The sequence below is a fragment of the Stegostoma tigrinum genome, chromosome 44 (genome assembly GCF_030684315.1).
Source record: "Stegostoma tigrinum isolate sSteTig4 chromosome 44, sSteTig4.hap1, whole genome shotgun sequence".
NCBI lineage: Eukaryota > Metazoa > Chordata > Chondrichthyes > Orectolobiformes > Stegostomatidae > Stegostoma > Stegostoma tigrinum.
The window spans coordinates 4,640,950-4,902,074 of NC_081397.1; the positions used below are offsets into that span (position 1 = coordinate 4,640,950).

The window sequence follows — 261,125 nt, forward strand, 5'->3', positions numbered from 1 at the left end:
CAAAGTTTTATGGAGCTGCAACAAGATCTCACAACTCTTAAACTCAGTCCCCCTGTTAATGAAAGCCAAAACACCATATGATTTCTTAACAACCCTGTCCACTTGGGTGGCCATTTTAAGGGATCTATGTATCTGCACACCAAGATCCCTCTGTTCCTCCACACTGCCAAGAATCCTATCCTTAATCCTGTACTCAGCTTTCAAATTCGACCTTCCAAAATGCATCACCTCGCATTTATCCAGGTTGAACTCCATCTGCCACCTCTCAGCCCATCTCTGCATCCTGTCAATGTCCCGCTGCAGCCTACAACAGCCCTCTATACTGTCAACGACACCTCCAACCTTTGTGTCATCTGCAAACTTGCTGACCCATCATTCAATCCCCTCATCCAAGTCATTAATAAAAATTACAAACAGTAGAGGCCCAAGGACAGAGCCCTGTGGAACCCCACTCACCACTGACTTCCAGGCAGAATATTTTCCTTCTACTACCATTCGCTGTCTTCTGTTGGCCAGCCAATTCTGTATCCAAGCAGCTAAGTTCCCCTGTATCCCATTCCTCCTGACCTTCTGAATGAGCCTGCCATGGGGAACCTTATCAAATGCCTTACTGAAGTCCATTGATTCCAGTTTTGCCAGAGCTTCTTGATGCCACTCTCAGTGGAACGCAGCCTGATGTCAAGAGCTGTCGCTCTCACTTCAGGTCACATTCAGAATAAGACTGTATGCTGAATCACAGCTTCTTGCGAATAACTCCTTATTTTTTGCTTCAGGGCAATCATTTGTTCTTGTTGCATAAGACTACCAGTTATCAAGCAAGTCGAGGTAATTTTGCTTACATATCTTGTGCTCATTATTTGCAAGGTATGATAATTATTCTTAATTGCCAGTGCAATTTCCTGTCTTTGTTCCTTTATTGGTTATTCCAGACAAGTAGTTCAATCCATAAACTCTTAGTACGTCTCTGAATTTTGTAGTATTACAGGCGCTACTATTTACTCACGGTTTAAATAGGATAAATAAATTTGAGTACAACTGGACATTTCATGGTATCTTGGTTTATTTCTGAGTTGATTTACTACATTATGTACATTTTGAAAGTGCACCTTTTCATTATCTGTTACTGATATACATGAACTGTAATGAATCAATTAATTAGAGAAAAGTGATCGATAAATAAAACACAAATGCAGTAATAAAGTAATAAACATGGTCGGAACGTAAACAGATGAATAATCATGTCAATAAAGATAATAAACTATTACTGTGAAATAAGACAAATTCCTAGTTATAAAATTAAAACTTCTTAACAGAACTAATTCCCATTTCAAGTGCTGCACATGTTGCTGACGTCAACGTTGAAACGTGACAGAAATATGCATTAAATCCACAAAACAAATGAGAGAAAACACAAAACCTTCTGAGCGAGCATATGTTACCTCCCCAATTCCAGATGCAATTGCACCAAGAACATTACTGCATTTTTTGACAGATCTTTTGATTCAGTGAGGATCAGACTGAAATTTAACATGTAATCTGTATGCCTGTGCGAAAATTACTTTTATTTATTTCAATTATTCCTTTCAGGTGGAGTTTCTAGACCTCAGTTTTGCGAATTGTGAGAAAACAGAATCATTTCTCTCCAGAAGTCAGTGTCGACAAAAATCTTTTTTTTTTCCCCCCTGTGGTTCACCAATTCCATTATTCCTTGGCACATGGGCATTTGAGAGTCAAAGCAAAATGTCGGTTCAGTGATGGGACAAGACATGTTATGAAAACAATTATTCATTAAATCATTTGACATACATTATATTCCTTCACCTGTATATTCAACTCCAAATTTTTTTTTTCTCTCTCCAGTGATATGAGAACCTTCGAGGGTACAGTCAAAAGTCTAATTACCGCTGGAATTGAAACTACATCTGGTTTGTCCGTTGTGCACATTGGTTTGGGGCAAATAATAATTTTATCAATCTGTTGGGATTCTCTAATGGGTGTCCCTACAAAGTGTCCCCTTGTTCTACTGCATAAGGAAACCTCCCTAACTCTCATACAGGTTGTACTTTGGATCACCCAAAAAATTCCAACTATTGTAACATTTAATGGTTTGTCACCTGTACACATCAAATGTATCCCGAACCCATTCAATTCCTGCCAAAACACGGATTTTCAGTCTTCGCTTTTGTTAATCGCCTGAAATCACATCCATTTTATTTAATGTTCTGACCTGACCATAAACTTCAGGATGATCATTTAGTCTGTCTAATATCCCTTTAAAGTGTGAAGTTAATTTTAGTTAATTGATCACTTGTTGCATCATTGTCTATCCTATTCATGCAGGAACGGTGAACCGCATGTGTCTGCAGCATCTCTGATCAATCTTCTCCATTCTCTGTTACTTTCCTTCTCTCTGATTGTGTAAACCTCTTCATTGAACAACATCTTGATCAATTCATTATAAATGTTAGGGAAACGTTCTGGACACCACGTTGGTAACTGAATACCTGAGAGATTCAAAACCACCGGCACCGATTCGTGCTGAACTTTCCGAACAATAAAAAACAATAAAACATATAAAAATAAAAACAATAAAACCCGCACTTCAAATAGCCATCCCTCCTTCGGGTCCTTCTTTTTCTGACAGGGCACTCTGCAGGGTTTTCAGGCTCTTCTCATGTAATTATGGATGTGATTTAAAACTGTGCAATTGTCAGCGAATTTGGACTTGATTTCCATGTTGTAAGTAAAATTAAACCATGAGATTGTGGTGGCAGGGAATGGGGCAGGGAGGCTTCTCCCAACTCCACAGATCTGAACGCATCAATTTTTGATGAGTTCTGGAATTAGACACCTCATTATATACACAAGTACACAGGCTACAACTGGCTCTGCTGAAGGACTGGCTGAATACTTTGGCTCCTGTGTCCCTCACAAGACTGAGAGCGTCACGTCCGTATTAATATTGTGAACCCCCACCAAGCCACGGAGGCACATTTGCTGATGTGTGACACATTACGTCAAGTGCGGATCTTTGTGTTTATTTTCGAGTTCCCAGTATGAATTGCTGACCTGCTGTCAATGCCCCGCTGCAACCTACGAGAGCTCCCCACATCATAAATGTGTTCACCCGAACTAAAGGCCCACTCCCTGCCATGGACAGGACCAGTGTCATCTACAAGATCCCCTGCAGAGACTGCGTGAAACACTACATCAGACAAACAAGAAGGAAACGAACAACAAGAGTCCATGAACATCAACTGGCTACAAAAGGCACGACCAGTACTCACTCATCTCAATCCACATGGACAAGGAGAACCACAACTTCGACTGGGACAACACCAAGATCCTGGGACAGGCCAGGCAGAGGCAAGCGCCAGAATTCCTGGAAGCATGGCACTCCACAAAGCAGGCTGTGAATAAACACACTGAACTCGATCCCACATGCATTCCGCTGCAGAAGAAACCTGGATGTGAGGCGCTACATCACAACAGACCCCAGAGTTTAAAAGCCAGGCAGGAAAACCGACACTTCATCAGAGGCTGCATTGAGGATGCTTCTTTCATTTACTTTACACAAAAATAAACTTCCTCCGCATGTCATAATGCGAACGAAGATGGACGGGTTGTGTCAGGTCAAGGAGGTAGGCATGACAGGGAGGGTTGGACAGGGGTGGGGAGATTTACAACTAGTGAATTCTACGTTGAGGCCATTGGGCTGTAGAGTCCCGACGTGGAATTTGAGGTGTTGTTCCTCCAGTTTGTGTGCGGTGTCACTGTAGTACTGGAGGAGGCCTGAGATGGACATGACACCAGGGGAGTGGGAGGGGGAGTCAAAATGGTTGGCAACCGGAAGGTGTTGTTGATCATAGCGTTCAGAGCGCAGATGCTCCATGAATTGGTCACAGAGTCTGCGCTTGGTCTCACTGGTCACATCGGGGGTATGGATACAGTAGACCAGTTTGGAGGATGTACTGGTAAACCCCTGTCAGAGAATGGAAAGTTTATCTGGGGCCTTGGATAGAGGTGAGAGGGGAGGTGTAGGGGCAGGTGTAGGTGTAGCACCTTCCGCGGTTGGAGGGAAAGGTGTTGGGTGTGTTGGGGTTGGTGGGGAGTGTGAAGTGGACGAGGGGGCCGTGCAGTGATTGGTCCCTATGAAAGGCAGATGGGGAAATATCTCTTTGGTGGTGGGGTCGGATTGCAGATTCTGGCAGGGACAGAGGGTGGTGCACTGGTTGTGAATGTGGGTTGGACAGTATGAGAGGGCCAGGGGGATTCTGTCCTTATTTTTGTTGCGGGGAGTGGCTTTGAGGGCAGAATTGTGGAAATGCAAGTGAGACATTTAAGGGCATTGTGAATCTTTGGGAGAGATGGCACAGCAAGTTCCCAACAATTCCAGTCTCAACAGGACACCGACAATCACTCAGCAACATATCAGTAACAATTTGAATTTTGAACACAGTCCCTTCAAAAACGTCACAAACCCCACAAAGTTGCTCAGTAGAACACTCGCTTCCTGCAGCAATGGCATTGCAGCAATTGTGGCAAAGCAAGATCCCACTCCAACAAGATAACAGCTGCCAGCCCAATAGTCTGATTCCTTTATGCTTTGCGATGCTGCTCACATGTTAACTGCTTGCTGTAGCTCCAGAAACAAACTCATCTTGAACGCCTCTCTGTCTCTCCCTCTCACTCTCTTGCCCTCTTACACACACACACTCGATACAGAGGGAAAACAGGATGTATAAATGAATCTGATGCATTCGTCTCCAGATTTATTCTCAGTGAGGGCTTTATTGTCTCCTCCCCCACCGAGAGCTCTCCATCCCTTTGAGATGTTAATGTCAGGACAGGATCCTTGTTGAATCTCCCTCAACATTGACATGTTAATTCTAGTGCAGAAAGCTTGATCATTCCTTGTTTTCTTTGACTTTTTTAAGCTTTGTTATTGTTATCAGTGTAGTTTGAAATGTTGAACATTGATCCCACCGTTGCCTCTAAAATTCTCACCCGAAAACCCCCAACATACACAGAAGTGACCAGACTATGGGGATATTTGCTGAGGTCCTCGCTCTGAGGATTTTTATGCCGTCAGTGTGATTCCTAGATATGGCTCTCTCTCTCTTTCAGCTTCTGTCTTTGTCATTGTCCATCTCTCTTCCTGTCCTGCACTCATTGCAGCCATTTCAAGCCTGAATTTCCAACTTCCCCAGGCAAAAGACCAGGTAATCTGTCTCACTTCAGCATCAGCAATTCCTACTGTCACTGACATGACTGATATTTGATCATCTCAAATGCACCTCTCTCTCTCATTTTCTCTCCCTCTCTTTCTACTGCCCCTCTCCCTTTTTCAAGTCTCTCTCTCTCTCTCTCTCTCTCTCTCACACACTCCCAATGTCAATTTTAAATTTCTGACATTATTACCCTGAAATTATGGCAAGTCTTTAAGAGACAGTTTGACATTTTGGGTTTTAATTCCCTCTTTGGGGAGTCCTGTCTGTCAGACACTCACTGTGGATGGTTGGGGTGAACGAGTTTGTGCCAGATTCCAAGACCTTGGTTTTTTTAACCCCAGGGTGCAATCCTGTTTTAAAATGACGCCACAATCTGACAGGATCTAGTGATCCAGAGGCCCTTATAAAAAAAAAAACCAGGGTCCAACAGACAAAAATCAAACTTTGGGGGAATAAAGAGACTAAACTCATTTGGGCCCCAGGGAGTACAGCCTGTCGAATAGGCCTCAGGACTGTGTGCCCTTCTGAGAGGATGCACTTGCTCAAAGATTACTTCGTCCCAAACTCTCTGACTCTCTTCAGATCTTCTGAGTGAGGAACAATTCCCTGGGAGAATACAGACAGGACTAGAAAATCTGGAGAGAGATGGCACAACAAGGACCCAGGGATTTCCTCTCTCAGCAACACTGAAATATTAAACATGTCAGCGGGAAGTTGGGTTTTCAGACCAGACCCATTTGAAAAATTTACAAAACAAATGAGTTCTCTGATTGGAAGACTCACTGCTTGCTAAGATGGCACGGTAGCAAATGACACAGAGCAAGATCGCACATGGAACAACCAGATCATCTGATTCCTTTCTGCCCTGCAATGCTGCTTCAGTGTTAATCATTTTCCCTAATGACAGAACCCATCACTACTGCTGATTCTCAATCTCAAATATCTCTCCGTCTCTCCTCCTGTGGAAAGGGTATTCACACTCCCTCCATGGAAGAAATATTGAGCAAACTCATGGAGCTGCAGTTTTTCAGTGTTTCAATCCTAGAACAAGGAGAAGAAGAGAACAAAGACCAAATAGTAATGTAGCACAGGAACTGGTCCTTTGGCTTTTATACTTCCCCACCCACTTCCCCTTCACATTCAACCTGTGGCCCCCAGTAATTGACATCTCCACCCTGGGAAAAAACCTCAGTTTACCACAGTAGTCATGCTATTCAAAGTCTTATAAAAATCTGTTTATTTAGCCCTCAACCTCCTGCATTCCAGTGAAATCAAACCCAGTCTATCCAACCTTTCTTCATAGCTAATATACTCTACATGAGGCAACATCCTGGTAAACCCTTTCTGTACCCTCTCAAAAGCATTCAAACCCTTCTGGTAGTGTGGTGACCAGAAGTGTGTGCAATATTCCAAGTGTGGCCTAGTTAAATTTCTCTAAAGCTGCAGCATAACTTGCCCTTCGTTATACTCAATGCCCCGTCCAATGAAGGTAAGCATGCCGTATACCTTTTTTACGACCTTACCTGCCTATACTGACACCTTCAGTGATCTGTGGGCCTGCACACCCAGATCTCTGTGCATATCAATATTTTTTTTTCTTGATTCATTCACAGGACGAGGGCGTCATTAGCCCATTTATGGCCCATACTTAATTACCCAGAGGGCAGTTAAGAGTCAACCACATTGCTGTGGGTTTGGAGTCACAAGTAGGCAAGACCAGGTGAGGATGGAAATTTCCTTCCCTAAGGGACATGAGTGAACCAGATGGGTTTTTCTGACAATCGGCAATGGATTCACTGCCATCATTAGATTGTTAACTCCAGATATTTATTGAATATAAATCCCAACATCTGCCGTGGTGATCTGAGTCCCTCAGTGCTGAACCCCACTGACTGCAGCACTCCCTCAGTGAAGCATTCCCTCAGCCAGGAGTGCTGCAGTAGGGGTGCTGCGCGGAGGGAGTGCAGCACTGAGGGAATGCTGCAGTAGCGGTGCTGCGCGGAGGGAGTGCTGCAGTTAGTGAGGTTCAGCACTGACGGACTCAGCACTGATGGCGGGGTCTCAGCACTCAGGGAATGATGCACTGAGGGGTATCAGCACTGAAGGGAGTGCTGCACACAGTGTGGGGTCAGCACTGACAATGGATCAGCACAGAGGGATGTCAGCACAGATGGAGTGCTGCACTGAGCGAGCGCTGCTCTGAGGAGCGGGTCAACACTGAGGGGATTCTCCAGAAAGGGTGCTGCACTGAGGTGATGCTGCTCTCGAGGGGCTGGTGGAGCCAGCATTGTGGGGGTGGTCAACACCAAGCGAGGGCAGAACTGAGGGACGGTAAGCACTGAGATGGGAGGGCTGAGCACGAAGGGAATGCTGCACTCAATGGGGTCAGAACTGGGGGCATGTTGCACAGATTGGAGTAGCACTCAGTGGTGGGTCAGCACTGAGGGAGTGCTGTACTGTCGTGGGTCAGCTTTGGGGAGGTCAGCACAGCGGGAGTGCTGCACTGAGCGAGTGTGGCAATGAAGGAAAGCCAATTTTCAGGGAGTGCCGCACTGTCAGAGCATCAATAATAAGGGTGTGCTATGCTGTAGAAGGGTCACTAATAAAGGAATTCTGCACTGTCAGGGGGTTAATATTCAGGCAGTGCTACAGTTTCAGAAAGTTAATGTTGATGGGGGTGGGGGGGGGCAGCATAGCGTGAAGTGGCGATGGATAAGTGGTAAGTCAAGCGGCACTACTGAAGGGTCAGGACTGAGAGAAAGCTACCCTCTCAGAGGGTCAGTATTAACAAACAGCTTCACTATCAGGAGGTCAATCTACACAGTGCTCCAGCATTGAGGCTCAATATTAAGTGGCTGCTATAGTGTCAGAGGGTCAATGATGAGCATGTGTAGAAGTGTTGCAGAGGAAGTGCTGAGGGAGTGCTGCATTGTCAGTGTCATCACTGAGTGAGATCCACACTGTCAGGAGGCCAATTTTTAAGGAGTGCTGCACTGTCAGAGGGTCATTACTGAGGGAGGACTGCACTGTCAGAACTGTCAGTCATCACAGAGGACTGCACTGTCAGAGGGTGAATGTTAATGGTACGCTAGACAGAATGGGGACAGCACTGAGGGAGTGCCACACTGAGGGGAGTCATTACTGAGGGAAACTGCCATCTCAGAGGGTCAACAGTTAGAGTGTGCCAGAGGGTCAGTGCTGAGGAATTACAGCACTGAGAGACGGTCAGCACTCCCTCAGTCCTGACTCTGACGGTTTAGCTACTGCCTCAGAACTAACCATCGGGCAACAAGGTACCAACTCAGAACTGACCCTCTTTGTTTTGACACTTTACACGAGGGTCTTCCTTTCATCATGAGGACGTTCAGCACTTCCTCAGTACTACTGCTCCCTCAATTCTTATCCCATGACAATGAGGCACTGCATTAGTACAGCCCTCTGACAAAGTAGTACAGCCTCAGAACTGACCCATTGATAATGAAGCTTTCCTCAGTACTGACCCTCAGAGTCTTGCTCTAACACAGCAATGACACTCCAATCCTGTAGCACTGTCTCAATTCTGACCCCTTTACAAGGAGGCAACAGCTCTGTACTGACCCTCTGACAATTATGTACGCCCACAGAGCTGACACTCTGACAGTGCTGCAAGACCTCAGTCCTGTCCCTCTCATGGTGAGGCATTTATTCAGATCTGACCCTGTTACATTGATCTTCCTCATTGTTGACCCTGTCGTGGTGCAGAATTCACTGACACTTACCCACTCCCAGTGTGGCATACCTTTAATAATGAATGTCTGACAGTGCAGCATTCTCTCAGTATTGACCCTCTGACAGTATTTAGGAGAGTGCTGCACTGTCAGAGAGTCAGGACTGAGGATGACCTGCACTGTCAGAGGGCAAATATTAATGGAGTGCTCGGGTCAATTTTAATGGAGTTGTGCAGTGTCACAAATTCAACATTAAGAGAGTGCTGTGCTGTGAGAGGGCCAATATGAAGTAAATGCTCCACTCTCAGAGGGTCAATTTGATGGGGGCATATCTCTCTGACACTGTCTTATTGGAGGGTCAGTACTCACGTAGTGCTGCTCCGTCCGAGTGTTCGTATAAAGGGAGTGACGCACTATCAGATATTCAGGGAGTGCTGAAATGAGGGGGCATCAGCACTAAGTGGGTGAGCACTGATTGTGTGCTGCAGAGAGTGGGCTCAGCACTGAGGGAGTCCTGCACTGATGGGCGGGGGGAGTCTGCACTGAGGGAAGACAGCAATGAGAAAGTGCTGCATGGAGTAGGGTCGCACTGAGCAGGTGCTGCAGTGAGTGGGTGCTGCAGTGAGGGGGGTCAGCACTGATAGAAAGCTGTACTTTTAGGTGTTCAATATTAGTGTGTCCTGCACTGTGAAAGGGTCAATATGAAGGCAGACTGCATTATCAGAGAGGCAATGATGAGCGTATGCTGCACTGCTGAAGGGGTGTTCCATGGTCAGTGTCAATGGTAAGGGACATTCTCAGTGTCATTGCTGAGAGAATACCAGGATGTTGGAGGGTTAATACTGTGGCAGAGATACACTGTCAGAGAATCAATCATCAGAGAGTACGCACTGATGGAGGGTCAGTACTGAGGGAGTGCCTCATAATCAGAGGGTCAGTTGTCTGGCAGTGCTGGAAAAGCTCAGCAGGTCTGGCAGCATCTGTGGAAGCAAAAACAGCATTAACGTTTCCTTCCTCAGAACTGTTCTGAGGAAGTTCCCCAGGCCAAAATGTGAACTCTGTTTTTCTCTGCACAGATGCTGCTGGGCCCGCTGAGCTTTACCAGCAACTTTGTTTTTGTTACTGATTTACAGCATCCACAGTTCTTTTGGTTTTTTTTTGTCTGACAGTGCTTGTTTGTTTGTGCACCAATCTCTCAATGTGGATTGAATGAACCGTCTCACGGGACATAACCTCAGTTCATCAACCCCCACAAAATGGACCTCTCAAAGTCTGCCATATCCTTTGTAGTGATCGTCGCAGCAGCTGCACTCCCTCAGTGTGGTCCCTCTGATAGTGCAGTGCTCCTTTAATATTGACCTTCTGAAAGCACAGCACGCTCTTAATATTGGCCCTGTGACAGTGCGGCACTCCCTCAGTACTGATCCTCCAACAATGGAGCATTCCCTCAATACTGACCCCCAGTGTAGCACTCCATCAATAGTGACACTGCAGTACACCCTGAATATTACCCCCTATCAGTGTGGAACTCCCTCAGTGATGACACTCTGACAGTACATCACTCCCTCCGACAGTGTTGCACACCCTGAGCATCAACCTATTGACAGTTTCAGCGTTCCCTTAATATTGACCAACTCACAGTGCAGCACTCCCCGAATGTGAAACCCCTGAAAGTGAAGCACTCCATCAATCTTGGCTATTGACAGTACAGCCAACCTCAGTGCTGACCCTCCGACAGTGCAGCCCTCCCTCATTACTCACCCCTGATACTGTAACACGCCTTTAATAATGACGCTCTGACAGTGTCACACTCCCTTAATATCGACCCTTCAACAGTGCAGCACTCCCTCAATGACGACACTGTGACAATGCAGGATTCCCTCAGTACTGGCTCTGCACGCCCCTAAGATTGACCCTGTGACAGTGCAGCATTCCCTGAATAGTGGTCATCCAAGAGAGTGGCAATTCCTCGATGGAGACAGTCTGACAATACAGTTTTCCCTCACTACTGATCTTCTGGCAGTGCAGCATTCTGTCATCACTGACTCCTTGATAGTGCAGGAACATGCTTCTAATTGATCCCACCGCCACCCATCACCACCTGAAGGTACAGGGCAGCACTCCCTCTGTACTGACTCAACATTAATATTGATCTCCTGACGGGCGGTTCCCTTTCATATTCACCCCCTCAAAGAGAAGCTCTCTCTCATCTTTAACCTTCTGACAATGCAGCACTCCTTTATTAACCCACTACCAGTGTGGCACTGCCTTACAACTCATCTTCTGACAGTGCACAGCTCCAACAAAAAAATGCTCCTGGTGTTGCACACACTCAATATTGGCCCTCCAACAGTGCAGCACTCCCTCAATATTGGATTTCCAACAGTGCAGAGTCTAACTGGGACAAGTTATCAAGGGCTGTTCATCAGGATAACATCAGCTTTTCTGATTGCATAGTAACATAATTCTGTGAGTAATGCTGTGGAATAGACAGATGTGGCATTCCTTTCTTCGAGTCTAAAGGAAAAAGGGCAATGAACAAATCAACTGTATTCAGCTGAATGACCACAATGTTCCTTCTACAGGGAAGGGTATTGGCTAATTCACTTCATTATTCTCATGAATATTACATAACCCTGCTCTGTGGCGTGACGGTGCACGGCAGCAGCAATACTCTTATGATGTGCTGTTGTGGGGATGAAGAAAGCAAAAGGACTTGTATTTTCTGTCTTACAGTGGAGAAGATTTAAAGTTATTGAACATGGTCAAACTCTGCCAAAAATAATTGACAATTACAAGATTTAGTTAAGTGGATCATTCTTCATTACTTTAAATGGTGATGACATCATTAATGTGAAGAAACAGCACTCTGTTTTCCTGCTTTTTTTTGTAATTTCATTTGGAGGGGCAAGTGACACAAAACTGTTTAACCTAGTTGCCAAATTCACTTCCATGCTTCCCCACCGACACCACCCCGCCCCCGACCCAAAAAGAAATTTTGCAAGCCAGATGGGAAATATGGTTTCTATTCCTGAAGGTGAACATGTTGAGAATCACGTTATGATGAAGTTGGGGTTGGCAAATCGTATACTGCCATGGCACACTTATTGAAATGGAATGCTGGCTGAATGGGATCAGAATTGTCAGGTGCTTGTTTTTGTCTACGATCAACCTGATGGGCTCAAAGGTCTTTTTTCTGTCCTGTAGACACCTCCTCTGCTTATATAAAAAAAGCCGTAAACATTTTGTATGTATCCACTTGTTACCTGTAGTGTATATTGGTATACATTGTTGTTAGTCTTTGTATGTTATGTATTGATACAATGAGCATATTTGGGACTCAATCTGAATCAGTCAGCAGCTTTGTGTGTGTGTCTGCATGTGCTCAGTAGTGATTTGCTACTTGCCAGTAACACGACTTGTCACACGTGGTTGTTGAAACTAGGCAACATGATATCTTTCTTTGAGGGGGTAACAAGGTGTAGAGCTCGACGAAAAAGCAGGTCAGGCAGAGGAACAGGAAAGCTGACATTTTGGGACTGTTAGAAATGGGTGAAGAGAAAGGGACTCTGCAATAAATAGAGAGAAGTGAGGAGATGATAATGAAAGGTGGATAAGGACCAGATAGGTGGAGAGAAGATGGACAGTTCAAGGAGGCAGGGCTGGAGCCAGTAAAGGTAAGTGTAGAGAGGGAGTTTGGATGTGGATTGGTCAGTTGAGGGAAGATGGAGTGGTCAGGGAGGTAGGGATGATACTAGTTGGCCAGAAGTGTGGGTGTGGGTTGGTCAGTGAAGTGGGAGGAGCAGATTGGTCAGAGAAAAGATGGACAGGTCAAAGAGGCAGGGACCTGCTGGATGGGTTTGGGGTGGAGATATTTTGAAGCCCACATTGGGTTGCAGAGCTCTCAAGCGAAATCTGAGGTGCTGTTTGTGCAGTCTTCCGGTGGCAATGTTGTGGCACTGGAGGCAGCGTGGGATGGATATGTTGTCCAAGGAGTGGAAGGGGGTACTGAAGTGGTTCACAACTGGGAGTTGCAGTCATTTGTCAAGATACGAGCGTAGGTGTTCGACAGAGCAGTCTCCAAGCCTCTGTTTGGTTTCCCCAAAGTGGAGGGGGCCTCATCGGGAACAGCGGATACAATGCACCGCATTAGCGGACATGTAGATGAACATCTGTTTGATGTGGAAGGTTTTCTTGGGATGGGGATAAGGGGAGAGATGTTGCGGCAGGTGTTGCACTTCCTGCTGTTGCAGTGAGAAGTGGGGGTGGGGCTAGTGGGGAGTGTGGAGTGGACGAGGGAGTCAGAGACAACAATCCCTCTGGAAGGCAGATAAAGGGTGGTGAGGGGAAAAAATAAGTGTCCTTCGGAGTGGGGTGAGATTGAAGGTGGCAGAAGTGGAGGAGGTTTATGCCTTGAATGCAGAGTTTGATGGAGTGATATGTGATGACAAAAGGATATTATCTGAGTCTTTGAGAGACAATGGGAACTGCAGATGTTGGAGAATCCAAGAGAATAAAGTGTGGAGCTGGATGAACACAGCAGGCCAAGCAGCATCTCAGGAGCACAACAGCTGATGTTTCGGGCCTAGACCCTTCAGAGAGGGGGATGGGGAGAGGGTTCTGGAATAAATAGGGAGAGAGGTGGAGGCAGACTGAAGATGGAGAGAAAAGAAGATAGGTGGAGAGGAGAGTATAGGTGGGGAGGTAGGGAGGGGATAAGTCAATCCAGGCAAGATGGACAGGTCAAGGAGGTGGGATGAGGTGGTGGGTGGGAAATGGAGGTGCGGCTTGAGGTGGGACGAAGTGATGGGTGAGAGGAAGAACAGGTTCGGGAGACAGAGACAGGCTGGGCTGGTTTTGGGATGCAGTCGGGGGGAGGGGATGAGCTGGGCTGGTTTTGGGATGCAGTGTGGGGGGGGGGGGGGAGAGAGGGGATGAGCTGGGCTGGTTTGGGATGCAGTGGGGGGGCGGGGAGACTTGGAAGCTGGTACAGTCCACATTGATACCATTGGGCTGCACAGTTCCCAAATGGAATAAGAGTTGCTGTTCCTGCAACCTTCGGGTGGCATCATTGTGCCACTGCAGGAGGCCAGGACGAACATGTCGTCTAAAGAATGGGAGCGGGAGTTAAAATGGTTCACGAGTGGGAGGTGCAGTTGTTCATTGCAAACCGAGCAGAGGCGTTCTGCAAAGCGGTCCCCAAGCCACCGCTTGGTTTCCCCAATGTAGAGGGAGCCAGACCAGGTACAATGGATACAGTATACCACATTGGCAGATGTGCAGGTGACCATCTGCTCAACATGGAAAGCTATTGTGGGGCCTGGGATGGGGGTGAGGGAGGTGGTGTGGGGGCAAGTGTAGCACTTCCAGCAGTTGCAGGGGAAGGTGCCAGGTGTGGTGGGGTTGGAGGGAAGTGTGGCGTGAACAAGGGAGTCACAGAGCGAGTGATCTCTCAAGAAGGCAGAAGGGTGGGGATGGAAAAATGTCTTGGGTGGTGCGGTCGGATTGTAGATGGCAGAAGTGTCGGAGGATGATGTGTTGTATCCGGAGGTTGGTGGGGTGGTGTGAGAGAACGAGGGGGATCCTCTGGGGATGGTTGTGGTGGGGTCAGGGTGTGAGGGATGTGTTGCAGGAAACGTGGGAGACGTGGTCAAGGGCGTTCTCGACCACTGCTTTTGGGGGGGGGGGGGGGGGGGTGTGGAGAGTCCTTAAAGAACTTGGACATCTGGGATGTGCGGGAGTGGGAGCAGATGCAGCAGAGGTGGAGGAATTGGGAATAGGGGGACGGCATTCTTGCAGGAGGGTAGGTGAGGGGAGGTGTATTCTAGGTAGCTGTGGGAGTTGGTTGGCTTGAATTAGATACCAGTTTCCAGGTGGTTGCCAGAAATGGAAACAGAGGTCCAGGAAGGAGAGAGATGTATCAGGTGAACTTAAAGTTGGGGTGGAAGGTGTTAGTAAAGTCAATGAACTGTTTGAGCTCCTTGTGGGAGCACAAGGCAGCATTGATACAGTCAGTCATTGATATAATGGAGGAAGCGGGGTGGGGTGGGGCCAGTGTAGCTGTAAAAGATGGGCTGGTCCACGTATCCTACAAAGAGACAGGAATAGCTTGGGTCCATGCGGGTGCCCGTGGCCACCCCCTTTGACTGTAGGGAGTGGGAGAAGTTGAAGGAGATGTGGGTGGTGTCACAGACAGGTGGGAGTTCCTGCATCTGGGTGGGTGGGCGGGGGGAATGATGGTGTAGGCAAGGGAGTTGAGATAATTGGAGATAAGTTTGTTGGGGCGGGGTCATGCAGAGGCAATGGGTCAACAGGGGCAGTCGGGTTTGTGGATTTTGCAATGAAGCAAAAACAGTTAACATGGTGTTGGGGAAAGATGAGGTTGGAGGCTGTTGGCAGGAGGTTACCTGAGCGGTTGAGGTTGTGGATGGTCTGGGGGATGATGTTTTGGTGATCAGGGCAGGGTCATGATCAAGGGGGTGGTAGGAGGAGTCTCTCTCTGTCCAGTTTGAGGCAAAGTACATTTCCTAAATGTAAATTGGATTCAGTTCCTGTTTGAGTACTTTCAACAAAGAGTCACCCGTTAACATTTCAAAGATGTGAATGTTGATGGACTATGAACGATGTTAATTGGAACGAGCGGGATGTCAATTGGCAATGGAAACATTACAAAGAGAAACTTGCCTTTTCTCAGTTGGGACTGGGTGGTTGTTTCCTCGGTCAAGTCTCCGGAAATTGAGCTCAAAGTAAGTCTGATTCAATCCGCTCTGAAAGATATTCTCCATTCTGATCACAGGAACGTGCCTGCTGTTAGTTGGAAGCAACTGCGCACACTCGGCTTTGTACCAAGGAAATATTGCATCAACTGGTTTCTTCAAGTAGTTTGCCTGGAGGAAGACAGAAGAGATATCTCTCGTAAATCAACATCAGCCAAATTTGACAATATCAAACAGATTAACATATTCAGGTACCTGTTATTAGGATGTTTCTTTTCTTGAACTTCACCTCCCAAAGCAGCAGAACTCCAAAAGCTTATGATTTTTAAATAAGCCTGTTGGACCACAACATTGTGTCATGAGAGTTGTGTCTTTTCTTTAAAAGGCATCAATTTAAACACAAGTCTGACTCAATTCTTACATCGAGCTGCTCCTTGTCTGAGTTTTTTTTTAAATATGAAATTCGATGCCAACTGAGCGAGATTCAGAAACTGAAAAGTAATTGCACAGCTCCATCTAAGGTGCTACCTGAAGAGGGTGCACTGGTGACACAGCTCATGTAACCAGATCCCAACACACTGACTGTTGAAGAGAACAACAGCCACTATTTCAAATGTTGTTTTTACCCCGAGACGTATGATCTGTTAACTCCAATCTGCGTCCTTGAAGGGTATTCGCCGCCCCACCCCCCCACCTGGCTCCCGGCAACTCGCAACTAACAGCATGAAACAGCTGCCAAACAGTGAATTGTCAGTGTTTACAAGTCTAAAAGCTACAAGGCTGACCCCCAGCAGCTTCTTGCCGCTGTGTCTCCCTCAGCACGCCCACACACAGACCGAGAAAGGCCTCTCTCTCCCCGCCCCGAGGCCGCTCTCTCTCCAAGTTCCGGGACCAGTTCCTGCCCCGCTCGGCCTCTTACCAACAGCCCCCGGTTCTCCCTGAACTGAGCCCGAATCAATGCCGGTCTCGGAGCCCCCCTCTGTGTCCCATACTCACATCTCGATGCGCTGCCGGAAGGAGCCTGCTGCTCCCTCGCTTCCCTGGGCGCTGGTCTCTCCATTGCGGCCTGTTTCAAACAAACCTCTTCCACTCACTGAGTAAATGCCCCTCAATGGCAGCGCAGGGGGAGGGCCTCACGCATGCGCTCCTCTGGTCATCAAAAAGCAACATTGGGGACGGGGCCAGTCCCACGCAGGCGCTGTTAACCCCATTTTTTTTCAACCGAGTTTGCAGGCAGCGCGGACAGGACACGGGCTCATTGCCTGATCTGTATAGACCAGTCAGGAGGGAAGCGCGGGGTTTAATACAGCCCAGGCAAACCGATCAACCGGCCGGGTAACCGTGGTTAATCAATCTTATCAAACCCGCCGATTTAAACAACTTCAAAGCGATTAATTACAGAATCCCATTTTTTTCGGGGCATGTTTAGTTTGTAATTGCAATTGCTGCCTGAAATGTATTTCGCAGGCAAATGGAAGGAATAACCGTTAAAACATCGCCAGAGATCGTAGCATCAAAATTAGATAAAATATCATTCCTGGAAGGGTTATACTGCAATATGCAACATTAGTGTCTGGGCAGAATCACAAGCCGTGGGAGGAAATAACCAGATGCAGTTCCAGTGACCCTCCCCACATGATACCATCCTCATTTTCAGTCTCCGCTCTCGGAAATGTGATATTTGAGTTAATAGAATCAATTCAAGTTTATGCTCTGTCTGCACTCGGAACCGGGATAGGGATAATTTGACTTATAGACGGAGCTGCGGATGCTGGACAATTTGACATAACAAGGTGTAGAGTCGGATGGACAGAGCGAGCCGAGCAGCATCAGGGGAGCAGGAAGAAGGATCTAGGTCCGAAACGTCAGCTTTCCTGCTCCTCTGATGCTGCTTGGCCTGTTATGTCCAGCCAGCTCTCCACCTTGTTCTCTCAGGGATCATTTGATCCGGGCTCAGCTCTTTCCTGGAGAGATGTGGGTGGCTCTGAGAAGAGCCTTTGGGTTCAGGTGGTGACACGTTACACCGACTGCTTCATTTCTTTGCTGCTTTCTTGGTCACTTTCGCTTTGGCCTTCGCCTTCGTTCTCACCGATTTCGGGGCCGGTTTTGAGGCCTTGGGGCTCTTGGTCTTTTTCACCTTCTTCACGGGAGTCTTTTTCTGAGGCGCTGCTTTCTTCGCCGCTTTCTTTGGCGTTGCTGCCTTCTTGCCGGCCGCTTTCTTTCCTGTTGCTTTCTTGGCTGGGGATTTCTTCGCTGCCACCTTCTTGGCCGTTGTTTTCTTCACGGCTGCTTTCTTGGCGGCTGCTGCGGGTCTCGCCTTCTTTCCCACTTTTGCCTTGACCTGATTCTTTGGGAGTTTGAAGGAGCCGGAGATGCCCTGGCCCTTCAGCAGAACCAGGAAGCCTTTCGCCAGGCACCTCTTGGTAGCCATCCTGATCTGTGCATTCTGCTTCTCCACATTGACCCCGCTTCTCTGCAGCGCCTTCTTTATAGCGGCCAGAGACGTCCCCTTCCGATCGCTGTTCTCCCCGACAATCTTCACAATCCGCTCGCCCAAACCGGGACCGGCTGGTTTTTTCCTGGGGGCCGCCGCCTTCTTCTTCTTGGGAGTCTTGGGTTTAGTGCTGGCGGAGGCTGGAGGAGCCGTTTCGGCGGCTGCAGTGTCGCTCATTTCCGGAACTCTGCGCTGAATCTCTCTCTATCAGACTGAGCTGGGTCAGCAATGAAGCTGCTGGTGGCGGCACTGAGCAACTTAAAGGCAGCGAGCGGACGGCGCGGAGACAACCTGCCCTCAGCTCCCTGCTCCTGCTGCCTCTCTGTGTTTCTCTCTCGACAGAAACTCTCCAAGTCCTCTGCAAATCCGCATCTCCAGAGAGCCAGGCTCGATCGTTCCTGACCATGACACGGGAAGGTTCGCGGCCAAAAAGTTTTCACTCGAATTGACGGCTCCGTTGTCGAGTTACACGCATTTTGCTGTTGCACTGATCGCGCTCTCTGAGCTGAGCGCTGGCATTATCCTCACTTTTGGGCTGAAATCTTGAAATCAACAAATACACAGCCTTGAATTCTAGCTTTCGGGTTTAGTGGGGGAGCAGGTGGATAATTGGAATTGAAAATATTTTCGATCTGCACAAGAGAGATTCGGAAATATCATGATATGAGCGGACAGACAAACACAGTGACGTTAGACTAACCCGCCCGCCCGTCTCCCAAAGTCTCTCTGATTCATTATTCACATTCACACAGTCACAGGCCAGAAATATCGCCAGATGTAAATGTGGAAGGATATAATTTGTTTTCCTTTCAGCTTTTGCTCGGATATCAGGGAGTTGTTGGAGATTTTCCCCTCAGTAACTCTTAAACTTTCTGAGGCCGGTTTGCCGGAGATTCGCTCTTCTCCACATTCAGCTGCAAAAGCCAATCATCTGGTTTGAAGTTATATTGATCACCCAGATCAGTTTTTATTTAATTTTCATTCCGGTGACAATACTCAACATCGGTTCTGGGAGTAATCAGACATAGAAACACATATAATGGCAACTTGGCCTGACCAATCGGCCCTTCAAACCACTCCTCCAACTCATGAAAATGGCAGGTCATCTAACTCAATAGCCTGTGTCCGTTCTTCTCTCATATGGAGTCGTTCAGCAAGGATGCATAACCTTCAGTCCAACCATAACATGCCGAATATCATGCCAAACTGAACTAGTTCCACCTGCCTGTCCCTTACCTGTTTCCTTTCAAACCTGTCATATTTACCTACTTATCCAAACGCCGTTTCAAGGCTGTATTTGTAGACACATGGGCCGTTTCCTCAGGAAGTTCATTCCACTTGCAGCCGGCATTGTGACAATAAAACCCTCGTGTCTTTTGTTTTAATATCTCTCCTGTCACTGTAAAAATGTTCATGCCGCTCCTCAATTACCCCCATCCCAGGCAAAAGACAACTGCCATTAACTCTGTCTCACCCCCTCATTATTTTATGAACTTCTATAAGCTGACTTTCAACATGCTACACTCGAGTGAAAAATAAACTCCCAGCCTTTCCATCCTCCCTTTATAACTCGAAAACTACATACTCGGCAATTACTGGTGAGCCTCTTTTGAACCGTCTCCACCTTAACACTGTCCTTCCTCTAACTGGCCAACTGGCCTCACCCAATGCCCTGTGTAACGTCAATGTGATTGTCACCTCCTATACTCAAAGGACTCAGCAGTGAAGGAAAGCGTGCCAAACACCTTCTTCGCCTTCCTGTTGAGGTGTGATGCAGACTGAAAAGAATTCTCGGCCCTTCTGTTCTACAACACTACCCATTAATTGTACAAGGCCTACACTTGTATGTTGCACCAAAATGCAAAACCTCACAGTTATCCAGTTGAGCGCCATTTTGCAGCCCAACCGATTGGATCAGGATCCCTTTGCAATCTCAGAAAACCTTCTCCACTCACTGTGCTACTAACTTTGCCAGCATTCACAAACGTGCTTACCATGCCTTCTATATTCTGAATCCAATCATTTTTATAAATGGCAAACAAAAACAGAGCCAGTACCAATCCCTGTGGAAACCACTGGTGACAGGCCCCCAGGGTTAAAAACAAACAGACCTCCACCTCACTCTCTCTCTATTGCCATTAAGCCAATTATACCTAGATTCCCTTTATTCACAATTGCTACACCCTATAACATTTTGAAATCATATATAGTGTGTTGGATGTAGCTGATTTCTGCAGTAGAGAATTCCAGAGGCATACCGTTCTCTGTATGAAGAAATCTCTCACTTTCTCAGCCCTAAATGCCCTATCCCATCTCTGAAAAATGTCATTCACACCTTCAGGAATATTTTTCCAGCATTTACATTGTTTATGTCTGCCAGTTTCTTACAGATTTCGAAGAAAATCCCTCATTATTCAGAATCTAAGTACGTAAGTTCACAAACAATTCAATCTCTCCTTCCATCCCAGCAATCTGCCCACTAATGCTACCTTTATAGTAACACCATCCTTCCACAGGTAAGGAGGCCACACCTGCTGTCAGTATTCTCGATGTTGTCTCACAGATGCTCTGTTAAATTGTTACAATTTCTACTTTTCTCCTGTACTCTAATTCTCTCTCCATGAAGGAAAACATACGTGTTGCCTTTCTCACTGCCTTCTACACCGACATGCTTAATTTCAGTGATTGATTTGTGAGGGCACCCTGGTCTCATTGCAAATTCCACTGTGTTCATTTATCGACGTCCAGAAAATAAAGTGCCTTCCTTTTATTTTGCAACCAATGTGTATAACCTTACATTTATGCACATTACACAGTGCCTTCCTGGGTGAAATTGAGGACACAGTAATGAGAAGGGGAGTTGAACTGGTCGCGACTGGGAGGTGCAGTTGTTTACTGCGAGCGTCGATGTTCTGCAAAGCAGTTCCCAAGCCTTCGCTTGGTTTCCCCAATGTACAGAAAGCCACACCGTGTACAGTGGATGCAGTACACCACATTGGCGGACATGCAGGTGAACATCTGCTTGATGTGGAAAGTCAACTTGGGGCCTGGGATGGGAGTGAAGGAGGAGGTGTGGGGGCAAGTGTAGCTTGTGTAGCAAGTGTAGCAAGTGCAACCACTTCCTGTGGTTGCAGGGCGTGGTAGGATTGGACAAGCAAGTCATGGAGAGAGTGGTCTCTCCAGAAGGCATGCAAGGTTAGGGTGGGAAAAATGTCTTTGGTGACTGAGTCGGATTGTAGATGGCAGAAGTGTCGCATTGTATTGGAGGTTGGTGGGGTGGTAATGAACATACAACAATACAGCGTAGAACAGGCCCTTCGGCCCTCAATATTGCTCCGAACTGCAAACTAATCTAAACCCCTCCCCCTACACTATCCCATCATTATTCATATGCTTATCCAAGGACTGTTTAAATGCCCCTAATGTGGCTGAGTTAACTACATTGGCAGGCATGGTGTTCTATGGCCTTACCACTCTCTGAGTAAAGAGCCTGCCTCTGACATCTGTCTTAAATCTATCACTCTTCAATTTGTAGCTATGCCCCCTTGTACAAACTGAAGTCATCATCCTCGGAAAAAGACTCTCACTATCTAACCCACTGATCATCTTGTATGTCTCTATTAAATCACCTCTTAGCCTCCTTCTCTCCAATGAGAACTGACCCAAGTCCCTCAGCCTTTCTTCATAGGGCCTGCGCTCCAGACCAGGCATCATCCTGGTAAATCTCCTTTTCACCTTTTCCAATGCTTCCACATCCTTCCTGTAATCGGGGGGACCAGAACTGCATGCAATATTCCAAATGAGGCCGCACGAGCGTTTTGTAAAATTGCATCATGTCATCACAGCTCCGGAACTCAATCCCTCTACCAATAAAACCTATCACACCATAAGCTTTCTTAACAGCACTATCAACCTGGGTGGCAACTTGCATGGATCTATGTACATGGACAACATGATCCAAAGCACATTCGCACTACCAAGAATCTTTCCATTGATCCAGTATTCCACCTTCCTATTATTCCTCCCAAAGTGAATCACCTCACATTTATCCATATTAAACTCCATTTGCCAACTTTGGGCCCAATTCTGCAGTTTATCCAAGTCTCCCTGCAACCTGCAACATTCTTCCACACTCTCCACCACTCCACCGACTTCAGAGTCATCTGCAAACTTACCACCCATCCACCAATGACTGCATCCAAGTCATTAATAAAAATGACAAACAGCAGTGGTCCCAAAACAGATCCTTGAGGCGCAACACTAATGACCGGATTCCAGGCTGAATGTTTTCCATCAACCACAACTTGTTGCCTTCTTACAGAAAGCCAGAGGACTTTGGGATTCGCTTGGGGCAATTATTGCGACGGCGTGGTGTGAGGGATGAGGTACGGAAAATGAGGGAGACACGGTCGACGGTGTTCTCGATCGCTGCGGGGGTGATGTTGCGGCCCTTGAAGAACGAGGACATCTGGGATGTGCAGGAGTGGATTGCCTCATCCTGGGAACAGATGCGGCAGAGGCAAAGGAATTGGGAATAGGGGATGGAATTTTTGCAGGAAGGTGGGTGGAAGGAGGTGTATACCTGGTAGCTGTGTGAGTCGGTGGGCTTGAAATGGACATCGGTTATAGGTGGTCGCCTGAGATGGAGACAGAAAGGTCCAGGAAGGTAAGGGATGTGTTGGAGATGGTCCAGGTGAACTTGAGGTTGGGATGGAAGATGTTGGTGAAATGGATGGACTGTTTGAGCTCCTCTTGGGAGCATGAGGCAGCGCCGATACATTCATCAATGTGACGGAAGAAGAGGTGGGGTTTGGGGCCAGTGTCGGTGCGGAAGAGGGACTGTTCCACAGAAGCCACAAAGAGGCAGGCATAGCTTGGGCATATTCCTCAGGCGACATGACCATCCTGGGCATCTTACAGTGCCATAATGATGCCACCGGTAGGTTGCATGAACATCAATTCATATTCCGCTGCGGAACCCTGCAGCCCAATAGCATCAATGTGGATTTTACCAGCTTCAAAATCTCCGCTCGCCCCACTGCATCTAAAAACAAGCCCAGCTCGTACCAGCCTGCCTAACCTGTTCTTCCTCTCACCTGTCCCCTCCTCCCACCTCAAGCTGCACCTCCGTTTCGGACCTGCTAACCTCGTCCCGCCCACTTGACCTGTCCGTCCTCCCCGGACTGACCTATCCCTTCCCTACCTCCCAGCCCATACTCTCCTCTGCACCTATCTTCTCCTCTGTCCACCTTCGGTCCGCCTCCCCCTCTCTCCGTATTTATTTCAAAATCCTCTCCCCCTCCCCTTTTCTGTTGAAACGCCTCGGCCCGAAACGCCAGCTTTTTGTGTTCCTAAGATGCTGCTTGGCCTGCTGTGCCCATTCAGCCCCACACTTTGTTATCATAAGATTAGGCGTGATGTTTTGAATTAGGGAGCACATCTAACGGGCCGAATGGCCGTTGGCTACTCCACTTGCCCACCAGATTGTGAGAGCCGGAGGGAGGGAGTTATTAACATGGTCCGGGAAACGATCGAAACTCATCGTTCAGCTTCTGTTTCAAGGTCTTTTTTTTTGCGAATTTGTATTGAATCGTGGGAAAGAAAAGTCATTACATACAAACGGTCTCTGCTCTTTCCCCCACAGCCCCCAGTTGCTTTGCTGAAACTGGGTGGAAAGTGAATTGGGGAAATGATCAATTGATCACTGTTTCTGGGAATTACTTGGAAAAGTAGCGCATGCGCGATATTCCCCCCGAAAAAGAGGTGCATTTGGCTGTTGAGAGGAGCGCATGCGTGAGACCCTCCCCCTGCGCTGCCATTGAGGGGCATTTACTCAGTGAGTGGAAGAGGTTTGTTTGAAACAGACCGCAATGGAGAGACCAGCGCCCAGGGAAGCGAGGGAGCAGCAGGTTCCTTCCGGCAGCGTATCGAGATGTGAGTCTGGGACACAGATGGGGGCTCCGAGACCGGCATTGATTCGGGCTCAGTTCAGGGAGAACCGGGGGCTGTTGGTCAGAGGCCGAGCGGAGCAGGAACTGGTCCCGGAACTTGGAGAGAGAGCGGCCTGGGGGCGGGGAGAGAGAGGCCTTTCTCGGTCTGTGTGTGGGCCTGCTGAGGGAGACACAGCGGCAAGAAGCTGCTGGGGGTCAGTCTTGTGGTTTTCAAATCCCCAACCACTGATGGAAATTCCTTGTTTGGCTTCTGTTTCATGCTGTTTCTTGACATTGTGCTGTCAAAGTCGAAACACAGACAAGACTGTGGAAATATTAAGAACCCTGTAAAGGACATGGATTAGAGTCAATATATTCTACAGTTAGTGCATTGGGATTTGGTAACATGAACTGCGCAGACATTGCAGTGGCTCTGGGTAGCACCTTACGTGGAGCTGTACAATTATCATTCCATTTCTAGATTTTACACAATTGCTATCGAAGCAGATATATTTTTTTAAAAATCCTCAGAAAAGGCGCAGCTGAAAGTTAAAATGGAATCAGACCTGCATTTGAATTGATGACTTTAAAGAAAAGGTAGATGTCTCATGACACTGTCATCATCTCTCAGGTTCTTTTGAAATGACAGGCTTTTGGAGCACCGTTCTTCAGAAGAAGTTAAAGAAAAGAAACATCCTAATAATTATTACCTGAGTATTACAGTAAACTTTTTGACATTTTAAAACTTAATTGATGTTGATTTACAGGAGTAAACTCTGCTGTCTTCCCCCAGGAAAACGCTTGCAGGAACAAGACGATGTAATGTGTGCTTGGTACGAAGCCAAGGGTGACCAGCTGCTTTGAACAACCAACAGGTATGTTACCATGTCCAAGCAGAGAACATCCTTTCCACAGGCACAGAGCAAATTGAGTCAGAGATACATTAAACTCAATTTCTGGTGACATGCGTGCAAGCCAACAGTCAAGCACAAACAACAAAATAAAAATAGTTTTTTTTCCCCCTCTGTTTTCTCAATACACCACCCTGCTTCAAAAAAAGATCATTTGTAGCCTATTGGCATTTATGGCATTTTTGAAAGTGAATAGACTGAATTTTCATCTGAAATAGACACAAAAGAATGGCAGTAAACCTACATTTAGTAAGCACGTTTTCAAATTTACTGTCAAGGTGAAGAAATCTTTCATGCTGTTACATAGTTACACCAACCAAACATATAGCAGATAATGAGGACAGATATGGAAGAAAACATTGACGTTATCATCAGTAACTGAGCAGGACAGCATTCATCTTTTGTCAAATAGATGTCCCAGGCACAGCCAGAACAGTTAATTAATGTGCCTTCCAAATGCACATCCTGTCCCAAAGCCTGACGTAGAATGCCAGCAGAGTGTATGCACACACTTTCTGGCACACACGCACTCCACTGAGTTGTAAATATATACACTATCCCCATCACACGTGTCACACCATCTAACAGCCATGAAGATCATGTATATTGCAAACCTCACAGTGTAACAATGAAGATGATTTCCACTCACGGATTTCAGGTCAGAGAGCTAGCCTTTCATGATAAGTGACAAATAGAAAAGAATGTGAGCTAAATACTTCAATCCTCGTGTGGACATGCACTCCCGTGTTCATAATGTCAATATCACTCATTCACTGTATTTGGGGAAAAAAGGTCAAATTTTGTGGAGTTCAGTTCAGGCAAATGCGAGGTGATGCATTTTGAAAGATCCACTTCAAGAGCGAATTATGTGGTAAATGGCAAAGCCCCAGCAAAAGTTGATGCCCAGAGAGATCTGGGTGTTCAGATCCATTGCACCCTGAAGGTGGCAACACATGTCGATCGAGTGGTCAAGAAGACACAGTGCATTCTTTCCTTCATCAGATGTGTCATTTAGTGCAAGAGTTGGCAGGTCATGTTACAGTTGTATAGGGCTTTGATTTGAACACATTTGGAATATTGTTTTCGGTTCAGGTCACCACATTACCAAAAGAATGTTGATGCTTTGGAGAAGGTGCAGAGGAGGTTCACCAGGATGTTGCCTGGTATGGAGGGTGCTAGCTATGAAGAGAGTTTGAGTAGATTAGGATTATTTATTTTGGAAAGATGGAGGTTGAGGGGGAACTTGATTGAGGCCTACACAGTCATGAGATGAATTGATGGGGTGGATAGCAAGAAGCTTTTTCCAAGAGTGTGGAACTCTATGACTACGCGTCATGATTTCAAGGTGAGGGGCAAAAGTTTAAGGATGATATGCATGGAAAATTCTTTACACAGAAGGCTTTGGGTGCCTGGAATGCGTTGCCAGCGGAGGTGGTAGAGGCGTGCGTTATAGTGTCCCTTAGTATGTATGTAGACAGATAGGTGACTGGACAGGGAGCAAAGGGAGACAGATCCTTGGAAAATAGGCGACAGGTTGAGATAGGGGATATGGATCAGCACAGGCTCGGAGGGCCAAAGAGCCTGTTCCTCTGCTGAAATGTTTTTTTTTGTTCTTTGACACACTGAATTCCCAAGAAGTAGTCCAAGAAATATATCGAACAAGAGATTAATTTCACCTCTCTGTGTCACCATCTCATCGACTTAGAGATAATTAAAGTATCATTTCCTTTTGTACAAAGTGGAGAAATTGCATATCAGGATAACTTTCAGATTGAAATTGAAATTGATATTGTCATTGCATTTGTTTGCATAAAACTACAAACTGAATCGTGAAAACCATCTGATACACTTCCAATGAATATAAACTTTGCTATTAAATGGACCAGAAGGAAATCAAGTAGTGACCTGAAATGATACAGAGAATAACATACACTCAAGCAGACAACCTAGATTGTTGACTGTACAATTAAGTATGTCTCATACAGTGAGCTTGCAACAACAAATGAACATTAAACTCTATATGTATCCAGACCAGAGACAGAGCAAGCCAAAATAAAAGACAGAAACCCTACCCTAGAAATTATACAGGGAGAGAATGATAAATGCATTCACAAACCAGATAATGCCAGGCATAGCCTAAAAACTCATCTCTCAGATTTACAGGACAGGATCTGACAGGGCCAAATGGTTAAATACACTTGCACAGCCAGCGAGAAGAAACTGACAGGCACGTATTGATAACGGCGTACTCATATTCACATATCAGAAAATGACAGGGACAGAAAGATAATTACACACACATTCAGACTACAAAAACTGACAGGTACAGGCTGATAAATACATGCATACATGACAGGACAGCAAAAGCATAAGCATATGTAGATTGATAACTACATTTGCGTATTCACAGACAAATTTGACAGGGACATATTTGTAACACTTTGACATTCACGCAAGAGGAATTGATGGATATAGGTTGATAACGAAACTCACATATTTCACAGCAGAAACTGAGAGGGACAGTTTGATGATTACGCTCATATCTTCACGTGACAGCTACCGACAAGTACGAAGCGATGATGACCACTCTCACGCACACAAATTCATAGACGTCTGCAGCACAGGAAACAGACCTTTCTCTCACTGAATCTGCACTGTTCAGAAACAACCAGCCGACAATTCTACATCAATTCAGCCAGTATTCAAATTCCATAAATGTGTCATGTTGGCAGAGGAAGTATCATCCTCACCTTTATCAGTTGTCAATTTCTTCACCAAGCATGATCAGATTTTTTTTATTCTATATTAAGCAAGAGGACTTTATATTCAGAGACCTTTTGTTTTCAAATTAGCTTAAAATTTGTTCAAATAGCTCTGTTCCTCTTGACAATCCACCTGAATTTTTACATAAAACACAAGAAAGCTTCATGCCGTTTTTTTCAAACAAGCAAGATCACAATAGAACCGCCCTCACTTATATTTTGCAAAGATTGTTCAACAGTGTTTATTCTTCAGTAAATTCAGTTTGACGGTTCCAGTTGTGCCCACTGAATGACAGAAAACAAAAGTTCAACACCGAGCATGTTAATGTCCGCGCCATAAAACGAAATCCAAGTAAGAAGGCTAATTTTCTTTCCTGCACAAGCAACATTGTGGTCAGTCAGCCGCAATGCAGTTGATTTGTTCATTGCACTTCCTCTTTGGCAATAACATACTAAATTAACATCTTTACTTTAGCAGCATTCCAAGACTTGTGTCACTATGCAATGTTGAATAATATTAATCTCATCCTGAAAATATCCTTTGATATCACCACAGCGGTTAGACTCTGCAATGTATCCTTGGCAAAGGTCCATTGCTTCTCTGTCCTCAACTCTAAAGAAAGGCACAGACTCATTTCAGTTGCAATGCCTTGCATTTTCACTTGCTTATAAATGCTGGAGGCACAAACAACTGAAGAATATAGGCTGTTTCACATTTGCAAAAGAAGAAATGAACCGAAAACTCTGTCCTCTGCCATGGTGGTAATTGGCTCTCCACTTTGCAAGAAATACTTAATCTGCTCAGTAACGCAATACAGGAAGATAGAAATAGGATCAATTGAGTGTATCTGTCTGTCTTGTTTCATAACAGCAGCTCTTGTGCCAATACACCGTAGGTACAGAATAACTTAGAAAGCGTGGAGATGCTGCCAGGTTAGTAGATACCCAGGCAAAAACAAAAGAAAATGCCATTTCTCTTTAATATCACATGGGTGGGAAAGCTCCCCTTTCATTACACATGAATAGGACACGGTAAGAGCGAAGTACTTCAATCCCAGTATGTGAATACTTTCCTTGAGGATTAAGTATGAGGTATAAGCTTGGCATAAAGTAAATTCGTCATGTTCACTACATCAGAAAATACTGAATCGATTGCATGATCAATGATGAATTCTACTGAAACAGCTCAAGAAGTAAATTGAAATCCAGACTAAATATGCTTCCAAATATCACACCATGCCTTTGATTTGGACACGTAACTAGTGCATCAATTTCCTTTGTTGAAACGGAAGGAAATATATAGTAGGCCAAGTTTAAAATGAAATAAATATTACAATTTAATTTGCTTCCAAAGAGGTACAAATTAAAAAGCAGCTCTCATCTCGTGCAGAAGTACTGCATAAAGATGTTGTTAAATGGACCAAAGAAGAAAGCAAATGGGGTCGTGAACAGATACAGATAACTGGAGTTTATTGGAAATAGATTGAAGAAACGCTGATCTCATGATCTTGTTACAGGAGGAATGAATACACATTCAGTTTTTGAGTGACTGACCAATCCCGAACGAAACTTACTATCATAAACCGGACAGTGACCAAACTGTATCCACAGAGTCGGAGACTGACAAAGGTATTAAAACAGTTTAATTTACATGATCTGATTATTTGGCATTGGGTAAAATCTCATTCATGTTGAGCAGCAGAGATTTGAACAATAGAAGAATGTCAGCAGTTCCTACAAGTAACTTGTTCAATGCAACATTACCCACTCGTTACCCATGTGAAATATGAAGACAACGCATGAGGAATACATTGACACACAATGCCAGAGACTGAATCGATCCCATGCTGACTGTCAGCCCGATGCTGATGAAAACCAGCAGTAACCACGCTTATAATCTGAGTGGGAGACTGACTATTTCAGAAGAATGCCCACACTCTCTTTGTGATTAATGTATTATAAATTAGTGTTATAATGATATAATAATTTATAATACACCTCATAAAGGGAATCCAATCATACATGCAGAGCTGGAAACACAAGCAGACATTTGGAAAAGGACAGTGTCACTTAGCCCAATACCCATCTTTAATTCAGATTGGCACCTCATTAGAAATCTCCCTCTCATACAAAAAACAGATGCTGAAAGGAAAGGAATGAAATTGATCCCTCTGGTCGGCATGGACAGTTGGACCAAAGGTCTGTTTCCCAGATGTACTTTGACAATATTTCTGCACTCTCATATTCACAAAGCAGAAACTGATCAGAAGAAACTCACAGTAACACTCCCAAGCCGCATGAGGCATAAAATGGCATAACAAGGCAGTTATATTCACAGAGTAGAATCTGATAGGGGGAAATAACAATTATATTTCCATATTCAAATCACAGAAACTGATTGGAAAAGGTTTACAACTGCACTTCAACATTCACACTGCAGGTAATGACAGGGACAGATTGATAACAATGTCCGTATATGCACATGGCCAAGAATGATAGGTAGAAATAGATAACTGTATTCTCGTATTCATGGAGAGGAAAGCATTACAAATTCATAACTACATTTATATATTCACATCACAAAAACTGATAGTTGCAGATGAATAACTACATTCTCAGGTTCCCAGAGCAGACGTGGGCAGATACAGATGGAAATTTGCACTCAAATATTCACGTTGCATGTTCACACATCATTATCAACAGATTAATTACAAAACTCACATCTGTATAACACAAATAGACACTGATTGCTGTGTGAAGGTGCAATTGTATTTTTCAATCAGTCCCTGTCAGTTTTCACAACGTGGATGTGTGATTTTAGTTATCAATCAATACCTGTCAGTGAATGCCACGTGAATGTGTGAGGATAGTGTAATGCACGTTAACTACAGGGATTTTAGTAAGACATTTGATAAAGTACCATGCAGCAGATGAATCAGAAATGGAAAGGCTTTTGGGATACACAGCAATGTGCTAAATTGGAAGCAAAGTTTGCTTTGCAACAGGAATCAAATGGTCAATGGCTGCCCTTGTAAACCGAAAGCTGTTTGAAGTGGTGTTTCTCATAGCTCGGTGTTGGGACATCTGCTGTTTGTTTTATATGATAACAACTTGGACATGAACATGGGGATACAATTGGGAAATTTTCAGCCAGCACAAAAATTTAATAGTGTACTGGTAGTGCAGAGGATAGCTGTCAGCTCCAAAATGATACAGAAGTTTTAGTGGAAGGGGCAGATGAGTGGCATATGGAGTTCAACTCTGAAAAATGTGAGGTAATGCATTTCAGGAGGTGCAAGGACACAAAATAGGAATACATGAGGTGGTGTGGAAATAGTACATAAAGTGAGTGGTTTTGGTGTGCAAGTGTAATGGAGTATGAAAATAGCAGTACAGGTGGATAAGATTGTGAAACTAGGTATATAGAATGCTAAGATAATAAAATGTGAGGCTGGATGAACACAGCAGGCCAAGCAGCATCTCAGGAGCACAAAAGCTGACGTTTCGGGCCTAGACCCTTCATCAGAGAGGGGGATGGGGGGAGGGAACTGGAATAAATAGGGAGAGAGGGGGAGGCGGACCGAAGATGGAGAGTAAAGAAGATAGGTGGAGAGGGTGTAGGTGGGGAGGTAGGGAGGGGATAGGTCAGTCCAGGGCTCCTGAGATGCTGCTTGGCCTGCTGTGTTCATCCAGCCTCACATTTTATTATCTTGGAATCTCCAGCATCTGCAGTTCCCATTATCTCTCTCTCTATATAGAATGCTGTCCTTTTTTGGCAGAGGTATACAACACAAAAGTAGGGCTATAACGATGAAAGTGTTTAAGACACTGGTGAGGCTGGAACTGATGTATTGTGCGCCACGATGGTCACCACATTACAGGAAAACGTTATTGCTCTGGATATATTGCAGAGAAGATTTACTGGAATGTTGCCAGGGCTGGAGAGTTATAGCTATGAGGAGTGATTGCAGAGGTTGGAGCTGTATTATTTTGAACAGTGAAAGCTGGGAGTGCCATGATTCAGGCAATTGGGATGGGCAGAGATAGAGTCGACAGGGGGAATCTGTTTCCCTTGGCATAGAGTTTAAAAACCATTGGGTGTGGATTAAGTGAAGTGGCAGGACGATGAGAGATGATGGGAGGAAAACCATTTTTATGAGAGGGTGCTTATCTCAAATACGCTGCCTGAGTTGCTGATAGCAGAGATTCTCAACTCTTGTAAGAACATACCTGGATCTCCACATTAAGTCTGCAAGCTGTAGGGCTATGGGATGTATGCAAGAAGATCATATTTTATGATGGCCATTTTGGGGTGTTTGGGTCAGCATGGATATAATGAGCCAAATGGCCACCTTCTGTGCTGCATAATTTAAATGGATCAATAGTTCCTGATCATTCTGTCCCTGTCAGCCTCTGTTGTGTAATACATGAATAATTACCAAAGACCTCGAGGGACACATTGATAACTACACTCACACATTCACCAAGTAGCAACTGACATGAATAGATCAACAACTAAACTCGCATCCACTGACAAGCTTCCACTGGGTGGTTCCAGTCATGGAGCTGGACAGGTATAATTTACTTTCAGGAGCTCATTCAAATGGTGTTGAAGTTTTTAGAAATGATCAGACAAGGAGCAGCTCGGGCAAGATTGGATCAAAACCCATAGTTATGTAAGAATTCCTAGTAATATTAGTATATCCAAATGATTATTAATGAAATGTTGTGTTGATCAGTTAAACATTGTCAAACCCAATTGATGTTGCTTTACACGAACTATCTCTTCTGTCTTCCCGCAGAAAAAAAGAAAACACTTGAATGACCAAGACAAAGTAAGATTTCTTCAGTGCAGAGGCAAGTGTGACCAGATCCTTCTGATAAACAGCAGGTATGTTCCCACTGTCAGAGCAGAGAACATCCTTTCCGCAGTCACAGAGCAGATTGAGTCGGACACACAGTGAGCTTAATTTCCAACAGATATGTTCAAATTTTTCCAACAGGTGAACAACGTTGGAGAAATTAAACGTTATTTTTCTTATCTCTCCATTCCAAATACACAGTTCCAACAAATTTCAGCATTCATCACCCATTGACTTTTACACCATTTTTGAAGATGGATAAACTGAAATTATACACTCAGTATCTGAATGAAATCTACGTAAAATTACTCTACTAGCAATTATCACATAATGAATCACACCTCCACTAAGAATATTACTGGCTGCTGACAATTAAGCCACTTTTATAAGTAGAAAATGACCAGTATAGATTGATGCCTAACCTCACTCATTTGTGTTGCAAATGCATACAAAGGAAAAGGATGACGAGACTCACATATTGACATTGCAGAAACCGACAGCTAAAGATTAATAAAGATATTCACACATTCACATCATAGAAACTGGGATACACAGGTTAGTAAACAACACTCACATTCACATAGCAAACTGACAGCAACTGAACGATAACTACTTTCACATATCCACACAGCAGAAACTGGCAGCTACATATTGATGACAACTCCCAATTTCACAGACCATAAAGTGACAGGTACAGTTTTATAACTGCATATCCACAGATTTAAAAAATACCGACGGGTACAGTTTGATAACTATACTCAAATATTCACAAAGTAGATTCCCACAGGTACATATTGATAACTTTACTTGCAAATTATGAGGTACTGATAGGTACAGGGTGCTCTACATGCATATATCCATACAGAAGAAATTGATAGGAACTGATTGACGGTCACTTTAGAGATAGCAAGAGCTGCAGATTCTGGAGTCAGCCTTCCCAGTTTCACAAAGCATGAGCTGGCAGGTACAGTTTGGTAACTACTCTCATATTCACAGAGTAGAAGCTGACAGGCCGTTATTGATAACTGCACTCACATGGTCACCAAGCAGAAACTCAGAGATTGATAACAGTGACATTCAAATTGCAGAAACTGGCGGCTACACAATGATAACTGCTGTCATACTTGCATTGCATGAACCGTTGGGGTCAGATTAATAACTATGCTGTTGTTGAATTGCTCAACAAGCTTGTTGCTTGTTTAGAGACATTTTGTCACCATCTACATAATACCTTCAGTGCACCTCTGGTGATGCGTTGCTGCTGTGTCCTGCTGGCTGTTTATGTGCTGCAGTTTGCTGGGGTGGCTGACATCACTTCTGGATTTGTTTCTCAGTGGTTGGTGTATGGGATCCTGCTCTACGCATTTGTTAATGGCATTCCAGTTTGCATGTCAGGCCTCCAGGAATTCTCGTGCATGTCTTTGGTTAGCTTTTCCTCAGATGACGAAGTTGTCCCAGTCAAATTGGTGTCCCTCTTTGTCCATGCGTATTGAGATGAGTGATAGTTGGCCATGTCTCTTGGTAGCTAGTTTGTGTTTACGAATCATGATGGCTAGTTTCCTACCAGTTTGGCCTTTGTACTGTTTTTGGCATCTGTGCACGATATCGTGCAAATAACGTTGGTTCTGTCAGTTGTGGTTGTTGGTTTGGGGCAATATGCTGCTCATTTCTGATATGTTTTTCATGTTTGGTCAGGTGACTAGTGTCTCTGGACGTGCTGTGTTATCCATTTGTCGTCTGTTATGCAGCTGTCGAAGGACAATGCTTTTCAGGTAACCTTCCTTTCTATAGTCACTGTATCGTGTTCTTCCTCAGCTTTACACAGCTCTGGATGCTGCAGTGTGTTGTGGCTCACTTGAACAGTGTTTTGGTGCAGCTCCATTCATAGATATTGGGATGATTGTTATTGTAGTTGAGTATCTGATCAGAATGTATTAAAACATGTAATAACTACACTCTCAGGCTCTCCGAACTGAAATTGACGGAGAGCGATTGATAACTAAACATTCACACAGCAAAACAGTGTCATGGACAGACTGATAATTTCAGACACATATTCAATGAGTAGAAATTGACTGACAGAGAATGACATCTATACTCAGGTACCCGGATAGCAGAAACTGACAGGAACAGGTTGATGATAACACGGACATGTACATGATACCTACACTCCCTCATTCCACTTGCATTAACTGAGTGGTACAGATTGATCCCTGCACTCTCACATTCACACAACAGAAAGTGGCAGAGACAGATATATAACTGCATTCATTCACACGGCACAAACTGTGAGGACGAGGTTGTCAACTACACTCTCACATTTACAGAGCAGAAACTGACAGGTACAAAGTAAATCTGCACTCATACTTCCACAAATCAGAAACTGAAAGGCCCACATAGATACCCACACTCTCTGTTTCACACAGCATAAACGGACAAAATAAAAACCGAAAGAACTGCGGATGTTCCCCCCGCAGCGGTCGGCAATGCCCTCAACCGTGTCTTCCACATTTCCCGCGCCTCATCCCTCACACCCTACCCCCGCAATAACCGTCAAAACAGAACCCCCTTCGTCCTCACATACCACCCTACCAACCTCTGGATACAATGCATCATCCTCCGACACTTGTGCCATCTACGATTCAACCCGAACACCAAAGACATTTTTACTATCCCAGCCTTGTCTGCTTTCAGGTGAGACCACTCTCTCCACAACTCACTTGTCCGCTCCACGCTCCCCTCCAACCCCAGCACACCCGGCACCTTCCCCTGCAACCTCAGGAAGTGCTACACTTGCCCTTACACCTCCTCCCTAACCCCAATCCCAGGCCCCAAGATGACTTTCCACATCAAGCAGATGTTCCCCTGCACATCCGCCAATGTGGTATACTGCATCCGCTGTACCCGGTGTGGTTTTCTCTACACTGGCGAAACGAAGCGGAGCCTTGGGGACTGCTTTGCAGAACAGCTGTGCTCGGTTCGCCATAAACAACTACACCTCCCAGTCGCGAACCATTTCAACTACCCCTCCCATTCCTTAGACAACATGGGCATCCTGCAGGGTCATATTGATCCCACGTGTAGGTTGCAGGAACAGAAACTCATATTCCGCTTGGGAACCCTACAGCCTCATGGTATTGATGTGGATTTCACCAGCTTCAAAATCTCCCTTCCCCCCAATGCATCCCAAACCAGCCCAGCTCGTTCCTGCCTGCCTAACCTGTTCTTCCCCTCACCTATCCCATCTTCCCACCTCAAGCTGCACCTCTGTTTCCTACCTCCGAACCTCAGCCTGCTCCCTTGACCTGTCCATCCTCCCCAGACTGACCTATCCCCTCCCTACCTCCCCACCCATACTCTCCTCTCCACCTATCTTCTCCTCTGTCCATCTTCAGTCCACCTCCCCCTCACTCCCTATTTATTTCAAAATCCTCTCCCCCTCCCCCTTTTTCTGATGAAGGGTCTTGGCCCAAAACGTTAGCTATTATGCTCCTAAGATGCTGTTTCTCCTGCTGTGTTGATCCAGCCCCACACCTTGTTATCTGCAGAAGCTGTAAATCAGGAACAAAAACAAAGTTGCTGGAAAGCTCAGCAGGTCCGGCAGCATCTGTGAGGGAGAAAACAGAGTTAACATTTCAGGTCCGGTGTACAGATCGATAACTAAACTCACGTATTCACATTGAGGAATCTTTGAGCTAGAGACTGATAATCACAGTCATGCATTCACAGGACAGGAACACACAGGCATAGACTAATAACCAACTTCATGTATTAACATAGCAGAAACTGACTCGCATTGATTGGTAACTGCATTCACGTTATCTTGTCAGCTGCAACAAACAGGTACGGATAGATAACTACACTCATACATTCACACCGTAAATACTGACAATGACAAACAGCTTCAATCCCACCTATTGCATAGCAGAAACTGTCAAGAACAGATTGAAAACAAAGTCTGGAGCTGGACAATCACAGCAGGCCAAGCAGCATCTCACGAGCACAAAAGCTGATGTTTCGGGCGTTGACCCTTCATCAGAGAGGGGGATGGGGAGAGGGAACTGGAATAAATAGGGAGAGAGGGGGAGGCGGACCGAAGATGGAGAGAAAACAAGATCGGTAGAGAGGAGCATACAGGTGGGGAGGTAGGGAGGGGATAGGTCAGTCCAGGGAAGATGGACAGGTCAAGGAGGCGTGATGAGGTGGTAGGTAGGAAATGGAGGTGCGGCTTGAGGTGGGAGGAAGGGATGGGTGAGAGGAAGAACAGGTTCGGGAAGCAGAGACAGGCTGGGCTGGTTTTGGGATGCAGTGGGGGGAGGGGAAGAACTGGGCTCGTTTTGGGTTACAGTTGGGGGACCCCAGAGGATCCCCCTCGTCCTCACATACCACCCCACCTACCTCTGGATGCAACATATCATCCTCCGCCTCTTCCGCCATCTACAATCCGACCCCACCACCCAAGCCATTTTTCCATCCCCACCCTTGTCTCTTTCCAGAGCGACCACTCTCTCCACGACTCCCTTGTCCGCTCCACACTCCCCGCCAACCACAACATACCCGACACCTTCCCCTGCACCCGCAGGAAGTGCTAAACTTGCCCCACACACCTCCCTCACCCCCATCCCAGGCCCCAGGATGACCTTCCATATCAAACAGATGTTCACCTGCACATCTGCCAATGTGGTATATTGTATCCATTGCACCCAGTGTGGCTTGCTCTACATTGGAGAAACCAAGCGGAGGCTTGGGGACCGCTTTGCAGAACACCTCTGCTCGGTTCGCAACAAACAACTGCACCTCCCAATCGCGAAACATTTCATCTCCCCCTCCCATTCCTCAGACGACATGTCCATCATGGGCCTCCTGCATTGCCACAATGATGCCACCCGAAGGTTGCACGAACAGCAACTCATATTCTGCTTGGGAACCCTGCAGCCCAATGGTATCAACATGGACTTCACAAGCTTCAAAATCTCCCCTTCCCCTGCTGCATCCCAAAACCTGCCCAACCTGTCTCTGCTTCCCTAACCTGTTCTTCCTCTCACCAATCCCTTCCTCCCACCTCAAGCCGCACCTCCATTTCCAACTGACCTCCTTGACCTATCCATCTTCCCTGGACTGACCTATCCCCTCCCTACCTCCCCACCTATACTCTCTTCTCTACCTGTCTTCTTTTCTCTCCATCTTCGGTCCGCCTCCCCCTCTCTCCCTATTTATTCCCGTTCCCTCTCCCCATCTCCCTCCCTGATGAAGGGTCTAGGCCCGAAACATCAGATTTTGTGCTCCTGAGATACACTGATAACTGCTGCCAAACATTCGCAAAGCACGTATGAAAATAAACAGATTGATAACTAAACACCCATTTTCACAAGACAGAAGACCGATGGCGAAAAATTAGTACATCCTCTCATAATTTCACACAGCAAAGACTGATATGGACGGAATGATAACTACAATTACACATTCATGCAACAGGATCTTTCAGGAATGCACTGATAATTGTACAAACAAACTCACTTAGGAGAAACTGACAGTCTCAGATTTAAAACCACACTCTCTTTGTCACAAACTAAAAACTGGGAGGTACAGTGTGACAACTGAACTCAATAGTCACAGAACAAAGTCTCCCAGGTACAGTGTGATAACTACATTCTCACATCTGCCTAACAGAAACCAAACTCGCATATTGACGGAGCAGAAATTGGCATGTGCAGACTAATGCCTGCACTCTTACATTGATACCACCGAATGGACATGTAGGTACGAGTAACAACACTCATGCATTTTCTTGGAGAAACTGTCAGGCATGGATTGAGAACTACACCCACACATTCACAGAGCACAGATTGAAAGGTACAGACTAATAATGCCACACTTTTGGACAACAGAAATGACAGAGGTAGATGACCTGAAATATCAAGCGACGTTGAAGATCTGGTCAGGAAAGGGAAGAAGGCATACATTGGGTTTAAACTATCAGGCTCAAGTGAATCCCTAGATAACTATAAAAAGTGGAGAAGCACACAAGAGGGAAATCAGAAGAGCAAAAAGATGTCATGAAATGTATCTGGCAGAAAAGGTTACAGATAATCCCCAGAGGCTCCATAGTTATAATAAGAGTAAAAGTTTGGCTGGGGAGAGGAGGACCGCTTTAAGATCAGGATGGTGGTCCATGTGTGGAGCCACAACAGGAGGGGAGGATTTTTAATGAATATTTCTCCTGAGTGTTTGCTGTGGAGAGAATCATGGATGCTAAGGAAATGAGATTAATTCCCTACCGTGTGGAAACAGGCCCCTCGGCTCAACAAATCCACACCACCCCTTCAAGCTTCCCACCCAGACCCATCCCCCTATAACCCACACACCCCTGAACATTACGGGCAATTTAGCATGTCCGGTCCACCTAACCTGCACACCTTTGGGCTGTGGGAGGAAACCAGAGCCCCTGGAGGAAACCCACGCAGACACGGTGAATGTGTAAACTCCACGCAGACAGTCGCCCGAGGCTGGATTCGAATCTGGGTCCCTGGTGCTGTGAGGCCGCAGAGCTAACCACTGTGCCACCGTGCCACCCGATAATCCCTATAAGAAATAAAGGAAGGAAGTAGAGATATTTTGGACTGCATATGTGTGAACAGAAAGGGTTTCTTTGCAGCCTTAGATCATATTAAGGTGGATGAATTTCCGAGTTCTGATCGTGTCCATCTCGGATTTTGTGGGAAGGCAGTAAAGAAATTGCAGAGGCCCTTCCTTTGCAGAGATTTCAGCTTCATTTTTAGCCACTGGCAAGGTTCCAGAAGACTGGAGGGTGGCATAAGTTGTTACATTGTTTATGAAAGGGAGGAAAGACAAGCCAGGGAACTTCCAGCCAGTGAGCCTAACACCAGCAGTACGCAAGTTATTGGAAAGGATGCTGAGTGACATGATCAATGAACATTTGGATAGTCAAGGGATTTAAGAAGGACCTTGCCGAGTGGTGCACATGTGGAATCAGCTGCCAGAGAAAGTTGTTGAGGCAGGTGCAATAGCAGCATTAAAAAAAGGGTAGGTTTTAGAGGGATATGGACCAAATGTGGGCAATTGGAATTAGCTGAGAGGGCACCATGATCAGCATGAACCAGTTTGGGCTGAAGGGCCTTTGTCCATTCTGCATGACTGCCTGACCTCAGACGACAACAGGACCTTGATCGAGAGGACCAATGGGCTATGGAGTGGCAGCTGGGGTTTCATCTTGACAAATGTGAGGTGCTACATTTTGGAACAGAAAATCGGGGCAAGACTTGCACACTTCATGGTCAATTCTCGGGAAGTGTTGCCAAACTAAGTGGCCATGGAATGCAGGCTCATAGCGTCTTGAAAGTGGAATTCCAGGGAGACAGGGCAGTGAAGAAGGTGTTTGATACAATTCCCTTTATTGGTCAGGGCATTCAGTGTATATTGAGGATTGGGAGGTGATGTTGTGACTGTACAGAAGATTGGTTAGACTACTTTTGAAATAGTGCATTCAGTTCTGGTGCCCCCTTGCAATAGGGAAGGTGTTGTTAAACTTGAGTGAATCAGGAACATGTTTAGAAGGATGTTGCCACAGTTGGAAAGTTTGAGTTTCAGGGAGAGACTGAACAGACAGGGCTTATTGTGGCTTGTTTTGCAGCTTGTTTTCCATGGAGTGTCAGAGGCTGGATGGTGACTGTATAGAAGATATAAAATTAAGAGGGGCATGGATAGCATGAATAATCACGTTCTTATGCAAAAGAGATAGGAGTCCAACACTCGAGGGCATGGGTTTTGGATGAGAAAATCACGATGTGAAAGGAACTTAAGGTGGGCAATGTTTGCTCACAGAGTGTGGTGTGGAATTGCAGTGAACTGCCAGAGGAAGTGGTGGAGTTGAGTACAGCTACATCATTTCAATGACATCTGGGCGGGTGTATGAATAGGAAGGGCTTAGAGTGATGTGGGCCAAATGCTGGCAAATAGGACTAGATTAATTGAGGATATCTGGTTGCCATGGATGAGGTGGACCCACGAGTGTTGTCTATCTTTATGACAGTATGACAGGAACAGACTGTGAGAGAGTAATTACCATCCACACTGCATGAAAAGCGTCAGATGGATAACTGCACTCCCATTTTCATATCGCAGAGACTGACAGATATTCGACAAACTATCCCTCATTAAACATCAAGCTCTGAACACAATACTGCTCATAGTGTAATGCAGAAACTACAGAGAGTGATGAAACAAAATAACATGTTATACATGAAAGGTTGCTTTGAGCAGATAAATACATTGTCGCAATTAAAAACTCTCAGGTACTGTGTTCACAATATCAATAAATGACAATAATCCGTTAAATGTAGAGTGATCCGGGTACAGAATTTCGGCTTGTGTTTCACTTTTCGTTGCATATCCTGACAGATCCCCGTTGTGTCCCACACTAACCAATCACAGAAAAGCTAATCCCATCCTCTGAGATTCTTGTAAACTGTCCAATCATGAACAAGACCTCCCCAATCCCTCATTAGCATTGCTGACGCCAGCAGCCTATAAAAAGCGAGCCCCGCGCCCACTTTCCTTTATTCTGTGTCTGACAGTGACCGTCGTTATGGCAGATGAGAAGAAATCGCAAGCAACTTCCAAGAAAGGCGCGAAGAAAATCATCAAAAAGGCGCCAGGGAAAGGCGGCAAGAAAAGGAACCGACGCAGGAAAGAAAGTTACTCCATCTACATCTACAAAGTGATGAAGCAGGTTCACCCCGACACCGGCATCTCCTCCAGGGCCATGAGCATCATGAACTCGTTCGTCAGCGATATTTTCGAGCGTATCGCAGGGGAGGCTTCCCGCCTGGCCCATTACAACAAGCGCAGCACCATCAGCTCCCGGGAGATCCAGACCGCCGTGCGGCTGCTGCTGCCCGGGGAGCTGGCCAAGCACGCCGTGTCGGAGGGTACAAAGGCGGTGACCAAGTACACCAGCTCCAAGTGAGACACCTCACTGTGCTGAAAGCCCACACCAATCCAAAACCCAACGGCTCTTTTAAGAGCCACCCACAATTGCACTGAGGCAGCTGAACCGTTTTAACTTGGATAGCCGATGCTGGAGAATCTCCGGATTGGTGAGGGAAGCAGATATCTGATTGGGAATGGAAACGACATTAGGAGATACCGAACAATGTGACCAATCAGCAATGGCCGCACCCCCATTCCTCCCGAAGGTATAAGAGGGCGGGATGGGGCCACATTGCAGCATTCTCTGTGAAAGTGTTTGCGGGGTTGTGGTAATGTCTGGGAGAGGAAAGGGCAGTGGAGGGAAAGCTCGCTCGAAGGCCAAGTCCCGGTCGTCCCGGGCTGGCCTGCAGTTCCTGGTGGGCCGTGTTCACAGGCTCCTGAGAAAGGGTAACTATGCTGAGCGTGTGGGTGCCGGAGCGCCGGTCTATCTGGCTGCGGTGCTCGAGTACCTGACGGCTGAAATCCTCGAGCTGGCCGGTAACGCGGCCCGGGACAACAAGAAGACCCGCATCATCCCCAGGCACCTCCAGCTGGCCGTGCGCAACGACGAGGAGCTCAACAAGCTGCTGGGAGGGGTGAACATCGCTCAGGGCGGGGTGCTGCCTAATATCCAGGCCGTGCTGCTGCCCAAGAAAACCGCCGCAGGGGGCTCCGCTAAAAAGTGAAGAGGCCGTTCTTGAATTTGCAAACACAAAGGCTCTTTTAAGAGCCACCCACAACATCAGTGAAAAGCAGCTAGGCCGTCACTGCTGGCTAATTAACTTGCATTTTATGTGCAAACACGGACGTCGAAATGAGCAAAAATAATCCCTTTTGTTTTCTCCTTAAGAGAGATAACACTAGAACAGCTGCCGGACGGGACGAATAAAGTTGAAGGTTTTGCTACAGGGACAGCGACTTCAAACAGTGACTCAAAGGGGCATTCCCACCCATACGCTGACAGGGAAATAGAGACATGGAATAGCTCTGCGCCACAAAGAGCCCGTTCGAGACTGACCCGACCCTCCTCAGTTGGTCGAACGAATCCACTAGTGGGAGATTGGGCAAAGTTTCGAGTGCACGAACCAAAATATAAAAATCGTTTGTATGTTGTGGTGGGTTTTGAAATTGACGATTGTTCCCCACCATCCTCCTCCGCCAAGTTCAGTTACAGCTGGGGAAACGCCAAGGGAAGCAATTCGCACACAGAGGCGTTTCAATTGGAAATGTATAAATTATAAAACGTGGAGTGCAGTACTTGAATTTGTTGTGATTAGTGAAAGTGTATAAATCTGATTGCCCCGAGTTGCGTCTTGTCTTTGAGATGAATTAGTGCATCTCAGACACATTCAGATTCTGTAAGAGCTGTTGCAGTGAGACATCAATAGCATTAACTAAAGTCCATCGTGCCTGATGATTGCTGCTCGCTCTGGATAGTGCAGTGGCTCTGAAAAGAGCCGATGTTTCTCGGGGTGAATGTGGAGGGTCGGGCACGCTCCTTTTAGGCGCGGTCCCCGCGGATCCGGCGGGCCAGCTGGATGTCTTTGGGCATAATGGTGACCCGCTTGGCGTGGATGGCACACAGGTTGGTGTCCTCAAACAGCCCCACCAGGTAAGCCTCGCTGGCCTCCTGCAGGGCCATCACGGCCGAGCTCTGGAAGCGCAGGTCGGTCTTGAAGTCCTGAGCGATCTCCCGTACCAGGCGCTGGAACGGCAGTTTGCGGATCAGCAGCTCGGTGGATTTCTGGTAGCGGCGGATCTCCCGCAGAGCCACCGTGCCGGGCCTGTAGCGATGAGGCTTCTTCACTCCGCCCGTGGCCGGAGCGCTCTTACGGGCCGCTTTGGTCGCCAGCTGCTTGCGGGGAGCTTTCCCTCCGGTGGATTTGCGCGCTGTCTGCTTGGTTCTGGCCATTCTCTCTGTAACACACACAGGCCGCAGCTATCAATGCTGCGGCGCTGCCTATTTAAGGGAATGGAGAACCCGCTCTAGAGCTGGGATTGAATACAGCCGCGTCCCTCAACCCCCTGAGAAACAGCTGCTGAAGGACAGAAAAGGCAGCAAAATAATTGTTGGAGGCTGATTGGTTAAGTTGAAATGGCAGTTGGTCAATTTCAAATCGCCCGCCGATTTCAGCCTGAGCTGAAGTAATTTTAAAACGAGAACTCCCATGCGCCTGCAACCAAGGTTATATCTTATGCTTTACAAAATTTTCTTGTGAACCTAACTTGCAGTCAGCGCGGAGAGGGCTCTGAATCATTTCCTGATGTGTCTCTGACAGGCAGTTAGAATGAACTCGCCACTAAAACATCAGCACGGCTACCAGAATCAAAATGAACAAAGTATCATTCCTAGAAGCGTGAATGAAGTACAAACACTGCAATATGCAATTAGCGCCTGGGCCCAAAATTACGGACAGAGCAAATTATTATTCACGGTATGGACAACTGGTAGTATTACTGATAGACTGGTATTCACAAGAAAGGGCATAACCAGCTGCAGAACAGTATCGTCTCGAATGGCCGTGAAACCTCTATCTGTAGTGTAGGGATACTTTGGTTATAAAACACATAACTGCAGACAGTATAATTTCACAATCCGCGCTCTCTCGCCTGCAACGCGGGACGCGAAGTTAATATATTTCCTTAAAGGATAGGTTCAAAATTAAAAGTCGCTGCACCAGCCTTATGTGTTGCCTTTCCCCGTCCTCAGATCTCCGCTCTCAATCGGAGGGTTTGGGTGGCTCTGAAAAGAGCCTTTGGGTTCGCTGCAAAAGGAACGAGTTGCTCAGCCGCCGAATCCATAGAGAGTGCGGCCCTGGCGTTTCAGAGCGTACACCACGTCCATGGTAGTGACCGTCTTGCGCTTGGCGTGCTCAGTGTAGGTCACCGCATCCCTGATCACATTCTCCAGGAAAACCTTCAGCACCCCGCGGGTCTCCTCGTAGATCAAGCCCGAGATGCGCTTGACCCCGCCACGGCGAGCCAGGCGCCGGATGGCTGGTTTCGTGATGCCCTGGATGTTATCACGGAGCACTTTGCGGTGCCGCTTCGCCCCGCCTTTTCCCAGGCCTTTGCCTCCTTTGCCTCTCCCAGACATCACGCTTCTTCACTGCAATCGCTGCCGAGTGAGAGCCGAGCTGCCTCACCTTCCTTCTTTGTACAGCCCGCCCCGACCTGACTGAGAAAGAGCTGACAGAGAGTGAGAGGCGGCCCGGGCAGGAAACTGAGTGACAGACAGAGAAATGTCCAGCTCCGCCTCCAGCTAACACCCGCCCCTCAACTGGTAGGCCCGGCAGAAAGCCTGCAGGCTCAAGCTTCATGTTCGAAGATAATAAAACGTGGAACTTTTAAAAGCAGTTGTGATACAATTAAACGCCCATGTGCCGGCCTTTCTTTCAGAAGACAGCATGCCAGCTTCCATTTCAAAGACAATGTCAATTTGCATTGCTCCAGCAGAATCAGACAAAATCATTTCTTGAGGGCTGTGTTGTGAAGCGGGGTTTCTGCGCCAGTGTTACTCTCTCCCTGAATGTGTAAAATAGAAACGGACAGAAACTGAAACTGACTTTTCCACAGTCATAATAACAAAGTGTGGGGCTGGATGAACACAGGTGGCCAAGCAGCAGCTTAGGAGCACAAAAGCTGATATTTCGGGCCGAGACCCTTCATCCAGCCAATATCACTTTCCACAGCCATATCACATTCCACAGTGACTGCCTCTGGCTCAGACTCACACCAAGTGGATTCCAACTCAAGTTTCATCACTCATGTTTTGAATCCTCCCAGGATCAGAGATACCACCATGATGTTCAACGTTCCACGGACGGCAGCTCTGGCCACATTCTGAGATCCACCCTCAATGCTATGCAGCTGCACATGCATACTCTCAACCTCTCTCTCCAACAGCATCGTAACACACTGGCTCAGGGCTGTACCACTCCTCAGTTCCACTTCATCCTCTAGCTCAATCGTCATGCGAACAAGGAACTTTTTTTTCTTTTCTGATCAGCCAATCAGGCCCACAAGATGCATCAACTCAAAAATACCCATGCCTCTCTGGAACCTACCGCTCCTTCCCTTCCCTCTGACTCTATCCCCTCCCACAAACACCCCACGTCATATCGGGTATTGGCCATCCCTCCTAACCTTCTGCTCTCTGATGCTGAATGCTCTGTACTCAGCAAAGGCCTCAGCTTTATCTCTCTGCATCCAGTTCTGAGGAAGGGTCATCGGACCCGAAATGTTCACTTTTTTCTTCCCTCCATAGATGCTGCCAAATCTGCTGAGCATTTCCAGTAACTTTGTTTTTGTTCCTGAACTGCAACTGCACCCGAACTGATGGTCAGTAAAAATGAGAGGGGGGTCCTCACACTGATTCATTGCAGAATGTGCAAGAGGAGCTGGGTGTGAATGGAGCCAAGAAAGCGTGCTTTGAGTGATTCAAATTAATTAATGTCTACGTCTCCACTCGGAACCAGGACAGGGACCCTTTGATCCGGGCTCAGCTCTTTCCTGAGAGATATCGGTGTCTCTGACAGGAACCTTTGGGTTCAGATGGTTACACGTTGCACCTATGGGTTCCTTTCTTTGCTGCTTTCTTGGTCAATTTCACTTTCGGCTTGGCCTTCGCTTTAGTGAACCTTTCCAATGCTTTCAATTGTATTTGCTCCTCCTGCTCTGACAGTGAACATTACAAAATCAATCCCAGCGGAGATCAGCTGTTCTCCACTAAACATAGACACACAGACCGTGCAGTTTCTCAGCATGGGAGGGATGTAGCTAACCTCTAGTCAAGGTGAGTGTGTGCCTGGGCAGACTTTCCGAGAGGAGAAGGAACATTGACTGCCCTGCTGTAATACAGGAGTATTGCTCTCAGGGTCAGTGCAACATGTCCAATTCTGTTCACTATCACGCACGTTAACCGATACAATACCAGAGAGATTTGGGATTGTAGTGGGGGCTGTTGTGATGGAACTTGCTGTTAGAGTGGATGGGGGCTATATCAAGTCTGATCAGTGTGTGAGCGTAAAACTGCATGACAGAGACGTGCAGTAAGGCATCCCTTGACTTGGGCCTCAGCATCATTGTATCCTCCACTATCAACATCCTGTAAGCTACCATGAACCACAAGCTGAACTGGACTCGCCCAATAAATGCAGTGGCTACAAGAGCAGGTCTAAGGCTATGGATACTGCAGCAAGTAACTTACCTCCTGATTTCTCAAACCTGTCCAAAATCTCCAACATTTAAGTCATGAGTGTAAAGGTTTCCCCTCCACAGCCCCCATTCCTTGTGTTAGTGCCGCTCCAACTGCACACGGCAAGCGAGATACTATCCATGAAAAAGCTGCTCCTGTTTAATTGGCACCACATTCACAAACATCCACTCTCTCAAACATTAAATTAGACAGCACCTTCCAAACCCACAACTACTTCCATCTTGAAAGACAACGGCAGCAGGTTCATGGGAACAGCACAATCTGCAAGATCTTCTGCAAGCCACTCACCATCCTGACTTAGAAATATATTGGCCATTCAGCCTGTGTCAATCCGTGAAAATCCTGCAATTCCCTTACTAATGGCAATGTGGGTCGACCTACAGCTCAGAGATTGCAATGGTTCAGGAAGGCAGTTCACTACCACCTTCTCACGGGCATTTCAGGAGGGCCAATCAATGCTCAGACCAGTCAGTGATGCCCACACCCGGCATTTTTTTTTGAAAAGTCTGCATTGTTCTTGCCCAGTAACAAAGACTGTCCAAATTCTCTTAAAACACCCAGTTGTGAAACAAAGCACAGACAGGGTAATCATTTTGAAGAGCATCTATGTACTGCTTGCAAAAAAGACCTTGAAATTCCTGTTGCCTAACACTTTCATGCACCACCCCGGTCCCAGTCCAACATCTCTGTCTCTGTCTTGCTGCAGAGTTCCATTGAAGCTCAACACAAGCTAGAAGAACAACACCTCGTCTTCCACTTGGGGACCCAGCAGCCCTCTGGACTCAATATTGAGATCAATAATTTTTGTGCCTAAACTCTACCCCTCACAAGGCCTTGTTACCACATACCCTGCCATTATCCACCACCTACTGTCAGTCACTAATAGTCCCCATTAACTACTATTCAACCTCCCCACCTGATCGTCATCAACTCTGCCCAACTGTTCTTCTTTCTGTTCGGTTCTATCTTATCATTTATTCCAAACCCAATCACATTCTCCTTTTGTTTCTGCATATAAACTGACGTTTCCCCAGCCACCATCAATTCTGCGGAAAGGTCACTGGATCCAGAATATTAATTGTGTTTCTTTTTCCTTCGAAGATGCTGCCACACACAAAACCCCTCCAGGCCATTTGGTCCAACAAGTCCCCATCGCCCCTCTGAAGAGCACCCTACCCAGACCTATTCCCCTATCCTTTATTTCTCGTGCATAACCCACCTAATCCAAACAGCCCTGGGCACCACGAGCAATTTCGCAGAGCCAACCCGCCTAGCTTGCACACTTTGGACTGCGGGAGGAAACAGGAGCATTCAAAATTATGCTCGAACTTTTATTCGAGATGAAAACAGTAAGGGAGGTGGCATGAGCAGAACAAAACATTGGCATATAGTTCACAATTATGCGCCTAATCTGCAGCACACATCATAGAATCATCATACAATCCCTCGAGTGTGGAAACAGACAATTCAGACCAACGAAAAGCCCACACCGACCCTCTGAATAGCTTCCTCTCCCAGGCCCATTGCACCGGCCTTTCCCTGCAACCCTGCATTTCCCTTTGTCACACATAACCGAGAGGAGCGCATGCATGAGGCCCTCCCCCAGCGCTGCCATTGAGGGGCATTTACTCAGTGAGTGGAAGAGGTTTGTTTGAAACAGACCGCAATGGAGAGACCAGCGCCCAGGGAAGCGAGGGAGCAGCAGGCTCCTTCCGGCAGCGCATCGAGATGTGAGTCTGGGACACAGAGTGGGGCTCCGAGACCGGCATTGATTCGGGCTCAGTTCAGGGAGAACCGGGGGCTGTTGGTAAGAGGCCGAGCGGAGCAGGAACTGGTCCCGGAACTTGGGGAGAGAGAGCGGCCTGGGGGCGGGGAGAGAGAGAGGCCTTTCTCGGGCTGTGTGTGGGCCTGCTGAGGGAGACACAGCGGCAAGAAGCTGCTGGGGGTCAGTCTTGTGGTTTTTTTAATCTCTCAGCACTGATGGAAATTCATCGATTAACTTCTGTTTCACGCTGTTTTTAGATATTGTGTCGCGAACAGTGGAAATATGCCAGACTTTCTGTATTACAAGGTGTAGAACTGGATGAACACAGCAGGCCAAGCCGCTTGTCCTGCTATCTTCGTCCAGCTCTAAGCCTTGTTATCTCGGATTCTCCAGCATCCGCTGTTCCTATTATCTCACATTTTCAGGATTTTACAGGAAGCGCGTATTCTCTCTTCCTCCAGGCAAATACTTGAAGGACCTGGATGTTATCATATTTCCTCGGTAGAAAGCCATGTGTGACTAGCTGCTTCGAACAATCAGCAAGTATGTAGCCCATTGACATTGACACCGGTTTTGAAGATGGATAGACTGAACGGTCATCTGGAATAGACACTCGGGAACAGCATTAAATCTGCACTGACGAAAGGCATTTTCAAACTTCCAATCAAGACAAACAAATAGATCATGCTGTAACATAGTGGCAACAGCCATACCTCAGTTCAGTGCAGAAATGGGAAGAAACTGCTCACTGAGAGGACAAGAGTTACTAAAATGGATGAAACACGTTTATATGAAGTTTATCAGTAACTGAGAAGGACAGAATTAATTCTTTGTGGAATAATTCTAACCCTCTCACTCACACACACACACACTCTCACTGTCCAAAGGTGCATGTTGCAATGTGGAACAACCAAATGTTCTGTATACGCTGCAAATCATAGAAATTGGTACATTCAAAGTGATCTCCCCAAACAACTTCAAGTTATAGAAGTCTGCAGCACAGAAAAAGGCCCTTCGGCCTTTTGGGTCTGCGCCAATGAAAAACAGCTAACAACACTAAACCCAATCAGTCAGCATTCTATTTCTACGAATGTGTCGAGGCTGCAGAGGAACTGCTGTCCTCACCCTTATCACAACATTATTCTCCATTCCTTCACCTTACAGGATTTAACATTGCTTTTAATTTTCCCTTCAGTCCAACCAGAAACATTGTACATCTCCTTTCATTTTGTTTTCAAATATGTACGAAGGGTTTGAAGTTACTCTTGACCTTCCCTGCTACACTCATGTTAGTTGCCAAGTTCTTCTCTGTTGGATGCCAGTCACATGAGCAAAATTTGGGATACACGTTCAGACCAGAGACTGATCAATTTAGAATAAATGCACAATCAGAGACTGACAAAGGGAGAAATGCCTTCACTTTTAGGCCCTGACACTGAGGGTATTAGATGAAGACTCATTCATTTTGAGCAGTAGAGATTAGAAAAATCAAACGCACTCCTGCAACATCTGAAAGTAATGTGTTCATTTTAAAAAGATACTCGTGCACTGTGAAATACAATGACAAATAATGAGAAGCAGATTGACAGATAATACCAGAGACTGAATAAAATACTGATGAAAACTCACTTCATCCATGCTCGCACTCTGGTCAAGAGACTGAGAAAGAGTGGACATGTTTCTGCAAGAGTCAATGTATGAAAAAGCTGTTTTACAGTACATGAATCACACCTTATGAGGAGTATCAGATCATGACATGCAGAGCTAGAAACACAAGGAGACATACAGAAACAGTCAGTGTGACATGAATCAGTACCAGTTTTTAAAGATATATCGACGAGGAGCATGCAAGAAAACTCGCTCACAGCCAGTCATTGAATGCTGAAAGGAAGATAATGAAATTTATCCTTACACAGATTTCCAGATATGGACAAATGTAAACTGATGCACAAACTCACCAATCACAACAGAGAGGAGATTTGGTGTTCGATGTTTGTTCGTTACATTGTCTAGTCATGATTGACAAAGTCCACTGTGCACTCAAATTAAAAGAAAAAAACTGAGATTGAATGCAACGAAATTAAGCCTCATGGTAAGGACAAATGTCAATGCAAAATTAATCCCTCAATCATACAGGGTCAGTGAATATCTGCAGAGTTTATGCTGCATTCAGATACAAAACCACAAATGAACATGGAAGGAGAATGAAATCCATATACTGTAGCTGAGACTGTTGCAGACATCGCAAAGCTGGCATTCCAGCTCTTCAAAGGCTGATAACTACAGAATTAATGTCAAGTTGGCACTACCAGATAGACACGAGGAGTGAGTGGAAGAAGCTCACATTCTCGCCAACTACTGGAAACTAGTATGCAGAATAGAATGTCCTAGTGCAAGCACAATGGGCAGAAAGGCCTACTTCTGCACTGCACCTCATCCTGATTCTGATCCTGGTGATGAAGGAAATGACATTCTATTGGAGAAAGTATTAGTATAAAAATATAATGTAGAAATAGAAAGACAGGTGCAGAACATAACTCTCTTTAATGAAAGAGTACTGAAAATGTCCAACAGAAAATGAATCTAAATATCTAACTGATACTACAGAAACCAGAAAAAAGATCCTGTACTGACACACAGAACCAGCATTCAGTACGTGCAGTATAGAAAACCCACACTCAGCACACAAACTAGAAAACGTGTTACTGATTCAGAATTGTTCTCAGAGGAAAGCAGCCCCACTTCTATGAACCCTCCTAGAACCTGACACCTGACAGTAAATGCAGAAGTCACAAAATGCAGAAGCATTTTGTCCTGTCTGGACACCCTAATAGCTATATCAGAATGTATCTCTCAGTCAAAGAGAATGTTACTGGTTGCCAGAGAATCAAGGCACATTGACACACAACAGTAAAAACTGACAGGTACAGATTGATATCTACGATGACTGTGTTGACATTCCCGAAACAGACAAAAGAAAGCTGATGTTAAAACTCACATCCACATGCCGGGAACTGATGGGTACAGATTTATCATGACATTCGTATTCAAACAGCAGAAACTGACAGGCATGGACTGATCATTTTCCTTTCCCATTTGCAGAGCATAAACTGTCTGGGAGAGAATGATAAATTCATTTCCACATTCAAAACCCAGAAACTGACAGGCACAGGTTGATAATTGATAACTCATAACTTTCAGATACACAGAGCTGCAACTGACAGCGACAGGTGGAGAAATGTTCTCACACATTTGTGTTGCAGATACTGACATGTAGAATATTATTATTACATACAAATTCACAGAGTAATAACTGACAGGTACACATTGATAAACGCATTTACACATTTGAAGCTAGAAACTGACAGTTTGAAGTTGGTGGGTAAAATCACACATTCACAGGCCAGATTGATTGATAATAACAGTCTCAGTTTAAAATAGCATGAACTGACAGGGACAGATTGGCAACTTCCCTCACCTGTTCACAGAGCAGAAACTGACAGGTATAGATCGATAACTACACTCATCTACTGCCATAGGTACAGATCGATAGTGACATGCACATATTCACGTAGAAGAAACTGACAGGTATTCACCGAGGGACATATTCACCAAGCAGAAGTTGACTGGTGCAGACTGATAACTACCCAAATGTATTCACACAGCAGTCTGCCAGGGACAGATTGATTGCTAAACTCACATATTGACAGAGCAGAAACTGACAGGCTGCGATTGACAATGAAAATCTCATTGTCATAGCTGAAACTGACAGGTATAGATTAATAACTACATCCTGACATTCACACAGAAAAACAGACTGCACAGAATGATAAATTCATTCACACATTCACAAACCAGAAACTGACAACTGCAAAATAATAACTATATTACATATTCACACAGCAGAAACTGATGTGGATAACAGAGAGGGTAATTGTAAGATGCAAAATGATACAGATGGTTTGGTGGAGTGGGCAGGAAAGTGACAGAGGGAGTTCAGCTCTGATCGAGGTAATGCAGTTTGGGAAGGTCACACAGTAAATGAGAATATGTAATAAATGGGAATATATTGAGAATGGTACATGAAATGAGAGATCTTGACGTGTAAGTGTACAGGTAACTAAAGGTATTGGTACACGTATTTAGGGTTGTTAACAAGGCATGTGGAATGCTCCCCTTCATTAGTTGTGGTATGGAATACAAAAGTAGGCATGTAATGATGAAACAATATGAGACAGTGGTGAGGCCGCAACTGGAGTATTGTGTGCAATTCTGGTCACCACATTATAGGAAGGATGTAATTGCTGTGGAGGGGGTGGAGAGGAGATTTACCAGAATGTTGCCAGGGCTGAAGAATTGCAGCTGCAAGGAGAGATTAGAGGGTTTGGAGTCATATTCCTTCGAACAGAGGAGGCTGAGAGGTGCCATGATTAAGGAAAACTAACTTGTGAGAGGGAGAGGTAGAGTAGACAGGAGGAACCTGTTTCCCTTGGCAGAGAGCCTAAAAACCAGATTGAAGCAAAGCTGATGGATCAAACGATATGTGAGGAAAAATGCTTCTTATGAAGAGGGTGTTGGGTATCTGGAATGTATTGCCTGAATTAGGAGTGGAATCAGAGGCTGTAAACTTGTTTAAAGATAAATTACCTGGATCTGCACCTGAAGTGCTGTAAGCTGCAGTGTTACAAGCAGTATGCAGGAAGTGGAGGGACATCTGGGGGCATCATTGGGTCAGCAGGACAAGATGGTGTGAATCGTCCCTTCTGTGCTGTAACATTTTTATGGTTCTATCGTTATCAACTCATCCCTGTCAGTCTCTGCTGTGTGACTGTGTGAATGAAATGACCAGACACTGACAGGAACAGGTTGACTGGGCTGTGTACATCACCTGTAGTTTTCTTACAGCCCTGGACAGTACAGTTGCCATATCAGGTCATTATGCAGGCATGCAATGATGATTTCAATGGTGCATTTATTGAAGTTGGTGACGGTCCTTCTGGACATGACAAATTTCCTGAGCCGCCTGAGGAAGAAGAGGCCTTGTGCCTTTTAACTGTTACATCTACGTGCGATGTCCAGGGCGGGTTGTTGGTTATTGTCACTCCAAGGAACTTGGTGCTCTCCGCCCTGTCAACCTCAGTTCAAGTGATGTATATGGGCAGGAGTTTTCCTCCTTTCTTTCTGAAGTCAATGATCAGTTCTTTAGTTTTTCTGACAGTGAAAGAGCAGTTGCCTTCATTGCATCATGTCGCCAAGCCCCCTATCTCCCTTCTGGGTTTTGATTCCTCGTAGTTAGGTATCCATCCTACACTGATGTCATCAGCAAATTTGTTGACGGTGTTCATTTGGAATTTGGCCCCACAGTTTTGAGTGTACATGGAGTACAGTAGGGTGCTGAAGACAAATTGTTGAGGCTGTGGGGGTGGAGGGAGCACTCTAGTGTTGTGTTATTCTACAAGAGATGCAGTTGTCTATCTTTACTGATTATAGTATACGGGTCAGAAAGCTGAGAATCAGGTTGCAGTGGGCCTAGCTGAGATCAAGGTCATGGAGTTTTGAGATCAGTCTGTACAGAACAGTGGTGTTGACAGCGGAGATGTAGTCAATGAGCATGAGTTTCACGTAGGTGTCTTTGTCATTCAGATGTTCCACGGATCAAAGATCTCCTCCAACCCCTTCCATCAGGCAGAAGATACAGAAGCCTAAACACACGCATGAGCAGGTTCAAGAACAGCTTCTTCCTTGCCCTGAGTAGAATGATGAATGGACGTTTTAGCCTCAAATAATGACAATTTAGCTAATGTTGATCTCTCCTAGTGCACACCCTGTCAATGTAACCTGCATGCCTCTGTCTTAAGTCATTTTTATCTGTACCTTACTGAACATGATCTGCCAGAAATGCTCATAAACAGAGGTTTTCACTGTATTTCACTGTATGTGATAATAAATCTGTCAAGTTAAAAAGATTAACATAGCATATACTGACAGGTACATATTGATAATTACACTCACACATTCAACAATTGGGAATTGACAGATACAGATTGACAACAAAACGGACATATCCACTTACCCACTTGCATCCATGGAGTTGTACAGGTGCTGTTTCCTTTCTAGATCTCACTCAACAGGTATAGAGTTTTAAGGAAAAACAGACAAGTGGCAGCTGAGGGCACGAGTGGAATCAGACTCCTGGATGCGTTCAAATTGCTGGCTTTAAAGAAACAATCCAAATGATTATTGACCGAATGTGACATTGATCAGTTTGATATTGCCAGTATTGGCTGATGTTGATATACAGGGGCCATCCCTTCTGTCTACCTCCAGGCAAATATTTGAAGGACCTGGACAATGTAATATTTCCTCAGCACAAAGCCAAGTGTGACCAGTAACTTTGAACAACCACCAGGTGTGCTACACTGACAGAGCATAGAAAGCACAGTGACAGCGGATTGAATCAAACACACATTGAACACAATTTTCAGAGAGAAGCATTCAAACCGAGAGTCAAACACCACCAAGGAAACATTTGTTTCTTTTATCTGTATTCTCAACACATATCACCCAGTTCCAAACAATTTCGCCATTCACATTGTCAAAAACCTAAGAGGAGAGAGAGTGAATCCTCATCTAAAATATACACTCTAGAACTGCATTACTCCTGCATTTAGTAAGGATATTTTGAGTTACAGTCAGTGTGAACAAATTGATGAAACTGTAAGTTTGAACACCCACATGGGAACTGGATATTGAGCACAGATATTGAAGCACAAACATTCAATTAGCAGTGACAGAGAAGGACAGAAGTAACAATTTGATAAATCTTTGTCACATACAACAATTAAACAATGTGAATTCCAAAAGCACGTTCTGCACCATAGCCTGACAGAATCATTATTGTTCATGCACACACGTGCTCTCTTTCTGTCAAATACACACACAATCCCAACACACCTTCCAACATATAACAACCATGCAGTTCCATAGACATTGCAAGTAATAAAAAATGTTACATTTGGAATGATTTTGACTCACAGATCCATTGCCAGAGAAGTCGACAGCACAGAATAAGGCCCTTCAAACGTTTAAGTCTGCACGGATCAAAAACAAATTCAATTCTCATCCTGTTCAGCCAGCCCTTCATGTGCCAGAGCTGCAGAGGAGTTGCCATCCCCACATTTATCGCAATATTTTTCTCCATCTCTTCACCTTTCAGGAATAGTTTTATTTATAATTGTGTACTTCTTTCAAAATTGTCTCAATTTTCTACGAAGAGCCTGGCATTGCTCCTGGCCCTCCCTAGGATGTACTACAGAAAAATAGCAAGATACCTGAATACAATTTGCACAATGAATCAACGTAATCAAGTAGTCACCCTTCAAAACAGTGGAGAAATATAAAAATGGACAAAACTGGTAGCTTTGTGAAACTGCTCATTTTGTTCCAATGCAGAATTGAAGTGTTGATTGTTCAGTAATTGAGTTTGACAGTTTAAATATTCTGCACTGCATGACAGAAAATAAAATTCCTTTTTCCTTTCCACGTTCCTTGCATAGAACAACACAAGAGTACCACTGATTGTTTGCACCCTCACAGCACAGAGCAGGGTAATGTCCTGTCTACATCAGGAAATAAATTAGCCAATTGTCTTTCTGTACAAGCAACACTGTGGTCAGTCAGCGGCGATGCAGTTGAGTTGTTTATTGCCCTTTCACTGAGTTGTAAATGGATTCAGTTCACATTGATTGCTACTTCAGCAGTATTCAGAAAAGCATATCAATACACACTGAAAAAGAAACTAATGGTATTCTGAAAATGAACACTTAATATCACTCCTCCATGTTAGACTGCACTATACAAGTTACAAAGGCCCATTGTGTTTCCTGTTTCCATGCTGTGGAACAGCAAAGAATCCTTTCTGTAGCAGTGTGTTGCCTTTCACTTGCATGTAATTCCCACAGGCACCAACAATTGAAGAACTTCGCTGGTTCCCTTTCACTACAGGAGACGTGAACTGAGATACAGACTGGCAGCACAAGGGAAAACTCACTCACACACAGCCAGTGGATGCTGAAAGGAAAAGCATGAAATTTGGCCTCACAGTAATTTCCAGATATGAATTGACTCTCAAAATCACTGATTACACCTGAGGATGTTGGATTATTACTGTGCCCAGTAGTGACAGATAAATTCTACTACACAGTCAACCTCACGCATAATGTCAAACCAAACTGAGACTGAAACGCAATGCAATTAAGTGTCGATTGAAGAGAGTTTAGTTACAGAGTTTACTATTCAGACACAAACCACAACTGAACGTTGAAGAATGAAATCCCATATACTGTATCTGAGGGTGTGGGAAACATATCAAAAATACCATTATTGTTACTGAAAGCCAAGTGCCTCCAGAACTAATGTCAAATTGTCCTTTCCATCTCGACACTAACAATGAGTGGAAGAAGGTCATGTTCCCCATAATTACTGCAGAACTGATACATAATAGAACGGCCCAGTACAGAGACGATGGGCTGAATGGCCTGTTTCTGTGAACATAGAATAGCACAGCACAGTACAGGCCCTTTGCCCCACGATTTTGTGCAGAACCTTAACCCAAAACCGAAGGTCTATCGAACCTCCTCCACTACCTTATACAATCATCCATATGTCTATCTAACAGCCTCTTAAATGACCTCAATGAGGCTGACTCCACGACCCTCTCCGGCAATGCATTCCACACCGCTACCACTCTCTGAGTAAAGAATCTACCTCTGACGTCTCTCCAGTATCGGCCTCATTTCACTTTAAATCTATGTCCCCTCGTAAAAGCTAACTCCACTCCTTTATCTCTGCCTCTGTTCACTTTGTACACCTCTGTGCTGTACCATATCTGTGATTCTGATTTCAGTGAGAGACGAGCAGTTATATTAGTGATGCCACAGGCCTCACATTCTCTAACCATATCAGAAATGTGTGACCATTCGTCAGAATGGTTCTCAGAATAAAGCAGTTCCCCTCCTGTTATCACCCCATGTCCTCAACTTCTCCATCCCCTCAACTACCACATGGACTGACACTCAACTCATAAATCATGCAATGCAGAAGAGATTAAGACGCAGCCTCAACATCCTAACAATAACTATCACAGAGTGAATCATGCACTCACAGAGAATAATACTGGCTTTCAGAGAACTAAGATATTTTAATAAACGAGGAGAAACTGACATGTACAGATCAATAACTAAACCCATTTGTTCATATTGAAGAAGCACACAAACCAATGATGATGACACATTTACTACAATGTAAATATGTGACTATAGTTATCAGTCTCTTTTGGTTTCTGCTAATTTCAGTCAGGCATTCACACTGCAGTAACTATCAGGGAGAGATTAAAAACTACATTCTTACTGGCAAAGCTGAAACTGGCAGTCATAATGATAACTACATTCCCAGTTTCACAGAGCATAAAGTGATAAGTACAGTCTGATAACTAGACTCTCCTATGCACAGAGCAGAATCTCACAGACATATATTGGTAACAGCACTCACATTCACCAAGCAGGAACTGTGAGGTATATTTTGATACGAACATTTACAAATTGCAAGGCAGAAACAGAGAGGCATACATTGGTAACTGTACTCATGCTTACGCAGCAGAAACTGACAGATACAGGGTAATATTGTCACTGTTAATTCACAGTGCAGAAACTAACAAGAACAGACTGGTAAATATACTCACCCATTGACATTGGTGAAACTGACAGGTATATATTGATAACTGTATTGATTATATGTAAATGATTTGGAGTTGGGTGTTGAGGATAAAATCTCTAAATGTGCAGATGATACTAAGCCAGGGAGAAGAGTGAATTGTGAGGATGATACTGAGTGACTTCACAGGTACATTGACAAGTTGGCCAAATGGGCAGAGACCTGGCAGATAAATTTCAATGCAGAAAAATATGAGCTTGTGCATTTTTCTGATAAAAACACAGAGAGACAATTTTAAGCTTAAGGGTACAGCTTTGAGGGGAGTATTGAGCAGAGAGACCTTGGGGTTCATGTGCATTATTCTCTGAAGGTGGCCAGGCAAGTTGAAACAGTTGTGAAGCAGGTTCAATGGATCTTTGAGTTTAAAAACAGAGGCATTGAGTCTTAAAGCAAGGAAGTAATGCTACATCTCTACAAGTCATTGCTGAGACCACATTGCTCAGACTGTTTGTTCTCAGTTCTCAGTTCTGGGCATTTAACTTAAGGAAGAAGCCTCTGGGGAGGGTCCAAATGAGATTACTAGAATGACAGCAGGAATGAAGGATTTTACTTACAAGGAAAGATGAATGAAATCAGGCTTATTCTCCTTGGAGCAGAGAAGATTAAAAGGAAACTTTATGGACGTGTTCACAATTATGAAGAATTTTGAGAGAGTGAAGTTCAATACTCTATTTCCACTATGCCAGTAACCAAGGGTCACAATTTCAAGATTGTCACCCTGACAGCTAGGAGTGAGATGAGGAGAAACATCTTTACTCGGAGCATTGTTCAGATTTGGAATGTGCTGCCTCGGAGAGTGTTGGAGGTGGATTCCATATGAGGTATGAAAAGAGAGCTGGATATATGTCTGAAAATGATGAACTTAGAGGCTAATTTAGATAGAGCTGGAGAACAATCCTGTCTAGAATTATTTTCAGCTCACCACAATTAAAAAAAATATGCAGAGTAGATTCAATTCATTGGCTAATCTGTTCTGACCCACTGACCAGGAGATCAAATGGATTCTCAAGCTGGGAATGGACAGCACAAAATCTCAAATCCCTGCCATCAAGGGTCAGATCATGCTACAGCAGGAGAAATTGGCTCTCTCAGAGTTCTGTGTGAGTCAGTTATTCAGATGTTTTCTCAAGGCAAGTTCATCTTTGGAATTGATGTCTGGCTGAGAGAATGGAAACAAAGCTTAGCCATTTGTCAGCTGCAGAAACTTGACGCAGGTCTGGTTGATCAGCCTGAAAATAGGACAATGCAGAAACGTAGTAAATGAGGAGCAGGAACAAAATTGTTGGCCTCGTGGACAGTGAAGGTGATTATCTCAGAGTACAACAGGAGCTTGATCAACTGGGCCAATGGGCTGAGGACTAGCGGGTGGAGTTTAATTTAGACAAATATGGAGGTGTTGCATCTTTGGTGAGGCAAACCAGTGCAGGGGCTAGGGCCCTGGGGAGTGTTGTCAAACAGGGGGATCGAAGGGTCCAGACACAAAGTTCCATTAAGTAGAGTCACAGGTGGATAGCAAGTTTGGAACACTTGTCTTTTTTCAGTTCTAACACTGAGTGTAGCAGTTGGGATGTTATTATGTGGCTGTACAAGACATTTCGCCCCTAACAACTGCATGCAAGTACTTGAACAACATTCACTGCTTTGGCCCTGACCACTTTGTGTGGCAGAGAATCCTTCTTTGTGAAGACATTTGTCCCCATCTCCGTCCTTCCCTGTCTCCTGTAGCCTGTGACTGCCTGATTCTGGACTCACACACCCTCGCTCCCTATTCTGGCCATCAGCAACATCTGCGTTAACCATTGTTTCGTCCTGTTAAAATTTTATAGATTTCTATGCGATCACCCCACATTCTTCTAAACTCCAGTGAATATAATCCTAATTGATCCAGTCTCTCCTTATCCATCAGTCCTGCCATCCCAGGAATCAGTCTGGGAAACCTCGGCTGCACTCCCTCCATAGCCACGGCATCCTTCCTCAGAGATGGAGACCCCAAACTGCACACACAATACTGCAGGACGTGGTCTATCCCTGTACAATTGCAGCAAGACAGCCCTGCTCCTGGACTTGAACCCTCTCGCTATGAAGGCCACCGTCCAGTTGCCTGCTTCACCGTCTGCTGTTGCTGCACTGCTCACTGTCAGTGACTGGTGTACGAGGTACTCCCAGGTCTAATTGCGCCCCCGCATCCCTATCTGTCACCTTTCGGATAACAACTTGTTTTCCTGGTTTTGCTCTCAAAGCAGATAACCTCACGCTGATCCACATTAAACTGGATGAACCATTTCTGTGTCAAGTCTACAAGCTGGAAATTCAGAGGAGGTGGGTGGTGAGCACACGGGCACAGAGGGGGCAGACAGTGAGCGTGGGGGACAGAGGGGCTGGGTGGTGAGAATAACACTTTATCTGGAAGACAGTGAGAGTGTACAGGATGAGCTGTGAACATCTGGGGTTATTACACAGACCAATTCCTCTGAGAAACGCACACCATTGGAACAAGCCTAAAACTGATGATGATGAATGTTATTTCTCTGTACTCGGATCAGGGCGTGGCCAGCTCTGCCAAGGTGGCAATGGATGCCAATCTCAGAATGTCCTTCGACAGATTGCCTTCATGCCGAGGAAGTCAATGAGGTGTCTGCAAAGTGGTAGGAGTAACGTGCAGAGCGGACCAGGTAAGAACGGCAGATTTTGCTCCCAAAAGTACCATCAGAGACAGGAATGGAAAGAGGCCATTCAGTCCCTTGAACCTGCATTCTGTTGGACCGTGGCTGATCCACAATTCCTCGTGTCCACTTCCCTGCCCTTTCCTTTGATTCCCTGGCTGATCAAGAATCTATCAATCCCAGCCTTACATCTGCCTTCCCCCTGCTGCAACAAATACACATGTTCTCTGTGGCAAGAAGTTCCAAAGATTCCTAGCTCCCTTAGAGAAGAAATGCCTTCTCATGTTAGTCTTCAGAAGTGAACCAGATGGTTCTTTGTTCCTGACAATGGTCATCATTAGAGTCTTAACTCCAGAGCTGCTTTGTTTGAAGTTGAATTCAAAATACATCACCTGCCACAGCAACATTCAAATTCAAGTCCTCAGAGTATCCCTTGGACATCTGACAGAATCAGATCTTAGCTCCCAATTAGTTTAGAAATTGAAAATGAATCTCATCAAAGTGCAGTGCTCAGATCAGAATAAATTGCCCCACACCATTGAGCTAAACACTGACGGTAGTGGATTCCCCACAGTGTAGAAGTAGGCCATTGGCCCATCAGGTCTCCACCTAAACTCCAAGGAACATCCCACCCAGACCTGCGCTGCTACCCTGTCCCTGTAACCATGCATTTCCCATGATTAATCTCCCTAATCAACACACCCCTGGACACCACCGAACCTGCACACGTTTAGACCAATGGGAGAAGCCTGGAGCACCTGGCGGAAACACACAGACAATATGAGGCAGCAGTGCTAAGCACTGAGCCACCAATGTTTTTGCCATGTAGGGCTTGATTGTCTGGTCGTGCTGAAAGCGCGGGGTTCAGTTCCTGCACTGGTTGAGATTGCTGTGAATGATCGTTCCCCTTTGCCTTAGATGTGGTGACCCACAGGTTAAACAGTAAAACAGTTGTTGTTGCTGTCTCTCTCTCTCTCTCTCTCTCTCTCTCTCTCTCTCTCTCTGTCTCTCTCTCTCTCTCTCTCTCTCTCTCTCTCTCTCTTTCTCTGCAATGAGACAACAGTGACTCGACATTAACCACCTGCTAAAACATAACTTTGCTGATTAAAAATTATCTGCCAGCTTTTTCACTGCAAAATAACTTGAGTGTTTCCCGCCTGATGCAATATCACAGTGACCTGTAAATAAAGGACACTTTAATGACAGAATGTATCTAAAAGCACGGGGAGAGGGTGTAGAGGCAGACTTACCAGGATGTTGCCTTAGACGCTGGAGAGTGTCAGTGATGGAGAGAGATTGTAGAGACCAGGGTTGTTATCCTTCGAGCAGAGGTGATTGAGAGGCTGGACGTGATTGGGATGTATCAAATGATGAGGGACCATAGATTGGGTACGCAGGAAGAAACTTTTCCTCCTTGATGGAGGGAACAATGAGGGAAAACGCTCTCATCCAGAGGCTGGTGGGGAACCTGCAACTCGCTACCAGTGAAGATGGGAGGGGCAGAAACCCTCATCACTTTGAAGAAGGATTTTGATGTGCACTTGGGATGCCAAGGCAATGGGCTGTGTGCTGGGGAAGTGGTATTAGAGAATGGTGAAGTGGTTGTTTTTGACTGGTACAGACTCAGTGGGCTTTTTTTTGTGCTGTAAACCTCTTAACACTGTGATTAGCTCACTTTGCGATATGTGTTCTACATTCAAGATGCTGTCTAGATGTAAGGTGATTTTGTCCATTTTGTTTTTGAGGTAAGGGGTTTGTCTTATGAAGAGAGATTGAGCAGTTTTGGCTGATAATCTCTGGAGTTTAGAAGAATGAGAGGGGATCTAATTGAGGGAAAGCAGAAGGAAAGAGAATGTTCCCTCATGTGGGACAATCTGGAAGAACAGGTCAACATTTCAGGAGAAGGTGGTGGGACAGTTTGAAAACAGAGATAAGGAGGAATGGAAGTGGGGGCAGAAAACTGGATCTGAGGCCAAGATGGGGTCAGCCAGGCCATATTAAATGGGGCCACAGGCACCCAAGAGGCTGAATGGTCTCCTCCTGCTCGCCTTTAAGTTGTATTGGTCATTCAGTTACCTGAGCGCAATTTAGCGTGGGTGCGACATAGGACGTGGACAGAACACTCTTATTCTGAGATTCTAAAGTGTGTGATCCACTACAGGTCACTCAGTAAGAGTGAATCTAAGAACCATATGATAACACAGCAGCATTAAGCCATTTGGCCCATTGAGTCTGCTTCGTCATCTAACTGTTGCTGATATGTATCTAAACTGTATTCTCTTACCTTCTTCCCCTGGTACTTGATCCCTTTACGAATCCCTTTACCACAACCATCTGTGGCAATGAGTTCCACAGATTCATCACCCTCTGGCTGAAGAAATTACTGCTCATCTCAGTTCGAAAGAGTCATCCCTTCACTCTGAGGCTGTGCCCCTCATGTCCTCGTCTCTATCTTGGCCTCTCAATATTCCCTAAGTTTCAATCAGATTATCCTCATCCTCTGAATCTCCATTGAGTACAGACACACAGTTCTCAACCACTCCTCATCAGACATGTCCTGGGATCTTGTAAATCTCCTCTGGATCCCCCTCCAAGGCCAGCACTTCCTTCCTGATATACAGGGCCCAAGGCTGCTCACAGTATTCCAAGTACAGTCTGACCAGAGCCTTTTACAAGCTCAGCACTACGTCTCTGTTGTATTCCAGCTGTCTTGAAATGAACGCAAATGTTACATTAACTGGCAAATGAACTTGCATGTTAACTTTAAGAGAACCCTGAACTAGGACTCCCAGTCTCTTCATGCTTTAGATTTCCAAAACCTTCCCCATTTGGAAAACAGTCAATGCCTCCATTCCTACCCAAGCGCATAACCCCACACTTTCCCCCATTGTATTCCATTGCAATTTCTTTGCCCACTCTCTGAGCCTGCCCAGACCCTTCTTCAGCCTCTCTGCTTCCTCACCATTACCTGTCCCTCCACTGAACTTCCTGTCATCAAAGAAACAGGAAATGACAAAGCTCCCCATGAGATTGATTTTGGACCCAGAGCGAATGGCCCCAGTGACTAAGGCCCGAAGGGCCCACTCTCAGATATTACGCTGTTGTGTTGGGGTAGTAAACAGCGCCCAAACTTTAGGTGTCCCCTCAGAGCAAGATGAACAATATCACAGTTAGCCATCAGTGTCTGTTTCCCTCTTCCAATTCCCGTTACCCTGTTGTCAATTTCGTTGACATTCTGAAATTTGATAATGATTTTGGTGAATTGCAAACACTATCGTGATTAGTAAATTCAAATCACGTAAAAAGATTCGAGTAGCTTGGGCATGTCTTTGGTCCAGGCTTTAAGCAAGAGGAAAGCAGTGATATTACAATTGGCTGGGTTTTCTGAGGGTCGAGATGAACCAGAGAAAATCGCCACTTTCACTGAGCCAGAAATGTGACAAAAATATATATAATGTATCCTTTACCAGTGTTTCTTGGCTTTGGGATAATGATGGCCGAGTACACCAAACCGCCATCCAGCTTGGTATCATCTATAATCAGAAACAATAAGCAAAGGGAATTGAAGGGTTAGAAAACAGAATGTTAATATGACAGCAAAGGCCGCCTCCAGATTGAAGAGAGAGATAATTACCGTCAGAGAGCCAACCGGCAGGAATATAAACCGAAGCTGTTGGCAATGTACAGACATTTCTCACCGCAGGTCACAGAGCAGGTGACTCAACAACGCTGAGTCTGGGAAATTGACAACAGAAATAACGAGATGCCCAACGAATCCCAGGGATATTTTGCATCAACATTTGGTACAAAGTGTGCACCTACCATCCCAGAACAAGCGAACAATAGGGAAATGGAAGGTGCAGGCCTGGGAAGTTAAAGTATTTTATTCAATCGTCTGGCATGGGCATTTCCTGCATTTATCACCCACCCCGTCCACAATTGCCCCCTTGAGAAGGTGGTGGTGAGTTGCCTTCTTGAACTGCTGCAGCCCACCTGCTGTTGGTAGCCTTTCAATGCCCTTCAGGAGGGAATTCCAGATTTTTGACCGAGTAACACTGAAGCAGTGGCTGATCTATTACCAAATCGAGATGGTGAGAGGCTCAGAGGGGAACTTGCAGGGTGCGATGTTCCCCGTATATCTGCTGCCCTTCTGGATGGATATGGTTATGAGTCTGGAAAGTGCTGTCCGCAGCGTCTTTGGTGAATTTCTGCAGTGCATCTTGTTGGAGGTACACACTGCTGCTACTGAGCGCCAGTGGTGGAGGGAGTGGTGGCTTGTGGATGTGGTGCCGGTAAGCAGGGGCTGGCTGCTTTGTCCTTGGATGGTGTCAAGCTTCTCAAATATTGTTGGAGTTGCACCCATCCAGGCAATTAGGGATTATTCCTTCACTCCCCTCACTTGTGACTGAGATACTTGGAATGGCTCAATCAGGGCAGCTTCTAACCATATCACCTTCAAAGGAATGACATCATGAAATATCAAGGTGTAGAGCTGGATGAACACAGCAGGCCAAGCAGCATCAGAGGAGCAGGAAAGCTGAGATTTCAAGCCGAGACACCTCTGCAGATCCTTTTTTTCTGAAGAAGAGTTGAGGCCCGAAACATCAGCTTTTCTGCTCCTCTGATGTGGATTGGCCTGCTGTGTTCATCCAGCTCCTACACCATTTTATCTCAGATTCTCCAGCATCTGTGGTACCTTCTATTTCATGAAATATCAATACTGCTTAGCCTTCTTTTGGTGGACATCAGCGTCTCCCATACAATTTACAAGTTGAGCCATATCCATCTCAAGCAACCTCCCTCAGACAAATGGAAAGCCTTTATTTTTCCACTGTTTAATAATATTTCTCTGGCTTTGCTCCATTGCTCTCGAATATTGAGGTTTGTGAACAAAATGAATGTTTCCCATCACGTGTCCCTGTGTTCTTCACTGAACAGTACTCTGCTCCAGCACAGCTCGTCACTAAAGGGTCAAAAGAAGAGACAGAGAGTTGTCATCAACAGCAAACAGTCAGCCCCCAAGTGGCAAATAATATCTGCCCTTGATGAGTTTCCCCAAAAAATTCTGTGATTCTTTTTAAATCTGATATTCATTGACTGAAGAAAGCTAATGGAATGCTGGCCTTTATATCCAGAGGATTGGAGTACAAGGACACAGAGTTATGCTGCACTTGTACAACACACTGGTTAGACCCCACTTGAAGCAGGTCTGGGCACCACACTTCAGGAAGGATAGATTGGCCTTGGAGGGAGAACATTGTAGGTTTACAAGAATGATACCTGGACTTCAGGGGTTATGTCATATTTAGAAGGTTAAGGGGTGACCTGATCAAAGATCTTATAGGAAAAGACTGGGTGCTTAAATAGAAACTATTTCCACTGGCTGGGGTTTCTGGACCTATGGACGGTGTAGCCTGAGAATTAGGGCCAGACTGTTCAGGAAAGATGTCAGGAAGCACTTTCACACACAAAGGGTGGGAGAGGTTTGGAACTCGCTCCCACAAACAACAGCAGATGCTGGATCGGTTGTTAATTTTCAATCTGAGAGAGAGAGAGAGAGAATTCTTTTGTTCAGCTAATCTATTTAGGGAATAAACGCAAAAGGCGGGTATATGGCAGACCAGCCTCAAGGAAATGAATTACCTACTCCTGACTTCTTTTGTACGAATATTCAACATTCATAAATCAGGAAGAATCTGTAGTTACGAAGTGTCATTTTCATGCACTGGCGCAACTACAGATTGAAATACTTCCAGATGTTTTATTTTCATGCACTCCAGATCCTCAGTGCCCTATGGGACAAACAGTCCTCAAATCCCCTTCTACGCCTCTTACTTTTCACCTTAAAATGTTGCCCCTTCTTCCTTTGTCAGTCACCCTTCATCTTAGGGGAACAGCTGCTTCCTATCCCCTCCCAGCCCCCGCCCATGCCCTTCGTAAGAGAGTCACTGAAACCAACCTTCAATCCAACTTGTCCTTGCTGACCATGTTCCCAAACTAAACTAGTCACACCTGCCTGTGTTTGGCCCATATCCCTCCAAACCTTTCCAATTCATGCACTTTTCCAAATGTCTTTTAGTTGTTGTCCTGTACCCACATCCACCACTTCCTTTGGAAGTCCATTATCTGCATGAACTGCTGTCTGTGCAAAACAAAAATTGCCCCTTATGTATTTGTTAATCTTTGTACTCTCACTTTAAGAAGAACTCGAGTTTTACACTGCCCCAACCTGGAGAAAATGCACCTGCCATTCTCCTTATCCATACCCTTGATATTTTATGAACCTGGATCAGGCCACCCTTTAACCTCCTGTGCTGCGGTGAAAATAGTCCCAGCCTATGCCACCTCTCTCTTCAACTCACCCCTTCCATTCCCACCAACATCCTGATACATCTTTTTTTTGAACCCTCTCCAGATTAACAATATCCTTAGTGGAACAGGACAACCAGAACTGGACACAGTACTCCTGAAGAGGTCTGAACAACATTGTGTACAACCACAACATGATGTCAGAACTCCTGTACACAATGTCTGAGCAATGATGGCAAGTGTGCTCAATGCATTCCTCACCACCCTGTCGACCTGTGACTCTGTCTGCAATGAATTATGTGCCTGAACCCATCTGTCTCTGTTCTACAAAACTACCCATTTTACACATCTCTGTCATTTCCGCCTTCCTCAACAACCTTCTCTGCTCTAAAGAAAACAACCCAAACTCTCTCCATCACATACAGAAAAAAAGATTTGTTTCTGTCAGTCTTCCCAATTGGATAAATAGCAGTTCGAACAATGACTAATACATGATATTGTAGAATTGGTAGCTCATAGATTCACACTCACCATTTAGTCGACTTGGCCCAATCTCAGCATAATCGAAATTTCTTGTGCGTCTGCCTTCACTCACATCCTCAGCTCGATTTTCCATCACCTCGCTTGAAAGGAAGTATTTTCAGATTGTTACAAAGTAAGTTTCAATTCCCCTTGCAACAACGATTCACAATCTTCTCGCGCCTTGAGAGAAGCTGTTTGTTTTCACTTCTGGTTTTGATCTGCCCCACCACTTTCTCCTGAAGCAATGACTCTCTTGTTCTAGATTGCCCCACATGAAGAGACATCTTCTCTCCATCTATTTTGTCCATTCTCCCCTTTAGCATCGTCTATCCCTCAATTTAATCTCTTCTCATTCTTCTAAACTCCAGAGAAACTGCGCAATCTCTCTTCTAAGGCAAACCAGTCACTTTTGGAAATAATCGAGTGAATCTCCTTTGAACTGCCTCCAATACAACTACAACCACTCTCATTTAAAGAGACCAAAATTGTACCAGTCTCTCCTCACAAAGCTCACATTTCATTTTGGTCATTAATTCAGTGAAACTGCTGTGAACTCTCTCCAATGCAATTGCTTTCCTCCTCATGTCAGTGGACCAAAGGACTATACAGTACTCCGGATGCAGAAATCCCAATGCCTTGTTCATTTGAGAAGTCACACAACACCAGGTTAGAGTTCAATTAGTGTATTTAAAATCACAAGATTTTACCACAATGCCCCTTTGTCAGGTGAAACGATGGAGAGGCACAGACACAGAACTTGTAGGAGTCTCAAATAATCAGTCTCTTCAGGGGACGAATAGTTTCAGCGTATTCATAGGACGTCAGCAGCCGAATAACAAGCAAAGGGATGAGCTAAAATCCGATAAAATGAGGCAGTGAGATAATTACAAGAACTTAGAAATATGGTGGTGTTGCAAACGAATGAACGGAATAACATGACAGGGACAAGATTCACATACCAAGGGTTTAACCAAAGTAATAAGTAAACTAAAACTGTATAAACTAATGGAGGTAGAGAGATCATACTAATTTATCAAGCTGGTGGTGTCAGAACAGGACAGTGAAGAGCGTTTTACAAATACAGACCAGCGGGTAGGGTCACACGTAGCCTGCCATGAGCCCAAGATCACGGTTGAGGCCGTCTTCATGGGTATGGATCTTGGCTGGCAGTTTCTGCTTGGCGATTCTGCATTGTTGTGTATCTCGAAGGCCACCTTGGAAGATGCTTACCTGAAGATCGGGGCGGGGGGGCGGTGTGTGTTGCTGAATTAATATTAGAAGTAATACTGTCAACACTTTTGATCACAGGCAGAGACTTATTATTCGACACTCCACTCAAAACCTTTATATGATATTTTGATCTCTCTGCCATTTATATCTCTGCTACAAATCCTGTGTCTGTGTGCTTCTCCTAAAGCTTGTGTTTCCAAATAAATCTGTTGGACGCTAACCGGGTGTCATGTGACCTTTGACATTGTCCACTCCAGTCGAACACCAGCACCTCCACTTCATTGTGCGGTTGAAGCAACACTTCCCTACCTTTATACTCCATGCCTTTAGCAATAAATTACTTCCTTATTACTTGCCGGAGCAGCATGCGAGATTTCTGAGAATCATGCACAAGGACATTCAGATCCGTCTGCACGAATAAATTATTAATTTTCTCTCCCGTTCAGATGGTAAGTTGCCTTTTTCAATTCTTCCAACTACAATGGATAACCCCATCATTGATGTGACTGAGCCACACACATTTCAGTGTCAGATGGAAGGTGTCCTCAATTTGATCTGTTTTGCTTTCAATTTGCAAATGAGTACATGCAACACTACATTTACCACCATGTAAAATTGTTGGGTATGCACCCCACAGCAATTTTCACCCCATTTGGACTGTTTTTGAAAGCTGTTACAAGTCACTAAACACCTCACTAACTTACCTCTGCTGCCGGGAACTGCTGGAAGAATCAGCTGGGGAAAATGAGAGAGAGAGAGAAAACATGGGAATGTTTTGCTGTAAATATTTGGCTTCAACTGTTTGCAAATAAATTTGGGTTCCACGACTGGTGTGCAAGTAACAATAATTCCAATTTTAACCTTTAGTTTACATCTGTGCTGACCATTCTTTCAAACACAACACATTACTTTGTCTGTCTTCCCTTGTAATTCCATCTGCTGCTCATTCAGCCTGCTCACACCCTCATAAAGTACATTCACTCGTGCCACATGGACATCACTGGCTGGGCCCAGCATTTATTTCCCCTGTCCCTACTTGACCCCTTGAGATCGTCAAGGGAGCTGACTTCTTGAACCGCTGCGGTCTGTGTGCTGTGTGTAGACACACAATGCCCTTAGGGAGGGAGTTCCAGGATTTACTGACCCAGAGACACTGAAGAAATGACTGATATATTTTAAAGCCAGGATGGTGAGTGGGTCAGAGCAGGATTTGTATCAGGTAGTGTTCCAGTGCATCTGCTGCACTTGGCCTTGTAGATGAAAACAGCCATGAGTTTGCAAGGTGCTGTCTCCACATCTCTGTTGAAGCTCTCCAGTGCATCTTATTGATGGTTAACACTGCTGCTGCTGAATGTCAGTGATGGCAAAATTGGATGCTAGTGGATGTAGTGCCTGTGAGTATGTGTGGGTGAGTGTGTGAGAGAGAAAGAGATCTTGTCTGTGAGCAAGTGTGTGTCAATAAGAGTGTGCCTCTCTCACACACATACACACAGACTTTCAATTATACTCCCGGTTGCACACGTTCACTGTCACACACACCCTCAAATACAAATGAGCAACGTTACTTTGAAAGCCACATTGACTTGTGACTGAAGAACGATCACCGATTATCTGCCGGAGTGTCTCACCCATCTTGTTTCCTGTTCTGGAGTTTGATGGGAAGCAATGCGAGGAGAGAAAGGATCAGAAACAGTGGGGCAATGAGTGCTGCCATCTCAGCGCTGTGTGCCTGTGCTGGATTCAGAGAAGGATTTCCTGTCAATAACATCAATCATTCACCAAATGCCAACACCAGTGTTCCCTGTTGCCCTGAACCCGCCCCCCCCCCCCAGCACACATCCATTTGGAGTGAAACTCTCGTGTCTGTAAAATTCCCCTCCAAACCCTCACCATCGCAGTGACATCATTGTTTCTGTGCATCCTGTCTCATTCACAAAATCCCTCCAATCCAACTCAGACTATTTGGTGCAAAATTCAAAAGATCATTCTGCACTAGTCTCCCTAAATTGTCGATTAGACATTGTTGTCCCTCATTTTTCCGACCACTATATATCAAGCTCTCAGTGGCAACTGGATCATTCAGAGAGAAACATCAAAAATAGCTTCAGGAGTCGGCCAGTCAGCCTTCCAGCCTGCTGTGCCCATTCCACAGGATCTTAGCTGATCATCCAACTCAGCCTCCCATCCCCCTGCCTTCTCTCCCTTTAGCCCCGAAAAACTCTATCCCACTCCTTCCTGCACAACATTTCATGTTCTGGCCCCAACCACTTTCTGAGGCAGCCTGTTCACAGGCTTCCCACTCTCTGGATAAAGACATTTCTCCTCATCTCAGTCCTGCCCCATCTCAATTAGACTGTGACTCCCTGTTTGCAGACTCCCAGTTATTGGGAACAGCATTCCTGTCAGTTCGGTTCGGATTTCATAGGTTGCTAAGAGATCTCCCCGCTTCAGTGATCCAGCCTCCCTTCATCCATTAGTCCTACCATCCCACAAATCAGGCTGGGAAACCCTCACTGCACAATTTCCGTAATGGGAACATTCTTCCTCAGAGAAGGAGACCACAAACTGCACATACAATACTGCAGGGTATGCTGTGTAATGGCAGCAAGATGACCCTGACATCCCTGTTCCTGAACTTTAAACCTCTCCCTTATCTGATGAAGGACGTTTCTCACTCTCTCCACAGATGCTGTGAGACCCAGTGAATTCTTTTCCAGCATTTTCTGGATTTATAACCAGTAACATTAACTCTGTTACTGTCTCTCTGCCTCCACAGATGCTGCCAGAGCAGATGAGTTTCTCCAGCCATTTTTCCAAGGGTTCAAGTCAAGTCTTCAGCCAGATCCCACTGAAGAATGAGCACAGATCAATGATGAAGAACGGGTTACCTGGCACCATGAGGTTGATGAAATTACTGGTCACATTAAATATCATTCCACTGGGATCCCTGTTGATCACGACACAGTGGTATCGACCTTGGAGATGGGCCTGGAAGGATTCAATTGCCAGCTCTCTCCTCTCCGAGCTAAATTTGTAATTCTCACTGGCATTGTTTAAGGCTTTCTGTTGGAAGTACCACTGAAAGTAGGGTCCTGTGCCTTGGCTTAACACACACTGCAGAACAAGACGACTCCCAATTGGAGCCTCCGTTTTATTGGCTCGGGGGATGAGGAAAATCCCGGCAACGGGAACTTGAACAAAACAAAGCCAAATAAGGAATAAATGATCAGGTGCTGAATTTGTCTATTTTGTTTTACAGATGTCATCTTCAGTGACAGTATAATAATGGATGGAAAGGAGAAATAAATTGAACAAGATTTTACATTTTTGCCAAGGTGAACAGTCTCAGGCTGTTGTAAAAACTACACTTTCAAAGATTTGTCTGAACTATGGATAGCCAAATGGTATATCATCCAACTGCACCCCCTGAACAGTCAGCGATGTTCCTGTCATTATTTCCCTCCCTAATCCCCACACTATCAACATCCAGGGGGTTACCGTCGTGAGAGAATCTCACCAGCGCCCCCTTAATTTTCAATGGCATTAACATCACTGAATTCCCCCAGTATCAACATACTGGGGATTACCTTTGAGAGAGAACCTAACCATTGCCCCTTGACATTTGATGGTATAACCATCACTGAGTCCCCTATTATTAATATCCTGGAGGTTACAATTTACCAGAAACTGCACTGGACTCACCATATCAAAGTAGCTACAAGACAGGTCAGAGACTGGGAATTCTGGTGCAAATAACTCACCTCTGGACTCCCCAAAACTTGTTCGTCATCAACCAGGCGCAGATCAAGAGTACGATCGAATACTCCCCACTTGTCTGGATGAATGCAGCTCCAACAGCACTTGAGAAGCTCAGCACCATCCAGGGGCAAAGCAGCCCACTTTGTTGGCACCACATCCACTAACATCCACTTCCTTCACCACCAACAATGATCAGCTGCAGCGACCCTGTCTACAAGATGCACTGCATAATGTCACCTTCCTAACACATGTCCACTTCAATCTGGGTGGACAAGGGCTGCAGGTATGTGGGAACACCAAGCCCCTGCAAGTCCCCCCCGAGCCGCTCACCAAGCTCACTTGGAAATATATCAGCCATTTCTTCAGCGTCACTGGTCAAAATCTCTCTTACTGCAAACATTGCAGGTACATTACATTCTCATGGGCTGCATGTGGAAGAGAGGGCACCATCAAGGGGAATTCATGATGAGCAATCTGTGATAGGCCTAGCCAATGATATTCAGGTCCTATCGACAAATTAGCTCCATGAGAAAAGGACAGCTTTGAGGCTCGGTGCAGTTCCTTGGTTGAGCCGATAGCTTGAATCAATTGAATGGGAAAGATGTCAAGCTCAGTGCTTTATCTAGCTGTTCCAGATCATTACCCTTTCTCTCCCTGAAAGGGTGCAGAGGGTCTAGGGAAGCTGATCCTGTTGGAATTTCTGCCGGGACAGAACAAAATACCACATGTTTTCAAGAAGGATTTTGATATCGTTCTCAGGGCTAAAGGGATCAAAGGGAGAAAGTGAGGGGAAGAGGCAACTGAGGTGGATGATCTGCCCTGATCCCATTGAATGGATGGAGCAAGTGGGATAGCGTAAATTGACTCCTCCTATTGGCCATGCTTCTAACTTCCTCTGATGGAGTGCTTAACATGGAATTATAGCGTCAGAGAGGTCTGCAGCACAAAGAAAGGCCCTTCGGCACATTGAATCTGCACCAGTGAAAAGCAGCCACCTCTCTGTTCTTTCGTCCATTTTCCCACTATGTAGACACATAGAGGCATATAGCATCGAAACAGGCCCTTTGGCCCTTCTCATCTTTGCTGAGCAGGTTTCACAAACTCACCTGGTCCCATTTGCATGCATTTGGCTCATATTCCTCAAACTCGTTTGTGTCTTTTAAATGTTGTATTTGTACTCACCTCCACCACTTGCTCTGGCAGCTCATTTCATTTAGGTACCACCCTCTGTGTGAACACGTTTCTGGTTGCAGCAGCAGCGCGAGTGGGAGCTTGGAGCAGGAGCCTGTCAGGAAGCCGGTGAGTCACTGTTTTTGCATCTATAAAAACCTTACCTCGTGAATAGGCGGAGGTCCGCTGAGCAGGAGCCAACACGGGACTGGTGAGTGAGTGTGGTATTATATTTGTGTGGTTGCATACCCGAAACACTACCCGCGTAGTGTCTCCCACCCATCCTCCTCCTCAAACCAAAACAAGGTTCTGTGTTCCTGATTGTTAAGGTAACAAGTTTATTTTTTATTCTTTATTTTTCAACAGTCTTGGGAATTTAGAATAATGGGAACGGAGGTCAGGGAAGTTGAAAGTTCCTCCTGCAGAATGTGGGAGGTAAGGGTCACCACTAGTGTCCCTGCTGACTACATTTGCGGGATGTGCACCCAACTCCAGCTCCTTGAAAACCACATTGGGGAACTGGAGCTGGAGCTGGATGAACTTCGGATCATTCGGGAGGCAGAGGGGGTTACTGAGAGGAGTTACAGGGAGGTAGTCACTCCTCAAGTACAGGAAAAGGGCAGATGGGCTACGGTCAGGGGAAAGAAAGGGAACCGGCAGGCAGTGCAGGGACCCCCTGTGGCCATTACCCTCAACAATAAGTATACCGTTTTTGATACTCTTTGGGGGTCGAATTGCCAGGGGAAAGCAGTGGGGCACAGGACTCTGGCACAGAGTCTGTCGCTGCTGCTCAGAAGGGAAGAGGGAAGAGGAGCAGAGCATTAGTCATTGGGGACTCCATAGTTAGGGGGACAGATAGGAGGTTCTGTGGGGATGAGAGAGACTCACGGTTGGTGTGTTGCCTTCCAGGTGCCAGGGTGTGTGTTGTCTCTGATCGTGTTTTGTGATCCTTAAGGGGGAGGGGGAGAAACCCCAAGTCGTGATCCACATTGGCACCAACGATATAGGTCGGAAGAGAGATGGGGATTTACGGCAGAAATTCAGGGAGCTTGGATGCAAGCTGAGAGCTAGGATGAACAGAGTTGTTGTCTCTGGCTTGTTGCCCGTGCCAGGTGCTAGTGAGGCGAGGAATCGGGAGAGAGAGGAATTGAACACATGGCTACAGGGATGGTGCAGGAGGGAGGGTTTTGGATTCTTGGATAATTGGGGCTCTTTCTTGGGTAGGTGGGAACTCTACAAGCAAGATGGTCTTCACCTGAACCAGAGGGGTACCGATATCCTGCCGGTGGGGGTTGGGGGGGTGTGGGGGTGGGTGGAATTTGCTACGGCTATTCGGGTGGGTTTTAGCTAATTCAGCAGGGGGATGGGCACCAAAATTGCAGTTCAAATACAGAAAAGTTTGAGAGTAGGGTGGTCCGAAATAAAGTTTCAGGGACGAATGGCACCGGCAAGCAAGAAGTTGGTTTGAAGTGTGTCTACTTCAATGCCAGGAGCGTCCAGAATAAGGTGGGTGAAATTGCAGCATGGGTTAGTCCTGGGGCTTCGATGTTGTGGCCATTTCGGAGACATGGATCGAGCAGGGACAGGAATGGTTGTTGCTGGTTCCGGGATTTAGATGTTTCAGTAAGAACAGAGAAGTTGGTAAAAGGGGCGGAGGTGTGGCATTGTTGGTCAAGGACAGTATTACAGTTGCAGAAAGGATGTTTGGGGGCTCGTTAACTGAGGTATTATGGGCTGAGGTTAGAAACAGTAAAGGAGAGGTCACTCTGTTGGGAGTTTTCTACAGGCCTCCGAATAGTTCCCGAGATGTAGAGGTAAGGATAGCAACGATGATTCTCGATAGGAGTAAGAGAGACAGGGTAGTTGTCATGGGGGACTTCAACTTTCCAAATATTGACTGGGAACACTAGAGTACGAGTACTATAGATGGGTCAGTTTTTGTCAAGTATTTGCAGGAGGGCTTCCTGACACAGTATGTGGATAGGCCAACAAGGGGCGAAGCCACATTAGATTTGGTACTGGGTAATGAGCCTGGCCAGGTGTTAGATTTGAAAGTAGGTGAGCACTTTGGTGATAGCGATCACAATTCTGTTATGTTTACTTTAGTGATGGAAAGGGATAGGTGTATACCACTGGGCAAGAATTATAGCTGGGGGAAAGGCAATTACGATGAGATTAGGCAAGATTTAGGGAGCATAGGATGGGGAAGGAAACTGTCGGGGATGGGCACATTGGAAATGTGGAGCTTATTCAAGGAAAAGCTCCTGTCTGTCCTAGATAAATATATACCTGTCAGGCAGGGAGGAATCTGTAGAGTGCGGGTGCAGTGGTTTATGAAGGAGCTGGAATCTCTGGCCAAGAGGAAGAAGAAGGCTTCTGTTAGGATGAGATGTGAACACTCAGTTAGGGCACTTGAGGGCTATGAGGTAGCCAGGAATGACCTAAAGAGAGAGCTCAGAAGAGCCAGGCAGAGACATGAGAAGTTGTTGGCGGATAGGATCAGGGTAAACCCCAAGGCTTTCTATAGGTATTTATGTAATAAAAGAATGACGAAAGTAAGATTATGCCCAATCAAGGATAGTAGTGGTAAGTTGTGTGTGGAGTCAGATGCGATAGGGGAAGCGTAAATGAATATTTTTCAACAGTATTCACTCTAGAAAACGACAATGTTGTTGAGGAGAATACTGAGATACAGGCTACTAGACTAGGTGGGATTGAAGTTCACAAGGCAGAGGTATTAGAAATCCTTCAGAGGGTGAAGATAGATAAGTCCCCTGGGCCGGATGGAATTTATCCTCAGATCCTCTGGGAGGCCAGGGAGGAGATTGCTGAGCCTTTGGCATTGATCTTTAACTCGTCATTGTCTACAGGACTAGTGCCAGATGACTGGAGGATAGCAAATGTGGTTACCCTGTTCAAGAAGGGGAGTAGAGACAACCCTGGTAATTATAGTCCAGTGAGCATTACGTCAGTTGTTGGTAAAGTGTTGGAAAAGGATTTAAGGGATAGGATTTTTAATCATCTAGAAAAGAATAAATCGATTAGCGATAGTCAGCACGTTTTTATGAAGGGAAAGCTGTGCCTCACAAACCTTATTGAGTTCTTTGAGAAGGTGACCAAACAGGTAGATGAGAGTAAACCGGTTGATGTGGTGTATATGGATTTTAGCAAGGCATTCAATAAAGTTCCCCACAATAGGCTATTGTACAAAATGCGGAGGAATGGAATTGTAGGAGATATAGCAGTTTGGATCGGAAATTGGCTTGCTGAACGAAGGCAGAGGGTGGTAGTTGATGGGAAATGTTCATCCTGGAGACCAGGTACTAGTGGTGTACCGCAACGGTCGGTGTTGGGTCCACTGCTGTTTGCCATTTTTATAAATGACCTGGATGAGGGCGTAGAAGGATGGGTTAGTAAATTTTCAGATGGCACGAACGTCGTTGGAGTTGTGGATAGTGAAGAAGGATGCTGTAGGTTGCAGAGAGACAGAGATAAGCTGCAGAGCTGGGCTGAGAGGTGGCAAATGGAGTTTAATGCAGACAAGTGTGAGGTGATGCACTTTGGTAGGAGTAACCAGAAGGCAAAATACACGGCTCATGGTAAGATTCTTAGTAGTGTAGATGAGCAGAGAGATCTCGGTGTCCATGTACGCAGATCCTTGAAAGTTGCCACCCAGGTTGACAGGGCTGTTAAGAAGGCATACAGTGTTTTAGCTTTTATTAATAGAGGGATCGAGTTCTGGAACCAAGCAGCTATGGTGAAGCTGTACAAAACTCTGGTGCGGCCCCACTTGGAGTATTGCGCACAGTTCTGGTCACTGTATTATAAGAAGGATGTGGAGCCTTTGGAAAGGGTGCAGAGGAGATTTACTAGGATGCTGCCTGGTATGGAGGGAAGGTCTTACGGGGAAAGGCTGAGGGACTTGAGGCTGTTTTCATTCGAGAGAAGAAGGTTGAGTGGTGACTTGATTGTAACAAATAAAATAATCAGAGGGTGAGTTAGGGTGGATAGGGAAAGCCTTTTTCCGAGGATGGTGATGGCGAGCACCAGGGGGCATAGCTTTCAATTGAGGGGTGAAAGATATACGACAGATGTCAGAGGTAGTTTCTTTCCTCAGAGAGTAGTAAGAGAATGGAACACTTTGCCTGCAATGGTAGTAGATTCGCCAACTTTAGGTACATTTAAGTCATCATTGGACAAGCATATGGACGTACATGGAATAGTGTGGGTTAGATAGGCTTGAGATCGGTATGACAGGTCGGCACAACATCGAGGGCCGAAGGGCCTGTACTGTGCTGTTATGTTCTATGTTCTATCTTCCATCCTGCCCTGACTTTCCACAATTTCGACACGACTCCTTCATCCACTCCACAGTCCCCACTAGACCCACTCCCCCGGCACCTTTCCCTGACATGACTCAGAACTCGACTTCTGCTCAGTGTCAAGTTTTCATAGTTTAGCAATGTTTAAACATGTATCAAAATACATTCAGCATTGTCACCTCCGGATCTGTTTAAAACAAGTAATTATAGGCATTCACCACAATGTGAGAAGAGATTTCATAGCACCCTGCGTTTTAAATGATTGCCCCTTTACACTGTCCTTATGCTCCTTATTAATATTTAATTAGAGGAAACGCATTTTCAACCTCTGCCTGTTTTGGACAGGGGAATCCTTTCGCCATCAAGCAATCTGGTCCTGGCAAAATGCCTGCCATCTGTCTCAATGTCTTTCAAACAATGTGCCCGTTATGACAGGATCTGTTACAAGATCTGTCCTCCCTTGCCTATCCATGAATAGGAAGCCTTTAGAGGGGTGTGGGCCAAATGCTGTCCAATGGGACTAGATTAAATTGGCAGAGCTGGTCGGCCCGGGCACATTGGACCAAAGGGTCTGTTTCTGCGCTGTACAATCCATGAATCTATGAATGGATGAATCACATTGCTGTGGGTCAGGAGTCACAATTACGCCAGATCAGTTGAAGATAGCAGCTTCCTTCCCTAAAGGACATCAGGGAATAAATCGGTCTGGAACTGGATGAACACGGAAGGCCAGACAGCATCAGAAGCATAGGAAAGCTGATTCTTCGGGATTGGACCTTTGTTCAGAAATGGGGGAGGGGAAAGGGGCTCTGAAATAAATAGAAGGGCGGGGGGAGCCGATGATTGAAGGTGGATACTAGAGCAGATAGGTGGAGAGAAGACGAACAGGTCAAGGAGGTGGGGATGGAGCCAGTAAAGGTGTGTGCAGGTAGGGGGTTGGGTTGGGAATTGGTCAGTGAGGTGGAAGGAGCGGGTAGGTGGGAGGGAAGACGGACAGGTCAAGGAGGTGGGGTTGAGAGGTGGTGCTCGTCTTGGGATGAGTTGGGCGGGGGTGTTGGTTGGGGAGATTTTGAACCTTGTAAAGTCCATATTGAGACCATTGAGTTGTCAGGTTCCCAAATGGAACACAAGTTGTTGTGCCTCCAGTTTTCAGGTGGCATCATCATGACTCTGGAGGAGGCACAGGATGGACATGCCGTCCAAGGAGTGGGAGGGAAGTTTGAAGTGGTTCGCGACTGGGAGCTATTGTCATTTGTCACAAACCGAGCTAGATGCTACACAAATCAGTTTCCAACCCTCGCTTGATTTCCCTGATGTGGAGGAAGTCACATTGGGAGCAATGGACACAATCGGCCACAGCTGCCGATGTGAAGGTGAACATCTGTTTAATGCGGAAGGTGTTCTTTGGGCCTGCAATGGGGGTGAGGGGACAGTTGTAGGGGCAGGTGCCACACCTCCTATGTTTTCAGGGAAGGGTGCCAGGGGATTGGGGCTAGTGAGGACTTTGGAGCGGATGAAGGAGTTGTGTAGAGAGCACTCAGTCTGGAAGGCAGATAAGGGTGGAGAGGAAATATATCCTTGGTAGTAGGGTCAGATTGCAGGTGGCAGAAGTGGCAGGGAATGATGCATTGAATCCAGAGGTTGATGGGGTGATACGTAAGGACACAGGGAATTCTGACTTTGTTGGTATTGCAGGGAGTAGGTGTGAGGGATGAGGTGCAGGAAACGCTAGAGTTGTGGTTGAGGGTATTTTTGACCACTGTGGGGATGGGGAGGAGCGGACCTTGGGAAATGAGGACATCTGGGATTTCTGGGATGGAATGCCTCATCTTGGGAGCAGAGTCAGTGGAGGCAAAGGATTTGGGAAAACGGTGATAACATTCTGGCATGAGGGTAGGTGAGAGGAGGTGAAGGAATTGGGAAAAGGGGATAACATTCTCACAGGAAGGTGGGTGAGAGGAGGTGAACAATTGGGAATAGTGGGTAGCATTCTTGCAGGAAGGTGGGTGAGAGGAGGTGAAGAATTGGGAATGGGGAGTAGCATTCTTGCAGGAAGGTGGGTGAGAAGAGGTGAAGAATTGGGAATGGGGAGTAGCATTCTTACAGGAAGGTGGGTGAGAGGAGGTGAAGAATTGGGAACAGTGGGTAGCATTCTTGCAGGAAGGTGGGTGAGAGGAGGTGAAGAATTGGGAATGGGGGGTAGCATTCTTGCAGGAAGGTGGGTGACAGGAGGTTCAGCATCGACAGTTGTAATACCTCAGGGATAAAAAAAAAGACCTCCTTGGAAAAGGAATCAAAATGTATTCCTGAATGTAATTACCTTAAGGTGAAAATAAAGACCATGGCAGGTTATTGCCAAACAACATTTTGATCTTTATATCACAGATAATATTTCAGAGATGGCTGTGCACATAGAACACAGCCCTCTCACCTTTCTGGAAAGATTTCAGAGCTAGAATACAAGACTATTTTGCTCGAGTCTTAAGTTACAGGCTTTTAATTTACATCACATGATGGGTCATTAAAATGTCGTTGTAGCTGCATTATCGCTGGTTTAAAAGAAAATGTGCAGACCAGACAGAGCCATTATGGTCCAATGTAACATATAATTGAGAATTAGGATGAAAGATGCAACTTTAGATTACTGACCTATGTGTCTCGTGACATTGGTGTGAAGATTTTTTTTGACTTGAAGGTATCATTTGATAATGGTGTGTTTTTACTCCCTTCAGGGAGGAGGTCTTATGAAGTTGTGTAGAGTAATTGTGAATTAGAAGGCAGGATGTTGGAATTTGTTTGTTTAAAAATCATAAGGGATAAGAGTCTGTGGCTCCATTAAGATGTAAAATGTTTTTCTAAGCTTCGACATTTATGCAGAAAAAGTACCTAAGCAGCTGAAGACGTACAGATGGTTCTAAAATTGAAAGATGTGTCAATTGTCCGTGTGATTGGAAGCTTTAGACTTGTTTTGATGTTTTGGGAACTCGCCAGAATCAGCCAATTAATTTACACTAAGCACTTATTGATTGAAAATCAACTGAATTTACATCTGATGGTTTTGACAACCTCGGAACAATGTTGTAAGATAATTGCTATCGGAGTGGGGCGGGATGGTGATGGTGTGGGGGGCGGCATGGAGGCTCAGTGGCTAGCAGCCTCACAGCGCCAGGGACCTGGGTTCGATTCCAGCCTCGGGGGATTGTCTGTGCGGAGTTTGCATGTTCTCCCTGTGTCTGCATGGGTTTCCTCCGGGTGCCCCGGTTTCCTCCCACAGTCCAAAGATGTACAGGCGAGGTGGATCGGCCATGCTAAATTGCCCGTAGTGTTCAGGGGTGTGTAGGTCTGGGTGGCTTCACGGGGCTGTGTGGACTTGTTGGGCCGAAGGGCCTGATTCCACACTGGAGGGAATCTAATCTAATCTTCTAAGGTATATAAGGAGACGAGTTTTGAAAATCGGTGTGAGACTGAATCACCATCTGAGAAATAAGAATCAAGCTATCACAAGAAATCACTGATCTCTCTCAAAAAGCACGATCTATCCATAAAAAGTACCACAGCACTTGCAGGCAAGAGACCTCACAATAGACATCACAGAGAAAGCATCCATGAGTTTGTGAAGCGTTCCACAGATAAGCCTGTGGATCAGGGTAAAAGTTCGGCACAACATCGGGGGCCGAAGGGCCTTACTGTTGCTGCACTGTTCTATGCTCTATGTTCCATGACAGCCAGGTGAGCGGAAGGTAGGCATTTATGTATTGGGGACAGCAGAAGAAAGGCACGCAGGCTTTGAGGGACCAAATTTTAATTTACTTTCCTAATTGGGTTTCTGTAAGTGGGAGCAAAAACAAAGTTGCTGGAAAAGTTCAGCAGATCTGGCAGCATTGGTGACGGAAAAACAGCGTGAACATTTCTGGTGTGGTGACCCTTCCTCAGAAGTTATGGTGGCTGGGAAAATATCAGTTTGTATGCAGAAAATAGGGAGAAGGCCATTGAAACTCGATGGAAGAGCGAAATGCCATTATTAGTGACCAATAACATGCAGTGCAATAGCAGGTTATGTGATAATGGGTGACGGCTTCACAGAACATCTATGTTCTGCTTGTAAGTAAGTCCCTGAACTACCTGTTGCCTGCCACTTTAACACACCACCCTGTTCCCAGACCAACATCTTTGTCTCTGGCTTGCTGCGGTGTTCCAGCAAAGTTCAATGCAGGCTGGAAGAACAATTCCTCATTTTCCGTTTTTGGGGACCCTGTAGCCCTCCGGGCTCAATATTGAGTTCAATACTTTTAGGGTCTAAACCCTCCCATGTTCCAGTCCCCAGGCCCACACACCAGGCCTTGCTATCCATAGCCTGCTGTTACATGACCTGTTGTTAGTCACTAACAGTCCCCATTAACAGCTACTCACCCTCCCAGCCTGATCGTCATCGACTCCTTAGTCTGTACAACCATCTTTCTCTCTCTTTAGGCTCTATCCTATCATTTCCTCCCGACACCAAACCCATCCTATTTTCCGCATATAAAACTGATGTTTTCCCAACCACTATCACCAGCCACAGATGCTGCCAGACCTGTTGAGATTTTCCAGCAACTTCTGGCTTTGTTTCTGTTTTGCACCATCCACAGTTCTTTTTTTTTAAATTTAAGCAGAGCTTGTGTTTATTGGAATAGCATGCCAGCAGAATTCAGTTCGATCACGGAATAGTTAATAGTTATGGGGGAATTGTTCAGCTTGTGAGTAACTCTGTTAAATTGTTCACTGTTCAGGTTAAATCAACAAATTGTTACTTGTTACTTATAACTTGAATATCAGGGATATTCATTCATTCAACCTCCCCTTCTCTGCAAATGCTTTACCATTAAGATGAGGTGAGGTGAGTTTCAGTGGGTGTTTTGGGTTTAATTACTGGAAACGGACTTCTACTCACATAGACGAGAGCCTTGTGTTTCAATTTTTATATACAGAGGGGTTCAATCTACCCTTCCTAAAATGGGGATTGTTAACTCAAGAAAACAATTAGGAGAGCAATTGGCATCTGTGAATACACTGGTAGGTACGATGAAAGAAACGTCCCAAAATGTTCTACGAATATATCAAGGGAATGGAATGGCCAGGGAACGCGGAAAGCCCATAAGGGACCACAGGTTACTTAGCGGGTGAAATGCAGTGACTTTGGCAGACTGTTAAATGAGCACTTCATATGTCTTCTCTCGGCGAGGGAAAGCTGAAGTGCAAAATGGGTTTGTGGAATTTTTTGACCTGTTCATATAAGAAGCATATAGGAGATTTTGTTGGATTTAAAATTGAGCTAATGCCAGGGCCATATGAAGTGTATCGCAGGTCGCTGTGGGAGGTAAGGATAAAACTTAAGGCTGTTGATGAAATCTTCAACTCATCTCTGGCAACAGGGGAGTGTTGTATGACAGCTAATGTTGTCAGAATTTGCAAGGAAGATGTTATAGATAGACCAGAAAACTATAGGCGAGTGAGCTGAACACTGGTAGAAATGGAAAAAATTGTAAAGGAGAAAATTAATCTGTATTTAAAATCTTAGCATTGTAGAATTGTGCAGTGTGTAAGATGGCCAATCAGCCCATCAGGTCTGCATTGACTCCAAACAGCATCCCGCTCAGACTGAAACCAGAAACCTGTGCCTGTAACACTGCATTTGTCATGATTAATCCACCTAACCTTTCCAGTTTAGTCCGGCCAATCCACCTGACCTGTACATCTTTGGACTTGGAGAAGCAATTTTGATCAGGTTTGTTCCACATGGCTGTGCCAGATGGAGGCCATACCTAATAAATCTGAAGGAATTTTTTTGAGGAGATGACCAGGAGTTCAGGTAATGAGAGGGCATTCTCTATCATTCAGTTGGATTTCAGCAAGGCTTTCCATGAGGATCCCTGGGGAGACTGAAGACGAAGATGAAAGCTCAGGATATCAGGATAAGGTCACAGATTTGGATTCAAATTTGGCTTCTTTACAGGAGAAATTGCCTGATGGTGAAAAGCTGCCTGGAGAAGGTTTGCAATGACTTACCATTGGGATTAGTGCTGATTCCTTTGCTATTATGTTCAAAACATAACTTAGTTGACAATGCGGAAATAAAGGCAGGCATTTTTTCCAGAAGACACAATAATTGGCCAGGTGTTAGACAGTGAAGAGGAGTGCATTAGGTTACAAGAGGATATAAACAGTATGATCCAGTGTGCAGGTCAGTAGCTGAAGCAACGTAACACTGACACATCTGAGGTGACACCCTTTGGGAGAAAGAAGTGGGCAGGTCATTGTCATAGATTCATAGACTGTCAAAGATGAAGACAAAGGCTATTTGGCTCACCGCATCTGTACTGGCCCACAAATGATCATCCTACACAGAACAACTCACCGTCTAAACCCTGTACCCCTAACCATGCATTTACTATGGTCAATTCCCCCCTAATCATCACATCCCTGGGCACTATGGGACAATTTAGCATGGCCAATCCAATCTAACCTCCACATCCTGGGCACTACTGGACAATTTAGCATGGACAATCCACCCTAACCCGCACATCGCTGGGTACTACGGGACAATATATCATGGCTAATCCCACCCTAACCCGCACATCCCTGGGCACTACAGGACAATGTAGCACGGCCAGTCTACCCTAACCCACACAATCCTGGGCATTACGGGACAATGTAGCACGGCCAATCCCACCCTAACCCGCACATCCCTGGGCATTACGGGACAATGTAGCACGGCCAATCCCACCCTAACCCGCATATTCCTGGGCACTATGGGACAATGTAGCATGGCCAATCCCACCCTAACCCGCAAATCCTTGGATTCCAAGAAGAAACTGGAGTGTCCATGTGGACACAGAATGAACATGCAATTTCCACACTAACAGTCACCTGACGCTGGAATTAAACCATATAATTTCTGCAATAACTGTCAAAAATAGCATCAATGCGATGGGGAGGCATGTTCACCAGCTGTACAAGTATTCTCCATTGTCAAGGCTGTGATGAGGTCTGGGCAGAACGGGTCAGAAACCAAAACTGGGTCCCAGTGAGCAGGTTGTGACTGAGCAAGTGCTCCTTCATTGCTCTGTTGATGACAGATTTCCTCAGTTTACTGATAACCAAGGGAACAGTGATTTGACAGTAATCTTTAATTTTTTTCCCTCAATTTCACCAATTGTCTCATGGTCACCATTAGAGTAGGATTTAATCCTGCTGCGCCATTAACTGTTCCACTTTTTGTCTATCTTACTCATTTAGATAGGGACAGAACCCTATTTGATTTCATACAGATTTCAGATGAAACACACATTTGCTGTTGTCTCGATTCCCACAAACCTCAGCAAAATATTTGGAATAAAGATCAATTTTTCATTCATTCCATCCTTATCTCACAATTAATTTAATAATTGCAGTAAAGGGGAATTTTACGACATTCACCAAATTCTTTCTGAATTTTGTCTGAGTAATAGCATAAATACCAGTGTTTGTACAGCAACTCAGGAGCTGAAGCATCAATCCCAACTCAAGCACAAAAGCATGCAATGATATTGAATGATACCCCAAACAAAACATCCGATACCAAATAGAAAACACCATTAACGTTGACCATAAGATAATGAAATTAGCTGAGAGAATGAAGAGTAAAATGATGGATTTCCTCCGATTCTCCATCTCTGGATCTCTGCCACTACGAGAAGCATGCAGTCTTCTACGGGCTCTGCTTGTCAACAAAATATTTCTCACAGTTATTGTATTGAACAACAAAATCAAGATGAAAGGGCAGCACGGTGTTAATATATGATGCAAAAATTCAATCGTCACCCAGAACATAGACTCTAAAACATTTTCCCTTGTGTGACAAAACAAGGGTATGTTGACCTGATAATAATCACCCGACAGCATGAAATACCAGAAAATGTTCTTCATGCAGCTCAAAGCAGTCACCGTTCCCAGAGCCATAGCGGCTGTTCGTTCAGTGCAGTATTTGCTTTTCAGCTTCTGACAGCAAATGGCAATAAGGCGATCGAAGGTGAAACTGACGGTGAACCAAACAGAACAGTCAGTGGCGGCATAAAGCACAACAGCGTGGATATTGCACACGGGGATAGAAAACAAGAAATGGAACTCATCACGGTAAACAATTGGAATGTGTCTGAAGATGAGATCGAAGATAATAACCAGTAGGTCCGCAACTGCCATAGCCACCAGGTAGAGAGTGACACATTTGGATAAATCACACTTCCCACGGGACAGAATCAGAATTGTCACAAAGTTCACTATAAGAAAGAATAACAAACTGTGCATATTCTATTTCGGAAATGAGAAAACCTTAAAGAACAAAGAACAATACAGCACAGGAGCAGAACATCCAGGCCTGCCCATTCACAACTTGCCCTTCCCAGCAAAGGGTGTCTTCACTTAGAGAATTTGTATTCCCCCATTTTCTTCCCATTCATGTATTTGTCCAGGTGCTTCTCAAATGCTGCTATTGTGTCTGCTTCCTCCACCTCCTCTGGCAGTGCATTCCAGGTACACAACGCCCTTTGTGTGAAAAACTTGCCTCACACATCGCTTTTAGACTTGGCCTCGCGCCTTGAATGTGTGCCCCCCAGTAATGGAGTTCCCCTCCCCACCTTGAGAAAAGCCTAACATTTTCCACTCTATCCATGAGATTCACAATCTTATGAATCTCAACTCCTGCTTCAGTGAAAACAAACCAAGTCTATTCCAATTAGTCTATTAATCAGAGGTAAAATCCCCCCACACCGAGCAATGTCCTGCGAAACCTTTATCTAGATCCTCCCCAAAGCATCATTCACATCCTGCTGGTTGTTTGGTGAACAGAACTGTAGGCAGCAAGGTAGATGCTCTAAAAGTTAGACAGAATACCCTCAATCTTATCTGAGTGTCATTGGCTGCCTGGGTGCAGAAGGGTGCCAGGAGTGATGGATGTGAAGAATGTAGAGAGTGTGAAAAATCATACAAAGGAAGTTTTTTTTCCCCTGAGGATATATTATGCAATTACAGAGGAGAATGAGCAAAATAGGATGGTTCAGTTTTGAGTTGAGAAGATTAAGAGGAGAATTAATTTAATTGACGATTTCTTTGATGCAGAAATGTTTCTCTAGGTGGGTTATCAATAATGATGTGATTGGGCTATAACACAACTGATAAAAGAAGCCAAAGTGTCTGGGAAAAAATTCTACATTACCCATCAAGTGATATCCATTACAATGCATAATTGTAACATGTTGAAAAAAGTATTCCGAAGAAGGTTTCTGGATTTTTTAAAAAATTATATTGCAGGGAAAACATTTCCATTCTTGAAAGATCCAGTAATTGGATGAAAAACACATATTTGCCAATAACAAGCTAAACATATAATAACAGAAATTAGGATGGTGCAGACTGTTAAAGTGGGCCCGAAAACATTGACACAGACATGCAGATATAAAACAGTATTCTTTACTTATTCGATAGAACCTGACAGCAAACTGTGGCTAATCTGGAGCGTATGAAGGGAGGGATGCCTGACTTTAGACTATCAGGTTGTGTGTACCATTGGAAATGAGAGCAGCCAGATATGGTGGCTCGTACAAATCCTCTATTTCTAAAGCCTCTGCAGCATTGCTAGAACTAATTTACCATTCTGAGCTGCATTGACTCATTCTGTGAGCTCATCTCCATCAGACCTTTCCTACCTACAAATTCATCACCTTTTGCAGAGTCTGTAGTATACAACCTCAACAATTCTTTCTAAGATTCCGAGATAGTGGGAAATGCTGATGCCGGAGGATCTGAGATAACAAAGTGTCGAGATGGATGAACACAGCAGGCCAAGCAGCATCAGAGGAGCAAGAAAGCTGGCGTTTCGGGTCTTGACCCTTCTTCTCAAGAAGTGTCCCGACTCAAAACGTCAGCTTTCCTGTTCCTCTGATGCTGCTTGGCCTGCTGTGTTCTTCCAGCTCTACACCTTGTTATCTCTTTCTATCGTTCAGCTATTTTTTTGTCACATGCTCTGTCTGAGCCCCTATGTGCTGTGGAACATGATATCTAATAACCATATGCTGTGGCAATTGTTCTCGTTCTTTTGAAAACCATCCGAGACAACAATGAATTCCGGACTTTCACAATTCAAAACATATTAAATAACCACAAAGTTCCGAGCCTGAAATATGTACTGTTTTAATCCAGACGTTGTAGGTCATGGTTTTGGAAGATGCTGTGGAAGTTGATTTGTCACGACTCTACAGATCTACCCTCGGTAAACGTCGCATGCTTTGGGGAAAAGGATTCATAATCTCGATTTGTTTCGAAGTATGCAACTCCAACAGTACTCAAAGCAGTAGACAGCATGCAATCTCAATGCAGGATTTAGTTAGCAGTCTCTCCTTAATCTTCAACGTTCATAACCTCAACCATCACAGCACTGCATCCAATCTACGAGATGTGCCAGAGCGCCCTCCAGAAACCCACGCAGATACAGTGCAAACTCCACACAGACAGCCGCCTGAGGCTGGAACTGAACCCCTGTCCCCAGCGCTAAATGCCGAGCCACTGTGCCGTCCTGCAGAAGATGCCAAAATTTGCACAGCACAATTAAACTTCATCCATCATCCTCTTGTCATTGTTTCAGCGCTATTTCGTTTAGCTGCGCTTAAGTGGATTAAGTGCATTACGTTTAGTTCCGGGAGCTATTGCCTGTCACGATGGTAGTTCGGCAGTGACAATGTCACTGTCAGAATTCTTACCCCGACTGGGAGAACCGTGGGATGTCGTGCACTGTTTAGGCACGCTTTCAAATTGCCCAGAATTAAGCAGGATGCACAAAGTATAAAATACTTCCAGGGTCAGAGGTTGTTTTCTTGTAGAATCCAGACAGTGTGGAAACAGATCCTACAGCCCAACAAGTCCAAAGGAACCCTCAAAGCATCCCACCCAGACCATTTCCATCTCCCTACTCTACATATCCCTGCACACTGCGGGCAATTTAGCATGGCCAATCCACCAAGCCTCTCCACCTTTGGGCTGTGGGATGAAAGCAGAGCACCTAGAGGGTACACACACAGACACGAAGAGAATGTGCAAACTCCACACAGAGTGGAATCGGATCTGGGTCGCTGGCGCTGTGAGGCAGCAGTGTAGCCACTGAGCCACGGAATTTCAAATGTGCCCAACAGAGCTGTTTTGTTTGGAGTGAGCACTCAGGAAGTGTGACAAAAAATGGGGACTGCGCTGGGCTGAACCATACGAAACAGCACCAGGCAAATCGTGGTTGTGGAGAAGGAAGCGTCACCGGACCTGAAATGTGGACGCTTTTTAATATCTTCGCAAATGCTGCCAGACCTGCTCAGATTATCCAGCAACGTCTGGTTTTGCTCCTGATTTAAAGCATTCACAGTTCTTTTGGTTTTTAGGCAGAAGGATTTTGTTTATTGTGACTGTAATTCGTTTATGTTTATGGATGAAAACACTGATGGAGAAACGTCTTCAGCCAGAGCGTGGTGAGTCGATGGAATTCGCTGCCATAGAACGCTATGGAGACCAGGACACTGAATATATTTAAGACGGAGATGGATCGGTTCTTGATTGTCAATAGGATCAAAGGATATGGCTAGAAAGTGGGAGAATGGAGCTCGGAAGCATATCAGGCATGATTGAATGGTGGAGCAGACTCGATGGGCTGAATGGCTGAATTCCTACTCCTATGTTTTATGGTCTTATGAAGACAAGGATGGTCTGGACAACAGAACACTCTCAGTGAGTGGAGGCTGATTTTACAGTACGCTCTCAGCATACATACCTACAAATCTGAAATATCCATGCTTCTGCTCGGGGCACTTAAGCATTCCCGATATTTTTCCATCTGCAGCTATGCTTTCAGCAAGCAAAAGGCAGTACGATGGTTTGACAACTGAAAGCTCATATGGGTATGACACATTTGCCTCGATGAGAGTTGTTGATCACTAACAAGGAGGAGAAATACTTTTGGATATTGTACTGGTTGATGCTGGGTAATACAGGTTTATGTGTCCTCCCACAGATACGTTCAGTTTTCTTCAACAAGATCATTTGCAGTAGAATGGTATATATATATATATATTTCTCCTTAATGTGGAATGATGGAGTGTCAGTGTGATAATTATTGTAACTGAAGGAAAGTGGCAGAATGAGGGAAGAGTAGGGTTGTTTATACCAGTCCACACCACACAGCATGGTGGCTCAGTGGTGAGCACTGCAGCTTCACAGAACTGAAAATCTGGGTTTGATTCCAACCTCTGGCCACTGTCTCTGTGGAGTTTGTACATTCGCCATGCATCTGGGTTCTCTGGTTTCCTCCCACAGCCTAAAGGTGTGCAGGTTAGGGTGGATTGGCCGTGCTCAATCGCCTGGTCATGTTCAGGGATGTGGAGATAAGATGGGCTATATCGGTCTTGGTGGGATGCACTGAGGGCCAGTGTGGACCTTTGGAGGGATTCCATGATGATACTTTCTCTTTATCAGAGAAACTAGTTTTGTGAGAAGTGATACAGCAATAGCTTTTCACTTACCAGTTTCCTCTTGTGTGCGCAATATTTGTAAAACTCAACAGTAATAACAAAGAGCAAAAATATAACAGTATTGGAAAAAAATGAGAATGGAGCCATGGAATGGATAAGGGCACATATGAGTCCACGCAAAAGAATGAAAACGTGAAAACTGCCTTCCTACCAAACCAGGAACTAATGTAGGTCAGTTTGTACAGGGTGCCAGATGAATAGTTTTTGAAGTCAAATGGAAATGCGCGGTCGGGTTTTGGAAGAATTTTGTTATCTTTTTCCCCAACGTTACTTTTATTGAAAACGAGACCAGCTGAGAATTGTGAAGTCTGATTTTTGAAACAAAGGCATATGTGAGCCTGCTGGCGTGCGTCTGTGTGAATCTGATGGCAGCTAGTAATATTGATACAGGTGGTCGGAAGATGTACCTAAGGTCAAGATTACAGGTTGTGGATAGTCTCGTTCAAGCTCAGAAATTGCCCAGAGCAGGGAGAAGGGTGAATGAATAGGTGAACTGAGGCTTTGTTGAATACTGGAGAGAATGGTTTGATGTTTCCAGCACGAAAGTAAGAAGATCAACGATGGAGAATAGTGAGTTTTACAAACATACAAATTGAATGCTGACACCTACCATCCGAAGCCGAAAAGAGGACGTTAGTTTACAGAAACAAGAATAAAACAGTGGATTCTAAAGTTACAACTATCTATGGAATCATCTCAGAAACATCAATCTCATCAATAATGCTGCACTGAACTACATGAATAATAATCCAGTTAAACTTAGTTCATAGAAAATAAAATAAACAGCTGTTGTTACTTACGAGGAACACCAACAATTGCAAGGGTAGGATAGTAGAAGTATTGAACAATATAAAGTATATATTGGATCCGCCAGGCAACTGACATCCGATTGTAAAACAGAGAAAGAAAGTGAACAGTCCAGAATAAATCTCTATTGGTTGGTGTCGCATTCCATTTTTTTGTACCGAGATCCTGAACACTTGATGAAACGTTCCAAGCTCCTGTGCTCAGAACCTGGTGTGTTGCTGTACCAGCCCATTGGGTTACACTCAGATTCTGATCCATTGTTGTTAAGTTTCAATCACTGCTTTTGGAGTCTCACAGATTTCCATAAGATTTCAAAGCATTGATTCTTAGCTTCTCTTTTGTCTGAGTCTGGATTCACTTATCCTCGTTGGTGTCCAAGATACTATTGTGTAAGCCATTACAAGGATTGCCCTATAAATAGAACAACTGCGCTCTCTCTGTTCCAGTGACTCAAGTAGAATCCTTGGGGACTGGCATTGCTTAGTCCCTGAGCAAACAGCTGTATTACTCTGCTCAATGTAGTACCAGAACATTTACACAGTCTGAAAGGGATTCATAAGAAGTGTCAAGGGTTCAATTGCGAAAATAGTTCAGGGTTGGACTACAATATTTAAATCTACCTTGTACAGTACAACATACCAAAATATCATTACAGCTGATAGACCTAATGGAGCGCTTGGATAAAATGATGCAGTGTCTACATGTAGATATTGATCTTGAAGTCATGTGCAGCGAGTCACCAAAGTGATCTTACAAAGTATCCATCGAATGATTTTTTTACAGCAGCTGAAATCTACTGAATAAAGAGCCTACTCTGATTTTTCTATTGGCTAAGAGACCATTAATGTGACCGTGCAGAAAATATTGAGGAAGGGTGCTGATCGACGGAAGATCGTGAGCTTGGAGATGATTGTGGAAACTGCAAAGTGCTGTAGAAAGAGGCAGAGATAGGGAGGTTTCTGAGGCCAGTGCGAGTCACAGTAAGATGAAGGAATTAGAGCTGAAGAAGAGCACAGATTCAGCAAGTGGAAGTTTCAGGGGATCTTATACACAAATTCTGAAATTAGTTTGTTCATTTGAGACGAACCAACAAGGTAACAGAAAACAGCCTATTGCAATAACTGAAGAAACTTAATTCAGTATTATTGTTATTGAAGTCATGTAGCAACCTCGCAGACATACTCAGCTTTTGCTTTCTGCTTCAGCTCAGCATGCAGACCAACACTCAAATTGTCAGTCTCTTTCCAAAGCCTCCAGGTTAGGCCACTCCTGTTTGCAAGCTGCACAACTTCAAACTTTCACATGGGCATTCTAATAACTGAAAACTGCTCAATAATTCTTCAAAGCCACACACCTATAGTCTAATCAATTGAAGCATTAAATGATGATTGGCCTTGCCCTGGTGAGGTTAATTTCGAATTGGTTTAATGGACTCGATGATCAATCTGTATCAGGCTCCAAATGCAGGCATACACAGACAGAACCCATAGGTTGATGTCCTTGCTAACACTTCTCAATCCACAGTCAATTGGTGATGCTGCACCAAAAAGGCTATTAGCTCATGTTCTTCTGCCGTTCCCCTTATACTTGCAACAGAAAACTAACGCATAGAATAATGATCTGTGCAAATAAAAACCGAAAGAACTACGGATACTATAAATCAGGGACAAAAGCAGAATTTGCTGGAAAGTCTCTGTGAAGAAAAAAAAGATCAGAGTTCATGTTTCGGATCCGGTGACCCTTCACCAGATGTTAGCCCAAAATGTTAACTCTGATTTCTCTATTTCTTCACAGATGGTCCAGACCTGCTGGGTTTTCCCGCAACTTCTGTTTTTGTCGCCCTTTTACAGTTTTGTTCTCACAGAATTGATTTGTCTGGTCTCTCAGCTAGCACTTCCCCTCTTAATGTTTGGGCTTTACCAAGTATATAATGTACAAATTATATTTATTACATTAAATCATTAATTAATCTAGATACTTCACCACATGTTTGAATTGCTCCCATGTTCAGTCACTGTATAGATTTTTTTTGCAGCAACTTAAATTTCCACAGCATCCAATATAGCTTTTTGGAAGGTATCATGAGCAACACTTTGAAGTACAATTAGGATATACGCACCAGAAAGAAGTGTAAATTTATCACTTTAACTGGTGAGTGTGATTATCGATCTGACTCAGAACCTACAGTGTATTATCAACTCGATAGGTAGATAAAATGTGTGCGATTGTTAATGTTTCGGGGACAGAATGAAATATAAAGGCAGCAATGGGTTTAAAATCCAATCTACCCTGAGTCTAGAATGTAGTTTGGCTGATTTCTGGCATCGAATTGTACATTGTTGATGATCCTTCTGTGTTCGAATCAGAACTACGAGGAAATCTTTTTACAACGAGGAAATCCCATTGTTGATAGAACTCGCCTTTTTGATTTCTCATGCATTTTTTTTGAATTCTGGAGACAGCAAAAATTTTGCGGATGTGATGTCTATTCAGCTGCACAGCTAATTTATTTTTCTTTTAACAGGGAGGACAGAAGTTCACAATCCACCATATTGATTTGCAGTAAAAGGCAACTTCAAATAAATATGAAATTGTGAGCAGCCCACAGCAGCAATGTCAACATGACAACGTAGGATTTTTTGAAAAAAATCTCAACTAAATCAGTCAAAGGTTAATTGTCCAACCAGAGTGCCCTGAGACATGGCATTCTGATGTACACTTTGCAGTCAGAGTGAGTGTGAAGGGTCTGGTGGGAGTACTTGATGGTAAGGATTAGCCGCCCCAAAGATCACATCACTGCAGTGCTTTCATTTCCCTATCCTCCCCCTATCCTTTCCTCCTCTACTTAAAGAGGGAGACGGAAAAGGTGAAGAGAGAGGAATATTGTGAGAGGAAGGTTAGCAGTTAGAGTTCCAGTGGGTGAAGGAGCCTGAGGCTTAACAAGTTCTGGAATCTGTTGTTGGCGAGTAACTGGTAATTTGGAGAAACACCAACAGCTTCAATCGAGTATTACAAGTATTTGACACTGTCTGGATCATTTAAATAAAAAAGGTAAGACCTGGCAGGTGAGCTCCAAATCGGAGGCTGCTCCTCTGTCTCGATGTGGGAAGCACATTCCCAGTGCCTGAGACCTGCATGTGTGCAAGAGTTATCTCCACTTGCAGCTCCTGGGAGCTCGGGTTTCAGAATTGGAGCAGCATCTGGGGACATTGCGGAGAGTGCGGTGGGAGGTGGTCACACCACACGCTCTACAGGCAGGAAAGGGAATGGGTGGCCACCAGGCAGAACAGGAGGGCTCAGCAGGCAGAGCAAAAATCTCCTGCAAAACTGATGCTCTTGTCCTGGATATGCTTGAGGGGAATGCCCTCTCATGGGACTACATCAGCAGCCAAATTCATGGTACCAGATCTGCTGCAGAAGGAGGATGGAACAACCATCAATATGCTCGAGTTTGAGGAGATTCAATGCTAAAGGGAAAAGACAGACATTTCTGGGGCCACAAACAAGAGTCCAGGATGATGTGTCACCTCTCTGGTGCTCGGGTCCTGGATGTTTCCGTGCGGTTGCAGGACATTCTGGAGGGAAAGATGGGAGAACCACTGGTCATGGTGCATGTTGGTTCTAACAATATAGGTCAAAATAAATAGAAGGAATGAGGTCCTAAGAGCAGAATATGGAGAATTAGGAAGAAAGTTGAAATGTGGGACCTCAGGAATAGTGCCATGAGCTAGTCAGATCAGAAACTGCAGGATATATGTGATGAACGCATCGCTGAAAAATGTGGTTAGTGGGGAGGGTTTCAGATTTGAATTGAGGCTAGATCTGGGCATGTGCCATCTGGATGGGTTGCACCTGGAACTGGTATCTTGGGGACAGCAAGGGTGGGGATTATCTCCTCTTCAAATCAGCTGGCATTTGAAATACTCCCACATGTCCGACGTGGATTTACCCACAAACAGTCGCCTCCTATCATGATTCTCCAGTTCCTGCCTGATATTCTTGGAGTTCACCTTGCCTCAATTTAACATGCTCACTCAGGGGCTGTTGTTATTCCTATCCAGGAGTATCTTAAAACTCATGGTATTATGCTCACTATTCCCAAAATGCTCCCCGACTGAAACTTCAGTCCCCCAGAAGGGCTCATTTCCCAACATCAGGTACAATATAACGCCTTCCCTGGTTGAACTGTTTATAAAGTGTGTCAAGAAATCCTCCTGAATAGTCTTTATAAATTCTGCCCCATCCAAGCCCCCAGCACAAAGTTAGTCCCAGTCAACACAGGGGAAGTGAAACTCACCCATCACACAGAGAGGTTTGGTGGAGTGGGGTTAAACTAGTGTGGCAGGGGCATGGGAACCAGAGGAGAAGAACAATAGATGCAAAAGTTGAGGGAGAGTTAGAAACCAAGGCAAACATGACGAAGACCAAGAACAGACAGGGAAACGCTACTGAGAAGAGCAGGGGAGTTGGGTGAGAAATGTTTCAGTGCAAGAAGAGGAATATTCAAGGAAATGACCTTCGATTTCTGTTAGTACCTGGAATGATGACATTATTGCAATGATAGAGATTTTTTTGAAAGAGGGACAGGCAGCTGAGTGTTATAGGATTTAGATGTATATGGTCAACAGAAGGAGATATAAAGGGGAGTGTAGAGGAATGGCCAAAGGGGGCTACAAGTTCAGGATGACATTCAACAGCTGCATGGGAAAATAGATTGCACAGAATCAGAACATAGGCTGGGAGAGTTTTGAATAATACTCAACCAGTTGCGAACCTCTGAGTCCTGCGAACATTCCTTTCTGAGCCGAAGACGACACCCGCACTTGTTTTCCCATCCTGTGTTGTCTGTACCAGGCAGCAATTTTGCCTTACTGCCTGCTTTCTCTATGCTGCATGTTTGGCACGCTGTGTGAGAGACAGAATTTCTCTCCAGGCTGCTACAGCTGCTGCTGGACTTCAAATTCAGACCGAGATCGTGAACGGTGCTATAAATGAACCTAGTCCTCCAGACTAACCATCGATCGAGGGCACCTTGAAGGGCAGAACAAGTAACCTACCTTCCCAAAACCATCCCCCTCTCTCTATTTTTGAGGTCCCTTCCCTCTTTCCATTTCTGAAGAAGAGACCTGACCCAAAATGTCAACTTACCTGCTCCTCTGATGCTTCCTGGCCTGCAGTGTTCCTCCAGCTCCACACTGTGTTCTCTCTGGCTCCAGTTCTTACTATCTCTGAGAACATGAGACTTGTAGATATTTTCTTGAAAGCCATGAGGTTTCTTGCTTTATTTTTTTCACCCCTCTTTTCTTTTTCATTCATTATTGCCTGTGTAATAATTTACTATTGCTATTATAATCATATATTATTATGCAATAAGCATTCACATTTCAGCAAATTGCTGCTGTGGATTATTCTCTTAATTATATTTACTGGAATCTGAAAAGAACAGCTTGAAAGAACGCTATGATCCAAGATAGACAGATGCATTAGTGTCAAAGGAGTATCTCGTACCTGTACTGAGGGAGGATACATCATGGGACATGTGCAGTGAGCCAATGTGTGGAACTCAGGAATTGGGAAGGTGAAATCACAATGCTGGTTGGGGGAAAAATAGGCTGAAGGAAGTCATGGACAGCCTAAGGCTGCGTGTTGAAGCAGACAATTGTCAATAGTCTGAAGCAGATCAGGAATCGGGTGAAACAATTCAAGGTCAGTTTTCAACAAGTCGAGAACACACTGAAGCATGTCATGTCCAATCTGAAGAAGGGTCATTGGACTCAAAACCTAACCTATGCCTTCTCTCCACCCACCCTGCCAGACCGGCTGAGTTGCTTCAGCAATTCTACATCCCTTGTGTAATCCCCACCAATCTGTGTGAAACAAGAATCCATATTCCTCAACTTTAGAAACATTTGAAGATTCTACATCTAATGTCTTTTGAGGAAGAGGAGGTTCAGTAGGGCTGGGCAAAACAAATGTTTTCCCAGTGATAGTAGAAACTGCCAATGTTGGAGTCAGAGATAACACAGTTTGGATCTGGAGGAACACAGTAGGCCAGGCAGCATAGGAGGGGCAGGAAAGTTGACATTTCGGGTCAGGACCCTTCTTCAGAAATGGGGGATGGAGAAGTGTGCTCAGAAATAATAGAGAGAGGAGAGGTGGTGCTGGGGATGGTCTTTGGGAAGGTGATCACTGAGTGCAGGTCGGGGCTGGTGAGGATTGGTCAGTGAGTTGGGAAGGTAGGATAGCTGGGACAGCAGATGGACAGGATGTGTCAGGACAAGGAGGTGGGGATGAGAGGTATGTACCTTCATTTTTAATCCTAGTTTTAGATTGTCCTTTCAACATCCAGCTGGTCAGGCTCCCTCAGGATCTCATATATTTCAATGATGTTCATTCTGAACTCCAGACGACACTGGCCCTTCATTAAGAATGAATGACTAAACTGTTTTTCTTTTTAATTGTACCGGATGAGATTGAGGTAATGTGACTGAGATGTTCTAAATTAAGAGGGACATAGAGCAGATAGGAAGAAATATTTCCCCTTCATGAAGTGAGCAATGGCCAGGGGCATAGGTTTAATTTTGTGGACGAGATCAAAACTCCCCTCAAAGTATACCAAGGAGATCGTACAATCCTTAACTTTTATCTTAATTAAGGTGGTGCATTCCAGATACGATTGAATTACTCGGCTTTAAGCAAAACACACTTTATTTGTACATCACAGTGACAATATTTTTTGGAAAAAAAAATGGAATTGGCATGTCTTTAACTGGGTTGAAATACTGAACAAAATAATTGTATTTAACTACTACTTATCAAGTGTTTCATTATAGCAGCATCGCATTAAAAAAAATCCTTGGCAAAGGCAAATTCAGTAAAGCAGATTTTCTCCAATGGAGGAGAAATAATCAGCAAATGAAACAGTCTAGCGGCAGAGAAAGAACTCAAAAGTAGTCACAGCTGTATTTAGCAACTGCAAACCAAAACACCCAATGGCAACATTCCCCTGTTCTCCACTTTGGCATGGGGCAGCATGGTGGCACAGTGGCATAGTGATTAGCTCTGCTGCCCCACAGCACCGGGACCTGGGTTTGATTCCACCCTGAGGCGACTGTCGGTGTAGAGCATGCACATTCTCTCTGATTCTGTGCAGGTTTCCTCCAGGTTCTCCGGTTTCCTCCCACAGTCAAAAGATGCTCATGCTGGGTCGATTGGCAATGCTAAATTGCCCCAGTAGTGTTCATGGATGTGTAGATTATATGGTTTTATAGGGCGATGGGTCTGTGTTTTATGGTCTTAGTGTCAGTGTTGGCTTTTTGGGCTGAAGGGCCTGTTTCCACACTGTAGGGATTCTATTCTGTGATATATAAACTGAAAGCCAAACTGAAACCCTGGGTCTGTGCTTCTCATGCTTCTTTTGTGGAATAAAAAACAATCTCAGGGAAGTCAAAGCTGTTTGCCCACAGCTTTGGATGAAGATATTATATCACCACTGGCAACACGTCTCTGCAAGAGGATCAAGGTGGAGGAAAATGCTCAAAAAAGCATAGTGCCAGCGTACCTCAACCCTTAAAAAAAAGGACACTGTCGACAAACAAGGACGGCTCCGTTTTCAAAGACTTTCACCTCAGGCTATTAGTACTCGAAAATATATATATATATATATTTACCACACCAAATCTGTGAATGCAAACAGATAATACTGCAGTCCCTCTCAGACTGTTTTATCCACTACACATCCATCATCCTTCAGCGAAGTCCTGACAATGTGTCAGCATTTATGACATTCTGTGATACACGCAGAACCATCTTCTGTGCATGCTTTTTCATTCAACCAATGTATCTTTCCATCTTTCTGTTGTAATTAACCTACCTTCTCTCAGCAAAAAAAAATCCAACTTTTCTCGGTGAGGGCTCACTTGTCCTGTTTGCGGGGCTCTTATTTTCCACGGCGAGGACGAAGTATTCTTCATCCGAGACATCTAGCAGTGGGACTCAATTCTCCCTGGTTCGGACTCTCGTTGTCATCGCTGTCCTGCTGTGAGGCTCAAATCTTCCTGGTGAGGACCAGGACTTTCGATTGTCAACTGAACACAGCGCAACTGCATTGTCCCTCTTAGTTCTTCTGTCCTGCAACTGACAGCTAGGATTAGCTGCAGGGTTTGCCCTCTCCCTAAAGGGTGGTAAAATTAAATATACTCAACTAATTAGACCCCACGTAGTCGGTAGCAGAAAGGTGCAGTACGCTGCTCCAGTGCCAGTAGTTGAGGAGAGGTGCCAAAGAGCAGCCTGGAGTTCTGTGTTCAGTTTTATTCGAACTCTTTACCGCACAATTGGAATAGGACAGGCACCGCTCCCCCTGAAACTGGCCTTTGTGTTGGAGCCACTCGCTCTCATAACATACAGCTCAGAGAGGCCAATGATGCTCAGATTTCCCCAGTGGAAAGCAGTGCTCTTAGACAGCTTGTGTTACAATAATTATAGCAACATTGTCATTGTTCCTTCACCCTTCATCTACATCCAATCCTGTGAAACACCTGATCAATGATGGACATCCCGAGTTTCCCCATGACCTCATGGCATTCACCAGGCATTGCAATCATCAGATCTTGGGATCTAACAATGCATCCCATTAATTCACTTTCCAAAGCCAACAGTTGTACTCTTTTCCACACTTGTTTATCTCTAAGGGCTGCTCGGATTCTGTTATCCATTTTATTCATTGCAATCCCTATCAAATTCTGGCGCTCGTTTTACATTGCCCACTGCCCTAATCACTGGAGATACAAAAGGAAGTTAGGTCTTACGAATTGCTATAAGATTCATTGTGTTACTTCTACTGTAAATAGTGAGCAACTCATCCACTGGCAATGTTTAACTTATTAATTAACATAAACATTGTATCTTCAACATCAACTATACCAATGGCAAAAATATTCAAAGGCAGAGCTGTCCAGCAATTTTGGAAATGCACACAATTAATGGGCGGGTAAATAAGACAATGAATGAGAGGTGACGCCATCCATTTGCTGTAAATTCTCCCTGATTTACCCGCCCATTAATTGTGCACATTCCCAAAATTGCGAGACAACTCTGTCTTTAAAGTCACTCACCATCCAGGCTGACACAAATGGATCAATCAGTCAATCAATGGGCCGTGCCTTTTATCTTCAGGCTATCAATTTGCTTTCACTGATGAGTAGCTGCTCAATGGTGCGGTTCTGCTTGCTCAAGTGGATACAGCAGATGCTACCTGCGAGAACACATGATGTTAAGGATGTCTGAATGTACATCGCCTACTGAGGAACGGCCATTATAAATCAGTCGCCTCACAGAAACTTTGCTATTTCTAATTTAATAATCTAAAACATCAGTTTTATGCCAAAATGATAAGATTTTTTCTGCTCATTTCTTGGCAGTAGATATTCTTGGTAAAATCATTGTAACTTTCAATTCAAATTGCCCCGAGATGTTTATCTTGGTGTGTCTGATTGAATTGTAGCTGTAACTTTCCGATACCCAATGGGCAATGGTAAGCTACTTCACAGGCACTGAGCACAATCTTTGCTCACACTCTCACTGAGCCTGAGGTGGATACTGGGAAACACTCTGTGAGATTTCATCCTGGAGTGCAGCATTTAAAGGGAGGGACAGTGACTATAGGAATCTCCCTATAATGAGAGGACTGGTGGTTATGAATTGAAATGTTTAGACTATCACGTTCATGTCTAGGTCTGTACCCTGCAGTGATTTCAGTTGTCCAGGTGACCTGCCGAAAATCATTGAAGATGTAAAAAGACAGATTGAGCAGCATTTTGGGAATAGGGGCAGTGAACTTATTCCTTCAATAACAATTAAAAAAAAACTTTAATCAATAACTCTGCCAAAAACATTAAAATGCTGCTGGTTACATCAGCCTTTTAGACAGAAAATCATCAGATTTGCTTCAGATTCCTGCAGTTCTTTCTGGGTTGGTAGAGAGTGGGGACAGATTGATGTGTGAAAGAGTTTGATCGTAGATTGAGAAAAATGAGGGACTGGTTTACACTGATGGCAGAGGTGAGATCCTCACCTCAAGAAGCTGTGAGACCAGTAGCCCATTGACTGGGGTCAGAGAGAGAGAAATAAGAAGAGTCTGGGTTAATTCCACATCACTGATACTGAGACTGACATATACCATTCAATATGCACCTTTATAGACATAAACTCAGATTGTAGTACTGACTGTATTTTCTGTATTTTACAATCTGGTTTCCTGAGACCCAGAGACAGGAGCTTTACTCCTGAACCTCCCAGTTTATTGTCCCTAAGTCGAAACAGAAACATTCAGAGGATGAGAATCAAATTGAATCAAACCAGGCTCTTGTCTTTTCTCCTTCTTGGATGTTCCTAGAAATGCTGAAAAATAAACAGTAAATTAATATTTAAAGTTTCTTTCATTGATAATGGTTTTTGACAGGTCCCACTCTACGTACACTTGGATCACTGAGCAAATGTGTTTGTGAAATAAATCACCATCTTTAAAGCCTTAAATGTCCCTCCACCCGGTCTCATTCTGGCAATCAGAGTTAATCTCTGTGCAGACACTGACAAGCCTCGTCATGTTTGCTGAACATATTCCTTCTGCAGGCTGTTCAGTTCAAAGGCTAATTTCCCACCGCTTGTGTTTTACTGTCGTAGCTGTAAACTCCATTTCTCAGGAACATTTGTATCAATATTCTGTCCTGGTAGAAATTCTTAAATCCTGCAGCATTAGATCAGAGAGAAGTAACGTTTGTGAATCATTTGTTTCCTTCTGTGCTAGTTCTACAATTTGTTTACCAGTTAGAGAAAGTAAAGAATTACCTCAACACCAGAGATTTGTGAACTGCAGGTATCAGTTGCTGAAAACTTTCACACTCAAAGCTGCAGGATTCTACATCATGTTCCCTTATTTTATCACCTCGCAAATGAGGTGAGACAGGCCCTGCACACTCATCTGGTTTCAGGTCCAACCCACAAAACGTAAGGATTTCTGCAGAACCAAGTACAATCTGAGCCATTTTTTATTTTCTGATCATCAAACAAAAGGTGCTACATAATCAGAAGGTTCCTTTTATCAGTTTTGACTTGCTGTGTTTCCAATCTGACTTTCAAATCTTCTCCTTCACGCAGTGAACCTCTCAACAGGTTGTAGCAACCAGAAAAATCTCCAGGCTGCCCGTGAGGAGAAGAGACAAGCAATAAATTGCAGAAATATCATAAATCAACCGTATTCCTCACTGAGACTCTGGGTATTCACAGGATGTGGTGACAGGAATACATCAAGAGAAGCTACAAACTCTTGGATGGTGAGATGTGGGAAGGTGTAAACCACACTGTGGAAAGAACCATCCCTCTTGAAAAGGTTCATCTTAAATCCAGGCAGGAACTGGGAAAGTTGCAGATCGTGCTCGATCTCCATCACTAGACACAATCTTCTTCTCAAAGACTGCTGTGAAGGCCATCTCACCAAGTTTCAGTGACATTTTGTGGGGGTCTTCAATCTCTTGGCCATGGTGTCTCAGAATGTTGTAAATATAGTGGGAATAGAGTTGGGTGATGGCCTTGGGACCTCCCTGTCACATTGTGTGAAGAAGGGATGCGGTGACAGACCAAGGGCCCAGCAGGACGAAGGAATATCGCTCGTGGTGTGGAGGGTCTCGTTCTCTTCCATGTGTTTGTGAACAGCTGCTGCCACCATCTGATCTTCCAAAAACATGTTGGAACATTCCTTCCATGTGTCACCTGAAAAACCCAGGATGTCAGCCTTTTCCAATAAACGTAATGCAGTGGAGTGGGTAGTCACTGGCACTGAACATCCTGGGAACAGCTTGTGCTGGATTAAACCGTAAACAATATCACACACTTCACCCCAGCATTCGGGATCTGTGCACACAAACTCAGGTTCTGTATTTCTCCGACTCAGCAAAGTCTGCAGAGTCCTTAAACTCATCATACTGTCAAATATAAACAGCAACCTCTCTGGATTCTTCCAGCGCCCTCCCAGAATATTCCCAAAATGAGGATCGTGACCCACGATCAGACTCCTCAGGTTTATTTTATAGTTCATAGCGCTCAAATCCCAGAATTTAAAACTGAAAACAGACTGTGGGTATATTTTTCCAGTTTCCCAGTCATAAACAATCTTCGGACCATTGTTGTTTTTCCATTCCCTGGGACACCAATCACTGCTACTGTACTGCCAGGTATGGAATTTCTCCACCAAAAACAATTGAGCAGATTGTATATTTTCCAGTACTCCCTGGAGATGTTTCTCTCCCCACTCTTCATGATCTCAGCCTCTTACCAGCAGTTCATGTTGTATAACCTACTGGCCTCGTACATTCGAGATGAGCAGTAACTCTGTGCATCGATCACCCAGCTGGAAAATCTTTACCTTTATTAGGATAGTTTTCACTTTCAGTTTTTCTGCTCGTATCCAGAGTGTGTCTTTTCAGCTGTACTCTCATAACAATTGCTCAGTAACTGTTCATGATTTCGTATTTACTGTTGAGTAAATTTTTGAAGATTTTGTTCAGAGCTTCAGTTAATTTATCTCCTGCAATTCAATCTGTGATCAGAAAACACTTGAAAGTGGATAATGATCAAGAAATGTTTCAATAATCAGCTGATTTTAATCTGTACTCAACAAGAAGATTTCAGAATGGGCAACATTCTCAGAAAGTTACAACATTCTTCAACGGAGAGACACAATTGATGTAGAAAGTGTGTTTTGCCTGGCTGTTGGGCTTCATGTTCGGGAGCACAGCCTCAGAATTAAAGACAAACAATTCAGATCAGGAAGAACAGGAGCCTCTTCACTCCAACGGTGACCCCAGTGAATTCCCTACCCCAGGCAGTGATGGAAACTTGATCATTGATTAACTCCAAGATGGAGACTGATAAGATTTCCTTTCAGTAATCAAATCAGTGATACAGGGACAGCTTGGGAATATGGCGTTGAGGGAGATGATTAACCATGAGCTCGAATAAGCAAGAGCAGGCTCGAGAGGCTGAATGGCCTCTTCCTGTTCCTATGGTCCGATGTTGAATATTCACTTTCTACATTACCAATAGACAGTTGCAGCCGTGTTTACCAATTGAATTTGGACTGGTTGGCCGATGCAAGGACAAAGGAGCAAACCTATGAGTGTAGCCAGAAAGGTTCAGTGAAACCCTAAACATGTACTTTGTGTTGGTATTCAAAAAAGAGACAAAATTGTTGAAGGATGATCTCGAGGAGTAGAGGGTCAAATTTCTAAGCCAAGTTACTGATACAAAGGAAGATGTTTTGTGTGTATTAAACAGTATGAGTCCTTGGGTCCTGATGGAATCTGTGCCAGAATATTGAAGCATATTAGAGAACAAATTACTAGAGCATTGACAGGCATCTTTGTATCATCTTTGGCCTCACATGAGGGCCCAAAGGTTTGGAGATTAGCCAATGTTCTCCCATTGTAGTCGAGTAGCAGGGATAATCCGGGAAATTGCAGGCCCGTGAGCGTTACATCAGTGATAGGGAAATGAGTGAAAAAAGATTCTCAGGGACAAGGCCTGTACATTTTTCACAGCAAATGTATGATTTGGTGATAAACAGCATGGCTTTGTGCAAAGGAGGTCCCACCTCACTAACTTGACTGAATTTTTTGAGGAGGTGACAAAGGTGCTTGATTAGGGAAAAACGGTTGATGTTGTCCACGTGGACTTCAGTAAAGCTGATGATATGATCCCTCATGGCAGACTGGGACAAAAAGTGAATTCACACAGTGACCTGGCAATATGGACAGAGTAGCGGCTCAGTCACAGGAGACAGGAGGTAGCAGTGGAAGGATGCTTTTCAAAATAGAGGGTTGTGAATAGTGGTGCCCCACAGGGATCAGCGCTGGGATATAAATGCTTTGGAGCAAAATGTGGGTGGTCTAATTTGTAAATTTCAGGAAAATACAACAATTGGTGGATATAGATCAGTTGGAGGCATGAAATGATAGAAAAACTCCAGATGGAAGTTAATCTGGACAAATGTGAGGTGGTGCATTTTGGAAGATCACTTGCAGGTGGAAATTCTACAGTGAATTGCAGAACACTTAGGGTTGCTGATATGCAGACAGATCTGGTTGTGCCGGTCCACAGGTCACTGACGGTGGCAGCGCAGGTAAATAAGGTGGAAAAAGGGCTGATAGCATGTTTACCTTCGTGGAAAGGGGCATTGAGTGTCAGCACAGGAAGGTATGCAGCAGCTTTATAGAACTTCCATTGGGTCACACTTGGAATAGTGAGGACAGTTCTGGTCACCACACTACCAGAAGGATGTGGATGCTTTGGAAAGTGTGCAGAATACGTTCACCAGGATGTTCCCTGGCATGGGGATTTTTAGCTGTGAAGAAAGAATAGATCGACTGGGTTTCTCTTCACTGGAACGCATGAGGTTGAGGGGCAACTTCATAGAATTTTACAAGATTTTGAATGGCATTGCTAACATTGGAAAGTAAGAGGCGTTTTCCAAGGTGGAGGTGTCAATTCGTGGGGGATACAGTTTCAATTTGTCGGGTGAGGGGAAGTTTGAAAGAGATGTGCACAGCAAGTTTTTTCACACAAAGGGTGTTGAGTGCCTGAAGCTCACTGCCAGAGGAGATGGTGGAAGCTGACACAATCACAGGATTCCAGAAGTACCTGCACAAATACATGAACAGGGAAAGGATTGAGGGATATGGATCCTGTATGTGAAGACAGTGTTTGGATGGGATGGAAAAATGAGGTGGCACAGGCCTGGAGGGCTGAAGGGCCTGTTCCTGTGCTGTATTGTTCTTTGTTCTCATGTTCTCTTTGTTCTTGGATACAAAGCCTGAGAAACTGCCGCTCCATTAGTTTGCTGAATACTCCTTCCACAGAGTGAATACCCTGTTCACAGGAGGAGAGGGAGGGAGAGGTATTTGAGATTGAAAAACAGCAGCAATGTTAGTTTCTGAAATTCGACCTAATAATTAACACTTGTCCAGAATTGCACGAGAGAAAGGAATCAGATTATTGTGCTGTTCCATGCGGGATCGGGCTGCGCATCAATTGCCAACATGCCATCTTTGCAAGCAGTGAGACTTCTAATCAACAAACTCATCTGTTTTGTGAAGTTTTCAAAAGGATCTGGCCTGAAATATCAACTTCCTGCTGACACGTTTAATATTTCAATGTTACTGAGAGAGGAAGCCTCTCGGATCTTGTGCCATTTCTCGAAAGATTTTCCAATTCTGTTTCTTTTCTCCCAGGAATTTGTTACTCACTCAGAAGATCCAAAGAGAGTGAGGGAGTTTCGGGCAAAGGTCATCTTTGAACAAGAGCATCCTCCAAGAATGGCCAGAGTCCTGTGGCCCATTTGACAGGCTGTTCTCCCTGGGGCCCACGAGTTCTGCCTCATTATTCCCCCAAAGTTTGATTTCCTCTGTTGGACTCTGGCTTTTTAAAAGGGGCCTCTGGATCACGAGGTTCTGTCAGATTGTGGGCCTGTCATTTTAAAACAGGTTTGAAGCCTTGGGTTAAAGTAACTGAGGCCTTGGGAGTTGACACAAACTTGTGAAGTCCCGCCATCCCCAGTGAGTACCTGAAAGACAGGACTTCCCAAAGAGGGAATTAAAACCCTGAATGCCAAACTGTCTCATATAGATTTTCTGTACTGTCCAAATAAGAATGTGTAAAATTAAAATTGACATTGGGAGTGAGACAGAGAGGGGGTTGAAAAAGTGAGACGGGCAGTAGAAAGAGAAAGGGGCATTTGAGGTGATGAAGTATCAGTCATGTCAGTGCCTGTGGGTGCAACAAGCATTTAACATTTAAGCAGCACCCATCAGCAAAACTGAGCCCACCTTCCTGCTGGTACTTTGCTGCCTGTCAGGTTTTGCTGTTCTCCGATGGCCTGCAGCAATGCGATCGTGGCAACAACTGTTTCGTTTAGCTCGTAGTTTTACAGCTGCCCGATGTTTGCAGGATTCAATCCCCAAACTTTATTCCCCAATTTGATCATTGTTGGGTTTGCTGGCAGATATTTTGTGTGACAGAATGACATCTTGCTGTGTAATTTGTTTAAAAATGTCCCCCCCATTTCAATTCCAATACTTATCTCGGTCTCACTCTATCCACCCATCTTGCACAGGAATTTTTATTTCAAAACTGCGACAGGACGAGAAATCCTTCCCTTGGACAGAAATTTCCCCCAGAGGGGAGGGGCGGACACTGGCCTGAGGCCTGTTCAACAGTCCGCACCCCACAGGGTCCACGTGATTTGTGAGTGTTTATTACCCTGAGGTTTGATTTCCTCTGGGGGACCCTGGTTTTTTAGGGGCCTCTGGTTCATTGAATCCCGTCGGATTGTGGCTCCGCCATTTTCAAAAAATTTTCAATCCTAGGGTTGAAGTTACCGTGGCCTTGGGGTTTCATACAAACATATTTTAGCTTGCACGAGGGGTCATAGTTTTAAGCTGGTTGGAGGAAAGTATAGAGGGGAGGTCAGAGGCGGGTTCTTTACGCAGAGAGTTGTGAGAGCATGGAATGTGCGGCCAGCAGCGGTTGTGGGAGCAAGGTCATTGGGGTCATTTAAGAGACTGCTGGACATGCATATGGTCACAGAAATTTGAGGGTGCGTACATGAGGATCAATGGTCGGCACAACATCGTGGGCTGAAGGGCCTGTTCTGTGCTGTACTGTTCTATGTTCTATGTTCTATATTAGCCCCCTCTCCCACAGTAAGCGTCTCACAGACAGGACTCCCCAAAGAGGACATGAAAACCCTGAATGTGAAATTCTCCTTAAACACTTGGCATAATGAAGAGTAATATGTGATTTGTTTGGGGCAGGATCATACAATCACAACAGCGAAAGAAAGAGATACACTGGCAAAAGAGAGGCAGGAGGAGAGACAGGGAGAGGTATTTTGGACAGTGAAACAGCAGGAATGTTAGTTTCTGGAGCTTGAGCAGATTATGAACACTTGCGCAGCAGCACAGAGGACACAGCAATCAGATTACCTGTGATTTTACCCAGGGAAGTTTGAAAGTCCAGCTGGAAGTAGCTGTAATGTGTGCAGGACAGAAAGAGAGATGGACAAAGACAGAAACAGGAACGGAGGGAGAGAGGGAGAGAAAGATTCATATCTAGGAATCACATTGACAGCTTAAAAATCCCCAGGGAGAGAACCTCAGCAAATATCCCCATGGTCTGGCCACTGCTGTGTATGTTGGGAGTTTTCGTGTCAGAAAATCTGAGAGGCTCGTGTGGGATCAATGTTGAATAATTTCAAGTTGCACTGATATAATTAACAAAGCTTTCTTTTAAAAATTAAATTGAAACAGGGAACAGTCAATCTCTGCTGCCCTCGAGTTAACATGTCAATGTTCAGGATGATTCAACGCGGTTCCTGTCCTGACATTACCATCTCAATGTGTCAGAGAGCTCTCAGCGGTGGGATGGGGGGACGAAGAGGTTCCAGCGGTGGAGACAATAAACTACTCACTGAGAGTAAATCTGGAGAAGAATGCATCAGATTCTTTCTTAAATACTTTTTTTCCCTCTGTCTATCGAGAGAGTCACCAGCTCTCGCTGTCTGGTCAAGATTTTGTGTGTGTGTGTGTGTGTGTGTGTGTGTGTGTGTGTGTGTGTGTGTGTGTGTGTGTGTGTGTGTGTGTGCGCGCGCGCGCATGCTAGTGTTTCTTGGAACAGAGAGAGGGGGAGAGATTGGGACAGAGAGAAAGTGAGAGAGACAGAGAGAGACAGAGAGAAAGACAGAGAGTGGGAGGGAGAGGCAGAGAGAGGCTTTTGAGATGATGTATTTTCTGGAGTGACAGCAAACAGTGAACATTTAAGCAGTGTCACAGAGGATAAAGGAATCAGATGATCAGGCTGCCTGTTGCTGTATTGTTTGACAGAGATCTTGCTGTACTGCAATGTCTGCAATACCATTGTGGCAGGCAGTGAGTGTTCAAAGCAGCAAATTAGTCACTTTTGAAGTTTTTGAAAGGAGCCCAGCAGATAAACTCAATCTGTAACTGATATGCTGCTGAGAGATTGTCAATGTTCTGCTGAGACTGGAATCAGTGGGATCTTGCTGTGCCATCTCTCCCTGTGATCCACAATGCCCTCGACAGCAACTCTTGCATTTCCACACTTCTGCCCTCAAACGCCGTCCCCACAACAAACATGAGGACAGAATCCCCCTGGTCCTCACATACCATCCCACCAACCTCCACAACCAGCGCATCATCCTCCGTCACTTTGACCATCTGCAATCTGACCCCACCACCAAAGAGATATTTCCCTCCCCACCCACACGTTCCTTTCACAGGGACCACTCACTCCGCGATTCCCTCATTCACTCCACACTCTCCACCAGCCCCACCACACCCAGTACCTTGCCCTGTAACCGTGGGAGGTGGTTCACCTACCCCTACACCTCCCATTCCACCTCTGTCCAAGCCCCCAGGCAAACTTTCTTTTATTTGACAGGGGTTCACCCGTAGATCCTTCAAACTGATCTGCTGTATCTGTTGCTCCCATTGTGGCCTCCTCGGCACCAGCGAGACCAAGCGCAGACTCTGTTACTAATTCATAGAGCATCTGCGCTCTGTACGCTATCGTCAACAACACCTTCCGGTTGCCAACCATTTTAACTCCCCGTCCCACTCTCCTGGTGACATGTCCATCTCAGACCTCCTCCAGTACCACAGTGACACCGCACACAAACTGGAGGAACAACACCTCAAATTCCGCCTCGGGGGCCGACAGCCCAATGGCCTCAACGTAGAATTCACTAGTTTTACAATCTCCCCACCACCGGCCTCGTTCTCTGTCCAACACTCCCTCTCACCCCCAACCCCGAGTCCTGACACAACCCGTCGATTTTCATTCTCACCTCTCTGGCCCTCCCATTGCACTGACACAATCCCCACTGCCCCCTGCCTGCATTCACCTATCACCATCCCATCTCCCTTCCCCAGCCCAACCCCTTCTCCCTCTATTTATTTCCCAGCTCCTTTCACCCTCCCCAGTCCTGGTGGGGGGCTGTCGACCTGAAATGTCAACTTTCCTGCTTCTCTGATGCTGCTGGACCCGCTGTGTTCCTCTGGCCCCACCCTGTATTGATTCTGTCTCCAGCATCTGCTGTTTATAATGTCTCCTTTAACTATTCCTGTCTTGTTCCTCCAAGGGAATTTTTGTTCACTCAGATGATCCAAAGAGAGAGAGAGAGAGAGAGACTTTGGGACAGGGTGATCTTTGTACAAGAGCATCCTCCAAGATGGGGGGCCGGCGGTGGGGGGGCATAGCTCTGAGGCCTGAGGCCTGTACAACAGGCAACACTCGGCAGTGTCCTTGTGAGCTGTATCTGGTTATTACCCCGAGGTTTGATTTATTTTGTGAGCCCCTTTTTTTAATGGGCCACTAGTTAACAGGCTCCTGTTGGATTGCGGCCATGTAGCTTTAAAACAGGTTTGAAGCCTGGGGTTAAAGAAACTGGGGCCTTGGGATTTGACACAAACAGGTAGACCCCCAGCAAGCCCCTGACAGACAGGGCTCCCCCAAAGGTGGAAATTAAACCCTTAATATGAAACTCTCCTGAAAGACTTGTTATTATGTCAGAGTAATGTGCGACGTGTGGGGGCAGGATGATACAATTTGAGAATCACGTCATTCGCCACTTTAATTCAATTCACTGTGAATCTGGGAGGTCTTTCTCTCCGCCTCTCCTGTCTGCAATCCTCTGCAGCTTCCTTTTGTTTCTTCAACAAATAAAACATCCCACAGCTTGAAGTGCTGAATGGTCTCCTCCTGCTCCAATATTCTATGTTTCTATGTCCAATGCATCACTCATTTTCATGTCATACTCTCACATCCAAACAAGGAAAGGGAGTGGACCCAGCACTGATCCCTGTGGGACACCACTGGTCACAGGTCTCTAATCTGAAATGAAACCTTCCACCACCTCTCTCTGCCTTCTGTCTTCAAGCCAGTTCTGTATTGAAATGGCTAGTTCCCTCAGTATTCCACGTCATCTAACCTCCCTAACCAGTCTACCATGCAGGACCTTGTTGAATGCCTTACTGAACTCCATACGGATCACACAAACCGCTCTGCCTTCATCAATCCACTTTGTTACTTCTTCAAAATACTCAATCAAGTTAGTGAGGGTTGATTTCCCACGCACAAAGCCGTATTGACGAACCCTAATCAATCCTGGCCTTTCGAAATACATCCAAATCCTGTCCCTCAGGATTTCCTCCAACATCGTGCCCACCGCTGATGTCAGGCTCACTCTGTGGCTTTCCCTGGCTTTCCTTTACCATGTTTCTTAAACAGTGAGACCACTTTAGCCAAACTCTGTGTCATCGATGATACAAATACCTCAGTAAGAGGCGCAACAATCACTTCCCGAGCTTCCCACAGAGTTCCAGGGGACACCTGATCAGGTCCCGGGGATTTATCCACCCTGATGTAATTTAAGGAATCCAACACCCCCTCCCCTGTAATGTGGACATTTTTAAAAAGACATCACTATTTACTTCCCCATATTACCATATTACTTCCATATCCTTCTCCACAATAAAAACTGATGCAAACTATTCATTTAGTGTCTCCCTGCATCTCCAACAATTCCACACATAAGTTGATCTTTAACGAGCCGTATTGTCTCCCCAGTTACTTTTTTATCCTTATGTATTTGTGGAATTCCTTTGGATTCTCCTTACTCTCATTTGCCAAAGCTATCCTGTTTCCCCTTTACACCTTCCTGCTTTCCTCCTTACAGACACTTACATACACTGACTCTCTACTCTCCTCGGGATTCACTTGATCCCTGCTGTCTATTCTTGACCTCTGCAACCCTCTTTGTTTCAGAAAAAGCCTCAATTTCTGCAGTCATCCAACATTCCTAACCTACCCTTCTCACGAACAGGAAAACACTGTTTCTGGATTCTCACCATCTCACTTTTGAAGCCTTCCCATTTTGCATCTGTCCCTTTCCCTGTGAATATTTAACCAACTTTTGAAAGTTCTTGCCTAACACTGTCAAAATTTGCATTCCTCCATCTTGCAAAACAATCTCTTGACCGACGATCTTCACCACAGAACATCCATCTGTTTCTTATGTCAGCAGGGATAGAGTGCAAAGTGCAAAACAAAGACATTGATTGAATTTGCATGTTCCTTTGCTTTGGGATAATTTGAAGACAATACACTGGTGGCTGGTTCCAGACTCTCCTCAAGGTGAGACATTACCTCAGCATCCAACAATTCAACAGCTGTTCAAAATACCTGGCTGTTTTTTAAACAACGTAAATGATTTCACATACGATGCTACTGTGAGAAGCAAGTTATCTAAAGGAACACTCTTATGTTGATCAATCCACTCGCTGCAACATCCTTCCCTCATAAGATCACCAGCAACGTGCACTTGACTCAGAGCCACCTGAAATCTGGCAAGTGAACAATCCGACAGTGAAGTGTTGCCTCACCACTGCTCCTGGTAGTGGGACAGTCTGTGTGCTCTGTATCTGCACAGTTCGCATTTAAATTGAAGACTTTAGTTGTTTCATCATTTGTGATAAATTTAGGTCCTAAGCATGTGCAGCAGACCCACAAGATCTAACCATGGAATACAGGGGAAAGCTTTTAAAAAGACACGTTTATGTCTCTCGCTAGTTTAATTTAATGCCGTTTCCTCCTTCAATGCATTATTCTGTTAGTCTCGCTTTATTGAACTCAAAAAAGTTCCGAATCACCAGGCCTGGAATTTAGCGTCAGCTTTGTACATATTGTTTTAATGTAACCTATTTTTCAAATCACCTGTTCATTACCACTGCACCACAAAGTGTCCCCCCCCCCCCCCACCCCGACCCCCAAATTCAACTTCACACATCTTTTGCTTTCATTGACGACAATCCTTATCTTGCCCTGTATTCCATGATTTGAACTTTTTTGGCTTCTGCCCATGACCAAAATTAAATTTGTTAACAATGATGAAATAGTTAAAATTTTCTTTTTAAATGCAAGATATACAAACCACAGAGCACACAGACTGTCACATTCCCAGGAGCAGTGGTGAGGCAATGCTTCACTGACAGGTTGTCCACTTGCCAGATTTCAAATGGCTTGTGCGTTTCAGTAAAGTGCATGGTATTGCTGATCTCATGAGGAAAGGATACGCTTCCAGTGGAGAGATCAATTAAGCAGTATTTTGTCAGATGGCAGTAGCATTGCACATGAAACTATTTGTCTCATTAAAAAAAACTTGAGTTTATGTCATTAAACACACTTTTTGAAATGTTGGATACTGATCAAATGCCTCACCTTGAGGACAATCTAGAACCAGCCACCAGAGCTCAGTCATCAAATGGGCACGAAGCAAAGGAACATGCAAATACAATTGAATTATTGCATTCTCTGCCTGTTGGCCTCAGAGACGGATGGACATGCTGTATTTCATGTGGCCAAGAAGATTGTTCTGAGAAGTGTAAATGTCTGGCCAAATCAAAAGTAGGAGTGGCCCAGCATGGATAGTGACATAAATTGAGGACTCAAGCAGAGCCAAAATTATCTCAGAGAAAAGATGTTTCAGGTGAATCTTTTTTGTGCCTCTGTCTGGCTGTTTTTCTCCATTTGGTTTGACCTCTGCCTCTGTCCCTTCCTCTGCCTATCACACTCTCTCCCACTCTCCCTCCGTCTCTCTTGCACTCTGTCTCTCTCTGTCTTTCTGTCCCAGTGCCTCCCTCTCTCTCTGACCCTTTCAATTTCTCACTCCCTCACTCACAAATTTTCTGTCTATTTCACTCTCTGTCCTACTTCTCACTCTTCCCCTCTCTCTCTCTCTCGCTCACAGTCCTTCTCGCTCGTTCTGTGTCTCTCATTGTGTGTGTCAAACTCCCTTTCTCTCTGTCACCGTTCCTCTTGCTCTTACCCCCTCCCTGTCATGTATGTCTATCTATCTCTCTCTCCTTGTGTTGCCCTCTTTGGGAGTCCCTCTGTGTCTATGTCTGACTTGCTGTCTCACTTTGTGTCTCTCACACTATTGCTCTCCTCTCACTGTCACTCCCACTTTTGATCTCTCACTGTCTCTCTGTGTCTCATTCTTTCTCTCACTGTCTGTCTCACTGTCTCTCTCTCTTTCTTTCTGTAACACTATGTCTCAAACTCTGTCTCTTTCTCTCACTGTCTCTTTTCCTCACAGTGTCTCTCTCCCACCACCTGTTTCTCACTCACTGACTCCCTCTCCGTCAGATATATATTCTCAATCTCTCTCACACATACATATCATTCTCTTTGTCTCAGTCTCTGTCTCCCTCTCTTTCCCTCACTCTGTGCCTCTCTCTGTATCTCTCACCACTCTCTGTTCCTCTTTGACTATCACTCTCCCTATCTGTCTCTCATGCTCTATTTCTACCTGTCTGTCTCTGTCTGTCTCACTCTCTCTCTCCCTCTCTCTCTCAAACACACACACACTCACACACTCACAAACACACACACATACACACACACACACACACACGCATTATTTGATAACAAGGTGTGGAGCTGGAAATGGGTCTCGGCCCAAAACATCAGCTTTCCTGCTCCTAAGGTGGTGCTTGGCCTGCTGTGTTCATCCACCTCTACACCTTGTTATCTCGGATTCCCCAGCATTCGCAGTTCCTACTGTCTCTCACACTGTTTCTTTCATCTTTTCACTCCCCAATCCCTCTCTCACTTGTCTCTCTGTGTGTCTTTCTCGCTCTGTATGTCTTTCTATTTATCTTTGCTCCATCTGTCTATCTCTCTCACTCACTCTGTCAGTCTCTGTCTCTCTCTCTCTCACTGTCTCCCTCTCTTTCTGAAGCAGGCTGCTGAATTCATGACATTATATTTCTGAATACCTGGTTTGACAACATAACATAAACGAATATGTGGAAAAAGCACAATTTAAATTCTAATTCTTAAACTGCAATATCATTTGGGTAGATGTTAAATGATAGTTTCCAGCTGTACTGTGGGGATGTTGGTGCACGCTTGTGTGATCTGTGCCAACCACAGACAGAGCAAATGCCTGTGGGTCAAGAAACAGCAGCTCAGTGACAATGTAATAAAGCCTGAACTCCGTGCAGGCCAGTGTCTCATTCAGGGGGTGATTATTTGTCAATTGTGTTCCAGGAGGCAGAAGCATAAGCTTGGTTCTACACTTTGGATTCTGTCTGCGCTCAGAGATGGTACTGTGTCTGGACGGGAGTGAGGCGGTGCCCCCAAGGTAGCAGTGGAGAAAGTTCAGGGTTTGCAATTTTGTGTTTTTGTTGGATAAATCAACTGTCATTATCCATCACGAATTGTCTTTGAAATTAATACAGTAAACCCTCAAAACTGAGCAGGTCTGACAGCATCTGTAGGGAGAAAGCAGAGTTATTGCTTCGAATCTGGTGACTCTTTGTCAGAACTGATGGCATCGGGGAAGAAGTGGTATTTATCCTGAAAACTGGGATTGGGTTGGGGGTGGTGATGTGGTGGGGAAAGGGAGCGGTGAGCAGGTGGCAGAGACAGAGACTAAAGAAAGAGAAAGAGACAAATGTGTGACAATGTGTTCCTTTAAGAGGGATTTATTCTGTTTACTTTCTCTTCACGAGGTGGGTGTGAAGCAGGTGCTGAGGTACCTGCTCCATTGAAAGCAGAATAAGTAAATTTTATTTAAAGTAAACAAAAGAAGCAGGAATGGGCAGAGTCAGGCTCACACACATCCAAGGTTTTAGTTTTGCTTTTAATTGTTGAAATTGGGCAGTTGGAATTGAAACTGCCAGATACAACTCTCGCTCTGTGTGTGTGTGTGTGAGCTGCTAGTTTCATCCTGTTATTGATCCTTCTCCTGGACTGGAATCTGTTGAATTGCTGGATTAGTCTTTGCCAGGTTGCTTTCATGGGATGTTGCTTTATTGGATCAGTTGTTGAGCACTAGTTCATACATTATTTAAGTATTTCAGCGGAGTTAAAGTTATGTCAATTTTTTGTTCGCATTTTAATTACTGAGTCATGATAAAGTGTGTTTTTCTTAAAGCTCAGTAGTTTGACCATTCAAATCAAATCTGGAGTGCCACACCATTTACTTGCCTGAAAATAAAAGTTAGTGACCAGGCTATCTCCTTGCTGTTTTTTGAGAGGTTTGGTCCGTTCCATAACGTATGAAAGGGGTGAGTAACAAAGGAGATAATGGATAGCAGGCCAGGACAGACGGGAAGCTGAATATCTGATAATAAAAACTAAGAACTAAGTTAAACATTTAAACATAATAAAAACTTTTCTGATGAAGGGTCCAGGCCCGAAACATCAGCGTTTGTGTTCCTAAGACACTGCTTGGCCTGCTGTGTTCATCCAGCTACACACTTTGTTATCTTGGATTCTCCAGCATCTGTAGTTCCCATTATCTCAGAAAAGAGTTACCTGTTTTGTGTGGGCTCCGTGGCAGACGAACTACTTCCCCTGTCATGATCCAAATCTTAGCAATTAGAGCTTTTCTCGAGGAGTAATGGGTAGTGATACACTAGAAGAAGCTGAGCAGGATAGTTTATTTGTTAGAAACCTAGGATTCAAATCAGTTGGGGTTCTGGAAATCGCGTGACATCAGAAAAATGGCCAGCTTCGAAGTACTGACATTTGGACTTGAGATGGAAAACGTAAGGAATTGTACACCTGGAAGATCCACGTGAGAGAGATTGTGTTCACTCTGTAGGTGCGAATAGAGAAGAACAGTTAATATCATGCTGTCTGTAGGCATCCCGCTCGGACAGAGAGTTGTATCTCATTATTCATGCAGATGCCCGAGTGAGGGAAAATGTAGGGACCACACACTCATATTATTGTTCTCAATTATCCAAGAACAGCTATTCCATAATTTATCTTCCATCATATTTCCTCTTTTATTGACATTTTCTTCTGGTAATTCTGTGATCCTGGTCCCAGAATATCACACAGTGACATGAGCACTCTACTGCAGGTTGTCAGCTTCATCAGAAAGTTCCTTGAGATTTATTCAAACTTCACTCTGTTTATTTATTTTAATTCCGCAGTAACACCTCCCATGGTGCATTTGTGACTTTAATCAAACAATGTCACTGTTCTGGCGGGGTGATAAACCGAAATGTTATGGTTTGCAATAAACAGAGGGTATAATCTGAAGGAATAAAATCCTTGTGAGTAATATACTGAATGGGCCCAATTCTGTCAAATTTCCTTCATTGCTGCGAATTGTTCACCAAAAATCTTTGATTCTTTTACAAAGGACAAAATAATGACCTTTCTTAATGAGACAAATATATAAATTTTGGAGTTCACAGTCATTCGTATATGATGCACAGATTCCAACAGAATGGTTACAGGAGAGAAAGAGGCCATTCTGCACACCGTGTCTCTGCTGCCTCCCTGAATGATTCATTCCCCAAGTATCGATTTTCCGCAATCTCTGCACAGACATGAAGCTAACTCCATCCCATGGAGCTGGATTGACACTGCATCCACTGGGCTCCTAAGCTTAACATTCCTGATCCCTTCAGCAGCAGCGGGAAATAGTTTCTTCTGCATTTTGGAATGTCTTTATTCTCGCATCACCTCAAATCATTGTTCTCTGGTATTCAATAGTTCTGCCAATCAGAGTGTTTTCTCGTGATTATACTGTCTAAACTCCTCCTGGTTTTCAATACTTTGTTCAAATCTCCACTCAACCTCCACTTCTTCAATGAGCAGAATCGGAACTTTCATCTGTCAAGGTCACTGAAGCCCCTCGTTCCTGCTCTCATTTTCATCAGTTGTGGTTTTGTTGCTCCTGGGAGTATATGTCGCGATGTAATATACACGGTACTTATGAACATAATATTAAACATGTTTTATGACATTCAGTCCCAGGGAGCAAACACGCTGACCCATGTGTGTGAATCACACAGTCCTGGACGAGGCCTGGAGGAGCATCGATCTGTGTTCAAGTGAATGGCGAAAAGGAGTGGATAGTGGAAAATAATATCCTTCAACAGGAATGGTTCAGGTTGAACAGGTAAAGAGTGAACTTTCTTGGAATGCAGCCAATAATTGTGGCAGGTTGGGAAGATGGTAGAGTGATTGTGCTTGTAATGTACTGGTGGTGCTGGGGACTAGGCAAACACTCTGAGAGAGCTGGTGGGAGTTACGGTCCATTTGTAACTCCGGAACTTTAAACTAATCCCATTCAGCACTGACTGTGAAGCCATTGCCTGTTGCAAAACAAAAATGATCACGAATATATTGAGGGAAGGATTTGTAGTATTTGTATATAATGTAAAGCACAGCCTGTTGATAATCCTGTTTAACCATATTTAAAACATTTATCACATGACTACTGGAATAGAGTACATATTTCTTGTCTCCATACTCATCGTCCCCACCAGAAGCACAACACTGAGTTTTGGTCTCCATATCACTCTGTTCATCCACACGAGGAGCGCGGGACCCTACTGTGAAAATTACATCCTCCCACGTTAGTCTCTGCTCGGAGCACTGTGATATATTTCTATTTGGTTGAGCCAACCATGAAGGAGACAATCAATGTGAGAGATTTAATCATGAATCCAATGGAGAATTTTGGACAGACCTATCTGTCTGGCAAAATGCTGTGAGTGTTGGTTTCACAACCGAAGAGAGGGGGATTTCGGTGAATCTCTGTCATATGTTTAATTGGGTAAAGCTCGATGAACACATGAGAGCACAAGATGATAAATTAATGTCGATGTGAGAATATGAATAGTTCATGTGACTGTGAACAACAGAAAAAAATACAACTCTAGGCACAATGGCCACTTTCTATGCACTAAATCCTCTGTAAAATCTTTGAAACGTGCGGAACTGGGACAACGGCCAACAGGATACACAAAGGATACATAGCCATACGTTGCCGAGAGCGGATGGAGAAGAAAGGGGGCACAGATTTCCGACCTCCCTCCGATTCTAAGAGTCGGGTAATAATTGGGACCAGGTCAGGATCAGACTGTGTGAGGTGGGTGAGATATTGTAACTCAGGAGAGAGAACTGGCAGAATTATACAAAGCAGAAGTACCAAAGAGGCCATATGACCAATGAAACATGACAACTATCACAAGTCCCACTTCCTCCGACTAGACCACAGCCTTGGATAATATAACACTTCAAGTGCTGGTCCACTACATTTAAATGTTTTCGAGGTTGCCTTCCTGAACTAACCTCCCAGCCAGTGTGCTCCAAACCTCAGCAGTGTCTGTGCGAATACGTTCTTACGTGAAAAAACTTTCCAAGTCTTCTACTTTTCACTTGAAAATTGTACGCCCTGTTATTTTAGCTCCGAGTAAGGGAAACCCCCTGTCCATGTCCCTTCTCATCTCTATGCCATTGTAAGGGCCAGTTTGAACATCTTCCTCTCCAAGGGAATCAATGCAATCTCATCCAGCCTTTCTACATAGCTCCATCCCAAGCAAATTCCTGGTAAATATTCTGTGGTCAACCTCCATTGCAGTCAAATCTTCTTGTTGCTGCTCACAGTCCTCCAACAATGTCCTAAACAAAGTGCTGAAACAGCTGAAACATGACCTCGTTACGCGTATGCACTAAAGGATGCCTGAGAAAGGGAACCATCCAATGTGCCTCATTAACTACTCTGTTCACCTCCCTTGCCACATTCAGGGATCTGTGTACAAGCTCCCCCAGATTCCCTTCTTCCTCTCTGATTCCGAATTTCTGGCCATTCATTCAGTAATGTCTTTCATTCTCCCTCATTCCAAATTGAATCATCACATGTATGTCAGGGTTAAATTTCATCTGGTACAGATACCAGCATCTGGCAAACCCTTTATATCCTCCTGTCACCGAATACCTTCCTCCTCACTGGGATTACTTGGCCAATGTCTGTGTAATACATGAACTTAATAAAGATTCCCACCACAGCACACTCCAAAATATTCATCTAGACAGCTGCATTATTTACGAATATCACAAAGCTGAAGTGACCCAGTGATGACCACCGTGGCATCTGCTGCTGCCAGTTCCACAAACTGGCATCTGCTATAGCCACCTTCCTCCAGTCATTCAGAAAAAAATGTTGAATCCAACTTTCCCAATTATTCTGTATACCATGGATTTTATTTGTTTTCCCCTGATGTCCGATTTGGTATCTTGCTAAAGAAATTGTGGAAAGTTGTGTCAACTACATGAACTGCTAAACGCATTTAACCTCTGGGAAATATTCCAATAGGTTTCTGAGGCAGGCCGTCGCTCTGGCAAGCCTCAGTGAATTCCATTTCAAACTTTGTTTCTCCAAATGTACATTAACTGTATGCTTCTTTTTATCCCCCAAGAGGTTTCGTGCAAATTAAATGAGGTCCCTGGTTGACAGCTCCCTGGTATCTATCTACCACATTACATGGAGAGTGTAAGCTGGTGCATTAGCTGTTTTTGTCAGCTTTTGAATGCGCCAAACCTTTCAATACCTCCTCGTTTCATACATCAATCTGATAGGGAACTTCACAGTCCATCTTCCAACATTCTGTGCTTTCATCGTCCTTCTCCAAATAAAGTCATCTGTGACGAATTATTTTAGCATTCTACCAAGGTGCTCCGGTTGAAGCACAGACTACCCCCTTTACCTCAACAGGACTGAATCTTTAAATGGATATTCACTTCCCCTTGACAGATTTGTAGAATATATTGGGATCCACCTTTCTGTTGCCTGCCAGTGTTTCCTTAATCACCTGTTTGTTCCTTCAATTAATTTCGTGCTTTTCTGCATCAATGTTCTTTGTGTCAGAAATGATTTTGCTTCCAGGACTCAGTATCCTGTAATATCTGTGTCCTTGTGATGAACCGGGAATATCTGTGCTCTGATTCAATCCCCATTACCCTGTGAAAGTACATGACTGAGGCACACAGTGCTAGTGTGGATTAGTCTTTGTGGAATGAAGGAAGAAACTAATCATTTTCTAATTGCTCAAAACAATTTATTGAGGGGTGATAGATATAGGACAGATGTCAGAGGTGGGTTCATTACTCAGACGGTAGTGAGGGCGTGAAATGCCCTGCCTACATCAGTAGTAAACTCACCAACTTTAAGGGCATTCAAATTGTCATTGTATAAGCATATGGATGATAATGGAATAGTGTAGGTTAGATGGGCTTCAGGTTGGTTTCATAGGTCGGTGCAACATCGACGGCTGAAGGGTCTGTACTGCGGTGTAGTGTTCTATGTTCTATGTTTGCAAACTAACGAACCAGTTCAGTGAGCGAACCACAATCCGAGCTCCAAATCTCCTCAAGAACCTTCGAGAAACCCAAAAGCAGAAGGACACTCAACTGCACTCACAGGGCGTGCGTACATAAAAAGATATAGATACAAACAGATAGAAACAAACATACACAAAAGAAGTATGCACACTCTTACTGATACAGAGAAAAACTGACCCACTCACAGACATACATTGATACCAATAACACTATCACGGAGTCTCACAGCGAAAACACACACTTCCAATGTATGAATCACAGATAAACGTGAAACACATCCGTGCGTTCACAAGCAAAGCTGCATCAGCGTGGACACATAAATATTGAACTACATACACAATTTCACAACTAGTTATACAATCAAGCACGCAAGTAGAGACGCAGAGACAAGCAAAGAGAGGTGCGCTCTTACACATGCAGATGCAGTTGCTGGTCACATTAATACACACACATGCGCGCACACACACACAACCACAAACACATACTAGATACGTACACAGTCAAAGAAGAAGAAACTGGGTATTGAGTTAGCATCGCAACAATGGAATTTATCAAAGAAATACAAGGCTGATCACTGTTGAGCTGAATGGATTGCCTGTAACAGATTGTGCAGGAGTAAACTGTGATGAGCCCCGTGAAATGCTCAGTCATCGATTGGTGTTTGGAACATTGTTGTCTTCATTCCAGGACGTGCTGTTTCAATCCATTCACTGAATGAGGCAACTGTCAGTTCAACGACGCTCATAAGGAAATAATGGGGAAGATGTGGTCGCAATTTTGGCAACTTCCACTTGTTGGACGGTGTATCCTTACAGTTTGATCGAATCCATTCTCCAACAGGCACGGCAAGAGCATGTGACTTGACTCGTGTAACTGATTTGATGAACAACCGCCAGCCAGCAGGAGGAGATCCATATTTTGGGGAGGTGGGTAACAAATCACTTGATCCAGGTCACTGATAGGTTAACATGTCGTGAGGAGAGGTTTGGTTGTCATGTTTCTTCAATATTTGAACAATAGATGTAACAGGATAGTTCAAAAAGCCTCTTAAGCTGTTCTCTGAATTTGGACTGCATCACCGCCTAAATAAAAATATTTGTACAGCAACTTAAATTCTGCAGCATCACACCAACTTGGTGAAAGGTAATTTCTGACTCTGTATAATCCCCAGGATCTCTTCCCATTATGTTGTAGTATATCACATTTATTACATACACAAGCCGAAGGAGGATGAAACTGCCAAATATGGTGAAAAGTAAAATCACAGATTTCCTTCTGCTCACCATCTCTGGGTCAATACGATTCTCTCCGATGCTTTGACCCTTCAGTCCCTTACGGGCTCTGCTGGCCACTAAAATGTGTCTGACTGTCCCAGCATTAATCAACAAAACCAAACTGAAGTGTAGAAAGGGAGTTAGAAACTTATCAAACCAGTCAAAACCCACCCAACCAGGATGAGTAAAATAGCTTGGCTTCGCAGAACAGAACCAGGGTACATTGTCGATTATTGTCCAAGGCTCATATATAAAGTACAAAGGAATGTTTTTTCAAACAAAGAAGAATGCAGATTGTTGCTAGAACCACAATTGCTGTTTTCACAGTGCAATACCTTGTTTTCAGCTGCTGGCAATAAATGACAACAAAGCGATCAAAGGAGAACATGACGGTAAACCAGGCAGAACAATCTGTAGCTGCAGGACAGCAGGACAGCAGTTAAATTACACATAGGTGTGATATCCAGGAAAGAAATTGGGAAATAATAAAGATTGTCGTGGATAAAGATGACTTCAGTGATAATAACAAGTAGGTCTGCCATTGCCATGGCCACCAGGTAGCGAGTAGTGCAGGTGGAGAGGCTACACTTTCTGTAGGACATGATCACAATCCCCAGTAAATTCACTGAAGAAGACAGAACGAAAAATGAATGAAAATCACTTCCTAAAATTCATCATAATCTGACATGGACCTTCAACACTAAATGGACCATGCATTCATGTGTGTGCGTGTGTGTGTGTGTGTGTGTGTGTTTGTGTGTATGTGTGTGCGCGTGTGTGTGCATATGTGTGTGTGTGTGTGTGTGTGTGTGTGTGTGTGTAGTTGCAGACGCTGTAAGTTTCAAACAACCTGCCCTTCGGAAAATCCTCAGTCTTCGACCCACTCGCCATCCTTACAGACTTTGTTTCCGACTTTGCAAGTCTCTCTACGTAGGTCCCAACATGAGAGTTTGTGCAGGAAGGACCAGAATAGACATTGTCAAATGGGACTGAGCATGCGTGCCTGATGCTTCACAGGTGAGGAACCTGCACTGGATTTTCATCTTCCCGTGAAATTAATTACTGTGTATTCAGTGAGACTCATGGCTGAGTGAGACAGAAGTGAGAATGTGGCTGAGGATGAGAACACTGGTGAAATGAGAGCCAGTATTGGTCACACATTGGTCAATTGAAGAAGACATTGTCAGGATTTCACATACACCAAAAAAACTGTGCATCCTCATCAGCATCAGATCTCACCTGGGACTGTCCCTCTCTCAGTATTGGATACTTTTCATAATCGGCCACATCTTCGGGCCAGAAACCAAGCACGGTGTGACCTCTTATCAGAATCAGTCACAACAGAGTATCGGACACTCCAGACTGGTTTCCTTTCAGAATGAGGCATTGTTCTTCATCAGGCTTTTCTTAGAATCAGACACAATGAGTCCTGTCTTTGGATAGGTCTCTGATTATTGTGAAAGAGATGGTGCAATGTTAATATCACTGAAGTAATAAACGAGAACCCAGGCAGATTTCTGAGCATGGGTTTTAATCTCACAATTGTGGTTTGTGAAATTTGAATTCAATAAAACTTCTGTCCCAATAAAGGATGGTGAACAAGAACAAAGAACAACATAAAACAGGAGCAGGCCACCTGGCCCTACAAATCGGCACTGCCACATTTTGTCCTTCCAAACCTACATGGTCTTCACTTCCAAGGTCGGTATCCCTCAATTCCCTTCCTATTCACGGATTCAACCAGGTGCTTCCTGAATGTTGCTATTTTCTGTACTCACACCAGCTTCTCTGACAGTGCTTTCCAGGCACTTACCACCCTTTGTGTGAATAATTCCCTCCTCCCAACTTAAAACTGTGTCCCCTCGTAATTGACCACTCTGCCGTGGAAAAAAAGTCATACTTTTCACTCTATCCATGCTATTCATCATCTTATAAATTTCCATTAGTTCACCCCTCAGCCTCCGGTGTTCCAGCAAAACACAAAGCCACCCTGTTCGATCGGTCTCCCGAGCCAGAAAGTATAAACATGTGTTAGCTATTTAAATAACAAGGTGCATAGCTGGATGAACACAACAGGCCAAGCAGCATCAGAGGAGCAGGAGAACAGACGTTTGGGGAATGGACCCTCTTTCAGAAATGGGGGAGAGGAAGGGGACTCTGAACACACAAACTCGTACAAATTTAATCAGTACAGCCACTTACCAGGAACGCCAATAACAGCAAGAATCATGTAATAAATTTTCACCACTCGCTGAATTGGAAGATGCATTTTCACGGTAACGTCTCTCTTAAACTGCGTGTAATTATCCTGCAATCAATTCCAAAATGTCTTTTCACGAAGCACTTAATTTATTCCCTGTCAAATGGCCTTGTGAATGTTAACGTTACATCATTCAATTTAATGATCTTTCTTGAAAGCAAAACAAAGTGTGCAGTAGGTGGTGAATTCCCCGGTGTGTTCGTTATGTTCAGCACGAAAACCAGACTGTTCAGTTCCCAACACAACCATGAACGAAGCTGAATTCTCACGTGAATGGCGCTGTCCCACACAAATGCCACGAGTCCCATTTCTTGGTTCTCAGATTGTTTGTGTCATGTCCTTCACTCGACTGCAACCATTCTGCTCTTGAAATCGAAGTGAGTTATTTCGATGAATGAATTATTGCAAACTGGTTGAACATAGAAAATTATTGCTGCTACTTTAAGTCGAAGAGTGATACATCATAGAAACAGGTCATTCAGCCCATGTCTGTGCCACCCAACAGAATCAAAATAATACTGAGGAATGAACTGCACTTAGCCAGTAGCCTGACATTTCCTTTCACGTTGAGAGTTCGCTCAGAAACTTCTGAAATGTTGCGAGAATGCATGCCTTCAGCGGCCTCTCAGGCATTTAGATCCATGACTCTGCTGCCCAAGGCTGTCCAAAAGCTTCCTGAACATTTTCCACATTTATAATTTACCTCTTGACCTGAAACTTACGTCGACTTCTTCAAGACAGGTTTGCCATGGAAAATGCTTTCACAAACTCCCGTTACTGCATCGGTCATAATTTCATACACCAGACCTTAACCAGACAGCACCCCGCCACAGCTCACTTTTCTCTGGTGTAACCAACCACAGGCTGTGCAGTCTCTCCTCGTAACTGGTATAGTTATGGGCCAAATGCTGGCAAATTGGAGTAGATTAAGAGCTATGCCTGCCTCTTTGTAGGTTACATGGAACAATCCCTCTTCGGAAGTTACATCCACGCTGGATGTCACAAAAACTCTGCAATCATGATTTTTTTTTTTGGTACAGCCAACGTGTCTGCACATTCTCCATGATGTACCACGGGAATTTACTAAAGATGCTCAGACAAAACTTTCCACCCCATGGTCACTTATATCTGGAAGCAAAGGGGCAGCAGAAACAGTGAAAGTCAACAACGGCAGTTTGATCATTGGCACAGCAATTGACTCTGAGTTACATCTGGAAGTGTCGAATTACAGGCGATGTGCCCGGACTGAGCATTCCATAGTCAGGGCCAAGGAAACCTGTGCAAGACTTCAGGATGACATGTTATCACCTTCGTTCTAGGGGCAACGATGTCTCTGAGCAAGCATAAGTTATTCAAAATGGGAGAGTAAGCAGAGAGACTCCGTGGTGCATATTGCCATCAATAATGTAGGCAGAAAGGGAGATCGGATCCTGCAACAGGACATTAGGGAATAAGATGGAAAGATGATAAAGAGAAATTCTAGCGTTGGAATGTCAGAATTAACTTCCTCTACCATATGGCAGTGTGCCCAGAAATTGGATGATAATGCAGTGGCTGAAGCGTGAGTGTCGGAGGAAGGGATTGATCTCTCTGGATCATTGGAATCACTGCCAGGGAAGGAGGAACATGCAGGATGGATTGCGTCTCGGCTGGATGGGTTCCAATATCCTTGTAGTGATATTTGTGACTGCCACCCACGAGGGTATGAACTAGTATTACAGGTGGGTGTGAACCAGATCCAGCATGTCAGCAGATATTGTAAGAACTGCCAATGCTGGAGAATCTGAGATAACAAGGTGTGGATCTCGATGAGTGCAGCAGACCAAGCAGCACCAGAGGAGAAGGAAAGCTGTCATTTTGGGTCTAGAATGGTCTTCGAAAATGGGGGAGGGGAAGGGGATTCTGAAATAAATAAGGAAAGTGGGTGAGGCAGATAAATGATGGATAAAGGAGAAGACAGGTAGAGAGGAGACAGACAGGTCAAAGAGGAGGGGATGGAGTCAGTAAAGGTGAGTGTAGGTGGGGAGTTAGGGAGGGGATAGGTCAATCCAGAGAGCTTGGAGAGGTCAAGGAAGCAGGATGAGGCTGGAAGGTAGGAGATGTGAGTGAGGCTTGAGGTGCGAGGAGTAGATTGGTGGGAGGAAGGACAGGTTAAGGAGGCGGGGACGAGCTGGGCTTGTTTTGGGATGCTGTCGGGGAGGGGACATTTTGAACCTTGTGAAGAACACATTGATACCATTGGGCTGTGTGGTTTCCAAGCGGAATATGAGATGCTGTTCCTGCAACCTTTGTGTGTTGTGGCACTGCAGGAGGTGCAGGATGGACATGTCATCTAAGGAATGGGAGGTGGGAGTTGGAATGGCTCACGTCTGGGAGGTGCAGTTGTTTGTCATGAACCGAGCGGAGGTGTTCCAGAAAGTGGTCCCCAAGCATCTGCTTGGTTTCCCCAATGTAGAGGAGGCCACATTGGGAACAGCAGGGGCAATATACCACATTAGCAGACGTGCAGGTGAACATCTTTTTGATATGGAAGGTCTTCTTGGGGCCTGGGATGAGTGAGGGGGGAGGTATCGGGGCAGGGTATCAATTCCTGCCGTTGAAGGGAAAGGTGCCGGTGTGATTGGGCTAGTGGGGAGGGTGGAACAGACAAGGGAGTCATCGGGAGAGTGTTCCCTCTGGAAAGCAGAGAAGGGTGGGAAGGGAAACATGTCTTTGGTAGTGGGGTCAGATTGCAGATGGCAAAAGTGCCATAGGATGATGCATTGGAACTGAAGGTTGGTGGGGTGGTAAGTGAGGATGAGGTGTATTCTGATTTGGTTGCTATTGTGGGAAGAGGGTGTGAGGAATGAGTTGCGGGGAATGTGAGAGACATGGTCGAGGATGTTTTTGACTATTGTGGAGGGGAAGTTGCGGCCCTTGACAAACAAGGACATCTGGGACATCCAGTATGGATGAATGTCTCATCTCGGGAGCAGATGCTGCGGAGGTGAGGGAATTTGGAATGAGGGTGGCATTTTTACAGGACGGTCGGTCAGAGGAGGTGTACACTAGGTAGGAATTGGTTGTCTTGAAATAGATATTGGTTTCCAGACAGTTGCCAGAGATGTCCACAAAGGAAAGAAAGGTACTGGAGGTGGTCCATTTAAACTTAAGGTTGGGATGGAAAGTGTTAGTGAAGTGGATGAACTGTTCGAGCTCCTCTTGGGTGCATGAGGTGATGTCGATACAGTAATCAATGTAACAGAGGAGGAAGTGGGGTTTAGGGCCAGTGTAACTTCCGAAGAGGGATTGTTCCATGTAACCTACAAAGTGGCAGGCATAGCTTGGGCCTATGTGGGTACCCATGGCCTCCTCTTTTGTCTGGAGGAAGTGGGAGGATTCGAAGGAGAAGTTGTTCAGGGTGAAGGCAAGTTCAATGAAGTGAATAAGGGTGCCAGTGTAGGGGGTCTGTTCGGGTCTGCAGGACAGGAAGAAGTGGAGGGCCTTTAGGCCATCTTATGGGGAACGCAGGTGTATAGCGACTGGATGTCCATGATAAAGACTATATGTTGGCGACCAGGGACTTGTAAATTTTGGAGGAGGTGGCGGGTGTAGGTGGTGTCACAGGCGTAGGTTGTGTGTAGCTGGAGCAAGGAGGTGAAAATGGATCTGAGGTAAGCGAAGATAAGATCGGTGGGGCAGGGGGAGGCAGAGAAAATGACCAGGGCCGTCAGGTTTGTGGGTCTTGGGAATGAGATAGAAATGAGCGGTGCAGGTTTGGGGGATAATGAGGTTTGAGTCTGTGGGTGGGAGGTCACCTGAAGTGATGAGTTTGTGGATGGTCAGGAAGATGATGCTTTGGTGGTCGGTCATGGGATCATGATCAAGGGGGCGGTAGGAAGAGGTGTCAGAGAGCTGGTATCTGGCCTCAGCGATGTAGAGGTCAGTGTGCCATACTACAACTGTGCCTCCCTGGTCTGCACCTTTCAGTTGTGAACTTTTCAACTCCCCCTCCCACTCCTTGGACGATATGTACATCCTGGGTCTCCTAACAATGCCACCCGAAGGTTACAGGAACAACAACTCATATTTTGCTTGGGAACACTCCAGCCCCATTAGTATCAATGTGGACTTCATAAGTTTCAAAAACTCTGCAATAGCCCTGTTTGATGTGAAAACGTGATGAACTTTTTAGCTCAGGCATACACCTTTGAAATGATTTGTATGAAGGATAATGAATTTATCAGGGAATCATCTCTCATGCCCTTCTAACCCTTAACTCTTCTTTCAATAGGTTCAACGAACAGATGAACTACTTGTTTCTACATTTGCCATGGTTTTATGTGTGATTATTCTATTGTCTGGGTTAAAGTTCTATTACAATTCTGTCATTGTTTTCAAAACACTTTCAGATGAAAGATAGTTTGGTGACGACCTGTGCATATATTTAAATTTTTCATTCCTTTACGTCTGTTAAGGCTGTGAAAATGTCACCTAAAAATCAAAGTCAGAGGCTTCCACTCATTCTTCTGAGCTTTCCAACCTCAAATACCTGTGTATTTCAGAGGCAAATGAAGTATATTTTCAGTCTTGATAAATATTGAATCACTTTGCAACTCTCAGAAGTGCATGCTTCCATTAGAGCATGGAAAACTTTGTACCTGAGAATGAAACATGCCTATTGCAAGATTGGAGTTGGTGTTGTAACATATTGACATATGTAACATATTGTAACATATTGCTTTGCATTAGGAGCAATTTGTAGCCTGTGTCAATTTTTCTCTTCAGTTTTTTAACTGGCATAGAATGAAATGATGAATCTGGTTGCATTAAGTGAACACAGCAATTGCTGGAAAATATCAGCAGGCCTGGAAGCATCTGTAAAGAAAAACTGGAGTTCCAGGCCCCTCGGGGCACTGCTTGCTACTAACTCCTTAGTCACATGGGTGTCTTTAGTGGTTTGCTGCGTGGATAAAGTTATATTCACGGCTGGTGTTTTCTGGTCTTACACCTGCACACACACAACACGGGTGCTGGGGCAAAATAAAAGCACTACAGCTCTATGCCAGTAGCCACGTCCAGTGTCCTGTGCAGTAGTAAATAAGGAGAGACTTGGTGACAGGACCTAACCTCTGCACAGTTATTTCAAAACTGTTCAGAGACAATGACAAACTATAATACAGGAATTGAAAATAATTTGCTATTTCTAGGATGCAACATAAGCATGCTGTTTTCTGAGAGAGAGGAGATAACAACACTTGATAACGTGCCACCTTGTGACACACAGTTAAATAGGAACGTCTGTCGAAGTAAAGTCCTGAGGTAAATGAGTAAAATGCAGCAACAGCCACACTTCAAACAGGCACCTCATGCCGAACGTTAAACAAAACAGGGAGCTGCTTCTGATATGAAAGCAAGTTCCAGGGTTGATGGATCCAGAACAATAATCAATAAAGTGGACAAATGCATCAAAAGGACCATCAATAATTTCACACCATGAACTCTATGGACAGAAACTTGTATAAGAATTCAACTTCAGGACTCTTCAGTCGCAGAGTTTCAGAGAGTAACACTGTATAAGAATCTAAGAGTGAGCACATCCAGAGGCAAACACTATTTGTTTGAACCGATTTGGTGAGAGTCCTGTTGCATGATCACACTTAACTTGCTGAGAGGAGGTGTCCTTTATTGTTTCGCCTGTGCAATAAAGATGAAATAATTGTCTCAGTGTTTGATCATAGAATCCCTACAGTGTTGAGGTGTTCTTTTAATTTGCATTGCACACACAAAATTGCTTCAGGCCTTCCTGGGAGAAGCTGGATGAATTGGGTGAAGAAACGTATCAACCATAACTGAATGGTGGAGCAGACTGGATGGCAGAAATTTCCGAATTCTTTTCCTGTGTTTTGTGTGTTAATTGTTGTCTAGTCAGGGAACTCCTTTTTTTTAACAATAGATTCCCTACAGTGTGGAAACAGGCCCCTTTGGCCCAACAAGTCCACACTGCCCCTTGCAGAATCCCACCCAGACCCATTCCCCTATAACCCACACACCCCTGAACACTACGGGCAATTTAGCACGGCCGACCCACCCAACCTGCACATCTTTGGACTGTGGGAGGAAATCAGATCACCCAGATGAAACCTATGCATACAAACTCCACATCGACAGTCACCCGAAGCTGGAATTGACTCTGTGAGGCTGCAGTGCTAACCACTGAGTGAGCGCGCCACCAGAAAGATTGTTTGAAAGTTTATTTTCGTTCATTCACAAAACAATTTTTTTTTGGAAAAGTCAAACTGAGAACAGGATGCATTTGACACGACATAGATTAATGATGACACTACAGTGTGTATTGTGACTACTGTGATTTTCTTGATTCTTCTACTTTGTTTTCTCTTGTTAGGATTTTACAAATTTTATCACTGATGTGCTTGTTGAAAAACGAGTTTGCATGTTCTACATCAATTAAGAGTAAATCTTAAATCTTTTTTTTTCAGGGGACACCAATGCCCATGATTGTAATGTTGTTCACTCCCTCCCAGCCCAGATTCATTCAAAGAAACCTCATAGTTGAATGGAGTACTGATTTACAGTGTGCCCAAACTCTCACAGGGATTCTATTTACTCCAAGAAAATCCATCTTCAGAGATGAAAAGATGTGTGAGCTGCCATTTTAGTAGGAGTGATATAAAGTATTGCAAAATCCTGATTTGTAAATATTTTTATCGGTGATGGGTTCACTTTTGTTTGTCATTTAGAAAAATGGTTTAGATGAGCATTTTGGAGGAATGGGTAGTGAGTTTTCAGATGACATCCAGATTGCTGGTATCATGGACAGTGAAGAAGGTTATCGATGATTCGAAAGAGAATGTGTTGAATTGGTTTGATGGAGTTTAATTTGGATAAACAGAAGGTTTGAATTTTGATAAAGCAAGCAGCTGCAAGACTTAAGCAATGAAAAGTTGGTCCTTGGGTTGTGTAGTAAAACAGAGTCTTCAGTGATCGGGTCCACAATTCTTTGAAGTTTGCATCCCATGTTGGTTGGATCGGTTAAGAATGCATTTAGGACACTTGCACTCATTGCTCAGGCCGTTGAGTGCAGCAGTTGGGATGTTACTTTGATGTTGTGCAGGACCTTGGTGAGGCCTCTCCTGGAGGACTCTTTAAAGGCTTTGCTGCCCAGTGATAGGTCGGACATGACCAGCTGTAGAGGATTCAGAAGAGATTTTCTAGGAAGTTGCCTGGAATGGAATTGTTTGAGTTGTAAGGAGGGACTGGATCAGTTGGAACGCTTTCTCAATGCAGCTTGTAAGATTGGAGGTTTACCTTACAGAGGTTTATGAATTCATGAAGGATACACGTAACGCGAATGGTAGGTGTCCTTTTCTCCATAGTATGGGCGATTTCAAGACTGAGGGGTATTGTTTAACGCGAGAGGAGAAAGATTTAAGAAAAGGCACGTGGGTATTTTCTTTTGCAGGGCTCGGTTCCTGTGTCGAATGAATTTCCAGAGGAAGTAATGGATGATGCTACAGTTACAATGTATCAAAGACATTTAGGTAAGTGCATGAATAGTAAGTTGAAGGGAAATGGGCGGCACTCAGGGAGGTGGGACTAGTTTAGTTTGGGATTATGGTCGGCATGGATTACTTGGATTAAAAAGCCTATTTCTGTTCGAATGAATGTATGACTACATGACGGTATTTACAAGGTCCTGTTCTTATGAACTCAGAGCAAACGTTCACTGATAATTATGTTTGCATGAAAAATAAAATGGTTGAGCAACTGTAACTACCCTTCTTCAACCAAGAGCCCCTGCATTCGCACGTGTGTTATTCACACAAGAACTGCAACAGTTGAACAAGACAGCAAACTACAATCTGAGTTGGGCAGCAAGGATGGTGCATTAAGTATTGACTGAAACAATGTCTCAGAATTCCTCCCCTTGAATCAAATGAAAATATAAGGACATAGAGCAGATATTTATTCTGTGTGAGAACAAAACAGTTGATCAGACCTTCTGCCATGTTACTGCGAACTGAAAACATATTTCACAGTGTAAGCACATTGGGGAGGACATGTACGACTGAGATGACAAGAGAGTTTTTAAACTGTGACTACTGCCTTTTGTGGCATAGAATCAAGTAAGGTCAAAACATTGGGTACATTCAGGAAGCAGACATGTGTGTTTCTGAGGGCTACACGGGTGAAAGGTTGTTGGGAGAATGCGGGAGAATGTACTGCAGTGATCAGATCATTCCTGTAATAGATATTTCCATGAGTCTATGGTTCATACATGCACTCATCAGTGAGTGTTTAAGGCATCATACAGATGTGTACTTTCGGATAATTTACAGATATTGCAGGCCTCAGCCGTTCAATAAACTATTTTAAATCAGTATCATGCAATAACCAGGATAGCAAGGACATATTTTACCTTTGGTGCTTCTTTTACCTGTTTGAAGTTTCTGTGCGTGACGTTTCAATGTGTAATTTTGTCGGAGAGTGGGTCTCATTCCAGCGACATTAACGCACAACATGCAGTTTCCAAGTTTGAGGCAGTAATATCTTTGATTGTTTGTCCAGACAAAAACAAACTTGACCATGGGCAGAACCTGATGCATTTGATTTAAGTAGCTGTAGTGGATTCATTTATTTATGTGTTATATTGGCATGGTCTGAGAATTCGATAGTTGGCAGGAAATAGCAAATGGTGTTAAGGATTTTTATTTTGGCTTGGCGAGGTAGATCGAATGGGGTTCAACAGAAGCGGTGCTGGGACCACAAACGTTTACAGTCTATGTTCATGATTTGGAGGAAGGGAACACTTCTTCCAAAATTTTAAATGCCAGTGGTAAAATCACATTGGAAAAAAAAATCAACTCAGTACATGAAATTGAAAACATTATCGTTGAATAAGTATGCTACCTGCAATATTCAAACAGAAAATCTTAAATAACTAAAAGTAACACACACATCAAATGTCCAGTTGAAAATATAAGAACTATCTGAGCAAAGCATTTTTATTTTCCAGCCAGACAGGCGAAGGGAATTCCATTGTGTAAAATGATGTGACATTAAGGCTCAGCTTCAAAGAGAATCGTTTAAAATGCATTTGCCTTGTCTGTGTGTTTTTCAGTTAATCAAAGAACTTGTTAAATAGAGATTTCATTACATTGCTCAGCTCTTCTCTGAATTTGTTCTGAGTTACTACATAAATACATGGGTTCAGGAAACAGCTCAACAACTTGAGGATATCTCCTGTTTCAGTTGCGACATATTGAGGGTTGTTGAAATCACCTCGGTAATAATTAGGGTTTGACAATCTAGTAATGACCAAACTCATAGAATGTGTCAACCAAAGTAATATGAAACTAATTGATACTGAGAACAATAAAATGATGGACTTCCTACGGTTTTCCATCTCTGAATTGCTATGATTCTCAATTCTGTGACCCTTAAGCCCAATGCGAATCCTATTTGCAACTAATATACGGTGGATGGTTAAAGAATTAAACACGAACATGAGGATGAATGGAAGCCAAGCAATCCAGGCACTGTAAAACCAGACAAATGCTATCCCTGGAGATGAACCTAAGAAATTTGAACTTGATCGGCAGCCCCACTGGATTTTGTTGATGATTTGCTCTGGCTCATATGCAAACAAAACCGGTATATTCTTTAACAAGATCAAGACTGAGATGACCGTTAATACCGTGGTTGCAGTTCTTTTGGTGCAATATTTTGCTTTAAACCTCTGGCAGCAGATCACCACAAATCTGTCAAATGTGAAGGAAACGGTGAACCAAACGGTTAAATCGAGACTCACGGTAATCATATATACAATGAACTTACACACTGGTGTGTGGGACAGGAAGGAAAATGGAAAGTGATAACTCAAAATACGATATACTATAATGCTGTTGATAGTGACTAATAGATCCGCTGTTGCCATGGCCACCATGTAAGCTGAGATGCATTTAGAAAGACCAGAATTTCTTCGTAAGAGAATAAAAACTGTTATCATGTTCACTGTAAGAGAGGCAAAGAAGGTAAGTAATAGTGCAATGCACGTTTGAAATAGAGGTGAAGGTACTTATTAAGAGCATTTGAACATATTGTGATTGATTTAAAAATAGAAAATTTACCCAAGTGTTTAATATGTTGCGTCAGTCATCATTCCATATAGTATAGCCAGCCTGTCTAAAAATCATCAATTTTCAATGCAGATGACACTTATAGTGGATCATTACTACAGGAGTAGTGTTTTCGGATAAAGTGAAACAAAAAGCAGTCAGTGTCCAGACACATTTCTTGATATTGTTCTGGCAACAATGACATGAGGAAATATACAATATGTAGCATTAACAAGGAGAAACTAAAATCTACTAAAAGCAAACAAGTGAGAATGACTTACCTGGAAGACAAGCAGCTGCGAGAAGTGGATAGTAAATCTCTTTCAACAGCAAAATTGCTGGTTTTCTCATTTATGAGAATGAATCACTTCTGTCTGTGTTGAAGGTCTCTGACAGTTGTATGACCAGGTTATGGAAAGCTAGTCTGTACTTATACACGCGTCAGATCTCCAGAGTATTAAATGTGTCAAATCATCACTCATATTAATGACAATCACTTCGATTTTTTGCATAATACACTGAATGAAATAGGATCTGACCCTGACGCCATACATTTAATTGATTGTCTCCCTTGTTGTTTGGTCTATGATGTCACGCGCATTCCTTAATTTCTGAAATTAGACAGTTGTCTTTTGTCTAAAATAAGCCTGACTCATGAATCGGTTTCAAAATTTTGTTTGCATTAATTCCTGTATCTACAGTGCTCTGCTCCACCGAGCTGCCAGTAGCTACAACTGGAACATATATGGGTGCTCACCACATTCTATCAATGATACAGTTTCTTAAATTGCATACTCGGTCACGATTACTGGGAAGGGAATTCTAACAGCTTGATTGCCATCTGTGAGATTCACTTTAGTTTTTTTTCTGCAGCCTTCGAAATTTCACATGCCCTCTGCCACAAACATATTCTAGACAACTGAGAAATCCTCTGGAGTTTATTTACAGGCCTAGGTATGGACACAGAGCTCTGAATAAATTTTATTTTTCTCCTAGAAAACAGAGCGGCATGCAACATCTTCAAACAAGCTATTAATGCAAAAGAATATCGAGGAGTATTCAGCATCACCACCAACAGTATGAACGTTGTAACAGAAAAACTAATTGTTCTCAAGGAAGATTTGCTTTCTGGTACTGATGATTTGCATCCTGAGATTATAAAATAAGTAGCTGCAGAGAGGGTAGCTACATTGGTTTTAATTTTATCAAAAATAAACTCTTGAATTCCGGAGACACACCAGAGGATCCTAAAACAACCAATGTGTCATCCTATTTAAAAAAAAGAACGAGGCAAAAAAGTTGTTAAATATAAGCTGATCAGCGAAACACCTCAACAGCAATGATTGAATGGGAGAGGAGACTCGATGGGCCAGATGACCCAGTTTCATCTCCAATGTCATTGTGCTCAAAATTCCTTCGACATTTTGAGAATGTCTGAACCACAATGGAAAAAAGGGAAACAATGGATGCATTGCATTTAGACTTTGAGTCAGCATTTCATAAGGGAGCTAACAAAAGGTTAAGACATTGGACACCACGGTGTTGAAAATTTTATGTGGTGCAGCTTGAGAATTTGGTATTTGGCAGGGAATAACGAATAGTTTTATGGAGTTGTTTTTTGTTTGGTGGTCTCTCTAGTAGGGTTCAAATGAATCAGTGCTGGGACCACAAACCTGTACAAAATCTATGTCAATGATTTAGAGGAAGGGAGCAAATGTGCTTTTGCCAAATATTCAGATGACACTCTCAAAGGTGAAAAGGCAAATTCTAAATGGGATACAATCAAAATACCGAGGTATTGATGGTTTAAGTAAGTGAGCAAAATTTTCCACAATGAAAACTTTTTAAAAAGTGGGAAAATGAGAAGTTGTTACTTTTCAAATGGAAATCAAGGAATCAAAACATTGTTTAGCTGAAGACCACATGACAAAGGTGCAGAAATTAGACCATTCATCCCATTAAGTCTGCTTTGTCAACCCCATTGTACTGCTTTCTCCCTGTAACCTTTAATCTCTTTCAAACTGCCTTCTGTGGTGTGAATTCCAACGATTTGCCACTGTCTAGCTGAAGAAGTTTCTCCTTATCTCTGACCTAAAATGCCTAACCTTTACTCTAAGGCTATGCCCTCCGGTCCTTGACTGTCCTAACATTGGAAATATTTTCCCAACGTTCACTCTGTCCAGGCCATTAATTACTCTGCAACTTTCAACCAGATGCCCCCTCATTTTGCTAAACTCCATTGAGCTGAGATCCAGAGTCCACAAAATTTCCTCATATAGATCATAGATCATAGAATGCTTTGGCCCATCAAGCCCACACTGACCTGTCCTCATTTCACCCACCTCATCTCCACATCCCTGAGCACAAAAGGCAATTTAGCTTGTTAAGCTTTACATTTCTGGAACCTCCAAATCCAGTGTATCCTTTCTGAGATATGGGGCCCAAAGCTGCTTAAAATATTACAAATGTGGCCTGGCCAAAATCTTCTAGAGCCGCAGAAGTAAATCTATGCTTTTGCATTCAATTTCGCTCAAAATAAGTGGCAACATTGCTTTTACCTTCCTAACTACTGACTCAACCTTCAAGCTTACCTTGAGAATATCCCAGGCAAGAACATTCAAGCCTCTGCACTTCAGACTTCTGAATGTTCTCCCCGTTTACAAAATGGTCCATGCTTCTATCCTTCTCACCATGTGCATGACCTCTCACTTTGCCATGTTGTACTCCATACCTCACACTTTCCCACGTTATACTCCACTTTGTACTCACTGTAGTTCATTATTTGAATGAGGAAAACCCACAGGAAGCTGTAACACAGAAATACTTAAACGTACTTGTGCATAAAACACAGACGTCAGTGAGGAGTTGCAAAAGGGAATCAGGAAATTGAGTTGAATTGTGGCCCATATTTCAAAGTGGTTGTTTCAGAAGAGTGTGGAACAAGTACAAGTGCTGGGATACTGTGCGCAGTTTCTGTCTCCTTGTTTAAAGAAATCTATCATTCCTTTGCAGGTTAACAAAGTGTGGAGCTGGATGAACACAGCAGGCCAAGCAGCATCTCAGGAGCACAATAGCTGATGTTTCGGACCCAGACCCTTCATCTCAGAGCGGGGTGGAGAGGGGGTTCTGAAATAAATAGGGAGAGAGGGTGGGGCGGACCGAAGATGGACAGAGGAGGAGATAGTTGGAGAGGAGAGTATAGGTGGGGAGGTGGGGACGGGATAGGTCAGTCTGGGGAGGATGGACAGGTCAATGAGGTGGGATGAGGTTAGTAGGTTGGAAATGGAGGTGCGCCTTGAGGTGGGAGGAGCGGACAGGTGAGACCAAGAACAGGTTAGGGAGACAGTGACGAGCTGGGCTGGTTTTGGGATGCAGTGAGGGAGGGGAGATTTTGAATCTTGTGAAGTTCACGTTGATAGCATTGGGCTTCAGCGTTCCCAAGCGGAATATGAGTTGCTGTTCCTGCATCCTTCGGGTGGCATCATTGTGGCACTGCAGGAGGCCCATGATGGGCATATCATCACAGGAATGGAAGGGGGAGTTAAAATTGTTCGCGACTGGGAGGTGCAGTTTTTTGTTGCGAACCGATCGGAGGTGTTCCGCAAAGTCGTCCTCAATCTCCGCTTCGTTTTCCCAATGTAGAGGAAGCCACGCCGGGTACAGTGGATACAATATACTACATTGGCAGATGTGCAGGGGAACATCTGCTTAATATGGAAAGTCATCTTGGAGCCTGAGATGGGGATGAGGGATAACTGCACCTCCCAGTCACGAACCATTTTAACTCCCCTTCCCAATCCTTAGATGACATGTCCATCCTGGGCCTCCTGCAGTGCCACAATGATGCCTGCCAAAGATTGCAGGAACAGCAACTTATATTCCGCTTGGGAACCCTGCAGCCCAATGGTATCAATGTGGATTTCACCAGCTTCAAAATCTCCGCCATCCCCCAACTCCATCCCAAAACCAGCCCAGTTCGTCCATGCCTCCCTAACCTTCTCTTCCTCTCACCTATCCACTCCTTCCACCTCAAGCCGCACCTCCATTTCCGACCTACCAACCTCATCCCGCCTCCTTGACTTGTCTGTACTCCCCGGACTGACCTATCCCCTCCCCACTTCCCCACCCATACTGTCCTCTTCACCTATCTTCTCCTCTGTCCATCTTCGGTCTGCCTCGCCCTCTCTCCCTATTTATTTCAGAACTCTCTCCACATCCCCCTCTCTGATGAAGGGTCGAGGCCCGAAACATCAGTTTTTGTGCTCCTGTGATGCTGCTTGGCCTGCTGTGTTCATCCAGCTTCACACTTTGTTATCTTGGATTCTCCAGCATCTGCCGTTCCAATTATCTCTGATTCCTTTACGGAATTCAGAGAATGTTCAGCTACACAATCCCGAGTGTGAGTGGATTGTAATATGAACAAAGGCTAAACAGGCTGGGAATCTACTGTTTGGAGTTTAGAATTATGAGAGGTGATCTAATTGAAACTTGAAGAATTCTGAATGGACTTGACCAGGTAAATGCTGAGAGAATGTCTACCCTCATTGGAGAGCCTACGATTAAAGGTTATGGTATCAGAATAAAGGATAGTTAATCTGAGACAGATATATTGTAGAATTTCTTCTCGCATGGGGATTGCTATCTTTGGAACTCCTTGCCAAAAGAGAGCTGTGGAGACAGAGTCCATGTGTATATTAAAGTCTGAGATGGGTAGATTCTTGATCAGTAGAGGTATCATGTGTTTCACGAAAAAGGCAGGCCTGTGGATGTGATGAATATTCGAGTGACTGTGTTCCTATTGGATGTCAGAACAGGCTCGAGAGGCAGTATGGTCTATTATTCATATTTCTTGTGGTCTTATGTCTTTAGTATGCACAGATCATAACATTCAAATCACTGTAGTAAATGTTTGGTCAATCTGTCCATTGCTGGACAGAGAATTATTTTTGTTTTTTTTTGCAGCATGCACTGTTTGACCCATATTTTATGGAGCATTCTGCAGTCATTATGATTTCAAAGAACACATTAGTGACTGTAATTAATTCTATGGGTTTCCTCGAGAACTCCACCTTTTACCACACTTCTCTTACCCATCAGTGTTGACTCTCCAGCTCCAATAAACATCTATTTCAGTGAACACTTTTGCCGTAAATATTTGTTTTCTGTTTAGGGGGTCTTAACTTCGATATTTTTCGAAAGATTGAATCAATTTCTAGTGTCTATTTCACGCAAAATAATTAACGTTTTTCTCAGCTTGTCCCATACTTAAAGATTGGAAGCATATTAAATCAGGGTTCCTACAACCCGACCTTGTCCTGCCATATCAATTAGTGTCAAAAGTAATGTCATCTGAGAAGACAGATGCAGCTTTCCAGAAGAAAAGATGTGCACATCTTCTGTCCTAGTTATTGAAAACAAAAGAAAATGGTGTTCTGTTTCTATTTCTCAATCCTGAGATTGGCTTTCCTTTCCTACTACTTCCATGAATTGTATTTGTGAATCATCAGATCCTCCTGTAACATTGTGCCATTCAGTCCTGACAGTTTGTTTTAATCCGTGCTGCCAAAATGCATCACTTCATACTTCAACACATTTAAACTGCATCTACCCTACGGTCGGCAATTTTTTTCTTTCCATTTCCACTTCCTTGAATGCAATTAACTGTCCTCCTGAAGATTTACAACGTTTGCACTGTGTGGAACCTATTAAAATATTCCCTATTGATGGCCGTGTGAATTTGGCTGGCAAGATCTGAGAGCTTGGGAGAGAGTGGAGACTGAACCCAATATTGGAGCAATATTTATTCACCAGAAACTCTGCGCTGAATCGTGATTGAGGGGGGTTTGATTCAGACAAATGCTCCATTTGGTTTCAGTCATGTCTGAGCTGATATAAAGAATTATCACTCCTGATTGACATGCACAGTTAAAGATTTTTTTTTGCACTCACCATCAACATATATCAAATAATTATCCCAGCCCCTATGGAGCATTGCCATCGACTCTTCTCCAGTCTGAACAACAAACATCATCAGCACAGCTTGATTTCTGACTCTTCAACAGTTTTCTCTTCAGGTTGCTGCTGTACTTTCACTTCCAACAGCTTAACCTTTACTCAAGAGTCAACATGTCACATTTTATCAAAAACCCTTTTGAAACTTTCTTCATATGACATTCATCTGATCTTCATCAGCCCTCTCCGAAATATATGGGGTGATCTGATTAATTGTATGGGATACAGAAAATCAGAGAACGAGGAAATCTGGCATCCCATTCTGTGCCTTCATGTACTATTTAATCCGATTTCCACAATTTTCAGCTGCCAGGAGGATGACTCTGTTCCATAAAATCACAAGAAATCAGAGCAGGAATATACCATTTGGTCACTTGAGTCTGCTGTGTCAGTCGATTGGATCGCAGCTGATCTGACCTTCTTCACTTCAGCATTTATACCCTTTCCCCTTATCTCTTGGTGCTGTTCATGGACAAACTGAATATGATTGAAGCACATTAGCAGCTATGTCATTATGGGATTTGAGCAGTTTCCATGTGAAATAAGGTGGCATCCTGGAAATGTGTAAAACAATTCTTAGTCCACAGATACAGACTTGTGTGCATTTCTGTATCGTACATCATTGTACGGTGTGATAGCACTGGGCGCCTTTGGAGACCATGTATCACGGCCGTGTCTGGGCTTTATTCATGTGGAGGGATCAATGTTCGAGGTTTGTTTTTCAATGGACCCGAGTTTACAGGGGAAGTGATTGAGAAGTACAAGATCCTGTGTGGCATACTGGATGGAACTTTTCCAATTGGTGAAGAGATCAGTAACTGAGGTAAGGATTAGGATGATGATGCAGTTAAGGTGAGGGGCAGGAGGTCTATGGGACATGTGAGTAAAAAGAGTCACCCAGTTGATGCTGGGAATCATGAAGTCATATAATTTAAGAAGAATTTAGATGGGTACTTACGATGACAATGCATACAAAGCATGGGACCAAATACTAGAAAATGGAGTTCAAATACGTTAGTGGTTTGCCTTTGACTGGTGGAGACTCGATGGACCGGAGTGCCTTTTCCTGTGCTTTTGACGTTTCGGGTCAGGAACCTTCTTCAGAAATCAGCACTCAGCATATACCAGAGGAATAGTTCCTGAAGGCTGACTGGAATTCAAGTCTTGTTACTCCGAGTGAAGATTTTACACATTGCACCATGTGATGATCAATGCAAAGTTGCCAAAAATAAAGAGTTGTTTTCGAGACATTTCCGACAATATCTTTCTCTGCTCCTGAGAATAAATTCCGATCAAAAACGCAACAAAACGCCCTCCATAGTTGCTGTTAATTCAAACACAGTGGTGTTTATTCAGTATAAAATGTTGGCAGCTTGGCCTGCTTGCACAACCTCATCATGTGCCACAGAAGCTGTAAACTCCCTAAACAACAACAAGAACAAAGTTGCTGGAAAAGCTCAGCAAGTCTGGCAGAATCTGTGAAGGTAAAACACAGAGTTAACATTATGGGTTCAGTGAAATTTCCTCAGAACTGATGGTGCCTAGAAATGTCAGTTCAGTTGCAGATAAAAGGGAAGGGGAGGGAGTAAATGACAGGATAGACCCTAAAGAGAGAGAAGAGCACTTGGATAGACAAAGAATTGATAATGATCAGGCTGTGAGGAAGAAGAGTTGGTTATAGGGAATATTAGTGGCTAACAACAGGTGGTGAGCAATGGCAGGCTTTGTGAAAACTAGGCCCAGTGCGTGGGATAGAGGGCTCAGACATGGGAGAGTTTAGGCCTTAAATGATTGAACTCAATATTGAGACCGGAGAGCTTCTGGGTGCCCAAATGGAAAACGAGGTGTTGGTCTTCCAGCTTGCATTGAGCTTCCCTGGAACACTGCAGAAAGCGAGAGATATAGATGTTGACCAGGGAACAAGATGGTGTGTTAAAGTGGCAGGCAACAGGTAGCTCTGCATCATTTTTGGAAGTAGAACACAGATATTCCGCAAATTGCTCACTCAATCCATGATTTGTTTCCCTGAAGTAGAGGAGACTACGTGATGAGCAGCGAATGCAGTAGATTAGATTCTGGAGAGAGCAGGTGAAGTGATTCTTCAACGAGAAGGTATATTGAAGCTCTTGGATACTGGGGAACGAGGAGGTAAATGGGCATGTATTGCCCCTTCACTGGCTGCAGGGGAAGGTGCTGTAGGGCTGCACGAGGTGTTAGGGCTGAAGGAAGTGTGGACAAGGGTATCCCAGAGGTAACAGTCCCAGCAGAAGGCAAACAAGGGAACATAGAACATAGAACAATACAGCGTAGAACAGGCCCTTCGGCCCTCGATGTTGCACTGACCTGTGAACTAATCTAAGCCCCTCCCCCTACCGTATCCCATCATTATCCATATGGAAGGGAGAGGAACGTGTGTCTGGTGATAGCACCTTGCTGGAGGTGGTGAAAATTGTGTCTGATGAACTTCTGCATGTGGATGCTGGTGGGGTGGTAGGTAAGGACAATGGGAACCCTGTTGCTGTTGTGGCACAGACGAGAAGGCGTGAGGGCGGAAGTACGGGAGATCGGTTGGAACTAGTTGAGGGTCCTGTCAACAATGGATCTGGGGAATCCTCAGTTGAAGAAGAAGGTGAGCATTTCAGAAGCTCACTTGTTGAATTTGGTGTCATCTAAAAATTTCCAATGCAGACAGACGAGCTGAGAGAATGGGATGAAGTCTTTACAGGAAGTGGGGTGTGAGGATGTATAGTCCAGGAAGCTGTGGGAGTCAGTGGGTTTGAAGTTGATAATAGTGGCCGGTCTATCCTCAGAAATGGAAGAAGAAGTGACAAGGAAGGTAAGGGAGGAGTCAGAGATAGACCAGGTAAAGTGAGGGCAGGGTGGAAATTGAAGGCAAAATTGAAGGAGGGAAGCAGCACCGGTGATATCATTGGTGTATTGGAGCAAGAGTTGTGGGTGCGGGCTGGAGTAGGACTGGGACAAGGAATGTTCCACGTACCTCATGAAGAGACAGGCATAACTAAGCCCCATGCAAAGAGACCTATGGCCGCCCATCTTACCCGAATAAAATAAGGTGCGCTAAAAAGAGAAGTGTGGAGGGCGAGGATGAGATCGACCAAGCAGAGGAGGGTGGTGGTGAGTGAGGATTTTTCAGGTCTTTGCTCCAGGGAGAAGCCCTAAGACCGTCCTGATAGGGAATGGGCATGTAAAGGGGTTGCAAGTTCATAGGAAAGAGAAGGTGGCTGGAACCAGCTCGCATGTGTGGGGCTGGAGCCTATCAGCTTGGAAGCAGAGCAGGGAGATCTCCAGATGAAACAAGATCCGTTGCAGGAGCAAATACAATTGCTTTTGTGCCCTGGTGTGGCCATGTTCCAGAGGAAGTTAGGAGGAGGAGAGCTGGTGCTCAGCCTCTGCAACAGACTCCAACAGCACCACTCTTTTTGGCAGGCTTACTGACAAAGTCAGGTTTAGATCTTCGTGCATGGAGTGCGGGAGATTGGTCGGAATTGGTTGAGGATCCTGTCAACAATGAATCTGAGGAATCCTCAGTTGAGGAAGAAGGTGAACATTTCAGAAGCTCCCTTGTTGAATTTGGCGTCATCTGAACATTTCCAGATCTGAGGGAGATATGTTGGATTTGGTGAGGGGCGCAGAGAAATTCAGGTGACGAATATCACATTGGCAGTTCTCAATGAACAAATTGAGTGCACCTCCATCTCCACTTTCCCGAATTTTGGGTGCAATATGACTCCAAACTCTTCTTCTGCTGTCTTTGCTATTTACGACTCCTGTATTTTTATATGTCCCCTCTTAATGTCCTGTACTTTAATGAAAACATTCCTCCGGCTCCTCAATCTCTCCTCCAATCTGAAACTTGACTGCCCAGGCAACAGTTTGGTATTTTTCGTTTGCGCCCTCCTCAGTGCTCCCACATTCATCCTATAATGTGTAAAACATCTTTCCTCCCTTGTCCTGAAGAAGGAGGTGCTGAGTTACTTCCTTGAAACTCTGCAGTCTGTATCTTGCAGGTAGACAGACAATAATGCTCAGGAGGGAATACTCGGCTATTAACAGCAGTGGTGAAGAGGCAATCCATTTCCAAGTAAGGATGGTGAGCTTCTTGAAGGGGAGCATGTTCCCATGCATCTGCCGCACTTGTTATTAAATCTGGAAGTGAGCGTGGGCTTGGACGCTCTGCTTGAGGATCAGCGATGAATTTCTGTGGTCTGTCTCATAGGTAATACACATTGCTTCGACAGAGCAGCAGTGATGCAGGGGGGGATCAATTCATATGTAATTGCTGAGAAGGTAATTGAAAAGTAGATATCTGGAATCTATTTTCCATTATGCACGTGGAGAATGCATTCCTATATGTTAGGATATGCTTTACAAAGGAGGAGAAGATTGCATTGAAAGGATAAGTGTATGTCTTGGATATTTAGCTACCTCACTGCCTCACATGCTAAATTACCTGTAGTGTTCAGGGGTGTGTGGGTGAGAGGGGGATGGGTCTGGGTGGGATGCTGCAAGGGACAGTGTGGACTTGTTAGGCCGAAGGGCCTGTTTCCACACTGTAGGGAATCTAATCTCATCTAGTCTAATCTAATCTCATCTCATCTAATCTAATCACTCTGTGAGTGACAGAAATGGGGCAAAAGTGAAACCCGCAGGTGGTAAAGGAAATAAGACCTGACTGAAGATAGTAAAGATAGTTTAACACCGTGGGTGAAGGAACCTGATAATTGAGAACGAGGAGAAAAGAAAATGTCAGCTGTTTTCACTGCAATAAATTGTGAAGTTGTAGTATTGATGATTCAGAAAAAACACTGGTAAGATGGATAAAAGATAAGGATACAGACTAATAATCTTTGCGAAAGGCTTTTTCCCAGGTTGTAGGTCTTAATTATGCGGGGACACATGCTCATGGGAGAATATGAGTATTTGAAGGGAATAGTGGGATACGCTTCCTGTTAGCAAAGATGCTTTTATCCTGGAGGGGCAACATGTGTCAGCTCAGGCTTGGAGTGCCGAAAGGCCTGTTCATTGACTGGATTGTTCTTTGTTCATTGAAAGAACAGTGGAACCTAAATATCTGCAACAGAATGCATCAATAAAGTGTTCAATTTCTTTTAAAAAATTACAATGATGCTGACTCATGTATGTAGGCAGAGCAGGTAAAGACACCAAAATTTTAAGAGAAGGAGGAACAAGCCAATCTTTGACAGTGAAAAAAGAAGATATATGTAATTGATGAGGAATACTTCGAGAAAAGAAAAGGTAATATGTGATATTTGCACTAAGAAGGGCAATGCTCCACGAAATAAATTGAGGTTAGAATGTTCTGTCGAAGGTGGTGAAGTGGTGGTCAGAGTAATAGAGAAATTCTCGGTTCCAGGACTACAATTTATGTTTTGTAATGATATAGCTGGATCATGGTTGGGAGTAATACCTCGGGTGGTTGAAAAGCTGGTAGAAAACCAAGCAACCGAGGTATTACAGGAAGTGTATTCTGGTTTGCTTCTCACAATGTAGTAAGACGGTCACAAAGTTTCAGGAGGAGAAAACAAATAATACAGGTAAAGAAGTTAAATTATCAGAGATGATGTTTGATCAAGTAGTTCAGAAAAAAATAAAAAAACAACAAAAATGGAACAGATGAAGGACAAAGTCCTTATTTCGAGCTCAGAGAAATTAATTGCAACAGTGAGAGGAGAAACAAAAGCAAATGTATTGAAAAGCAGACACAAGAGAGGAATTGAAGCATATCGCAGAATATTACTGTCTTTAAAAAAAGTGACGTCTGCATGAGGAAATGGAGACCATCAAATATTCAGGCAGATGAGAACTGGACAGCAGCTCATTGATTTGTATTTCTGGGGTGTGTGTGCGTGCGTGCGTGCGTGCGTGTGCGTGTGTGTGTGTGTGTGTGTGTGCGCGCGCGTGCGCGCCCCTGTGTTGTGGTTCCAGGAATGAGGTGTTGCAGATAACACATGAATTAACAGGAGGCAACAAAATGTGAGGCTGGATGACCACGGGAGGCCAAGCAGCATCTCAGGAGCACAAAAGCTGACGTTTCGGGCCTAGACCCTTCATCAGAGAGGGGGATGGGGTGAGGGTTCTGGAATCAATCGGGAGAGAGGGGGAGGCGGACCAAAGATGGAGACAAAAGAAGATAGGTGGAGAGAGTATAGGTGGGGAGGTAGGGAGGGGATTGGTCAATCCAGGGAAGACGGACATGTCAAGGAGGTGGGATGAAGTTAGTAGGTAGATGGGGGTGCGGCTTGGGGTGGGAGGAAGGGATGGGTGAGAGGAAGAACAGGTTAGGGAGGTGGAGACAGGTTGGACTGGTTTTGGGATGCAGTGGGTGGAGGGGAAGAGCTGGGCTGGTTGTGTGGTGCAGTGGGGGGAGGGGATGAACTGGGCTGGTTTCGGGATGCAGTTGGGGAAGGGGAGATTTTGAAACTGGTGAAGTCCACATTGATACCATTAGGCTGCAGGGTTCCCAGGCGGAACATGAGCTGCTGTTCCTGCAACCTTCGGGTGGCATCATTGTGGCACTGCAGGAGGCCCATGATGGATATGTCATCGAAAGAATGGGAGGGGGAGTGGAAATGGTTTGCGACTGGGAGGTGCAGTTGTTTGTTGCGAACTGAGCAGAGGTGTTCCGCAAAGCGGTCTCCAAGCCTCCGCTTGGTTTCCCCAATGTAGAGGAAACCACACCGGGTACAGTGGATGCAGTATACCACATTGGCAGATGTGCAGGTGAACCTCTGCTTAATGTGGAATGTCATCTTGGGGCCTGGGATAGGGGTGAGGGGGGAGGTGTGGGGGCAAGTGTAGCATTTCCTGCGGTTGCAGGGGAAGGTGCCGGGTGTGGTGGGGTTGGAGGGCAGTGTGGAGCGAACAAGGGAGTCACGGAGAGAGTGGTCTCTCCGGAAAGCCCACAGGGGAGGGGATGGAAAAATGTCTTTGGTGGTGGGGTCGAATTGTAGATGGCGGAAGTGTCGGAGGACACAATTCCTCCTCCTGGACACCACCCCCAGGCCTCCTACCCTCCCTCGACCTCTTCATCTCTAACTGCCGTCGAGACATTAACCACAGGAATAAGCCCACCACCCTTAATACCATTCCTGATCATGACGCACCTTTTCCAAGGTTTTCAATTGATTGACAGGATCCATACCGAAAACTAAAATGGTGGATTTCACCATTTGTTGATCACAATGTATGGGAACTAGATTTCTGAATGCTGTATCGTGGTTATGGGATTGTAGATTTTTTTTAACTAGATACAGACACATACAATCAGATCGAGGGGAAAAAAATTATGTCAAAGGTGTTCAAGGAAGTTATGGATAGCTTTGGAATGAAGCAGTTCAAATCCACTGACCGACATCCAGAATTACAAGGAGCATTAGAAGGTCATATTGAACACTAAAGATCACAGTGATGGCTTATATTCAAGGGAACCCAGAGAACTGGGATAAATGAATTCCATTTGTACATTCTGCAATTGGGGCTGCTCCAAATTTGGTCCGTTTGAATCAGTTTTTAAGCAAGAGTTGAGAGGTTAACTGACAATATTTGGACCATGTGTCAAATTTCAGGGTATGATTAAGTAGAACGAGTGAATTGTCTCGACAACATTTACAAGTGGCAAAGCATATGAGGAAACAGGAGGCAGTTTGAGTGGCCTTGTTTTTTTCTTTATCAGAGCTATACAAGCAACCAAGATGGGTGTGTATAGTTCTCACAGAACAGCAATTCTAGGCTGTTTTTGAGATCTTTTTTAGGCTCAGTGGAAGATGCTTGAATTTGGTCGAGGTATAATCTATTCCCCCCTCACTTGATTACAGCTGGAAGCTGGGGTTTCTCTTGTTATTGTGGGCATTGCATGTGGAAAAACCTGATTTCTGATTTCCTTTTTTTTGCCAAGGTATACATTTATGAATTGTTAGTACATTAGGACAATTGAACATAGTGATCACTGTATGTATCCTTCTGTTATCTTTTACAATACAGTTATGCTATTCTTCTTTCTTCAGTTGTATACTAACTAGAGTGTAAGCTGCTCAATTGCCTCCAACTTGCTTCCAAACAAATCTGCCTCATTGCGTGGCCTGTACAACACTGACAATTACTTGACAAAGAATGCAGCAACATCAATCTGTCAGATTGTTCGCCGCCAGTCTCCTGTCGGGAACATCACGGGAAGTGTCCTCAAAAGTAATGTGACTTTTCAACTTCTCCCATCCTGGCAGCGATGCTCTATTCCTGCAGAATCAAAAGAGGCAAATATGCTAGAATGATCAAATACTGCCCTACTTAGCCTGAGAATTGATGAGCCAGATCAGGGGATGTGTCTGAGATGACTGAATACACGTGAACCTGAGTGAGCAGAACTGTATAACTATGATATCTAAGGTTTCAAATACATCTGAAATTCGTCAGAGCCAGCCAGAAAATCTTAGAACTGTCAGGGCTGGAAGAAAAGATGATTGCAGTTGATGGAAGTTAAAATTGTTAGTCACGTCTTCTCAGTTCAAGTATTCCTCAGCCACATGTGTTTGGCCTAATCATACTCAACTGATGGATCACATTCGTTGTAAACTTGGAATGATCTCATTTGTCCATTTCACCTGAGGGCATTCAAATATTGTCCGATATTAATGACACCTCGGATCTTAATATACAATAACAATGTATAAGCTTTTTAAATGAGTTGTTTCACCGAGACACGAGGGTGCTGCAGATAACAAGGTGTAGATGAACACAGCAGAACAAACAGCATCAGAGGAGCAGGAAGGCTGATGTTTTGGGCCTAGACCCTTCTTCAGAAAATTATTCTTCAGACTTTCTGAAGACGGTTCTAGGCCCGAAACATCAGCCATCCTGCTCCTCTGATCCTGCTTGGCCTGTTGTGTTCATCCAGCTCTACACCGTGTTACCTCAGATTCTCCAGCATCTGCAGTTCCTACTGTCATTAAAGTGCTGCAATTATGCACAAGGAAACCCAGGTTGCTGTGCAAATCAGAGTTGAGTGATATCATGACATTCGCAAAGCACATTTCTATTTATATCGTCTTGCCAGGATGAAACATTTTCTTGTATTAAGACAAGTTGTATGCATTTACGGAGTGCCTCCTCATTTATTGAAGCTACCACCTGCCTTTGTAATTTGCTTATGTCCTCCTGTCTGAAATTTGTTCCATTACCATCGGAGGCGTGCAATGAATCTTTATAAATCAGAGTGAAAGATTGTTTCGATACAACATTTTTTTTTACATTCAGTAGCCGGTATGGGTAGTATTCATAATACGCAAGGATACATTTGAGCCAGGAGAAGAGGAAATGAAGAAATATAAAACTATGGATCAGAAACACAAAAATCTCATCACAAGGGTGGAAATAAAAGTTTAATCTATTTTTCATCTCTTTCCAACCCATTGCATCCCCACAGTGCTGAAAACAGCCATTTGGACCATCACATTTCCACTGACCCTCTGAAGACCATTGCCCGCAGTCTCAGGCTCCCAACGTCCCCTCAATTCACCTAACTAGTACATCTCTGTATAATGCTGGGTAGTTTATCCCCCTGTGCTGTGAGACAGCAGTCTAACCTCTGAACCACCGTGCCACCCCTCAACCATGTACTCATTCACAGAGAAAATATAACTCCAATACAATTATTGCACCCATACGTAACCAACTTGCACTGTTTTCTATTCTTAAATTTTAAAAAAATCTTCGTTTCTGAGTCAATTGATATGAAGCTCACAATTCTAATGGTCTGCAATTTCTCACTACTGGGTCATTGCGACTGTTGGTAGGATTGCTGGGGAATTCAGGGCAATCTTTACTCATGCTGTTGAAGAGGGATGAAGCTAACATGGGAAGGAGGTGGGATCCGGAGAGAAGTGTCTGCAGCAGAGCTGCACTTGAAGTACTAGAAGTAACGATAAGTGAGTCAGGAAGACAGATAAAGTATAGCCAATAAAAGTAAAATAGCGATTGAGATTGTCAAGGCTAAATGATACATTCAGTGCTCGGTGTTGGAGTTGGGACGTGATGTTGTGCTTGCACAAGACGTTGCTGGAACAAGTTCTTGAATATTGTGTGCAGTTCTGTTCACTGACTAAAGAAAGGACATTATTAATCTGTAGAGGATCCAGAGAAAATTTACAAGGATGTTACTGGAACTGGAGAGTTTGAGTTAAAAGTAAAAGGTGGATAGTCTGGGGCATTTTTCTCTGGAGTATAAGATGTTGAGTAAAGGCCTTACAGCATTTATAGAACAATGAGAGACATCCATCGGTAAAATAACAAAGATCATTTCCCTACTGTAGGGGGAGGGGTGGGGTTCAAAACGAAAGGGATTTTGTCTTTTTTTTTCAGGTGATAGTCAAAAGATTTGAAAAGGACCAGCTCAGCAACATCTTTTTTTCACACAGAGAATGGTTCTTATGTGGAATGAACTGCCACAGGAAATGCTAGATGCAGGAACAGTTACAATATTTATAAGGCATTTGCATAGATACATGAAAACCAAGGGTTTAGAGGGATATTGGCCATCTGCAGGCAAGTGAGACTAGTTTAGTCTTAAAAACTTGGTCACCATGGGGGATAACAAGGTGTGGAGCTGGAAGAACACAGCAGGCCAAGCAACATCATAGGAGCAGGGTGAGTTGGACCGAAGGGTTTGTTTCTGGGCTGTTTGACTCCATGGCGCTCTGTGACTCTGAGTCTATTTTATTGCACCCAGTCTGAGCCTGAAACATCAGCTTTTTTGCTGCTGAGATGTTGCTTGGCCTGCTGTGTTCATCCAGCTTCACGCTTTGTTATTTTGAAAAACAAGGCAGATGAGTTGATTACACAAGAGAGCACATGGGAATATGTTCTATCACTCAGATGCGGTCAAGGTAGGAGAAGGATTTACAGATCAATATTGTAGAATATAAGGGTCCCAGGCAAAGCAAAGAACAGATGGCACCACATTTTTGAGCAGTTTATCACTTTGGGCAATTAGAAAGGATGACATCCTGGAGATTTCCTCAAATAAACCCACATGGGCAGAGCTAAGAAAAATGTCAGAATAAAAGAACAATTCTTCAACGGAAAATCCTGGTCTTGTTCGTTTTCCATTTTGTTTTTGAAAGCAGTTTAAATGGTTGGAGTTTAATATCGGCTCCTGACTCATCTGGGTGAAATAGAGGAGCAGATGCAGAGGCAAATTTCAGAGTGTAAAAATCATCTGCACGATAGTGGTGATTTCAATTTCCCAACATTCATTGAAGTAATCAAATTATAAGTAATTTAGAGGGAGGGAATTCTGAAACACATCCAGGACAGTTTAGTTTCTAACCTTGCGTGTGATAGGCCTTACAAGGGAGGTGGCGATTCTGGACTTAAATTTAGGTGATGATGTCATGCATTTGGTCAAAGTATCAGTGCGGAAGAATTTTGCAGAGAGCAAGTTAACTCAGTTAAATGCAAGACATTTATGGAGGAGGAATGGGATGGTCTGAAGTCAAAGTCTGAATCAGGAGCAAAGCCAGGTATGATATGACGAGAACAGACAGCGACAAAACAGTTATTTTTTTAGAAAAACCTGCGTCAGATAGACAGTGGGACGCATTCAGGAATTAAATAGGAAGAGACCAAGGCCAGTGTGTTGGAGACAGTAAGTACTACAGGTATGAGAAACCGGTGATCAGGATCTTCAAGACACAGCTTCCATTAGCCAAATTAGGTATTTTTTCAATCCTACTTCTTGAGTGTTGATACTTAATTCCTCTCATATTCAGCAGCATTAAAGGTTTCTTGAAGAAAGTACAAGCTGCTTTGTGTTCTCTGGAAGAAACACATAAGCTAATTCAGTACTCTGTGTTCATACCCAGGCCCTCAGAGGAACAGATTTCCAGCGGGTCTCGAAAGTGCCAATGTCTGGAAGGATGGCATTCACCAAGGCAACTTGGTGAAGTTAAGTAAAATTAGGTTGGATGCGGAAAACACCGCCAAGATGGCAATCAATCCGTTAGAGTTCCCTCATCCATCATTCCTGAATAAGGATGTAATTTCAGAAAGTGGACAACTGTTAGAACGTGAGGAGCTCCCATACACAAGACGGATGTAGCTGTTGGCAATTAGGTGGAGTAGAGTAGTTCATGAGATTTGTGACAAACGATAAAAAGCAAAACTGATTCACCAGGCAGGATTGTTCAGTACAAAGCACAACTGTCTAAATTCAGAAATAAGGTAAGATGCATGGCATCAGGATCCAGTGAATAGAGAAGACAATGAAAGTCTATGATGCCGGGTCAGACCTTATTTTAGTTAGTGCATTGTGCAAAACAAAAATTAAATTATCCTGCCTAATTATCAGAAGTAATCATTTGACATAATTACCTCTCTGGAGGTCTGATGCACGTATTAATACAGATTACCTTTCCTTAACCTAATCATACATCAGTCACAAACCTTCAGAACCGACAGAAATCATGTTTCCTCAGAAATGGTGAAACCACTGATTTTGCTGTTGAAAGAGATTTATTATCCACTTCTTGCAGCTTTTTGTCTTCCTGGTGAGCCATCCAACCTACTTGTAGTTTTTTTTTATAATTTCTCTTTGTGAACGCTACGCATTGTCTGTTTCCCAATCTCAGTGTTACCAGAACAACATGAAGAATATTGTCTGGTCAGTTTGTGTTTTTTTTTTCCCTTTTTCCGAGAAATACTGCTGTTGTAAGAAACATAATGAGCCTTACCTCAATTGTTGGTAAAGTGTTGGAAAACGATTTAAGGGATAGGATTTACAATCATCTAGAAAAGAATAAATTTATTAGAGATAGTCGGCACGGTTTTGTGAAGGGAAGGTCGTGCCTCACAAACCTTACTGAGTTCTTTGAGAAGGTGACCAGACAGGTAGATGAGAGTAAACCGGTTGATGTGGTGTATATGGATTTTAGCAAGGCCTTCAAGAAGGTTTCCCACAACAGGCTATTGTACAAAATGCGGAGGAGCGGAATTGTGGGTGATTTGGCAGTTTTGATCAGAAATTGACTTGCTGAAAGAAGGCAGAGGGTCATAGTTAATGGGAAACGTTCATCCTGGAGATCAGTTACTTGTGGTGTACCACAAGGTTTGGTGTTGGGTCCACTGCTGTTTGTCATTTTTATAAATGACCTGGATGAGGGCGTAGAAGGATGGGTTAGTAAATTTGCAGACGACACTAAGGTCGGTGGAGTTGTGGATTGTGACGAAGGATGCTGTAGGTTGCAGAGAGACACAGATAAGCTACAGAGCTGGGTTGAGAGGTGGCAAATGGAGTTTAATGCAGACAAGTGTGAGGTGATGCACTTTGGTAGGAGTAACCGGAAGGCAAAGTACAGGGGTAACGGTAAGATTCTTAGTAGTGTAGATGAGCAGAGAGATCTTGGTGTCCATATACACCGATCCTTGAAAGTTTCCACCCAGGTTGACAGGGCTGTTAAGAAGGCATACAGTGTTTTAGCTTTTATTAATAGAGGTATCGAGTTCCGGAACCAAGAGGTTATGGTGAAGCTGTGCAAAACTCTGGTGCGGCCGCACTTGGAGTATTGTGTACAGTTCTGGTCACCGCATTATAAGAAGGATGTGGAAGCTTTGGAAAGGGTGCAGAGGAGATTTACTAGCATGTTACCTGGAATGGAGGGAAGGTCTTATGAGGAAAGGCTGAGGGACTTGAGGCTGTTTTCATTAGAGGGAAGAAAGTTGAGAGCTGACTTAATTGAAACATATAAAATAATCAGAGGGTTAGATAAGGTGGATAGGGAGAGCCTTTTTCCTAGGATGGTGACGGCCAGCATGAGGCCGCATAGCTTTAAATTGAGGGGTGAAAGATATAGGACAGATGTCAGAGGTAGTTTCTTTACTCAGAGAGTAGTAAGGGAATGGAACACTGTGCCTGCAACGGTAGTAGATTCTCCAACTTTAGGTACATTTAAGTCATCATTGGAAAAGCATATGGACATACATGGAATAGTGTAGGTTAGATGGGCTTGAGATCGGTATGACAGGTCGGCACAACATCGAGGGCCAAAGGGCCTGTACAGTGCTGTAATGTTCTATGTTCTATGTTCTATGTTCTATAATATTCCGTAAGTATCCTCTGCAAACATTTTTATTGATTGTCTGACAGTCTGACAGTACCATTTGGAATGATGACTGCAGTAGCATATTAAATGTTTGGTACATTTCTACCTTTGTAAATTACTCAGGATGTATTCAAATGTTTTTGTAAGTATCTTCACCTCTATTTCAATTATGCATTGCAATTTAACTGACCTTCTCTGTCTCGTTTTCAGCGAACCTGGTGACTGTTTTAATTATCTTACGAGGAAACTGTGGCCTTTCCAGATGCATCTCTGCTTACATGTTGGCGATGGCAACTTCGGATTTATTGGTTGTTATCAACTATAGTATAGTATATCGTATTTTGATTTATTATTTACCATTTTCTTTCCTGTCCCACACTCCTGTGTGCAAGCTCATTACATATATGATTGCCACGAGTCTCGATTTAACTGTTTGGTTCACCGTTTCATTCACGTTTGACAGATTTGTTGTGATCTGCTGCCCAGCAGTTTAAAACAATATATTGTACCAAAAGGACGGCGACCACAGTGCTAGTAACCATTTCAGTCTTGATCTTGTTAAAGAATATCCCAGTTTTGTTTGCATGTGTGCCAGAGCAAATCATTGACAAAATTCAATGGGGCTGCAAATCCAGTGTAACTTTCTTTACTTCAACTCCAGGGATCGCGTTTGTCTGGTTTTACAGTGTCTGGATTGCTCGGCTTCCATTTCTCCTCATTTTTTTGTTTAATTCTTTCACCATCCACCGTATAGTATTGGCAAATAGAACTCGCGTTGGACTCCAGGGTCACAGAAATGAGAATCAAAGAAATTCAGAGTTGGAGAATCGGAGAAAGTCTATCATTTTATTGTTCTCGGTATCAGTCCGTTTCATAATGCTTTGGTTGACATATTCCACGAGTTTGGTCATTACCAGACTGTCAAACCTTAATTATTACCGAGGTGATTTCAACAACCCTGAATATATCGCAATTGAAATAGGAAATATACTCAAGTTGTTGAGTTGTTTCCTGAACCCATGCATTTATGCAGTCACCCAGAACAAATTCAGAGAAGAGCTTAAGACTGTGGTGAACTCTCCATGGAAACAAATTCTCAGATTAGTTGAAAAACATGGTCATGAAATAAATCTAATTTAGGTGAAATTCTTTATGACTGAGACTTAATTTCACATCGTTTTCCACAAAGGAATTTCCTTCATCCCCCGAGCTGCAAAAAAATGCTTTATACAAACATATCTGATATTTTCCATTGGACATTTTATGCGTGTGTTACTTTCTGTTATTTATGGCCTTTTGTTTAAATTTTGCAGAGAGCATTTCCATTTTAAGGTAACATGTTCAAAATCAGGGACTAATTTTAAAAGAAGAGGCTTTAGCAATGGCGTTTAATATGAAAATAAATGATCCTGTTAGAGATACTGAGATCAAATGTGCCAGTTTATAACCGTGGTCACGTTTATGACTGTCTAGAAACCAATCAAAAACTATGGCTGGTTCAAACTTGGAAACTGCAAGTTGTGTGTCAATATTGCACGAAAGGGATCTGAGTCGCCGACAAAATTACACATTGAAACGTCATACACGAACCTTCAAGAAAGGTAAAACAAACTGCAAAGAACATGTCCTTTTCTTGCTAAGAGGCAGCAAGAATTGCAGGTGCTGGAGTTAGAGACAACAGTGTGGAGCTGGAGGAACACAGCAGGGCAGGCAGCAGCAGAGGCCCAGGGAAGTTAATGCTTCGGGTTGGGACAGTTCTTCAGAACTTTCTTGGAATCCTGGTTGCTGTATGATGCTGAATAAAAGTTAGTTCATTGAACAGTCACAGCCAACAACATTTGTACATTCTGCTGAAGCGCACACTGCTGTGGTGGCTAGAACATTCATTTATGGCTGCACTTACGAACCGTAGATTCAAGAAATATCTCAAATAGGAGTGATCGGATCACGGCAATACGTTTTTTTCTTGCTTTCTCCCAAAACCCTTTCATCACTGCAGCCCTCAGAAATGTTTACATCTACTTCATGAATGTATTCAAAGTTTTGAATTCAACTGCTTTCTGCACTGGAAACTCCACAGTCGCTGTTTGAAAACACTGTCATCATCTAAGTCCCATATATCCTACCCAAAGTTGTAAGCCTGTGATCCATCATTCCAGTTCGCAGTCACATGGCTGAAAAACTCACCAGCTTGTTCTGTTCTCACCCAGAAAACCAAACATTCATCTCTCCATCCTAACATTTCGATTTGATTCAGCAGGAGGACTTTTGAGTCAGGTCCTAACCAAAATATTTAATGCCCACACATTGTTGCTCCACTGAAATTATCGTGTGCCATCTTATTTAACGGTTGGTGTTCTTGTAGAAACACCAAATGCGCTAATGCAGGGACTCGTGTTGGAGAAAGGCAATTGGGGTTGCTTACACACGTTTTCATGCAGATACATTGTCAGTGCACGCCTTCTCTCAGTTGATTAGAGCAGGATCACGTGTCTACACCACGGAGTCATGGAATCATACCACACAGAAACAGCATCTTCTGTCCAACCAGTCCATGTCGAACATAATCAAAACCTAAACTAGTCCCAGAGATAATGGGAACTGCAGATGCTGGAGAATCCAAGACAACAAAATGTGAGGCTGGATGAACACAGCAGGCCAAGCAGCATCTGAGATGCTGCTTGGCCTGCTGTGTTCATCCAGCCTCACATTTTGTTGTCTAAACTAGTCCCACCTGTCTGTTAGTTGCCTGTTTTCCTCCAAAAAATTATTTTTCAAGTAATTATCTAAATGCCTTTTAAACCTTCATTGAACAGATGTAGCCGACAATATCTGTAAATTATCCTAAAGAACACATAGAATATGATGCCAAAAACATCCAGTGATGAGAGCGCTTATGAACTGCAGTTTCATGGAAACATCTAATGTAGGACTGATCAGATCAGCGCAGTACTACTTTTCCGCATTCGCCCCACGCCCATTCATCCCATTAGCCCTCAGAAATACACACAACTACTTCTTGAACGCATTCAATGTTTTGACCTCAATTTCTTTCTGTCCCAGTGAACTCAACATGAGCTGTTTTAAACCTCCCTCATCATCTCAGCCCTAAACGTCCCAGCTGATGTATTAGACAGTGAACCATAGTTCCAATTCACAGAAACATGATCAGCTTGTTATGTCCTCACCCCTTGTTGCAGACAGAAAGTGATAGTGCTGCCTTCTTTTACAGCTGCCATTCACATTATCTATGCTCCTCATCATTTTATAAGCCTCTGTAAGGTCACCTTTCAGCCTTCCACACTCCAGCGAAAAAGATTTCCAGCCGATCCGGTCTCTCATAACAGCTCAAAAATTCCATTCCCCGCAGCATTCTCATTAATTTCAAACCTCTCCAGCTTGATAATGTCCTTCCTTTAACTGGGCACGGTAAACTGTTCTCCAGGAAAGGCCTCATCAAACCCTATCCAACCCCATGGTAACGTCCCAACTCCTTTACTCAATGGTCTCAGCAACGAAGGCAAGACTGCTAAATGCATTCCCAAGCAACTTCTTATGTGATGCAAACTGCAAGGAATTAAGTCCCTGACTGCTTAAGAGTCTTTGTTCTACACTACCCAAAGCCCAACTTTTAATGACATTTTCCTCGCCTTTTTTTGTACAAATCTTGTGTGGACACCAATGAAACTCATTCTGCGACTCTTCAGAAATTTGACATAATTAATCAATCTTTGGAATCTTAACAAATCTTCTTCAATGTCCACAGAAACTGCAATCAGGATGTCATCCCCAAACTCACAAACCGTTCCTCTTATACACTAACTAAAATCATTCAAATAAACGACAAACAAAAGTGGTCCGTCACCGATCTGTTTGCTACACTGCTGGACATCGGTCCGCAGTCCAAAAATGAAACTGTCCACAATTCTAAATACGTTATCACTCACTGAGTAAAATTCTGAACACATCATACTTTGGGATAGTTCATAATGCTCCTACTAAAAATGGCAAGTTACATGTATTATCATCTCTCAAGCTAATCTTTCTTCCAGAAAATATATGATTCCAATGAGGGTTTGGGTACACTCTACCATACTGTTTCTTTCAATTATGAGGTTACTTTGAAAGAAGTGGGAGATGCCCAGAGTGAAAGGCCCAAAGGGTGTTGGGTTTTGGTGTCCTATAAAAAATGAAAGGATCTAATCGTGTTGCAGCATGTCATCTCATTGATCACTGATTACTGCGGGGGTTTAAATTTGTAAAAAAATGCTAACATGGGAGAAAGAATAGAAGAACCAAGAGAAGCACAGTGTTCAGAATGCACATTGAAGTGCAGACAAGAATTTCTGCAGTGATAAATGTTTCCTCTTATCAATGTTTCGGTTTCAGGAAAAAAAAACTTTTGCTCCAAAAAGCGGAGGTAGCAAAGGAGAAATGGTGATCCGATTTTATGCGTGGTGGCCCTACTGCCACTGACTAAAACGTTCAGACAATTAATTGACACAGAGAAATAATATCACACTGAGAATTATGGGACTACATTATATGCTCACGTCAATAAGCATTTTGTGGATGGGGAGGAGGGGGCGGGGAAATTTAACATCGTGAGGATCTTGTACCATCAGCTCTTCGCAAATATCTCCGGAACGCAGTCTTCATCGAGTTGTGCTAATCAGACAAATGGAAGTCAGAACATTATAAGTGAAGGAAGACCCAGGGAAGAGTTATCTCACAAAACAATTAGCACACAAGATACAGGAATGGAAGTGGGATTGTTTGGCACATCCAGTTTCCTCCATTAATCGATCATGGCTGATATGTTTCTCTATTCCATTAGTCTACCTTCTCCTGGTAAGGCCTGAATCATTTGCTGGTCTGCAAATTAACATAATCTACCTTTACTTTAAAAGAAATCTCACAGATACTCAAACACTGAAATGTTTAATGCAACTCTTACTGCACAGAGCAAACGAAATGAGGCCTCTCAAGTCAGCAAGTTAAGCCTGACCACGCAATTTGGCTCTGGCGAAGTTGAATTCTACAACAAGATTCTGACCTCGGAGTTTATGGTGTGAAACTTTATGGTTTATGATAATGATCCCTTCAAAATTCCGTCCACTTTTCTGATGTCTCCAGATGGGACAGCAAGTCTGGCACCTGCGTTCACGTCAGAAGTAGCTCCCCTGTTTTATTTTACATTCGGCATGAAGTGTGTGTTTGAAGCACAGCTTTTGCTGAAATTAACCCCTTTACCTCAGGACTTTCCTTCTACAGATTTTTTTTAAAACTTTGTGCCACGAGGCAGCATGGTATCAAAATGAGGAAGGGTCACCGGACCCAAAAATGTTATCTTTTTTTCCTTTCCAGATGTTGCCAGATCTGTTGAGGTTTTCCACCAACTTTGTTTTTGTTCCGTTATTAAGTATTATCCCCTCTCTCCCAGCAAACAGCATGCCTGTGCTAATCACAGATATAGCCAATTGTTTTCAACGCTCGTACAACACTTTGTCCTTTTCCCTTAACTCTTTTGAAAAAAAAACAGCACAGAGGCTGGGTTCCATCATCAGGCACCCTTCATTTACTAGAGCACACTTTCGGCCAGCCCGGAGACAATTCTCGAGATTCTAATCGTCTGGTTATTTTGGCCAGACAATGCTGTCCTGATTGGGCAAGGTCAATAACCCCTCACGGCCTTCGTAGTTCAAGTGCTCGACCTGGTCCCAATTATGACAGGTTTACCTTGAAAAGAGTTGCTTTAGAAATTTACCACAATCTGTCCTTAGTTTGGCTGTATATTAAGAAATTTCACACACAATTACTGAGACAATTAACTTAAATTCTATTGCATATCGCAACAAAGTTGAGGCTACTCAAGTCACCAAGTTAGGCCTCACAACCCAATGTGGCTTTGAACTAATTCATAGTGAATATTCACTATGATTCCAACCAACAGTGTCTGTCTCTTAGTGCCCATAGATAGATGCTTGTGAAGTGTTGTTCTCCAGGGTTCTCCTGTCAAAAAGCTCTGGATTGAACTATGACACAGATTTCTGTCCTTCAGGTTTGTGGAGGTATGTTATTGACGGTCATGTTGAGTATTTCGTTCAAACTATTAATTACTATTTCAGTCTTCATAAATCTGCAATTTACTACCTCATCAGATGAAATGCCCCATCTCCTTTACACTTTTATTTATTTGTAGTATGTGTGCATTATCTATTTGTGACCCATCCCAAGCTGCCCTTGGTAAAGTGATGGTGTGCTACCTTCTTGAGCAGCTGCTCTCCCCACAATGGCATTGGGAAGGGCATTCCAGGATTCTGATGCAGTGAACGCGAAAGATCGTGAAATATTTCCACGTCAGGATGCTGAGTGGCTTGGGGAGGAACTTGAAGATGGTGGTGTTCGATTGCATTTGCTGCCCTTGTCCCACAAATGTGAAAATGGTCGTGGGTTTGGAATATGCTCGCTGAGGATCTTTGGTGAATTTCTGAAGTGCATCTTGTAGATGGTATTCAGTACTGTGACTCAGTGTTGGTGGGGGAGGCCGGGGCTGCATGTGGATGTCGTGCCAGTTAAACAGAAGCTTTGTCCTGAATGCTGTCTCACTTCCTGAGTGCCGTTGGAGCTGTACCCGGAAAAGAGAAGGGTTCCCCATCTGACTGGTAACTTGCGCATTGCAGTTTCTGGAGAGGGATTGAGGAGTCAGGGGGTGATTTCATGGTCACAGTATTCCAAACCACTCATGGGAATTGTGTGGCCGTCCTATTCATATGGCAATTTCAGTTCAGTTTCTGTTCAATGGTGAACACCAAGGTGTCGATAATAGGTGATTCAGTGACAGTAACATCGTTGAATATCAACCAGTGATACTGAAATATTCTCTTATTGATGATAGTCATTGCTTATCCTTTGTGTTGTGTGAACATAAATTGCCACTTGTCAGCCCAAGCCTGGATGTTGCCCAAAACTTGTTGCATTTGAACATGGACTGCTTTAGTATCTCAGGCGTCATGAATGGGGCTGAACATTGTGCAGTCGTTGGTGAGCATCCCCACTTGTAATGGAGGGAAGGCCATTGATAAAGCCGCTGAAGATACAGGGCACTACCCTGAGGAACTCCAGCAGAAATTCCCTGGAGCTGAAATGACTGATTTAAACCAGCCTCAGTCAACTTCCGATTTACCAGCAAATATTCTGACTAGCGGAGAGTTTACACCCTGTTAACCCATTGATTCAGTTTTGCCAGAGCTTCTTGACGCCACTCTCAGTGGAACGCAGCCTGACGTCAAGAGCTGTCGTTCTCACTTCAGGTCACATTCGGAATAAGACTGTATGCTGAATCACAGCTTCTTGCGAGTAACTCCTTATTTTTTGCTTCAGGGCAATCATTTGTTCTTGTTGCATAAGGCTACCAGTTATCAAGCAAGTGTCGAGGTAATTTTGCTCACATATCTTGTACTCATTATTTGCAAGGTATGATAATTATTCTTAATCGCCAGTGCAATTTCCTGTCTTTGATCCTTTACTGGTTATTCCAGACAAGTAGTTCAATCCATAAACTCTTAGTACGTCTCTGAATTTTGTAGTATTACAGGCGCTACTATTTACTCACGGTTTAAATAGGATAAATAAATTTGAGTATAACTGGACATTTCACGGTATCTTGGTTTATTTCTGAGTTGATTTACTACACTATGTACATTTTGAAAGTGCACCTTTTCATTATCTGTTACTGATATACATGAACTGTAATGAATCAATTAATTAGAGAAAAGTGATTGATAAATAAAACACAAATGCAGTAATAAAGTAATAAACATGGTCAGAAGGTAAACAGATGAATAATCATGTCAATAAAGATAATAAACTATTACTGTGAAATAAGACAAATTCCTAGTTATAAAGTTAAAACTTCTGAACAGAACTAATTCCCATTTCAAGTGCTGCACATGTTGCTGACGTCAACGTTGAAACGTGACAGAAATATACATCAAATCCACAAAACAAATGAGAGAAAACACAAAACCTTCTGACCGTACATATATTACCTCCCCAATTCCAGATGCCATTGCACCAAGAACATTACTGCATTTTTTGACAGATCTTTCTTGATTCAGTGAGCATCAGACTGAAATTTAACATGTCATCTGTATGCCTGTGTGAAAGTCTCTTTTATTTATTTCAAATGTTCCTTTCATGTGGGGCTTCTGGACCGCATAGTTTTGCGAATTGTCAGAAGATATAATCATTTCTCTACAGAAGTCAGTGTCGACAAAAATAATAAATTATTTTTTCTTGTTCACCAATTCCATTATTCCTTGGCACATGGGCATTTGAGAGTCAATTCAAAATGTCGACTCAGTGATGGGACAAGACATGTTATGAAAAAAAATTATCTATTAAGCCTTTTGACATACATTTAATTCCCTCACCTGTATATTCAACTCCACATTTTTTTTCCCTCTCTCCAGTGATATGTGAACCTTCAAGGGTACAGTCAAAAGTCTAATTACCGCTGGAATTGAAACTACATCTGGTTTGTCCGTTGTGCACATTGATTTGGGACAAATAATAATTTTATCAATCTATTGGGATTCTCTAATGGGTGTCCCTACAAAGTGTCCCCTTGTTCTCCTGCATAAGGAAACCTCCCTAACTCTCATACAGGTTGTACTTTGGATCACCCAAAAAATTCCAACTGTTGTAACATTTAATGGTTTGTCACCTGTACACATCAAATGTATCCCGAACCCATTCCATTCCTGCCAAAACACGGATTTTCAGTCTTCGCTTTTGTTAATCACCTGAAATCACATCCATTCTATTTAATGTTCTGACCTGACCATAAACTTCAATATGATCATTTAGTCTGTCTAATATCCCTTTAAAGTGTGAAGTTAGTTGAGTTAATTGATCACTTGTCGCATCATTGTCTATCCTATTCATGCAGGAACGGTGAACGGCATGTGTCTGCAGCATCTCCGATCAATCGTCTACATTCTCTGTTACTTTCTTTCTCTCTGATTGTGTAAACCTCTTCATTGAACAATATCTTGATCAATTCGTTATAAATGTTAGGGAAATGTTCTGGACACCACGTTGGTAACTGAATACCTGAGAGATTCAAAACCACCGGCACCGATTCGTGCTGAACTTTCCGAACAATAAAAAACAATAAAACATAAAAATAAAAACAATAAAACCCGCACTTCAAATAGCCATCCCTCCTTCGGGTCCTTCTTTTTCTGACAGGGCGCTCCACAGGGTTTTCAGGCTCTTCCCATGTAATAATGAGCGTGATTTAAAGCACTGTGCAATTGTCAGCGAATTTGGACTTGATTTCCATTTTGCAAGTAAAATTAAAGCATGAGATTGTGGTGGCAGGGAACGGGGCAGGGAGGCTTCTCCCAACTCCACAGATCTGAACGCATCAATGTTTGATGAGTTCTGGAATTAGACACCTCATTATATACACAAGTACACAGGCTACAACTGGCTCTGCTGAAGGACTGGCTGAATACTTTGGCTCCTGTGTCCCTCACAAGACTGAGAGCGTCACGTCCGTATTAATATTGTGAACGCCACCAAGCCACGGAGGCACATTTGCTGATGTGTGACACATTACGTCAAGTGCAGATCTTTGTGTTTATTTTCGAGTTCCCAGTATGAATTGCTGACCTGCTGTCAATGCCCCGCTGCAAACTACAGCAGCTCCCCACATCATGCATGTGTTCACCCGAACTAAAGGCCCACTCCCTGCCATGGACAGGACCAGTGTCATCTACAAGATCCCTTGCAGAGACAGCGAGAAACACTACATCAGACAAACAGGAAGGAAACTAATAACAAGAGTGCATGAACACCAACTGGCTACAAAAGGCACGACCAGTACTCACTCATCTCAATCCACATGGACAAGGAGAACCACAACTTCGACTGGGACAACACCAAGATCCTGGGACAGGCCAGGCAGAGGCAAGCGCCAGAATTCCTGGAAGCATGGCACTCCACAAAGCAGGCTGTGAATAAACACACTGAACTCGATCCCACATGCATTCCACTGCAGAAGAAACCCGGATGTGAGGCGATCCATCACAACAGACCCCAGAGTTTAAAAGCCAGGCAGGAAAACCGACACTTCATCAGAGGCTGCATTGAGGATGCTTCTTTCATTTACTTTACACACAAAAAAAATACTTCCTCTGCATGTCATGGAGCAGACACCTCAGCACCTCTTTCACAACCACCTCGTGAAGAGAAACCAAGCGGAAGAAATCACTCTTAAAGGCAAATATTTTCATACATCTCTCTCTATCGCGCTCTCTTTGGACTCTATCAGCACCACTTCTCACCCCTCCCCTTCCCCACCATACCACCCCAAATCCAGTCTCCAGGATAAATACCATTTATTCCTGACTGCTGTCAGTTGTGATGAAGAGTCACCAGACTCGAAGCAGGAAATCTGTTTTCTTCTTACAGATGGTGCCAGACCTGCTCAGTTTCGAGGGTTTACTTTAATAATTTTGAAGACAATTTGTGCTGGATAATTCACGGTTGATTTAGCCAGCAAATACACCAAAACAAAAAAGCTGAGCTTTCTCCACTGCTACTGCGGGGTTGAGGTCTGACTCCCTGCACTCTCATCCAGACATTGTACTATCTCTGAGTGCAGACAGAATCCAAAGTGCAGGACCAAGCTTACGCTTCTGCCTCCTGGAACACAATTGCCAGATAATCACCCCCTGATTGAGACACTGGCCTGCAGAGTTCAGACTTTATTACATCGTCACTGAGCTGCTGTTTCTTGACCTGCAGGCATTTGACATGACCTTGTCAAACCAGGTATTTAGAAATATAATGCCATGAATTCAGCAAGCTGCTTCAGAAAGAGAGGGAGACAGTAAGGAGGAGACAGGCTGATACACAGAGTGAGTCAGAGAGATAGACAGAGAAAGAGCAAAAATAAAAAAAAATGCAAGACAAAGACACACAGAGAGGCAGTGAGAGAGACAGAGTAGGGAGACAAATGGTGAAAGAAACAGTGTGTGTGTGAGAGACAGAGACAGACAGGTAGAAACAAAGTGTGAGAGGAAGAGAGAGAGACAGCGATTGAGACAGAGAGAATGATGTGTCTGTGAGAGACAAACAGAGAGAGAGAGAGAGAGAGAGAGAGAGAGAGAGAAATGTGTGAGAGAGAGAGGGAGTCAGTGAGTGAGAAATAGGTAGTATGAGAGACACACTATGCGGAAGAAAGATCGTGAGAGAAAGAGAGTTTGAGGCAGGGCGAGACAGAAAGAAAGAGTCAGAGAGACAGTGAGACAGACATAGAGAGGGAAAGAATGAGAGACAGAGAGACAATGAGAGAGCAATAGTGAGAAAGACGGTGAGAGAGAGAGAGAGGAGAGCGTTACTGTGAGAGACAGAAAGAGAGACAGCGAGTCAGACAGTAGACACAGAGAGACACACAGAGGCGGAGACAAGGAGAGAGAGATTGATAGAGAAACATGACAGAGAGGGAGAAAGAGCAAGAGGAACGGTGACAGAGAAAGAGAGTTCAACACAAACAATGAGAGATACAGAAAGAGGGAGAATGACAGTGAGTGAGAGACACAGAGAGGAAATGAGCAAGACGTAGGACAAAGAGTGAGACAGACGGAAAATGTGTGTGAGGTAGTCAGTAAATGAAAGAGACAGAGAGGGGGAGGCACTGAGACAGAAAGAATGAGAGAGAGACAAGAGTGCAAGAAAGAGGGAGAGAGAGTGGGAGAGAGTGAGATGGAGAGAGGAAGTGAGCAAACCGAATGGAGAAAAACAGCCAGACAGAGGCACAAGAAAAATTCACTGACCTGAAACACCCTTTCTCTGAGCTAATTAATGACTCTGCCCTTGAGTCCTCAATTTATGTCACTCTCCATGTTGTCCTACTTTTCATTTGGCCTGACGTTTACATCTTGGCAAAACAATCTTCGTGGCCAAATGAAATGCAACATGTCCATCCGTCTCTGAGGTCAACAGGCAGAGAATGCAAAGTGTAAAACAATATTCAATTGTATTTGCATGTACCTTTGCTTTGTGCCCATTTGATGACTAAACTCTGGTGGCTGGTTCCAGACTGTCCTCAACTTGAGACATTTGTTCAGTATTCAACATTTCAAACGTGTGTTTAATTACTTAAAATCTACTTTTTTTAAAATGAGGTAAATAGTTTCATGTGCAATGCTACTGCCATCTAACAAAATACTGTTAAGTTGAACTCTCCACTGGAAGCGTATCCTTCCCTCATAAGATCAGCAATACCATGCACTTTACTGAAAGTCACAAACCATTGAAATCTGGCAAGTGGACAACCTGTCAGTGAAGCATTGCCTCACCACCGCTCCTGGTAATGCGACAGTCTGTGTGCTCTGTGCTTTGGATATCTTGCGTTTAATAGAAGATTTTAACAATTTCATCATTTGTAACAAATTAAATTCCAGTCATGAGCAGAAATCCAACAAAACCTAATCATGGAACACAGGGGAAGGTAAATATTGTTGTCATTCAAAGGAAAAGATGTGTAAAGCTGAATTTGGGGGTGAGGGGGGGCACCTTGTCCTGCAGTGGGAATAAGCAGGCGATTTGAAAAACAGGTTACATGAAAACAATTTGTAGAAAGCTGACATTACACTTCAGGCCTGGAGATTCGGAACACTTTTGAATTCAGTAAAGTGGAATGAACAATATCATGCATGAAGAGAGAAAACAGCACAAAATTAAACTAGGAAGAGACATAAAAGCTTTCCCCTGTATTCCATGATTGGATGTTCTCGGACTTTTGATCATGATTAGAACATAAATTTGTCACAAGTGATAAAACAATTAAAACCTTCCATTTAAAAGCAAGCTGTGCAGACACAGATATGACCAGGGGCAGTGGTGAGGCAATGCTTCACTGTCTGGTTGTCCACTTCGCAGATTTCAGGTGGACTGAGTGAAATCACATGACTGGTGATCTTATGAGGCAAGGACATTGCTTCAAGTAGAGAGATCAGCATAACAGCATTTATTCAGATGACATGCTTCTAACAGTTGCATTGCACGTGAAATTATTCACCTTGCCACAAAAAGTTGAGGTTTTTGAAAACGTGTTGAATTGTTGGATGCTGAAGTACTGTCTCACCTTGAGGACAGTCTGGATCCAGCCGCCAGCAAATCATCATCAAATTAATCTGAAGCAAAGGAACATGCAAACGCAATCAAATGTTTTGTTTTGCACTTTGCATTCTATCCCTGTTGGTGTATGAGATGGATGGACATGCTGTGGTGAAAATCGTTTGGCCAAGAGGCTGTTCTGCAAGATGAACTTGCTTGGAGGATGGCAAATTTTGACAGTGTGAGGCAAGAACTTCCAAAAGCTGGCAGTGTATATTTGCTGGTAACGGGACAGCTGGAAAATGGGAAGGCTTCAAAAGTGAGATAGTGAGAATCCAGAAACAATATGTTGCTGTGAGGGTGAAGGGCAAGGATGGCAGGGATATGGAATGTTGGATGACTGCAGAAATTGAGGCTTTTTCTGAAACAAAGAAGGATACATACGTCAAGAACAGACAGCAGGGATCAAGTGAATCCCGAGGAGAGTATAAAGCCACCAGAACTATACGTAAGGAGGAAAGCAGGAGGGCACAGAGGTGACATGGGATAGCTTTGCCAAATGAGAGTAAGGAGAATCCAAAGGGATTCTACAAGTACATAAGGATAATAAAGTAACGAGGGAGAGAATACAGCTCATTAAAGATCAACTTACGTGTGGAATCGCTGGGGGGGGGGGGGGGGGTAAGTACGAAATGAGTAGTTTGCTTCAGTTTTTTATTGTGGAGAAGGATATGGAATCTAGAAATCTTGGAGAAATAAAGAGTGATATGTTTAAATCATCGATGCCACAGAGTTTGGCTGAAGTTGTCTCACTATTGAAGAAACATGGTAAAGGAAAGCCAGGGATCTATAGAAGGAACGAGCCTGACATCAGTGGTGGGCACGATGTTGGAGGAAACCCTGAGGGACATGATTTGGATGTATTTGGAAAGGCCAGGACTGATTCGGGTTGGTCAGTATGGCTTTGTGCATGGAAATCGCATCTCACTAACTTGATTGAGTGTTTTGAAGAAGTAACAAAGAGGATTGATGAAGGCAGAGCAGTTGGTGTGATCTACATGGAGTTCAGTAAGGCATTCGACAAGGTCCTGCATGGTAGACTGGTTAGTGAGGTGAGATGATGTGGAATATAGCAGGAACTAGCCATTTGGATACAGATCTGGCTTGAAGGTCAAAGACAGAGGGAGGTGGTGGAAGGTTTCATTTCAGATTGGAGACCTGTGACCAGTGGTGTGCCACAGAGATTGGTGCTGGGTCCGCTCCTTTTCCTTGTTTGGTTGTGAGCGTATGACATGAAAATGAGTCATGCATTGGACATAGAAACATAGAAAATAGGAGCAGGGGAAGACCGTTCAGCCCTTCAAACTGTGGGATGTTTTAATTGCCACTGTTTTAATTGACATGAGTGAACCAGATGGGTTTTTCTGACAATCGGCAATGGATTCACTGTCATCATTAGATTGTTAACTCCAGATATTTATTGAATATAAATTCCCACATCTGCCGTGGTGATCTGAGTCCCTCAGTGCTGAACCCCACTGACTGCAGCACTCCCTCAGTGAAGCATTCCCTCAGCCAGGAGTGCTGCAGTAGGGGTGCTGCGCGGAGGGAGTGCAGCACTGAGGGAATGCTGCAGTAGCGGTGCTGCGCTGAGGGAGTGCTGCAGTTAGTGAGATTCAGCACTGACGGACTCAGCACTGATGGCGGGGTCTCAGCACTCAGGGAATGCTGCACTGAGGGGTTTCAGCACTGAAGGGAGTGCTGCACAGTGTGGGGTTAGCACTGACAATGGATCAGCACAGAGGGATGTCAGCACAGATGGAGTGCTGCACTGAGTGAGCGCTGCTCTGAGGTGCGGGTCAACACCGAGGGGATTCAACAGAAAGGGTGCTGCACTGAGGGGATGCTGGTCTCGAGGGGCTGGTGGAGTCAGCACGGTGGGGATGGTCAACACCGAGCGAGGGCAGAACTGAGGGAGGGTCAGCACTGAGATGGGAGGGCTGAACATTAAGGGAATGCTGCACTCAATGGGGTCAGAACTGGGGGCATGCTGCACAGATTGGAGTAGCACTCAGTGGTGGGTCAGCACTGAAGGAGTGCTGTACTGTAGTGGGTCAGCTTTGGGGAGGTCAGCACAGCGGGAGTGCTGCACTGAGCGAGTGCGGCAATGAAGGAAAGCCAATTTTCAGGGAGTGCCGCACTGTCAGAGCATCAATAATAAGGGTGTGCTATGCTGTAGAAGGGTCAATAACAAAGGAATTCTGCACTGTCAGGGGGTTAATATTAAGGGAGTGCTACAGTTTCAGAAAGTTAATGTTGATGGGGGGGCAGCATAGCGTAAAGTGGCGATGGCTAAGTGGTAAGTCAAGCTGCACTACTGAAGGGTCAGGACTGAGAGAAAGCTACCCTCTCAGAGGGTCAGTATTAACGAACAGCTTCACTATCAGGAGGTCAATCGACACAGTGCTCCAGCACTGAGGCTCAATATTAAGTGGCTGCTATAGTGTCAGAGGGTCAATGATGAGCCTGTGTAGAAGTGTTGCAGAGTAATTACTGAGGGAGTGCTGCATTGTCAGTGTCATCACTGAGTGAGCTCCGCACTGTCAGGAGGCCAATTTTTAAGGAGTGCTGCACTGTCAGAGGGTCATTACTGATGGACTACTGCACTGTCAGAACTGTCAGTCATCACAGAGGATTGCACTGTCAGAGGGTGAATGTTAATGGTGTGCTAGACAGAGTGCGGTCAGCACTGAGGGAAGTCATTACTGAGGGAAACTGCCATCTCAGAGGGTCAACAGTTAGAGTGTGCCAGAGGGTCAGTGCTGAGGAATTACAGCACTGAGAGACGGTCAGCACTCCCCCAGTCCTGACTCTCCGACGGTTTAGCGACTCCCTCAGAACTAACCATCTGGCAACAAGGTACCAACTCAGAACTGACCCTCTCTTTGTTTTGACAATTTAAACATGAGGACGTTCAGCACTTCCTCAGTACTATTGCTCCCTCAATTCTTATCCCATTACAATGAGGCACTGCATTAGTACAGCCCTCTGACAAAGTAGCACAGCCTCAGAACTGACCCATTCATAATGAAGCTTTCCTCAGTACTGACCCTCAGAGTGTTGCTCTAACACAGCACTGACACTCCAATCCTGTAGCACTGTCTCAATTCTGACCCCGTTACAAGGAGGCAACAGCTCAGGATTGACCCTCTGACAATTATGTAGGCCCGCAGATCTGACACTCTGACAGTGCTCGAAGACCTCAGTCCTGTCCCTCTCATGGTGAGGCACTTATTCAGGTCTGACCCTGTTACATTGATCTTCCTCATTGTTGACCCTATCGTGGTGCAGAATTCATTGACACTGACCCACTCCCAGTGTGGCATACCTTTAATAATGAATGTCTGACAGTGCAGCATTCTCTCAGTATTGACCCTCTGACAGTATTTAGGGGAGTGCTGCACTGTCAGAGAGTATGGACTGAGGATGACCTGCACTGTCAAAGGGCAAATATTAATGGAGTGCTCGGGTTAATTTTAATGGAGTTGTGCAGTGTCACAAATTCAACATTAAGAGAGTGCTGTGCTGTGAGAGGGCCAATATGAAGTAAATGCTCCACTCTCAGAGGGTCAATTTGATGGGAGCATATCTCTCTGACACTGTCTTATTGGAGGGTCAGTTCTAACGTAGTGCTGCTCCGTCCGAGCGTTCGTATAAAGGGAGTGACGCACTATCAGATATTCAGGGAGTGGTGAAATGAGGGGGCGTCAGCTCTAAGTGGGTGAGCACTGATTGTGTGCTGCAGAGAGTGGGCTCAGCACTGAGGGAGTCCTGCACTGAGAGGCGGGGGGAGTCTGCACTGAGGGAAGACAGCAATGAGAAAGTGCTGCATAGAGTAGGGTTGCACTGAGCAGGTGCTGCAGTGAGGGGGGTCAGCACTGAGAGAAAGCTGTACTTTTAGATGTTCAATATTAGTGTGTCCTGCACTGTGAAAGGGTCAATATGACGGCAGACTGCGTTATCAGAGAGGCAATGATGAGTGTATGCTGCACTGCTGAAGTGTTACAATTGAAGGGGTGTTCCATGGTCAGTGTCGATGGTAAGGGACCGTGGCATTCTCAGTGTTATTGCTGAGAGAATACCAGGATGTTGGAGGGTTAATACTGTGGCAGAGATACACTGTCAGAGAATCAATCATCAGAGAGTACGCACTGATGGAGGGTCAGTACTGAGGGAGTGCCTCATAATCAGAGGGTCGGTTGTCTGGCAGTGCTGGAAAAGCTCAGCAGGTCTGGCATCTGTGGAGGCGAAAACAGAATTAACGTTTCCTTCCTCAGAACTGTTCTGAGGAAGTTCCCCAGCCCAAAATGTTAGCTCTGTTTTTCTCTGCACAGATGCTGCTGGGCCCGCTGAGCTTTACCAGCAACTTTGTTTTTGTTACTAATTTACAGCATCCACAGTTCTTTTGGTTTTTGTTGTCTGACAGTGCTTGTTTGTTTGTGCACCAATCTCTCAATGTGGATTGAATGAACCATCTCACGGGACAGAACCTCAGTTCATCAACCCCCACAAAATGGGCCTCTCAAAGTCTGCCATATCCTTTGTAGTGATCTTCGCAGCAGCTGCACTCCCTCAGTGTGGTCCCTCTGATAGTGCAGTGCTCCTTTAATATCGACCTTCTGAAAGCACAGCACGCTCTTAATATTGGCCCTTCAACAGTGCAACACTCCCTCAATGATGACACTGTGACAACGCAGGATTCCCTCAGTACTGGCTCTGCACGCCCCTAAGATTGACCTTGTGACAGTGCACATTCCCTGAATATTGGTCATCCAAGAGAGTGGCAAGTTTTCCTACACTACTGATCTTCTGGCAGTGCAGCATTCTGTCATCACTGACTCCTCGATAGTGCTGCAACATGCTTCTCATTGATCCCACCGCCACACCCCTCCACCCGACAGTGCAGTGCAGCACTCCCTCTGTACTGACTCAACATTCATATTGATCCCCTGATGGGCGGTTCCCCTTCATACTCACCCCCTCAAAGAGAAGCTCTCTCTCATCTTTAACCTTCTGACAAAGCAGCACTCCCTTAATATTAACCCGCTACCAGTGTGGCACTCCGTTACAACTGAACTTCTGACAGTGCACAGCTCCAAAACAAAATGCTCCTCTGAGTGTTGCACACACTCAATATTGGCCCTCCAACAGTGTAGCACTCCCTCAATATTGGACTTCTGACAGTACTGCGCGACTGATCCTTTGACAGTGCCCCGTCATATCAATCTTCTGACGTTATAGCACTCCTTCAGTACTAACGCTCTGTGGGTGCAGCATCTTCTCAGGACTGATTCTGTGATATTTCAGCATTCCCACATCACTAACCCTCTGACAGTGCAGCCCTCCCTTTATATCAACCCTCCAACAGTGCATTATTTCCTTAATATTGGACCTCTGATTGTGTGATACTCCCTCAGTGTCAAACTTGACAATGCAGCACTCCCTCAGAAATAGAGATAACAAAATGTGAGGCTGGATGAACACAGCAGGCCAAGCAGCATCTCAGGGGCACAAAAGCTGACGTTTCGGGCCTAGACCCTTCATCAGACAGGGGGGGATGGGGTGGGGGTTCTGGAATAAATAGGGAGAGAGCACATCCTCTGAACTAAACCTCTGAAAATGGAGCACTCTCTCATTACAGACCCTGACAGTGCTACACTGCCTCAGTGCTCACTCACCACAAGTGCAGCACTCCATTAATAGTGACCCTCCGACAGCGTGGTACTCCCCTAATATTGGTCCACTGACAGTGCGGCACTCCCTTCATACTGACCTGCTCGCAGTGCAGCACTGCCCTAATATCAAGCCTGCACCTCTATCAGGGTGAGCAAGTGCCCCATTATCAGCATGTCAATTCTGAGGCAGTGCACAATGCCCTTTAACGTACGAGTCATCATCAATACATAGGTGTCAGATTCTGCGCTGTTGATACGGACGTAGTTATCAAACTGTACCTGTCAGTTCATGTTGTGTGATAGTGGGAGGGTTATTACCAAGCTGATCCTGTCAGTTTCTGCTATATGGATATGTGAAGTTAGTAATCAAAGTGAACCTGTGAGAATCTGTTTGTGAAAATTGGAGTGAAGTTATCACACTGCACCTCAGAATTTAAAAGAAAAACTGTTCATTTGAACGCAGTTATAAAATTGGACCTGTGAAGTTACACTGTGAAACTGGAGTGTTATTAACAATCTGATCTTCTCTGTTGCTACGATGTGGATACGCAAGTGTAGTTATCATTCAGGTCCTGGTAGATTGATATGTGAGCATAGATATTAATTTGTACATATCAGTTTTCATAATACGAATTTGAGAATGTTTTTAGCAAACTGTACATCAATATGCGAGCGTCAATCTGTATTTTTGCCTGTTTCTACAGGGTGAATGATCGAGCAGAGGTAGCAACACACGCTTGTCAGTTTCTATTTGTCAATGTGGCTGAACTTTGGCAGCCAGTAACATTCTCTGTGAGGGTGCAATTTGTTATGTGGTAGCTGTTATTAGAATGATTTAATGCAGAATAGATTCAGCTCCTGACTGTATATTTTGGATGAGTGTTCAGTCTCTCCATCGTCAAAAAAATGACGTAAACGCCAACAGGCTATGAATGCCAAAATGTGACATTATTGACTTGGTCACCGAGCTGGCTTGTTTTTGTTCACACGTTTTGCCACCATGCTAGGTGACATCATCAGTGGAGCCTCTGATGATGCAACATTATTCTCCTCTGCTTGGAATTTACACTGTCAGGCCTGTTATGCTGAGTACTGCTATTTCAGTTTTCATTTGTATGGGTTTATACATAGGGTCATACATGGGATCCAATTCTGTGTTTGTGTGGAGAACCATCTAGGAATTCCTGTACATGTTTGTTAGGCTTAGGCTGCTACGGTTTCTTTATCCAACAAAAACAAAAAGGTGCTGGATAAGCTCAGCAGGTAAGGCAGCATCAGTGAAGGGAAAAACAGTTCGCCTTTCGGGTTCAGTGATGTGTCCTCGGAACCAGTTACGGCTGAGCTGCAGACTTTGCTTTTTGCTCCTGATTTACAGCATCCACAGTTCTTTGGTTTTATTTGGTTACTTTGTCCCAGTTCAACTGATGGCCTTCGTTGTCTGAATGTATCACATACTCAGACAATAAAGGCCATCAGGTCAATATGGGGACAAAGTAACCATGGTAGCCCAAGCCAAACACAGACACACACAGGAATTCCTCGAGGCATGGTTTTCCAACCAGTCTTCAATCAACAAGCACATAGAATCGGTCCCCATATACGAAAACTCAGATCAAAACCAGAAATGACAGTACTCACCATAATGGACCATAACAGTATAAATTCAACTCAAGAGTGGAATGACATTGACTCATTGGAGGCTCCACTGATGATGCCACTGAGCACGGTGTTGTACTGTATGGAAAAGAAAAAGCAAGCCAGTTCAACAAGCAAGTCAACATTATCCACTACCCGAGCTGCAGATCTTTGCCAAAAACTTTAAATGCTGAAATTTGTTCAAACTGGGCAGGTGTGCATTGTGAATGCTGAAAAAAACAAACAAAACTTGTATTTCCTCAGTGTTGTTTGAACAAATCTCACTGGAAATTGACCTCAACGTGTGTCTGACTCAATCTGCTTTGTGACTGCGGAAAGGATGTTCTCTGCTCTGACAGCTGTAACATACCTTCTGTTTGTTAGATGCAGCTAGTCACACTTGGCTTTGTGCCAAGGGAATATTACTTTCTCTTAGTCACTCAAGTATTTGGCTGGAGGGAGACAGAAGAGAGCCCTCCTGTAAATCACCATCAGCCAACTTTGATAATATTTCATTGATCAATGCAATGTTCAGTTAATAATCATGACAATATTTCATTTCAAGTCAGGAATCTGAACAGAATTAGGTGTTTGATGATACTCTTGCTCTGAGCTGCTTCTTTGTCTTGTGATTTTTCTTTTTGTTAATTCCATACCAATTGAGTGAAGTGCAGACACTAAGTGTCCAGATCCACGAATGGGATTACACAATGCGAGTGTGTCTGTGGATATGAGTTTTTGTTTATCTATTCATGTCTCACACAATCTGAGCCTTTGTTAAATTACTTATGTATTCACACAGCAGAGACTGGCAGGGACCGATGAGATTCTGCCCTGTGTTTATTTGAGAAGTCAAACTGTACTTGACCGTGGTTTTCTTTCCCCTTTGTGAAGATGAGAATGTTGTTGTCAGTTCTTACCTGATTGTGTGTGATGTGGGAATGTTTGTGTCAGTTTCTGCAAGGTGAGTATACTTATCCATCTGTATCAGTTGTTTTCTGCTATCTGAATGTAGGAGAGTAGGCTTCAATCTTTGCTTCTCAGTTTCTGCTATGTCAACAGGTGAGCTTGGTTTTTCATCTTTACCTGCAAGTTCCGAGCTTTGAACGTGTGGGTACAATTGTTAACATAATTCTGAATGTTTCTGCTTGTAAAAATGCAACCATATTCATCCAATCGTAATTGTCATTTTCAAACAAGTGAATATGAATATCAGACTGATATCTACATTGTCAGTTTCTGTTCTGTAATTGAGTGTGCTTTTCAGTGTTTAATTAGTTATTAATTTGTATTATTAATTTAAATGGTTAATTTATTTATTAATTATATTATTAATAATATAATTATTATTACTATGCAGTTACTAATTTGTACCAATTTTTCTTGGTTTACAATGTCACTAGAGAGCTGATCTGTACCTGTCAGTTTCTGCTGAGAGTTTATTTATCAAATTGTTCCTGTCAGTTTCTGCTCTGTCAATCTGAGAGTGCAGTTATTAATCTATACCTGTCAGTTTCTGCAAGGTGAATGAGGGAGTTCTGTTATGAACATACACCATCAGATTCTGCTCAGAGAAGTGAGAGCAGTTATGCTGCCACCATCAACTTCGCTCTGTAAATCTGAGTGCAGTTATTCATCTGCACTTGTCAGTTTCATGGTTGTGAATGTGAGTAAGTAGCATTCTCTCCCCAATTGTTTCTTTTTCTTGAATATCAGTTTAGTTATCATCCTGTCCTTGGGGAGGCCAGGGAACTTGGGGAAATAAATATGGATGTCTTGAAAATAGTCTGCATGACATTAACAGGAGTTGTTAGAGGCAGCAAGAGTAAAAATACAAAGTGGCTAAATCGACAGGACCCAAACAAGTTTTTGTAGATTTTCAGGATATCAGGATTTTGTGGGAAGCTGTGTTGATAATTTGAACAAATGACATTGTTTTCTTGCTTTCTTGTAATATTTCAAGAGAAGGATCATCCCATCCCTGTCACATATTGCAATACAAATGTGTGACTATGGTCATCAAATGTGTACACTCAGTTTCTGTTATGTGAATGTGACAGTGCAGTTATAAATCTCAGTTTCTGCAGTGATAATGAGAGTGTAATTATCAGTCTGTCAGTTTCTGCTATATCCATATGGGTTTAGTTATTATCAGTACATGTTAGTTTCTGTCATATGAATGTGACAGTGTCACCAGCCTGCCCCTGACAGTTACTGTACTGAAGGTGCGTGACTGTAGTTACCAAGCTGTAGCTCTCCATTACTGCCATGTGAATGAGGGTAGTTGTGCACCTACACCTTGGCTTTCTAATGATCAATGTGTGAGTGTCGTTGTCATTTATATACCTGTTTGGATTTGCTTGTCAATCTGAGTTTAGTTATCGATCTGTACTTGTCAGATTCTGCTGAGAAAATGTATGATTAGTTATCAAACTGTACCTGTCAGTGTAAACAATGTGAAATCGGGAGTTTTATTATTAATCTGTTCCTGTCAGTTTTTGCTGTGCGGATAGGATAGACGTGTTATCAAAAGTTCTGTCTGTAACTACCATGTGAGCATCGGAGTCTATTTACCGGTCAGTCCCTGTCCGTTTCAGCTCTGTATCCGAGTGTGCAGTTATTAGTCTGCAACTGGTAGTCTCTGCTACATGACTATTTCAGGACATTCATCAAACTTTCCCTATCAGGGAGTGAGTGTGCTGTGAATGTGCTTCGCAATTTGGACTTGCCAGTTACGGTATAGAAATGTAAATAACAATTTCTCCTTGTCAGTTTCTGCTGTATGTGTTAATGAGTGGAGTTAGAAATCTGTACACATGTTTGTACCACACAAATACAGGTACAGATGTGACTCTTTCTCTGTATGTTTCTGCTACGTGAATATCTAAGCATGGTTACCAATCGGTACATGCCAGCTGCTGCTTTGTGAATCTGTGAATTTAGTTGTCAGTCCATGCCTATCAGTTTCTGCTTTAAGAATGTATGAGTGCAGTTATCAACCTGTACCTGTCAGTTATTGCTCCATCTATTTGTTTTGTGCAATGGATTGTGTAGAAGCAAAAGGTTTTGTAACTCCAACAGTGCAGAGTCTAACTGGGACAAGTTATCAAGGGCTATTCATCAGGATAACATCAGCTTTTCTGACTGCATAGTAACATAATTCTGTGAGTAATGCTGTGGAATAGACAGATGTGGAATTCCTTCCTTCGAGTCTAAAGGAAAAGGGCAACGAACAAATCAACTGTATTCAGCTGAATGACCACAATGTTCCTTCTACAGGGAAGGGTATTGGCTAATTCACTTCATTATTCTCATGAATATTACATAACCCTGCTCTGTGGTGTGACGGTGCACGGCAGCAGCAATACTCTTATGATGTGCTGTGGTGGGGATGAAGAAAGCAAAAGGACTTGTATTTTCTGTCTTACAGTGGAGAAGATTTAAACTTATTGAACATGGTCAAACTCTTTGCCAAAAATAATTGACAAATACAAGATTTAGTTAAGTGGATCATTCTTTGTGGCTTTAAATGGTGATTCCATCATTAATGTGAAGAAACAGCATTCTGTTTTCTGGCTTTTTTTTTTGTAATTTCGTTGGGAGGGGGCAAGTGACACATAGAAAACTGTTTAACCTAGTTGCCAAATTCACTTCCATGCTTCCTCACCGACGCCACCCTGCCCCCGATCCAAAAAGAAGTTTTGCAAGCCAGATGGAAAATATGGTTTCTATTCCTGAAGGTGAACATGTTGAGGATCACGTTGTAATGAAGTTGGGGTTGGCAAATCGTATACTGCCATGGCACACTTATTGAAATGGAATGCTGGCTGAATGGGATCAGAATTGTCAGGTGCTTGTTTTTGTCTACGATCAACCTGATGGGCTCAAAGGTCTTTTTTCTGTCCTGTAGACACCTCCTCTGCTTATATAAAAAATGCCGTAAACATTTTGTATGTATCCACTTGTTACCTGTAGTGTATATGGGTATACATTGTTGTTAGTCTTTGTATGTTATGTATTGATACAATGAGCATATTTGGGACTCAATCTGAATCAGTCAGCAGCTTTGTGTGTGTGTCTGCATGTGCTCAGTAGTGATTTGCTACTTGCCAGTAACACTTGTCACACGTGGTTGTTGAAACTAGGCAACATGATATCTTTCTTAGAGGGGGTAACAAGGTGTAGAGCTCGATGAACAAAGCAGGTCAGGCAGAGGAACAGGAAAGCTGACATTTTGGGACTGTTAGAAATGGGTGAAGAGAAAGGGACTCTGCAATAAATAGAGAGAAGTGAGGAGATGATAATGAAAGGTGGATAAGGACCAGATAGGTGGAGAGAAGATGGACAGTTCAAGGAGGCAGGGCTGGAGCCAGTAAAGGTAAGTGTAGAGAGGGAGTTTGGATGTGGATTGGTCAGTTGAGGGAAGATGGAGTGGTCAGGGAGGTAGGGATGATACTAGTTGGCCAGAGGTGTGGGTGTGGGTTGGTCAGTGAAGTGGGAGCAGCAGATTGGTCAGAGAAAAGATGGACAGGTCAAAGAGGCAGGGATCTGCTGGATGGGTTTGGGGTAGAGATATTTTGAAGCCCACATTGGGTTGCAGAGCTCTCAAGCGAAATCTGAGGTGCTGTTCGTGCAGTCTTCTGGTGGCAATGTTGTGGCACTGGAGGCAGCGTGGGATGGATATGTTGTCCAAGGAGTGGAAGGGGGTACTGAAGTGGTTCACAACTGGGAGTTGCAGTCATTTGTCAAGATACGAGCGTAGGTGTTCGACAGAGCAGTCTCCAAGCCTCTGTTTGGTTTCCCCAAAGTGGAGGGGGCCTCATCGGGAACAGCGGATACAATGCACCGCATTAGCGGACATGTAGATGAACATCTGTTTGATGTGGAAGGTTTTCTTGGGATGGGGATAAGGGGAGAGATGTTGCGGCAGGTGTTGCACTTCCTGCTGTTGCAGTGAGAAGTGGGGGTGGGGCTAGTGGGGAGTGTGGAGTGGACGAGGGAGTCAGAGACAACAATCCCTCTGGAAGGCAGATAAAGGGTGGTGAGGGGAAAAAATAAGTGTCCTTCGGAGTGGGGTGAGATTGAAGGTGGCAGAAGTGGAGGAGGTTTATGCCTTGAATGCAGAGTTTGATGGAGTGATATGTGATGACAAAAGGATATTATCTGAGTCTTTGAGAGACAATGGGAACTGCAGATGTTGGAGAATCCAAGAGAATAAAGTGTGGAGCTGGATGAACACAGCAGGCCAAGCAGCATCTCAGGAGCACAACAGCTGATGTTTCGGGCCTAGACCCTTCAGAGAGGGGGATGGGGAGAGGGTTCTGGAATAAATAGGGAGAGAGGTGGAGGCAGACTGAAGATGGAGAGAAAAGAAGATAGGTGGAGAGGAGAGTATAGGTGGGGAGGTAGGGAGGGGATAAGTCAATCCAGGAAAGATGGACAGGTCAAGGAGGTGGGATGAGGTGGTGGGTGGGAAATGGAGGTGCGGCTTGAGGTGGGACGAAGTGATGGGTGAGAGGAAGAACAGGTTCGGGAGACAGAGACAGGCTGGGCTGGTTTTGGGATGCAGTCGGGGGGAGGGGATGAGCTGGGCTGGTTTTGGGATGCAGTGGGGGGAGGGGAGACTTTGAAGCTGGTACAGTCCACATTGATACCATTGGGCTGCACAGTTCCCAAACGGAATATGAGTTGCTGTTCCTGCAACCTTCGGGTGGCATCATTGTGCCACTGCAGGAGGCCAGGACGAACATGTCGTCTAAAGAATGGGAGCGGGAGTTAAAATGGTTCACGACTGGGAGGTGCAGTTGTTCATTGCAAACCGAGCAGAGGCGTTCTGCAAAGCGGTCCCCAAGCCACCGCTTGGTTTCCCCAATGTAGAGGGAGCCAGACCAGGTACAATGGATACAGTATACCACATTGGCAGATGTGCAGGTGACCATCTGCTCAACATGGAAAGCTATTGTGGGGCCTGGGATGGGGGTGAGGGAGGTGGTGTGGGGGCAAGTGTAGCACTTCCAGCAGTTGCAGGGGAAGGTGCCAGGTGTGGTGGGGTTGGAGGGAAGTGTGGCATGAACAAGGGAGTCACAGAGCGAGTGATCTCTCCAGAAGGCAGAAGGGTGGGGATGGAAAAATGTCTTGGGTGGTGCAGTCGGATTGTAGATGGCAGAAGTGTCGGAGGATGATGTGTTGTATCCGGAGGTTGGTGGGGTGGTGTGTGAGAACGAGGGGGATCCTCTGGGGATGGTTGTGGTGGGGTCAGGGTGTGAGGGATGTGTTGCAGGAAACGTGGGAGACGTGGTCAAGGGCGTTCTCGACCACTGCTTTGGTTGGGGGGGGGGGGGTGGAGAGAACAGAAGTTGAAGTCCTTAAAGAACTTGGACATCTGGGATATGCGGGAGTGGGAGCAGATGCAGCAGAGGTGGAGGAATTGGGAATAGGGGGACGGCATTCTTGCAGGACGGTAGGTGTATTCTAGGTAGCTGTGGGAGTTGGTTGGCTTGAATTAGATACCAGTTTCCAGGTGGTTGCCAGAAATGGAAACAGAGGTCCAGGAAGGAGAGAGATGTATCAGGTGAACTTAAAGTTGGGGTGGAAGGTGTTAGTAAAGTCAATGAACTGTTTGTGCTCCTTGTGGGAGCACAAGGCAGCATCGATACAGTCAGTCATTGATATAATGGAGGAAGCGGGGTGGGGTGGGGCCAGTGTAGCTGTAAATGATGGGCTGGTCCACGTATCCTACAAAGAGACAGGAATAGCTTGGGTCCATGCGGGTGCCCGTGGCCACCCCGTTTGACTGTAGGGAGTGGGAGAAGTTGAAAGGAGATGTGGGTGGTGTCACAGACACAGGTGGGAGTTCCTGCATCTGGGTGGGTGGGCGGGGGGAATGATGGTGTAGGCAAGGGAGTTGAGATAATTGGAGATAAGTTTGTTGGGGCGGGGTCATGCAGAGGCAATGGGTCAACAGGGGCAGTCGGGTTTGTGGATTTTGCAATGAAGCAAAAACAGTTAACATGGCGTTGGGGAAAGATGAGGTTGGAGGCTGTTGGCAGGAGGTTACCTGAGCGGTTGAGGTTGTGGATGGTCTGGGGGATGATGTTTTGGTGATCAGGGCAGGGTCATGATCAAGGGGGTGGTAGGAGGAGTCTCTCTCTGTCCAGTTTGAGGCAAAGTACATTTCCTAAATGTAAATTGGATTCAGTTCCTGTTTGAGTACTTTCAACAAAGAGTCACCCGTTAACATGTCAAAGATGTGAATGTTGATGGACTATGAATGATGTTAATTGGAACGAGCGGGATGTCAATTGGCAATGGAAACATTACAAAGAGAAACTTGCCTTTTCTCAGTTGGGATTGGGTGGTTGTTTCCTTGGTCAAGTCTCCGGAAATTGAGCTCAATGTAAGTCTGATTCAATCCGCTCTGACTATGGGAAAGATATTCTCCATTCTGATCACAGGAACATGCCTGCTGTTAGTTGGAAGCAACTGCGCACACTCGGCTTTGTACCAAGGAAATATTGCATCAACTGGTTTCTTCAAGTATTTTGCCTGGAGGAAGACAGAAGAGATATCTCTTGTAAATCAACATCAGCCAAATTTGACAATAATCAAACAGATTAACATATTCAGGTACCTGTTATTAGGATGTTTCTTTTCTTGAACTTCACCTCCCAAAGCAGCAGAACTCCAAAAGCTTATGATTTTTAAATAAGCCTGTTGGACCACAACATTGTGTCATGAGAGTTGTGTCTTTTCTTTAAAAGGCATCAATTTAAACACAAGTCTGACTCAATTCTTACATCGAGCTGCTCCTTGTCTGAGTTTTTTTTAAAATATGAAATTCGATGCCAACTGAGCGAGATTCAGAAACTGAACAGTAATTGCACAGCTCCATCTAAAGTGCTACCTGAAGAGGGTGCACTGGTGACACAGCTCATGTTACCAGATCCCAACACACTGACTGTTGAAGAGAACAACAGCCACTATTTCAAAATGTTGTTTTTTCCCCGAGACGTATGATCTGTTAACTCCAATCTGCGTCCTTGACGGGTATTCGCCGCCCCCCCCCCCCCCCCCCACCTGGCTTCCCCCCCCCAGGCTCCCGGCAACTCGCAACTAACAGCGTGAAACAGCTGCCAAACAGTGAATTGTCAGTGTTTACAAGTCTAAAAGCTACAAGACTGACCCCCAGCAGCTTCTTGCCGCTGTGTCTCCCTCAGCAGGCCCACACACAGACCGAGAAAGGCCTCTCTCTCCCCGCCCCCAGGCCGCTCTCTCTCCAAGTTCCGGGACCAGTTCCTGCTCCGCTCGGCCTCTTACCAACAGCCCCCGGTTCTCCCTGAACTGAGCCCGAATCAATGCCGGTCTCGGAGCCCCCCTCTGTGTCCCAGACTCACATCTCGATGCGCTACCGGAAGGAGCCTGCTGCTCCCTCGCTTCCCTGGGCGCTGGTCTCTCCATTGCGGTCTGTTTCAAACAAACCTCTTCCACTCACTGAGTAAATGCCCCTCAATGGCAGCGCAGGGGGAAGGGCCTCACGCATGCGCTCCTCTGGTCATCAAAAAGCAACATTGGGGACGGGGCCAGTCTCACGCATGCGCTGTTAACCCCATTTTTTTTTTAAACCGAGTTTGCAGGCAGCGCGGACCGGACACGGGATCATTGCCTGATAATAAAATGTGAGGCTGGATGAACACAGCAGGCCAAGCAGCATCCCAGGAGCACAAAAGCTGACGTTTCGGGCCTAGACCCTTCATCAGAGATCTGTTTGTACCAGTCAGGAGGGAAGCGCGGGGTTTTATACAGCCCAGGCAAACTGATCAACCTGCCGGGTAACCGTGGTTAATCAATCTTATCAAACCCGCCGATTTAAACAACTTCAAAGCGATTAATTACAGAATCCCATTTTTTTTTGGGGACATGTTTAGTTTGTAATTGCAATTGCTGCCTGAAATGTATTTCGCAGGTAAATTGAAGCAATAACCGTTAAAACATCGCCAGAGATCGTAGCATCAAAATTAGATAAAATATCATTCCTGGAAGGGTTATACTGCAATATGCAACATTAGTGTCTGGGCAGAATTACAAGCCGTGGGAGGAAATAACCAGATGCAGTTCCAGTGACCCTCACCACATGACACCATCAACATTTTCAGTCTCCGCTCTCGGAAATGTAATATTTGAGTTAATAGAATCAATTCAAGTTTATGCTCTGTCTGCACTCGGAACCGGGACAGGGATAATTTGACTTATAGACGGAGCTGCAGATGCTGGACAATTTGACATAACAAGGTGTAGAGTCGGATGGACAGAGCGAGCCGAGCAGCATCAGGGGAGCAGGAAGAAGGATCTAGGTCCGAATCGTCAGCTTTCCTGCTCCTCTGATGCTGATGGGCTGTTATGTTCATCCAGCTCTACACCTTCTTATCTCAGGGATCATTTGATCCGGGCTCAGCTCTTTCCTGGAGAGATGTGGGTGGCTCTGAGAAGAGCCTTTGGGTTCAGGTGGTGACACGTTACACCGACTGCTTCATTTCTTTGCTGCTTTCTTGGTCACTTTCGCTTTGGCCTTCGCCTTCGTTCTCACCGATTTCGGGGCCGGTTTTGAGGCCTTGGGGCTCTTGGTCTTTTTCACCTTCTTCACGGGAGTCTTTTTCTGAGGCGCTGCTTTCTTCGCCGCTTTCTTTGGCGTTGCTGCCTTCTTGGCGGCCGCTTTCTTTCCTGTTGCTTTCTTGGCTGGGGATTTCTTCGCTGCCACCTTCTTGGCCGTTGTTTTCTTCACGGCTGCTTTCTTGGCGGCTGCTGCGGGTCTCGCCTTCTTTCCCACTTTTGCCTTGACCTGATTCTTTGGGAGTTTGAAGGAGCCGGAGATGCCCTGGCCCTTCACCAGAACCAGGGAGCCTTTCGCCAGGAACCTCTTGGTAGCCATCCTGATCTGTGCATTCTGCTTCTCCACATTGACCCCGCTTCTCTGCAGCGCCTTCTTTATAGCGGCCAGAGACGTCCCCTTCCGATCGCTGTTCTCCCCGACAATCTTCACAATCCGCTCGCCCAGCCCGGGACCGGCTGGTTTTTTCCTGGGGGCCGCCGCCTTCTTCTTGGGAGTCTTGGGTTTAGTTCTGGCGGAGGCTGGAGGAGCCGTTTCGGCGGCTGCACTGTCGCTCATGTCGGGAACTCTGCGCTGAATCTCTCTCTGTCAGACTGAGCTGGGTCAGCAATGAAGCTGCTGGTGGCGGCACTGAGCAACTTCAAGGCAGCGAGCGGACGGCGCGGAGACAACCTGCCCTCAGCTCCCTGCTCCTGCTGCCTCTCTGTGTTTCTCTGTCGACAGAAACTCTCCAAGTCCTCTGCAAATCCGCATCTCCAGAGAGCCAGGCTCGATCGTTCCTGACCATGACACGGGAAGGTTCGCGGCCAAAAAGTTTTCACTCGAATTGACGGCTCCGTTGTCGAGTTACACGCATTTTGCTGTTGCACTGATCGCGCTCTCTGAGCTGAGCGCTGGCATTATCCTCACTTTTGGGCTGAAATCTTGAAATCAACAAATACACAGCCTTGAATTCTAGCTTTCGGGTTTAGTGGGGGAGCAGGTGGATAATTGGAATTGAAAATATTTTCGATCTGCACAAGAGAGATTCGGAAATATCATGATATGAGCGGACAGACAAACACAGTGACGTTAGACTAACCCGCCCGCCCTTTTCCCAAAGTCTCTCTGATTCAATATTCACATCCACACAGTCACAGGCCAGAAACATTGCCAAATGTAAATGTGGAAGGATATCATTTATTTTCCTTTCAGCTTTTGCTCGGATATCAGGGAGTTGTTGGAGATTTTCCCCTCAGTAACTGTTAAAATCTCTGAGGCCGGTGTGCTGGAGATTCGCTCTTCTCCACATTCAGCTGCAAAAGCCAATCATCTGGTTTGAACTTCCATTGATCACCCAGATCAGTTTTTTTTTATTTTCATTCCGGTGACAATACTCAACATCGGTTCTGGGAGTAATCAGACATAGAAACACAAAGAATGGCAACTTGGCCGAAGCTTTCGGCCCTTCAAACCTCTCCTCCAACTCATCATGAAAATGGCAGGTCATCTAACTCAATAGCCTGTGTCCGTTTTTCTCTCATATGGAGTCGTTCAGCAAGGATGCATAACCTTCAGTCCAACTATAACATGCCGAATATAATGCCAAACTGAACTAGTTCCACCTGCCTGTCCCTGGCCTGTTTCCTTTCAAACCTGTCATATTTACCTACTTATCCAAACGCCGTTTCAAGGCTGTATTTGTAGACACATGGGCCGTTTCCTCAGAAGTTCATTCCACTTGCAGCCGGCTCTGTGACAATAAAACCCTCGTGTCTTTTGTTTTAATCTCTCTACTGTCACTGTAAAAATGTTCACGCCGTTCCTCAATTCCCCCCATCCCAGGCAAAAGACAACTCTCATTAACTCTGTCTCACCCCCTCATTATTTTATGAACTTCTATAAGCTGCCTTTCAACATGCCACACTCTAGTGAAAAAAAAATCTCCCAGGCTTTCCATCCTTCCTTTATAACTCGAAAACTACATACTCGGCAATTACTGGTGAGCCTCTTTTGAACCATCCCCACCTTAATACTGTCCTTCCTCTAACTGGCCAACTGGCCTCACCCAATGCCCTGTGTAACGTCAATGTGATTGTCGCCTCCTAAACTCAAAGGACTGAGCAGTGAAGGAAAGCGTGCCAAACACCTTCTTCACAATCCTGAGATAATGGGAACTGCAGATGCTGGAGAATTCCAAGATAATAAAATGTGAGGCTGGATGAACACAGCAGGCCAAGCAGCATTTCAGGAGCACAAAAGCTGACATTTCGGGCCTAGACCCTTCATCAGAGAGGGGGATGGGGAGAGGGAACTGGAATAAATAGGGAGAGAGGGGGAGGCGGACCGAAGATGGAGAGTAAAGAAGATAGGTGGAGAGAGTATAGGTGGGGAGGTAGAGAGGGGATAGGTAAGTCCAGGGAAGACGGACAGGTCAAGGAGATGGGATGAGGTTAATAGGTAGATGGGGGTGCGGCTTGGGGTGGAAGGAAGGGATGGGTGAGAGGAAGAACCGGTTAGGGAGGCAGAGACAGGTTGGACTGGTTTTGGGATGCAGTGGGTCGGTGGGGGCGGGGGGGGAGAGCTGGGCTGGTTGTGTGGTGCAGTGGGGGGAGGGGACGAACTGGGCTGGTTTAGGGATGCAGTAGGGGAAGGGGAGATTTTGAAACTGGTGAAGTCCACATTGATACCATATGGCTACAGGGTTCCCAGGCAGAATATGAGTTGCTGTTCCTGCAACCTTCGGGTGGCATCATTGTGGCAGTGCAGGAGGTCCATGATGGACATGTCATCTAGAGAATGGGAGGGGGAGTGGAAATGGTTTGCGACTGGGAGGTGCAGTTGTTTGTTGCGAACTGAGCGGAGGTGTTCTGCAAAGTGGTCCCCAAGCCTCCGCTTGGTTTGCCCAATGTAGAGGAAGCCGCACCGGGTACCGGTGGATGCAGTATACCGCATTGGCAGATGTGCAGGTGAACCTCTGCTTAATGTGGAATGTCATCTTGGGGCCTGGGATAGGGGTGAGGGAGGAGGTGTGGGGACAAGTGTAGCATTTCCTGCGGTGCATGGCAAAGTGCCGGGTGTGGTGGGATTGGACAAGCGAGTCACGGAGAGAGTGGTCTCTCCAGAAGGCATGCAAGGGTGGGGTGGGAAAAATGTCTTTGGTGGTGGAGTCATATTGTCGATGGCAGAAGTGTCGGAGGATGACGCGTTGTATCGGAGGTTGGTGGGGTGGTAATGAACATAGAACAATACAGTGCAGAACAGGCCCTTCGGCCCTCAATATTGGTCCGACCTGCGAACTAATCTAAACCCCTCCCCCTACACTATCCCATCATTATTCATATGCTTATCCAAGGACTGTTTAAATGCCCCGAATGTGACTGAGTTAACTACATTGGCAGGCAGGGTGTTCCATGCCCTTACCACTCTCTGAGTAAAGACCCTGCCTCTGACATCTGTCTTAAATCTATCACTCTCCAATTTGTAGCTATGCCCCCTTGTACAAACTGAAGTCATCATCCTCGGAAAAAGGCTTTCACTATCTAATCCACTGATCATCTTGTACGTCTGTATTAAATCACCTCTTAGCCTTCTTCTCTCCAATGAGAACAGACCCTAGTCCCTCAGCCTTTCTTCATAGGGCCTGCGCTCCAGACCAGACATCTTCCTGGTCAATCTCCTTTGTACCTTTTCCAATGCTTCCACAACCTTCCTGTAATGGGGGGACCAGAACTGCACACAATATTCCAAATGAGGCCGCACGAGCGTTTTGTACAATTGCATCATGACATCATGGCTCCGGAACTCAATCCTTCTACCAATAAAACCTATCACACCGTAAGCTTTCTTAACCGCACTATCAACCTGGGTGGCAACTTTCAGGGATCTATATACATGGACAACAAGATCCCTCTGCACATCCACACTACCAAGAATCTTTCCATTGATCCAGTATTCTACCTTGCTATTATTCCTCCCAAAGTCAATCACCTCACATTTATCGATATTAAACTCCATTTGCCAACTTTCGGCCCAATTCTGCAGTTTATCCAAGTCTCCCTGCAACCTGCAACATTCTTCCACACTCTCCACCACTCCACCGACTTCAGAGTCATCTGCAAACTTACTAACCCATCCACCAATGACTGCATCCAAGTCATTAACAAAAATGACAAACGGCAGTGGTCCCAACACAGATCTTTGAGGCGCACCACCAATGACATGGCTCCAGGCTGAATATTTTCCATCAACCACAACTCGTTGCCTTCTTACAGAAAGCCAGAGGACTTTGGGATTCGATTGGGGCAATTATTGTGAAGGCGTGGTGTGAGGGATGAGGTACGGAAAATGCGGGAGACACGGTCAACAGTGTTCTCGATCGCTGCGGGGGTGATGTTGCGACCCTTGAAGAACGAGGACATCTGGGATGTGCAGGAGTGGATTGCCTCATCCTGGGAGCAGATGCGGCAGAGGCAAAGGAATTGGGAATAGGGGATGGAATTTTTGCAGGAAGGTGGGTGGAAGGAGGTGTATACCTGTTAGCTGTGGGGGTCGGTGGGCTTGAAATGGACATCGGTTTATAGGTGGTCGCCTGAGATGGAGACAGAAAGGTCCAGGAAGGTAAGGGATGTGTTTTGGAGATGGTCCAGGTGAACTTGAGGTTGGGGTGGAAGGTGTTGGTGAAATGGATGAACTGTTTGAGCTCCTCTTGTGAGCATGAGGCAGCGCCGATACATTCATCAATGTGACGAAAGAAGAGGTGGGGTTTGGGGCCAGTGGAGCTGCGGAAGAGGGACTGTTCTACATATGCCACAAAGAGGCAGGCATAGCTTGGGCCCATTCCTCAGACGGCATGTCCATCCTGGGCATCTTGCAGTGCCATAATGATGCCACCCATGGGTTGCATGAACATCAATTAATATTCCGCTTGGGAACCCTGCAGCCCAATGGCATCAATGTGGATTTTACCAGCTTCAAAATCTCCGCTCCCCCCACTGCATCAAAAAACCAGCCCAGCTCGTACCACCCTCCCTAACCTGTTCTTCCTCTCACCTATCCCCTCCTCCCACCTCAAGCTGCACCTCCGTTTCCGACCTACGAACCTCGTTCCGCCCCCTTGACCTGTCCGTCCTCCCCGGACTGACCGATCTCTTTCCTACCTCCCAACCCATACTCTCCTCTGCACCTCTCTTCTCTGTCCACCTTCGGTCCACCTCCCGCTCTCTCCGTATTTATTTCAGAATCCTCTCCCCCGCCCCATTTTCGACTGAAGCGCCTCGGCCCGAAACGCCAGCTTTTTGTGTTCCTAAGATGCTGCTTGGCCTGCTGTGTTCATCCAGCCCCACACTTTGTTATCATAAGATTAGGCGTGATGTTTTGAATTAGGGAGCACATCTAACGGGCCGAATGGCCGTTAGCTACTCCACTTGCCCACCAGATTGTGAGAGCCGGAGGGAGGGAGTTATTAACATGGTCCGGGAAACGATCGAAACTCATCGTTCAGCTTCTGTTTCACGCTCTTTTTTTTGCGAATTTGCATTGAATCGTGGGAAAGAAAAGTCATTATATACAAACGGTCTCTGCTCTTTCCCCCACAGCCCCCAGTTGCTTTGCTGAAACTGGGTGTAAAGTGAATTGGGGAAATGATCAATTGATTTCTGTCTCTGGGAATTATTTGGAAAAGTAGCGCATGCGCGATGTCCCCCCCGAAAGAAGTGCATTTGGCTGTTTAGAGGAGCGCATGCGTGAGGCCCTCCCCCTGCGCTGCCATTGAGGGGCATTTACTCAGTGAGTGGAAGAGGTTTGTTTGAAACAGACCGCAATGGAGAGACCAGCGCCCAGGGAAGCGAGGGAGCAGCAGACTCCTTGCGGCAGCGCATCGAGATGTGAGTCTGGGACACAGAGGGAGGCTCCGAGACCGGCATTGATTCGGGCTCAGTTCAGGGAGAACCGGGGGCTGTTGGTAAGAGGCCGAGCGGGGCAGGAACTGGTCCCGGAACTTGGAGAGAGAGCGGCCTGGGGGCGGGGAGAGAGAGGCCTTTCTCGGGCTGTGTGTGGGCCTGCTGAGGGAGACACAGCGGCGAGAACCTGCTGGGGGTCAGTCTTGTGGTTTTCAAATCCCCAACTACTGATGGAAATTCATTGTTTGGCTTCTGTTTCATGCTGTTTGTTGACATTGTGCAGTCAAAGTCGAAACACGGACAAGACTAGAAATAATAAGAACCCTGTAAAGGACATGGATTAGAGTCACTATATTCTACAGTTCGTGCATTGGGATTTGGTAACATGAACTGCGCAGACATTGCAGTGGCTGTGGGTAGCACCTCACGTGCAGCTGTACAATTATCGTTCCATTTCCAGATTTTACTCAATTGCTATCGAAGGAGATATTTTTTTTTAAAAGTCCTGAGACAAGGCGCAGCTGCAAGTTAAAATGGAATCAGACCTGCATTTGAATTCATGACTTTAAAGAAAAGGCAGATGTCTCATGACACTGTCATCATCTCTCAGGTTCTTTTGAAATGACAGACTTTTGGAGCACTGTTCTTCAGAAGAAGTTAAAGAAAAGAAACATCCTAATAACTATTAACTGAGTATTACAGTAATCTTTTTGATATTGTAAAACTTAATTGATGTTGATTTACAGGAGTAAACACTTCTGTCTTCCCCCAGGAAAACACTTGCAGGAACAAGACAATGTTATGTGTGCTTGGTACGAAGCCAAGGATGACCAGCTCCTTCGAACAACCAACAGGTATGTTACCATGTCCAAGCAGAGGACACCCTTTCCACAGGCACAGAGCAAATTGAGTCAGAAATACAATCAACTCAATTTCTGGTGACATGCATGCAAGCCAACAGTCAAACACAACCAACAAAATAAAAATAGTTTCCCCCCCCCACTCTGTTTTCTCAACACACCACCCTGTTTCAAAAAAAGATCATTTGTAGCCTATTGGCATTTACGGCATTTTTGAAAGTGAATAGACTGAATTTTCATCTGAAATAGACACAAAAGAACGGCAGTAAATCTACATTTAGGGTAAGCATGTTTTCAAATTTACTGTCAAGGTGAAGAAATAGTTCATGCTGTTACATAGTTACACCAACCAAACACATAGCAGATAATGAGAACAGATATGGAAGAAAACATTGACGTTATCATCAGTAACTGAGCAGGACAGCATTCATCTTTTGTCAAATGGATGTCCCAGGCACAGCCAGAACAGTCAATTAATGTGCCTTCCAAATGCACATCCTGTCCCAAAGCCTGACGTAGAATGCCAGCAGAGTGTATGCACACTTTTTGGCACACACGCACTCCACTGAGTTGTAAATATATACACTATCTCCGTCACACGTGTCACACCATCTAACAGCCATGAAGATCATGTATATTGCAAACTTCACAGTGTAACATTGAAGATGATTTCCACTCACGGATTTCAGGTCAGAGATCTAGCCTTTCAAGATAAGAGACAAATAGAAAAGAATGTGAGCTAAATACTTCAATCCTCGTGTGGACATGCACTCCCGTGTTCATAATGTGAATATCACTCATTCACTGTATTTGGGGAAAAAAGGACAAATTTTGTGGAGTTCAGTTCTGGCAAATGCGAGGTGATGCATTTTGAAAGATCCACTTCAAGAGCGAACTATGTGGTAAATGGAAAAGCCCTGGCAAAAATTGATGCTCAGAGAGATCTGGGTGTTCAGGTGAATTGCACCCTGAAGGTGCAACGCGGGTCGATAGAGTGGTCAAGAAGACATACTGCATTCTTTCCTTCATCAGATGGGTCATTTAGTGCAAGAGTTGGCAGGTCCTGTTACAGTTTTATAGGGCTTTGGTTTGAACACATTTGGAATATTGTTTTCAGTTCAGGTCACCACATTACCAAAAGGATGTTGATGCTTTGGAGAAGGCGCAGAGGAGGTTCACCAGGATGTTGCCTGGTACGGAGGGTGCTCACTATGAAGAGAGTTTGAGTAGATTACGATTATTTACATTAGAAAGATGGAGGTTGAGGGGAGACTTGATTGAGGCCGACACAGTCATGAGATGAATTGACGGGTTGGATAGCAAGAAGCTTTTTCCAAGAGTGTGGAACTCTATGACGACGCGTCATGATTTCAAGGTGAGGCGGCAAAAGTTTAAGGATGATATGCATGGAAAATTCTTTACACAGAAGGCTTTGGGTGCCTGGAATGTGTTGCCAGCGGAGGTTGTAGAGGAGTGCATTATAGTGTCCCTTAATATCTAAGTCGTCAGATAGGTGACTGGACAGGGAGCAGAAGGATACACATCCTTGGAAAATAGGTGACAGGTTTAGATAGAGGATATGGATCAGCACAGGCTTGGAGGGCCAAAGAGCCTGTTCCTCTCAGCCGAAATTTTTTTTTTGTTCTTTGACACTGAATTCCCAAGAAGTAGTCCAGGAAATATATCGAACAAGAGATTAATTTCACCTCTGTGTGTCACCATCTCATTGTAGAGAGAAAATTAAAGTATCATTTCCTTTTGTACAAACTGGAGAAATTGCATGTCAGGATAAGTTTCGAATTGAAATTGACATTGACATTGCATTTGTTTGCATAAAACTACAAACTGAATAGTGAAAACCATCTGATACACTTCTACTGAATATAAACTTTGCTATTAAACAGACCAGTAGGAAATCAAGTAGTGACCTGAAATGATACAGAGAATAAACCTACATTCAAATAGATAACCTAGATTGTTGACTGTACAATTAAGAATGTCTCATACAGTGAGCTTGCAACAACAAATGAACATTAAACTCTATATGTGTCCAGACCAGAGACAGAGCAAGCCGATATAAGACAGAAAACCTACCCTAGAAATTATACAGGGAGACAATGATAAATGCATTCACAAACCAGATAGCGTCAGGCATAGCCTAATAACTCATCTCTCAGATTTACAGGTCAGGATCTGACGGGGCCAAATGGGTAAAAACACTTGCACAGCCAGAGAGAAGAAACTGACAGGCACGTATTGATAACGGCGCACTCATATTCACAGATCAGAAAATGACAGGGACAGAAAGATAATTACACACACATTCAGACTACAAAAACTGGCAGGTACAGGCTGATAAATACATGCACACATGTCAGGAAAGCAAAAGCATAAGCATATGTAGATTGATAACTACATTTGCATATTCACAGACAAATTTGACAGGGACATATTTGTAACACTTTCACATTCACGAAAGAGCAATTGATGGATATAGGTTGATAACTAAACTCACATATTTCGCAGCAGAAACTGAGAGGGACAGTTTGATGATTACGCTCATATCTTCACATGACAGCTACCAACAAGTACGAATCGATGATTACCACTCACACACATATATTCATAGACGTCTGCAGCACAGCAAACAGTCCTTTCTCTCACTGAATCTGCACTGTTTAGAAACAACCAGCCGACAATTCTACATCAATTCAGCCAGTATTCAAATTCCATGAATGTGCCATGTTGGCAGAGGAAGTATCATCCTCACTTTTATCAGTTGTCAATTTCTTCAAGCATGATCAGATTTTTTTTATTCTATATTAAGCAAGAGGACTTTATAATCAGAGAACTTTTGTTTTCAAAATAGCTTAAATTTTGTTCAAATAGCTCTGTGTTCCTCTTGACAATCCACCTGAATTTCTACTTAAAACACAAGAAAGCTTCATGCCGTTTTTTTCAAACAAGCAATCTCACAATATAACTGTCCTCACTTATATTTTGCAAAGATTGGTCAACAGTGTTTATTCTTCAGTAAATTCAGTTTGACGGTTCCAGTTGTGCCCACTGAATGACAGAAAACAAAAGTTCAACACCGAGCATGTTAATGTCCGCGCCATAAAACAAATTCGAAGTAAGAAAACTAATTTTCTTTCCTGCACAAGCAACATTGTGGTCAGTCAGCCGCAATGCAGTTGATTTGTTCATTGCACTTCCTCTTTGGCAATAACATACTAAATTAACATCTTTACTTTAGCAGCATTCCAAGACTTGTGTCACTATGTAATGTTGAATAATATTAATCTCATCCTGAAAATATCCTTTGATATCACCACAGCGGTTAGACTCTGCAGTGTATCCTTGGCAAAGGTCCATTGCTTCTCTGTCCTCAACTCTGAAGAAAAGCACACACTCATTTCAGTTGCAATGCCTTGCATTTTCACTTGCTTATAAATGCTGGAGGCACAGACAACTGAAGAACACAGGCTGTTTCACATTTGCGAAAAAAGAGATGAACCAAAAACTCTGTCCTCTGCCATGGTGGTAATTGGCTCTCCACTTTACAAGAAATACTTAATCTGCTCAGTAACGCAATACAGGAAGATAGAAATAGGATCAATTGAGTGTATCTGTCTGTCTTGTTTCATAACAGCAGCTCTTGTGCCAATGCACAGTAGGTACAGAATAACTTAGAAAGCGTGGAGATGCTGCCAGGTTAGTAGATACCCAGGCAAAAACAAAAGAAAATGCCATTTCTCTTAAATATCACATGGGTGGGAGAGCTCCCCTTTCATTACGCATTAATAGGACAGGGTAAGAGCCAAGTACTTCAATGCCAGTATGTGAATACTTTCCTTGAGGATTAAGTATGAGGTATCAGCTTGGCATAAAGTAAATTCGTAATGTTCACGACATCAGAAAATACTGAATCGATTGCATGATCAATGATGAATTCTAATGAAATAGCTGAAGAAGTAAATTGAAATCCAGATTAAATATGCCTCCAAATATCACACCATGTCTTAGATTTGGACATGCAACTAGTGCATCAATTTCCTTTGTTGAAACTGAAGGAAATATATAGTAGGCCAAGTTTAAAATGAAATAAACATTACAATTACCAAAGGTCTGTTTCCCAGATGTACTTTGACAATATTGCTGCACTCTCATATTCACAAAGCAGAAACCGATCAGAAGAAACTCACAGTAACACTCCCAAGCCGCATGAGGCATAAAATGGCATAACAAGGCACTTATATTCACAGAGTAGAATCTGATAGGGGGAAATAACAATTATTTTTCCATATTTAAATCACAGAAACTGATTGGAAAAGTTTTACAACTGCCCTTCAACATTCACACTGCAGGTAATGACAGGGACAGATTGATAACAATGTCCGTATATGCACATAGCCAGGAATGATAGGTAGAAATAGATAACTGTGTTCTCATATTCTCGGAGAGGAAAGCATTACAAATTCATAACTACATTTATATATTCACATCACAAAAACTGATAGTTGCAGATGAATAACTACATTCTCAGGTTCCCAGAGCAGACGTGGACAGATACAGATTGAAATTTGCACTCAAATATTCACGTTGCATGTTCACACATCATTATCAACAGATTAATTACAAAACTCACATCTGTATAACAGAAATAGACACTGATTGCTGTGTGAAGGTGCAATTGTATTTTTCAATCAGTCCCTGTCAGTTTTCACAATGTGGATGTGTGATTTTAGTTATCAATCAATACTGTCAGTGAATGCCACGTGAATGTGTGAGGATAGTGTCATGCACGTTAACTACATGGATTTTAGTAAGACATTTGATAAAGTACCATGCAGCAGATGAATCAGAAATGGAAAGGCTTTTGGGATACGGAGCAATTTGCTAAATTGGAAGCAAAGTTTGCTTAGCAACAGGAATCAAATGGTCAATGGCTGCCCTTGTAAACCGAAAGCTGTTTCAAGTGGTGTTTCTCACAGCTCAGTGTTGGGACTTATGCTGTTTGTTTTATATGATAACAACTTGGACTTGAACATGGGGATACAATTGGGAAATTTTCAGCCAGCACAAAAATTTAACAGTGTACTGGTAGTGCAGAGGATAGCTGTCAGCTCCAAAATGACATAGAAGTTTTGGTGGAAGGGGCAGATGAGTGGCATATGGAGTTCAACTCTGATAAATGTGAGGTAATGCATTTCAGGAGGTGCAAGGACACAAAATAGGAGTACATGAGGTGGTGTGGAAATTGTACGTAAAGTGAGTGGTTTGGTGTGCAAGTGAAATGGAGTATGAAAATAGCAGTACAGGTGGATAAGATTGTGAAACTTGGTATGTAGAATGCTGTCGTTTATTGGCAGAGGTATACAACACAAAAGTAGGGCTGTAACGATGAAATTATGTGAGACACTGGTGAGGCTGGAACTGATGTATTGTGCGCCACGATGGTCACCACATTACAGGACAACGTTATTGCTCTGGATATATTGCAGAGAAGATTTACTGGAATGTTGCCAGGGCTGGAGAGTTATAGCTATGAGGATTGATTGTAGAGGTTGGAGCTATATTATTTTGAACAGTGAAAGCTGGGAGTGCCATTATTGAGGCAATTGGGATGGGCAGTGATAGAGTCGACAGGGGGAATCTGTTTCCCTTGGCATTGGGTTTAAAAACCATTGGGTGTAGATGAAGTGAAGTGGCAGGACGATGAGAGATGATGGGAGGAAAACCATTTTTATGAGAGGGTGCTTATCTCAAATACGTTTCCTGAGTTGCTGATAGCAGAGATTGTCAACTCTTGTAAGAACATATCTGGACCTCCACATTAAGTCTGCAAGCTGCAGGGCAATGGGATGTATGCAAGAAGATCGGATTTTATGATGGCCATTTTGGGGTGTTTGGGTCAGCATGGATATAATGAGCCAAATGGCCACCTTCTGTGCTGTATAATTTTAATTGATCAATAGTTCCTGATCATTCTGTCCCTGTCAGCCTCTGCTGTGCAATACATGAATAATTACCAAAGACCTAGAGGGACACATTGATAACTACACTCACACATTCACCAAGTAGCAACTGACATGAATAGATCAATAACTAAACTCGCATCCACTGACAAGCTTCCATTGGGTGGTTCCAGTCATGGAGCTGTACAGGTATCATTTACTTTCAGAGCTCATTCAAATGGTGTTGAAGTTTTTAGAAATGATCAGACAAGGAGCAGCTCAGGGCAAGATTGGATCAAGACCCATAGTTATGTTAGAATTCCTAGTAATATTAATATATCCAAATGATTATTAACTAAATGTTGTGTTGATCAGTTAAACATTGTCAAACTCAATTGATGTTGCTTTACACGAACTATCTCTTCTGTCTTCCCACAGAAAAAAACACTTGAAGGACCAAGACAAAGTAAGATTTCTTCAGTGCAGAGGCAAGTGTGAGCAGATCCTTCTGATAAACAGCAGGGATGTTCCCACTGTCAGAGCAGAGAACATCCTTTCCGCAGTCACAGAGCAGATTGAGTCAGACACACAGTGAGCTTAATTTCCAACAGATATGTTCAAATTTTACCAACAGGAGAACAAGGTTGGAGAAATTAAACTTTATTTTTCTTATCTCTCCATTCCACATACACAGTTCCAACAAATTTCAGCATTCATCACCCATTGACTTTTACACTATTTTTGAAGATGGATGAACTGAAATTATACACTCAGTATCTGAATGAAATCGATGTAAAATTACTCTACTAGCAATTATCACATAATGAATCACACCTCCACTAAGAATATTACTGGCTGCTGACAATTAAGCCACTTTTACAAGTAGAAAATGACCAGTATGGATTGATGCCTAACCTCACTCATTTGTATTGCAAATGCATACAAAAGAGAAAGGATGACGAGACTCACATATTGACATTGCAGAAACCGACAGCTAAAGATTAATAAAGATATTCACACATTCACATCATAGAAACTGGGATACACAGGTTAGTAAACAACACTCACATTCACATAGCAAACTGACAGCAACTGAACGATAACTACTTTCACATATCCACACAGCAGAAACTGGCAGCTACATATTGATGACAACTCCCAATTTCACAGACCATAAAGTGACAGGTACAGTTTTATAACTGCATACCCACAGACTTAAAAAATACCGACGGGTACAGTTTGATAACTATACTCAAATATTCACAAAGTAGATTCCCACAGGTACATATTGATAACTTTACTTGCAAATTATGAGGTACTGATAGGTACAGGTTGCTCTACATGCACATATCCATGCAGAAGAAATTGATAGGAACTGATTGACGATCACTTTAGAGATAGCAAGAGCTGCAGATTCTGGAGTCAGCCTTCCCAGTTTCACAAAGCATTAGCTGACAGATACAGTTTGGTAACTACTCTCATATTCACAGAGTAGAAGCTGACAGGCCGTTATTGATAACTGCACTCACATGGTCACCAAGCAGAAACTCAGAGATTGATAACAGTGACATTCAAATTACAGAAACTGGCGGCTACACAATGATAACTGCTGTCACACTTGCATTGCATGAACCGTTGGGGTCAGATTAATAACGATGCTGTTGTTGAATTGCTCAACAAGCTTGTTGCTTGTTTAGAGACATTTTGTCACCATCTACATAATACCTTCAGTGCACCTCTGGTGATGTGTTGCTGTTGTGTCCTGCTGGCTGTTCATGTGCTGCAGTTTGCTGGGGTGGCTGACATCACTTCCGGATTTGTTTCTCAGTGGTTGGTGTATGGGATCCTGCTCTACGCATTTGTTAATGGCATTCCAGTTTGAATGTCAGGCCTCCAGGAATTCTCGTGCATGTCTTTGGTTGGCTTTTCCTCAGATGACTAAGTTGTCCCAGTCAAATTGGTGTCCCTCTTTGTCCATGCGTATTGAGATGAGTGATAGTTGGCCATGTCTCTTGGTAGCTAGTTTGTGTTTACGAATCATGATGGCTAGTTTCCTACCAGTTTGGCCTTTGTACTGCTTTTGGCATCTGTGCACGATATCGTGCAAATAACGTTGGTTCTGTCAGTTCTGGTTGTTGGCTCGGGGCAATATGGTGCTCATTTCTGATATGTTTTTCATGTTTGGTCAGGTGACTAGTGTCTCTGGACGTGCTGTGTAATCCATTTGTCGTCTGTTGTGCAGGTGTCGAAGGACAATGCTTTTCAGGTAACCTTCGTTTCTATAGTCACTGTATCGTGTTCTTCCTCAGCTTTACGCAGCTCTGGATGCTGCAGTGTGTTGTGGCTCACTTGAACAGTGTTTTGGTGCAGCTCCATGAGTAGATATTGGGATGATTGCTATTGTAGTTGAGTATCTGATCAGAATGTATTAAAACATGTAATAACTACACTCTCAGGCTCTCCTAATTGACATTGATGGAGAGCGATTGACAACTAAACATTCACATAGCAAAACAGTGTCATGGACAGACTGATAATTTCAGACACATATTCACTGAGTAGAAACTGACTGACAGAGAATGACATCTATACTCAGGTACCCGGATAGCAGAAACTGACAGGAACAGGTTGATGATAACACGGACATGTACATGATACCTACATCCCTCATTCCACTTGCATTAACTGAGTGGTACAGATTGATTCCTGCACTCTCACATTCACACAACAGAAAGTGGCAGAGACAGATATATAACTGCATTCATTCACACGGCACAAACTGTGAGGACGAGGTTGTCAACTACGCTCTCACATTTACAGAGCAGAAACTGACAGGTACAAAGTAAATCTGCACTCATACATCCACAAATCAGAAATTGAACGGCCCACATAGATACCCACACTCAGTGTTTCACACAGCATAAACGGACAATATAAAAACCGAAAGAACTGCGGATGTTCCCCCCGCAGCGGTCGGCAATGCCCTCAACCGTGTCTTCCACATTTCCTGTGCCTCATCCCTCACACCCTGACCCCGCAATAACCGCCAAAACAGAACCCCCTTGGTCCTCACATCCCACCCTACCAACCTCTGGATACAATGCATCATCCTCCGACACTTGTGCCATCTACAATTCAACCCGACCACCGAAGACATTTTTACTACCCGACCCTTGTCTGCTTTCAGATGAGACCACTCTCTCCACAACTCCCTTGTCCGCTCCACACTGCCCTCCAACCCCAGCACACCCGGCACCTTCCCCTGCAACCGGAGGAAGTGCTACACTTGCCCTCACACCTCCTCCCTAACCCCAATCCTAGGCCCCAAGATGACTTTCCACATCAAGCAGATGTTCCCCTGCACATCCGCCAATGTGGTATACTGCATCCGCTGTACGCGGTGTGGTTTTCTCTACATTGGCGAAACCAAGCGGAGCCTTGGGGACTGCTTTGCAGAACACCTCCGCTTGGTTCGCCATAAACAACTGCACCTCCCAGTCGCGAACCATTTCAACTCTCCCTCCCATTCCTCAGACAACATGTCCATCCTGGGCATCCTGCAGTGTCATAATGATCCCACCCGTAGGTTGCAGGAACAGCAACTCATATTCCGCTTGGGAACCCTGCAGCCTCAAGGTATCGATGTGGATTTCACCAGCTTCAAAATCTCCCTTCCCCCCGCTGCATCCCAAACCAGCCCAGCTCTTCCCCACCTGCCTAACCTGTTCTTCCCCTCACCTATCCCATCTTCCCACGTCAAGCCGCACCTCCATTTCCTACCTCCTGACCTCAGCCTGCCCCCTTGACCGGTCCATCCTCCCCAGACTGACCTATCCCCTCCCTACCTCCCCACCCATACTCTCCTCTCCACCTATCTTCTCCTCTGTCCATCTTCAGTCCACCTCCCTCTCTCTCCCGATTTATTTCAAAATCCTCTCCCCCTCCCCCTTTTTATGATGAAGGGTCTTGGCCGAAAATGTCAGCTATTATGCTCCTAAGATGCTGTTTGTCCTGCTGTGTTCATCCACCCCCATGCCTTGTTATCTGCGGAAGCTGTAAATCAGGAACAAAAACAAAGTTGCTGGAAAAGCTCAGCAGGTCCAGCAGCATCTGTGAGGGAGAAAACAGAGTTAACATTTCAGGTCCGGTGTACAGATCCATAACTAAACTCACGTATTCACATTGAGGAATCTTTGAGCTAGAGACTGATAATCACAGTCATACATTCAGAGAACAGGAACACACAGGCTTCGACTGATAACTAACTTCTGTATTAACATAGCAGAAACTGACTCGCATTGACTGGTAACTGCATTCATGTTATCTTGTCAGGTGCAACAAACAGGTACGGATAGATAACTACACTCACACATTCACACCGTAAATACTGACAATGACAAACAGCTTCAATCCCACCTATTGCATAGCAGAGACTGTCAAGAACAGATTGATAACAAAGTGTGGAGCTGGACAATCACAGCAGGCCAAGCAGCTCCTGAGACGCTGCTTGGCCTGCTGTGTTCATCCAGCTCCACACTTTGTTATCTTGGATTCTCCAGCATCTGCAGTTCCTGTTATCACAGGAACAGATTGATAACTGCACTCAAATATTGACACATCAGAAGCTGGCAGGCGCTGTTTAATATCCAAACTCTCATATTCACATACCAGAAAATGGCAGGTATAAATTGACAACCACACTCACATACACACAGTCGCAGAAACTGACAGTGAAAGAACTGATAACAGCGTTCAGACGTTGACATCACAGAGCCTGGCAGAAACAGAGTGATAACTAAACCCTCACATTCTTATAACAGAAACTGCCATGGATAGACTGGAAATTTAATCATCAAGCAGAAACTGACAGATACAGAGTGATGTGATAATGGGAACTGCAGATGCTGGAGAATCCAAGACAACAAAGTGTGGAGGTGGATGAACACAGCAGGCCAAGCAGCATCTCAGGAGCACAAAAGCTGACGTTTCGGGCCGAGACCCTTCATCAGATGGGGGGATGGGGAGACGGAACTGGAATAAATGGGGAGAGAGGGGGAGGCGGACCCAAGGTGGAGAGAAAACAAGATAGGTAGAGAGGAGCCTACAGGTGGGGAGGTGGGGAGGGGTAGTTCAGTCCAGGGAAGATGGATAGGTCAAGGAGGCGGGATGAGGGGTAGGTAGGAAATGGAGGTGCGGCTTGAGGTGGGAGGAAGGGATTGGTGAGAGGAAGAACAGGTTAGGGAAGCAGAGACAAGCTGGGCTGGTTTTGGGATGCAGTGGGGGGAGGGGAAGAACTGGGCTGGTTTTAGGATGCAGTAGGGTGACCCCAGAGGATCCCCCTCATCCTCACATACCAGCCCACCTACCTCTGGATACAACATATCATCCTCCGACTCTACCGCCATCTACAATCCGTCCCCACCACCCAAACCATTTTTCCATTCCCACCCTTGTCTCTTTCCGGAGAGATCACTCTCTCCATGACTCCCTTGTCCACTCCACACTCCCCTCCAACCACACCACAGCAGACACCTTCCCCTGCAACCGCAGGAAGTGCTACACTTGTCCCACACACCTCCCTCACCCCCATCCCAGGCCCCAGGATGACCTTCCATATCAAACAGATGTTCACCTGCACATCTGCCAATGGGGTATATTGTATCCATTGCACCCAGTGTGGCTTGCTCTACATTGGAGAAACCAAGCGGAGGCTTGGGGACTGCTTTGCAGAACACCTCCGCTCGGTTTGCAACAAACAACTGCACCTCCCAGTCGCGCAACATTTCAGCTCCCCCTCCCATTCCTCAGACGACATGGGCCTCCTGCATTGCCACAATGATGCCACCCGAAGGTTGCAGGAACAGCAACTCATATTCCGCTTGGGAACCCTGCAGCCCAGTGGTATCAACGTGGACTTCACAAGCTTCAAAATCTCCCCTTCCCCTACTGCATCCCAAAACCAGCCCAGTTCTTCCCCTCCCACCACTGCATCACAAAACCAGCCCAACCTGTGTCTGCTTCCCTGACCTGTTCGTCCTCTCACCAATCCCTTCCTCCCACCTCAAGCCGCACCTCCATTTCCAACCGATCACGTCATCCCGCCTCCTTGACCTGTCCATCTTCCCTGGACTGACCTATCCCCTCCCGACCTCCCCACCTATACCCTCCTCTCTACCTATCTTCTTTTCTCTCCATCTTCAGCCCGTCTCCCCCTCTCTCCCTATTTATTCCAGTTCCCTCTCCCCATCCCCCTCTCTGATGAAGGGTCTCGGCCCGAAACATCAGATTTTGTGCTCCTGAGATACACTGATAACTGCTGCCAAACATTCGCAGAGCATGGATGAAAATAAACAGATTGATAACTAAACACCCGTTTTCACAAGACAGAAGAATGATGGGGAAAATTTAGTGCATCCTCTCATAATTTCACACAGCAAAGACTGATATGGACGGAATGATAACTGCAATTACACATTCATGCAACAGAATCTTGCAGGAATGTACTGATAATTGTTCAAACAAACTCACTTAGGAGAAACTGACAGTCTCAGATTTAAAACCACACTCTCTTTGTCACAAACTAAAAACTGGGAGGTACAGTGTGACAACTGAACTCAATAGTCACAGAACAAAGTCTCCCAGGTACAGTGTGATAACTACCATCTCACATCTGCCTAACAGAAACTAAACTCGCATATTGACGGAGCAGAAATTGGCATGTGCAGACTAATGCCTGCACTCTTACATTGATACCACCGAATGGACATGTAGGTACGAGTAACAACACTCATGCATTTTCTTGGAGAAACTGTCAGGCATGGATTGAGAACTACACCCACACATTCACAGAGCACAGATTGAAAGGTACAGACTAATAATGTCACACTTTTGGACAACAGAAATGACAGAGGTAGATGACCTGAAATATCAAGCGACGTTGAAGATCTGGTCAGGAAAGGGAAGAAGGCATACATTGGGTTTAAACTATCAGGCTCAAGTGAATCCCTAGATAACTACAAAAAGTGGAGAAGCACACAAGAGGGAAATCAGAAGAGCAAAAAGATGTCATGAAATGGATCTGGCAGAAAAGGTTACAGATAATCCCCAGAGGCTCATTAGTTATAATAAGAGTAAAAGGTTGGCTGCGGAGAGGAGGACCTCTTTAAGATCAGGATGGTGGTCCATGTGTGGAGCCACAGCAGAAGGGGAGGATTTTTAATGAATATTTCTCCTCAGTGTTTGCTGAGGAGAGAATCATGGATGTTAAGGAAATGAGATTAATTCCCTACAGTGTGGAAACAGGCGCCTCGGCTCAACAAGTCCACACCACCCCTTCAAGCTTCCCACCCAGACCCATACCCCTGTAACCCACACACCCCTGAACAGTACAGGCAATTTAGCATGTCCGATCCACCTAACCTGCACATCTTTGGGCTGTGGGAGGAAACCGGAGCACCCGGAGGAAACCCACGCAGACACAGGGAGAATGTGTAAACTCCATACAGACAGTCGCCCGAGGCTGGAATCGAATCTGGGTCCCTGGTGCTGTGAGGCTGCAGTGCTAGCCACTGTGCCACCCTATAATCCCTATTAGAAATAAGGGAAGGAAGTAGAGATATTTTGGACTGCATATGTATGAACAGAAAGGGTGTCTTTGCAGCCTTAGATCATACAAAGGTGGATGAATTTCTGAGTTCTGATAGTGTCCATCTCGGATTTTGTGGGAAACCAGGAAAGAAATTGCAGAGGCCCTTCCTTTGCAGAGATTTTAGCTTCATTTTTAGCCACTGGCGAGGTTCCAGAAGACTGGAGGGTGGCTAAAGTTGTTACATTGTTTATGAAAGGGAGGAAAGACAAGTCAGGGAACTTCCAGCCAGTGAGCCTAACACCAGCAGTAAGCAAGTTATTGGAAAGGATATTGAGTGACAGGATCAATGAACATTTGGATATTCAAGGTATGATTACGGATAGTTGGCATGGATTTGTGTGCGGAAAGGCACATGTGACAAATCTTTGAGTTTTTCAAAGAAGTAACCAAGTGAATAGATGAGGGGAGGGCAGTAGATGCAGTCTGTGTGGACTTTAGTAAGGCCTTTGACAAGGTCCTGCACGCAGACTAGTAATGAAGGTTAGGTTGCAAGGGATCCAGGGAGAGCTAGCTAATTTGATTCAAAAATGGCTCGATGGTAGAAAGCAGAGTGTGATGGTTGAAGCTTGTTTCTCGGACTGGAGGCCTGTGACTCGTGGTGTGCCACAGGGGTTTGTGCTGTGACCTTTGTTGGGCACCTCAGTGTCTCAGTGGCTAGCACTGGGGATCTGGGTTCAATTCCATCCTCAGGCGATTATCTGTGTGGAGTTTGCACATTCTCTCCGTGTCTGAATGATGTTCCTCCGGGTGCTCCGGTTTCCTCCCACAGTTCAAAGATGTGCAGGCGAGGTTGGTTGGCTATGGGAATTTTCCCGTAGTGTTCAGTCATGTGTTGGGTGAGTTATAGCAGGATGGATCTGGGTGGGATGCTCGGAGTGTCAGCATGGACTTGTTGGGCCAAAGGGCCTATTTCCACACAGTAGGGATTCGATGATTGTGTGATAAGTGGCCTTGATGTGAATGTACAAGGCATGATTTGTATGTTTTCCAATAATACAAAATTAAGATGTAGTTTTGAAAGTGCGGAAGGTTTATCAAGAAAATAGAGGGATTTAAGAAGGACCTTGCGGAGTGGTGCACATGTGGAATCAGCTGCCAGAGAAAGTTGTTGAGGCAGGTGCAATTGCAGCATTTAAAAAAGGGTAGGTTTTAGAGGGATATGGACCAAATGTGGGCAGTTGGAATTAGCTGAGAGGGCACCATGATCAGCATGAACCAGTTTGGGCTGAAGGGCCTTTGTCCATGCTGCATGACTGCCTGACCTCAGACTACAACAGGACCTTGATCGAGAGGACCAATGGGCTATGGAGTGGCAGCTGGGGTTTAATCTTGACAAATGTGAGGTGCTACATTTTGTCACAGAAAATCGGGGCAAGACTTGCACACTTCATGGTCAATTCTCGGGAAGTGTTGCCAAACTAAGTGGCCATGGAATGCAGGCTCATAGCGTCTTGAAAGTGGAATTCCAGGGAGACAGGGCAGTGAAGAAGGTGTTTGATACAATTGCCTTTATTGGTCAGGGCATTCAGTGTATATTGAGGATTGGGAGGTGATGTTGTGACTGTACAGAAGATTGGTTAGACTACTTCTGAAATACTGCATTCAGTTCTGGTGCCCCCTTGCAATAGGGAAGGTGTTGTTAAACTTGCATGAGTCAGGAACATGTTTAAAAGGATGTTGCCACAGTTTGAAAGTTTGAGTTTCAGGGAGAGACTGAATAGACAGGGCTTATTGTGGCTTGTTTTGCAGCTTGTTTTCCATGGAGTGTCAGAGGCTGGGTGGTGACTGTGTAGAAGATATAAAATTAAGAGGCGCATGGATAGCATGAATAGTCACGTTCTTATGCACACGGGATAGGAGTCCGAAACTAGAGGGCATGGGTTTTGGATGAGAAAATCACGATGTGAAAGGAATTTAAGGTGGGCAATGTTTGCTCACAGAGTGTAGTGTGGAATTGCAGTGAACTGTCAGAGGAAGTGGTGGAGTTGAGTACAGCTACAACATTTAAATGGCATCTGGGCGGGTGTATGAATAGGAAGGGCTTAGAGTGATGTGGGCCAAATGCTGGCAAATAGGACTAGATTAATTGAGGATATCTGGTTGCCATGGATGAGGTGGACCCACGAGTGTTGTACATCTTTATGACAGTATGACAGGAACAGACTGTGAGAGAGTAATAACCATCCACACTGCGTGAAAAGCGTCAGATGGATAACTGCACTCCCATTTTCATATCGCAGAGACTGACAGATATTCGACAAACTATCCCTCATTAAACATCAAGCTCTGAACACAATACTGCTCATAGTGTAATGCAGAAACTACAGAGAGTGATGAAACAAAATAATATGTTATACATGAAAGGTTGCTTTGAGCAGATAAATACATTGTCGCAATTAAAAACTCTCAGGTACTGTGTTCACAATATCAATAAATGACAATAACGAGTTAAATGTAGAGTGATTCGGGTACAAAATTTCGGCTTGTGTTTCACTTTTCGTTGCATATCCTGACAGATCCCCGATGTATCCCACACTAACCAATCACAGAAAAGCTTATCCCATCCTCTGAGATTCTTGTAAACTGTCCAATCATGAACAAGACCTCCCCCATCCCTCATTAGCATTGCTGACGCCAGCAGCCTATAAAAAGCGAGCTCCGCGCCCACTTTCCCTTATTCTGTTTCTGACAGTGACCGTCGTTATGGCAGATGAGAAGAAATCGCAAGCAACTTCCAAGAAAGGCGCGAAGAAAATCATCAAGAAGGCGCCGGGGAAAAGCGGCAAGAAAAGGAGCCGACGCAGGAAAGAAAGTTACTCCATTTACATCTACAAAGTGATGAAGCAGGTTCACCCCGACACCGGCATCTCCTCCAAGGCCATGAGCATCATGAACTCGTTCGTCAGCGATATTTTCGAGCGTATCGCAGGGGAGGCTTCCCGCCTGGCCCATTACAACAAGCGCAGCACCATCAGCTCCCGGGAGATCCAGACCGCCGTGCGGCTGCTGCTGCCCGGGGAGCTGGCCAAGCACGCCGTGTCGGAGGGTACAAAGGCGGTGACCAAGTACACCAGCTCCAAGTGAGACACCTCACTGCTGAAAGCAGACACCAATCCAAAACCCAACGGCTCTTTTAAGAGCCACCCACAATTGCACTGAGACAGCTGAACCGTTTTAACTTGGATAGTCGATGCTAGAGAATCTGAGACAACAAGGTGTGGGCCTGGGTGAACACAGCAAGCCAAGCAGCGTCAGAGGAGCAGGAATGTTGACATTTCGGGGCGAGACCCTTCTTAAGAAATTAGGTTTTAACTTGGTGGTTTATTCTGGGTCTGTATAATTCATGTCCCGAAGCTTTGTGTTTCTTTTTCAATAAACTTTGTTAAAAAAAATTCGTGTGATCCCTGACCCTCTGCCCTTTATTCTCGGTTGCGTCGTTCCCTGACTGTTTTCCCTGCCTGTCTCGAGAGCATACTTTTCGTCCCGGAGTCATTTGTTTTCTGCACCTTCTATGGTTTCCAGTTACTCTGTAACCCTTGATCAGCGCAAAAGCTACAGTGCCCCGTGGGGTATGAAACACGAGTTTCACCCGGAATGAAAAGCAACTGTTCTAATCCCACGAATAGATTTTGAAATTTACTTGTCCTTTTCTTTCATTAACTTTTCAAAGCGCCACTGAGACTTCGTCTGATGTTTGCAGAGCACTGCAAATGAGGCTCTCAGCTGTCGATAAGGGGCTTTCAAACTGAACTGAGATAAAACCAGATTAACTGCTGGATTGCCATATCAAGTGTGAAACTGTGGTTGAAGTCTGATCAAGGACAATAGGGACGGCACTTTAAACTAAAGTTTCACCGCTCTCTCCGGCAAGAAGGTTATGTGAGTTTTTCCTAAATATTTCAGGGTCCACTCGCAATATGAAAAATGAATTAAATTCGATGAAAAATTAAATCATTCATTCCTCTTTGTAAAACTTCTTTTTCCTTTTTCGGACATGTTGGAGGGTTTTGTCCCTGTCGGTAATGAGCCCTAAATTTCTCCCGTGGTAACGAAAGCAAATGACCCCGAATTTGAGACCCACGAAGAGTAGTATCGTGCGATTTCTGTTTTGTTTCAATTCCCAAATCTCGACGTGAAGTTCTCGGAATTTATTTTCAGAATGCAGTATGTGGGGCTTGCCGTTCTCGAGAAGAGGCTTTCAAAATGAACCGATATTAACAGGGAAGTCTGATCTAGCACAATAATTACAAAATTTCCCGAAGCCGGAGTTACTCACTGAGTGAGAACGAGAGGTTATGTCAAGTATCAATTTGTAATCTGAAAGGAAATTAAATCGTAAGCATTCACGTAAAGCGTCTTCCTCGTATTGCCCATATTGGCGGGCTTTTCAAATCGGAAAGAAAACGGTGGATGATTTGGCGCCGGTATTTTCCTACGGTTTCCACGCAGAGGAATTTTGTTTTATTTTCAAATCTCCCCGCGGGTTCTATCCAGTTTTGCAGAAAGCTATAAATGAGGCTTTCTGCTGTCGGTGGGAACATTTCAAAGTGAACCGAGATGAAAGCAGAACAGCTGCCGGGCTGGCATCGCAAAAGTAGAAATATTGTTCATCTCGTGCAGTAGGGAGCGCGATTGTAAAATGTTGTTGAAAGCAGTAATGCGCTCAACGGGAAAGAAATTGTTGTGTGATCCTGTTATCATTATATCCATTATCAGCATTATATGCTGATCTGAAATAAAATAAATCTGGGCAGAGACTTACTTCTGTCGGGCTCCTTTTTCTGCCATCTGCTTATTCTTAAGTATAAAAAAAATCAGAAACACATCGATTCACTGAGGCCTGGGAATCAGAGAGAGATTGTGTGAAGTATACAGGCGTATTCTAACAGTAAATTATCTGAAATATGAACGTATTCTTCTTTGTAAAACTTCTTCCAGTTTTGTACATATTGGCGGGCTTTCCGAGTTTGAAAGAAAGCGGTTGATGATTTGGCGCCGGGACTTTCCGGCCTCCTCCCCGGACCCTCTCCGGATTGGTGAGGGAAGCAGATATCTGATTGGGAATGGAAACGACATTAGGAGATACCGAACAATGTGACCAATCAGCAATGGCCGCACCCCCATTCCTCCCGATGGTATAAGAGGGTGGGATGGGGCCACATTGCAGCATTCTCTGTGAAAGTGTTTGTGAGGTTGTGGCAATGTCTGGGAGAGGAAAGGGCAGTGGAGGGAAAGCTCGCTCGAAGGCCAAGTCCCGGTCGTCCCGGGCTGGCCTGCAGTTCCCGGTGGGCCGTGTTCACAGGCTCCTGAGAAAGGGTAACTATGCTGAGCGTGTGGGTGCCGGAGCGCCGGTCTATCTGGCTGCGGTGCTCGAGTACCTGACGGCTGAAATCCTCGAGCTGGCCGGTAACGCGGCCCGGGACAACAAGAAGACCCGCATCATCCCCAGGCACCTCCAGCTGGCCGTGCGCAACGACGAGGAGCTCAACAAGCTGCTGGGAGGGGTGACCATCGCTCAGGGCGGGGTGCTGCCTAATATCCAGGCCGTGCTGCTGCCCAAGAAAACCGCCGCAGGGGGCTCCGCTAAAAAGTGAAGAGGCCGTTCTTGAATTTGCGAACACAAAGGCTCTTTTAAGAGCCACCCACCACATCAGTGAAAAGCAGCTAGGCCGTCACTGCTGGCTAACTAACTTTCATGTTATGTTCAAACACGGTCCTTTAAATGAGCAAAAATAATCCCTTTTGTTTTCTCCTTAAGAGAGATAACACAAGAACAGCTGCCGGACGGGACGAATAAAGTTGGAGGTTTTGCTACAGGGTCAGCGACTTTGAACAGTGACTCAAAGGGGCATTCCCACCCATACGCTGACAGGGAAATAGAGACATGGAATAGCTCTGCGCCACAAAGAGGCCATTCGAGACTGACCCGACCCTCCTCAGTTGGTCGAACGAATCCACTAGTGGGAGATTGCGCAAAATTTCGAGTGCACGAACAAAAATATAAACATAGTTTGAATGTTGTGGTGGGTTTTGAAATTGGCGATTATTTTCCACCATCCTCCTCCTCCGCCAAGTTCAGTTACAGCTGGGGAAACGCCAAGGGAAGCAATTCGCACACAGAGGCGTTTCAATTAGAAATGTATAAATTATAAAACGTGGAGTGCAGTACTTGAATTTGTTGCGATTAGTGAAAGTGTATAAATCTGATTGCCCCGAGTTGCGTCTTGTCTTTAAGATGAATTCGTGCATCTCAGACACATTAAGTTTCTGTAAGAGCTGTTGCATTGAGACGACATCAATAGCATTAACTAAAGTCCATAGTGCCTGACGATTGCCGCTCTCTCTGTATAGTGTAGTGGCTCTGAAAAGAGCCGTTGTTTCTCGGGGTGAATGTGCAGGGTCGGGCACGCTCCTTTTAAGCGCGCTCCCCGCGGATCCGGCGGGCCAGCTGGATGTCTTTGGGCATGATGGTGACCCGCTTGGCGTGGATGGCACACAGGTTGGTGTCCTCAAACAGCCCCACCAGGTAAGCCTCGCTGGCCTCCTGCAGGGCCATCACGGCCGAGCTCTGGAAGCGCAGGTCGGTCTTGAAGTCCTGAGCGATCTCCCGCACCAGGCGCTGGAACGGCAGTTTGCGGATCAGCAACTCGGTGGATTTCTGGTAGCGGCGGATCTCCCGCAGAGCCACCGTGCCGGGCCTGTAGCGATGAGGCTTTTATACTCCGCCCGTGGCCGGAGCGCTCTTGCGGGCCGCTTTGGTCGCCAGCTGCTTGCGGGGAGCTTTCCCTCCGGTGGATTTGCGCGCTGTCTGCTTGGTTCTGGTCATTCTCTCTGTAATACACACAGGCTGCTGCTATCAATACTGAGCCTGCTGCGGCGCTGCCTATTTAAGGGAATGGAGAGCCCGCCCTAGAGCCTGGATTGGATACAGCCCCGTCCCTCAACCCCCTGAGAAACAGCCGCTGAAGGACAGGAAAGGCAGCAAAATAGTTGTTGGAGGCTGATTGGTTAAGTTGAAATGACAGTTGGTCAATTTCAAATCGCCCGCCGATTTCAGAAAGAGCTGAAGTAATTTTAAAACGAGAACTCCCATGTGTCTGCAACTAAGGATATATCTTATGCTTTACAAAATTTTCTTGTGAACCTAACTTGCAGTCAGCGCGGAGAGGGCTCTGAATCATTTCCTGATGTGTCTCTGACAGGCAGTTAGAATGAACTCGCCACTAAAACATCGGCACAGCTACCAGAATCAAAATGAACAAAGTATCATTCCTGGAAGCGTGAATGAAGTACAAACACTGCAATATGCAATTAGCGCCTGGGCCCAAAATTACGGACAGAGCAAATTATTATTCATGGTATGGACAACTGGTAGTATTACTGATAGACTCGTATTCACAAGAAAGTGCATAACCAGCTGCAGATCAGTATCGTCTCGAATGGCCGTGAAACCTCTATCTGTAGTGCAGGGATACCTTGGTTATAAAACACTTTTCTGCAGATAGTATAATTTCACAATCCGCGCTCTCTCTCCTGCAACGCGGGGCACGAAGTTAATATATTTCCTTAAAGGATTGGTTCAAAATTAAAAGTCGCTGCACCAGCCCTATGTGTTGCCTTTCCCCGTCCTCAGGTCTCCGCTCTCAATCGGAGGGTTTGGGTGGCTCTGAAAAGAGCCTTTGGGTTCGCTGGAAAAGGGACGAGTTGCTCAGCCGCCGAATCCATAGAGAGTGCGGCCCTGGCGTTTCAGAGCGTACACCACGTCCATGGCAGTGACCGTCTTGCGCTTGGCGTGCTCAGTGTAGGTCACCGCATCCCTGATCACATTCTCCAGGAAAACCTTCAGCACCCCGCGGGTCTCCTCGTAGATCAAGCCGGAGATGCGCTTGACCCCGCCACGGCGAGCCAGGCGCCGGATGGCTGGTTTCGTGATGCCCTGGATGTTGTCACGGAGCACTTTGCGGTGCCGCTTCGCCCCCGCCTTTTCCCAGGCCTTTGCCTCCTTTGCCTCTCCCAGACATCACGCTTCTTCACTGCAATCGCTGCCGAGTGAGATCCGAGCTGCCTCACCTTCCTTCTTTATACAGCCCGCCCCGACCTGACTGAGAAAGAGCTGACAGAGAGGGAGAGGCGGCCCGGGCAGGAAACTGAGTGACAGACAGAGAAATGTCCAGCTCCGCCTCCAGCTGCGACTCAAGCTTCATGTTCGAAGATAATAAAACCTGGAACTTTTAAAAGCAGTTGTGATACAATTAAACGCCCATGTGCCGGCCTTTCTTTCAGGAGACAGCATGTCAGCTTCCGTTTCAAAGATAGCAGAAACTGCAGATGCTGTAGAATACGACAGTGTCAGTTTCCATTGCTCCAGCTGAATCACACAAAATCAATTCTTGAGGGCTGTGTTATGAAGCGGGGTTTCTGCGCCAGTGTTACTCTCTCCCTAAATGTGTAAAATAGAAACGGACAGGAACTGAAACTGACTTTTCCACAGCCATGATAAGAAAGTGTGGGGCTGGATGAACACAGCTGGCCAAGCAGCATCTTCGGAGCACAAAAGCTGATATTTCGGGCCGAGACTCTTCATCCAGCCAATATCACTTTCCACAGCCATATCACATTCCTCAGTGACTGCCTCCGGCTCAGACTCACACCACGTGGATTCCAACTCAAGTTTCATCCCTCATGTTTTGAATCCTCCCAGGATCATAGATACCACCATGATGTTCAACGTTCCACGGACAGCAGCTCTGGCCACATTCTGAGATCCACCCTCAATGCGATGCGGCTGCACATGCATAGTCTCAACCTCTCTCTCCAACAGCATCGTAACACACTGGCTCAGAGCTGTACCAGTCCTCAGTTCCACTTCATGCTCCGGCTCATTCGTCAGACTAACAAGGAATTTTTTTTTCTCTTCTGATCAGGCAATCAGGCCCACAAGATGCATCAACTCAAAAATACCAATGGCTGTCTGGAACCTACCGCTCCTTCCCTTCCCTCTGACTCTATCCCCTCCCACAAACACCCCACATCATGTTGGGTATTGGCCATCCCTCCTAACCTTCTGCTCTCTGATGCTGAACGCTCTGTACTCAGCAAAGGCCTCAGCTTCATCTCTCTGCATCCAGTTCTGAGGAAGGGTCATCGGACCTGAAATGTTCACTTTTTTCCCCTCCATAGATGCTGCCAAATCTGCTGAGCATTTCCAGTAACTTTGTTTTTGTTCCTGAACTGCAAGTGCACCCGAACTGATGGTCAGTAAAAATGAGAGGGGGTGTCCTCACACTGATTCATTGTAGAATGTGCGAGAGGAACTGGTTGTAAATGGAGCCAAGAAAGCGTGCTTTGAGTGATTCAAATTAATTAATGTCTATGTCTCCAATCGGAACCAGGACAGGGACCCTTTGAGCCGGGCTCAGCTCTTTCCTGAGAGATATCGGTGTCTCTGACAGGAGCCTTTGGGTTCAGATGGTTACATGTTGCACCTATGGGTTCATTTCTTTTCTGCTTTCTTGGTCACTTTCACTCTCGGCTTGGCCTTCACTTTAGTGAACCTTTCCAATGTTTTCAATTGTATTTGCTCCTCCTGCTCTGACAGTGAACATTACAAAATCAATCCCAGCGGAAATCAGCTGTTCTCCACTAAACATAGACACACAGACCGTGCAGTTTCTCAGCATGGGGAGATGTAGCTAACCTCTAGTCAAGGTGAGTGTGTGCCTGGGCAGACTTTCCGAGAGGAGAAGGAACATTGACTGCTTTGCTGTAATACAGGAGTATTGTTCTCAGGGTCAGTGCAACATGTCCAATTCTGTTCACTATCACTCACATTAATCGATACAATACCATAGAGATTTGGGATTGTAGTGGGGATTGTTGTGATGGAACTTGCTGTTAGGGTGGATGGAGGCTATATCAAGTCTGATCAGTGTGTGAGTGTAAAACTGCATCACAGAGACGTGCAGTAAGGCATCCTTTGACTTGAGCCTCAGCATCATTGTATCCTCCACTATCAACATCCTGAAAGCTACCATGAACCACAAGCTGTACTGGACTCACCCAATAAATGCAGTGGCAACAAGAGCAGGTCTCAGGCTATGGATACTGCAGCAAGTAACTTACCTCCTGATTTCTCAAACCTGTCCAAAATCTCCAACATTTAAGTCATGTGTTAGTGCTGCTCCAACTGCACACGGCAAGCGAGATACTATCCATGAAAAAGCTGCTCCTGTTTAATTGGCACCACATTCACAAACATCCACTCTCTCAAACATAAAATTAGACAGCACCTTCCAAACCCACAACTACTTCCATCTTGAAAGACAACAGCAGCAGGTTCACGGGAACAGCATGATCTGCAAGATCTTCTCCAAGCCACTCACCATCCTGACTTGGAAATATATTGGCCATTCAGCCTGTGTCAATCCGTGAAAATCCTGCAATTCCCTTACTACCGGCAATGTGGGTCGACCTACAGCTCAGAGATTGCAATGGTTCAGGAAGGCAGTTCACTACCACCTTCTGACGCGCATTTCAGGAGGGCCAATCAATGCTCAGACCAGTCAGTGATGCCCACACCCGGGATTTTTTTTTCTTTGAAAAGTCTGCATCATTCTTGCCCAGTAACAAAGACTGTCCAAATTCTCTTAAAACATCCAGTTGTGAAACAAAGCATAGACTGGCTCATCATTTTGAAGAGCATCGATGTCCTGCTTGCAAAAAAGACCTTGAAATTCCTGTTGCCTGACACTTTAATACACCACCTCGTTCCCAGTCCAACATCTCTGTCTCTGTCTTGCTGTAGAGTTCCACTGAAGCTGAACACAAGCTAGAAGAACAACACCTCATCTTCCACTTGGGGACCCTGCAGCCCTCCAGACTTAATATCGAGATGAATAATTTTTGTGCCTAAACTCTACCCCTCACAAGGCCTTGTTACCACATACCCTGCCATTATCCACCACCTCCTGTCAGCCACTAATAGTCCCCATTAACTACTATTCAACCTCCCAGCCTGATCGTCAACAGCTCTGACCAAATGTTCTTCTCTCTGTTAGGCTCTATCCTATCATTTATTCCAAACCCCATCACACTCTCCTTTTGCTTCTGTATATAAACTGACGTTTCCCCGGCCACCATCAGTTTTGCGTAAAGGTCACGGGATCCAGAATGTTAATTTTGTTTCTTTTTCCTTTGAAGATGCTGCCACACACAAAACCCCTCCAGGCCATTTGGTCCAACAAGTCCCCATCGCCCCTCTGAAGAGCAGACCCAGACCTATTCCCCTACCCTTTATATCTCGTGCTTAACCCACCTAACCTAAACATCCCTGGGCACCACGGGCAATTTAGCACAGCCAACCCGCCTAGTTTGCACACCTTTGGACTGTGGGAGGTAACCGGAGCATTCAAAATTATAGTCTAACGTTTATTCTATCTGAAAACAGGAAAGTAGTTTATATGAGCAGTTCAAAACATTAGCATATAGTTCACATTTATGCACCTAATTTGCAGCAAACTTCATAGAATCATCATACAATCCCTAGAGTGTGGAAACACACAATTCAGACCAACTAAAAGCCCACACCGACCCTCTGAACAGCATCCCCACCAGACACATTGCACTGCCCTGTCCCTTTGTCACACACAACCCAGAGCAGCGCATGCGTGAGGCCCTCCCCGTGCGCTGCCATTGAGGGGCATTTACTCAGTGAGTGGAAGAGGTTTGTTTGAAACAGACCGCAATGGAGAGACCAGCGCCCAGGGAAGCGAGGGAGCAGCAGGTTCCTTCCGGCAGCGCATCGAGATGTGAGTCTGGGACACAGAGGGGGGCTCCGAGACCGGCATTGATTCGGGCTCAGTTCAGGGAGAACCCGAGAACTGTTGGTAAGAGGCCGAGCGGGGCAGGAACTGGTCCCGGAACTTGGAGAGAGAGCGGCCTGGGGGCAGGGAGAGAGAGGCCTTTCTCGGGCTGTGTGTGGGCCTGCTGAGGGAGACACAGCGGCAAGAAGCTGCTGGGGGTCAGTCTTGTGGTTTTTTTATCCTCTCAGCACTGATGGAAATTCATCGATTAACTTCTGTTTCACGCTGTTTTTAGATACTGTGCCGTGAACAGTGGAAATATTGCCAGACTTTCTGTATAACAAGGTGTAGAACTGGATGAAGACAGCAGGCCAAGCTGCTTGTCCTGCTATGTTCGTCCAGCTCTACGCCTTGTTATCTCAGATTCTCCAGCATCCGCTGTTCCTATTATCTCACATTTTCAGGATTTTACAGGAAGCGTGTATTCTCTCTTCCTCCAGGCAAATACTTGAAGGACCTGGACGTTATCATATTTCCTCGGTAGAAAGCCATGTGTGACTAGCTGCTTCTAACAATCAGCAGGTATGTAGCCCATTGACATTGACACCGGTTTTGAAGATGGATAGACTGAACGGTCATCTGGAACAGACACTCGGGAACAGCATTAAATCTGCACTGACTAAGGGCATTTTCAAACTTACAATCAAGACAAACAAATAGATCATGCTGTAACATAGTGGCAACAGCCATACCTCAGTTCAGTGCAGAAATGGGAAGAAACTGCTCACTGAGAGGACAAGAGTTACTAAAATGGATGAAACACGTTTATATGAAGCTTATCAGTAAATGAGAAGGACAGAATTAATTCTTTGTGGAATAACTCTAACCCTCTGACACACACACACACACACACACACACACACACACACACACACACACACACACACACACACACACACAGTCCAAAGGTGCATGTTGCAATATGGAACAACCAAACGTTCTGTATACGCTGCGAATCATAGAAAATGGTACATTCAAAGTGATCTCCCCAAACAACCTCAAGTTATAGAAGTCTGCAGCACAGAAAAAGGCCCTTTGGCCCTTTGGGTCTGCGCCAATGAAAAACAGCTAACAACACTAAACCCAATCAGTCAGCATTCTATTTCTACGAATGTATCGAGGCTGCAGAGGAACTGCTGTCCCCACCCTTATCACAACATTATTCTCCATTTCTTCACCTTACAGGATTTAACATTGCTTTTAATTTTTCCTTCAGTCCAACAAGAAACATTGTACATCTCCTTTCATTTAGTTTTCAAATTTCTACAAAGGGTTTGAAGTTACTCTCGACCTTCCCTAGTACACTCATGTTAGTTTCCATGTTCTTCTCTGTTGGATGCCAGTCACATGAGCAAAATTTGGAATAAACGTTCAGACCAGGGACTGACCAATCTAGAATAAACGCAGAATCAGAGACTGACAAAGGGAGAAATGCCTTCACTTTTAGGCCCTGACTCTGAGGGGATTAGATGAAGACTCATTCATGTTGAGCAGTAGAGATTAGAAAAATCAAACACACTCCTGCAACTTCTGAAAGTGATGTGTTCATTTTAAAAAGATACTCATGCACTGTGAAATACAATGACAAATAATGAGAAGCAGATTGACAGATAATACCAGAGACTGAATAAAGTATTGATGAAAACTCACTTCATCCATGCTGACATTCTGGTCAAGAGACTGAGAAAGAGTGGACATGTTTCTGCGAGAGTCAATGTGTGAAAAAGCTGTTTTACAGTACATGAATCACACCTTATGAGGACTATCAGATCATGACATGACATGAGCTAGAAACACAAGGAGACATACAGAAACAGTCAGTGTGACTTGAATCAGTAACAGTCTTTAAAGATATATTGACGAGGAGCATGCAAGAAAACTCGCTCACAGCCAGTCATTGAATGACGAAAGGAAGATAATGAAATTTATCCTTACACAGATTTCCAGATATGGACAAATGTAAACTGATGCACAAACTCACCAATCACAACAGAGAGGAGATTTGGTGTTCGATGTTTATTTGTTGCATTGTCTAGTTATGATTGACAAAGTCCACTGTGCACTCAAATTAAAAGAAAAAAACTGAGATTGAATGCAACGAAATTAAGCCTCACTGGTAAGGACAAATGTCAATGCAAAATTAATCCCTCAATCATACAGGGTCAGTGAATATCTGCAGAGTTTATGCTGCATTCAGATACAAAACCACAAATGAACAGGAAAGGAGAATGAAATCCATATACAGTACCTGAGACTGTTGCAGACATCGCAAAGCTGGCATTCCAGCTATTCAAAGGCTGATAACTACAGAATTAATGTCAAGTTGGCACTACCAGATAGACACTAGGAGTGAGTGGAAGAAGCTCACATTCTCACCAACTACTGGAAACTAGTATGCGGAATAGAATGTCCCAGTGCAAGCACAATGGGCAGAATGGTCTACTTCTGCACTGCACTTCATCCTGATTCTGATCCTGGTGATGAAGGAAATGACATTCTGTTGTTTAGAGTATTAGTATAAATATATAACGTAGAAATAGACAGATAGTTGCAGAACATAACTCTCTTTATTGAAAGAGCACTAAAAATGTCCAACAGAAAATGAATCTAAATACCTCATTGATACTACAGAACCCAGAAAAAAGATCCCGTACTGACACACAGAACCAGCATGCGGGACGTGCGGTATAGAAAACCGACACTCAGCACGCAAACTAGAAAACGTGTTACTGATTCAGAATGGTTCTCAGAGGAAAGCAGCCCCACTTCTATGACCCTTTCTAGATCCTGCCAACTGACAGTAAATGCAGAAGTCACAAAATGCAGAAGAGATGAATAGCCTGTCTGGACACCTTAATAGCTATGTCAGAATGTATCTCTCAGTCAAAGAGAATATTACTGGTTGCCAGAGAATCAAGACACATTGATACACAACAGTAAAAACTGACAGGTACAGATTGATATCTATGAAGACTCGTTGACATTCCAGAAACAGACAAAAGAAAGCTGATGTTGAAACTCGCATTCACATGGCAGGAACTGATGGGTACAGATTTATCATGACATTCGCATTCAAACAGCAGGAAAATACAGGCAAGGACTGATCATTTTTCTTGCCCATTTATACAGCATAAACTGACTCGGAGAGAATGATAAATTTATTTCCACATTCAAAACCCAGAAACTGACAGGTACAGGTTGATAATTGATAACTAACAACTGACAGGGAGTGGTGGAGACATGTGCTCACACATTTATGTTGCAAATACTGACATGAAGAATATTATTATGAGATGCAAATTCACAGAGTAATAACTGACAGGTACACATTGAGCAAAGAACCTACCTCTGATGTCTCCCCGATATCTACCTCCTTTCACTTTAAAACCATGTCCCCTCGTCAAAGCTAACTCCACTCCTCTATCTCTACCTCTGTTCATTTTGTACACCTCTGTGCTGTACCATATCTGTAATTCTGATTTCGGTGAGAAACGATCAGTTGTATTGGTAGGCTCATTCAGAAGGTCAGGAGGAATGGGATACAGGGGAACTTAGCTGCTTGGATACAGAATTGGCTGGCCAACAGAAGACAGCGAGTGGTAGTAGAAGGAAAATATTCTGCCTGGAAGTCAGTGGTGAGTGGGGTTCCACAGGGCTCTGTCCTTGGGCCTCTACTGTTTGTAATTTTTATTAATGACTTGGATGAGGGGATTGAAGGATGGGTCAGCAAGTTTGCAGACGACACAAAGGTCGGAGGTGTCGTTGACAGTATAGAGGGCTGCTGTAGGCTGCAGCGGGACATTGACAGGATGCAGAGATGGGCTGAGAGGTGGCAGATGGAATTCAACCTGGATAAATGCGACGTGATGCATTTTGGAAGGTCGAATTTGAAAGCTGAGTACAGGATTAAGGATAGGATTCTTGGCAGTATGGAGGAACAGAGGGATCTTGGTGTGCAGATACAGAGATCCCTTAAAATGGCCACCCAAGTGGACAGGGTTGTTAAGAAAGCATATGGTGTTTTGGCTTTCATTAACAGGGGGATTGAGTTTCAGAGTCGTGAGATCTTGTTGCAGCTCTATAAAACTTTGGTTAGACCGCACTTGGAATACTGCAGCCAGTTCTGGTCGCCGTATTATAGGAAAGATGTGGATGCTTTGGAGAGGGTTCAGAGGAGGTTTACCAGGATGCTGCCTGGACTGGAGGGCTTATCTTATGAAGAGAGGTTGACTGAGCTCGGTCTCTTTTCATTGGAGAAAAGGAGGAGGAGAGGGGACCTAATTGAGGTATACAAGATAATGAGAGGCATAGATAGAGTTGATAGCCAGAGACTATTTCCCAGGGCAGAAATGGCTAGCATGAGGGGTCATAGTTTTAAGCTGGTTGGTGGAAAGTATAGAGAGGATGTCAGAGGCGGGTTCTTTACACACAGAGTTGTGAGAGCATGGAATGCGTTGCCAGCAGCAGTTGTGGAAGCAAGGTCATTGGGGTCATTTAAGAGACTGCTGGACATGCATATGGTCACAGAAATTTGAGGGTGCATACATGGGGATCAATGGTCGGCACAACATTGTGGGCTGAAGGGCCTGTTCTGTGCTGTACTGTTCTATGTTCTACGTTCTATATTAGTGATGCCACAGATCTCACATTCTCTAACCATATCAGAAATGTGAGACCATTCATCAGAATGGTTCTCAGAATAAAGCAGTTCCCCTCCTATTATCACCCCATGTCCTCAACGTCTCCATCCCCTCACCTACCACATGGACTGACACTTAACTCATAAATCACGCAATGCAGAGGAGATTAAGATGCAGCCTCAACATCCTAACGATAACTATCACAGAGTGAATCATGCAGTTACAGAGAATAGTACTGGCTTTCAGAGAACTAAGCCATTTTGATAAACGAGGAGAAACTGACATGTACAGATCAATAAGTAAACCCAATTGTTCATATTGAAGAAGCACACAAACCGATGATGATGACACATTGACCACAATGTAAATATGTGACTATCATTATCAGTCTCTTTTGGTTTCTGCTAATTTCAGTCAGGCATTCACACTGCTGTAACTATCAGGGAGAGATTAAAAACTACATTCTTACTGACAAAGCTAAAACTGACAGTGATAATGATAACTGCATTCCCAGTTTCACAGAGCATAAAGTGATAAGTACAGTCTGATAACTAGACTCTCCTATTCACAGAGCAGAATCTCACAGACATATATTGGTAACAGCACTCACATTCACTAAGCAGGAACTGAGAGGTATATTTTGATAAGAACATTTACAAATTGCAAGACAGAAACAGAGAGGCATACATTGATAACTGTACTCATGCTAACGCCGCAGAAACTGACAGATACAGGGTAATATTGTCTCTGTTAATTCACAGTGCAGAAACTAACAAGAACAGACTGGTAAATATACTCACCCATTGACTTTGGTGAAACTGGCAGGTATATATTGATAACTGTATTGATTATATATAAATGATTTGGAGTTGGGTGTTGAGGATAAAATCTCTAAATGTGCAGTTGATACTAAGCCAGGGAGAAGAGTGAATTGTGAGGATGACACTGAGTGACTTCACAGGTACATTGACAAGTTGGCCAAATGGGCAGAGACCTGGCAGATAAATTTCAATGCAGAAAAAATATGAGCTTGAGCATTTTGCTAATAAAAACACAGAGAGACAATACAAGCTTAAGGGTACAGCTTTGAGGGGAGTATTGAGCAGAGAGATCGTGGGGTTCATGTGCATTATTCTCTGAAGGTGGCCAGGCAAGTTGAAACAGTTGTGAAGCAGTTTCAAAGGATCCTTGAGTTTAAAAATAGAGACATTGAGTCTCAAAACAAGGAAGTAATGCTACATCTCTACAAGTCATTGCTAAGACCACATTGCTCAGACTGTGTTTGTTCTCAGTTCTGGGCACCTTACTTAAGGAAGAAGTCTCTGGGGAGGGTCCAAAGGAGATTACGAGAATGACAGCAGGAATGAAAGATTTTACTTACATGGAAAGATTAATGAAATCAGGCTTATTCCCCTTGGAGCAGAGAAGATTTAAAGGAAACTTTATGGACGTGTTCACAATTATGAAGAATTTTGAGAGAGTGAAGTTCAATACTTTGTTTCCACTATGTCAGTAACGAAGGGTCACAATTTCAAGATTGTCACCAAGATAGCTAGGAGTGAGATGAGGAGAAAAATCTTTACTCGGAACGTTGTTCGGATTTGGAATGTGCTGCCTGGGAGAGTGGTGGAGGTGGATTCCATATGAGGTATGAAAAGAGAGCTGGATATATGTTTGAAAATGATGAACTTAGACGCTAATTTAGATAGATCTGGAGAACAATTCTGCCTAGAATTATTTCCAGCTCACCACAATTAAAAAAATAAATGCAGAGTCGATTCAATTCATTGGCTAATCTGTTCTGACCCACTGACCAGGAGATCAAATGGATACTCAAGCTGGGAATGGACAGCACAAAATCTCAAATCCCTGCCATCAAGGGTCCGCTGGGTGAAGACATTTGTCCCCATCTCAGTCCTTCCCTGTCTCCTTTAGCCTGTGACTGCCTGATTCTGGACTCACGCACCCTCGCCTTATACTCTGGCCATCAGCAACATCTGTGTTTACCACTGTTTAGTCCTGTTAAAATTTTATAGATTTCTGTGAGATGACCCCACATTCTTCTAAACCCCAGTGAATATAATGCTAATCGATCCAGCCTCTCCTTATCCATCAGTCCTGCCATCCCAGGAATCAGTCTCGGAAACCTCGGCTGCATTCCCTCCATAGCCACGGCATCCTTCCTCAGAGATGGAGAGCCCAAACTGCACACACAATACTGCAGGACGTGGTCTCTCCCTGTACAATTGTAGCAAGACAGCCCTGCTCCTGGACTCGAACCCTCTCGCTATGAAGGCCACCGTCCTGTTGCCTTCTTCACCGTCTGCTGCTGCTGCAATGCTCACTGTCAGTGACTGGTGTACGAGGTACTCCCAGGTCTAATTGCGCCCCCGCATCCCTATCTGTCACCTTTCGGATAACAATTTGTTTTCCTGGTTATGCTCCCAAAGCAGATAACCTCTCGCTGATCCACATTAAACTGGATGAACCATTTCTGTGTCAAGTCTACAAGCTGGATATTCAGAGGAGGTGGGTGGTGAGCGCACAGGCACTGAGGGGGCAGACAGTGAGCGTGGGGGACAGAGGGGCTGGGTGGTGAGAATAACACTTTATCTGGAAGACAGTGAGAGTGTACAGGATGAGCTGTGAACATCTGGGGTTATTACACAGACCAATTCCTCTGAGAAACGCACACCATTGGAACAAGCCTAAAACTGACGATGATGAATGTTATTTCTCTGTACTCTGAACAGGGCATGGCCAGCTCTGCCAAGGTGGCAATGGATGCCAATCTCAGAATGTCCTCCGACAGATTGCCTTTATGCTGAGCAAGTGAATGAGATGTCCGCAAAGTGATAAGAGTAAAGTGCGGAGCGGACCAGGTAAGAACGGCAGATTTCGCTCCCAAAAGGACCATCAGAGACAGGAATGGAAAGGGGCCCTTCAGCCCCTCGAGCCTGCATTCTGTTGGACTGTGGCTAATCCACCATTCCTCGTGTCCACTTTCCTGCCCTTTCCTTTGATTCCCTGGCTGATCAAGAATCTATCAATCCCAGCCTTACATCTGCCTCACCCCTGCCGCAACAAATACTCATGTTCGCTATGGCAAGAAGTTCCAAAGATTCCTAGCTCCCTTAGAGAAGAAATGCCTTCTCATGTTAATCTTCACAAGTGAACCAGATGGTTCTTTGTTCCTGACAATGTTCATCATTAAAATCTCAACTCCAGATCTGCTTTGTTTAAAGTTGAATTCAAAATCCATTACCTGCCACAGCAAGGTTCAAATTCAAGTCCTCAGAGTACCCCTTGGACATCTGACAAAATTACCTCCGCATTAGTTTAGAAATTGAAAGTGAATCTCATCAAATTGCAGTGCTCAGATCAGAATAAATTGACCCACACCGTTGAGCTAAACATTGACAGTAGTGGATTCCCCACAGTGTAGAAGTAGGCCATTGGCCCATCAAGTCTCTACTAAACTACAAGGAACATCCCACCCAGACCTGCGCTACTACCCTGTCCCTGTAACCATGCATTTCCCATGATTAATCTCCCTAATCTACACACCCCTGGACACTATGAGCAATTTAGCATGACCAATCCACCGAACCTGCACACGTTTAGACCAATGGGAGAAGCCTGGAGCACCTGGCGGAAACACACAGACAATATGAGGCAGCAGTGCTAAGCACTGAGCCACCAATGTTTTTGCCATGTAGGGCTTGATTGTCTGGTCGTGCTGAAAGCGCGGGGTTCAGTTCCTGCACTGGCTGAGATTGCTGTGAATGATCGTTCCCCTTTGCCTTCGATGTGGTGACCCACAGGTTAAACAGCAAAACAGTTGTTGTTGCTGTCTCTCTCTCTCTCACTCTCTCTCTCTCTCTCTCTCTCTCTCTTTCTCTGCAATGAGACAACAGTGACTCGACATTAACCACCTGCTAAAACATAACTTTGCTGATTAAAAATTATCTGCCAGCTTTTTCACTGCAAAATAACTTGAGTGTTTCCCGCCTGATGCAATATCACAGTGACCTGTAAATAAAGGACACTTTAATGACAGAATGTATCTAAAAGCACGGGGAGAGGGTGTAGAGGCAGACTTACCAGAATGTTGCCTTAGACGCTGGAGAGTGTCAGTGATGGAGAGAGATTGGAGAGATCAGGGTTGTTATCTTTAGAGCAGAGGAGATTGAGAGGCTGGACATGAAAGGGATGTATCAAATGATGAGGGACCATAGATTGTGTAAGCAGGAAGAAACTTTTCCTCCTTGATGGAAGGACCAATGAGGGAAAACACTTCCATCCAGAGGCTAATAGAATGTGAGGCTGGATGAACACAGCAGGCCCAGCAGCATCTCAGGAGCACTCAGGCTGACGTTTCGGGCCTAGACCCTTCATCAGAGAGGGAGATGGGGTGAGGGTTCTGGAATAAATAGGGAGAGAGGGGGAGGCGAACCGAAGATGGAGAGAAAAGAAGTTAGGTGGAGAGGAGAGTATAGGTGGGGAGGAAGGGAGGGAATAGGTCAGTCCAGGGAAGACGGACAGGTCAAGGAGGTGGGATGAGGTTAGTAGGTAGGAGATGGAGGTGCGGCTTGGGGTGGGAGGAAGGGATGGGTGAGAGCAAGAACAGGTTAGGGAGGCAGAAACAAGTTGGACTGGTTTTGGGATGCAGTGGGTGGAAGGGAAGAGCTGGGCTGGTTGTGTGGTGCAGTGGGGGGCGGGGATGAACTGGGCTGGTTTGGGGATGCGGTGGGGGAAGGGGAGATTTTGAAGCTGGTGAAGTCCACATTGATACCATTGGGTTGCAGGGTTCCTAAGCGGAATATGAGTTGCTGTTCCTGCAACCTTCGGGTGACATCATTGTGGCACTGCAGGAGGCCCATGATGGACATGCCATCTAAAGAATGGGAGGGGAAGTGGAAATGGTTTGCGACTGGGAGGTGCAGTTGTTTATTGCGAACCGAGCAGAGGTGTTCTCCAAAGTGGACCCCAAGCCTCCGCTTGGTTTCCCCAATGTAGAGGAAGCCACACCAGGTACCGGTGGATGCAGTGTACCACATTAGCAGATGTGCAGGTGAACCTCTGCTTAATGTGGAAAGTCATCTTTGGGCCTGGGATAGGGGTGAGGGAGGAGGTGTGGGGGCAAGTGTAGAATTTCCTGCGGTTGCAGGGGAAGGTGCCGGGTGTGGTGGGGTTGGAGGGCAGTGTGGAGCGAACAAGGGAGTCACGGAAAGAGTGGTCTCTCCGGTAAGCAGTCAGGGGTGGGGATGGAAATATGTCTTGGGTGGTGGGGTCGGATTGTAGATGGCGGAAGTGTCGGAGGATGATGTGTTGTATCCGGAGGTTGGTGGGGTGGTGTGTGAGAACGAGGGGGATCCTCTTTGGGCGGTTGTGGCGGGGGCGGGGTGTGAGGGATGTGCTGCGGGAAATGCAGGAGACGCGGCCAAGGGCGTTCTCGAACACTGTTGGGGGAAAGTTGCGGTCCTTGAAGATCTTGGACATCTGGGATGTGCGGGAGTGGAATGCCTCATCGTGGGAGCAGATGCAGCGGAGGTGGAGGAATTGGGAATAGGGGATGGAATTGTTGCATTGCTGCAGGAGGGTGGGTGGGAGGAGTTGTATTCTAGGCAGCTGTCGGAGTCGGTGGGCTTGAAATGGACATCAGTTACAAACTGGTTGCCTGAGATGGAGACTGAGAGATCCAGGAAGGTGAGGGATGTGCTGGAGATGGCCCAGGTGAACTGAAGGTTGGGGTGGAAGGTGTTGGTGAAGTGGATGAACTGTTCAAGCTCCTCTGGGGAGCAAGAGGCGGCGCTGATACAGTCATCAATGTAATGGAGGAAGAGGTGGGGTTTGGGGCCTGTGCAGGTGCGGAAGAGGGACTGTTCCACGTAACCTACAAAGAGGCAGGCATAGCTGGGTCCCATGCGGGTGCCCATGGCCACCCCCTTAGTCTGTAGGAAGTGGGAGGAATCAAAAGAGAAGTTGTTGAGGGTGAAGACGAGTTCAGCTAGGCGGATGAGGGTGTCAGTGGAGGGGGGCTGGTCGGGCCTGCGGGACAGGAAGAAGCGGAGGGCCTTAAGGCCATCTGCATGCGGAATGCAACACAACCCTCACACCCCGCCCCCGCCACAACCGCCCAAAGAGGATCCCCCTCATTCTCACACACCACCCCACCAAACTCCGGATACAACGCATCATCCTCCGACATTCTGCCATCTACAATCTGACCCCACCACCCAAGACATTTTTCCATCCCCACCCCTGTCTGCTTTCCGGAGAGACCACTCTCTCCGTGACTCCCTTGTTTGCTCCACACTGCCCTGCAACCCCACCATACCCGGCACCTTCCCCTGCAACCGCAGAAAATGCTACACTTGCCCCCACACCTCATCCCTCACCCCTATCCCAGGCCCCAAGATGACTTTCCACATTAAGCAGAGGTTCACCTGCACATCTGCCAATGTGGTATACTGCATCCACCGGTACCCGGTGTGGCTTCCTCTACATTGGGGAAACCAAGCGGAGGCTTGGGGACCGCTTTGCAGAACACCTCCGCTCGGTTCGCAATAAACAACTGCACCTCCCAGTTGCGAACCATTTCCACTACCCCTCCCATTCCTCAGACGACATGTCCATCATGGGCCGCCTGCAGTGCCACAGTGAAGCCACCCGAAGGTTGCAGAAACAGCAACTCATATTCCGCTTGGGAACCCTGCAGCCCAATGGTATCAATGTGGACTTTACCAGCTTCAAAATCTCCCCTTCCCCCACCGCATCCCCAAACCAGCCCAGTTCGTCCCCTCCCCCCACTGCACCACACAACCAGCCCAGCTCTTCCCCTCCCCCAACTGCATCCCAAAACCAGTCCAACCTGTCTCTGCCTCCCTAACCTGTTCTTCCTCTCACCCATCCCTTCCTCCCACCCCAAGCCGAAACTCCATCTCCTACCTACTAACCTCATCCCACCTCCTTGACCTGTCCGTCTTCCCTGGACTGACCTATCCCCTCCCTACCTCCCCACCTATATTCTCCTCTCCACCTACCTTCTTTTCTCTCCATCTTCGGTCCGCCTCCCCATCTCTCCCTATTTATTCCAGAACCCTCAACCCATCCCCCTCTCTGATGAAGGGTCTAGGCCCGAAACGTCAGCTTGTGTGCTCCTGAGATGCTGCTGGGCCTCCTGTGTTCATCCAGCCTTACATTTTATTATCTTGGATTCTCCAGCATCTGCAGTTCCCATTATCACTCACACATTCATCCAGAGGCTGGTGGGGCCTCTGCAACTTGCTACTTGTGAAGATGGGAGAGGCAGAAACCCTCATCACATTGAAGAAGGATTTTGATGTGCACTTGGGATGCGTTGGCAATGGGCTGGGTGCTGGGGAAATGGAATTAGAGAATAATGAAGTGGTTGTTTTTGACTGGTACAGACTCAGTGGGCTATTTTTCTTTTTGTGCTGTAGACCTCTTCAACACTGTGACTAGCTCACTTTGAGATATTTGTTCTACATTCACGATACTATCTAGATATAAGGTGATTTTTTCCATTTCATTTTTGAGATAAGGGGATGGTCTTATGAAGCTAGATTGAGCAGTTTCAGTTTATAATCTATGGAGTTTAGAAGAATGAGAGGGGATCTAATTGAGGGATATAAGATGGGAAGGAGAAGGAAAGAGAATGTTTGCTCATGTGGGTCAATCTGGAACAACAGGTCAACGTTTCAGGAGAAGGTGGTGGGACAGATTGAAAACAGAGATAAGGACGAATGGCTGCTCTCCAAGGGAGAGAGGGATGTGAATCTGGGGGATTTGCTGTGCTGTGTGTACACAGTGCTGTTCCCTTGTGTGTGAGGGATGTTGGCAACTGAACAAATTGGAGGAAGAGACAGATATATTTTTAATCAATGATGGGTGAAAGGGAGTGGGGGCAGGAAACTGGATCTGAGGCCAAGATGGGGTCAGCCGTGCCATATTGAATGGGGGCCGCCGACTCCCACGAGGCTGAATGGTCTCCTCCTGCTAGCCCTTAAGTTGTATTGGTCATTCAGTTACCTGAGCGCATTTTAGCATGGGTGCTACACAGTATGTGGACAGAACACTCTTATTCTGAGGTTCAAAAGTGTGTGATCCCCTCCAGTTCACTCAGTAAGAGTGAATCTATGAACCATATAATAGCAGAGCAGCATTCGGCCATTTGGCCCATCGAGATTGCTTCGTCATCAAATTATGGCTGATATGTATCTTAACCATACTCTCTTACCTTCTTCCCCTGGTAGTTGATCCCTTTACGAATCCCTTTTCCACAACCCTCTGTGGCAATGAGTTCCACAGATTCATCACCCTCTGGCTGAGGAAATTCCTGCTCATCTCAGTTCGAAAAGGTCATCCCTTCACTCTGAGGCTGTGCCCCTCATGTCCTCATCTCCATTCTGGCCTCTCAATATTCCCTAAGTTTCAATCAGATTATCCTCATCCTTTGAATCTCCATTGAGTACAGACACAGAGTTCTCAACCACTCCTCATCAGACAAGTCTTTCATCTCTGGGATCTTGTAAATCTCCTCTGGATCCCCGTCTGGGGCCAGCAATCCTTCCTGATATACAGGGCCCAAGGCTGCACACGGTATTCCAAGTACGGTCTGACCAGAGCCTTATACAACCTCAGCACTACGTCTCTGCTGTTGTATTCTAGCCGTCTTGAAATGAATGCTAGTGTTATGTTAACTGCCAAATGAACTTGCATGTTAAATTTAAGAGAGCCCGGAACTGGGACTCCATGTCTCTTTGTGCTTTAGATTTCCAAAACCTTCCCCATTTGGAAAACAGTCAATGCCTCCATTCCTACCAGAGCGCATAACCCCACACTTTCCCCCATTGTATTCCATTGCAATTTCTTTGCCCACTCTCCGAGCCTGCCCATGCCCTTCTGCAGCCTCTCTGCTTCCTCACCATTACCTGTCCCTCCACCGAACTTCCTGCCATCAAAGAAACAGCAAATGACAAAGTTCCCCATGAGAACAATGCTGTACCCAGAGCGAATGGCCCCAGTGACTAAGGCCAGAAGGGGCCACTCTCAGATATTACGCTGTTGTATTGGGGTAGTAAACAGTGCCCAAACTTTAGGTGTCCCCTCAAAACAAGATGAACAATATCGCAGTTAGCCATCAGTGTCTGTTTCCCTCTTCCAATTCCCGTTACCCTGTTGTCAATTTAGTTGGCATTGATGGAATTTGACAATGATTTTGGTGAATTGCAAACACTATCGTGATAAGTAAATTCAAATCACGTAAAAAAATTTGACTAGCTTGGGCACGTCTTTGTTCCAGGCTTTAAGGAAGAGGAAAGCAGTGATATTAAAAGTGGCTGGGTTTTCTGAGGGTCGAGATGAACCAGAGAAAATCTCCACTTTCACTGAGCCAGAAATGTCATAAAAATATATATAATGTATCCTTTACCAGTGATTCTTGGCTTTGGGATAGTGATGGCCGAGTACACCAAACCACCATCCAGCTTGCTATCATCTAAAATCAGAAACAATAAGCAAAGGGAATTGAAGGGTTAGAGAACAGAATTTTAAAATGACAGCAAAGACCGCCTCCAGATTAAAGATGGAGAGATAATTAAGGTCAGAGAGCCAACCCGGCAGGAATATAAACCGAAGCTGTTGGCAATGTACAGACATTTCTCACAGCAGGTCACAGAGCAGGTGACTCAACAACGCTGAGTCTGAGAAATTGACAACGGAAATAACGAGATGTCCAATGAATTCCAGGGCTATTTTGCGTCAACATTTGGTACAAAGTGTGCACCAACCATCCCAGAACAAGCTAACAATAGGGAAATGGAAGGTACAGGCCTGGGAAGTTAAAGTATTTTATTCAATCATCTGGCATGGGCATTTCCCACATTTATCACCCAGCCCGTCCACAATGGTCCCCTTGAGAAGGTGGTGGTGAGTTGCCTTATTGAACCTCTGCAGCCCACCTGCTGTTGGTAGCCTCTCAATGCCCTTCAGGAGGGAATTCCAGAATTTTGACCGAGTAACACTGAAGCAGTGGCTGATCTATTCCCAAATCAAGATGGTGAGTGGCTCAGAGGGGAACTTCTGGAGCCATTGGTCCCCATATATCTGCTGCCCCTCTAGATGGATATAGTTATGGGTCTGGAAAGTGCTGTCTGCAGGGTCTTTGGTGAATTTCTGCAGTGCATCTTGTTGGAGGTACACACTGCTGCTACTGAGTGTCAGTGGTGGAGGGAGTGGTGGCTTGTGGATGTGGTAACAATAAGCAGGGGCTGGCTCCTTTGTCCTTGGATGGTGTCAAGCTTCTCAAGTATTGTTGGAGCTGCACCCATCCAGGCAATTGGGGAGTATTCCTTCACACTCCTCACTTGTGACTGAGATACTTGGAATGGCTCAATCAGGGCAGCTTCTAACCATATCACCTCCAAAGGTATGAAATCGTGAAATATTAAGGTCTAGAGCTGGATGAACACAGCAGGCCAAGCAGCATCAGAGGAGAAGGAAAGCTGACATTTCAAGCTGAGACACCTCTTCAGACCCTTTTTTTCTGAAGACGAGTTGAGGCCCGAAACATCAGCTTTCCTGCTCCTCTGATGCTGCTTGGCCTGCTGGGTTCATTCAGCTCCTACACCTTTATCTCAGATTCTCCAGCATCTGCGGTACCTTCTATTTCATAAAATATCAATACTGTGTTACCTTCCTTCGGGGGACACCAGCGTCTCCCCTACAATTTACAAGTTGAGCCATATCCATCTCAAGCAACCTCCCTCAGACAAATGGAAAGCCTTTGTTTTTACACAGTTTAATAATATTTCTCTGGCTTTCCTCCATTGCTCTTGAATATTGAGGTTTGTGAACAAAACGAATGTTTACCATCATGTTGTCCCTGTGTTCTTTACTGAACAGTACTCTGCTCTAGCACAGCTCATCAGTAAAGGGTCAATAGAAGAGACAGAGAGCTGTTATCAACAGCAAACAGTCAGTCAAGTGGCAAATAATATCTGTCCTTGATGAGTTTCCCCAAAAATGTCTGTGATTCTTTTTAAATCTGATATTCATTGACTGAAGAAAGCTAATGGAATGCTGGCCTTTCTATCCAGAGGATTGGAGTACAAGGACACAGAGTTATGCTGCACTTGTACAACACCCTGGTTAGACCCCACTTGAAGCAGGTCTGGGCACCACACTTCAGGAAGGATAGATTGGCCTTGGAGGGAGAACATTGTAGGTTTACAGGAATGATACCTGGACTTCAGGGGTTATGTCATATTTAGAAGGTTAAGGGGTGGCCTGATCAAAGATATTATCAGGAAAAGACTGTGTGGTGAAATAGAAACTATTTCCACTGGCTGGGGTTTCTGGACCTACGGACAGCGTAGCCTGAGAATTAGGGCCAGACTGTTCAGGAAAGATGTCAGGAAGCTCTTCCACACACAAAGGGTGGGAGAGGTTTGGAACTCGCTCCCACAAACAACAGCAGATGCTGGATCGGTTGTTAATTTTCAATCTGAGAGAGAGAGAGAGAATTCTTTTGTTCAGCTAATCTATTTAGAGAATAAACGCTAAAGGCGGGTATATAGCAGACCAGCCTCAAGGAAATGAATTACCTACTCCTGACTTCTTTTGTACGAATATTCAACATTCATAAATCAGGAAGAATCTGTAGTTACGAAGTGTCATTTTCATGCACTGACGCAACTACAGATTGAAATACTTCCAGATGTTTTATTTTCATACTCTCCAGATCCTCACCGCCCTATGGGACAAACAGTCCTCAAATCCCCTTCTACGCCTCTTACTTTTCACCTCAAAATGTTGCCCCCTCTTCCTTTGTCATTGACCCCCCATCTGAGGGGAACAGCTGCTTCCTATCACCCCCCCTGCCCCTGCCCATGTCCTTCGTAAGAGAGTCACTGAAACCGACCTTCAGTCCAACTTGTCCTTGCTGACCATGTTCCCAAACTAAACTAGTCACACCTGCCTGTGTTTGGCCCATATCCCTCCAAACCTTTCCAATTCATGTACTTTCCCAAATGTCTTTTAAATGCTGTCCTGTACCCACATCCACCACTTCCTCTGGAAGTCCATGACCTGCATGAACTGCTCTCGGTGTAAAACAAAAATTGTCCCTTATGTTTTTTGTTAATCTTTGTCCTCTCACTTTAAGAAGAACCCGAGTTTTAAACTGCCCCAACCTGGAGAAAAGGCACCTGCCATTCTCCTTATCCATACCCTTGATATTTTATGAACCTGGATCAGGTCACCCTTCAACCTCCTGTACTGTGGTGAAAATAGTCCCAGCCTATGCCACCTCTCTCTTTAACTCACCCCCTTCCATTCCCAACAATATCCTGATACATCTTTTTCTGAACCCTCTCCAGATTAACAATATCCGTAGTGGAACATGACAACCAGAACAGGACACAGTACTCCAGAAGAGGCCTGAACAACGTTGTGTACAACCACAACATGATGTCAGAACTCCTGTACACAATGTCTGAGCAATGATGGCAAGCGTGCTCAATGCATTCCCCACCACCCTGTCAACCTGTGACTCTGTCTGCAATGAATTATGTGCCTGAACCCATCAGTCTCTGTTCTACAAAACTACCCATTTTACACATCTCTGTCATTTCCGCCTTCCTCAACAACCTTCTCTGCCTGAAAGAAAACAACCCAAACTCTCTCCATCACATACAGAAAGAAGATTTGTTTCTGTCAGTCTTCCCAATTGGATAAATACCAGTGTGAACAATGACTAATACATGATATTGTAGAATTGGTAGTTCACAGATTCACACTCTCACCATTCAGTCGAATTCGCCCAATATCTGCATAATCGAAGTTTCTTGTGCATCTGTCTTCACTCACATCCTCAGCTCAATTTCCCATCACCTCGCTTGGAAGGAAGTATTTTCAGATTGTTTCCCAAGCAAGTCTCAATTCTCCTTGCGACAACAATTCACAATCTTCTCCCCCTTTGAGAGAAGCCGTTTGTTCTCACTTCTGCTTTTGATCTGCCGCACCACTTGCTCCTGAAGCAATGACTCTCTTGTTCTAGATTGCCCCACATGAAGAGACATCTCCTCTCCATCTATTTTTTTCAGTTCTCCCCTTGAGCATCTTCTATCCCTCAATTTAATCTCTTCTCATTCTTCTAAACTCCAGAGAAACTGCTCAATCTCTCTACGAAGGCAAACCAGTCATTTTTGGAAATAATCGAGTGAATCTCCTTTGAACTGCCTCCAATACAACTACAGCCGCCCTCATGTAAAGAAACCAAAATTGTACCAGTCTCTCCTCACAAAGCTCACATGTCATTTTGTCATCAATCCAGTGAAACTGCTGTGAACTCTCTCCAATGCAACTGCTTTCCTCCTCATGTCAGTGGACCAAAGGACTATACAGTACTCCGGATGCAGAAATCCCAATGCCTTGTACATTTGAGAAGTCACACAACACCAGGTTATAGTCGAATTAGTTTATTTAAAATCACAAGATTTTACCACACTGCCCCTTTGTCAGGTGAAGCGATGGAGAGGCACATACACAGAATTTGTAGGAGTCTCAAATAATCAGTCTCTTCAGGTGATGAATAGTTTCAGAGCATTCAGAGGATGTCAGCAGCTGAATAACAAGCAAAGGGATGAGCTAAAATCTGATAAAATGAGGCAGTGAGATAATTACGAGAACTTAAAAATATGATGGTGTTGCAAACAAATGAATGGGATAACATGACAGGTGCAAGAGTCATATACCAAGGGTTTAGCCAAAGTAATAAGTGAACTAAAACTGTATAAACTAATGGAGGTAGAGAGATCATACTAATTTATAAAGCTGGTGGTGCCAGAACAGGACAGCGAACAACGTTTTACAAATACAGACCGGCTGGTGGGGTCACACGTAGCCTGCCATGAGCCCAAGATCACGGTTGAGGCTGTCTTCATGGGTCGGGATCTTGGCTGGCAGTTTCTGCTGCGGTGATTCTGCATTGTTGTGTATCTCGAAGGCCACCTTGGAGGATGATGCTTACCTGAAGATCGGGGCGGGGGGGGGGCGGTGTGTAGTGCTGAATTAATATTAGAAGTAATACTGTCAACACTTTTGATCACCTGCAGAGACTTATGATTCGACTCTCCACTCAAAACCTTTAAATGATATTTTCATCTCTATGCCACAAATCCTGTATCTGTGTGCTTCTCCGAAAGCTTGTGTTTCCAAATAAATCTGTTGGGCGCTAACCCGGTGTCGTGTGACCTTTGACATTGTCCACTCCAGTCGAACACCAGCACCTCCACTTCAGTGTGCGGTTGAAGCAACACTTCCCTACGTTTATACTCCATGCCTTTAGCAATAAATGACTTTCTTATTACTTGCCGGAGCAGCATGCTAGATTTCTGAGATTCATGCACAAGGACATTCAGATCCATCCACACGAATAAATTATTAATTTTCTCTCCCGTTCAGATGGTAAGTTGCCTTTTTCAATTCTTCTAACTACAATGGATAACCCCATCATTGATGTGACTGAGCCAGACACGTTTCAGTGTCAGATGGAAGGTGTCCTCAATTTGATCTGTTTTGCTTTCAATTTGCAAATGAGTCGGACACAATAGAATATTTGCCACCATGTAAAATTGTTGGGTATGCACCCCACAGCAATTTTCACCCCATTTGGACTGTTTTTGAAAGCTGTTACAAGTCGCTAAACACCTCATTAAATTACCTCTGCTGCCGGGATCTGCTGGAAGAATCGGCTGGAAAAACTGAGAGAGAGAGAAAACATGGGAATGTTTTACTGTAAATATTTGGCTTCACCTGTTTGCAAATAAATTTGGTTTCCTCGACTGATGTGCAGGTAGCAATAATTCAAATTTTATCCTTTAGTTTACATCTGTGCTGACCAATCTTTCAAACACAACACATTACTTTGTCTGTCTTCCCTTGTAATTCCATCTGCTGCTCATTCAGCCTGCTCACACCCTCACAAAGTACATTCACTCGTGGCACATGGACATCACCGGCTGGGCCCAGCATTTATTTCCCCTGTCCCTACTTGACCTCTTGAGAAGGTCGAGGGAGCTGACTTCTTGAACCGCTGCGGTCTGTGTGCTGTGTGTAGATGCACGATGCCCTTAGGGAGGGAGTTCCAGGATTTACTGACCCAGAGACACTGAACAAATGACTGATATATTTTAAAGCCAGGATGGGGAGAGGCTCAGAGCAGGATTTGTAGCAGGTAGTGTTCCTGTGCATCTGCTGCACTTGGCCTTGTAGATGATAATGGCCATGAGATGGAAGGTGCTGTCTTCGCATCTCTGGTAAAGCTCTCTAGTGCATCTTATTGATGGTGCACACTGCTGCTGCTGAATGTCAGTGATGGCGGGATTGGAAGCTCGTGGATGTAGTGCCTGTGAGTATGTGTGGGTGAGTGTGTGAGAGGGAGAGAGATCTTGTCTGTGAGCAAGTGTGTGTTAATAAGAGTGTGCCTCTCTCACACACATACACACTGACTTTCAATTATACTCCCACTTGCACACGTTCACTGTCACACACACCCTCAAATACAAATGAGCAATGTTACTTTGAAACCCACATTGAGCTGTGACTGGAGAACGATCACCGATTATCTGCCGGAGTGTCTCACCCATCTTGTTTCCTGTTCTGGAGTTTGATGGGAAGCAATGCAAGGAGAGAAAGGATCAGAAACAGTGGGACAATGAGTGCTGCCATCTCAGCGCTGTGTGCCTGTGCTGGATTCAGAGAGGGATTTCCTGTCAATAACATCACTCATTCACCAACTGCCAACACCAGTGTTCCCTGTTGCCCTGAACCCCACCCCCCCCCCAGCACACATCCATTTGGAGTGAAACTCTCGTGTCTGTAAAATTCCCCTCCAAACCCTCAGCATCGCAGTGACATCATTGTTTCTGTGCATCCTGTCTCATTCACAAAATCCCTCCAATCCAACTCAGACTATTTGGTGCAAAATTCAAAAGATCATTCTGCACTAGTCTCCCTAAATTGTCGATTAGACATTGTTGTCCCTCATTTTTCCTACCACTATATATCAAGCTCTCAGTGGCAACTGGGTCATCCAGAGAGAAACATCAAAAATAGCTTCGGGAGTCGGCCAGTCAGCCTTCCAGCCTGCTGTGCCAATTCCATAGGATCTTAGCTGATCATCCAACTCAATCCCCTGTCCCCCTGAATTCTCTCCCCTTCGCCCATAAAAAATCTATACAACTCCCTCCTGCACAACATTTCATGTTCTGGCCCCAACCACTTTCTGAGGCAGCCTGTTCGCAGGCTTCCCACTCTCTGGGTAAAGACGTTTCTCCTCATCTCAGTCCTGCCCCATTTCAATTAGACTATGACTTCCTGTTTGCAGACTCTCAGTTATTGAGAACAGCATTCCCGTCGGTCCTGTTAGGATTTCATAGGTTGCGATGAGATCTCCCCACTTCAGTGATCCAGCCTCCATTCATCCATTAGTCCTACCATCCCAGGAATCAGGCTGGGAAACCCTCGCTGCACACTTTACATAGTGAGAACATTCTTCCTCTGAGAAGGAGACCCCAAACTGCACATACAATACTGCAGGGTGTGCTGTGTAATGGCAGCAAGATGACCCTGACATCCCTGTTCCTGAACTTTAAACGCCTCCCTTATCTGATGAAGGATGCTGAGAGACCCAGTGAGTTCTTTTCCAGCATTTTCTGTATTTATAACCAGTAACATTAACTCTGTAACTGTCTCTCTGCCTCCACAGATGCTGCCAGAGCAGATGAGTTTCTCCAGCCATTTTTCCAAGGATTCAAGTCAAGTCTTCAGACAGATCCCAGTGAAGAATGAGCACAGATCAATGATGAAGAATGGGTTACCTGGAACCATGACGTTGATGGAATTACTGGTCACATGAAATATCATTCCACCGGGACCCCTATTGATCACGACACACTAGTATCAACCTTGGAGATGGGCCTGGAAGGATTCAATTGCCAGCTCTCTCCTGTCCAAGCTAAAGTTGTAATTCTGGCTGGCATTGTTTAAGGCTTTCTGTTGGAAGTACCACTGAAAGTAGGGTCCTGTACCTTGGCTTAACACACACTGTTGAACAAGACGACTCCCAACCGAAACCTCCATTTTATTGGCTCAGAGGATGAGGAAAACCCTGTCAACAGGAACTGGAACAAAACAAAGCCAAATAGTAAATTAAAGATCAGGTGCTGAATTTGTCTATTTTGTTTTCCAGATGTCATCTTCAGTGACAGTATAATAATGGATGGAAAGGAGAAATAAATCGAACAAGATTTTACATTTTTGCCAAGGTGAACAGGCTGTTGTAAAATCTACACTTTGAAAGATTTGTGTGAACTATGGATAGCCAAATGGTATATCATCCAACTGCGCCCCCTTAACAGTCAGTGATGTTACTGTCACTATTTCTCTCCCCAATCCCCACACTATCAACATCCAGGGGGTTACCATCATGATAGAATCTCACCAGCACCCCCTTGATGTTCAATGGCGCTCCCATCACTGAATTCCCCCAGTATCAACATACTGGGGATTACCTTTGAGAGAGAATCTAAACTTTGCCCCTTGACATTTGATGGTATAACCATCACTGAGTCCCCTATTATTAATATCCTGGGGGTTACAATTTACCAGAAATTGCACTGGGCTCACCATATCAAAATAGTTACTACAAGACAGGTCAGAGGCTGGGAATTCTGGTGCAAATAACTCACCTCTGGACTCCCCAAAACTTGTTCGTCATCAACAAGGTGCAAATCAAGAGTGTGATGGAATACTCCCCACTTGTCTGGATGAATGCAGCTCCAACAGCAATTGAGAAGCTCAGCACCATCCAGGGGCAAAGCAGCCCACTTTGTTGGCACCACATCCACTAACATCCACTTCCTTCACCACCAACAATGATCAGCTGCAGCGACCCTGTCTACAAGATGCACTGCATAATGTCACCTTCCTAACACATGTCCACTTCAATCTGGGTGGACAAGGGCTGCAGGTATGTGGGAACACCAAGCCCCTGCAAGTCCCCCCCGAGCCGCTCACCATGCTCACTTGGAAATATATCAGCCATTTCTTCAGCGTCACTGGTCAAAATCTCTCTTACTGCAAACATTGCAGGTACATTACATTCTCATGGGCTGCATGTGGAAGACAGGGCACCATCAAGGGGAATTCATGATGAGCAATCTGTGATACGCCTAGCCAATGATATTCAGGTCCTATCGACAAATTAGCTCCATGAGAAAAGGACAGCTTTGAGGCTCGGTGCAGTTCCTTTGTTGAGCCGATGGCTTGAATCAATTGAATGGGAAAGAGGTCAAGCTCAGTGCTTTATCTAGCTGTTCCAGATCATTACCCTTTCCCACCCTGAGGGGGTGCAGAGGGTCTAGGGAAGCTGATCCTGTGGGGATTTCTGCAGGGACAGCACAAAATATCAAATGTTTTCAAGAAGGATTTTGATATGGTTCTCAGGGCTAAAGGGATCAAAGGGAGAAAGTGAGGGGAAGAGGCAACTGAGGTGGATGATCTGCCCTGATCCCATTGAATGGATGGAGCAAGTGGGATAGCGTAAATTGCCTCCTCCTATTGTCCATGCTTCTAACTTCCTCTGATGGAGTGCTTAACATGGAATTGTTGCGTCAGAGAGGTCTGCAGCACAAATAAAGGCCCTTCGGCACATTGAATCTGCACCAGTGAAAAGCAACCACCTCTCTGTTCTTTCATCAATTTTACCAATACTTGGACACATAGAGCCATATAGCAAGGAAACAGGCCCTTTGGCCCTTCTCATCTATGCTGAGCAGGTTTCACAAACTCACCTGGTCCCATTTGCGTGCATTTGGCTCATATTCCTCAAAATCCATTGTGTCTTTTAAATGTTGTGTTTGTACTCACCTCCACCACTTGCTCTGGCAGTTCATTTCATTTAGGTACCACCCTCTGTGTGAACACGTTTCTGGTTGCAGCAGCAGCGCGAGCGGGATCTTGGAGCAGGAGCCTGTCGGGAAGCCGGTGAGTCACTGTTTTTGCATCTATAAAAAGCTTACCTCGTGAATAGGCTGAGGTCCGCTGAGCAGGAGCCGACACGGGACTGGTGAGTGAGTGTGGTAATATATTTGTGTGGTTGCATACCCGAAACACTACCCGCGTAGTGTCTTCCACCCATCCTCCTCCTCGAACCAAAAAAAGGTTCTGTGTGCCTGATTGGTGCGGTAACAAGTTTATTTTTTATTTTTTTTTACAGTCTTGGGAATTTAGAATAATGGGAACGGAGGTCAGGGCAGCTGAATGTTCCTCCTGCAGAATGTGGAAGGTAAGGGTCACCACTAGTGTCCCTGTTGACTACATCTGCGGGATGTGCACCCAACTCCAGCTCCTTGAAAACCACATTGGGGAACTGGAGCTGGAGCTGGATGAACTTCAGATCATTCTGGAGGCACAGGGGGTTATTGAGAGGAGTTACGGGGAGGTAGCCACTCTCCAAGTACAGGAAAAAGGCAGATGGATTATGGTCAGGGCACGGAATGGGAACCGGCAGGCAGTGCAGGGATCCCCTGTGGACGTACCTCTCAACACTAAGTATACCGTTTTGGATACTGTTTGGGGGACGACTTACCAGGGGAAAGCAGTGGGGCACAGGTCTCTGGCACAGAGTCTGCCCCTGCTGCTCAGAAGGGAAGAGGGAAGAGGAGCAGAGCATTATTCATTGGGTACTCCATAGTTAGGGGGACAGATAGGAGGTTCTGTGGGGTCGAGAGATACTCACAGTTGGTGTGTTGCCTTCCAGGTGCCAGGGTGCGTGATGTCTCTGATTGTGTTTTTGGGATCCTGAAGGGGGAGGGGAAACAGCCCCAAGTCGTGATCCACATTGGCACCAACGATATAGGTAGGAAGAGAGATGGGGATTTACGGCAGAAATTCAGGGAGCTAGGATGCAAGCTGAGAGCTAGGATGAACAGAGTTGTTGTCTCTGGTTTGTTGCCCGTGCCACATGCTAGTGAGGTGAGGAATAGGGAGAGAGAGGAGTTGAACACGTGGCTAAAGAGTTGGTGCAGGAGGGAGGGTTTTGGATTCTTGGTTAATTAGGGCTCTTTCTCGGGTAGGTGGGACATCTACAAGTAAGATGGTCTTCACCTGAACCAGAAGGGGTACCGATATCCTGCCGGGGGGGATGTGGGATTGGGCGGAATTTGCTAAGGCTTTTGGGATGGGTTTTAACTTATTCAGCAGGGGAATGGGTACCAAAATTGTAGTTCGACTACAGAAAAGGTTGAGAGTAGGGTGGTTCAAAATAAAGTTTCAGGGCCGCAAGATGGCACTGGCAAGCAAGAAGTTGGTTTGAAGTGTGTCTACTTCAATGCCAGGAGCGTCCGGAATAAGGTGGGTGAACTTGCAGCATGAGTTAGTACCTGGGACTTTGATGTTGTGGCCATTTCGGAGACATGGATCGAGAAGGGACAGGAATGGTTATTGCAGGTTCCAGGATTTAGATGTTTCAGTAAGAACACAGAAAATGGGGCGGAGGTGTGGCATTGTTGGTCAAGGACAGTATTACAGTTGCAGAAAGGATGATTGGGGACTCGCTAACCTAGGTATTATGGGCTGAGTTTAGAAACAGGAAAGGAGAGGTCATCCTGTTGGGAGTTTTCTACAGGCCTCCGAATATGTCCAGAGATGTAGAGGAAAGGATAGCAAAGATGATTCTTTATAGGAGTAAGAGAGACAGGGTAGTTGTCATGGGGACTTCAACTTTCCAAATATTGACTGGGAACGCTATAGTTTGAGTACTTTAGATGGGTCAGTTTTTGTCAAGTGTATGCAGGAGGGCTTCCTGACACAGTATGTAGATAAGCCAACAACGGGCGAAGCCACCTTAGATTTGGTACTGGGTAATGAGCCTGGCCAGGTGTTAGATTTGGAAGTAGGTGAGCACTTTGGTGATAGCGATCACAATTCTGTTATGTTTACTTTAGTGATGGAAAGGGATAGGTGTATACCACTGGGTAAGTGTTATAGCTGGGGGAAAGGCAATTACGATGAGATTAGGCAAGATTTAGGGAGCATAGGATGGGGAAGGAAACTGTAGGGCATGGGCACGATAGAAATGCGGAGCATATTCAAGGAAAAGCTCCTGTGTGTCCTAGATAAGTATGTACCTGTCAGGCAGAGAGGAAGCTGTAGAGTGCGGGTAAAGTGGTTTATGAAGGAGGTGGAATCTCTGGTCAAGAGGAAGAAGAAGGCTTATGTTAGGATGAGATGTGAAGGCTCAGTTAGGGCACTTGATGGCTACGAGGTAGCCAGGAAAGACCTAAAGAGAGAGCTCAGAAGAGCCAGGAGGAGACATGAGAAGTTGTTGGCGGATAGGATCAGGGTAAACCCTAAGGCTGTCGATAGGTATTTAAGGAATAAAAGAATGACGAAAGTAAGATTAGGCCCAATCAAAGATAGTAGCGGTAAGTTTTGTGTGGAGTCAGATGAGATAGGGGAAGAGCTAAATGAATATTTTTCAACAGTATTCACTCTAGAAAATGATAGTGTTTTCGAGGAGAATACTGAGATACAGGCTACTAGACTAGGTGGGATTGAGGTTCACAAGGAAGACGTATTAGAAATCCTTCAGAGTGTGAAGATAGATAAGTGTCCTGGGCCCGATGGGATTTAGCCTCGGATCCTCTGGGAAGCCAGGGAGGAGATTGCCAAGCCTTTGGCATTGATCTTTAACTCGTCATTGTCGACAGGAATAGTGCCAGATTACTGGAGGATAGCAAATGTGGTTCCCCTGTTCAAGAAGGGGAGTACAGACAACCCTGGTAATTATAGACCAGTGAACCTTACCTCAGTTGTTGGTAAAGTGTTGGAAAAGGATTTAAGGGATAGGATTTATAATCATCCAGAAAAGAATAAATTGATTAGGGATAGTCAGCACGGTTTTGTGAAGGGAAGGTCGTGGCTCACAAACCTTATTGAGTTCTTTGAAAATGTGGCCAAACAGGTAGATGAGAGTAAACCCGTTGATGTGTTGTAAATGGATTTCAGCAAGGCGTTCGATAAGGTTCCCCACAATAGGCTATTGTACAAAATGCGGAGGAATGGAATTGTGGGAGATATAGCAGTTTGGATTGGAAATTGGCTTGCTGAAAGAAGGCAGAGGGTGGTAGTTGATGGGAAATGTTCATCCTGGAGACCAGTTACTAGTGGTGTACTACTGAGGTGGGTGGAGTTGTGGATAGTGACAAAGGAAGCTGTAGGTTGCAGAGAGACATAGATAAGCTGCAGAGCTGGGCTGAGAGTTGGCAAATGGAGTTTAATGCAGACAAGTGTGAGGTGATGCACTTTGGTAGGAGTAACCAGAAGGCAAAATACAGGGCTCATGGTAAGATTCTTAGTAGTGTAGATGAACAGAGCAATCTCGGTGTCCATGTACACAGATCCTTGAACGTAGCCACCCAGGTTGACAGGGCTGTTAAGAAGTCATACAGTGTTTTCGCTTTTATTAAGAGAGGGATCGAGTTCCGGAACCAAGCGGTTATGGTGAAGCTGTACAAAACTCTGGTGCGGCCGCACTTGGAGTATTGTGTACAGTTCTGGTCACCGCATTTTGAGAAGGATGTGGAGGCTTTGGAAAGGGTGCAGAGGAGATTTACTAGGATGCTGCCTGGTATAGAGGGAAGGTCTTACACAGAAAGGCTGAGGGACTTGAGGCTGTTTTCATTAGAGAGAAGAAGGTTGAGCGGTGACTTGATTGAAACATATAAAATAATCAGAGGGTTAGATAGGGTAAATATGGAGAGCCTTTTTCCGAGGATGGTGATGGCGAGCACGAGGGCACATAGCTTTAAATTGAGGGGTGAAAGATATACGACAGATGTCAGAGGTAGTTTCTTTACTCAGAGAGTAGTAAGGGAATGGAACGCTTTTCCTGCAACGGCAGTAGATTCGCCAACCTTAGGTACATTTAAGTCATCATTGGACAAGCCTATGGACGTACGTGGAATAGTGCAGGTTAGATGGGCTTGAGATCGGGATGACAGGTCGGCACAACATCGAGGACTGAAGGGCCTGTTCTGTGCTGTAATGTTCTATGTTCTATCTTCCACCCTGCCCTGCCTTTCCACAACTTCTACACGACTCCTTCATCCACTCCACAGTCCCCACTAGCCCCACTCCCCCTGGCACCTTTCCCTGACATGACTCCGAACTCGACTTCTGTTCAGTGTCAAGTTTTCATAGTTTAGCAATGTTTAAACATGTATCAAAATACATTCAGCATTGTCACCTCCGCATCTATTTAAAACAAGTAATTACAGGCATTCACCACAATGTTAGAAGAGATTTCATAACACCCTGTGTTTTAAATGATTGCCCCTTTACACTGTCCTTATGCCCCTTGTTAATATTTGACTGATTTGAGGAAACACATTTTCAACCTCTGCCTGTTTTGGACATGGGAATCCTTTAGCCATCAAGCAATCTGGTCCTGGCAAAATGCCTGCCATCCGTCTCAATGTCTTTCAAACAATGTGCCCCTTATGACAGGATCTGTTGCAAGATCTGTCCTCCCTTGCCTCTCCATGAATAGGATGCATTTAGAGGGGTGTGGGCCAAATGCTGTCCAATGGGACGAGATTAAACTGGCAGAGCTGGTCGGCATGGGCACATTGGGCCAAAGGGTCTGTTTCTGCGCTGTACAATCCATGAATCTATGAATTGATGAATCACATTGCTGTGGGTCAGGAGTCACAATTACGCCAGACCAGATGAAGATGGCAGCTTCCTTCCCTAAAGGACATCAGGGAATAAATCGGTCTGGAAATGGATGAACACAGCAGTCCATACAGCATCAGAAGCATAGGAAAGCTGATGCTTCAGGTCTGGACCTTTCTTCAGAAATGGGGGAGGGGAAGGGGGCTCTGAAATAAATAGAAGGGCGGGGGGAGCCGATGATAGAAGGTGGATACTGGTGCAGATAGGTGGAGAGAAGACAAACAGTTCAAGGAGTTGAGGATGGAGCCAGTAAAGGTGCGTGCAGTTAGGGAGTTGGGTTGGGCACTGGTCAGTGAGGTGGAAGGAGCGGGTAGGTGGGAGGGAAGACAGACATGTCAAGGAGGCGGGGTCTAGAGGTGGTGCTAGTCTTGGGGTGAGTTTGGCGGGGGTGTTGGTTGGGGAGATTTTGAACCTTGTAAAGTCCATATTGAAACCATTGAGTTGTAGGGTTCCCAGATGGAATACAACTTGTTTTGCCTCCAGTTTTCAGGTGGCATCATCGTGACTCTGGAGGAGGCCCAGGATGGACATGTCGTCCAAGGAGTGGGAGGGAAGTTTGAAGTGGTTCGTGACTGGGAGCTATTGTCATTTGTCACAAACCGAGCTAGATGCTCCACAAATCAGTTTCCAAGCCTCGCTTGATTTCCCTGATGTAGAGGAGCCACATTGGGAGCAATGGACACAATCGGCCACAGCAGCCGATGTGAAGGTGAACATTTGTTTCATGCCGAAGGTTTTCTTTGGGCCTGGGATGGAGGTGAGGGGGCAGGTGTAGGGGCAGGTGCCACACCTCCTATGTTTTCAGGGAAAGGTGCCGGGGGAGTGGGGCTACTGGGGACTGTGGAGCGGATGAAGGAGTTGTGTAGAGAGAACTCGGTCTGGAAGGCAGATAAGGGTGGAGACGAAATATATCCTTGGTCGTGGGGTTGGATTGCAGGTGGCAGCAGTGGCAGGGAATGATGCATTGAATCCAGAGGTTGATGGGGTGATACGTCAGGACACAGGGAATTCTGACTTTGCTGATATTGCAGGGAGTGGGTGTGAGGGATAAGGTGCAGGAAACGCGAGAGATGCAGTTGAGGGTATTTTTGACCACTGTGGGGATGGGGAGGAGCGGCCCTTGGGAAATGAGGACATCTGGGATTTCTGGGATGGAACGCCTCATCTTGGGAGCAGAGGTGATGGAGGCAAAGGATTTGGGAAAAGGGGATAACATTCTCACAGGAAGGTGGGTAGAGGAGGTGAACAATTGGGAATGGGGGTAGCATTCTTGCAGGAAGGTGGGTGAGAAGAGGTGAAGAATTGGGAACAGTGGGTAGCATTCTTGCAGGAAGGTGGGTGAGAGGAGGTGAAGAATTGGGAATGGGGAGTAGCATTCTTACAGGAAGGTGGGTGAGAGGAGGTGAAGAATTGGGAATGGGGGTAGCAATCTTGCAGGAAGGTGGGTGACAGGAGGAGTTGTAATACCTCAGAGATAAAAAGAAACCTCCTTGGAAAAGGAATCAAAATGTATTCCTGAATGTAATTACCTTAAGGTGAAATTAAAGACCACGGCAGGTTGTTGCCAAACAACATTTTGATGTTTATGTCACAAATAATATTTCAGAGATGGCTGTGCACATAGAACACAACCCTCTCACCTTCCTGGAAAGATTTCAGAGCTAGAATACAAGACTATTTTGCTCGAGTCTTAAGTTACAGGCTTTTAATTTACATCACATGATGGGTCATTAAAATGTCGTTGTAGCTGCATTATCGCTGGTTTAAAAGAAAATGTGCAGACCAGACAGAGCCATTATGGTCCAATGTAATATATAAATGAGAATTAGGATGAAAGATGCAACTTTAGATTACTGACCTATGTGTCTCTTGACATTGGTGTGAAGATTTTTTTTACATGATGGCATCATTTGATAATGGTGTGTTTTTACTCCCTTCAGGGAGGAGGTATTACGAAGTTGTGTAGAGTAATTGTGAATTAGAAGGCAGGATGTTGGAATTTGTTTGTTTAAAAATCATAAGGGATAAGAGTCCGTGGATCCATTAAGATGTAAAATGTTTTTCTAAGCTTCGAGATTTATGCAGAAAAAGTACCTAAGCAGCTGAAGACGTACAGATGGTTCTAAAATTGAAACATGTGTCAATTGTCTGTGTGATTGGAAGCTTTAGACTTGTTTTGATGTTTTGGGAACTCGCCAGAATCAGCCAATTAATTTACGCTGAGCACTTATTGATTGAAAACCAACTGAATTTTCATCAGATGGTTTTGACAACCTCGGAACAATGTTGTAAGATAATTGCTATCGGAGCGGGGCGGGGTGGGGGTGGTGGCGGTTTGGTGGCTCAGTGACTATCAGCCTCACAGCGTCAGGGACCTGGGTTCGATTCCAGCCTCGGGTGACTGTCTGTGCGGAGTTTGCATGTTCTCCCTGTGTCTGCATGGGTTTCCTCCGGGTGCCCCGGTTTCCTCCCACAGTCCAAAGATGTACAGGCGAGGTGGATCGGCCATGCTAAATTGCCCGTAGTGTTCAGGGGTGTGTAGTTCTGGGTGGCTTCACGGGGCTGTGTGGACTTGTTGGGCCGAAGGGCCTGATTCCACACTGGAGGGAATCTAATCTAATCTTCCAAGGTATATAAGGAGACGAGTTTTGAAAATCGGTGTGAGACTGAATCACCATCTGAGAAATAAGAATCAAGCTATCACAAGAAATGACTGATCTCTCTCAAAAAGCACGATCTATCCATAAAAAGTACCACAGCACTTGCAGGCAAGAGACCTCACAACAGACATCACAGAGAAAGCATCCATGAGTTTGTGAAGCGTTCCACAGATAAACCTGTGGATCAGGGTAAAAGTTCGGCACAACATCGGGGGCCGAAGGTCCTTACTGTGCTGTACTGTTCAATGCTCTATGTTCCATGACAGCCAGGTGAGCGGAAGGTAGGCATTTATGTATTGGGGACAGCAGAAGAAAGGCACGTAGGCTTTGAGGGACCAAATTTTAATTTACTTTCCTAATTGGGTTTCTGTAACTGGGAGCAAAAACAAAGTTGCAGGAAAAGTTCAGCAGATCTGGCAGCATTGGTGACGGAAAAAACAGCGTGAACATTTCTGGTGTGGTGTCCCTTCCTCAGAAGTTATGGTGGCTGGGAAAATATCAGTTTATATGCAGAAAATAGGGAGAAGGCTATTGAAACTCAATGGAAGAGCGAAATGCCATTATTAGTGACCAATAACATGCAGTGTAAAAGCAGGTTATGTGATAATAGGTGACTGCTTTGCAGAACATCTATGTTCTGCTTGTGAGAACATCCCTGAACTACCTGTTGCCTGCCAGTTTAACACACCACCCTGTTCCCAGACCAACATCTTTGTCTCTGGCTTGCTGCGATATTCCGGCAAAGTTCAATGCAGGCTGGAAGAACAATTCCTCATTTTCCGCTTTTGGGGACCCTGTAGCCCTCCGGGCTCAATATTGAGTTCAATACTTTTAGGGTCTAAACCCTCCCATGTTCCAGTCCCCAGCCCCACACACCAGGCCTTACTATCCACAGCCTGCTGTTACACGACCTGTTGTTGGTCATTAACAGTCCCCATTCACAGCTACTCACCCTCCCAGCCTGATCGTTATCGACTCCTTAGTCTGTACAACCGTCTTTCTCTCTCTTTAGGCTCTATCCTATCATTTACTCCCGACACCAAACCCACCCTATTTTCCGCATATGAAACTGATGTTTTCCCAACCACTATCACCAGCCACAGATGCTGCCAGACCTGTTGAGATTTTCCAGCAACTTCTGGCTTTGTTTCTGATTTGCACCATCCACAGTTCTTTTTTTTAAAAATTTAAGTAGAGCTTGTGATTATTGGCATAGCATGCCAGCAGAATTCAGTTCGATCAGGGAATAATTAATAGTTATGGGGGAATTGTTCAGCTTTTGAGTAACTCTGTTAAATTGTTCACTGTTCAGGTTAAATCAACAAATTGTTACTTGCTACTTATAACTTAAATATCAGGGATATTCATTCATTCAACCTCCCCTTCTCTGCAAATGCTTTACTAATAAGATGAGGTGAGGTGAGTTTCAGTGGGTGTTTTGGGCTTAATTACTGGAAACGGACTTCAACTCACAGAGACGAGAGCCTTGTGTTTCAATTTTTATATACAGAGGGGTTCAATCTACCCTTCCTAACATGGGGATTGTTAACTCAAGAAATCAATTAGGAGAGCCATTGGCATCTGTGAATACACTGGTAGGTACAATGAGAGAAACGTCCCAAAATGTTCTACGAATATAACAAGGGAATCGAATGGCCAGGGAACGCGGAACGCCCATAAGGGACCACGTGTTACCTAGCAGGTGAAATTCAGTGAGTTTGGTGGACTGTTAAATGAGCACTTCATATGTCTTCTCTCGGCGAGGGAAAGCTGAAGTACAAAATGGGTTTGTGGAATTTTTTGACCTATTCATATAAGAAGCATATAGGAGATTTTGTGGGATTTAAAATTGAGCTAATGCCAGGGCCATATGAAGTGTATCGCAGGTCGCTGTGGGAGGTAAGGATAAAACTTAAGGCTGTTGATGAAATCTTCAACTCATCTCTGGCAACAGGGGAGTTTTGTATGACAGCTAATGTTGTCAGAATTTGCAAGGAAGATGTTATAGATAGACCAGAAAACTATAGGCGAGTGAGCTGAACACTAGAAGTAATGGAAAAAATAGTAAAGGAGAAAATTAATCTGTATTTAAAATCTTAGCATTGTAGAATTGTGCAGTGTGTAACATGGCCAATCAGCCCATCAGGTCTGCATTGACTCCAAACAGCATCCTGCTCAGACCGAAACCAGAAACCTGTGCCTGTAACTCTGTATTTGTCATGATTAATCCACCTAACCTTTCCAGTTTAGTCCAGCCAATTCACCTGACCTGCACATCTTTTGACTTGGAGAAGCAATTTCGATCAGGTTTGTTCCACATAGCTGTGCCAGATGGAGGCCATACCTAATAAATCTGAAGGATTTTTTTTGAGGAGATGACCAGGAGTTCAGATAATGAGAGGGCATTCTCTATCATTCAGTTGGATTTCAGCAAGGCTTTCCATGAGGATCCCTGGGGAGACTGAAGATGAAGATGAAAGCTCAGGATATCAGGATAAGGTCACAAATTTGGATTCAAATTTGGCTTCTTTACAGGAGAAATTGCATGATGGTGGAAAGCTGCCTGGAGAAGGTTTGCAGTGACTTACCATTGGGATTAGTGCTGATTCCTTTGCTATTATGTTCAAACCATAACTTAGTTGACAATGCGGAAATAAAGGCAGGCATTTTTTCCAGAAGACACAATAATTGGCCATGTGTTAGACAGTGAAGAGGAGTGCATTAGGTTACAAGAGGATATAAACAGTATGATCCAGTGTGCAGGTCAGTAGCTGAAGCAACGTAACACTGACACATCTGAGGTGACACCCTTTGGGCGAAAGAAGTGGGCAGGTCATGTTCATAGATTCATAGACTGTCAAAGATGAAGACAAAGGCTATTTGGCTCACGGCATCTGTACTGGCCCACAAATGATCATCCTACCCAGAACAACTCACCGACGAAACCCTATACCCCTAACCATGCATTTACTATGGTCAATTCCCCCCTAATCATCACATCCCTGGGCACTATGGGACAATTTAGCATGGCCAATCCACCCTAACCCGCACATCGCTGGGCACTATGGGACAATGTATCATGGCTAATCCCACCCTAACCCGCACATCCCTGGGCACTACAGGACAATGTAGCACGGCTAATCCCACCCTAACCCACACAATCCTGGGCACTACAGGACAATGTAGCATGGCCAGTCTACCCTAACCCACACAATCCTGGGCATTACGGGACAATGTAGCACGGCCAATCCCACCCTAACCCGCACACCCCTGGGCATTACGGGACAATGTAGCACGGCCAATCCCACCCTAACCCGCATATCCCTGGGCACTATGGAACAATGTAGCATGGCCAATCCCACCCTAACCCGCAAATCTTTGGACTCCAAGAAGAAACCGGAGCGTCCATGTGGACACAGAATGAACATGCAATTTCCACACTAACAGTCACCTGACGCTGGAATTAAACCATATAATTTCTGCAATAACTGTCAAAAATAGCATCAATGCGATGGGGAGTCATGTTCACCAGCTGTACAAGTATTCTCCATTGTCAAGGCAGTGATGAGGTCTGGGCAGAAGGGGTCAGAAACCAAAACGGGGTCCCAGTGAGCAGGTTGTTACTGAGCAAGTGCTCCTTCATTGCTCTGTTGATGACAGATTTCCTCAGTTTACTGATAACCAAGGGAACAGTGATTTGACAGTAATCTTTAATTTTTTCCCTCAATTTCACCAATTGTCTCATGGTCACCATTAGAGTAGGATTTAATCCTGCTGCGCCATTAACTGTTCCACGTTTTGTCTATCTTACTCATTTAGATAGGGACAGAACCCTATTTGATTTCATACAGATTTCAGATGAAACACACATTTGCTGTTGTCTCGATTCCCACAAACCTCAGCAAAATATTTGGAATAAAGACCAATTTTTCATTCATTCCATCCTTATCTCACAATTAATTTAATAATTGCAGTAAATGGAAATTTTATGACATTCACCAAATTCTTTCTGAATTTTGTCTGAGTAATAGCATAAATACCAGTGTTTGTACAGCAACTCAGGAGCTGAAGCATCAATCCCAACTCAAGCACAAAAGCATGCAATGATATTGAATAATACCCCAAACAAAACATCCGATACCAAATAGAAAACACCATTAACGTTGACCATAAGATAATGAAATTAGCTGAGAGAATGAAGAGTAAAATGATGGATTTCCTCCGATTCTCCATCTCTGGATCTCTGCCACTACGAGAAGCATGCAGTCTTCTACGGGCTCTGCTTGTCAACAAAATATTTCTCACAGTTATTATATTGAACAACAAAATCAAGATGAAAGGGCAGCACGGTGTTAGTAAATGATGCAAAAATTCAATCGTCACCCAGAACATAGACTCTAAAACATTTTCCCTTGTGTGACAAAACAAGGGTATGTTGACCTGATAATAATGACCCGACAGCATGAAATACCAGAAAATGTTCTTCATGCAGCTCAAAGCAGTCACAGTTCCCAGAGCCATAGCGGCTGTTCGTTCAGTGCAGTATTTGCTTTTCAGCTTCTGACAGCAAATGGCAATAAGGCGATCGAAGGTGAAACTGACGGTGAACCAAACAGAACAGTCAGTGGCTGCATAAAGCACGACAGCGTGGATATTGCACACGGGGATAGAAAACAAGAAATGGAACTCATCACGGTAAACAATTGGAATGTGTCTGAAGATGAGATCGAAGATAATAACCAGTAGGTCCGCAACTGCCATAGCCACCAGGTAGAGAGTGACACATTTGGATAGATCACACTTCCCACGGGACAGAATCAGAATTGTCACAAAGTTCACTATAAGAAAGAATAACAAACTGTGCATATTTTATTTCGGAAATGAGAAAACCTTAAAGAACAAAGAACAATACAGCACAGGAGCAGAACATCCAGGCCTGCCCATTCACAACTTGCCCTTCCCAGCAAAGGGTGTCTTCACTTAGAGAATTTGTATTCCCCCATTTTCTTCTCATTCATGTATTTGTCCAGGTGCTTCTCAAATGCTGCTATTGTGTCTGCTTCCTCCACATCCTCTGGCAGTGCATTCCAGGGACACAACGCCCTCTGTGTGAAAAACTTGCCTCACACATCGCTTTTAGACTTGGCCTCGCGCCTTGAATGTGTGCCCCCTAGTAATGGAGTTCCCCTCCCCACCTTGAGAAAAGCCTAACATTTTCCACTCTATCCATGAGATTCACAATCTTATGAATCTCAACTCCTGCTTCAGTGAAAACAAACCAAGTCTATTCCAATTAGTCTATTAATCAGAGGTAAAATCCCCCCACACCGAGCAATGTCCTGCGAAACCTTTATCTATATCCTCCCCAAAGCATCATTCACATCCTTCTGGTTGTATGGTGAACAGAACTGTAGGCAGCAAGGTAGATGCTCTAAACGTTAGACAGAATACCCTCAATCTTATCTGAGTGTCATTGGCTGGCTGATTGTAGAAGGGTGCCAGGAGTGATGGATGTGAAGAATGCAGAGAGTGTGAAAAATCATACAAAGGAAGTTTTTTTCCCCTTGAGGATATATTATGCAATTACAGAGGAGAATGAGCAAAATAGGATGGTTCAGTTTTGAGTTGAGAAGATTAAGAGGAGAATTAATTTAATTGACGATTTCTTTGATGCAGAAATGTTTCTCTAGGTGGGTTATCAATAATGATGTGATTGGGCTATAACACAACTGATAAAAGAAGCCAAAGTGTCTGGGAAAAAATTCTACATTACCCATCAAGTGATATCCATTACAATGCATAATTGTAACATGTTGAAAAAAGTATTCCGAAGAAGGTTTCTGGATTTTTAAAAAATTTATATTGCAGGGAAAACATTTCCATTCTTGAAAGATCCAGTAATTGGATGAAAAACACATATTTGCCAATAACAAGCTAAACATATAATAACAGAAATTAGGATGGTGCAGACTGTTAAAGTGGGCCCGAAAACATTGACACAGACATGCAGATATAAAACAGTATTCTTTACTTATTCGATAGAACCTGACAGCAAACTGTGGCTAATCTGGAGCGTATGAAGGGAGGGATGCCTGACTTTAGACTATCAGGTTGTGTGCACCATTGGAAATGAGAGCAGCCAGATATGGTGGCTCGTACAAATCCTCTATTTCTAAAGCCTCTGCAGCATTGCTAGAACTAATTTACCATTCTGAGCTGCATTGACTCATTCTGTGAGCTCATCTCCATCAGACCTTTCCTACCTACAAATTCATCACCTTTTGCAGAGTCTGTAGTATCCAACCTCAACAATTCTTTCTAAGATTCCGAGATAGTGGGAAATGCTGATGCCGGAGGATCTGAGATAACAAAGTGTCGAGATGGATGAACAGAGCAGGCCAAGCAGCATCAGAGGAGCAAGAAAGCTGGCGTTTCGGGTCTTAACCCTTCTTCTCAAGAAGTGTCCCGACTCAAAACGTCAGCTTTCCTGTTCCTCTGATGCTGCTTGGCCTGCTGTGTTCTTCCAGCTCTACACCTTGTTATCTCTTTCTAACGTTCAGCTATTTTTTTGTCACATGCTCTGTCTGAGCCCCTATGTGCTGTGGAACATGATATCTAATAACCATATGCTGTGGCAATTGTTCTCGTTCTTTTGAAAACCATCCGAGACAACAATGAATTCCGGACTTTCACAATTCAAAACATATTAAATAACCACAAAGTTCCGAGCCTGAAATCTGTACTGTTTTAATCCAGACGTTGTAGGTCATGGTTTTGGAAGATGCTGTGGAAGTTGATTTGTCACGACTCTACAGATCTACCCTCGGTAAACGTCGCATGCTTTGGGGAAAAGGATTCATAATCTCGATTTGTTTCGAAGTATGCAACTCCAACAGTACTCAAAGCAGTAGACAGCATGCAATCTCAATGCAGGATTTAGTTAGCAGTCTCTCCTTAATCTTCAACATTCATAACCTCAACCATCACAGCACTGCATCCAATCTACGAGATGTGCCAGAGCGCCCTCCAGAAACCCACGCAGATACAGTGCAAACTCCACACAGACAGCCGCCTGAGGCTGGAACTGAACCCCTGTCCCCAGCGCTAAATGCCGAGCCACTGTGCCGTCCTGCAGAAGATGCCAAAATTTGCACAGCACAATTAAACTTCATCCATCATCCTCTTGTCATTGTTTCAGCGCTATTTCGTTTAGCTGCGCTTAAGTGGATTAAGTGCATTACGTTTAGTTCCGGGAGCTATTGCCTGTCACGATAGTAGTTCGGCAGTGACATTGTCACTGTCAGAATTCTTACCCCGACTGGGAGAACCGTGGGATGTCGTGCACTGTTTCGGCACGCTTTCAAATTGCCCAGAATTAAGCAGGATGCACAAAGTATAAAATACTTCCAGGGTCAGAGGTTGTTTTCTTGTAGAATCCAGACAGTGTGGAAACAGATCCTACAGCCCAACAAGTCCAAAGGAACCCTCAAAGCATCCCACCCAGACCATTTCCATCTCCCTAATCTACATATCCCTGCACACTGCGGGCAATTTAGCATGGCCAATCCACCAAGCCTCTCCACCTTTGGGCTGTGGGATGAAAGCAGAGCACCTAGAGGGTACACACACAGACACGAAGAGAATGTGCAAACTCCACACAGAGTGGAATCGGATCTGGGTCGCTGGCGCTGTGAGGCAGCAGTGTAGCCACTGAGCCACGGAATTTCAAATGTGCCCAACAGAGCTGTTTTGTTTGGAGTGAGCACTCAGGAAGTGTGACAAAAAATGGGGACTGCGCTGGGCTGAACCAAACGAAACAGCGCCAGGCAAATCGTGGGTGTGGAGAAGGAAGCGTCACCGGACCTGAAATGTGGACGCTTTTTAATATCTTCGCAAATGCTGCCAGACCTGCTCAGATTATCCAGCAACGTCTGGTTTTGCTCCTGATTTAAAGCATTCACAGTTCTTTTGTTTTTTAGGCAGAAGGATTTTGTTTATTGTGACTGTAATTCGTTTATGTTTATGGATGAAAACACTGATGGAGAAACGTCTTCAGCCAGAGCGTGGTGAGTCTATGGAATTCGCTGCCATAGAACGCTATGGAGACCAGGCCACTGAATATATTTAAGACGGAGATGGATAGGTTCTTGATTGTCAATAGGATCAAAGGATATGGCTAGAAAGTGGGAGAATGGAGCTCGGAAGCATATCAGGCATGATTGAATGGTGGAGCAGACTCGATGGGCTGAATGGCTGAATTCCTACTCCTATGTTTTATGGTCTTATGAAGACAAGGATGGTCTGGACAACAGAACACTCTCAGTGAGTGGAGGCTGATTTTACAGTACGCTCTCAGCATACATACCTACAAATCTGAAATATCCATGCTTCTGCTCGGGGCACTTAAGCATTCCCGATATTTTTCCATCTGCAGCTATGCTTTCAGCAAGCAAAAGGCAGTACGATGGTTTGACAACTGAAAGCTCATATGAGTGTGACACATTTGCCTCGTTGAGAGTTGCTGATCACTAACAAGGAGGAGAAATACTTTTGGATATTGTACTGGTTGATGCTGGGTAATACAGGTTTATGTGTCCTCCCACAGATAAGTTCAGTTTTCTTCAACAAGATCATTTGCAGTAGAATGGTATATATATATATTTCTCCTTAATGTGGAATGATGGAGTGTCAGTGTGGTAATTATTGTAACTGAAGGAAAGTGGCAGAATGAGGGAAGAGTCGGGTTGTTTATACCAGTCCATACCACACAGCATGGTGGCTCAGTGGTGAACACTGCAGCTTCACAGAACTGAGAATCTGGGTTTGATTCCAACCTCTGGCCACTGTCTCTGTGGAGGTTGTACATTCGCCATGCTTCTGGGTTCTCTGGTTTCCTCCCACAGCCTAAAGGTGTGCAGGTTAGGGTGGATTGGCCGTGCTCAATCGCCTGGTCATGTTCAGGGATGTGGAGATAAGATGGGCTATATCGGTCTTGGTGGGATGCACTGAGGGCCAGTGTGGACCTTTGGAGGGATTCCATGATGATACTTTCTCTTTATCAGAGAAACTAGTTTTGTGAGAAGTGATACAGCAATAGCTTTTCACTTACCAGTTTCCTCTTGTGTGCGCAATATTTGTAAAACTCAACAGTAATAACAAAGAGCAAAAATATAACAGTATTGGAAAAAAATGAGAATGGAGCCATGGAATGGGTAAGGGCACATATGAGTCCACGCAAAAGAATGAAAACGTGAAAACTGCCTTCCTACCAAACCAGGAACTAATGTAGGTCAGTTTGTACAGGGTGCCAGATGAATAGATTTGGAGTCAAATGGAAATGGGCGGTCGGGTTTTGGAAGAATTTTGTTATCTTTTTCCCCAACGTTAATTTTATTGAAAACGAGACCAGCTGAGAATTGTGAAGTCTGATTTTTGAAACAAAGGCATATGTGAGCCCGCTGGCGTGCGGCTGTGTTAATCTGATGGCAGCTAGTATTATTGATACAGGTGGTCGGAAGATGTACCTAAGGTCAAGATTACAGGTTGTGGATAGTCTCGTTCAAGCTCAGAAATTGCCCAGAGCAGGGAGAAGGGTGAATGAATAGGTGAACTGAGGCTTTGTTGAATACTGGTGAGAATGGTTTGATGTTTCCAGCACGAAAGTAAGAAGATCAACAATGGAGAATAGTGAGGTTTACAAACATACAAATTGAATGCTGACACCTACCACCCGAAGCCGAAAAGAGGAAGTTAGTTTACAGAAACAAGAATAAAGCAGTGGATTCTAAAGTTACAACTATCTATGGAATCATCTCAGAAACACCAATCTCATCAATAATGCTGCACTGAACTACATGAATAATAATCCAGTTAAACTTAGTTCATAGAAAATAAAATAAACAGCTGTTGTTACTTACGAGGAACACCAACAATTGCAAGGGTAGGATAGTAGAAGCATTGAACAATATAAAGTATATATTGGATCCGCCAGGCAACTGACATCCGATTGTAAAACAGAGAAAGAAAGTGAACAGTCCAGAATAAATCTCTATTGGTTGGTGTCGCATTCCATTTTTTTGTACCGAGATCCTGAACACTTGATGAAACGTTCCAAGCTCCTATGCTCAGAACCTGGTGTGTTGCTGTACCAGTCCATTGGGTTGCACTCAGATTCTGATCCATTGCTGTTAAGTTTCAATCACTGCTTTTGGAGTCTCACAGATTTCCATAAGATTTCAAAGCATTGATTCTTAGCTTCTCTTTTGTCTGAGTCTGGATTCACTTATCCTCGTTGGTGTCCAAGATACTATTGAGTAAGCCATTACAAGGATTGCCCTATAAATAGAACGACTGCGCTCTCTCTGTCCCAGTGACACAAGTAGAATCCATGGGGACTGACATTGCTTAGTCCCTGAGCAAACAGCTGTATTACTCTGCTCAATGTAGTATCAGAACATTTACACAGTCTGAAAGTGATTCATAAGAAGTGTCAAGGGTTCAATTGCAAAAATAGTTCAGGGTTGGACTACAATATTTAAATCTACCTTGTACAGTACAACATACCAAACAATCATTACAGCTGATAGACCTAATGGAGCGCTTGGATAAAATGATGCAGTGTCTACATGTAGATATTGATCTTGAAGTCATGTGCAGCGAGTCACCAAAGTGATCTTACAAAGTATCCATCGAGTGATTTCTTTGCAGCAGCTGAAATCTACTGAATAAAGAGCCTACTCTGATTTTTCTATTGGCTACGAGACCATTAATGTGACCGTGCAGAAAATATTGAGGAAGGGTGCTGTTCGACGGAAGATCGTGAGCTTGGAGATGATTGTGGAAACTGCAAAGTGCTGTAGAAAGAGGCAGAGATAGGGAGGTTTCTGAGGCCAGTGCGAGTCACAGTAAGATGAAGGAATTAGAGCTGAAGAAGAGCACAGATTCAGCAAGTGGAAGTTTCAGGGGATCTTATACACAAATTCTGAAATTAGTTTGTTCATTTGAGACGAACCTACAAGGTAACAGAAAACAGCCTATTGCAATAACTGAAGAAACTTTAATTCAGTATTATTGTGATTGAAGTCATGTAGCAACCTCGCAGACATACTCAGCTTTTGCTTTCTGCTTCAGCTCAGCATGCAGACCAACACTCAAATTGTCAGTCTCTTTCCAAAGCCTCCAGGTTAGGCCACTCCTGTTTGCAAGCTGCACAACTTCAAACTTTCACATGGGCATTCTAATAACTGAAAACTGCTCAATAATTCTTCAGAGCCACACACCTATAGTCTAATCAATTGAAGCATTAAATGATGATTGGCCTTGCCCTGGTGAGGTTAATTTCGAATTGGTTTAATGGACTCGATGATCAATCTGTATCAGGCTCCAAATGCAGGCATACACAGACAGAACCCATAGGTTGATGTCCTTGCTAACACTTCTCAATCCACAGTCAATTGGTGATGCTGCACCAAAAAGGCTATTAGCTCATGTTCTTCTGCCGTTCCCCTTATACTTGCAACAGAAAACTAACGCATAGAATAATGATCTGTGCAAATAAAAACCGAAAGAACTACGGATACTATAAATCAGGGACAAAAGCAGAATTTGCTGGAAAGTCTCTGTGAAGAAAAAAAAAATCAGAGTTCATGTTTCGGATCCGGTGACCCTTCACCAGATGTTAGCCCAAAATGTTAACTCTGATTTCTCTATTTCTTCACAGATGGTCCAGACCTGCTGGGTTTTCCCGCAACTTCTGTTTTTGTCGCCCTTTTACAGTTTTGTTCTCACAGAATTGATTTGTCTGGTCTCTCAGCTAGCACTTCCCCTCTTAATGTTTGGGCTTTACCAATTATATAATGTACAAATTATATTTATTACATTCAATCATTAATTAATC

At 44.7% G+C, this 261,125-nt stretch overlaps 7 protein-coding genes, 1 long non-coding RNA gene and 2 pseudogenes across 15 annotated transcripts; 4 read left to right on the top strand and 6 right to left on the bottom strand.

Annotated features, from left to right (window-relative positions):
- Positions 1 to 5,843: 5,843 nt before the first annotated feature.
- LOC132207092 (uncharacterized) lies at positions 5,844 to 186,456 on the bottom strand. 4 transcript variants are annotated; one of them, XR_009443326.1, is made up of 3 exons: positions 185,878 to 186,456; positions 183,629 to 183,839; positions 5,844 to 6,272 (listed from the first exon to the last, which is right to left on the bottom strand). XR_009443326.1 is itself a non-coding variant. In XM_059642259.1 (2 exons), exons 1-2 carry the CDS (start codon positions 186,454 to 186,456, stop codon positions 43,103 to 43,105), a joined length of 825 nt encoding a protein of 274 aa, XP_059498242.1. The 4 variants fall into 4 exon arrangements, 1 of the variants encoding a protein (XP_059498242.1); XR_009443325.1 differs by lacking the exon at positions 5,844 to 6,272 and adding an exon at positions 175,092 to 175,244; XR_009443327.1 differs by lacking the exon at positions 5,844 to 6,272 and adding an exon at positions 175,307 to 176,393.
- Positions 17,570 to 18,325, bottom strand: LOC132207093 (histone H1-like). The gene has a single exon (XM_059642260.1). It carries the CDS (start codon positions 18,323 to 18,325, stop codon positions 17,687 to 17,689), a length of 639 nt encoding a protein of 212 aa, XP_059498243.1. The 3' UTR covers positions 17,570 to 17,686.
- LOC132207094 (late histone H2B.L4-like) lies at positions 24,077 to 41,705 on the top strand. 4 transcript variants are annotated; one of them, XM_059642264.1, is made up of 4 exons: positions 24,077 to 24,159; positions 24,872 to 24,953; positions 32,554 to 32,642; positions 41,208 to 41,705. In XM_059642264.1, the coding sequence occupies exon 4, from the start codon at positions 41,219 to 41,221 to the stop codon at positions 41,597 to 41,599; it is 381 nt and encodes a 126-aa protein (XP_059498247.1). In that variant the 5' UTR covers positions 24,077 to 24,159; positions 24,872 to 24,953; positions 32,554 to 32,642; positions 41,208 to 41,218; the 3' UTR covers positions 41,600 to 41,705. The 4 variants fall into 4 exon arrangements, 3 of the variants coding, with proteins under 3 accessions (XP_059498247.1, XP_059498246.1, XP_059498245.1); XR_009443328.1 differs by lacking the exons at positions 24,077 to 24,159; positions 24,872 to 24,953; positions 41,208 to 41,705 and adding exons at positions 27,836 to 28,103; positions 29,269 to 29,380; positions 34,309 to 34,332; XM_059642262.1 differs by lacking the exons at positions 24,077 to 24,159; positions 24,872 to 24,953 and adding exons at positions 27,843 to 28,103; positions 29,269 to 29,380.
- Positions 44,387 to 44,698, bottom strand: LOC132207097 (histone H4-like). Its single transcript, XM_059642267.1, has one exon. The coding sequence runs from the start codon at positions 44,696 to 44,698 to the stop codon at positions 44,387 to 44,389; it is 312 nt and encodes a 103-aa protein (XP_059498250.1).
- On the bottom strand, positions 102,961 to 116,049 carry LOC132206872 (NACHT, LRR and PYD domains-containing protein 3-like; annotated as a pseudogene).
- On the bottom strand, positions 134,521 to 136,035 carry LOC132207292 (probable G-protein coupled receptor 139). 2 transcript variants are annotated; one of them, XR_009443422.1, is made up of 2 exons: positions 135,928 to 136,035; positions 134,521 to 135,289 (listed from the first exon to the last, which is right to left on the bottom strand). XR_009443422.1 is itself a non-coding variant. In XM_059642491.1 (2 exons), exons 1-2 carry the CDS (start codon positions 135,995 to 135,997, stop codon positions 134,650 to 134,652), a joined length of 963 nt encoding a protein of 320 aa, XP_059498474.1. In that variant the 5' UTR covers positions 135,998 to 136,025; the 3' UTR covers positions 134,521 to 134,649. The 2 variants fall into 2 exon arrangements, 1 of the variants encoding a protein (XP_059498474.1); XM_059642491.1 differs by having other exon boundaries at positions 134,521 to 135,542; positions 135,928 to 136,025.
- A 5,198-nt stretch (positions 186,457 to 191,654) lies between the features above and the next one.
- On the top strand, positions 191,655 to 200,157 carry LOC132207162 (uncharacterized). Its single transcript, XR_009443343.1, has 3 exons — positions 191,655 to 191,762; positions 192,550 to 192,631; positions 199,033 to 200,157. It is a non-coding gene; the product is annotated as an uncharacterized LOC132207162 (long non-coding RNA).
- Positions 200,158 to 208,934: 8,777 nt separating this feature from the next.
- Positions 208,935 to 209,540, top strand: LOC132207095 (late histone H2B.L4-like). The gene has a single exon (XM_059642265.1). It carries the CDS (start codon positions 208,946 to 208,948, stop codon positions 209,324 to 209,326), a length of 381 nt encoding a protein of 126 aa, XP_059498248.1. The 5' UTR covers positions 208,935 to 208,945; the 3' UTR covers positions 209,327 to 209,540.
- A 1,876-nt stretch (positions 209,541 to 211,416) lies between these two features.
- Positions 211,417 to 211,836, top strand: LOC132206943 (late histone H2A.2.2-like). The gene has a single exon (XM_059642054.1). It carries the CDS (start codon positions 211,444 to 211,446, stop codon positions 211,834 to 211,836), a length of 393 nt encoding a protein of 130 aa, XP_059498037.1. The 5' UTR covers positions 211,417 to 211,443.
- An 821-nt stretch (positions 211,837 to 212,657) lies between these two features.
- Positions 212,658 to 213,068, bottom strand: LOC132207300 (histone H3-like; annotated as a pseudogene).
- Positions 213,069 to 261,125: the final 48,057 nt, after the last annotated feature.

Excerpts from the sequence above, each read along its gene's own strand:
- LOC132207097 (XM_059642267.1), bottom strand. The coding sequence starts at position 44,698 with ATGTCTGGGAGAGGCAAAGGAGGCAAAGGCCTGGGAAAAGGCGGGGCG.
- LOC132207092 (XM_059642259.1), bottom strand. The coding sequence starts at position 186,456 with ATGAGCGACAGTGCAGCCGCCGAAACGGCTCCTCCAGCCTCCGCCAGA. Across the intron at positions 43,430-185,958 it reads CAAAGAAAGCGGCGAAGAAA|AGCGCTCCGGCCACGGGCGG; the intron begins GCAGCGCCTCAG and ends GCGGCCCGTAAG.
- LOC132207095 (XM_059642265.1), top strand. The coding sequence starts at position 208,946 with ATGGCAGATGAGAAGAAATCGCAAGCAACTTCCAAGAAAGGCGCGAAG.
- LOC132207094 (XM_059642264.1), top strand. The coding sequence starts at position 41,219 with ATGGCAGATGAGAAGAAATCGCAAGCAACTTCCAAGAAAGGCGCGAAG.
- LOC132206943 (XM_059642054.1), top strand. The coding sequence starts at position 211,444 with ATGTCTGGGAGAGGAAAGGGCAGTGGAGGGAAAGCTCGCTCGAAGGCC.
- LOC132207093 (XM_059642260.1), bottom strand. The coding sequence starts at position 18,325 with ATGAGCGACACTGCAGCCGCCGAAACGGCTCCTCCAGCCTCCGCCAGC.
- LOC132207292 (XM_059642491.1), bottom strand. The coding sequence starts at position 135,997 with ATGAGAAAACCAGCAATTTTGCTGTTGAAAGAGATTTACTATCCACTT. Across the intron at positions 135,543-135,927 it reads CGCAGCTGCTTGTCTTCCAG|TGAACATGATAACAGTTTTT; the intron begins GTAAGTCATTCT and ends CCTCTCTTACAG.